Source organism: Orcinus orca, chromosome 3 (assembly GCF_937001465.1).
Source record: "Orcinus orca chromosome 3, mOrcOrc1.1, whole genome shotgun sequence".
In the NCBI taxonomy this organism is placed as follows: Eukaryota; Metazoa; Chordata; class Mammalia; order Artiodactyla; family Delphinidae; genus Orcinus; species Orcinus orca.
Window position 1 is genome coordinate 180,185,225 of NC_064561.1, and position 288,358 is coordinate 180,473,582.

A 288,358-nucleotide genomic window follows, 5' to 3' on the forward strand; every position below is an offset into this window, starting at 1 on the left:
AACTGTTAGAAACTCGGCTAAATTTAGGGGGAAATAAGACACTAGAGGCATTGGAGGAAGAGCACTGATGTCTTAGAAGACATGCTAAGCAAAGCCTGGGTCATAGGAGAGAGGACAAAAGCGTCTTGAGAGCACATGGCAGGTCCTCCTGAGGTCCAGAGGGGGTGGACTTCAGAAGCACCAACCTGTTTGTTCATGAGTCTGCTGAGGTTGGTTCTTCAGGTGGAATACAGGTGGGAATGAGGGGAAAGTATCCGACAGGGCAACTTTCATAGACATATACAGTTCCTTAGCAGGAAAGGGTGGCAGTCAACACTTTGATCAAGATGAACTCATAAGAGAAAGTAGAGGTGATGCCATTAGACAGAACCCATCACCCATGAAGGCCTTGGACCTGCAGGAAAGAGGGAAGCTGAGGGAAGATGGAGAATGAGAGTGTTTGCAATATTCAGGAAGAAAAGGAGAGACCTCTTAAATGAGCCCTGGAGACTGACACGTCACTATTGCAAATTTCTAACCTTTGCAGAAGGGACAGATATCTGAAATATGACTCTGAGATGAAGAGATTGTGCACTTTTTTTTTTTTTCTTTCTGAGATATGGTAAATGCATAGTGTCAAGACCAGGCACAATGGGAGATCGTATTTGCCTGGGCTCAGATCACAAGTTGTAGAGTCCACATTCAGGGCTGACTTCATGGGCCCTGCACTCAGAGGACCCTGTGCATGCTTTAATGGAGCATGCACGTGAACAGAGAAAAGAGAGACCTCTTAAGAGAGATATGGAGACTGGCAAATGTGTGCAAAATGCACAGCTATGGTCCCCTGCCGTCCTGTTCACATACAGTGTTCCTGACACCCATGAGCATAGAATTCCCATGGACTCACGATACGTAGGATCTCAATTCTCTACACTTTGTGCTGTACCACCAGTGTCGAGATTACTTACAGTTTTTATGAACACTTTGGATTCTTTAAAGACTGAGGTTCCCGGGGGCCTTGGTGTTGAAGGAACTCAACCTCTAAGGTCTTGAAGGTTCCACACCAAAGTCAGGGAAGACAACAAAGGTGCAGCTGTGGAAGGGATACCAGCATAGCCTGGGCACCTGAGACAGGGCCCCAGGTTGAGATGGAGCAAACTAGAGTACTTTCTCCATCATTTAAATTTCCTTAAACTTAAAACATTTTTTAAAAAATATTTTTAAGCTTTAAAAAAAATTCTTTAGCCTTTAGGTTTTGGACTTGAATTCCTTTGGCTTAGAAATTTATCATTTTCATTTCTTTGGATTTTAACTTATGAGTAAAAGGGAATGTAATCTTTGGACTTTAATCCTGAGAAATTATTGAGTGAGAGGGTTTATATTCAAATGAGGTATCTCTACACTGCAGTCATCTTATTATGAGATTGCTTTTGTTGTTATTTAAGGTCTTCACAGCACCTGGTCTGGTCCTCTTCTAATACTTTAGTGTCCTTTCTCACAAGGTGCACACACAATCACACACATGCTCTGCGGTCCAGTCACGCTGGACCACTTCGCTTTGCCTAAAAGACCCACTTCGTGCCTGTACACACACCATCCCCTCTCTCTGGACTATCTTTCCCTCGTCCTTGCCTGCAAACTCAAGGCCCATCTCACATGTTGCTTCTTCCCTGGGACTCACTCACGAGAGTTGCTTCTTCTCTCCTCCCAGCCATCTGTGCACGGCTCCTCCACAGGCGGAAGAGGGGAGTTTTCTCTTCTGCGTGTCTACAGCTCTGCTTGGCATTGGCATCGCAGGGGCCTGGCCTTCTTCTCTGCCCTGGCCCAAGGTTGTAAAAGCTCGAAAGAATTACATATGTCATGGGCACTGCCACTTTCTCAATTTACAATGGGTCACCTTTCTTTTCAGAGACCAGAAGTTGTGCAAGCCTTGACTGCCCCAATCCATGGCCCCTTTGGGTATCAACATCTCTGCTGGGCTGACGGTGTTTATTTGCTTTTCCATCTCCTCTCTCCACCCTGCCCTGCCTGCTGTGCGCATGGGCCAGCTTTCCTCCGTCTTACTGGGTTTAGCCAGTTGCACTGGCAGATGTTCCCACTTAAGGGGTCTCAGTGTCTTGGTTACTTTTTGCACTGAAGCCATGGTTCCTTTCAATACAGCTGCTCTCTGGAACCTGAAAGTACCCCTCTTCTGAGCCTTTGGGTCTCCCTGGAACTGTCAGTCCAGTGGTGAAGCATCTTCCCTTATTGATTTCTTTTACATCTGCCCACATCTCTGTAAACATCCCCTGTATTAAGTTTCCTCAGTTGATTTATGGACATGATGGTCCTTGTTGGGACCCAGGCTGAGATACTTAAGAAGTCTAATAATAATAATAATAATAATAAAAAATTATAGAAAAAGAAGGTGAATTGCCTTGAGGAAAATTTCATCGAGACCTTTGTTTTCTTTTCCTACTGCTGCATGATGAAGCACCACAAGCTTAGCAGTTTAGAACAAAACCCATTTATTATGTCTCTATAAAGGTTAGAAGCCCACACTCAGCACCAGACTGAAATCGAGGTGTTGGCTTGGCTGCCTTTGATCTGGAGGCTATGGGGAAGGATCTGCTTCTAAGCTCACTCAGATCAATGGCAGAATTCAATCTTTGCGGTTGTAGGACTGAGGTCTCCACTCTTTTGCAGGTTGTCAACTGGGGGCTGCTCTTGGCTCCTAGAAGCAGTGCACACTCCTTGCCACTTGATGCTCTCCATCTTCACAGCCAACATGGAGAATTTCCCTTGCATCAAATCCCTCTCAACTTTGAATGTCGTTCTCCAGGAAAAAGCACATTTGTCTTAACGGCTCACCTGATTGGGTCACCTGTGCCATACAAGAAAACCTCATCACTTGTGTGATGTTCCCGTACATTCACAGATCCCTCCCAACTCTAGAGGAGGAGATTCTCCAGGGGTGTGTGGGGCACCAGTAGATCACTTTAGGATTCTGTCCACCGCAGCCTTGATGAGCCCTAGTGGATCATCCATTGCTCACTTTTCCGGTGACAGTAACATGTGTCCCTTGGATTCAGACTCTTTTCCTTGGAAAGCTATGGGCAAACCCAGCTACCTTCTGGATCTTTGTCGTAGCTTTTGTGTGCTCCAGATGTCTATCTAGAGACCTACTGCTTTCATAGGAGGTATTTGGAAAGGAGTGGGGGGATTTTTATTTTCATCATTGCTGAGGGAGGTCCTGGCATCTGGTCGGGTTCAGTCAGAGGTGCTGGATACTCCTTTTTGAGGCAAGGGAGAGTCCTGCACAATGATTTCCCTGTCCACATGGTTTCTCAGGAGAGAACACGGTACCATAGATTAGGTTTCTGCTTAGTGAATTGTAATTACATTCCAGCTGTTCCCAGGTCATATTTTGGGCAAAAATCTTTGCCTGTCTTTGTATGAGGTGGTTATTTTTAGATAGCATTTTAGATAGATGTGAGCCCCGAGGGGAAAAAAAACAGCCCCTAAATGACACCAGTAGCAGTGGGCTGGGACTTCGGCTGTGAAAGAGAAAATGATTCTAGAAGCGTTTTTCCATGGTTGACTGAGGAAAATAAGACCCATCATGTCACTGTCAGTGCTGAGTCCTTCGAGATGGATGTGGTACCTGAATAGGCTGGCCCTGCCCCCAGTCAAAATAGCTCTGACTGCATTATGTTTGCAGGGGATGGAAATCCAACGCATTGATGAGTCCTATAGATTTTCCTTTCTCAGTCTCTCTTGAATCTGTCTCCCTTTTCTAGGGCCGCTTCACAGCCCAGGCGACCAACAGCTATTTCTTGATCTCACACTGTGGGCCAGGCACCATCCTGATTACTTCTTGCTTAAGACTTGCCTTTATGGCTAAAGCCATTCCAATTAATTCTTCACTCTGACAACCTCAAGTAATCACGTCAGATTATTGATCAAAACCCGTCAGTACTTCTCCTGGGCCTGCTTTGGTTCCAATCCTAGCAGGCAGGATCCAACCGTCTCCATCCTGCTTCCAAACCACCCTTCACGTCCCATCCCCGATGCTCAGACCACTGCCATTCCAGAAAGAGCAGCTTCCCTGGGTTTGCTTTCGTTTTTACTCTGTTCAATTCACATCTTCTCCCTAAAATTCTTCCCCCATCTCTGCCCATTGAAGCGGAACTCATCTTAGAAACACCTTGGTAAAAAGAGAAAAACACATATATATGGAATCGGAAAAAAAAAAAAAAAAGGTTCTGAAGAACCTAGGGGCAGGACAGGAATAAAGACGCAGACATAGAGAATAGACTTGAGGACACGGGGAGGGGGAAGGGTAAGCTGGGACGAAGTGAGAGTAGAACTGACATATACACACTACTAAATGTAAAATAGATAGCTGGTGGGAAGCAGCCGCATAGCACAAGGAGGTCAGTTCGGTGCTTTGTGACCACCTAGAGGGGTGGGATAGGGAGCATGGGAGGGAGACACAAGAGGGAGGGGATATGGGGATATATGTATACTATAGCTGATTCACTTTGCTATACAGTAGAAACTAGCACAACATTGTAAAGCAATTATACTCCAATAAAGATGTTAAAAAAAAAAACCCTTGGTAAATAATTTGTTGTTTACTAAATTTATGTTAATTTTTCCTAGAAAGATATAATTTGTTCCCTACTGAGATGGGGAGGGCCCTACTTCCCCTGCTTTGTTTTCACGTGGGCTGATTTCCATCGGATGTTCATATCACATGTATCATGTGAATCAGTCACATTCAAAGAGACTAAGATAAAACCAGAAAGTCTTTTCATATTCCAAATAAAACAGTAAGATTCCAAGAGAGGTCAAAATGATTCCCTAATTGTTTAAACACAGAACTGACACGATACATAAACACAATTTGAGACAATCATCATCTCTGCCAGCTCTCAGGAAACTTCTGCTGTCAACTTTCTGTTACCTCTATCTGAATGAGTGACATTTACAACCTTTAAACACAGGAATGAAAGAGGAACTGTGCCTGCCTCCCAGGGTGATGTGAAGCTCCGTGGAAATGCCAATCAGAAGTATTATTCTGTCCTCTGAATTTTTTTATTCTAGTTTAATCTTCTACTTCCACTAAACATATTCTGTGAAATGAACTTCAGATTGATAACTGTTTCATGTAGCTTCCATGCAGAGGTACATTTTTAAACTACTTGTTAGAATTCATCCATGCACTGCAGTGAAATTGGATTAAACCTTGTTCATATCAGATTTTTTTCAAATTAAAAAAACAAAATAAAACATATGTGCTCATGGCTGTTTACATATAACCCTAGAATTAATTGTAAGTAGAGTTACAGACACCTTTGAGATCATTCTAGTGGAAGTTATTTGGACAAATGGAGGAAATGAGGACTCGAGAGGTTCAACAATCACCTACAACCTCACGATGATATTGTTATCAATTTCCTAAAGCATTTCACATGCAAGAGATTTGTTTCTGGTGTTGAAGAGGGCGTTTTGTGCTGTGCATGAAGGAGAACATGGGGAGAAGGCAGGAAGTCAACCAGTGGAGGGTCTTGGATTTCCCTGGCATCAGCTAGTGGGGCCCAAGTTCAGACTCTTCTGCCTCACTCCACCCAGAGTTTTGTTTTCTTACCCTGTGGACTGTTTCAATTCTAGATTCCTCTAATTAGAATGTTGAAAACTATGCTGATCCTCCAACCTGTTGCAGAAATACTCTTGTGGTCCATAGTCCCCTCCCCTGTGTTTGTGGAAGGCTGCAGTGGTTGCTTGGGTGGTGGGCATCCGTGTACCTGAAATAGCTTTAGGCTGTAGAGGCTCTGGGGGACAGAGGGTTTCATTTATTAATTAGAGATAAAATTTGGATTCTAGCCTCTTGGATGAAAACTGGCTATTGTCTTTTGTATGTGCTATTAAATGATGACTTTAGGTAAGATAATGACTCAAAATTACTACACACCAAAGATTTTATTTAACACGTTAATTAGTAAGGTAATCATTATGCTGTTATAACTGGTTCAAAGGAAAATGAAAACACACACACATGCACACATGTATAGACCATCAAGAATAAAGAAATATAGAAATAAATTTAAAAATAGATACAAAATCAATCCATATCCACAGAGCAAAACTCAAGTGCGTTTCCACCAGATACAATGTGCTTTATGTGGACAGGACAATTTTCATTACTGTTGGTCATCTACGCTTACACATCTGCCACTAAAACCTCAAAGACAAAGAAAGGTGCCCTAGACAGTAATTAAAATTGTTTATTTCAATGTCTTTTATATATTTTTTTCTGACACTATATTTTGAATGCTGCCTTTGAACTCAACTTTAATGTCTCATATAAATTTTGCCAATAGAGTTAAAATGCATACATTTTTCTGTATCTAATTCATACGTAGTTAAGTGAACTTACAACAGAATAATTCTATTTTACACAAATATCTTTGTTGGCTAACATCATGACTTTTACTTATTTCAATTGGATGTACTTAAAATTAGTACAAAATACCTCTCAGGATAACACAGCAGTTTTGGATTTCCTGCTCCAACCTGCACAGGACATCCCAATAAAGCCACTAGTGGGATCTAGTAGGAAAACCCTGGATGGAGGTCATGAGATTTGTATTTTCCTTTCTGAATGGCGGTATGACCTTGAACAATTTTTTGGGGTTTCTCTGGATTTTGGCCTCTTCATTGGTGAAAGAAGAGTGTTTTCAAACTCATGTTCTTCAGCACCAGATTCAGCGATTCTCTACTGTCTCCACAGTGAGTCCTGAACACCGAGCATGGTCCTCAAGAAATGTGGGCACCGCCCCATCTAGGATCATTGAAAATACCCCCAGGGCTGGTGTAGGGACCGTACCCATCACTAGCGTAGTTGAGTCCTTGCTTCTCCCATCAAATTCTCACCTTTGTTTATAGATATAATTTTGAGAAAGACATAAATTTACTTACCAAGATACTCTTCTTCAAAAGCATTGAGAGCAAAATAATTACCAGTGGACACTTTTTCTCCCATTTAAGTCAAAAATATGTAGTGCCAACTAACTCAGAAATAGGAAACAAAAATAGCCCATCACCAACGCGCAATTCACACCTTCCAAATCACCGTTTCCATCAGGTCTTTAACTGGCGGAACCAAGGTCTTCCGAGCATGAACTCTTTCCCACACTTTCTGTTAGGCACTTCACACCTGTTGTCTATTTTAAAACCCCAGGATTCAGTTGTTCCATTTAATAGAATGGGGAACTGACTTAGAGTTGAAGAGACTTACCAGGATTCTACTCACAGGGTCCAGACAGATCACTGGACCAAGAATGCAGGGTTGCCACAAGGAGATTCAAACATTTCCTTATCAATGCAAATGCTGATGTTGTACATGCATCAGCCGTACCCGCTGTAGGAGCTGTGCATGCTTGTGGTGCATCATTCTCAAAAGCCTGATGACTTAAATTAAAAAAAAAAAAATTAAAATCCAAGGCTAACTGAAGCCAGAGCCTTCTGAGAGATGCATTCCTCTCCCTCCCACTGTCTTGTCTATGAACTGCTCTCCAGCCGGGGCAAGTGAGAGCAAGTAGAAGAAAGGGCTCAAGAGCCCTCGGCATCGTGAACAAATAGGCCATGACTGATAGTTGTATGGCCAAATAATTTTTTAAAATACCTTAAATGTTTAAAAAAATGACCACCTCCCCTAATTAAAATTTGTGTTATAGAGAGTTGATTGATGGCCGTATATATTATATGTTACACGTCTTATATCACATTTTACAGATTATTAGCTTTTCTACCCTTTCTGAACATCACTTATTGTTTTTCAAGAAAGTAAACCTTGACCACCCCAGCTTGGTCATTGATCTGGCCATCATTCAGAACAATAAAAATATTTTCACATTCGGAGCTGGAAAAAGGATTTGAGCAGAATACTAAACATGTTTTTAATAAATTTTGAGCAGCAGGCTGTCTGCTTAGAGAAAAAAATCTCTTTGTCAAAGGAAGAGAACATTACTGTGAAGGCATCGACTTGCTTAAAAGGGCGTGTGTTGTGTTGACAGCTTTTTTTCTCCATGGTGACATTATCTTATTTGGAATTATACCAAAAGTCATTTCTTTTCCTTCTTGAAATTACAAAGCTAAATTAAAAAATCATCTTAGGTTATTGGCCTTTTAATTCAGAAGGGTTGTTAAGGGACTCTGTAGTTTGTTCAGTTTCACACCTTGTCTTGGGTCTTTTTGCTGTGTGACCTTGGGCAAATTACTTAACATCTCTGAGTCTCTAGTTTCTCATCTGAAAATGGCAATAATAATAATTCCTGTCTCATTGGGTTGCTGTGAGAATTCAAAAAGTTAACATCAGCACATAACAAGTGCTTAGTAGATATTTTTGGTGGTAAACATTATTTCTTACATATGGTGGATAAAGAGAACAATCTTAGATTCAAAAAAGACTTCTGGACACTGGCATTGAAGTTTATAGAGCAACATACGTAGTATTGTTGTTTCTTAGCATCGTGTGTAGCTGGGAAACCACGTTAACACAAAATCCAGATCACACCAATAGGTGTGCTTCTCCCATCAAACCTGTTGCCACTGGTTCTTCACTGCATATTTCCTGGAGAGCAGGGTGGTATTCCTGTCCTCAGGCAACACTGGGGCATTATCAACTCTGGATGGATCTACTATGCTTATTTTCTCCACTTGTTTGGAGGTTAGAACATTCACACATAAGACTATCAGGGTGAAAACTAGGAACCCATAGATGCTGATAATTGCAAACATGAAAAACTGTAGGTCCCAAATAATGCCACTATGAGCACAGGCTGACAAAGGTTTGGCCCGTCTCTTTCTCAGAGTAGTCTTCAGCTACTGCTGAGAGAGGACCCCAGTGCCTCCAGAATGGCTAGATGAATGAAGCAGAAATCAGGGTATACGTTTCTTTGGTAATTTCATCAAGCGTGATTTCTTATTGATTGCTAATCATTCATGAATTTTAAAATGTTGACAAAAATTAATTTACAAACACTGCACTGATCGTAAAACTTATTTTAGATTAAAGTGGTTGTTCAATTATAGATAGCAGTGAATAGTTTGCATTTTCCTTGTAGAGAACTTCTCAATTTTCATCAACATTATTTTTTCTCAATATATTATTTACATTCATTGAAAAATAACTATTTAGCTCTTTTAATATTTTTGTCTTTTGCTAGTGTTGGAAATAAGACTGTGTCACTTTGGGTCCTCTGAGAAGCAGACATCAGGGTAGGATTAGACCTGTGAGAGGTTATCAGGGAAATTCCTGTGAAGGAGAAAAGAAGGGGACATGAGGAGACTGGGAGAGCTTTCAGACTGCAAGGCAGGTCTGACACTTGTGAGCAAAAAGGGGGAGGGAAGGGCTGAGTGGAAAAGCTTCATTCTATAGTGCAATATGAGAAGGGTTCAGCTGGGGGATGAGGTGTGTTCTAGCCAAAGCTGCTCGTTGGAGGAGTTTCCGGCTCAGCAGGAATGGGCAGGCACCAATGCCCACCGTGCCCAGGTAGTGGCTGGGAGCATCTGGGAAGTGTGGCCTTGGTGTGAACACAGCAGGGGACCCAGAGGCCAGCAGCTGGACCTGGCAGTCCAAATTGCTCCCTGCAGCAGGACAGTAGAGTGCTGTGTTTCCATGGTGACCGCATCCACCTCCACCAAGACCCGGTCTCTGATTTCAAGAAATTTCCAGCATGCTTGGGATGCAGAGTGGGATAATTCTTCTTGGGGGTATGTCCAGGGTTCCTGTGTAGGCAGGTGGGAAATACACAGGGGTTTTGGAACTAATATTTGGCCGATAAAGAGATGGATTTCGTACAGTGACACATGATGATTATTATCAGCAGAATTAAGCGTTTCAGTTCAGTTCAGCAAATGCCTGTTGATGGCATAAGGTGTCCCAGCTCTAAGGGACACAGTGGGGAAATGAGTGACCAAGGCAGGCGTAAGGCCATCATCACTACCCTCCCACGCACAAATGCAAGTGCCTTTGAATCTGTCCACCTACAGCTCCTCTGATAGACTGTAAGCTCTTAGAAGACAAAGATGATAATTTAGTTTCTCTGTATTCCACGTGCACAGCACCTTGTGGTTGAGTAAAGTGTTGAGAAATTATAATACATCATTATCATTATCACAATTCCAGTTTTCCCATCATTATCATTATACAATTCCAGTTTTCCCAAACCCAATTTCCATCCTGTATCATTTCCCCTTGGGCATCCTTTCAAGGGAAAAGAGAATCACTCTTTCATATGTGAGGGCCACTCACACCCCAGTGCAATTTTTTACGTGACGGGTGGCTATAATGGACAATCTTCCCTTCCCCTGGATCTCCTTGCCTTGCCTCCAACCTTCTTTAGGTATGAAAGGTGCTTCTCCCCCCATAAAATCCTCACTTAGGAAAGAACTGGACATCAGGTTTATGGGGATACTTCCTGGAATTCCAATCTCTGGGCTTCCCCCCCTGGGCTGTTTGCCATGCTGTAGGAAAGCTCTGTAATAAAAAACAGAGAAAGGTAAGCTACAGTTGAATCTAAATTTCTTCAGGGGTACCTTCCTTATACTTTTATTTCATTCCTTTTCAATGTTTTTCATTACAAAAATATTTGAAGCAGTTTGAAAAATATAGAGAACAATATGACACCACCATAAACTATGATGCAGCTATGTCAAATCTTAACACTTCATATTTGCTTCTTTCCTTTAAAGGTATAAAATATTACAGTTGAGTCATATGAACTTTCCTAACTCATCCACTCACTTATCATTACTGGACATGTTTTTATATTTTGATGTCATATGTGTCTCCATCAGCAGTAAATAATCTTGTTTTGCATGTTATTAAATGCTATCATTTTGTTTGTATCTACTTCGGGGGTCGCCAAGACCACTCCTAGCTCGGTGATTCCCCAGGAGGAATCATAGGATTCAGCATGGTACCTGGAACAAGCCACCACGGTGGGGCTGAGGAAGGGCTGTGATGCAGTGACAGGAGAATGATTTGGTGAGGCCATTCTAGAGGCTGGAGAATGTCCCACAAGTAAGGGACGCAGTGAGCAGATTGCAACACAGTTTCCCAGGAGGGTGGAGGCAGCTTTGAGAGAGAGAGGGTTTGGGCAGTGAGCTGAAGGGCCAGGAGATGAGAGGGCCCCTGTGAGGGGAACCTGAGACACACCTGGGGCAGGGCCAGAGCCCCTTCTTGAGAGATGATGGAAGGGCTCTGGGGAGGAGAATGACAGGTTCAGTGTCACAGCCCAGTTTGCTCCTTGGACAAACAGGTTCTGAATCAAGCAAGTTGCTGGTGAAAATCAGATTTACAGCCATGCTCAAGACCTGCTAAATCAAGACCTCCTGGGGTGGGAGCCAGGAATCTAAATTTTTAACAAGCTCTCCAAGCAATTCAGAGACACCCTGGAGATTAAGAATCCTTGATCGTGAGTCTGTGGGGGAGTAACTTGGAATCTGCTGACAAAGACGTTCCCTGCCCAGACTCCCCTTCACTCTTTGCTGCTTTTGACCTTTCTCTAAGTAGAGCAATGTCTTGAGTATTTTACAAGGCAGGGTTAGATTTGTATTATATTCCATAACTATAGAGTGTGTGTCTGATGTGTGTGTGTGCATATGTAAGACTATTTCCTACGGAAACCTTGAGCATCTGCTACATGAAACCAACACTGTTTCACTGGGGATCAAAAAAGAGACAAAATAAAACAGCTCAAATAAAAATGATGAGACAAGCAGATGCATTTGGATTTCAGCAAGGCTAACTTGTAGCCCGCTAAGTCTAAAATCAGACACGCAGGATGCATTTCAGCGCTCTTTCCTCTTTTCTATGAGAGAGTAAGACAGACAGCTCTCTTGTGAGGAGGGGAGCTTTCAGGTGGGATGTGGACCATGCCCAGCCTTGCTGGGGATGCTCACTGTCAGGCCTCCTGTTTATGTCTCAGTGTGTGTGTGAGGGCTGTTCAGGATACAGAGAGTCATTTCCCACGCACATCACGTTACGTGTTGCTTGGAGAAGGATGATCCCTAGGGGTGTTGCCCCCTCACAGACATGAAGCACATGCATCTGTAATGTATGTTCTACCCAGGGGCTGTTTATAAGGGGCGGTGATCAGGAGTCACACAAGGATGTAAGGAGGGTCCTGAAAGTGACATCTGGGATAATACAGAACACAAGGGCTTGAAAAGGCAGGTGAGAATGTGTCAAGGAGAAGCTTTTGTCGTTCTCTGGACCTGTTCTAATCCATCTTTGGAGGGTAGCTCTTTCAGTTCACTCTCTGCTTGTCTGAGGGGGTGTGATGAGTACGTGTCAACTCGGTGCATTCCTTGGGCTATTCCCACTACTTGTCCAACCAAGACTGCAAATAGATTAGGGAATAGAGCTGTATCAACTCTGCTTGCTGTCTGAGATTTCCCTCAGATGTCTTTGCAGTATTTGGTAATGTGTGTAAAATGCCCTGACACTTCCGAAATAATATTAGTAATGATTTTCATACTATTATTTTAATTGACTCTGGCCATCTACATAAGTGTAGCAGGGGATTTTGTCAGATGCTATTGATGTCAGAACCCAAAGCTCCTGCTCATAAAGAGAAGGTTTACTTGCAGCTGAACATCTACCCTACCACACTACCACACTACCCTATCACACTACCCTACCACACTACCACACTACCCTACCATACTCCCCTACCACACTACCACACTACCCTACCACACTACCCTATCACACTACCCTACCACACTACCCTATCACACTACCCTACCATACTACCACACTACCCTACCACACTACCCTATCACACTACCACACTACCCTACCACACTACCCTATCACACTACCCTACCACACTACCCTACCACACTACCCTATCACACTACCCTACCACACTACCCTATCACACTACCCTACCACACTACCACACTACCCTACCACACTACCCTATCACACTACCCTACCACACTACCCTACCACACTACCCTATCACACTACCCAACCACACTACCACACTACCCTACCATACTACCACACTCCCCCAGAGTCTGCAGGAGTGCTTGGATTCAGACTTTTGATTCTCCATGAAAATATGTTGCCATCAAGTTTAAATTCACTCAAAAATAGGTCAATGTGAGAGACACTGCTCTGGGCTCTTGGATACAATGACGGGCAAATATGGATTTGTCCCTGCCATCTTGGAGCTCACGCTTTGTTGAGTCGTCAGTCATTAATCAAATCATCACATTGAAGAATGTATTAGAGACATTCTTTGAAGAGACAGAAGGCACTGAGTTGAGGATGTGCAGCACAGAACTGGGATTCCCAAGGGAAGAGGGGAAGGGCCACTTATCTGGAAATAGATCAGCCTGGGAGGCCACAGTGGACTCAGGAAGACCAATTAGGTGACAGGTAAGGCTCTCACTGACCACTGGGGGTGGGTGGCAATAGCGAGAAGTGGGCTGATTTAAGAGATACTTAGGAGGTGAGACAGGCAGGAGTTGTTGCCTAGTCGACACTCGGGGAGGAGAGGCAGATGCTAGGGATCACACTGAGGCTGTGACGTGTGCAGCTGGTGCCATTCATTGAGGAGCAGACCATTTGGGACCAGGTTTGTGATGGGAAGTGTGTGGGCGGAGATGATGAATTCAGTGTCTGGTGTGTTGAGCTGGAGATCGTGCTCAAACAGCTGATGAAGATAATAAGCAAGCCCTCCGATATGAGGGTCTGGAGCTCTGTGGGGAGGTCTGTACCTGGAAGGTACAGTTGGGGGTCTTCGGGGGATACCACTGGCAAGCATACAGAGTCTGAATCACACTACTGTCACCATATTAATTTTTTAGTTACCAGCTCCATCAGACCCAGAACTTCTGTGAATGGGGGTCTGAGGAGGAAATTGACATGATCTAATTTGTGTTTCTTAAAGATTACTCTGACTGCTATGAGGTGAGCCGGTTGGAGGGATGCCAGGAGAAGCAGAGAGACTGGATAGGATGCTATTTTGATAATCCAAGTGAGAGTTGTTGTGGGTTGGGACTCCTGGCAAGGGTAGTGACTGTGAGAAGAGGACAGCTTTGGGTTATGTTCTGCAGGTGGAGTCAATAGCATTTGCTGAAGTGTTGGATGTGGGATGTGTGAGAAAAAGATAGAAGTCAGGAATGATTCTTAGATATTTTGCCTGAGCAACTAGGACTATGATGCTCCAATGCACAAAGGTAGGGGAGGCTGGAGGGGCAGCAGGTTTGGGGAGGGGTGCATCATGTTTGACATGGAGTCTGCTGCTGAAGATGAAGGATTGAGATTTGAGGCAGCTGAGGACACAGAGGGACAACCGAAGGAAGAAGAAGGTGTCAAAACTTGGGATCATAGTTGCTGGAGTCACCTTTATCTGCTCTGAGGTGTTGCCTTCGACTTGGGCAGAACTGGAGTGCAGGAGGCAGACCCTCCAGGGCCTGAGGAGACTGCAGCTGCGCGTCTCTGGGCTGGCTGGTCTCTGATCGCCTCTGGGTGAAGCCCGCTCCCTCTGTCTCTGGGTCTGCCGTGTGGCTGTCCAGCAGCCCAAGGCCACTGAGGGGGGGAGGTTTCGTCACTAGCCCTGCTCTTGGCCTGGGTGTCCAAGGCCTTGTGCAGCTTCTGGTCTGATGGTTGTTATATACAAATTCAGATTAGATCCAGTATTTCTGCCAGTTTCCAGCCTTGACCTAAACCCTATTTCCATGTCACTATTTCTTACCATTTTGAGGAGAATGAATTCAGGCATTTCACATTTTCCCCACCCCATCCTCCTTCTGTAGAATCATCTACCTCTTTTCTTTGGCTACAAATTCATCTATAGAATCTTGGGAGTAAGGTATTTACATCACCATGAGGCTGGGTGACATTCATCAAATTAAATCCGGCTTGATTTTCTGCCGTACATTTTGGAGACTGTTCCTGTGGTCTTGTCTCTTATCAATTTAAGACAAATGATGCTATCTTTAATTTGCACATTCCCTACTTCAACATTACTTCACTGATTGAGTACCCCACGACCTAATACTCATCCTGAGAAGATTTTCCCTCAAGATTATTAACACAATGTTATCAAAAGTCACTTTAGAAATCAAATTTATTTCTATTGCTATAAACCTTCATTTTGATCCTCACAAGAGATTCCTGGAAATCCTTTATGGTCCCTTTCAAATTCAGTCTGATAAGATTTGACATCTTTTTCAAAGGGGTTCAGAATAACAGGGCCAAAACTTTGTTGGATATTGTTGGCATTAAAATACCTTTGTGCCTCAACAGAATTACTTCTTATATTATGTTCATTTACTTTCTGGATTAATTTTACAGGAGAAGAAACTGACTGCTGATTTCTTCTGGGAAACACATAAGGAATTCAGATTATAATATGTTCTTTCATTCCTCCAAGAAAAAACTTTACAAAGTCTCAGCTTCTGAATGTACATAACCCTGATCTCGGAATTCATTTGTAGAGTAGTCTAAATTCAGTCCATTAGACCAAATCCTAAAGTGCCTGTGTCTGCAAAACTCTCACTGGAGTTTAAATTAATTGATAAACAGTTGCACCTTAATGCCTCAGATTGTTTCAGAAGGTGCATGGTTTGGCTATAATTTCTAAGGCAGTTAGTGATGAATGAGCCTTTTTAACAAAGAGGTTTACATCAAGCATGAAACCCTTGCCTATTTATCTCTTAGTTATGAGTAAAAATAGATACTAATAAAACCACCAGACAGATAGATGACCCAAACCTTGTTGCAGCTAAAGAAATGACAATTTAGCTGCAGAGAGCAATTAAACTGGTCACTGGGAGGCCCAATTCTCTCACAGAGAGCCCTGAAATTCAGGGAAGCTATAATCCTGCTCAGTTGGGAGCATCCCCTGTGACTGTCTCTTGGGAGATCCTGCCCAGCTATTTTGGGGAGGGTCTTTCCTCTAAAGGGGCTAATTCTGTCAAACTTTAACCATTACATGGTATGTGCCTATGCTCTCGGTTTTGACATGGACGAATTCCCTACACTGTTTTCTCATCAAATGTAGTATGGGGTTTCCCATTCACTGAATAATAATAGTAATAATAATAAATCTCAACAAGGGGGCTTCCCTGGTGGCACAGTGGTTAAGAATCCGCCTGCCAATGCAGGGGACATGGGTTCGAACCCCGGTCCGGGAAGATCCCACATGCCATGGAGCCACTAAGCCCATGCGCCACAACTACTGAGCCTGCGCACTAGAGCCTGCAGGCCACAACTACTGAAGCCCACGTGCCTAGAGGCCATGCTCTGCACAAGAGAAGCTACCACCATGAGAAGCCCGTGCACCACAACAAAGAGTAGCCCCCACTCGCTGTAACTAGAGAAAGCCCGCACACAGCAACAAAGACCCAACGCAGCCAAAAATAAATAAATAAAATAAATAAATTTATTTTAAAAAAAATCTCAACAAGGAGCTCTCGTGGCTCCATCCCCTTCCCCCACCCATGCAGGCAGGTGTGGCCATGTGACTCAGCCCGTGCTGATGGGAAGTGGGTGATGCCTCACCTCCGGGTCATGTCCTGAGCTCTGAAGCCCCAACATTATGTGTCCCAGACTCTCTCCTGCCCCTTCCCACAGAGTGGGATGCAGGTGGTGGAGCAACAAGACAGAAAGAACCAGGGTTCCTGCATGAGCTCATGGAGCAGAGGGGTTCTACCTGCCCAGGACTGAACACCACCTGACAGGTTGATGAGAAACTTCTTTTTAAAGGTACTGCATTTTCTGGATGGATCTAGAGATGATTATAGTAAGTGAAGTAAAGCAGACAGAGAAAGACAAACACCGTATGATATCGCTTATATGTGGAACCTAAAAAGTGATATGAAAGAACTTATTTACAAAACAGAAACAGACTCATAGACTTAAAAAACAAATTTATGGTTACCAAAGGGGAAAGGGGGGTATGGAGGGATAAATTAGGAGGTTGGGACTGACATATACACACTGCTATATATAAAACAGATAATCAACAAGGTCCTACTGTATAGCACAGGGAACTCTACTCAATACTCTGTAATAACCTGTATGGGAAAATAATTTGAAAAAGAATAGATATACATATATGTATAACTAAACCACTCTTCTGTACACCTGAAACTAGCACAACATTGTAAATCAACTCTACTCCAATAAAAATAAAAATTAGAAAAAAAAAAGAAAAAAAATAAAGGTCCTGCATTTTTGGTTTTCTTGGATTAGAGCTTATTTACATGTACTCTAATGAACGTGCTGTATTAGTTCCTAATGCTTCCACTGCAAAGTACCACAAACTGGGTGGCTTCAACAACGGAAACGTATCATCTCATAGCTCTGGAGGCTAGAAGTTTAAAATCAAGGTGCCAGCGTGACATGACCTTTTGAAACCTGTTGGGGAATCTTGCTCGCCTGCTCTCAGCTTCTGGTGGTTTGCTGACAATCTTTGGCCTTCCTTGGCTTGTAGGTGCATCCCTTCACTCCTCTATCTTCACGTGGTGCTCTCCCTGTGTCTTCACATCCCCTCCCCTCTATATGTGTCTGCCCCTGTGTCCATATTTCCTCTTTTTAATAGGACACCTGTCATATTGGTTTGAGGCCCACCCTAACGACTTCATCTTAACTTGACTACTCCATAAAGACCCTATTTCCAAATAAGGTCACATTCTGAGTTACTGGGGGTTGAGTCTCCAATGTATCTTATTGGGAGACACAACTCAACCCATGACACATACTGATGTTTACCGAGGGCTTACTATACTCCAGGCATCTTTCTAAACATTTACAAAGATTCCATTATTTAATTATCACAGTAACTTTGGGAAGGAAGTACTGTTGTTGCCCCTTCATAGTCTGATGAAAAAGGGGAGCAGACACATGAGGCGACTCACTCCAGGTCACATGGAGACCAGGTGTGAGCCGGGTTGGACACACAAGTCTGAATCCAGAACCAACTTGCAGTCTTTTCTGTCTGTCAGAAAGGAGCCTTGGCCATTTGGAAGAAGAGGAGGAAGTGGATGAGGCCATCTTTGGGGATCTCAAGCTCCACAAAATACTTCCTGGATGACTTGAGATGTTGGGACTACTTTGCCCAGTGTCTGAAGGGAGGTTATAAGACCAGGATGCTAACAGAGGTGGGTAGGTCAGGAGTTCATGGCTTCAGTCTTTCAGGGACCCCATCATGTTTCAGTGAAGGTTTTGATCTTCAGAGTCTGACTGTGGGATTTTTCTTTCTAGGTTTTGGGCTCTTGTGTAAAATTCTGGCCCCTCCTTGTGGCTTCCTTGGTTTCTCTGGGAATTTCACTCTCTGTTCCTACTTAGCATCCACTGATCTCTAAAGGGTCAGAGTAGGAACCCAGTCTCTTCTGTGTTTGTAGTGAAGCTATTTATCTGGAAATGACTGCCCTTATGCGACACAGTGTGAGGTATGGCTGCAGAGGTCTGTGGGAGCTGGATAAGGGAGATCTGAAGTGTCAATGAGCAGCTATGGGTTGTTTTGGGGCAAGATCCTGACTCCATATTCTTGAAGCTATTTGGTATCTTAGAGATGCTCAGAGTCAGCTTGTCCCAAGAACCCACTGAAGGAGCACCTGCTAATCAAGGTCCAAGGAGAGAGCTTGTTCCAGCCTTGATTAGACTGATGGTAGTCTACCATATTTCCAGACCCTGAAAGCAAGGCTTAAATTGCCCACGGTCCCCACATACCACCTTCAGCTCATAAGCTTTTGAAACCAATTTTAATTACAAATAACATCAGATCTAAATCAGGATCTGAGGAAAGCAGCCTGCTTTTAATCAATCACTCTGGTTTGATGTTTTATGCACCTATTGGCAAAAAATAGATCCCAATCATTTCCTAATCTGGCCCAGCCAATGAATTAGGATTACCTGTGAGCTCCTCACCCAGGGAACGGTGGACTGAACTTTGGAAACAACCGGCATTGAGGCGTGGCCGGGAGCTCCTAGGGCTTCTCTGCAGAGCCCTTTGTGAGCACGAGTTTCTGACAAACATTTCTCATTTACAAGGTGACCCTGAGCACAGAACCTTTTAATTAGCCCACAGATTCACGCTTTGTCTGGGTGACTGTCAGTTTCTTTGCCTTCGGTGGCCCTCTGTTGCCATGGCAACACTCTCCTAACAATGGATTCCGGCAGCAGGGAGAGAAGCGAGAGGCAGCTGCCCTGTGCCAGCTCCCAACCAAATAGTAAATATTCATGATAAGACCAGGAGGTTAAAAACTGCATTGTCAATGAGTTTTATTATTCCCGGTCAGCATAACTTTGCGCTGGGGGTGGTGAAGGGAAGCTTGTTTATCTTAAGGCTAAAACCCAGAAGCAAAAGTACCAAACTCTCAAAAAATTACCCAGGAAGTGCCAACACTCCTCAGCTGTTGCATTTTGATGTCATTAACATCAAATCTTCCATGGACGTAGAAAGAATATAGGATTATTTTTATTAACAGGTGATATTACCGTAATATTGCCTTGCCCAATCCATTTGTTTAATAACACTGGGTCACAAGGGAATGTGATTAAACACCTGAGTTCCAGTCAACATATAAATTAATAATTTTCTGAATAGTATGGACACACCTGGTCTTATGAACATGTTTTTACCTTCCTGTGAGGACATTTCAGGATGAAGAAATCTGAGGGCAGATGCTATCTATGAAGAAGACGTCTTCAGAGGCACTGCTGGTACCGATTCTTCAGATAGTTGCAGAAGGGAAAACTGGACACCAGCCACAGGCAAATTCAAGTGCTGGTTGGACCCACTGCTGGGGGGCATGGCCAGTCTCAGCTAGAGGATGAGAAACTGGGCATCTTTTAACCTAATTATTTTGTCCCATAAGGTTACCATAGATTGCCAACTGGATCCTTAGGTCCTGGTAGGAAAGTCATTCCATAATAATGGGGCTGCTTCAAGATAGAGGGAAGACTTTTCATACTGGTACTTACAAGAGTATTTCATTAAGTGTTAAATAACTATTGTAATTGCATTACCTGAAGCTCACTAGATTATTTAATTCAGCCTGTTGAGGAATTAATTACTATTTAATCAATGCTGTCATTTAGAGGACAGGCATAATCACCTAGTTTCTGCACTGGTAGTGACACGCTACAATTCTTTCTCTCCATCTGATGTGGTCTAACAGCTGGAGGCCTCATTCCCATCAGCACATGAGGCCCTCCAAATCCAGATGAATGTGGGCTGGGTCTCAGCAGGGCATCTGCAGGCAGCCTTTATTAACGTGTATCTGCAGGTCAGAGGGAGACATTGCCAATCTTGGTGGCATCTCCATGAGCGTCTCTGGCTATAAGGGGAAGGAGCATCTTCGACAGTGAATGTCATAGTCAAAACCCCCAGTTGGTCAAGGTTATAGGAGATGAAAAACCAAAACCATATTCAAAAATTTCTAATGGGTCAGTATTGCTTGAAGGGGAGGGCTGATGAAGTTTAAAACCTCCTTTCTACAAAAGAAACTTTCATATAAAAGGGAAGATAAGCCATACACTGGAAGAATATATTTGTGAAAGACCTATCTGATAAAAGACCATCCAAAATATACAAAGAGTGCTTAAAATTCAACAACAAGGAAATGGGCAGACTGACTTAAAAATGGGCAAAAGACCTAAATAGACACCTCACCATAAAAGAAATACAGATGGGTAATAAACATGTGAAAAGATGCTCCACATCATATATCAACAGGGAAATGTAAACTGAAACAACATTGAGAAATCATTACACACCTATTAAAATGGCCCAATCCAGAACACTGATACCACCAAGGGCTGACAAGGATGTGGAGCAACAGGAACTCTCATTTATTGTTGGTGGGAATGCAAAGTGGTGCTGCCACTTTGAAAGGCAGCTTGGCAGTTTCTTAAAAAACACACTCTTACCATACATTCCAGCAGTCGAGGTCTTTGGTATACACCCAAAGAAGCTGCGAGTTTATGTCCACACAAAAACATGCAAACAAATGTTTATAACAATTTTATTCATAATTGCCAAAAGCTGGAAGCAACGAAGATGCTCTTCAGTAGGTGAATGGGTAAATAAACTGTAACATATTCAGACAACAGAATATTATTCAGTGTGAAAAGCAAATGAGCTATTAAGTCATAAAAAGACACAGAGGAACCTTAAATGCATATTACTATGTAAAAGAAGTCAATCTGAAAAAGCTACATACTCTACAGTTCCACCTATATGACATCCTGGAAAAGGCAGAACTATGGAGACAGTGAAAGGGTCAGTTGTTGCCAGATGTTAGGAGCGGAGAGGGATGACTAGGCAGAGCACAGAGGATTTTTAGGGCAGTGACACTACTCTGTATAACACTGTAATGGTGGATACACGTCATTACACATTTGTCCAACCCCGTGGAAGGTACAGCATGACTCTGGGTGATAATGATAAGTCATCGTAGGTCCATCGCTGTCACAAATACACCACTCCAGTGGGGGATGTTGATAGTGAGGAGGTTATGCACATGCAGAGGCAGGGGTGTATGCGAACTCTCTGCACTTTTCACACAATTTTGCCGTGAACTTAGAACTGCTCTCGACAATAAAGTTTATTAATTAAAAAATGTACACAAGGGAAAAGGTATGTAATTGAGCAAAGTTATAATGGATGCTTCAAGATTACTGGAGAAGTGTGCCCTTGAATCGCATATAGATGCGTATTTGTGACTCTTTGCATAGAGCTGACCAAGGCTTTGACTAATTGTATAAGATGGATGTACACACAGGTGAGGACTGAATTGGGCAGCTGGATTTTTTTTTTTTTTAAATCTTTTTCTGAAGTTGGTGGAAAAGTTAGAATGTTGGTTGAGTGCTCTGGCTGGATCACCGCAGAGTTTTCAAGTGTTCTTGGGTACGGCTGGTCAGCAGGGCTTTGAAGAAAGATTATTGTGAAATCCACGTCATCTCTGGGGAGTCTTCTCACTGTGGGTGGTGAGTGGTTTCTCCTGTGATTGGCCTGAGAGGCTGACGTCAAACCAAGTGACACCTACAAAGTGTTAGGGAAGCTTTCTCTGGGCAAAGATTTCAATTACCTCCAATGTACAGCATTCTCAGTTAATGGCTGTGATTTACTGAGTGCCTCTCTGTGCCAGGGATGTTTAATATTTATAACAGCTCCATGGGGAGGTGTCATCTTCACCCTTATAAATGAGGGATGGAGGCTCAGAGAGGTTGAGTGACTTTCCTAAGGCCTCCCATCTGATGAGCGTAACTAGCGTGGGGATCCCAACTCTGGTCTGGCTAACTCCAAGGCTGGTGTTCTTTCCATGCCTCCCTGTAGTTTCCATTCCATCTAAATCAGCTCGGGGGTATTCCAGCTCAGCCATCCAGTGTCCTTTAAGCCACCAGGCAGATTTCACTGCCCATCCTCCAGAAGGGCCTGCTTTAGCTATTAGAAGTCTGTGTGGTTGTGACACAAATGGGGATAGAGCCAAATGTTGAGGTCAAATCTCTCTCTCTCTTTCACCTAGGAGACACCATGCATTACCTGTGGGTATTCCTGCTCCATTTCTTGGTACAACTTCATAAGCCAGTGTCTGATTCAAGACATCCTGGAATTCCTAGCCACCCCCATGGTGCTTATCAGTATGCGGAAGTTCTCCCCCTGGAACATAGATCTTGAAACGTCACACCAAACATGGAAACTCTATCACTCTCCCGGTGCCAGAGAACCCAATCCCTCCCTCCAAAGCCCACAGTATTTGCAGCAGCTCTAAGTGCAAGACAGCACTTTCTTTGTGGTCAGCTGAAACTTCCTTCCCTATATTTCCTTTTGTCAGTGGCTGTCCTGCTTTTGTAGTCCCACAGAACTGTGTTGCTCCCCAATACACACTACTCAGATAGACTTTTGGCAGTAGGGTTAGAGACCCTTCCCCAGGCTTCCTCAGCCACTTCTCATTGGTGAGGAGAACAGATCTCCATCCTATCTGAGTCCTGGATTAAAAACTCAGTTTTGGTCAACATGAACAAGACGAAGTGCCCTCTGCACACATTTGCTTAGAGTCATAGTTTCAACTTAGAGTATAGGCAAGACAGGAAGGTGGTGGTAGATACATGGACAAATTCAAGGAGGCAAAGCCAAATTCAAGGTCTTCCTTAAACCAAGAAGTGACAGATCTTATCTCAGCCTCCCCCAGCTGGTCCATCCCTTTGGCCCAGACCCCTCCTATTCCCATGCTTAGTTTACTGCTTACTTTCTATTGTTGCCTTTTGCAACCCCCTGGGGACTATTTCACAGTCTCAACCATGGTAGGAAGTAGTGTATGGATTGGTTTAACTCATGTAGACATTAACAAGAATGTACAAAACACCTAGTCCTCAATTTCACATTTTTAAGGGAATTCAACATATGAAGTGGCATTTCCACTATAATATCAAGGTACAGAAATGCTGTGTGTATAGAATTAAACAAATTAAACTTCCTCCATTATCTATCACTCTACCCCCTTTATCTCTAAACTGTGAAGAAATGTAAAATAACTATTTACTTTATAGGGAATCATTGCTTTTGATATTTTTTCTTTCATTTCTCCAAATATGCTCTGGAAGATAGGCACGAAAATTCCATCAGCTTTAGATCTTTTATTAATATAGAGTGTCTGTGACTTGATCTGAGAATTTCATTGGAGGTGCAATGATACATTTAAACATTTAATTCACTTTTTCCCCCCACTGATGATCTGGTATCTGAATACCAGTCTGACTTGGATGTAGGAAAAAGCTCTTTCTTTAATCAGCAAAATAAACAGCTGACTCATTCCTCACCTCTAATTCGAATATATTGAATTATTGGTATTTGTGTCACCTGATGTCTTTTTATTACTGCTTTAACTATGAGATGAATGAGGCTGCTGCCTTTGTACTGTTGAAGTACGATGTCTTATTAAGTCTGAATTCCAGAATAGATGATAGAGTGGCACAGATTATCATAAATGAAAGTCATAAGTGCACTAGAAAAGATCTTTGTGGTATTGCTTACATGCAATTTAATTTCAAGATTCAAATACTGGTATTTTCTGAAAAGTTCAGAAGAAGATAAGAGGCTTGCTGCACCAGGGACTGCAGAATGCATAAATTGGCGGGGGAGGTACACAGGCAGGATCATTCTGAATGTATGATGATCTCTATTTCAGCATTTATAGTTGCCTCATAAAAATGAGGGGCAATTTTGATTCTGCCATCCCTGTAAGAAAGGCTGACATGTTTTGGTGTCTTCATATAAAATGGTGCATGCTGTGCAGGACTGTTTACACTAGATTTGTTAATCTATCCTAATGAGAATATGTAATGCAGAGGAAGTTTCAGGTTTCATAGCTGGACACAGGGTACAGTGAAATTGAGAATACATTTTCCTGGCACCAAGCACAAATTATGATTTCCATAATGGGCTTCAGTTTCCTGAAAAATATTTCCTATTTATTAAATGTTAAATTGTTAACAGTGCATTTCTCTAATAATTATTTTATGGCAAGAGATGAAGCATGAATTGCCATCATAAAAGCCTTTATACCAATCATCAATTCAAAACAGTTTGCTGCAGCAATGGATGGCATAGTGTGGACCCAGCAAACCCAAAGCCCAAAGTTGCAGACAACCTGTTGGCTGTAGCCCTAGGGCCAAGACACTAGCCCATGACATGCTTGCTGAACCTGGCCCACGGGGGCTATGAACCCACATGATGTCCATGTCCTATGATTATGCAGTTGAACTCGGTGGTGCAGTTGGTAGTGGTGCATGAGTATGTGCATGTGCACGTGTGCAGTGTAGGATAAGCCTGGGATTCATGTTTAATTTGACTCTGCAGTTTCCATGGTGCCCTGGTGATGCTCTCCTCTCTCTCTATGGGGATGAGCTGCATTTGCTGCTATCACTGGTCTGAACCCTAGAACATACATCCAAGCTGCACAGACATGCACTCATGAAAGTGAAGGGAAGTTATGATGAACCACAGCCAGTCTAGGAAGAGGAAGAATAGCAGAATCACATGGGTAGCCCCAGGGGACAACAGAAGGGTTACATTGGAGATAGTGGCTAAGCTCTTCCATGCATTGGTCCATCCAAGCCCCTTGAAGTTGGATAGAGCCATGGATGAGTTTCTTGTGGCTACTGTATAAAGTGACACAAAGTAACACAACTGGTGGTTGCTGGCTCTCTTTGGTGATACTTGGTGTCCTTACCTCCAATAGCATAATTCCAGCCTGAGTCTTCACATGGTATTCTATATGTGTGTATGTGTGGATGTCAAAATTTTCCTCTTCTTATAAGAACAACAGTCATTGCATTAGGGCCTGATTTAATCCACTATAGCCTTCTCTTAACTTGATTACGATGACCCTTCTCCCATTGATATGTCCATCATCACCCTCTGCTTCTACTAGTGTTATAGGTTGAAATTTTAAAACTCCAAGCAAAAAATAAATAAATAACAGCTTTTTAAGAAGTATAATTGATATAGAAACTGGACAATTTGATAAATTCAGACATATATAAACACCCATGTTAATGTTACACAAATCAAGGTAACAGACATATCCCTCACCTGCCAATATTTACTTGTGTTCCTAGTTCTGCCTTTTCTTGTAGTAAGAACACTTAGCATGAAATCTACTCTCTTAACAGATGTTTAACTGCACAATACAATATCGTTAACTGCAGATGCTATGTGTACAACAAATCTTTAGGACCTATTCATCTTGAATAACTAAAACTTTTATCAATTGAACAATTCCTCATTTTTTTCTCCTTGTAGCCCCTAATAACCACCATTTTATTCTTTGCTTCTATGAATTTGACTATTTTAGGTACCTCATGTAAGTGGAATCATGCAGTATTTGTCTTTCTGTGATTGACTTATTTTACTTAGCATAAATTCCTCCAGGTTCATCCATGTTGTAACAAATGGCAGGATTTCCTTTTTTAAGGCTAAATAATATCCCATTGAATGTATATATGACATTTTCTTTAGCCATTCATCTGTCAGTGGATATTTGGGTGGTTTCCATGTCTTGGTTATTGTGAATAATGCTGCAGTGAACATGGGAGTGCAGATATCTCTCTGAGATCCTGATTTCAGTTCTTTTGGGTATATACCCAGAAGACCAATGGAACGGAAGAGAAAGCTCAGAAATAAAATAAACCCATATATATACAGTCAACTGATTTTTTTTTTTTTTTTTTTTTTTTTTTTGCAGTACGCGGGTCTCTCACTGCTGTGGCCTCTCCTGTTGCGGAGCACAGGCTCCGGACGCGCAGGCTCAGCGGCTATGGCTCACTGGCCCAGCCACTCCGCGGCATGTGGGGTCTTCCTGGACCGGGGCATGAACCCGTGTCCCCTGCATCGGCAGGTGGACTCTCAACCACTGCGCCACCAGTGAAGCCCCAGTCAACTGATTTTTGACAAGGGTGCAAAGAATATACAATGGAGAAAGGACAGTCTTTTCAAAAAATGGTGTTAGGAAAACTGGATATCCATATACAAAAGAATGAAATTGGATCCTTATCTTACACCATACCAAAAGAAAAAGGAAAAGAAAAAAAACAACCTCAAGTGGGTTAAAGATGTAAATGTAAGACCTGAGGCTGTAAAATTCCTGGAAGAAAAATACAGTAAGCCCACTACATATGAACATTCAAGTTGTGAACTTTCAAAGATGCGAACACGAGTTTGCGTGTCCAATCACGTAAGCTGGTTCACCTGTCTGGCACACATTGTCACATGTTTGCATCCTCTACAAGTGGTTGTGATTTTATGTACTTTACTGTACAGTGCTGTATAGAGTGCAGTAGTACAGTATCTTTATTTCAAGCCCAGGATGTCCAGAAGCAAGTGGTGATATAGCAGAGGTGATATAGCTGGTATCACTGTACTTTTTAAGGTACTGTACTGTAAGATTAAAAATGTTTTCTTTAATTTTTGTGTTTGTTTGTTTTTTATGTATTATTTGTGTGAAAAGTATTATTAACCTATTATAGTACAGTACTATGTAGCCTATTGTGTTAGTAGGGTACCTAGGCTAACTTTGTTGGACTTACGAACAAATTGGACTTATGAACAAGCTCTCGGAATGGACCTCGTTCATGTGACTTACTGTATAGAAAAAAGTTTTCATTATATTGGTCTCGTCGATGATTTCTTGGACATGACACCAAAAGCACAAGCCACAAAAGTAAAGTCAGACATGTGGAACTACATCAAAGTAAAAAGCTTCTGCACAGCAAAGGAAATAATCAACAGAGTAAAAAGTCAACCTACAGAATGGGAGAAAATATTTGCAAATAATATATCTGATAAAGGATTAATATCCAAAATATATAAGGAACTCTCACTACTCAAATGCAAAAAAAAAAAAAAAATGAAAACAAAATAAAACAAAAACAAAACAACCCGGTTAACCCAGACAAAGGACTTGAATAGCCAGTTTTTCAAATAAGACACACAACAGGCCAACAAGTATATGAAAAGATGCTCAACATCACTAATGATAAGAGAAATGCAAATCAAACCACCATAAGATATCACCTCACACCTGTTAGGATAGCTATTTTATATATATGTAATAAGCATTGGCAAGGATGTAGAGAAATTGGAACACTTGTACACTGTTGGTGGGAATATAAAATGGTGAAATCACTATGGAAAACAATACAGAGATTCCTCAAAAAATTAAAAATATAACCACCATATGGGCCAAGATAAATTGAACAAAGAAATTTATCAAAATTATAAATTGGCTAAGGCCCTCTTTTCAAATAAAGTCAATTTCATTGGCTTCTGGAGGACATGGATTTTGAGGGGATCCTACTCAACCCAATACAGGCCACATACCTAGTCCTTGTCAATGGCCTATGGTGGAATTACCGTATGCCATTCTAGCTAAAGCACTTAATAGTTGGTGCAGAATCCTCCAGCGTGCTCTTCTGTTAAGTCCACTGTGGTGGCTGCAAGTTCCTGGTGAGGCAATTATAGGATGGCAGAGCCCCCCTCCCTTGGGATCCCTGAACTTCTGTGCAGAAGAGAGTTGCACTGGATGTTCGCCTGGACATGAGTGGACACTGCACATTAGTGAAAAACCTGTGCTATGTTAAGACACCCTGGGGCAGAGAAGAAACTCCTTAGGTTGATGACTTTTGATACGCTATGGAGCAGGTGTAGCCCACCCACTTCTTTCAGATCTGCATGCCTGAGGACCTATGTCCTTTCCTCTCTTAACCATGGGCCAAGTTGAGGGCACAGGTTCTGTGCTTGTCAGGGGAACTTTGCATGGTCCAGCCCTGCTAGTGATGGTAACTGAATCTGGTGAAGTCCACTTGGCAAGCTGACCAAGTGTCAGCTTCAGTGTCAATTTAATAATAATAAAAGACTATTTTCGTATCAGTCACTTCTCCTAGATAGTTTAGAATGTGGGTGAGAAAAAAGGGTGATATTTATTAGTCCCATCAAATACTACTAAAACATTATATCTATAAAAAGAAAGCCTTGCAATAGAAATACCCAGAATAGGAAATAGCTTTTAGAGTATAAAACGATATTAGTAGGTTATAATAACGATAGCTCACATTTTCATAGTTCTCACTCTATGCCAGGCTTCGTTCCAAGCACATCATGTCTCTCTCTCTCTCTCTCTCTCAATATCTCTCCATCCACCCTCATCTAATCCCCATGGCAACCTTCTGATGTAGATACAGTTTCTCTCCTCATCTTTGAAGTTGAGGAAACTGAATCACAGAGATGTAATCTGTCCATAGTAAGTAGCATCACATTACACTTAATATGTGATGCTACATTTAACCCTATTTCCTTCTGAGATATGATGGTTAAAGTAAAACTTCCATTAGAATGACAAGATGAAATCAAGGAAATTGTCCACAACATAGAGGAAAGGACAAACAGATGATGTTGGAGGTTTGCTCAAGTAGCCTTTCCCATTTCTAGGTCAAAAAGGATCTCCCACCACTCTTCTGCTAACTTGTTAGTTTTACCTATCATGGTTAGGTCTTTAGTCCATGATGATGTGGAGTGGGGATCCAGTTTTAATTTTCCCCGCACATGGAGACAGGTTTCCCAACAATCATACTGCACAATTTTCTCCATGATTGATGGGGCCATCACTATCACATAAGTTCCCACGTGTGTAAAGTCTGTGTCTGAACTCTGTTCTCTTTCGCTGGTCTCCTTGGTCTTTGATTATGCCATTAACTTGTGGTTTTTATTACTAAGTCTTTTTGAATGTCTTAATAGATGAGTAAGATAATTCTTAGACATCTTATAAATTTGTAGCTTATGAGTGGTATCTTGGTTTTAGCTGTATTTTTGGAGATGGACACAATTTTTTAGACTGACCCTGTATCTTTCAAGCTTCCTGAACACTCTTAATAGTGCTAATCGATTGTCAATTATGTTGGCTTCTCTGGGTAGATGATCATGGCTTCTTGAAGTAATGGCAATTATCTCTCTTCTTTTCCCATCCTTATACCTATCATTTATTTTTCTTCCTTATGAGGAAGTATGTTCAACCGTAGAGGTGAGAGTGAGATCCTTTCCTGATCTTAAAGGGGATGCTGTAGGTCCTTTCCCTCTGTTCTTGTTTTTTTTTATTAGATATTTTTATTTAATAAATTTCAGCACCTAGTTAAAATTATTTTTTGCATGAATTGGGATACACATACGCATTTTTCTCTTTTAGTGTGCTGATGTTATAAATTAGTAGGTTTTAAAATGGTGAATCATCTTTGCATTCATAGCATCAATTCTCCCTGCTAATGATGTTTTATTTTTATTAATATACTGTTGGATTTGGTTAGCCACTATTTTATTTAGGGATCTTCATATCTACATCCATAAGTATAAATTATATTACTTATATTGGTCTCTTTATTTTTGGAATGAATATTATAGTAGTCTCATAAAATGAACTGCATGTTTTAAGGTTTGCATTTTTTGAAACAACTTACTTAAAGAAGGAATTAACTGTTCCTTGACAGTTTGGTAGAACACACCTACAAAGCAAGCTAACCATATTTTGTTTTGTTGTGCTGTGCTTTTATTTAAATAAGGAGTGTCAATTTATTTAACATGTGTGGATTTATACAAATGATCTATTCTTCTGCCAAGTTGGCATTTGTATATTTCTAGGAATGTACTTCAACTAAGTTTTCAAATTGTTATATGCATAACTAGGTTTTCAAGTTTATTACTGCATAATTATTGATAATATTTTTATGTTATTATTATTTAAAATCTCTCTCTTATCTGTGATTATGTTCCCTTTTAGTTCCATGCTTAGTTTTTGCATCTTGTACTTTTTTCACTGAATCAGTTTTGCTAGTGGTCTATCTAAATAATATTTTAATATAACAGCTTTGGATTCTGTGCTCTTCTCTGTGATATTTCTATGTGTTTTTTGTAAACTTCCTGTTTATTAATACTTCCCATTTTTTCTACTTCCATCTCCTTAAGTTAATGCAGGTGTTATTTCCTGATTGTATCCAATGAACAGGAAATTTAGTTAAATGCATATTTTTGAGAGTTTCAGAGGCAACCCTTGGAAGAATCAAAGATCCTTCTGTGGGACGACATTGTAGGAATGTCGGCTGGCTTCATACTCCAGCTTCACCACTTTCTGGCCATGTAATTCCTAGCAGATGTCTCAGTCTCTTCTGGTCTTTGTTTCCTCATTTGGAAACTGAAATTAAAAAGGTGTCTGCTTCTTAGGGCTATTGTGAGGTTGAAATAAATTAGTAGACCTTGATAGGCTTAGAACAGTACCTGGACATAATGATGCTCAATAAATGTCAGAAAATGATGATGATGAAGAGGAGGTTGTTGGTCATGATTTGTAGTATTAATCAGCTCTCAAACATTGGGAGTAGACCCTCCTTACAGCTCTCCCTGTGCACTCACCAGCATCTGTGTTCTCTTTCTAGATCCACAACTAGATTATATTTTCCAGGTCTTGTGTCTAAGTGGACCACACAACTCATTCTTATCAGTGGGGTGTGAGACAAGGTGAGATGTGAAATATCAAGCTCCAAGCCATTAAATGTGGGTGTGCCTTTCCCCACCTGCTCCCTTTCCCCCTTCACCAGGTGACTTCAGGAGAGGATGAGGCCCTAGAATTTGGTGGAAATTTAAATATATTCAATGATTATAGGGCATTTTAGCTTATCTATTTCATCTTGAATGAGTTTTAGTAAATTGTGGTTTTGAGGACCTGGTCCATTTGTTCTAAGTTGTTGAATTAATGAGCATAAGATTGTCTATTGTTTCCCCTTGTTATTTTTTTTTTAATGGCTGAAGGATATATAGCGATATCCCCTATTTCATTCCTAATATTGTTGATTAATTTTTTAAAGATAAAAGTTCTCAAGTCATAATCCTGCTTAAAATATTGAAATGGATCTCTATTACCGACATGATAAAATGTCAAATTCAAGCACTCAGTCCAGGGCACCTCCCAACCTCACCTGTCTTTCTCACTGGCCTCACTTTTCATCAGCCTCCCTTGCTTTCTGCAACCAGATATCCCTATGGATCCTCCTGCTCTGGGCCTGTAACACACCTTCCTCGGCCTGCCAACCTCTACCTCTACATTCTCCTTGAGGATTCATCTTACTGTTGCTTCCTTTAAGAAGTCTAGAGGCAGAAGAAGCAGAAAAGGTGAGTCACCATAGGGCAGCAACTTATGTGACTAGTATCTGTTTCCCTGTTTCATCACCCCACTTCTCAAATCTCGCCCTGCAATATTGTATCAATGGCATTGTTTTCTTTCTTTGAGGAGGTAGATGATGACACCATCATCATTTAATGTTTTTGTGTGTGTGCACTAAGGTCTGTGTTTAAAGGGTTTTTTACAAAAATACAGTTTGAAAAAAATAGATAACCAACAAGGACCTACTGTAAAAATAAATAAATAAATGAAATAGGAAAAAAAAAATCCAGTTGGACTTTAACCCTATAAAGGAGGCACTACCATCATTCTTATTTCATGGCTGAGGAGGTGAGGCTCAGAGAGTTAACTTCTCCCAGGGGGTGTGCTGGATCCATTTGCTCTCTGTATCCTCCCCACTTGCTGTTCCCCCCTTTCTGCCCTTGGCTTCCACTGGACTTTGCCCAGTAGGGAGCTTTGACAGGAGACAAAGGCATCCTCCTGGTGTCCTCTCTGGGAAGCCCTTTTACCTGGCTTCTCTCAAGCTGACCAGTCTTCAGGATTCCCCACCTGCAGTCTGGTCCCTACTCCCTCCCCTTCTCTTTTCAGGCCTTGGCTTGGCAACAGCTCTTCTGCTACAAGCCCTGGTTTACTGAGCCCTGCCTTGTGGTTCTCCTACACCAAACCTTTGCAAATAATCCCTGGGTAAAGAAATCCTCCTCAAATGTCCCAATTTCCAATGTGCCATGTTGGAACAGGACAGAATAGAGCCAATGGAGAAACTGGGAATTCAATTCAGTGAGCAGGGTTTCTGGTGCTACTTCCCACACTCATTTCCCAGGCTCTAGCCACAGAAGCAGACTGCTGGTCCCACATCCTGCCAGTGTAGGTCGCTGAGCTACTCCATGGGCTTAGGATCCCTTCTGGATGAAGAGGTAAATGTCACCAAACCAAAACAAATATCACTGGCTACAATTCCTATTCCTTCTTGGCACTTTTTTTTTTTTTTTTTAGGGTTTTAAGACCTAAAGCCTGATACTAAATAACTTGTGTAACGGAAAACCTAAAACAAAGGAATTCAACTTTCCAGCTAATTTTTTGGGGAACATATATGTCATTCAGATGCAAAATACTCAAAAGTGAAATGTATGATAGGAAAGGTGTTAAGATTGTCAGAGTCTAGGTATTGGGAGGTTATAAGACATGCACAAGAGAAAGGACTGCTTTCAAAAATGAACTGTGGTGTGGATGATTCTGGAAACTATTGTGGAGTGAGTAGTAAGAACAAGGCATGACCCGCCCAACCTGTTCCAGCGTTGATAGCTCCTTTAAGAAACAAATATTTTCCTCTGTTAAGAAACTCCTATATGTATTTTGTGCACTCCCTCAGGTGTTTTCATATGCTTTGTCTCACTTAATCTAAAGGACAGCTTTAGCAAGCAGATGCTATTGCACCTATTTAGAGAGAAACAAACAGAGCTAAGAGAGAGGGATGGCGGCTCATTTCGGGGCATGGAGTTACGGAGCGGATGAGCCATTTTCAAATCCAGGTTTTCTGAGAGTGTATCATCTTCTTTAGTCAGAAACAGAAGAATGTGAGTCGCAGGGGAAATAAAGATTTAAGAAAACCCATTATAAGACAGATCGTAATTACATTTCTCTGCCACGGGACAAAGATCTTCCTGAAACATAAAAACCGTGAACCACTGATTAAAAACGTGGTTCGTACGACAGTTGGTAGTCATCTTGCAACCCTCACCAGGAGCTTTACTGGCAAGCATAGCAGAGAGAAGACGTAGAACCGTCCACCCGTGTGCGCTGGTCCTCCGGCTGCTTCTCGTTACGTGAGCCACGTGTTTGGAAACTAGCAGATGCCCATTCACAGGTAATAATGTGAGCTGCTTATACAGAGGAGCAGGGGCTTTGCTTTGTACCTTAAGAAGAATTACGTAGGACAAATGCTTTCTAGACAGATGCTTAATTTTCTCCCGAGAAAAACAGTAGACACCTAAGTGCAGTATGTTTTCATAGTGTTACCAGCTTATTGTTCTCCTCTGTCACCAGTGCTTTTCTTCTTAAAACAGGCCTCTCTGTCTTAGTGCCCCATCAGCCTGTGGACTTAAGTACCTATTTCATCTTCATTGTGATTCCGCTTGTTCGAGTTCTAATGCTGAACTTATGCGCTTGTATCTTTTGTCTCCTCCGCATGAAACCTCCTGAGATTCTGCACGCCCTTCTCCTCTGTACGTCTTTGCTTCCCATTGCAGCAAAAGCCTTAATTTTCTCTTATGAGGGTTTTCTTTTTCATTTTTTTTAAACTGAAGTACAGTTGATATACAATATTACATAATTTACAGGTGTACAATGTAGTGATTCACGATTTTTGAAGGTTATGTTCCATTTATAGTTACTACAGAATACTGGATATTTCCCCTGTGTTGCACAATACATCCTTGTAGCTTATTTATTTTATACATAGGATTTTTCTACCCCTATCTTGCCCCTCGTCCTTCCCTTTCCTCACTGGTAACCACTAGTTTGCTCTCTATATCTGTGATTCTGTTTTTTTGTTGTTGTTATAGTTCGTTCTAGTTTTTAGATTGCATGTATAAGACATACCATACAGTATTTGTCTTTCTCTGTCTGACTTACTGCACTGTGCATAGTAAGGATCTGACCCTCTCACACTGTGCTTTCTTTAAGTCTCCTGTAGCTGCTTCTCCTCCTCCTTTCAGCCCCATGGCTCACTCCTTGGACCCCATAGCTTTCTCCACCTATTCTCATCCTTAGGTGTTCTTATCCAAAATCTTTGCTTTAATACCATTATGTGCTGGTGACTTCCCGAGTTATTCCCCAACCCCATTCTCCCCTGAACTCCAGTTGTCCAAATGTGACTATCTACTTTCCATCTCCATGTGCATGTCTGAGACATGTCTTGATGTGACATGATTGAGAAGGCTCCCATTACCTCCCACTCCAAACCAGTTCTTCTCTCCATGTTGCCTGCTCAGTAGATGGTCCATCCACTGGTGGCCAAAAGATCAGGCCCAAGACCATGGAGTCCTCCTTGGTTCTTTTTTCTCATACTCCACCTTCATTCAATACATTGGCAAGTTTTTCCAGTCTTGGCTTTGAAATATACACAAACCAGAACCTGTCTTGCTCCTCCCACCCAGGTCTCCTCTCACATGACTCACTGGCATCTTTCACCTGGTTACCATGGTACCCTCCCAACTTGTCTGCCTGCTTCCACCCATTCTTCCTGTGATTTCTTTTTACAACATCCAAAGTGATCTTTTCAAACATAATCATCCTACTTACTCCCCTGCTCAAGATCTCCGATGTCTTCTCATCACCTTCAGGATAAAATCCAAACTCATCACGATGGTCTTCAAGACTTGAAATCACCTGGGCCCTGCCACAAACCTCAGCCACCTGGTCACCTCACCCAGATCCCTCCCTCCTGCCCACGACCGCCTGCCCCACAACAGGTGTTCACTGTGCTCCTCTCATGTGCCAAGCCTGCTCTAGGCTCTGGAGACAGCAATTTAGATTTGAGTGGGGGATACAGGTGGACACACGTACATATAAGGGCAGGTCGTGTTGTCTTCTGTGAAGGAAACAGCAGAGACAAGAACCCAGAGGGACAGGAAAAGACTCAAGTGAGAAGAAGGAATCGGGGAGTAGATCTGCCAGGAATGCATAAGGAGCCCTGAGAAGACATGGGGGGGAAACCAGTTCACTGTGTAGATTAGGCGGGTCTCTTCCAGGTGGGCAGGTGGCAGCAGGGCTGTCCCTCTTAGATTGTGTAAAGCCCCAGGTTCTGGGAAAAGTATCGATGAGGGAAGAAGTCCTTACGAGAAGGAAATGCTAAGGAAGTTTGTCAGGTGACTTCATGCCTTCGCCGGATGATGCTGTCTGTTTTTTTAGGAAGAGACTGGAGTATCACAGAATCCACAAAACTCACAATAAATAGAGTCAGTGTTTCCTCCAAGAGTAGGAATCCTCCTATGAAAGACTGGCAGTTATGATCATGAAATCTCCACATATTTTTCAGGTCTCCTACTAGTTAGTAGCTTTTTAAAAAATGTATTATTTAGCTCTATCTCTGACTCATGGATATATATATATATATATATATATATATATATATATATATATATATATTTTTTTTTTTTTGTGGTACTCTCACTGTTGTGGCCTCTCCCATTGTGGAGCACAGTCTCTGGATGCACAGGCTCAGTGGCCATGGCTCACGGGCCCAGCTGCTCTGCGGCACGTGGGATCTTCGTGGACCGGGGCACGAACCCGTGTCCCCTGCATCGGCAGGCGGACTCTCAACCACTGTGCCACCAGAGAAGCCCTGACTCATGGATTTTGATTGCTTTTTGTTAATCAGAGCCCCACTTCATTCTCAACTGAATATCAAAAATAAAATAACAGAATAAGTTTATGTGCTCCTTTTCAGTCTAGTTCCTGTGAAATTAAATAATGTTAGCTAAAGCCAATCTACTTTCAAAGGAGTTCTTCCAAATAAATAATGTTTTGGAAGTATTTGATTTTAAAAAAATAATTTCTTAAACAAATAACTGCTCCATTCTGTATATGTTTTACCTATAGGTGTTTAATTTTTTTTTTATAATATAGATTATTAATTTTGACACACAATTATAATTTTTATCCATATCTAGGATATTTTTTTCATCTGAATTTTAATAGATCTTATCTTTTTTGTGGTTCAGAGAGAGTAGATGAGAAAGAAAGGTTTATAAAATTCACAAATCTGAGATATCAAGCTTATTCATTCAAAGATATTTACTAAGCAACACTTGTGTTCCAGGCACTGTTATAAACCGAAATTGCACAAAGCTTATATGTTCTTCTTACAAAATAAAGCATCCATGTCTTGAGCAGAAAGCTAAGTAATAGATAGCTTAGATACATAAATAGATATGTAAATGTATGTTGTATAGATGGATGGATGGATGGATGAATGGATAAATGGGTAAATAGATAGACGCCCCACCCCCACCCCCCCGATATACTCTTTTCATTCTCCACTGCTTTCAGCACCTATAGTTTGATTAACCCAAGGAAAATTCTGTATATTACAATGAGATGCACAAAGACATATGGGATTCAACAAACTATGTAATTGGAGGGGCCTACAGAGGTCTACAGAGCTGAAGAAGGTCCGGCAGTCCCTCTGGGGAACTGCCAGCCGTTTTGCACTGTCTGATCACATTAGACAAGTGTGGGAGTGAATATGAAACAAAGTGGGTCAAAGAAGGGCTCCCAAAGAAGTGGTGTGATTTCAAGGAAGGGCCATGTCCCTGTAATTGAGTTCGGTGTGATGGGGCGAACAGTGTGAAAGTGAAATCTCTCTTTCAGCTGTAAGCATATGTAGTGAGATGAATGGTGTCCCCGTAGAATTCATGGAGCCTCAGAACAGGACCTTGCTGGAAATTAGGTCTTTGCAGATGTAAAGAAGTTAAGGATCTTGAGATGAGATCATCCTGAATTTAGGGCCCTAAGTCCATTGATGGTGGCCTGAAGGTTACAAGAGAGGACACACAGAGAGACAGAGAAGAAGAAATGAGAGGAAGAGGCAGCTTTGGAGTGATGCATCCTCAAGCCTAGATGCGTCCAGAGCCACCAGAAGCTGGAAGAGACATGGAGCAGATTTTCCTCTGGAGTCTTCAGGGGGATTCTGACTTGTGGTCTCCAGACTGTGAGAGAATAAAGATCTGCTATTTAAAGACACCAGTTTTGCAATAATTTATTAAGGCAGCCCTAGGAAAATAATTCAGCAGTTCAAAAAAGTAAGGTTTTTTTTTTTCCTCTCTCTGGTTGAACATGGAGAGATATGGTTTGAATCGACGTTGATAGTTGGAAACTGGGAGAAGCAGGGCCTGTATTAGTTTCTTACAAATACAGTTAAACACTGCCTGACCTTCAGAGAGTTTTATAACCTCTCTAGGTTTCAATTTCCTCATCGTTTTCATGAGAATAATAGTACCAACCTCATGGGGTCTGCCTCCAGAGCCCTCACCTAACTGGCATGCTGTTTTCTGTCTCTCTCTGATTAATCATCTCCAGTAGAACCACATGGAGGTGGGGGTCAGTTTGCCAAAAGAAAGGGATGCTATTCCAGGAAAGAGGCAAGCAAAACAGTAGATGTTAGCTGAATGCCATAAATACCAACTTTTTGATAAATGAAATAACCTAATATGTGTATTTAGAATATCTGGACATGCTAATAACATAAAAATAAATGAGTAATAATTATTATGCTTAAAAGAATACACACATATGCATAATTTGTGAGAATGTATCTATTTTAATTATTTATGGCTTTAAACAATTTTCTGCTAAATATACACACTTCTTAACAATTTGTCCTTGTGTTACGCCACAGATATTCATGTTGCCAAGGTTGAAAACAGGAGTTTGGGTAAAACCAGGATGGGCTAAAGCTCTTGGTGGTGACCCCAGGACGGTGTCCAGAAGGAAGGGGAGGTAGTAAGGGGGGTGGGGGGGCAAGGGGCTTTGCCCTCAGAAGAGAACTTGGAGGGGGCAGGACGCGGCATGTGGAAAGGTGGCTTTGAAATTCTGACCTAAGGAGAAGAACCAAGTAGCCTGAGTTTTCCTTCAGGACGATGTGCGCGGCTGATTGATTTCATCCTCTTTGTGGACCAGTTGGTTAATATGTCTACCTTCATCTGACCTCAGCAGGGCATTCCAAGTTTTGTTTTGTTTTTCTTTGTTTGTTTCTATTGCTTGAAAACTGGGAATCATCTGACATATGAGAAATTGTGTCTTTCACCAGTGTGGAAAAACATGGTATTCCCACGGCTTCCGTGCTGACCACAGGCAAAAACTTGTTTGGCAGTCAAGTAGCCACATCCACGTCTGTGGGTCAGAAAGTTTGCTGCCAGTGCATCTGCTCTTTTTAAAGGAAGCTGGGGCTTTGATTTGGCTGCCTGAGGGATATAATAAATAATAGAAAATGTCTCTCTTCTGCTCCTTTTTTTCCTTATCATATTAAACAGACATCATAGAGTGCCCCAGTATCTGAGCTTCTCTTGTTTTTTTTTTTTTTTCTCCTTTCTTTATATTTTGATCTTGTTAAATAATTTTGAGCAGCCCCTGACCCAGATGACCACAGTCAAGAGATATGCTGGGGGTTTCACTGATGTTTCAGGCTGCTTTCCTTTTAAAGGATTGATCTCCTTTGATGGAGAAGGTGTTTGTCTCAAGTCTGCTCTCAAACGTCTTTAAATAAATATTGTTTTGGATGTAGACACTGAAGCCTTTGTTGATAGTATTCAATGTATGTACAGATGGAATCAATATATGAATGAGTGATGAATGAATGAACAGCCATCATTTTGAGCGAAATGAGAGAGGGAAACCTAACTTCGGGGGTGAGGAGAGGGATGATTTTGCAACAGGTCTCTTTGGCCAACTGCATGACTGTGTCAAAACAAAGCATCAACCAGGGACACAGATGAGGGTAGTGGGTGTAGACCCATTGGTACCCAGACCAGGGACTGGGGTGAGCCTTCTCCCCAGAAACAACTGGCTAAATGCATCCCTGAACAAAACCGGGTTCTGTTAGGAATCAAGAGTAGGGAGGAATGAGATTTAGATTTGGGGTAAATGGCTCTTTGCTATGTTTACCATAGGCGGTATTTTTAGAGTATAGAAGTTAAACTTTCTTAGACACAGCTGTCTTGTTTTTCTTTATAGTTTCCAGTTTCAGCACCAGAGAGCCTTCTTGATGCCCAAGATCCCCTGATACTTACATTCTAGGTTAGTGCTCATATGGTCTAAATTTTTATATTTAAATCTTGAGTTCATTTGGATGTCAGGTGAGAAGTAGGGATCTGTGTCCATCAGGGTCCTTAGTAAACAGGCTCTAGAGGTGCAGCCAAGGTTAAGACAGCCAGCGAGTGCATGGAATCCCCCAGGGAAGAGGGAACTGTTCCCAACCATCGCTCCATGTCAGTGATGGCTGGAACTTTGGAAGAGGCAGAACAACGTGGCCAAGGCAGGGAGAGGGTGGAGAAGAAATGCCTTGACCTTTCTTTCTTCCAATTCCCAGATCTGTCAGTGACTCCGTGGCTAAACCCCATCTCAAGCCAGAAGTCGAGGAAGCCTTGATGATGCAGCCAAAGACTTCACCCCCAAGGCACAGAGCAGGGCACAGCTGGGTAGAGGAGGGGTCTATGGTGAGTGAGAGGGATGCGGAATAACCATCACAGCAACTGAATTTCCCCAATGCTTGTGTCTTTGTCCCAAACGTCAGACAGTATCTGATTAAAATTTGGGGAGTGTGATTATTTGGGTTCATAAATGAGTTCCTGGAAAACCTTTTTAAAGGCTGAGAAAATCCCATTGTTTTCCAGACAACATCCTTGGTCCATTCATTAATCCATCCATTGATCAATATGCATTGATTCTGTCTACATTCCTGCTGCCCTATGAGACGGGCAGTGAGGACAGAAGTAAGAAAGGCACCTCCCCTGCCTGTGGTCCAGGGATGAAACACACCAGTTGTATGCCATGAGAGTCTTAGTGCGGACATACGGGGGGCCACAGAAGGCTCACAGTGAGCCGGGGCAGGGAGTTCATGGGGACATCCGTGTCATGGTGTCCGGGAACAGCCACGGTGAGGAGGATGGGATGCAGATGCCGCCAGGACCTTGGAAATATCAGCACCACTCATGCTTTGAGATCAGCCTCCATTTGAAGATGTTGTTGCCATACTTTATCTAAGGGACAGGTGCTTTTAGAAATGAATGAGCAGAGTTCTGGAAGAGGCTGCAGAGGCCAGAGCCATGCCCTGGAAGGCACTGTGCAGATGGCATAGAAAGCATCCTCAAGAAATCACACAGAAGGACATGCAGCCCAGCACAGCAAACAACTGGATGTGAGCAGCCGCCGGCTACGTTGCTTACACTAAACAATAATCTGAGATTCGGTCACTGAGAACTGATGTTAATGTTAACCTAACAGGCCTTCATGCTCTTTAAATGTAATTGAGCCTCCACTCATTTCACTAAAAAAAAAAAAAAAAAAAAAAAAAAAAAGCTCAAAGTGCAAAATGAATATTTTGGTAACATCTAGTTTAGAAATATGAACTTGTTCATGGCTTAGAGCAAAAAATCCAATGAATAAATAAATGAGAATGAATAAATGCTGGCTGCTGTCCAAGTACAGACCAAAATTTAGCATTCCTAATTTCTCTCCATTTTGTTTTTCAGAACCATAAACCGTTATTATTTATTCAAAATATTTAACTTTTGGTGTAGGCATTAATTGCGTTAATCTAAGAAATTGTGTTTGAGGTGGAAAAGATTATTTAGAAATAGTTTGAAATTTATTCCCCAGAAAGGCAAGTTCAGGAAATAATTTCAAAAGCTAACACCTTTGTTCTGTTTGGAGTCTTTATTCAATTAACTTTTAATTAGTGGGTTAGAATTATTTTAAAAAAGGATAATTCATATAATAAGTAAATTCCATCCTTCTTTTTTGAGGATACTGAGAAATGATGCTGTACCACATTTTTTTGTGGTAAAGGATAGTTTGTTCTAGATCTGGAATGTTTGGGGTGGAAGATTCCTGGGGCAAAATTTTACAATGAAACTTTTGGAGTCATTCTTCTTGGAGGAGAAGTGCTGGAAGGTATGCATGACTAATGCTCATGACAGGACCGTTTTGGGTGACAATTCCAAATGCAAAACTCGATAAAGCAAACAGCAACAAAAACAGGGCCAGAGAAAGTGAGAGTGTTCTTTTAGTGCACATAAACAAGACGCTACAAGAGACCTTTATAAATTGGATAAATTTGTCAAGTTACCTAGCCAATTTCCAGACACAAACAAATGTGTTTTAAATAAATAGAAAAAAAGATCATGGGGGTAAAAGGTACAATGTGATTCAGCCCAGACAAGATCTAACCATCACTTAATGTAAAATGCACTGACAGTTATGAGGACCCATACATATCTCATCAACAAAAGAATAAATCATGGCTCTCTTTTGTATGACAATCATAATTATGATGCAAAAGACACAATTTGATTTGATGATTTCATTAAGGTCTGCCTAGTTAAGGGTAAGTAATGATAAAAGCCAACTCAGAAGCACCATCCTTAGGGGATTAAATTGGTGTGAAGGAAGATTAGGGAGAGACAGTCGAATGTTTTAAAAAGCAAAAGCTCTTTGAGGTCTTCTTTTCATGGAAAAGCTTCTGAAAAGGACATGCTTCCATGGAACTAGGCTGGGTGCTGTGCAGAGGATGCTGAGGAAAAAAAAAAAAAACAAAAAACAAAAAAACAAGTGAAGGCGCTGAGCTGCTCCTGAAAAGCTCCAGGAGCAGCAGCAACAGAGCCAGCCCATTCTCCCAGTTCCTGCTTGTGCTGAAGCCCAGGAGATGGTATGCAGTGGGCATCCTTAGTTATAGCAAAATACCATCTCATTCTTGAAGTTGAGAGCTGGGTGAAGCATTCACAGACACTCCTGGTCCAGGTCAGGAGCAGGAGCAGCAGAGGTCAGGGTGGAGCTGTATGAAAGTAACTGATCAGGACCCTGTGGGGACTTCCCAGGACAGAACCCCTGCCCCCATGTACTCCACCTGACTCTTGTCTGTAGAAAAACTTTAGCTTCCAGGGTTTCCCCAAGTTTCAAAAAATAAATTTAATCAGAGAAGTGAGAAAATGCAGAAAGAAGGGAAAACTGTCAAGGAAAGCAAAATAATGAGTTTAGCTATTAAACAAAGTCAAGGACACTTAGCTCCTCCTCAAGGGCTATAGATCATATTCTGAACCATGTCCATTGAGCTGTTTTGTAGATACTGAAACCCCGCCAGGTGGAAGAAGTTAACTGTATGCTGCCCACAAGCTCGTAGACCCCAGACAAGTTGGAACTAGAAGGTTGATGATGTTGACTCCCATTTACCTCACCACTAACCAATCAGAAGAATGTCCACAAGCTGATCATGCACCCCACAACTCCCCTCCCTCACCCTGTCTTTAAATACCTTTTCCTGAAAGCCATCAGGGAGTTTGGGTCTTTTGAGCATTAGCTGCCTGGACTCCTTGCTTGGTGCCCTGCAGTAAATGCCTCACTTTCCTTCACCACAACCCAGTGTCCATAGGTTGGCTTTACAGCACTCAGGTGAGTGGACCCAAGTTTGGTTTGGTAACATGAAGACAAGACACATTCCCCAGTAGATGCTGAATGCTTTTGTCAAAATCAATTTATTTAGCAAGGAAAAGCTCTCCACAGACACCACATGCTCTTTGAGGTCGTTAGTTCTCCTGCCTTTTCTGGATGGATGGATTTGGGTCACCTTCTTGGCCTGGAAAGCTCACACTTAAGTCTTGGCTGCAGACATACAGCATAATTTTCTTATCCATTTTGGGAGAACCACTGAGGGTTCCTCTTCCTGTAGCCAGACTGCTGAGCTGAACAAGAGAAAGTGTGTGGGAGTCCCAGGCTGCACACACCTGTCTGAAAGCATGGGTGCAACACACACACTGTGTTCATAATTATGTTCTAAACTATTTAATACACTTCAGAGTCCCAGTCAAAGCTATGCGCACATATCCTACCAAAAGCTGATCTTCTCTTTTAAATGTCCAGGAAAGGAGTTACACAAGATTTTCAGAATGGTATTCATATGTAATTCATGTTTACAAGTTTCCTCCAAGAAAACAAATTGAAACAGAAACATTTCAATGACTATCTAACCACTTATTACCTATTATCTCTGTGCTTATTAGTTTCATATAAACTAAACTAAACTCAATTCATTGTTTTCCTTCTTTAATCTCTCCTCTTTTTAAGCATGCTGTGGACTGAACATGTCCCTTCAAAATTCTTAAGTTGAATCCCTAAAGCCTCAATGTGACCATACTTGGAGAGAGGACCATTAGGAGATAATTAGGTTTAATGAATTCATAATGGGTGGGGCCCTAATCCAATAGGATAGGTAGCCTTATAAGAAGAGGAAGAGAGATTTCTATTTCCATGCTGGCACAAAGAAGAGGCCATGTGAGGATTGTGAGAAGGTGGCTGTCTGCAAGCCAGGAAAATACCTCTCTGCAGACACTGACCATGCTGATACCCAGAACTGTGAGAAAATAAATTTCTGTTGTTTAAGCCACCCAGTGTGTGGTATTTGTTATAGCAGCCAAGCAGACTAATTCAAACCATAAGTGTTGTTTGCCCTGGTTCCTCTGTTCTTATCCTGCATGCTCCCAGGGCACCTGGAGCTACTCCTGCAGTTAGGTATGTCCAGGGTACTGACCTCTCCTGTGAGCCATGAGTATGACTTTTGTCACTTCTGCAACTTTCCTTTACCTGCTACACCATGTTCTTAGGGCTTTTCCCCACTCAGCCTGCCCTTCTCCAATCTGGATTTCTTAGCCTGTCTCAAAAAGGTAATTTCTCAACTTTCCTCTATTTGTATTTCTTTTTCTGGATATAGTTCTTTTCTATGCTATACAAATCCCATTTCCAAGTGTACCACATGAAGATGCTTCTCCATGAACACTGTGGGGCATACAATTGACAGTGGTGCAGATACAGACTCAAGGTAGATTAAAAAGCCACCATCTTCACGATGCTTTGAACAAAGAACTCATCAGTTTACCCCATGAGGATGGTAAAATCAAGAATAGAATCAAGGTTTATAACTTGATCTCTAGAAAAGATTGAACTGGACTGTAGTGAACTGAATTGAAGGAGATGAAAAGAAAAATGGGGCCCAAAAGATTTCTTGAAACTCCATAAAAGAAATGGATGCAAAACTCAGAACAAGTAATAAGTCCTCAGAGACTTCTCATGGGAAATTCTGCATTCATGGATTTGCATTAAAGTAAAACAACCAGGTGAATAGATTGAGGAAAAAGGAGGATTTGGAAGAGTTGGGAGAATATACCTACTCCCAGTCCTCGGGGCCAGGCGGCACTACATTTCCTAGTCTGCTCTTGGATGAACCAGGGCATCAGGGAGAGCAAAGCCAGAGCAGGTGGGCTCCCCGGCCTTGCTCAGTGTAACCACAGTGGTACATCCTCAGCATCCTGCTGCTAGGTAACTGCAGGTTGCCCTGTGTGGATTCTCTTTCCAAAAGGATTTGAGTGTTGGCTGTAGAGTATTTGATATTAAAAATAAAATACAATTTTAAATGATTTGAGGTGTAAAGAAAGGTATGCAGTAATAATCATAGCTAAGAGCTATTGGGCATTTCTGTCCTGGGCAAGCACTGTTCTATGTCCCTAGTTTGTATTACCTCGTTGGAGCCTTATAACAACCCAGTGAGGTGGGAGCTACTGTTATCCAGATTTTGGAGGTAAAGAGGCAGAGGCACAGAGAAGCAAACAAATGTGAGCAAGGCCAGGCAGTGAGGAGCAGGCAGAGCTGGGATTCCAAGGGTCCTTCTGCCCTAGAGCCCTGCTCCTCAGTACAACCTCAGTGTGATGAAGATGACCATCTGTGCCGATGGTGGGCAGGGGCAAGGTCTTCACTGAACCTTAAGGGCGATGCACCAAGCAACTTCTCTTCTCAGTCTGTTCTGATTTCCCTACTCGGTCCTTCTATGGTGGTTTCCAGGAGAAGATTCAGTGGCAATGCCCTTATGGTTCTTTTCCTCTGTTTGCTTTCCTCTCTTGGTCATGTGGACTGTGATGTGCCACCAGGAAGACTTTTCTTCGCTGTTTGGAAGGATGCTTCTACTCCTCCTAGTTATCTGGACATCCCCCTGCTCCACTGGGCACACCAAGGAACATGGCACCTTTTTGGTACCCAAATCCATCTCACCTTGCTTGTCCTTCAGTCTTTCCAGGGCAGCAGGGGTCCAGCTAGAGCCCAAGCCACTCCCAGCCTGGACTCGGAGACGTCTGTGTGACCACCTGCTGGCCAGGTGGTGGTCACTAGGGGTGGCCCAAGGGACTGTGCTGTCTCCTAAGAGAGAACATGCCTTGGAGGAAGGGAGATGAAGAAGCTTAAGGGCCCCAAGAGGAAGCCTCAGGCCCTGAGTATGAGACCCCCTCTTGACTAACCCAACAGCAGCTGTTGTGGTTGAATTGTGTCCCCACCTCCCAGAAAAGATGTGTTGGAGTCCTAGGCCCCAGGACCTGTGTTGAACACGGGGTCCTTACAGAGGTAAATCCAGTTAAGACAAGGTCGTTAGGATGGCCCAGATCCAACATGGCGGGTATCTTGCAAAAGGGGGAAATTTGGACACCCACACACAGAGAAGGCCACTTGAACATGGAGACAGAGGTCGATTGGGGTGATGCTTCTACAAGCCAAGGAACGCTGAAGATCGCCAGCAGACCACCAGGCGCCAGGAGAGGAGCCTACAGCAAACTAAGAAGGAACCAGCCTTTCAGACACCTTGATCTCGGACTTCTGCTTTCAGAACTGGGGTACGATCAGCTTCTGTTGTTCAAGCCACCCAGTCTGTGATGCTTTTTCAGGCAGCCCGAGCTGACTGAGGGCCCAGCCCTGACAAGCAGTGCTGCTTTGGTGCTCAGGAGGAGAGTGACCCCGGCCGAGTGGGGAGAGAGGGGGCTCTCCTTGCTGTGACTGGAAGGTGGCGTTGTGCTGGTCCTTCCCAGACTCTGGGCCAGGTGCTGGCTCACGAGCAGCCTGGCCGGAAGCTTGTCTTGGGCGAGGTGTGGGCCCAGCTGAGGTAGGAGGAGCAGGGCCTCAGAGGTGGTCCAGGTTGACGCTGGACGCCATAATGCAGCTCCTGTGCACAGCCTCGAGGATGCGGTGGACACCTCTGCATAGGTGGGGGGCGGGTGGTGGAGGTGACACTGACTGCCTCTTGCAAGCGCACATATGATGTCCACGGGGGTCCCCAGACCTAATGGGAGCCAGAAAGATGGGGGCTTCCTTCAGGGGCTGGATGTTTTTGGGAGCCCAGAGCCTATAGATGGAAGTGACTTGTAAAAGCAGATTACAAACTTCGTTCTCTGTCTGCAGAGTAGTTGTATCCAGAGGGTTTTGAGTCTGTCAGGGTGTTTACTGCTCCATTTAATTAGCTTGTTCAGTGCGGGCACAGCACACTGAGGGAGAGGTGTGCAGTGCGAGGTCTCCAGGCTTTTAGGATGGGGGACATTGAACAATTGTGGAACGAGCCCAGGATTGAAAGTCCAGAGACCTGCACTCCAGCCCATGAGCTTCTGGTGACTGAATTGGTCACACAGACCCCTGGGCCTCGTTTACCCAGCTGCACAGCGAGATCACTTCAGGTCTAACATTTCAGCTTTATCATACACTTGTCCTTCTCTGAGGTTGGAATCGAGGCACAACCAAGAGACACATCTTTGTGTATCAGATGCAGATTAATAGCAAACAAAACGCCAAGAGTCCTGACCTGGGGAGGGAGTATTAACAAACATGGGGTCCAGCCAGGGCAGGGAAGTGATAGAGACAGCTTGAGAAGGAGCAGGAAAACTCCATCACAGGACATCACTGTTCCCAAACACTTAAATCCAGCAGGCCAGATGCGTCATCACTAAAGCCTGTTGACAGGTGCTGGTGGAGATGGGGCTGGAATCCAACAGTGGGGGTGGGTCACCAGGCATGATCAGCACCTCCGAAATCCCCACAGATTCTGGGATCTTGCTTTGGATTCAAGCTGCATTGGAAATAGAAGCATTGTGGAGACAGGCATCACTTTTTAAGCTTACAATGAATTGTACTTCTTAGGGAGCCAGGTTTTGCTGTGCTAAATGACATGTCAGCACATACCAGCAAATGTGATCAATAGTTTATGTGTCACCACAAATGCAAAGGAATAGCATCTGGTTAATACGAGTCAGCCCAATACCTTCCTAAGCATGGGTTCCTAAATTAACATCTCACGCTGAATTTTTATCTAAACCCTTGGTTAAGTTTCAATTTCCCTAACAAACAACCAAAAACCTCAAAGATCTTTCCATTGTAGGCTGTGCTGGAAACTTGATAAATGATGCCTCCTACCTGATTTTGCACTGGCATCAGAAATTCATCATTTCAATTTATCATCTGTCTCATTGGTGTCAGAGCTGACTTGTTCCTTGCTTGAGTGTTACTTCGTTCTGTGCACCAGGAACAGCTTATAGCAGCAGACAGCAGGCCTGTGCTCCACCCCGTGACGACGGGAAGTGTGGAGAACGCTTGCTGTCTGCCCAGCACGTGGCCCAGGAGCAGGGCTCACGGGTCTTTAGAGACCCTCCCACCACCGATAACCAAATTCTTATCGGTAGCAAATGTCAGCCTAGAAGGCCTGCCTTGAAGCCCTTCCAATGTCCTCTTTCTCCCATCTCCCCAGCTGGACTAAGAGTTGAGAGAACCAGCCTCCTGCCAGCGTTCACAGGATGTGAAGCAAGGGCAGGCGGGCAGCCTCCACTAATGGGCAGCGTGTGGGAGCCGGGGTCACAGGTGGCTCCAGAGGGGCCAGAAAAGGCAGGGGTCCATCCCACCTGTGGTTGCCAAGCCAGGGCCAGGGCCAGGGCCAGGGTTCAGGCAGGCGGATAGCCTCCAGGAAGCCTTTTGACCTATGGCATGTCCCCTCCTCCAGCAGATGTGTGTTCAGAGGCACCAGCCTCCAATGGTTGGGTGATGCATGTGGATGGTGTGTCAAGAGCCAGGCAGAGCCCCCAGTGGCCCGGCAGATGCTGGTCTTTGCTCCTGTGCCTCTCAAGAGCTGCTGTCTGCTTTCCCAGCCAGGAGCCAATCGTCACCAACTTTAGATGTTTGCATCCCTTTGAATCAGGCAGCTCCTTTCTGGGCAGCCAGGTCCCCAGGCAGTGTTCTTCCCCCTCCAGCCTGCGGGCCTGGTTGTGAGCGCACCCACCTTACCTTGAACAGCCCTGGGAGCAGCTCTGTGCAGGCAGTGCTGTGGGCCTGGTCCTGCACCCCAGCCTGCCGGCAGCACAGCACCCACCAGGCCCCCATGCACGGGGACCAGGGAGCATTTGCAAGGCCATCAAGGTCACAGTCCGGGGGTGGTGGCAGGTGCACTGAGACAAAGTGAGTAATGCCCCAGTGGGGAGAGGCAGACTCACGCATTCATTCCTTAGGTCCCCTGCCTAAGAATGGGCCCTGGGCCTGGTGTGCTTCCTCACCAAGAGGTAGAGTCCTCACAGCCCGTGCTAGACCTGTGACCTTGTGTGGCATGTTAGTCCCTGCTTCAGATGCAGTGTGTGCTCCTTTGGTCCTCTTCAGTGTGTACCATATGGCATCTGGCCAACCAACTGCTCTATCTGTCCCTTGTGGGGAGTGGACCAGGACCTTCCACTGTGGCACAAGAAGGGTGCATGCAGGCCAATAGCCCTGCATCAGCTGCAGGAGGGACCCACCAGCCCTGGGAGGCCAATGCTTACTGCAGAAGCTGATCTTGCTCTGTCTCGTCTCTACGGGGGAAGAGCATTGTCCCATCCAGGGCTTGGCTGCAAGCTTTTCCTTGGCAACTCCGACACCGAGATGCAGTGGGCAGCAGTGATTTACTCCTGGGGGTGGGCAACAGAGGCCGCTTGCTCAACAACTCCCCAGAGGTGTGCAGTACACAGCACATGTGACTGGGCTTAGGGAGGGCTGAGGTCTGCTGTCAGATCAAGGGACTGCATGGAACTAGGGGCTCTGCCTCCCAGCCCTCATTGAATATGCCTCCTGCCTGGAAGCACTTTCTGCAGTGCCCAACCCCTAAAGCACTGGATCAGTGCCGTCACCCTGACCCCACTGTGGCCCAGCATCCACCCCACCACAAGTGTGAGGCAGGCTTTGGGGTCAAAACCCACATACCAGGGGTAGGGCACATGGGAATCCATGCCTCGTGCAGTATCCAGTGTAGCCTTGGAGCTCTCTAAATACCTTCTTCCCCCCCGCTATTAAGATAACTTTCTTTTGGTTTTCTGAGCATGTAATTGATCCATGCTTATTGCAAAAAAAAATTAAGCAATACCTTTAATAAACATTGCTTACAAAAGTGGAATCATTTGGAATGTTACCACCCTGAGAAAACCATCATTATCATGAAGGTGACCATCTTTACACATCCCTCTTTATATAGGTTTCCTCTTTCTACATTTTTTTTCAGGCCTTGCCGTGGGGCGTGCAGGATCTTAGTTCCCCAACTAGGGACTGAACCCGTGCCCCCTGCACTGGAAGCACAAAGCCATAACCACTGGACCGCCAGGGAAGTCCTACAATGGTTTTAAAACTGGGGAAGCAGTTTTGGCTCCAGGGCGTCCAGTGTGGAAGGAAGATAGTGAGTATGCTGTCCCTGGGCTTGAGCTCAGGTCAGCCATCCTCTGTCAGTCCCTCCTGCATCCTTCTGCCCCCTCCCCCGCCACTCGCTTCCTGAGATCCTGAGCCCCTCCTCAGCATGTGAGTACAAAGAACAAGGACCCAATGTTCCTTTCTAAGTGTAGCTGCTCAGCTGGGCTCTGGCAAAGGAAGGGCTAGAGGGCCCCTTCTCTGAGTGCCCAGCTGGTGAAGTCCCAGGATTAGAGGAGCTCCTGCTGGGGCTCCAAGGAGGCTCCGCCTTCCCCAGTACCCCTCAGCACCGATGTTGGTCAGTTTTGTTCCAGCTGCGTCCTGGTGTTAGGTTGAAGCAAGAGTGAGCATCCTTCTCTGACAGAATCTCCGCCAACAGGAGGCCATTCGTCTTGGTGGCTGGCGTCCGCACCGAGGCACCTCCCTCCCTCCCTCTTAGCTGCCAGAAATATTCCTGTTCCAGCTCCCTGAGCTGCTGATTCATGGCTGTCCTTAGGGCACCAGTCACGGCTGAACCCTGAGGGTTCAGACCTGAGAGGGTGTCCAGGTGGCCTTGGGAATTGTCCTCCATGAGTTCAGAACTATTATCTTGGAGTTTTGCTCCAGGGCATTTGTGTCTACATAAATCTCACAAAACCAACTCCCTATAGGGACCAATATCTGTAATGATCGAGTTATGGTTTTACAGCTCTTATGTGTGGGTTCCTGGAGACAGACTGAGGAAGGACTGTCTGCAGAGATGTCTGCCCTGGGAGTGAGGCTCTAAGGAAGTGAGGGCGGCAGGACTGTCCGAGAGATGCTGATTCACAGGGTGGGTTCAGCTGAGCCCCGGGAAGAGAGCTGTCACCCCGGGTGGTCTCTCGAGTTATCACAGTTGGAGGTGAGCAGGTGGGCCTTAGACCGTCCCTCAGGGGGTGCTACCTTGGGCAGAGCAGCTGTTCTCTGTGGCCAAGGGCATCACCAGGCATATTAGATTGCCAGGACTGCTTAACAAAGTACCACAGGACACGTGGCTTAAACAGTTGACATTTATTGCCCACAGGCTGGAGGCTGGAAGTCCAAGTTCAAGGTGTCAGCAGGGTTGGTTCCTTCTGAGGGCTGCAAGGACAGGATCTGTTCCAGACCCCTCTCCTTGGCCTGCAGTCTCTTCATCTTTCCTCTATGCATGTCTGTCTCTGTGTCCAAATTTCTCCTATTTATAAGAATATCAGTCATATTGAATTAGGGCTGTGATACTGTGATTTATAATCAGAAAATGTATATTTGATTTTCATCCCTGATTCTTGCACAGAGCTCCTAGAACCCTTGGAATTTCCTAAATGTTAAGAGCAACAAAGGTGTCTTTTGTTAGTGAGGTGACTTTTGGAAGCACCTAAGGATGGTTGCCAAGGGACCCAACCCTGTGATTGGAGATTTGAAATTGTAATCCCACCCCCTGACTTCTGGGGAGGAAACAGGAGCTGGAGGTTGAATTAGTCACCAATTGCCAATGATTTAATCAGTTATGCCGATGTAATGAAGCCTCCATAAAAATCCAAAGGGATCGGGTTGGAGACTTTTCAGGTTGGTGAACACCTGGGAGAGTGGTGCACCTGGATAGAGCATGGGAGAGCTGTGCCCTTCCCCATACATTTCCCTAAGCATCTCTTTCATCTGGCTGTTCCTGAGTTATATACTTTTATAATAAATCAGTAATCTAGTAAGTAAACTGGTTTCCTGAGTTTTGTGAGCCATTCTAGCAAATTAATAGAACCCAAGGATGGGGTCATTGGAACCTCCAATCTATAGCCAGTTGGCCAGAAGCCCAAGTGGCAACCTGGACTTGTGATTGGCATCTGAAGTGGTTGGGGGTGTAGGATTGAGCCCTTAACCTGTAGGATCTGATGGTAGAGAGTAGAGAGTGTCAGAATTGAATTGAATTGTAGGATACCCAGTTTGTGTCCCAGATTTGCTTGGATGTGTGCAGTCAGAATTATAGGGCCCACCCCAATGATGTCATTACTCTTAACTAATTACATCTGCAATGACCCTATTTCCAAATACAGCCATATTCTGAGGTACTGAGGGGTTAGGACTTCAACATGTGAATTTTGCTGAAGACACACCTCAACCCATAACACCCAGGAAGGTTACAGCAGTGAGCCATTGGCAGGTGACATCCCCACAAGTGGGTGATGGGGTGCACTGCCCCCAAAGAGGCCATCATGATATTCAACTCCACAGCATTGCTGAAAGCTTAGAAAACTCCTGACTGGTCTAAATTTTGTTTTCATTACATGGCTGAAACCTGTAATCTTTGTCAATTTAAATAAACTCTGTCTGGCTGGTGTTTCTATATTATTGACATTTATCCTGCCATCCGAAATAAATATACCATAAAAGTACATATTAATTCAGTCAATTTCATATTTATTTGAATTTCTGAATTTGTCTTCTCTCCATTCTTCATTTGGACTTTTAGAATAACTTTTTGTTCTCATATCTTATAGTATAAAATTTCATGTCATTTATTTTATAGTTTTCTTAAGTGCACAAGAAAATATTACTTTACTTGACCTTTAAAAATGACTTTTACCTTAAAAAAAATTGTTTAGGATGAGGGGAAGATGGTGGAAGAGTAACACGTGGAGGTCACCTTCCTCCCCACAGATACACTGGAAATACATCTACACGTGGAACAACTCCTACAGAACACCTACTGAATGCTGCCAGAAGACTCAGACCTCCCAAAAGGAAAGAAAGTCCCCACGTACCTGGGTAGGGCCAAAAAAAAAAAAAAAAAGAATAAACAGAGACAAAAGAATACGGACGGGACCTGCACCAATGGGAGGAGGCCATGAAGGAGGAAAGGTTTCCACACACTAGGAAGCCCCTTCGAGGGCAGAGACTGCGTGGGGGCGGAGGGGGAAAGCTTCAGAGCTGTGGAGGAGAGCGCAGCCACAGGGGTGAGGAGGGCAAAGCGGAGAGATTCCCGCACAGAGGATCGGTGCCGACCAGCACTCACCAGCCCGAGAGGCTTGTTTGCTCACCCGCCGGGGCTGGCGGGGCTGGGAGCTGAGGCTCGGGCTTCTGTCAGAGCGCAGGGAGAGGACTGGGGTTGGTGGCGTGAACACAGCCTACAGGGGGTTAGTGCACCACAGCTAGCCGCGAGGGGAAAAAGTCTGGACCTGACAGAGAGGCAAGAGACTTTTTCTTCCCTCTTCGTTTCCTGGTGCATGAGGAGAAGGGATTAAGAACGCTGCTTAAAGGAGCTCCAGAGACGGGCGTGAGCCACGGCTAAAAGTGCAGACTCCAGAGACAGGCATGAGATGCTAAGGCTGCTGCTGCTGCCACCAAGAAGCCTGTGTGAGAGCACAGGTCACTCACCACACCACCTTCTGGGGAGCCTGTGCAGCCCGCCACTTCCAGGGTCCCAGGATCCAGGGACAACTTCCCCGGGAGAACGCACGGCGTGCCTCAGTCTGGTACAATGTCACGCTGGCCTCTGGTGCCCCAGGCTCACCCCACACTCCGTGCCCCTCCCTCCCCCCGGCCTGAGTGAGCCGGAGCCCCCAAAGCAGCTGCTCCTTTAACCCCGTCCTGTCTGAGCGAAGAACAGACGTCATCCAGTGACCTACACGCAGAGGCGGGGCCAAATCCAAAGCTGAGCCCAGAGAGCTGTGCAAACAAAGAAGAGAAAGGGAAATCTCTCCCAGCAGCCTCGGGAGCAGCAGATTAAAGCTTCACAATCAACTTGATGTACCCTGCAACTGTGTGCATCTGTGGAATACATGAATAGACAACAAATCATCCCAAATTGAGGAGGTGGACTTTGAGAGCAAGATTTATGATTTCTTCCCCTTTTCCTCTTTTTGTGAATGTGTATGCTTCTGTGTCAGATTTTGTCTGTACAGCTTTGCTTCCACCTTTTGTCCTAGGGTTCTACCCATCCTTTTTTTTTTAATTTCTTTTTAAAACAAAAGTTTTGTTTTTCTTAATAATTATTTCTTATTTTAATAACTTGATTTTATTTTATCTTCTTTCTTTCTTTCTTTCCTTTCTTTCTTTCTTCCTTCCTTCCTTCCTTGCTTCCTTCCTTCCTTTCTTTCATTCTTTTTTTCTTTCTTCCTTTCTTTCTTCTTTCTTTCTACTTTTTCTCCCTTTTATTCTGAGCCGTGTGAATGAAAGGCTCTTGGTGCTGCAGCCAGGAGTCAGTGCTGTGCCTCTGAGGTGGGAAATCCAACTTCAGGACACTGGTCCACAAAAGACCTCCCAGCTCCACATAATATCAAGTGGTGAAAATCTCCCAGAGATCTCCATCTCAATACCAGCACCTAGCTTCACTCAACGACCAGCAAGCTACAGTACTGGACACCATATGCCAAACAACTAGCAAGACAGGAACACAACCTCACCCATTAGCAGGGAGGGTGCCTAAAATCATAATAAGTCCACAGACACCCCAAAACACACCACCAAACATGGAACCGCCCACCAGAAAGACAAGATCCAACTTCATACACCAGAACACAGGCATTAGTCCCATCCACAAAAAAGCTTACACAACCCACTGAACCAACTTTAGCCACTGGGGACAGACACCAAAAACAACGGGAACTACAAACCTGCAGCCTGCAAAAAGGAGACCCCAAACACAGTAAGATAAGCAAAATGAGAAGACAGAAAAACACACAGCAGATGAAGGAGCAAGATAAAAACCCACCAGACCTAACAAATGAAGAGGAAATAGACAGTCTACCTGAAAAAGAATTCAGAATAATGATAGTAAAGATGATCCAAAATCTTGGAAATTGAATAGAGAAAATGCAAGAAACATTTAACAAGGACCTAGAAGAAGTAAAGATGAAACAAGCAACTCTAGATGGGATCAGTAGCAGAATAACTGAGATAGAAGAACGGATAAGTGACCTGGAAGATAAAATAGTGGAAATAACTACTGCATAGCAGAATAAAGAAAAAATAATGAAAAGAACTAAGGACAGTCTCAGAGACCTCTGGGACAACATTAAACACACCCACATTCGAATTATAGGGGTTGCAGAAGAAGAAGAGAAAGGGACTGAGAAAATATTTGAAGAGATCATAGTTGAAAACTTCCCTAATATGGGAAACGAAATAGTTAATTAAGTCCAGGAAGCACAGAGAGTCCCATACAGGATAAATCCAAGGAGAAATACACCAAGACACATATTAATCAAACTGTCAAAAATTAAATACAAAGAAAACATATTAAAAGCAACAAGGGAAAACAACAAATAACACACAAGGGAATCCCCATAAGGTTAACAGCTGATCTTTCAGCAGAAACTCTGCAAGCCAAAGGGACTGGCAGGACATATTTAAAGTGATGAAGGAGAAAAACCTGCAACCAAGATTACTCTACCCAGCAAGGATCTCATTCAGATTTGATGAAGAAATTAAAACTTTTACAGACAAGCAAAAGCTGAGAGAGTTCAGCACCACCAAAACAGCTTTACAACAAATGCTAAAGCAACTTCTCTAGGCAAGAAACACAAGAGAAGGAAAATACCTACAATAACGAAACCAAAACAATTAAGAAAATGGGAATAGGAACATACATATCGATAATTACCTTAAATGTAAATGGACTAAATGCTCCCACCAAAAGACACAGATTGGCTGAATGGATACAAAAACAAGACCCATATATATGCTGTCTACAAGAGACCCACTTCAGACCTAGAGACACATACAGACTGAAAGTAAGGGGATGGAAAAAGATATTCCATGCAAATGGAAACCAAAAGAAAACTGGAGTAGCAATTCTCATATCACACAAAATAGACCTTAAAATAAAGACTATTAGAAGAGACAAAGAAGGACACTACATAATGATCAAGGGATCGATCCAAGAAGAAGATATAACAATTGTAAATATTTATGCACCCAACATAGGAGCACCTCAATACATAAGGCAAATACTAACAGCCATAAAAGGGGAAATCAACAGTAACACATTCATAGCAGGGGACTTTAACACCCCACTTTCACCCATGGACCGATCATCCAAAATGAAAATAAATAAGGAAACACAAGCTTTAAATGATACATTAAACAAGATGGATTTAATTGATATTTATAGGACACTCCATCCAAAAAAACAGAATACACATTTTTCTGAAGTGCTCATGGAACATTCTCCAGGATAGATCATATCTTGAGTCACAAATGAAGCCTTGATAAATTTAAGAAAATTGAAATTGTATCAAGTATCTTTACTGACAACAACGCTATGAGGCTAGATATCAATTACAGGAAAAGATCTGTAAAAAATACAAACACATGGAGGCTAAACAATATACTACATTATAACTAAGTGATCACTGAAGAAATCAAAGAGGAAATCAAAAAATACCTAGAAACAAATGACAATGGAGACAGGACAACCCAAAACCTATGGATGCAGGAAAAGCAGTTCTAAGAAGGAAGTTTATAGCAATACAATCTTACCTTAAGAAACAGGAAACATCTCGAATAAACAACCTAACCTTGCACCTAAAGCAATTAGAGAAAGAAGAACAAAAAAAGCCCCCAAAGTTAGCAGAAGGAAAGAAATAATAAAAATCAGATCTGAAATAAATGAAAAAGAAATGAAGGAAACAATAGCAAAGATCAATAAAACTAAAAGCTGGTTCTTTGAGAAGATAAACAAAATAGATAAACCATTAGCCAGACTCATGAAGAAAAAGAGAGAAGACTCAAATCAATAGAATTAGAAATGTAAAAGGAGAAGTAACAACTGACACTGCAGAAATTCAAAAGTTCATGAGAGATTACTACAAGCAACTCTATGCCAATAAAATGGACAACCTGGAAGAAATGGACAAATTCTTAGAAATGCACAACCTGCCAAGACTGAATCAGGAAGAAATAGAAAATATGAACAGACCAATCAGAAGCACTGAAATTGAAACTGTGATTAAAAATCTTCCAACAAACAAAAGCCCAGGACCAGATGGCTTCACAGGGGAATTCTATCAAACATTTAGAGAAGAGCTAACACCTATCCTTCTCAAACTCTTCCAAAATATAGCAGAGGGAGGAACACATTCAAACTCATTCTACAAGGCCACCATCAAATTGATACCAAAACTAGACAAGGATGACACAAAGAAAGAAAACTACAGGCCAATATCACTGATGAACATAGATGCAAAAATCCTCAACAAAATGCTGGCAAACAGAATCCAACAACACATTAAAAGGATCATACACCATGATCAAGAGGGGTTTATTCCAGGAATGCAAGGATTCTTCAATATACGCAAATAAATCAACATGATACACCATATTAAAAAAACTGAAGTACAAAACCCATATGATCATCTCAATAGATGCAGAGAAAGCTTTTGACAAAATTCAACACCCATTTATGATAAAAAAAACCCTGCAGAAAGTAGGCATAGAGGGAAATTTCCTCAACATAATAAAGGCCATATATAACAAACCCACAGCCAACATTGTCCTCAATGGTGAAAAACTGAAAGGATTTCCACTAAGATCAGGAACAAGTGAAGGTTGCCCACTCTCACCACTCTTATTCAACATAGTTTTGGAAGTTTTAGCCACAGAAATCAGAGAAGAAAAGGAAATAAAAGGAATCCAAATCGGAAAAGAAGAAGTAAAGCTGTCACTGTTTGCAGATGACATGATACATTGCATAGAGAATCCTAAAGATGCTACCAGAAAACTACTAGAGCTAATCAATGAATTTGGTAAAGTAACAGGATACAAAATTAATGCACAGAAATCTCTGGCAGTCCTACACACTAATGATGAAAAATCTGAAAGTGAAATCAAGAAAACACTCCCATTTACCATTGCAACAAAAAAAAATAAAATATCTAGGAATAAACATACCTAAGGAGACAAAAGACCCATATGCAGAAAATTATAAGACACTGATGAAAGAAATTAAAGATATACCATCTTCTTGGATTGGAAGAATCAACATTGTGAAAATGACTCTATTACGCAAAGCAATCTACATATTAAATGCAATCACTATCAAATATCACTGGCATTTTTCACAGAACTGGAACAAAAAAAAAATCACAATTTGTATGGAAACACAAAAGACCCCGATTAGTCAAAACAATCTTGAGACCGAAAAACGGAGCTGGGAGAATCAGGCTCTCTGACTTCAGACTATACTACAAAGCTACAGTAATCAAGACAGTCTGGTACTGGCACAAAAACAGAAAGATAGATCAATGGAAAAGGATAGAAAGCCCAGAGATAAACCCACACACATATGGTCACCTTATCTTTGATAAAGGAGGCAGGAATGTGCAGTGGAGAAAGGACAGCCTCTTCAATAAGTGGTGCTGGGAAAACTGGACAGGTACATGTCAAAGTATGAGATTAGATCACTCCCTAACACCATACACAAAAATAAGCTCAAAATGGATTAAAGACCTAAATTTAAGGCCAGAAACTATCAAACTCTTAGAGGAAAACATAGGCAGAACACTCTATGACATAAATCACAGCAAGATCCTTTCTGACCCACCTCCTAGAGAAATGGAAATAAAAACAAAAATTAACAAATGGGACCTAATGAAACTTAAAAGTTTTTGCACAACAAAGAAACCATAAACAAGACCAAAAGACAACCCTCAGAATGGGAGAAAATATTTGCAAATGAAGCAACAGACAAAGGATTAATATCCAAAATTTATAAGCAGCCCATGCAGATCAATAACAGAAAAACAAACAACCCAATCCAAAAATGGGCAGAAGACCTAAATAGACATTTCTCCAAAGAAGATATACAGACTGCCAACAAACACATGAAAGAATGCTCAACATCATTAATCATTAGAGAAATGCAAATCAAAACTACCATGAGATATCATCTCACACCAGTCAGAATGGTCATCATCAAAAAATCTAGAAACAATAAATGCTGGAGACGGTGTGGAGAAAAGGGAACACTCTTGCACTCCTGGTGGGAATGTGAATTGGTACAGCCACTATGGAGAACCGTATGGAGGTTCCTTAAAAAACTACAAATAGAACTACCATATGACCCAGCAATCCCACTACTGGGCATATACCCTGAGAAACCATAATTCAAAAAGTGTCATGTGCCAAAATCTTCATTGCATCTCTATTTATAATAGCCCAGAGATGGAAACAACCTAAGTGTCCATCAGCTGATGAATGGATAAAGAAGATGTGGCACATATATACAATAGAATATTACTCAGCCATAAAATAAATGAAATTGAGCTATTTGTAGTGAGGTGGATAGGCCTAGAGTCTGTCATACAGAGTGAAGTAAGTCAGAAATAGAAAGACAAATACCGTATGCTAACACATATATATGGAATTTAAGAAAAAAAAATGTCATGAAGAACCTAGGGGTAAGAGAGGAATAAAGACACAGACCTACTAGAGAATGGACTTGAGGATATGGGGAGGGGGAAGGGTAAGCTGTGACAAAGCAAGAGAGTGGCATGGATATATATACACTAGCAAACATAAAATAGATAGCTAGTGGGAAGCAGCCGCATAGCACAGGGAGATCAGATTGTTGGTTTGTGACCACCTATAGGGGTGGGATAGGGAGGGTGGGAGGGAGGGAGACGCAAGAGGCAAGAGATATGGGAACGTATGTATATGTATAACTGATTCACTTTGTTATAAAGCAGAAAGTAACACACCATTGTAAAGCAATTATACTACAATAAAAGTGTTAAAAAAAAAGAATTGTTTACTTTGAGAAAAACTCAGATTACTGTCATTATGGTATCCTCAAATCACCATCATGTAAAATTTTCTGAGGAAACCCGTGTATAACCGAGTTATTCTAGGACCTTGTTAACTGGAACTTTGGATGAAGATGAAGACAGATGACGGTTTATCAAATTTCACCCAATTGTACATAGCAACAAGTCATAATAAGATGAAGTGGCAGGAGCGCTAGGCGGGGAGGGGAGAGATATGTGTTCCTGTCCTTCCAGCCACTGACGAATCAGTGCACGTTCTCTCCACTCTTGTGTCTCCCTTTGCTCCCTTAGGACAATGGAGGGGGCGAGGGTCCACGTGGGAAATGCCAGTCCAGACAGCCAGTGCTGTTCATTCCAGTGTGTTCCCCAAGGGGTTCTGGCACTGCTGGGTAAGTGATTCTGATACAGCTCTCTTTTATTCCAGCTCATCATGACTCCACTTCGAGGACAGGTGTGCTGTGCACATCTGCAGTCCCAGGGGCATTAGCCCTGAGCTATTGAAGAGGTATCAGCAGGCCTCAGCCCTCCCCAGATGGCCTTTGCTTCCCTGTCAGAGATCCAGTGTCTCTCACCTGACCAGAATTTGCCTTTTCAGAACGTTCCATTGACTTAGAAAATACCTGACTACAAGAATGAGTTTCTGGAGAACCCCAAACCAAGCAGGGAGTGTCGCTGGTGGTTGATGTGACTTGAGAATATCGTTCAAAGAGGTCAGAGCAAGGATTGTGTTACTATAATTGTGGTCATAGGAGACTCGAGTTTTGTTTGAGGCAGCGAGAGGGGACCTAGAAGGGGGACTCCCTCAGAGGGGAATCCTGGGAAGAGGGTCCAGCATAGAAGCCCAGGTGTCCACGGAGGAAAGAAGAATTCGTGGCACAGTGAGTGGGGGCCACCCAAGGGGATTTACAACTTTGCCCTGGACTCTCCTTTTTGGGATGAAAACAGGAAACATGGTAAATTTATGGTTTTTCCCCAATATAGTTAGCGTATGAACACAATTTATTGATTAGATATTAACAAGTACTTCTGTACATTTAAACAATACAGACATTACCCGGCACCTACTGTGATTTTGGCTGTCTTAAAAATCACACTTCACAGTGCTCACCACCACCATCAGGGCATCTCTCATGTAACGAAAATCTCCATGTGATGCTGTTCATCCGGCTCAGGGCCTGGTCTGAAATAGGCACTCAGTGCACATTTATTATTGTTATTATTATCATTATTATTTTACGAAATAGTGTTTTCTCAGTGAGCAGAGCCTGGGTTCTAATCTACAGTTCCAGTTCCTGACCCCCTTGTAAAGCAATGAACACCAATTGCATTATACTTAGCTCTGTACTTGGCAAATCATAGAAGAATTGTGTCAGTTTCCTAATTGCCTACTGGTTAAAACTTCAGTTAATTTAGGACAAGGTGATTCCTGGTATTTAGCCTTGTTCTCCTTATAAAACTTGAAGAGTTGTCAGCAGCCATCCCATCCCGTCCCTGGCACGTGGCAGCTTCGAGCAGACCTGACTGCATCCACAAATGTGTAATAGTTGGTGCTAACATGATGACATGGAAGGAGTGCTCCACTTTGGGTGATAAAATCACGTTTTGCATCATTATTGTCATCAAAGCATTGCTCACCTATTATCTCAGTTGATCCTCGTGAAAGCCCTGTGGGGAAATCAGGGGTCAGGACCCTACTTGACTGAAAAGGAGCCTGACACCACTGGGACACCTGACCTGCTGGGGTTTCATGGCTTGTATGCGGTGTGACAGCCCAAGAGGTTGGCAGGACTAACTTGCTGTTCTTCCTTTCAAACTTTTATTTTTTTATTTAAAAAAAAAAGTCTCTATTTTTTTAACTGAAGTATAGTTGATTTACAAGATTGTTAGTTTCAGGTATACATCAAAGCAATTCGGTTAAACATATATATATATATAAATCTATTCTTTTTAAGATTCTTTTCGATTATAGGTTATTACTAGATATCGAGTACAGTTTCCTGTTCTATACAGTAGGACCTTGTTGGTTATCTATTTTATATATAGTAGTATTATATGTTAATCACATATTAATCCCAAACTCCTAATTTATCCCTCCCCCTTTTCCTATTTGGTAATCATAAATTTGCCTTCTATGTCTGAAAAGTCTATTTCTGTTTTGTAAGTGCAAATTTTTTTTTTAATGACCAATATCACTATCCCTGGAGTGAGATTAAAGGAAACAAAAACTTCTTTTAAAAATGTAATGTGATATTGTAATCACAGATCAAGGAAAAATCTTAAAGGCATTCAGCTCTTGCCAATTTCCTCCATACCTGAGCCTTATTTGTCTTAATAATAAGGCTAATATTATTATTAATATTAAAACCACCCAGGCTTCCCTGGTGGCACAGTGGTTAAGAATCCTCCTGCCAATGCAGGGGACATGGGTTCGAGCCCTGGTCCAGGAAGATCCCACATGCTGCGGAGCAACTAGGCCAATGCACCACAACTACAGAGCCTGCACACCGCAACTACTGAAGCCTACGTGCCACAACTACTGAAGCCCGTGCGCCTAGAGCCTGTGTTCTACAACAAGAGAAGCCACCACAATGAGAAGCCCACACACGGCAACGAAGACCCAATGCAGCCAAAAATAAATAAATTAATTTAAAAAACCCCCAAAACACCCATTTTCTTGAAATCACTTCTTTGACATTTACCTGCAATGGCTTAGTCCCCAGAGTCATCCAGTGCCCGTGAAATCCAAATTGTCTGAACTGTCACAGAATGACAAGATTTCCATTTTGAAGGTGCAGGTCTGAGGGTAACTCCCATCATGTCCACTCCCACTGGCTCTTACCTCCTGGACCACAGGTCCCAAGCTGCCAGGAGGCATCAGCAGCAGCAGGACTGGATGTGTTGGATGGGCCTGAGCACAGTGTTTCCATCTACCCACACCCTCTTTGATGTCCTCTGCATGGTCATCTCACTGGTCCCCATAGAGGCCTCTGTAGCCCTTTGGATTTTCAAAACTGTTCCAGATAGAGCTGATGGATTCAGGGACAACTCAGAAAATGCGTTCTGCAAACCTGCTCTGAGCTAGGAGTGTTACCAAACCAAACTTGGGTCCGATCGCTTGAGTGCAGTAAAGCCAATCTACTGACACCAGGTTGTGGTGAAAGAAAGTGCAGTGTTTATTGCAGGCACCAGGCAAGGAGTTCAGGCAGCTAACGCTCAAAAACCCCAGATTCCCCAGTGGCTTTCATGGAAAGGTTTTTAAAGACAGTGAGGGAGAGGGTTGCCGAGTACCTGATCAGCACGTGGACATTCTTCTGATTGGTTAGTGGTGAGGTAATCAGGCTAGGTAATCGGGAGTCAACATCATCTACCTTCTGGTTCCAACCGGTCTGGGGTCTACATACTCGTGGGCAGCATGTAGTTAACTTCTTCCTCCTGGTGGGAGTTTCACTATCTACAAAACAACTCAAAGGACATGGCTCAGAATATTATCTATAGCCCTTGAGGAGGAGTTAAATGTCCTTAACCTTGTTTAATAGCTAAACTATTATTTTGTCTTGTTTGACTGTTTTCCCTTCTTTCTGCATTTTCTCACTTCTCTGATTAACTTTACTCTTTGGAACTTGTAGAAGGCTTAGGAGGCTAAAGTTTTCCTACAGACAAGAGACAGGCAGAGGTATGAAGGCCCTTGCAGGGCCTCCTGCAAGGCCCCGTAGGGTCCTGCTCCATCACAGGAGCAGGGCAAGCTGAGGCAATAGGACAAGCAAGTTCTGCCCTTGCTCTCATGGGTGCAGAGCCTGGGAGGGCAGGATGGTGTGCACGTGGCTAGGGAGTGGCTGAATGTCATCGCCAAACTGCCCACTCTGAGATACTGAACAAGCCTGGCCTGAAAGCTGACAGGCACCATTAACATTCTTAAAGTAACATATGTCTTATGAAGCACTCAGGGTCTGTGGGAGAAGGAGAACATGAATAAGAGATGGAGTGGAACGCGGGGATCCTCCGCTAGCTATGGAGGTGTTAGTGGGTCTGCAGTAGCAGGTAATGGGAACCTAAATGCAGCAAATGGTCTGCTTGACAAGCTAACCCTTTGGGAGTAGTGTGAGAATTTAGATCATTGATACTCAAAACAGAACACTCAAGACAGCTGGGAGTAAAGGATTCCGTTGTGTTTTAGGGGGAAGAGGTTAGGTTCACAGATGCTAACATGATGCAGGCTTCATGGACGCATGAGTAGCAGAGCTGTGCCAGGCAACCACACACTCTTCTGGAGAGTTAATTTTTCTCTACAAAGGAAGACTTCAAAACTCCAGGTGTGAACAGGTATATAGAATTTCCTTTTTAGATGTAGTGTGGTTTGGAAGGACGAGTGGGCTTTGCAACTCAGAGGAACCAGCTCATGGTGAAGTTGAAAACACAGCTCCTGACATCTGTTCCCTTTGGATCAAAGTAAACAGGTGGAATATGAAGATCCTAGGGATTCCAGCAGGGCAGGAATTTCCTCTGTGTTGGCACAAAGGGAATTGTGACAGCCTGGGACATTCAGAGAAATAAGTAGTCGTTGCAGCGTAAAGTGGCAGCATTATTCTCCAGCTGTCAGCTGTTAGCCAACTCATCGGTGAGACATTACAAAAGGATCTTCACAAGCCCAGTTGGTTAGATTGAAAAAGTTATAGTTTTCAATTATTCTGTGACCACATTTCCCCTACTGTTTAGCTAGAAGTTTGAAAGAAAGGTCTTAGGAAGAGGTATTTTATTACACACCAAAGGACAAAGTTGAGAGAGCTAATGCTTCAAAAATCATGATGGCAGGTGGATGCCAGATGCTGGTGGGGAACAAGCAGCATGCTGTGGGGAGAGTGGTGGTTTGGATTCATGTGGCTGGATGCACAAATGGAAGCAGCCGTGTCATGCCAAGGAACTCTGCCAAATCAAACATCATGGTGCAACCGGAGTCCTGTAGAAGTCCCACATTTCCTTTCTAGAAACTCGCAGCTGTCTCCTAACTGTTGTTCCTCAGCTTCTCACTAGTGGGCTGTGGTATGTGGAACTGTGGCTGTTCCTTTCTTTTGGCTCTGACAGTTAACTTTAGAATGTTTCAACCTGATTTCAGCTTCGCGTTACAAGGAAAAATGTAAGTTTTCAGGCAGAGAAAGCATGTGTGGTTCTGCTCTTTCCTTGCTGTAAGAAAGTTGCTTGACCTCGGTAAGATTCAGGTTTCTTCTGCGTAAAGTGAGAATATTATAAAGACACGTATATTTAGGGCTGTCAGCAGGATCATAGAGAGCATTTTCAAGAAAATATTTTATGAACTCTTCAGAATTTGAAAGGTGTTAGATTTTACTTTCTCAGGAATATGTTGATTGTGGATCCTGTATCTGGACTGCATCTCCAACCCTCCTGTTCTTCTCTGGGCTCCATCCTTAGGTTACAGCAACCCTCCCCTTCAACATGAGCTAGAGCTATTTCATATGGTTCTGGCTCAGGCTCAAAAGAGACTCATGCTTGTCACAGTCACCAGGGACCTGCTGGCACTGGCAAGGCTGTCCTTCTCTGGAGAGCTCCAGGGCTGTGGCTCCATCAGGGTCTTGCATCTTAGGAGAACAGTGAGCCCTTGGACACCTGGAGGGAGGGATCCAGCCTCTCAGTACACAACAGATACATCACATGCATTCTTGGAATAGAAGCTCGTAGGTTCTGGTTGTTCTCAAAGTAATCCGCTCCACTGAGAAATCCACTGATTCCTTCTGGTTTCAGTGTTGCTAAAGCAAAGCCTTTTACTTTCACTGAAATAATAACTAAACTATATTTCCAGTAAAACAGAGGTCACCACTTTGGAGTCCCATCAGAAACATTGTTTCCATATAATTTGGGAAATTACTTTGGCAGTGGGAATTTAAGGGAGGTGATCTCACTGGGACTGAAATAATCCACAGACCAAAAATATGATCCACAGATGGTATGTGTGTGTGTGTGTGTGTGTGTGTGTGTGTGTGTGTAAGAGAGAGAGAAAATGAAAGAGAGAGAGAGAGACAGAGAGAGACAGAGAGACAGAGAGAGACAGAGAGAGTGAGAGAGAGAGAGAGAGAGAGAGAGATCTGAAGAGAACTATTCAGAAATAAGGATTCCCTAGGGAGGTATCCTTATTTCAATTTCTAGAAACTGAGACGGTTCACAAAAGTAACTGTCTTTGGAATCCAGAAATGTAGTACAAGCTTTAGACCCCAGACTGGCTTGTAGAACTAAGGTCCAGATGCCTTTAATTTGAAGTAACTGAAAAGAATATAGGTCATATGTGATATTGTGATTTATAATAAGAAATATATATATTTGCTCTTCATTCTGGGTTTTGGCACAGAGCTCTTAAAACCTTTAGAATTTCCTAAATGATGAGAACTATAAAGTGTCTTTTATTATATTAGTGAGGTGACTTTTGGACCTCATCTAAGGATGAGGGCTGGTTGCCAGGGGACTCAACCTTGTGATTAGAGGGTTGGAACTTTCAGTCCCACCTCCTAACCTCCAGGGAGGGGAGAGGGGCTGGAGGTTGAATCAGTCACCAATGGCCAGCGATTTGATGGATCATGCCTGTGTAATGAAGTCTCCAAAAATACCTAAAAGGATGGCGATCGGAGAGCTTCCCAGCTGGTGGACATGTGGAGATTTGGGGAGTGTGCCAGGAGAGGACATGGAAGCTCCACCCCCTTTTCCCATACCTTGCCCTATGAATCTCTTCCATCTAGCTGTTCCTGAGTTATATCTTTTTAAAATAAGCCAGTAATCTAGTAAGTAAAATGTTTCTCTGAGTTCTGTGAGCCATTCTAGGAAAGTAAAGAGGGGGACTTTGGAACCTCCAATATTTAGCAGATCAGTCAAAAGCACAGGTGACCTGTGCTTGGGACTGGAGTCTGAGGTGTGTGTGGGGGGGCAGTCTTATAGGACTGAGCCCATAACCTGTGGGATCTGACACTATCTCCAGGTTATGAATTCTAATTCAGAATTAAGTTGAATTGTAGGAGACCTAGCTGGTGTTTTAGAATTACTTGACCATGTGGGAACCCCACCCCCTCATATTGGAATTGGTGCAGAATCATTTTAGCATGGCATCAGAGTAACTTGATTTCCAATGCCTGGCCATGTCATCTACTAGTGGGGTGACCTCAGTCAAATGATTTTACTTCTCTGGACTGTTCTTTCAGCCGGGGCCAGGCTTGGCTGATATTGGCTGGGTACACACATGTGAATCAGCCAGACACTAGGCAGTGTAGGATGTCCCCTCCCGTCACAGGTTTCTTCCACACAGCCTCCCATCATTACCAGGTGAGTGGTGAGTGCAGGCTTGTTCAAGAAGTGCTGTACAGGGACCCAAGCAGATGGGTACTAGGCTTGAGGCTGGCAAACCATCCCTCTGCCACATTCACATCACAAGGGCACTCCAGATCCAGAGATTAGGGACATAAATTTCACCTCTTAATGAGAGAAGGTGAAAAATCATATTGCAAAGGGGACATAGATATAGGCAAAGAAATAAAAGCTACTAGTTTTGCAAGAACAACTTAATGCAAAATGTAAAACAAAACAAGCCAAACCAAAACCCAAACCAAGACAAAAATTCAGGTCATAATTTATACTTGTGAGAGAGAAAACAATCAACCTTGGCCATGCTTCATATGTCAGTGGTTCCAGATGAGTCTGTGTCCCAGCACATTGACTGAACTCGTCTAAAATTTAGATCTTAGAGAGCTTCCTTGATGTAAGGTTTTGCTCTTGTATGTGTTCCCAGCAATGGCCTCTTGATGTCCCATTGCACATAATGGGAGACGAAGTTGTGGGGGGGGGGTGTAGATGAAGTATAGTCAGGTTTTACCTGTGTTCAAATTCTCTTTGCTTGTTTGGCCAGTTTGGAATCACTGTATACCACGTACTCCTCACTCCTGCTCTCAATGAGCTTGGAGAGCAATGTGGCCCAGAGTTGATTCAAATTGGTTCCAGTACAAGCCCAATCCAGGCTCAGGCTCTCTCTTGAGGTGTGAGGATTTGAGAATCACCCCCGAGTCTCTCTTTGCTCTGGTGAACACCCCTGACCTCTCAGTGGGGCAGCTATAGACCAGCTGTGGGGTCTCACCAATTTCTTAGATCCGCATCTGCATGTTGGACGCACCTCTCCTTTGGCACAGAACAAACCGCCTGTGGAATGCTTGGAGGACCCTCTTCAGTCCATGGTTTAGTGTCTCAGCTGCCAAGAATCCTGGAAAGAACAGAAGGTAATGCCACCCCCGTGTTTGCTGGAATTACAATCATGCAAGCTGTCCGTGGGATCTGAGAAGACCCTCTACTTAAGGAAGTTCAGATCCGGGCTATGGAACTTAAGCTGGTATCCCCCATTGCTTATAGCTGAGTCATACATTTACATAAAATATTTTGATGCAAAGGAAGTGAAATAAAAGAGGCCACACTTTCCTTGTTAATTTTAATACTGAAGCAAATTCTGATTTTGTGTAAGAAGATGCTGATATGTTGAGGGGCTGTTGATAGCAACATTCAAATCTGCACACTTGGCGGGGGACCACTGAATAAAATCAGAGAGATTGGTTTGTGTAAAAAATATAATTAATAGGAGAGGTCTTCCGAATGTTTGTCACAAAACTGAAGTGGAACAATAATTAAAAAAAAAAAAAAAAGAACTGTAAAACCAGGAAGAGTATTGGAGATATTTCCTTAAACCTGTGATTATTTTCAAGAGCAGAGAACATGGGGTGGGATGGCGCTCTGTCCCCAGTGGAGACCTCAGCAGCTCGATCTAACAAAGGAAAACCTTCCCCTAAAAGCTGGGAAGCCACGTGTTACCTGGGCACCTCTCAGAGCTGGACAAGGAGCTCATTAACCCTCGTGCCAGGCCTGCGAACACAGAGGCAGGAGGCTTGGTTATCAGCTTTTCATAGACGAACCAGTGAGATCCCAGAATCGTCACACAGTAGCCCTGCAAGTGGTCCTAGTGCCTGCTGTCCAACGTCAAAATCCTTTTTAGTTCCTCCAGGAGGGACCCATAACCATGGAGGATGCGGGACAGTGGATGAAAGGCAGCTCGTGGCAGACTCTCGGGGCCTAAGAGCCGGCACTTTCGGGGTCCATCACAGCCTCGAAATACCACAGTGAACGCTGTGCCTTGGAAGTGGAGGCATCTGGTCCTTCTTCATAAATCTCATCTTTTAAAATGTAAGACTTGAGAAGTAAAAGTTTGGATGCGATGTGGAGTATAAATGATTATATTTTTTAAGGAAAAATCTTCTGTTTTCAAAGGCCAGCTAGCTGGCTCAATACCAAACAAGCATCTGGGACTGACCCAGCCACTGAGAGGTTGCCCCTTCCCATGGCTGGGTCTTGTTTGCCCCTGCTGGGGTGCTAAGGGTGATCCCAGAATGGACAGATGAGGTGCACCAAGTGGGGAGGTGGTGGACCCAGAGGAGGTGAGGGCCTCGTTAATCACGCAGGCTGTCTCCTGCGGCCTGGGCTCCTGCATCTGCCAGGCCCACAGATGCTTGGCACACGCTCCCTGCTCAGGGAAAGCCATTCACCTCTGTCCATTATTTGCCCTGGTGGGCCCAGCTCCCAGTGAGGCTCTCAGGTGGTACCGAGGTAGCCTGTCCTGCTTCACACAAAGGCCAGCCTTGCGGCCTCCAGGGAGGAGTGAGAAGTGAGTACCAGACAGGCTGGCTTTGTCAGAAACCACCCAGAGTGCCATGCATGGGAGAACACAGGCTTGCTTGTCTGGTTTTTATCTCATAGGTCGTGGATGTCTGAGAAGAGACAGATGGACGGATGGTCTCTGGAGTAGGGTGGGCTGCGGGAAAAAGGATTCCTGTCACGAAGACAGGACCATCCTGCCATACCAGAGGGGGCATGTTGGACTCACATTCCCTGTGTCTTTCTGCCTCCAAAGCTGTTGGGGTTTTAGACACATACCAGACATTTTTCTACCCTCTTAGATGGCAGGCTATGGACCTGCACCATCTCTGGAATAAGAAAGAGCAAAAGGATGGGGACATCCCCAGAAATATCACTAAGTCTTCATAATGATCGCTCTGTCTCTGTCTCTGTCTGTTTCAGACTCTCCCCTTCTATCTCTAAATCACATGATCTCCCTACAACTGTTTACAAACTGTTTGAAAGGAAGGATTTGACAAGCGAACGTACAAAGTGTCCCCTCTGAAGCACACAGTCTTTTTCAGTTGGTTTTCTCTTCTTTTCCCAAAATAAAAAAATAAATTAATCAGCTGTCAAAATACGGCCAGAGAGACTCCGGTGGCTTCTCTGTAAATCCCGCCTTCTCTCCTTGAGCTGGGGGCAGTCGCAGGGGGAGTTCCTACCAGCACAGGGGGCGGGAAGTAAGGAGGGAAGTAAGGTCTTCTCAGGCTGAGACCAGGAGGGAGTGGCCCTCCCTGGGGAGGTTGTCCATCAGCAAAGTGAGCATCTGGGAGCCAGCCAGGTGTGGGGGGCTCCCCAGCAGGGATGGGCAGCTTCTGCAGTACCGAAATCACAGGTTCAGGACTTCTTGAACTCTTCGCGAGCAAAGGAGCTACAAAGGGGCTGTCAGAGCGTCCATCCCATCCAGAGCTACCCACTTGTTTGCTCATTCACTCACCCTGCACACGTTTCCACTTGAGACCAACCCCACACCCTGGGATATAATCAAGCACGGTTCCCTCATGCTCTGAAGGCTGCACAGAGTCGTTCCCAGTTGGTCTCCTGGCCTTCAACCCCTCCCCAGCCCTCCAGTGTGACCCTCATCCCTGTAAGGTCACAGTGGAACAATGCTCAGGGGAAGCCTAAAATGTGCCTGGGGTTCAGTAGCACACTTGCCCTCTCTTTAGAGCTAATCCAGTCTTTTTTTTTTGCTTTCCTGCCTGTGGCTCTGCCCCAGCAGTCACACTGACTCCCACTGGCTCTGAGTCCCATTAATGCTGATGCACTAATGTCTCTTCCCTCAAAGGGAGGCAGGCTGGGAACTGGCTGGGAGGAGGCCCAGAGATGTGCCTGGGAACAGTCAGGAGGAGACCCTGCTCTGACTGCTTAGCTGAGCTGAGACCCAGTCCCGCGTCCCTGGAGGGAGATGTCTAAGATAGTGGTGTTGGCATCTTCACTACCAGGCTGATCTTGGCCAACACACGAGTTGTTCCCAGAGCTGCGTTAATTGGGATTAGATGGAAGAGAGAGGCCCCGTGGAAGAGCTGCCTGAATAGAGAAAGGGCTCCTAAGTTCAAAGTCCCAGTCCTGCTATTTTGAGAACACAAATGGACAAACTGGTGGTGCTTGCAGCCTGTTCCAGCTGGATCGATGGCTGTATTTTTGTAAAATGGGGTGGCTGTGTTCATCACCCCACCACTAAGTGCTGTCAATTTTTACTGGGGGAAAGAGGCCACATGAAGACAAGATCATCTATTTTTATTAAATTGTTGGGGACTGTTTAGCATATTCATGAGGTTATCCAATCTAAAATGTATTTCATTTCCTTAGCACGGCAAACGATTCTCTTTTCTTTTGACGGTTGAGGAATTTAATATTGAAGGGATTTCGCTTGGCAGTTTGCATCTGTGAAAATTCAGCTCGGAGTTGAGGTGCTTAAAAGGGAGAAAAAGACGAGGTTGTTCAACTCCTCAGATGAAAAAAGAAATTTTGATGAATCTTAAGAGTTTATATGTAGCACAGAGAATGTGAATCAAAGCCCCCACTCCCCTTCGGAGCTTGAGATGCGCCCCCTTCGCCTTACGGTAAGCATGAGCACATGTGCATTTCTGCAGTTTTAGCAGGGAGGACGCATTTAGCAGATGAACTGGCTGATTCCTTTGTGTTCAGCGGCAGCTGACAATATTCAGTAAGGTTGTAACTACTGTCTTTGAGGGCTAAATGGAGACGCAGCAGAGTCGGGCTGGGGCTGTGTGTGAAGGAGAGGCACACACCTGCTCCCCTGAGGTTCCAAGCGCTAATGCAAACTCATTGCTTCCTTGTACCCACCAGTCATGCAGGAGATGCACTAATGTCTCCAAAAGACTGGGAGGTGGCATTAGCACTCCAAAGCTGCTCTTTGGACTAATGAGGAATGGCATCTGATGTACATAGGGGAATGAATTCCCTCAACAGACGGACAGAAAAAAATTCCTTTAAATATTTTAAGTGTTGGCAGGGTTTGGGGGATGTTAGAGAAAAAGGAACAATGGCAAAGGAAAGAGAGATGGGGCACTTGCCTAATTGTAGGAAGCCTTGAGAATAGACTCGGGACCAGCATTTTGGGGTTCACGTGGCTAGCAGGACCCATGTGACTTATAACTGTTTGAATCATTCTGTCATTTACCCCGTTCAAGCAAATTAGAATTTCTACCTTTCTTCCATATTGAATGAGGATTTTTTTACTTGAAATATTTAACACAACTGCTAAGCTTTCTTACTTCTGACAATGACTATAAAAACAGAAATATATTCTGATAATTCCTTGAATTAAAAAAAAAATTAGTTATTGTCAATGAATGGCATAGTCCCTAGTTCTGCGTCGGTAAAGAAATTATCACTGATTCTGATTCTGTCCTTGAACTATTTCAGTTAATTAAAAGAATGTAGAGGAAGCCCATCTCTCTGGCTTGGTGCTGTTAATTACAAAGGTATTCAATATGCCAGTGCAAATGGCATTCTGCTAGTGCTTAATTAAAATAAATACAAAAATTTAAATGAACTAAACAGATTTTGGCACTGGTCTGTGGTTGCAGAACCAAATTTTATGTGTGGATATAATGCAAGCAGAGGAATAAATCTTGACTCTTTGCTTTTAATGGACTGGCATCTGGCCAGAAGCAGGGGATGCAGCCTGCTGTGACATCCCCCAAGTCTGTAGTGATTTCCCTAGTCCCTCCTCCTCATCCCCAGTCCCCTGTACTCTCCCGACGATGGTAGCTTTGGGGAAACCACTCCAGATTTTAGGGGAGGAGGGAGAGTTTGTTTCTTGAATCCATCCTTCCTCAGTTCAAAATGTGAAGAACAACATGCATTTATTTCCCACCTTTCATTAGAAGCTCTGAGATGTTTTTCAGGAAGGAACTCATTAATTTTCCCAGTCCTCTGCAACACAGCCAGTTGGAAAGGAAGCCTGCTCCAGGCTGATTGAGTAGGAAATGGAAGAGGTACGTGGAATAAGTTGCATTCTTGTGGGTGCTGCCCCGCCCCCTCCAATTCCACACCTACAGTAACGTGGCTAGGGGCTGAAACCTCACTTTGCATCATCCATCCAGGCAGTGCTGTTAAACAATTTGATGCTGTGAATCGAATGACTGGAATATTTATTCACAGATTTCCAAGTGTCTTAGGGCCACCGTTTGTATATAAATAGTGAGGCCTCAGACTTCGTTGATGCCACCTGTGGGACAGATATGCCGAGACCTCTGGCTAGCAGGGATGTGGATGTGGAAGCAACACAACTGCATTTCATTATTTTGAAATTTGTAAAAACAGCACTTATCTAAAACAACTATAATTCAATCCAATTTAGAGAATGCATTGAGTGTCTTCTCATAGGAAGGGACTCTTTTGGCTAAAAGTGATAGAAACTCAACATGACTAGCTTACAACAAAGAGTGAGTCACTGGGAGGTCTCAGCTGCCTGAGGAGCAATGAGAGAAGCAGAAATGAAACAGGAGCTCGGAGGATGGAGAACCAATTGTGGGGCCCTCTCAGGACCTCCTCTTCCAGCCCCTCTGGTTGGCTTCTCCCTGTGGGCTTGTTTCTCCCCCTCCCCCCTTCTCCTCCTCTCTCTGAGCTTCTGCCTCTTTTCATCTTGATGAATGAGAGCACCTGGGCTGCACATCTTACAGTTTTAGCCACGGAGCGAGGCCATTGGACGTGACCTCTAGTCCTGAATCAGGGAACTGAGAATAGTAATTTATTGGTGCCAGCATGGGAGCATGGGCACCCACAAACATGGCCAGTCCTGTGGGAACCATGCATGGAAGTGGGAGGAGAAGCCCCTCGAGGGGACGCTGCCCTCAGAAGAAGGGGCCCCGGATGATGAAAATGATAGTCGCTGGTGATGTGCACACCTACCTGGGGGAGCAAGTGTAGAATGGAGTGAGAGATATAGGATCCATGTGAGAGAACTTAGGGGCACATGAACCAAGTGATCCAATAACTTTTAGCTTTAAGCTGAGACTTGAACTGAGCCTGAGGTGCAGGCTTCATGAACGCCAGTCACATGAGTGAATGAGTGAAATACGTTTTTTCCAGGAATGCATTCCCATGAGATTCTCCCAGGTTGTGAAGGCATCCTGCAAGGGAGTGAGACACCTCCTTGGATGGTCGGACAACATGAAGAAGTGGCAAGTAATGACACACTTTGGGGACAAAAGTTCTAACAGGAAGAGTTACGAGGGCAGTAGAAAGAGGGCACTCCAGTGGGAAGAATGGTTTGAGAAGGGGTGAGAAGAGGAAGGAGCCTGAGGACCACCTGGAAATGCTGAGCTAGGGTTTGGGTGTGTAGGGAAATGACATCTTAATCTGCTCGGGCAGTGTCAACAGCAGATCTGGGGGCTGGAAGTCCAAGATCAAGGTGTGGGCAAGGTTGGTTTCTCCTGAGGCCTCTGTCCTTGGTGTGTAGGTGACTGTCCCCTTGCTGCCTCCCCACAGGTCTTCTGTCTGTGTGCTCCTTCCCCTGGTCTCTGTGTCCTGATCTCCTCATCTTATAAGGACGCTGGCCACATTCGATTAATGCCCACCCCAATGACCTCACTTTAACCAACTTTCCTCTTTAAAGGACGCATCTCCAAATGCAGTCACGTTCTGAGATACTGGGGTAGGGGCTTCAATGTATGGATTTTGGGAGCACCATTCAGTCCATAACATGAAGGAACTGGACATGATGCTGGGGTCCCTTTTAGAGGACATTGAACATCTCAGCGAGGAGTCTGTCTTTTATCTCAATAAGCAGTTGTGATCAGACTCGATCCCTAAGATAATTAATGGGTAGATTATAAATAGATCCAATGGGGGGTTAGACTGAAATGAGAGACAGATTAAGAAGATGCCTCCTTTTAGTCCTATGTTTAGTGTTGCTGAATGGAAATCACAAAGGTTCAAGTTAGTTTAGCAGACATGTCTTCTGGTTGGCAACCCCTGCTCCTGGGTCTAGTGACCTCCTCTAAGATCCCCTGAGGAGCATCTGGGGATGCAAGGTCTCTGTGCAGCCAAGCCAGCAGGTGCAGGGGCTGCTGACACAGGAACCAGGGATTTAGGTTCATGGCAGAGAAAAGTTCTAGCAGCTTGTGAGGCTGAGGCATTAAGCCGGATGGAGCTGGACCCCAGGAAGACCCTGGCATGGTGCTGGGTTGGGTCCTGGTGACTGGGGGTGGCCTGGATCGGTTGTGAGGATCCCCCGTGGAGCTGCACGGCAGTCCTCTGCTGACTCCAGCCTCTCCTGGCTCCATCGGAGTCCTCACCCCATTCCCCCTCCTCCTCCAGGGACCCCTTGTTCTCCCTGGCTTTGTTCGACCACAAAGACAGGTATTCTCTCTGCACAGAAGGAAGAAATACACTTGTTTACAGCCTCGTTGGCACAGGGCTGCAGCAAACCCAATCCTGTTTCTGAGGGATGTGTAATTAGTGCCCATTTTGGCAGCAGGCTTCTTAGCACTGATTTAAAGCACTGGAGGTGATGGTGAGAATTATCAGAATTTTCTCTTACCTTCTCCCAGAGCTGCTCATTAAAGATGTTGGGAGAAACCAACTGCTGTCAAAATCCTGGATGTAAGACACACAATCAGGGACCACTGAGAGTCCTTTCCGCTTGCACTAATGGGGGAATTATGAGGCTGACATTTGGAATCTTTGGATTCACTCTGAGACTCACTCACCCGTCTACTTGCAGTCTGATGGCCAGACCCAGCCAGCCTGCTCTAAATCAGGCTGTCTGTATTTTTCCTTCCACTTTTGCCTCCTTAGGTACTGTATGTTTTCTTACCATCTAAAAATACTTAAATATCATATCATTGTAGGGAATTTAGTTGTTTAGTAATATCCAAATAGCATCTGAGTATGGCTATAAAAATTGCAGAAATTAGAGGTGAAACCTGTAATTAAAATAGAAATATACATTCATCTAATATATTGACACAAGTAAACATAAACATGGGTTCTAGAAGACACCATGACCAAGATTCAATAGTTAGTCTTTTCTACTGTTTTTGCCCTGACAGTGAATCAGATGACTGGCACATGTACGGCACTAGGGAAGACACCATCTTCATTAACGTGGAGGACAAGTTAACAGGCATGCAGCAATAGATCAGAACACGCTACGGCATGCGAGGAAATGTTTAGTGTGGTGACGCAGCCTGTGTGGGCTGCAGGCATCCGGGACCCTGGACGGGGAGGAAGGATGGAGGCATTTCAGCCTGGAGGATGCTGTGAAGAAAGTGGCTATGTGATGATACTGAGAGCAAGGAATGGGGCTGTGGAGGACATGGGGACTTCCTTCTGGCAGTAGGGGGACAGGCAGAGGGACGGGGGGCTGAAGTCCAGAGAGCCTGGAGCTCAGGGGATGCTGAGGTCGTTCAGTGCAGGAAGAGGTCAGGGGTCTGAACTGCAGTGGTGACAGGGGCGTGGGGGGGAAGGGACAGGTGACATGCCCTTCATAGGGAGAGTCAATAGACTGTCATTTGGGTCTAGATTTTGTCTGTGTTCGTGGTAGGACTTCAAAGCTTCCAGAAACTGCTCTTGTGAGCGTCCCCCTTAGTCTCTGCCTTGTAAGGCACAAAGGGCCCTTTGGGATTTGGATCTTCATGTCACCCCACTTCTTTGACCGCTGGTTAGTGCCTCTTTCCTGAGATCCTTGAACACTGTTAGTGTTTATGTATCACCTTGGCTAGGCCAGGACACCCAGATATTTGGTCAAAAACTAACTTAGATGTCACTGTGAAGGTATTTTTTAGATGAGATTAACATTTAAATCAGTAAACTTTGATGAAGCAGATGGCCCTCCATGCTGTGGGTGGGCCTGGTCCAATCAGCTTAAGAGAAAAGTCTAGTGTCCCCCGAGGGAGAGAGGATCTGCTCCAGACTACCTTTGCATTTCAGCGTCTGCTCTTTCCTGGATCTCCAGCCTGCTGGCCTGCCCTAAAGGTTTCAGACTTGTCAGTCCGGCAAATCCCCTGCTCTCGTGGAGACGTGGTATGTGGGGGACCCACGGGAAGTGAACAAATAAGGTGATACTAGGGCTGGTGCTGAGCTCTGAGGGGGCAGACGTGCAGGTGAGGTAGGTGGGGAGCACCAGGGTCGACAGGGGAGGGCGAGGAGGGGTGGCTGTTTCATAGACTGTAGGCGGGAAAAGCCCTGATAATATGGTGACATTGAAATACTGGCCTGAAGGAAGTGGTCGCGGGGAGAAAGTCATGACAATATATTTGATGGATGCAAGACTTTTTCAAATCACTCTGAGCAATCCAATCAGGAGGTGCTTTATTTGGCGGGGATCTCCTCTGAAATATCACATCCTCCACACTTCCCCCCAAAGGTCAATTGAATTGTCAGTTACGATAGTCTGCCCCTTTTCTTTCTGATGGTGATTTTCTTCATGTGTCTCATGATCCTTGCAGTCTAGATATTTCAAGGATGGCAGGATGAGTTAATGTATCCTGACAGCTGGTGAAAATTTCCTCTGCTGTTGTATGTGGAAATCTGGACCTTAAATATGAAAACTTGTGGAGAGTTCTGTGTATGTTGTTGGGGGGGGGCTTGACTGACAGAGCTTCGAGTAAATGCATGTATGGCTGGATTTGAGGAAAGGGATTAATTCATCTGTTTGTCTATCCATCCATCATCAACCCATCCATCCATGTACCCATCCATCCACCCGCCCATCCTTCATCCATCCTCCACCCATCCATCCATCCATCCTTCCATTCATTCATCTGTTGACCTGTCCATCCATCCCCCTATACATCTATCATACCTACTTTGCCTGGAGGGGTCTGGAATGTTGGAGCTCTGTGCTCACCAAAATCTGGGGACGAGGAGCAGAGAGTTTGAGAGGCAACTCAGGCAGATATTTCATGATTATGCTTTCAATTCCTCTACTTTCCAACCCTGGTTTTCATTCCCCTTTCACACCCACCCATAATCCTCGCCATCTCTGAGTCTAGAGCTTTTCTTAGGTTCTGTGCATGACAGCTTACCGCCTCTGGTGACATGATATATGAGATATGATCTAAGATATGTGATATGGCATGAAATTGGAAGCCAGACTTCCTGGGTACCCATCCTGGCTTCTATGTTTACTAGCCCTCTGACCTTGGACAAGTTCTGTAAGCTCTCTGTGCCTCCGTCTCCTCAACGACAAATGAAGATGGTAACCCACTGACCTTTAAGGGTTGTTGTGAACATTGGATGTGAAAATATCTGTCCGAGGTTTACTACTGGGCTTAGCACATGATCCCCGCTCAATGCATATTAGCTGATATTACGGTCATTGCAATCATTGTCATTAGAACTGTTATTATGCTTATTCTCTGCTCTATCCTGTTTCTGTGAATTTCAGGGAATATTTTTTTTTTCAGATTTATCACTTTTTAAGCTTCCTGAAATGTGTTGAAATCTCTCATTTGTTGATGAGTCTCTTTCTGTTATCTTTGCCATTGTGAGTTTATTCCTCTGTCCTTCTCTTTTTTTCTTTTCTTTTCTTTCTGGTAATCATTTTACTCTCATTTTATTCATATCTCAGTAGGAAGAGGAGAGAAAAAGACTTGATCACCTTTTCTTATTTTTGAGTTCCCAGTCACCTAAGACGATTTGGTCCATTTTATTAAAAAGGTAATATGGCTTTTCTTTGTAGTGGTGTCATGGGGAAGGCACTGAGCTCTTAAATAACTAAACTCCTTACTCAACAATTCAACCTGTTCTCCTCACTATGTGTGTCTGAGCTTTATGAAAGCTGTCACCTTGTTTCAGCTGTTTCCACTGAGCCCATAGATCATTGCAACCTATTTTAGTATCTCTCTTGGAAAGCCCAAAGCATTTTATATAGCACAACCTTTTCATTACTAAGTTAAATGTTAAATTACAATAATAACTGACCCACCACAGATAATATGTCTTGGTGCATCACAAACACATTTGCAGGTTAAGGAACTCTGTTGCACCAAGTCACTCCTTATTCCATGACTTTTAGCTGGAAAACAGGAACAGCCATACTTGCTACTGATTTGTAGAGTAGTTGTGAGGTTTCATGAAAGGAAAGCAGGTTAGGATCCATGAGTGCTCAGCATCATACCATGCTCACACTGGTTGCAAAACTGTGTGAATAAAACTCACCTATTCCCTGATCATGCTGAGTCTTTCTCCTCAACAATCCTGTGACAGTTTCTGCCCCAGCTGCCCTCTGTCCCCACAGTTATGCACCAGACAGCTCACAGCACTGGGCTCCCAGGGAGATGTGCTTTGTTGAGCTCTGCCTATGATGAGTCCACTGGTCCCCCAGGTCAGGGGGCCAGCCCCCTGCACCAGCAGCAGGATGTCCGTGCTGCAGTCACAAGTGCATTGTGGCCTCTGAACTCCATGTCCACATATTTATGTTTTAAAAACTTTTATTGTACAGTGGAGAATTTATTTTGGGGGAATGGCCTACTTCTGTGAGTCAGATGGGGAAAGGTAGTGCTGGGAAGCTGGAAGGAAGTCTCCAGTCTTTCCCTAAACAAATGACGAATCAGCCAGGAGTGTGCACATCTGCCTTGTGTTCATTATCTACCCTTGGGTGATAAAATCACCCAAAACGTAATGGTAAGACCATGATGGCCTTAGTTTCTCTGGTCAGGAATTCAGGAGTGGTTCAGCTGGTAATTTCTGGCTTGTGGTATTTCATAAAATTGCAGTCAGACAGTCCCTGTTAGAGGGGGTCACCTCGAAAGCTTCTTCACTCACGTGGTGCCTGGGCTGAGGGCACCCTGACAGCTGGGAGCCCTCAGGCATTGATGGTGTCTCCAGATGGCCTTTCTAGCATGGCCAAGCTGAGTGGTGCTCAGGGCTCCAGAGGCACTTATCCTGAAGGAGAGACAGACAGACAGACAGATAGACAAGCAAGTGGAATCCATATGACCTTTCATGGTCTGGCCCTAGAAGTCACAAGCACCATTTCTGTCACATTTTAGTTTCTGAGACATTTGTGAAAACACACCCAAATACAGAGAGAAAGGAAAATAGACTCTAATTCTTCATGAAACAGGAGGCTGTGAAAGAGCACACAGGACTGGAAATATTGTTGTGGCCATTTTTGGAAGATATCTACTTACCTTAAGGTCTTACATTTATTTTTTGACAAAGGTAAAAAGGTAATTTTTCTTTACAAGGGTGGTTGTTCTTTGCTGTTTGCCATAACAGTATATTCCTTGGTCATATGTATGCCCCTGGATTGGCAGCCTCAGGTCATCTGCTGAGTCCCTGTACTGTGTCTCTAGGTCAGGGTCAGTTTTTCCATCTCTGAAGTCAAGATGAAACAGTGGTTCTCAACAGCTGACAGGAAAACCAGGAACCATCCCAGGAGATAACAGAAGCACCCCATGAGCACACACAACCCAGACGCATCTTTAAGTTTCAACATCCTTCTTAAAGGACTGAACGTTAGACCTTCCTGGGTTGATCCAGATACTCTTCAAGTGTTGACTAAAAATGGTTTCCTCTCACATGCGTAGCTTGAGGACACAAACTACCATTATTTTCTGTGTATCAATGGAATGAAAAATGAATAATTCTGGCAAGAACAAAGTTGGTCCTATGTCCTGTATCCTTAAGTGCTCCCACGTGATGGACACCTGCTGTCACTTGGCTGGACAGCTCAGCTTGGGCCCCTGATGGACAGAGCCTGGACCCTAGGGGCTGTTTGGAAGTCAGCTGTTTGGAAGTACAGAGTCAGTGCAACCAACTGAAGCCTACTTAACCCTGGTCAAGTTGCAGTACCTTAAGCTTGAGCCTTTTGCCTCTTTACTCTCCAGTCTCTAGAAAACTCCAAGGCTCTCTGTGTTGATCTATCCTGGACCAGAGCCCTGGGGATGGGCTGGAGCATTGGAGGGAAAGGTGGTGGGGAATAAAAGTGGTGAGAGTGGGCATCCTTGTCTTGTTTCTGATCTTAGAGGAAATGATTTCAGCTTTTCACCATTGAATATGTTGTTAATTGTGGGCTTATTATATATGGCCTTTATTATGTTGAGGTATGTTCCCTCTATACCCACTTTCTGGAGAGTTTTTAATCATAAATGGATGTTGAACTTTGTCAAAAGCTTTTTCTCCATCTATTGAGATGATCATATGATTTTTTTCTTCAATTTGTTAATGTGGTATATCCCATTGATTGATTTTCAGATACCAAACCATCCTTGCATCCCTGGGATAAATCTCACTTGACCATGGTCTATGATCCTTTTAATGAATTGTTGAATTTGGTTTGCTAATATTTTGTTAAGGATTTTTGTTTCTATGTTTATCAGTGTTATTGGCTTATAATTTTCTTTTTTTGTGATAGCTATGTCTGGTTTTGGTACCAGGATGATGCTGGCCTTATAGAATGAGTTCAAAAACATTCTTTCTCTGCGATTTTTTGAAATAGTTTGATAGTAGGTGTTAACTCTTCTCTAAATGTTTGGTAGCATTCACCTGTGAAGCCATCTGGTCCTGGGCCTTTGTTTTTGGGAGTTTTCAAATTACTGATTCAATTTCATTACTGGTAATTAGTCTATTCATATTTTCTATTTCTTCCTGGATCAGTCTTGGGGAATTGTACGTTTCTAGGAATTTTTCCATTTCTTCTAGGTTGTCCATTTTATTGGCATATGGTTGTTCATAGTAATCTCTTATGATTCTTTATAGTTCTGTGGTGTCAATAGTAACTTCTTTTTCATTTCTGATTTTACTGATTTGGTTGCTCTCTCTTTTTTACTTGATGAGTCTGGCTAAAATTTTATCAACTTTGTTAATATTTTCAAAGGTCCAGATCCTCTTAGTTTCATTGATCTTTTCTATTGTTATTTTAGTCTCTATTTCATCTCTGATATTTATGATTTCCTTTCTTCTACTAGTTGTTTTTTTTTTTCTTCCTTTTCTAGTTCTTTTAGGTATAAGGTTAGGCTCTTTATCTGAGCTTTTGTTTTGTTTTGTTTTGTTTTCTAAGATAAGCTTTTATCACTATAAGTTTCTCTCCTAGAACTGCTTTTGCTGTATCCCAACGATTTTGGATGGGTGTATTTTCTTTCTTTCAATTAATTAATTAATTAATCAATTAATTAACTAATTAATTAATTATTGGCTGCACTGGGTCTTCATTGCTGTGCACGGGCTTCCTGTAGTTACGGTGAGGTGGGGCTACACTTCGTTGCGGTGCACGGGTTTCTCTTTGCGGTGGCTTCTGTTGTGGCAGAGCATGGGCTCTAGGACTGCGGGCTTCAGTAGTTGTGGCTCATGGACTCAGTAGTTGTGACTCCCAGGCTCTAGAGCACAGGGTCAGTAGTTGTGGAACATGGGCTTAGTTACTCCATGACATATGGGATCTTCCTGGACCAGGGCTCAAACCCATGTCCCCTGCATTGGCAGGCGGATTCTTAACCACTCTGCCAGCAGGGAAGTCTGATTGGTGTATTTTCATTTTCATTTGTCTCCAGGTATTTTTGGACTTCTTCTTTGATTTCTTCATTGATATATTTGTTGTTTACTTGCCTATTGTTTAGCCTTTATGTGCTTGTTTTTTTGCAGTTTTCTTTTCTTGTAGTTGATTTCTAGTCTCATAGAGTTGTGGATGGAAGATATGCTTGATATTATTTCAATTTTCTTAAATTTACTGAAGCTTGTTTTGTGGCCTAGCATATGATCTCTCCTGGGGAATATTTCCTGTGTACTTGAAAAGAACATATATTCTGCTGCTTTTGGATGAAATATATCTATTAAGTGAATCTGTTCTAATGTGTCATTTAAGGCCAGTGTCTCCTTATTAAGTTTCTCTCTAGATGATCTGTCCATTGAAGAAAGTGGGGGGTTGAAGTTCCCTACTATTACATGTTATTGTTAATTTCTCCCACTATATCTGTTAATATTTACTTTATGTGTTTAGCTGCTTCCATATTGGGTGCACATATATTTACAGTTGTCATATCTTCTTCTTGGATTGATTCCTTTATCACTCTGTAGTGTCCTTATTTGTCTCTTTAAACAGTCTTTGTTTTAATGTTTGTTTTGTCTGATATAAGTATTGCCACACCAACTTTCTTTTGATTTCTATTTGCATGAAATACCTTTTCTATCCCCTCACTTTCAGTCTGTGTGTGCCTTTAGATCTGAATTGAGTCTGTTGTAGGCAGCATATATATGGGTCTTGATTTTGTATCCATTCAGTCACTCTATGTCTTTTGATTGGAGCATTTAGTCCAATTCCATTTAAACTAATTATTGATATGTATGTACTTATTGCTGGATTGTTAACTGTTTTGGGATAGTTTTTGTAGTTTTTATTTGTTCCTTTCTTCTTTTTTTGTTCTCTTCCCTTGAGATTGATGACTATCTTTAGTGTTATGTTTGGATTCCTTTCTCTTTTTTGTGTGTGTATCTGTTATAGATTTTTGGTGTGTATTTACCATGTGGTATCTATCTATCTATCTATCTAACTATCTGTCTATCTATCTATCTATCTATCTATCTATGTTATTGTTTTAAGTTGCTGATCTCTTAATTTCAAACACATTTTCATAGCCTTGCATTTGTAGTCTCCTTCCCTCATGATTACTGTTTTTGACATGAAATTTTACTTCTAATTGTTTTGTGGATCCCTTTACTGCTAATTATGATTGAAGATGATTCTATTACTTTTGCCTTTTACCTTCCTACTGGCTTTGAACATGATTGATTACTATCTCTACTGTATTTTTGCCTTTACTGATGAGCATTTTCCTTTTACAATTTTCATGTTTCTAATGTGGCCTTTTTCTTTTTTTTTAGAGAAGTCCCTTTAACACTTTTTGTAAAGCTGGTTTTATGGTGCTGAAATCTTTTAGCTTTTTCTTGTATGTAAAACTTTTGATCTCTCCATCAAAACTGAATGAGACCTTTGCTGAGTAATGTATTCTTGGTTGCAGTGTTTTCCTTTTTATTTATTCTTTTTGAATATTTTGCATCACTTCCTTCTGGCCTGCAAAGTTTCTGCTGAAAAGTCAGCTGATAATCTTATGAGAGTTTCCTTGTATGTAACTTGTTGTTTTTCCTTTGCTGCTTTTAATATTCTCTTTTCATCTTTAATTTTTACCATTCTAATTACAGTGTGTTTTGGTGTGTTCCTCTTTGGGTTAATCATATCTAAGACTCTCTGTTTCCTGGACTTGGATGTCTGTTTCCTTTCCCAGGTTAGGAAATTTTTCAGCTATTTTATCTTCACATATGTTCTCTGCTCCCTTCTCTCTCTTCTTCTAGGACCCTATAATGGGAATGTTAGTATGCTTGATATTGTCCCAAAGGTCTCTTAAACTGTCCTTATTTCTTTTTATTCTTTATTTTCTGTTCAGCATCAGTGCTTTCCACTACTCCATCTCCCAGCTTGCTGATCCATTCCTCTGTATTATTTAGTCTACTATGGATTCCTTCTAGTGTATTTTTCATTTCAGTTATTGTATTTTTCATCTGTTTGATTGTTCTTTATATCTTCTAACCCTTTGTTAAAAAAATTCTAACTTCTTCCTCTGTGCATCTATTCTTTTTTTGAGTTCTTTGATCATCTTTACAATCATTACTTTGAGCACATTCTCAGGTAGACTGCTTATCTCCATTTCACTTAATTCTTCTGGGGTTTTATCTTTTTTCTTTCTTTTGAAATATGTTTCTCTGTTTCCTCATTTTGCCTAACTTGTTGTTTTTATTTCTATGTATCTAGTATGTTGGTTATATTTTCTGACCTTGGAGAAGTGGCTTTTTATAGGAGACACCCTGTGTGTCCCAGCAACACATTCCCCTCTTGTCACCAGAGTTATATGCTCCAGGGTTCTCCCTATGTGAGCTGCATGTGCACTTCCGTTGTGGCAGGTTGGCTACAGTGGGTGATCTGGCAGGCTTTGCTGGCCCTGGTCCATTAGGTTTCCAGGCCTTGCCTTGTGTGGAGGCTGCTTGCCACTGGTTGGTGGGGCTGGGTCACAAGGCAGCTGGCTGTGGAATCCAGGGGGCACCCAGGGCTGGTGCTGGCTCCCTGGTGGGTGGAGTTGGGGTCCAGGAGACCCTGAGGCTGGTGCCTGCCCACTGGTTGGTGAAGCCAGGCCTTAGGGCAGGCAAAGCTAGGTCCTGGGGTCTGGATGCAGGGCCCAGGGGTCCCAGAGCTGGTGTCGAACTGCTGTTGGTTGGGGTCAGCTCCTGACACAGCTGGCTGTGGGATTAGGCCCTCACATTGGCAGGTCCATGGTGGTTAGACATCCACACTACCCATAAGCCTTGGAAAACTGGAGGAATGGCCCTCCAGTGGAAGAAGGTGTGAAATTCCAGTACAAACTCTTTGTTCTTTTAGTCAATTTGTACTTCCTTTTAGAGTCTTTTCTGGTTCAGAATCCAGTCTTGGATGCAGAATGAATTTCTTTTCCTAGGGCAACATCTGAAGCAGCCTGGTCACCCTTGCACCTTCCATGTCAGGGTTCCATCCACCAGCTCCCTGAGACTTTCTGAGCTGGGCTCTGTCTGTCCCCAGTACTGACGGGAGCTTGGCAGTTCCACACCCTGAATCCATCTCCAGGTTCAGTCTCTTAATAGATGAAGCTTCAAAGAAAGTAAATTTCTTCAAGCAGAGAGTGTGTTATACCAAATGGAAGGTTGGATTTCGATTTGCTAATGGGCTGTGCAAACCACAAAATGGTATAATCCTGCCCTGAATATTAATTAATTAAAGGTTAAAAGCTCATATTCTATGGTTAAACAAAGGAAGCCTGACAAGCAAAGAAGCTCCTGTCAGGGCAGGTGCTCTGCTCCAGAGGAGGACAGGCAGGCCCAGTGTGCAGAGGGCATTCACTGCCCAGATGCCACCAGGCACAGGCTGGAGGACAAGAGCCACTCAGCCCACATTTGACCCAGAGATGGAGGCAGAGGTGGTTTCAACCAGTGGGAACAGGAGACACATGGGCCACGGGTCAGGGAGCTGAGACCTCAGGGGCCAGGCACACTTCATCCGGGGAAGCCAGCAATGGGGATGATGGATGGGGACTGCCTGGTCTCTGCAGGGCTGCACAGAGCAATGTCCCCCGTGCTCACCTGAGAGCAGGGCTGCCCACACCATCCTCAGAATGGAGAGGAGGAGCAGAGTGGGGCACTGATGGAGTGAAGCCAGGACAGGATGTGGGTCACACTGGAAGGGAGAGTGGTGGCTACAGGAGGAGTGCAGTCAAGGGGAGTGGACCTAGAGCTACCTTCCAGAAAGCAGGGGTGCCGGCTCCAGCATGTCCTGTGGGTCAGCATCCAAGCTGGATTTGCATCTGCCCTCCAATCCCTGGCTCTGTAATCACTGGCAGGTGGCAGAGCTTCCTTCTGGCTGGGTCTTCTCATCTGTTCATTGGTCTTCTCATCTTGTTATTAATAATAAGCCTACAATAAGTCTGTGAAATAGGCACCAAGGACTTCCTTACGTGAAGGTCTGGTAGGAGCACCTGGTATGTGGGAGACATGTTAATCCTACTGTGGCTGCCGCTAGTCCTGACGCTTTCTCTGCTACCTCTGTGACCACAGGTGTATTCGTGTGATGTCCTGCTGGAGGCGCTTAGTAATTTTTTTTAAAGAAAGGATGTGTCTAGAGTGATGGTTCCCAAACTTTTCTATACCTTGGAATCTCCTGGGAATATTCTGAAAAATCCAAAGTCTAGACACTCCCCACACCAACAAAATCCCTATCTTTGGGTTTGGGACTCAAATACCAGCACTTTTTGAAGCTCCTCAGGTGATTCCAATGTGCAGACAGGTTTGGGAACAATTGGCCTGGACAGTCCATTATAGCACAGAAAGTACTCAGGTGCTAAGACTGATTTTCTGGGACCCTGAGAAGAGCTAACCTCATTGCATGCAGACCACCAACTGTCAGCCAGACCCTGTTGTGCAGACAGAACCAAAACTCAGTCCTGATGACAGCAGAGCAGGCTCATGGCCGCGTTACCTTTATTCTGAAAGAGTGGTTTTGCTCTCACCCTTCTCCAGATCTTCTCCCATGATCAAGCCTTTTGCTGGGGACGTTTGCTCCAGCGGGATCCAAGTTTCACATAATCTCTCATGATACTGGCCTTTCCACTAATGTTGGAAGCTCCCTTTGATAACAGGAGGTTCAAAGGAGAACACACCACTTCAAAGTAGACTGACCAAGACTCAATAAGGGGCCATTACTGCACATTAATTCTAAACGCCTTCCTGACTCTGCCTCAGGAGGGAATTCGTCATCTCTGGCAACAGAGCTGGGCTGTGCTCCCACACGATTCATTACTCTCTTACCTGCCTGGGCATTTTCCATGTTTTTTTCTTCCAAAGTGCAGTGCCTCTTTCTGTATAAAGGCTGAGCATTTCCCTCTGGCTATCATGCCACAAATTTATCCGTTTAAAATGTTCTCTCCTCGGTATTGATCCAGTTCTGAAATTTAGATTTATCTGTTTTGTTCCTGGGTGAGCAATCGCCTCAGTCGACGTGGTTTAGAAGAGTTTGGGGGTAGCAGCTGCAAATGATCAGATGCTGCAGAGCCCAGTGTGCCTTCAGCATGGAGGTTGTACCTCCTACGCCTCAGGGGACGTGTCCCAGAACCCTGTGGGCTGGATTCCCAAGCTCCCCCTGTGTGACACTGACAGAGATCGGATTTCATTACCCAGCATTTACATCTGAAAACATTGCAGGATCAAGTTGATTCTAATGTTTTCTCTTCCCCACATCCAAGTGTCTTTTTATTTTTATCTTAGAATTACACACATGTGTATCACCTTATATTTGTAAGACAGTATGCCCATAATTTTCTCCCAGAGCTCCTATATCCATCTTCTTTATTGCTTAGGCTCAAACCTTGGTATGTGGGCACCACGAGACTAATTATTTCTTATTTTAGCCCTTTATGTTGTAGAAGATGTGAGCATACAGTCAACAGAGCTGTTGCTTTCGGCTCCTTTGCTTGTCAGGCCTCTTCTCTTACCTTCCAGGCAGTTGGAATGATTTGTGGTTTTGTCCATATTTATTTTGTTAGTGTCATGTGTCCCTCTGTTAAAGCTGCGTCTGCCAGGGTCGGCCTGTCCTGTGTTCACAGCTTTAGATGTTGCACAGCCAGACTTTTCTCACCGTCTTGGGAGACATAGCAGCTTTTCCTTTCCCCTCTCAGCTGGTACTTTAGTGGAATGTCTGACCACACTCTCCCCTAGATCTTTCCATCTTTCTACCCATAGACTTAGAGACCCCGTGGTTCATTGTTACAGAACAGAGAAAAACCAAGAAGGGATCCTCAAAGGAAGAGGGAGGTGGAGTGGGACGGGGGAGGTTGGGAGCAATTTTCCTGTTGTGTAATGTGTAATGAAGCCTCACAAATAAAGTGAAACACCAAGTGAACACATAACTAAGGCCATTTCAGACAGAGGAAAGCTAAAGGAAGTTGAACGTTGCTAATGACAACCATGGTGTTGCAGTAATCCCCCTTTTACTTCTCTCCACTTCAGAGAAGCCCAAGTAGCCCTCTGTAGCTCCCCAACCCTTCACAGTCCCAAGTTCCAGCCCCAGGTGATCTGTTCTTCTCTCCGGGGAATCTGGGCTGGACTGAGGGAGAGTGGGTGTGGCTCTCAGATGACCTGGACCACACAGAGCTGCTGCCAGTCTGGACCCCTGGGCTCCCTCTGCAGTGGGCACACTCTGTGATGGGGCCTCCCTACCCCCCTCCCGCCCGCCGTGTACCCTAAAGACAGCACAGCCTCTGCATTGGCACAACCAGCACTTTCTGTTTCCCTAACTCACGAGATGGTACCTGTTAGGTCAGAGACTTATCTTCTCTCTGTCCGGCTCTCACTCATGGCCTCCTTCTCTTATGAGAAATGGGCTCCCTTTCTCTTATTGGCACTGGCTGGTGTTAGCAGGTGACACATGATATTTCAACGAGAAGGTCGCAGGAAGCTGCAACACTACTCTCTATGCCTCTGGCTCCAAGTTAGCTGGGGTACATTTTATCCTCTCTTATTTACTTGGTTTATCATAGACATTCTTGTTATATGAACTTACAACACTGAGAGCTTTATAAATGTCGCTGTGCTCACAAAGCTACACAAGTATCGCTGGCTATTCACTATATGCTTAGTGATTTTCCTACTCTGTATTTATCCTGTGTCTACCATTAATATTTTAGAGTTGCCAAAATAGGGAGACTTTGATGCTGGAAAAATGACACTATAAATAAGTCTCCTCAGCATTTATGAGTTTTGATTCATGAGGGATGACCACAGCCAAAGTGTTTGTATGAGAACTGGCCTTAAATAGGACAAAGGGATAACTCAAAACTAAAACAGATCTTGACTAATCATGTAAATAAAGGGGAGCAGAAACATGGATAATCCAAAGCAATGAATAATAAAAAATATTTTACGCTTTGGACTGAAATATTTTTTGGCATTTGCAACTGGTGCATTGTCCTCATGCTACTCTGTGTAAAGTGGCTTATTGACTCCACTCTGGGCGAAGATGCTGGGTGTCACAGGCAGAGGAGGGTCTAGGGATGCTCTGAAGGACTGGCTGAGCAGCAGCAATTGTCATCGTGCTGGGACACAGTTCCAGTCTCCTGGGAGGTGAGAACGTCATTCCGAATCTCTTGTACCCTGCCCTGCCCTGCCCTGCCTACCCCTTGTCTTTTCTCTTGTACAGTGGAACATTGGCAGACAGAATGTGGCCAAAGGGTCGGAAGGTGCCTGTGCTTTGGGGCTTGCTCCCTGGCACTTCTGTCATTGCCATGGGAAGAACATGCTGGGTCAGCCCTGGTCCTAGGAGGATGATGAGAGATGCACGGAGCCCATCTGGTATCCACCGACCCACAGGTGTGTAAGCTAAGTAAATGTTTATTGTTATAAGAGGTTAAATTTTGGGTCTGGTTGCACAGTATTATTATGGGCATCGGTGACGGATAATATCCACTCACAGTGGGGTTTTCTCTTAAAAATGTGCTGGGACACAGGCAGAGACACTTGTTGTCTTCCTTCCCTTCACTCTTTATTCCTCTTCCTTTCCTTCAGTGCCTTAGGTACTCGATATGGAGGAGATATTATGGAAATGACCTATAGGATACTTTTCCTGCCATGAGGAATGCACCGTCTTGCTGACATTGGGCGCTGGGGGTGGAGGGAACTTAATAAGCAAGGAGGCAGTGAAGCTGAGCACACAGGGGTCAGCCAGGCATCACCCCTGCTCCACCTATTGGCAGTGGGGACTTGAGTCAATTACTGGATATCTCTAAGCCCCAATTTTCTCATCTGCAAAATAGCGATAATGATACTAATCTTACAGGGCTTTTGTGAGAATTAAATGAGCCAAGGTAGATGCATGTAAAACACTCAACACCATTCCTGGCCCTTGGAAAGTGCTCAACGTGACAGCTGGTAAATTCTCACAACAGAACACACTGAGTCCTGCTGGTGGAAGAGACACTGGTTGAGTGTGTCCACCTGCACATTTGGTGGAGAAAGAGACTGTGGCACCTGGAGTAGTTGAGGTTGTGGAGTGATGGGTATTTTTATCTAAACGTTTCCTTGTCTTCTGTGAATTGTGAGTCCCCAAAAGTTTCGTTGTGTGATGACAGCTATCTGTAGCATGGACCATTGAACCCCCGGGTTCATGTCCATGTGGGTGTATTCCACAACTACTTTTGCATCCTGCAGACATCATATTTCACAACAGGAGTCTGGAGCCAGCAAGTCTTTTCCAGCACTGCTCTATGGAGCACAGTCAGCCTTGAATAACACTGTGATCCAGTCCATCTCTGCTTCTCCAGATGAAATAAGAATGAACTTCTATAGAATGCCTGTTTGTCAGACATAAAGTTGGAAAAGCAGATAAACATACAGTAGTCAGTGCATGAGCTGTACAACTTGATGAAGGTTTCTGGCTTACCTGCATATTTTGAATAAGCTGCCTTGCTTTATGGTGACATCAGTAATAGTTCTAAACACTCCGAGTCCTGTGTGTGATAAGTGGAAACATCACTTAGGATATTTTGATCTTTCTACCCTTTTGCTGACTCTTCTTTATTTATCTGTGAGAAGAAGAAGCACAGTCTGAAATTGCCCCATGAAGTGGTTCACCTTTGTTCATTACATAATGAATCCCTCATTTTGAAAGACGTCAATAGAATCTTCTAATATTTAAGACAATCATTGCTCTGTAGGATGAAAAATGACCTTGAGGTGTTCTCTGACCTCAAGGGCCACTCCGAGTTTTGTGTCCTGGGTCAGGTTTCCTAAGAGACCTAACTCTGAGATGGAGATGTTCTGCATGCAGAGAGCTAATTGGGAAGTGCTTTTGGGACCCACACCTGAGGGGGAGGAAGGCAGCAGGATTTGGCAGAATGGGGTGTTGGGCTGTTATGCGGTCAAGGACTCAGTGGATCACGGGGGCAGCCCTGGAGCTGAGAACGTCCTTTTGTGTGGTCCTCTATTTGGATGAGGGGGCTGGGCCTTGACACTGCTTCACTGGCCAGTCATTGTTCATGGACACTTCCTGGCAATGGGACATGATCTTGGGTGAGGTAGCTGTCTTCAGCCACAAGCAAATCTCAAAGCTGGACTCTGCTGAAAGAGCTGCCAGCTGCCAGCATCACAGGAGTGAGATCTGGGCTGTGCACTGCAGCCCAGCACATTATGGTGCATGCATGAGTAATATGCCATCTACCAGAGATGCTCTGGGAGACCTCAAAGCCAGAGAAGAATTTCCTAGGAAAGGCCTAATGAGGGCTAGCTTCTGGGATGGGCTTAGGACCATGGAAACTATTTTGCACATCACATGCCCCGGCCAAAAGTGGAGACAGAGAGCTGGTGGAAGAGTGAGAAAGTCCTGGAGAGGCAAGCTGAGACCAGATACGGAGAGATGTGAAATGTTGACTCAGAGTGAAGTGACGTGACCAGAACTGAGCCTTGGCCCCCGGGGGAGGGTGGGAGGTAGAGAGACCAGTTAACCAGTAGTTCTGGAATCCCAGGTACAAAATATACCTAGTAAAATAGATGGGACTGGAAAGACGGATGGAGGTAAAGTGGCAGAAGGTCTCACATGCCAGACTTAGTGGTTTGGGATCTATTTGGCCCCAAAGCAGAACTGTTCAAAGTTTTGGGTCTGGAAAAAGCATGACCCAAAATGGCATTGTACTGTTAAGAGTCGTCAAGACAAGATGGTCCAGAGCTCTAGCAGTATACCAATCATGGATCAACAGACACTTTCGAAGCCTCTGCTGTGTGCCATGTGGATGTTAAAATCCCAGACCCTGGGCTGGACAGCAAATACCATTTTATTAAGTGTTTTCACTCTATCTTCTGAAGTATGAGTAATTAAATACCAAATAGGTGTAGATTACAGATATATACATCCAGCCTACAAAGAAGCAACTATGCAGCACTCGTAGAATGCCTGATTAGTGGCTTTTGTTTTGGAGGCTGGTATTTTTTTCCCCCCACTTTGAGTACAGAAGTGAATATGATGAAACCCAATGACATGGAAAGATGTGCTTTCTGCTCATCTGTAGACTGTGCAGCCAGTATCAATTATCGTCATTAATTAGAGCTAATCAATTAAATCATTAATTTCTTGAGTCACTGGCAATAAAAGCATAACAATGTATATTTGCCAACATGATTTGCAATCTCAGTGAAAACAGTCATTCAGCAATTAAATACAAAGAAATTCCATTAATTTGTATTGCTTTAACTTACCAAAGCAGTTAATTACAAAGTAGAATAATTAGTCAGAAATCAATACTGATCAAAGTATGAGCGGCAGTGAGAAAGATGCCCAAGGAAGGATAAGACAAAGTCATTGCCCAAAGGCCAATTGCTGATGTTAAAGTACTCTATTTTATGGCAAAACAGGGATTCTCATCCTACTTATCTCATACCAATACTAGAAAGAATAACTAATAATAATTGGAAAGCACTGCAAAAATGTAATTTTCTATTTAAATGCTTGAAAAATATAATATTGACCCCTTATTTTATTTAATAGCAAAACTTTAAACCAAGAGAGAGCTATTGGTAGTATTAAAGAAATAAAATTATCAATTAAATTAACTTCAGTTGCATACCCTTTATTCCCTAAATCCTGCCTGCACTGTAGAAACAAAGTTGCTGCACTGTATGAGATGCTGCCTTAGGATCTTAGGGCTTCAACCTCTCCCAGGACCCTGGCTGCAAAGGAATGGCAAAGGGTTCCACCAACACAACCACGGGGAACGGATCAGCTTGGGACAAAACACAAAAACTAATTATAGGTGGGACCACAAGCAGGCAGGAACTGGATGGGACTTAAGCCTTAAGAGGAGGAAACTGCATTTCTGGGGTTAAGAAGTCTGTGACTCTCTGGGACAGGTGTGTCACAGACTGAGAGGAGATGGGAACTTCCCTATCAGAGTCAGGAAACATGGAAGCCTTAAAATAAAAATAAAGACACTTTAAATGTATCCACCCCCTTTTCCCCTTTGGTAACCATATGATTGTTTTCTATGTCTGTGAGTTTGTTTCCGCTTTGTAAATAAGTTCATTTGTATCATTATTTTTAGATTCCACATATAAGTGATATCATATGATATTTGTCTTTATCTGTACAGATACACACTACTATATATAATATAGATAAACAACAAAGACCTACTGTATAGCATAGGGAGCTATCTTCAATATCTTGTAATAACCTATAATGGAAAAGAATCTGAAAAAGAATATGTATATATATACATATATACATATAAAACAGAATCATTTAGCTGTACACCTGAAACTAACACAACATTGTAAATCAACTATACTCCAATTAAAAAAAGGAAAAAAACAACAACAAAAAATAAGTACACCTTTTTATAACATAAAAAAAGTTTGTAAATCCTGAGATATCATACACTGAATAAATAGAAATGATGGTTTGAGTTAAACCACACCTAGGTCGTAAATATTTTTATCTCCCTAACATGTCTTTCTATATACCTGTGAGATAGGATTTCTATCCCGAAACTTAAGGTGAGGAAATTGAGGTAGGAGCAGGCAGTTCTGCTCCTAAGAGGCAGAGCTGAGATGTAAGCCCTCCCATTGGAGCTTCTGGGTTTAAATAATTCACTGCATTAAAAAAGCATAAAGAGCTTTATAAATCAAACAGCTCAAAAGACAAATGGGTGAAGATTTGAATCACAAATCCAGAGGGCAGCAAATCTAAATGATTCATAAACATATGAAAAGATCAGATTCACTAACCTCAGGGGAATACAAATTAACTTAAAAAACAACTATCACTTTACACACACCTGACAGGCAAAAATTAACAAAGAACCAGGGACCCACTGCTAGGGAAGGTGCAGAGAGAGATTGAGAAAGGGCTTTTCTGGTGGGTGTGAAACGCACCCTCCTTTGGCGAGGGCTGTTACAGTTGAAAAAAACGGTATCTGTCTCCCCAGAATCTCCCTCTTGGGAACCCATTTCACAGATGGGAACACAGGAGTCTTGCAGGCACATGTGGACCAACATATTATTTCTAGGTGGCAAAACTGATAACCATCCAATTGCCTGTCAGTAGGGTAATTGCTGAACGGTTGGATAACTTACGAGGTATCCACTGCATAAATTAGCATGTGGTTACTGAAAAGAATGCATTAGAAGCTACCTGAGATAGATTGGGAAGATGTCTACAAAGTACTGTGGAGGAAGGAAGGTGAGCTGCAGGGAAGCTTGTACAGTATGTTTTTATTTCTGTAAACAAGTAGTGCGTATTTTCTGTGTGTTCCCATGACTGTCTCAGAATGCAGTGTTGCAACCTGATTCTTCAGGAGGGAGGTAGGGCAAGGGCTTCCATACTGTGGAGGGGGAGAATGGGAAGAATAGGAAAAGAAGGGAAAGGGAGAAAGAAAAAGACTGCCCCTTTAAATCAGCGTACTAGTACGACCCAACTTATGTAAACTACACCTGTGAGTCCTTGAAGCCATGTTGTAGAGACAGTGTTAGGTCGCCATCCACCGCCTTCTCTGTCCACTGACGAAAAAGGGCATCCCTATCAATGAACACAGCAAGGCGTGGGCTAATGTGCATAATACCAGCATATTTTGGCAACAGGAGACACCCCTTCCCCATATGTCTGTACATCCACTGTACACAGGCTGTGGGGTTGGTGCCCTTCCGAGACCAGGCGGGAGCAGGCAGGCAAGGGGGAAAAGCAGCTCTTCTTTATCTTATTTCACTCAGAATATCCAGGCACATTCATTTTGTAATTTCAGAAATGATAAAGACACATTTTAAAAGACAAGAGAAAGGTCAAGACCCACACTTCAAAGTAATGACCGTAAAACGGCCGTCCTGAATCAGCTAACCTCTTGCCCCTCAGTTGAACGTTTCTTGGCGGTCTTGGGTGACTCTGGATGGACCACCCCCCCCGCCCCCGCCGCCCTCTACCAGGGGTCCCCAGGCCTGCTCAGGAGGACGCCTTCCACCCTGATGTGGTCACAGAGCCCATGGGTCTTGCCCCACTGGGGTGTGGTTGCCCGTTTGGTCCCTCCAGGCTCAGGGCAGGGCTGTGAGCTCCAGCAGGCTGAGCAGAAAGGATGGAGACTGGCTCCCAGAGAAAAGGCACTCACCCGATAGAGAGCTGGTTCTCGAAGATGCTGAGGGCTGAAGTGCAAGTGAGGACCGGGTCAAGCTGACATCCCAGAGCATGGGGGAAGAAAGATATGCTATGATTACAGTAACTTACAGTCGCAGAACATAGATATTTTTCAGGCCATGAGTTTACTTTTTAGTAACAGAAGTTCCAGCTAGAAAGTTGTGGAAATGCTGTAACATAAAAAAAGCTACATTTTGCCGCAAGTCATCCCATCTTTGTTCTGCACACATGTGTTCCAAACATCTGATTTCTTGTGCTCTCAGAAGGCAGCTGTCTCTGAAATTTGGGCGAAGCAGGAAGAACTCTTGGTGTCACAGCTCTGGAGACCCCTGGGTAGACTCACTCCAGAGAGCGGACAATTTGAGAAAGACAATCCGTCTGTTCCCACAGCTCCTGGTGGGTCCGCAGGACAATGCCCATTGCTGGAGACCAGAGCCCACCAGAGGGATGCTGCTCCTCACTTCTTGTGTCTGGAGAGAAGGGGTGGCAGGTCCCCTCCCTCACAGCCAATTCACCGAGACCGTCAGTCTGAGCTGCATCTGCACGCTCCTCTGTTTGTAAGTCTTCAGCCCCTGAGAACAAGCCCACACACAATCTTTCAAGGTCAGGTATTGATTTTCAGTCTAAATATTAAATCCACGTTGAAGAAGAAATGGCGCTTAATTAATAAGGCACACCCACCTCCTCTCTGTCTGCTGCAATAATAAAGTCACTGTAGCACGCTTGCTTTCTGCTTCCTGTGTTGCCCAGCAAGGCTCAGCAGAATTCCCTAGTGATCCTGTGTTCCTCGCTTGGAGGGCCTGGAGGAATGGGCCCGAGACAGGAGGTACTGAATATAACCTGTTACACGTCATGTACGTGGGCTATTTTCTTTAACTAAAAAAAAAAAAAATTTTTTTTACAACTAGATTTTCTTTTCACTTGCCATAATTTCAACGTATCACTGAAGATACAGAAGACTTTGATCACAAGTGCTTGTGCACACCCACCCACATGCACACACACACGGATGGGAGTGTGCACACACCCACTTGCACATACATGCACACTCACATTCTCACACACACCCACATGCAATGCACATGCACATGCGTGTTCACACACACGCGCATCCCTTACCTTTAATGTCAGTTCTGATTCCAGACACCGTAGCCTATTCCTAGGCTGCTGTGTGAATGTTGAATTAAACACCCAAACTGGCTTATCCTGATCCACTCCTGGGAGTGACCAGATGACACGGCCAACTGTTACCATTTGCTCCCTAGTCATGGTTTTCTTTGAAAAAGAAGTGTCCCCGGCCCCCATCCCCCCAGCACTGCTTCTGTCTTCTGTGTTGTTAACACGTGGTGGCTAAGGGGCAACCGCCTGCCTGTAAATCAAGTGCAGATGGAAGACGCAAGGTTCAGGATTGCAGCCAGGGAGCATAAAGGGGCCTGTGTTCACATAATCGGGTGTTTTACATTTTGTGTATGGAGCTGCTGATGGAAACATCTTTGGGGGTTTTCCACTCTAAAGACCAATGGGACTTTGCTTTTGAGATAAAGGAGGAAGCTAGCTGCCTTCACCTTCTGCTCTCCATTGGGGAACACTGTGATTTGCATTTTAGATGTAAATTCATGTAAATCATCACTTATTTTCAGATGAAATCCAACCATTGAGAACAATCTGGAATCATTCTCTAATGCCAGTGTGCATTTGATCCCCATATAATTTCTCGGCATATGGATTAAACCTGCAATAAGGATGGTGCAACCATGACTGGGCATGCAAGACAATTGACCCTTATTTTGCAGCAAGGATGGGAAAATCTAATTCTAACACCCTTTCCAGCATCTGAGACAAAGCAAGGCTGGATGCCAGCTAATTGGTTGGAGTGTGGACCATCCAGTACCACCTCATATTGGGTCAGTTACACTCTTTCAGCCTTCAGTCCAAAGAAAGCACCTCACCCCTGGCTAGTTTATTGCCAGTCAATGCCTTTGGTTTCAGTAAAGCAAAAGAATGCACAAAAGTCAACCCAAATTAACCACCACTCACTAGGAGAACTTACCACCTGGCTGTGTTCTTGTGAATGATGGATGTGTCATTCCGGTGACCACGTCTGAATAAGTAGGAAAGCCCTGAGCAGAAGACTTCAGGAAGGAATGACTTGCTATACTCAATTCTTGGAAAAATAGATGCCGACAGAACTCACCAAGTTGCAGCTCTTTTCAGGCATTAAGAAAAGGTGGGGAAGGTGCTTCTGAAGGCTGAAGAGTGTGGGGTATCTAAAGACACCCACTTTACGTCATTACATAGATTTAGATAAACTTCAGGAAAAAAGTCATTGACCCTGAGATAGAACAGTACCTCACTGGGGAAAGCATTAGTCTATAAGGCAGGATATCAATATTGACTGAGTACAAAGAGGCTCCTTTTGTAAGGAATGTGTGATGGAAAATGTCCTGAACAAGATGCAGGATAATCAGAGAGAGGCTGTGTGGTCCTCAGTGCATAATGGCGGGGAATGAACTAGGCAGCATCTCAGATAGTCCTGCTGGTGGGGGGGAGGATCTGAGAGTTGATGGCATTCTCTCTCCATAATACCAGGAGAAATCATTCAAATGATTGTGAAAAGAATCTAGACTGTTCTTCCCAACCCTTATAACTGTTGCAAATCTATTATTATTTTTAAGCTACTTTTGAAATATGAGTGGATAGTTCTTGCTGACCTTTCACTTTCCTTCTCTTTTAGGAGGTTTGGCGGTGGAGCGGGGGTGGGGGGGTGGGGGTGTGGGGGGAAGGTTTGAAGCTGGGAGTTTCCCTCCCGTCACCTCTAACTATTGTTCTATCTCCAGCTCTCAGTGTGGCAGCCAGCTGATTCCCCTGGGTGTGGCAACAGCTGCTGTGCATCTGTAGGGACCCCACCAGCATCTCTCAGGCCAAGAGTCAGCTGGGAGGGAGGGAGCAGGTGGAAATTAATTAGCAGGAAGAGCCAGCTCATTAGTGGTGAAGGGGTGTCTGCTGGGAAGCTAAGGAGGCAGCAGCCCCTTTAAAGGGAAGGGACAAGGGGAATTAGTGACAAATCGGTATTAAAATGCAGACAGAAAGGCTTCGGCTAAATCATTATATTCATTCCCTTAATGAGAGGCCGATAAATAGAGGCGTCCCACCAGAGAGTGCACAAATTGAGTGCGTGGGGCAGTTCAGGGAGGGGGTCCTGCAGAGGGCAGTGACTTTTAGAGCTTGCGAAGCTGTGAATCTGAGGAAAAGGTGGAATAGGATGATTTAGTCAAGTGATGTAATAACCATTTTCAAGAATAAAAGGGGCCGTTATGCTGAGGAGGGTGAGCAGCTGTCCCCTCCTGCCAGTGAGGCTGGAACAAAAGGAAGTGAGGGCACAGGGAAGGGGGGAGATGGCATGTGGTCTGAAGAAGGGAGATGGGGACTGCGGGGATGGGGATGAATACCCAGCAACAGAATGATGAAGCCTAGAGGCAGGTCTCAGGGGGGACCTGCAAATGATCATGCCTGGAGATCTTAGGACACACGCCAAGAGGGGCTGGAGACGCCCTCCACAAGGGCTCCCTGGGGAAACTGGTAGTGCTGGGCAGGAGGGCAGGCACCGCCCCGGAGGTCAAGAGCTGACCTGTTCTCAGTGTTCAAGGCCTCAGGGATGGCTGACACGGCTACTGGGGAGGTGACTCCCAGCCCAGACTTCCCCGCCTCCCATTCCAGATGAAGTCCTCCAGCAACCCTGAGATTTTCACCTGTATTTCCACCTCCTTCCTACCCCACTTCCAGGACCAGGGTCAGTTCAATTCACCCTCCCTGTTGCCACCAGTCAGACCACCAAGGCACACACTTTGAAGTAACTCGGTAATAATGTCAGCAGCCCAACTGAAACAAAGCAAATATTTTAATTCCACTAAAAAAAAATAAAAAACAAAAATGGAGTCACAGACCCATTCTCAGAATCCCCTTTGAAGTAGCAAATGTGGAGTTCTCTGGTTCTAGAGGGGTTGGCTGCTGATTTTATTAGGAATAATCTCTCTCTCACCTTTCGAGAACAGAGGCTGTAAATTCAGTCCATGTAATGCCTCAAAGTCTCTGCCACAGAGGTTGTTATTAGCAAAGAATTCCTCCTGGGCTCTTGATGGCTATCACTTTCTTATGGTACTTTTCTTGTCTTAATATTTCTTGTTTCGGAGCAATATAATGGAAGATAGAACTTTACTTACTGAAATTTTGCTAAGGGTGGGCAGAGAGTAAATATTGCCACTGCTTGCTTTTCTTGCCTAATTCTCATATAAATCTGAGTTCTTCCCTTCTCTGATTTCATAGGCATTCATCGGTAATATCACCAGACCTGCTCAGCAATTAATCTTCTCAGCAGTTACCAGGCATTGTCATGCTTGCTTAATGGAGGAGATGGGAGCAATCAGTGGCTTAATCACTGAGCTTTGTGTAATTAGATGATAGAAATGACCTGGTCAAATGCTTCTTTCACTTGAGATTATTTTGTTTGTTTTCATGGAAAAGTTGCAAGGTCTAGGATGGTGTGGTATCTAGGAAGAGGTGATCTGGGGATGCTATAACCAGGCTGACATCACTTCTTTACATCGGTCCAAGAGCTAAGAAGGTCATGGCCCCACTTTTCCCTCTGCATCTTAAATAGGATGCAAACCTGCATCTCATAGGTTTGTCCAGGAAAAACACTTTGGTCAACTTTTTAAAATTAATATATAATGCACATATCATAAAATGCAGCACTTGAGGTCATCATTTTAGTGGTTTTTAGTATATTCACAAGGTGGTGCAACCATAACCTCTATTTAATTCCAGAACATTTTCACCTCTCCAAAAAGAAACCCTGTACCCCTAGTGGTCATTCCCTCCTTCCCTAGTCCCTGGCAACCACCAATCTACTCTGTAGATTTACCTGTTCTGGGCATTTCGTATAAGTGCAATCATACAATATATAACCCTTTGTGTCTGGCATTTTTCATTTATTATAATGTTTTTTAGCTTCAAACCTTCATTTCTTTTTATGGTTGAATAATATTCCATCTTATGGATCTACCACATTTTGTTTATCCATGCAATCAACTGATGGACATTTGGGCTGTTTCCACTCCTTGCCAATGTTGGTTTGTTATGAGTCATATTGCTTTGAACTTATGTATACAAGTTTTGTGTGAACATATGCTTTCCATTCTCTTAGGTATTTACCTAGGAGTGGAATTTCTGGGTTATATGGTAATTTTACGATAAACTTTAGAGGGCCTGTCAAGCGCTTTCCACAGTGGGTACACCGTTTTATACTCTTAGCAGAAATTACGAGGGTTCCTATTTTTCCATATCCTTGCCAACTCTTGTTATTTTCTCCTTTTCAGATTATAGCCAACCTAAGTGGGTGTGAAGTGGTATGTCACTGTGGTAACTACTAATGATGTTGAACATCTTTTTTGTGTACTTGTTGCCCACTTATATATGTTCTTTGGGGAAATGTCTATGCAAATCATTTGCCCATATTTTAATTGGACTATTTATCTTTTTTACTGTGGAGTTTTAAAATGTTCTTTATAGACAAGCAGACCTCATTTTATTGCTCTTCACTTTATTGTGCTTCATAGATATTGTGGTTTTTACAAATTGAAGGGTGTGACAACCCCATGTTGTCAGGTGAGGATTAGCAATTTTAGCAATAAAGTATTTTTAAATTAAGGTATGTACATTATTGTTTTAGACATAATGCTATTGTACACTTAAACTGTAATGTAAACATAATTTTTGTATGCACTGGGAAACCATAAAATTTGTGTGACTAGCTTTATTGTGATATTCACCTTATTGCAGTGATCTGGAACTGCACCCATAATATCTCTGAGGTCTGCTTATATTTTAGATACAAGATCCATATCAGATGCATGATTTGCAAATATATCCCCCATTCTCTAGATTGTCTTATTACTTCCTTGATAGTGTTCTTTGATACACATAATTTTTTTTTTTTACACATAAGTTTTTATTTTATTTATTTTATTTTCTTGAGGTACGTGGGCCTCTCACTGTTGCGGCCTCTTCCGTTGCGGAGCACAGGCTCCAGACGCGCAGGCTCAGCGGCCATGGCTCACGGGCACAGCCGCTCCGCGGCATGTGGGATCTTCCCGGACCGGGGCACGAACCCGTGTCCCCTGCATTGGCAGGCGGACTTCCAACACTGTGCTACCAGGGAAGCCCAAGTTTTTAATTTTGCTGAAAGTTTTGGTCAACTTTAATCAAAAGTCTTAGGTCAGTGTTTCTGAACTTGTTTTCAGTATCATTCCACTAAGGAGAAAATTCTAATTTAATTTAATGAGATAAATTAAATATTAAGGAACAGATTTTTGTCAAGTAGCATAGAGCTTTGAAGGTTTACAAACCATTGCAATATATAAGATATCTTTTCCTCCAACAATCAATTTTTCCCCTTGGGGAGCAATTTTGCTGTCGTAATTCTGCTGAGAATTTAGGCGTTAGGTCAAAGTTCGTGCTTTTCACCTAAACTAGGGTGATTTTGTGAGGATCTGAGTGCACTCTTGTGTCAATTAATCTGCTCACAGGCTCAAGACCCCCATCCAGCCCTGAGCCATTCTTAATCACCTTAGGTCCTACACACTCTTTTCTCAGTTAAACCTTTACAGATTACAAAGAAGGGTGGTGATGGTTTTATCTTCCCGCCTGGTGCAGACTTGGACCCTGGCCGAATAACAGTACCTCTGAACATTTCTAGCACATTGTTTGATTTACACAATTTACTGCTAATCATACAGTGTGGGTTTAGCTGTGTATCTATCTGCCAGACCTCCCTTGCTTATACGTTCACACAATGCCTGTCATTGGCCCTGGATAAACACTTGAAATGTTAACATAAATCTTACTTCTTCTAACTTGATTTTAAGGTTCTATGATGATACAATGTCTTAAAGACCTCTTTTAACTCCTTTGCAAAGTCTGGGCTTGGTATTGTGCACCCAGCATGGATTTAATACTTACAGACGCCCCAGCACTTGTGTTTTTCTTTACTGAAAAGAAATGACACAAGAGCTTTGTGAGAGTAACTGCCTGACAGTTCTATTCTGCTGAGTGTTACTGGTCACAGATGGGCATTCATGGAGTCAAGACTGCCTGCTTCTTGAGCTGGGTTGACACAACAGTGAAAAAGATGCCAGATACCTGGGCTAAGGCCCGGGGCACTGAGGCTGGAATCAGGACAGAGAGGGTCCTCCCACAGTGTTGGACCACACTGATCTAGGAGCTGGGTGACTTAAAGGGGGGAAGCAGAGATCAGCACCAACCCAGCTGTATTCACCATCAGACATGTGTCCTCAGGAGGCTGCGAACAGGAATTCAGGTGAATGATGGGGAGCCATGGGGACCACCACGAGGTGGATAAATACTGTAAGGCAGGTTAGGGTGAAAAGGCCCTAGAGGAAGCCATGAACAGACCAGCCTAGTGACTCTTTATTTTGGGAGGTGGCCCAGCAGGATTTGAAGGCATAGCCCACTCCAGATGACCAGGGAGCACAGCATGTTGAGAACTCGGGACAGTGAGCGGCCCTGAAGTTGTCCTGTCCTGGAGACACTGACCCCAAATCCACATTAAGTATTCAAAGGCCTCAGACACGGTTGAGTTGCCTACCCTAGTAGGACAGTCTGAAATCTCAAACTGATCCAGATATGCCCTAACTTCTGGAAATAAAAGTGGGTACACATGGGACCCTCCTTTGGGGGTAGACAAGAGGACCTCAAACATGTGAGAATCCTGATGTCTATACCTGTTTTTTTCCACTTGACAAGAAGTACCTTCTGGTGAACTGATTCACAGGCCCCACAGGACAGAAAAGTGTCTGGTTGAGTGTTGCTGGGTGACAAGCTAAGATGTGACCAAATCAGAGTGAATGGCAGCAGCGAGTGTTCTGGGTGATCTATGACTTTCTATTTGCTTTTTAATCATCTCTCCATCCTGATTGTTTAGATAATTAAACATGGCCATCCCAGGAATCTGTCATTGCAAAGACTGATCTACTGCAGCAAGCATTTTGCTTCCAAAGAAGGAAGAGAGAAGGTAAGATCTGATGTAGTGTGCTCATGTTTCACAGCTTCTTTCCTTTCCTTTTCCTCTTCCTCTTCCTCTCCTTCTGTTTCTCATTCTTCTTCTCATTCTTCTCGCCCTTGTTCTTCTTGTTCTCCCCTCCTTCTTCCTCTTCTCCATTGTACCAAATAATGTTTTATTTCCTAATTTAAACAGTAAGCATTACCCTCAACCAGAGAAGACTGAAAGATTAATTATCTCAGAAACGAATGTATATCATACTTTCTTGGAGGACTTAGTAATTTCTTTGGCAATAAATATCTCACTTTTGGTCCTCTCGCTACATATTGGGAGGAGGTTGAGTTTTCTTGGATAATTTCTGGAAAGCTTTAATTATCTAAGGGAAAACGTATGCTTGTTAGTGAGGTGTACATGCGCAAGATGTAGGAATCTAGAATAAGAAAGCTTTTAAAACTGGGCACATTTAATCATTTCTCTGTGTCCAGTGTGATGTTCAGAGGAATTTGTAGCATAGTTACTCTTTTTCTCCCGGAGAAGCAGGTGGCAGTTGAATCTTTAGAACAATTTACCATTCCAGATTAAGTGAATGTTTGGGTATGAGAAAATAGTGAAAAGTATGGACTCTTCACTAAGTAATTATTTGTCATCTTTTTTGAGGAAAATACCTTGTTAAGTCCCACTAAGGCTACAAAGTAACATGACCTCATGTCTCTGACCACAGACAGCTCATTATCTAGTGAGTCAAGATGAAAACATTCACAGAAAACTGCAACCAAATCACTGGAAAACCAGTTTTGTAAGGAGCGATCACAAGGTCTAGCGTTTCAGATGAGGGCCGGCTTTAGCTTGGGTGATTCAAGTGCAAGTCACATTTAAGTGAGATGATGAAAAAATAAATAGAATTTAAGAAACCAGATATGAAGGAGACCATTCAGGAGAGGCTACCTGAGAGGAGGTACAGAGGTAGGAAAAGGAAGGAACAGCAACCAGTAATGACTGATGACAACACAGACACATATGAGGGGTCAGGTGTGTGAAGTGGTGCAGCCAGATCCCCCAGTGTTTGCTCTGGGCCATAGTTGCTCTTGATCATTTCTGAGCCCTCAGGTGATATACTTATGGGAGAAATGGTCTGGTAATGGATGGACCGGGGCAGAGAGATGGCCAGGAGTATCACATGGGAATCCAGGAGTGAGATGGTGAAGGCATGGCAATCCAGAGGGTGGACAGTGGAAAGAGAAAGAAAGGGACAGAAATGCTGACTTAACCATACAGAGAAAACTTCCCAAGGCTAGGCAATTGACTGGCTATCAAGGGAGGTGAGAAAGAGAGGAAAGAATAAAAAAATGAGTTGAGAGTTTTGTGTCTGCATGATTAGAAACATGATGAAAAGTGAAGGCAGGAGGAGGGATGGTTTGGGTGGGAAAATTATCGTGTGTTCTAGGAGCTGAAGGTCAAATACGCAGATGCAAGGGGTGAGTGGTGAGAGATGGGTAGCTTTCTAGGCAGGAGAAGTGATTTAAGAGTCACCTTTCTGCAGGTGTAGTGAAAGCTACACCTGTGTGGTAAGATCACGGAGGAGAAGATGGTGAAGAATAACAACTTTGGGAAAGCTTGTTCTCCAAAGGCACTGGAGCTCCCATGCACAAACTCTTCCCCTTGCAATAGTTTAGATCCTACTTGGGCATCTCCTGGCACCTCCAATTTAATGAGTTTAACCACATCCATCAGTTTCAACTTGTCCTCCTCTTCCTCCTCATCCTCTAGTTCTTATCTCAGTTTTTGATGCCAATAACAACCATCTAAGCCAGCAAACAGGAAACCTAGGAAATGACTGGACCTCTCTTTTCACTCTCTGTATCATGTCTTTTAGTAAACATAAGTGCTCAAATATAATGTAGTCAAACCTATGATGTGTGGTTTTTTTTGGTCTCATTAAAGAAAGCTCTATCCCAAAGTCATGAAGATGTTTCTCTATGTAATTATTTACATGCTTTAGAATTTTCCTTTCACAGTTATGACATTTATCCTACTGAAAATAAGTTTTTGATATATGTTGTAGGAGGTACGGCTCTGATTTCATATATGTTTTTCCATATAGATAAGTATCTCAACATTTATTGAAAGGACACCTCCACTGGTCTTAAGTGTCACCGTGGGCTTATGTTAAGAGCTCACGTATGTATAGATTTGTTTCCAGGCCCTATTTTGTTCCATCTAGTCTCTTCGTGAACCAGTATCGTACTGCCTTGGTCATCATACTTTATAATAATGCTTCAGATGTGGTAAACAGTTTTTCCATTCCTAAATCTTCTTCAAGAGTGACTTGGATATTCAAGTTCCTCTAGTAGCCTTTCATAATTGGTATGTAGAAATGAAATTTATTTTTATATGTTAAACTTTTATAAACTTTCAATTTTGCTAAATTTTCCTTTTAATTCTAATGAATTTTATGAATTCATTTCTATATATAAAATTCATATCATCTCCATTTTCCATTCTTATGCTTTTCCTTTCTTTGTTATTCTTGCCTTACCCTGATGGCTGGGCCCTCCAGTACAATGTGGAAAGAAATTTGTGATATAAAGCACCCTTTTCCTGTTTCTGATCTCAAAACAAAAGATTTTAACTTTTTAACCACTAACTATGTTTGTTATAGCTTTTTTTGGTAGAGGAACTTATTATACTGAGAAATATCTCTTCTATTTCTAGTTTATTAGGCAACTTATCATTTTCTCATGAAAAACTTTATCAAATGCTGTTTCTGCATTTGTAACTTTCTTCATTTTTTTCTGTCACTGTGTTGGATTACATTGACTTTCCACAATTAAACCAACCTTGCACTGTGGAGCTAAACCTAAATTATTCATGATAATTATACTTTTCACTGGATTCAATTTGTTCATATTCTGTTTAGACTTTTTGCACGTTTGAGAGAGATTGATCTGTAATTTCCTATCACCTACAATTCTTGTCAGATTTTACATTAATGTTATATTAGTCTCAGAAATTGACATGTTTTCTCTTCTCCAAATGAATTTATATGTATGTAATTTTTTTATATTAGAGAAAAAAAATGTGTGACAAGACACTTGGACCTAGAGTTTTTCTTTCAAGGGTATTTTTTAGCTCTTTAGTATGGAAAAATTCTTTTTATATATAATACATTTACTGGTGTATTTGGGTTTAAATTTACCATCTTACCTTGTGATTTGGACTTTCCCCATTTGTTCTGTGTATTTTTCTCTCCTTTTTTGACTTTAACAGAGTTTTTTTTTTTTTAATCAATTTTTCCTCAGTACTGGCTTAAAAGTCATGCATTTTGTTTGTTTTTTCTTTTAATAGTTATCCTAGAAATTGTACCACGCCTACTTAACTTACCACTTTTAAAACAATTCATTAATTTTACTCTCCTTTAGAACAGTGTAAGGAAATTACAACACTTGAACCCTTTTATCCTCTCCTGTTTTTAAAGTTTTTTAAAGTTTTTTAGTCCTCAGGAGACCTTGTTTTTATACAGTAAATTTTATTTAGATTATACATATATTTCCACTTTATTTGCCCTTATTTTCTTCTTGCATTTCAAACCTTCTTCCTGGGATAATTTTTTCTCTCCTTGATCTATAGTCTTAAGAATTTCCTTTAGGCTGCTGTTGCCAGTGCTCTCACTTTTTGTTACAAGGAATGTTTGTTTAGTCCTTATTCTTGAAACACATATTCAATGGGGTATAGAATTATTTCTCCTCTCATTAAAGAGGTCAGTTTCGTGTCTTCTGGCTACCAAAGCTGTTAGCAAGAAGTCAACTGTCATTCTCATTCCTTTGAAGGACTGTCTTCATCTCTGTCTTTCTACACACACAGACACATGCACACACACACACGTATATATACAGATGTGTTTTTTTCTGGCTGCTTTTAGGGTTTTACCGTCCTTCGGGTTTTTGAAGTTTCATTATAATCTGTCTTCATGTGGATTTATTTTTATTTTTCCTGCTTGAAATTGGTTGCACTTTTGAACTTGCATACTTAGGTAAATTATGGCAAAATAGTTTGTGAGACTAGGGAGAGTTATGGGAAAGATATCACAAAGAAAGGAACAATCATATTCAGAAGGTGTGGGAGGGAGGAATGAAAAACAGAAACATGCCATCTGGGCCAGATGCTTAGAAAAGGAGCAATGCGGTGTGTGTGTGTGTGTGTGTGTGTGTGTGTGTGTGTGTGTGTGTGTATGTGGGTGCACAAAATTCAGAGTTGATGATGGTCACGCCTGAATGAAACTCAGAGGCTACATAAAATGTGTATAAATTACCTTTCTTCTCAACATCTCACTGAATTCCTAGTACAAAGTTTTAAAAAGGAGATTTCTAATATTACTTCTTAAATTCCGTAACCATGGTGAATACTCTGAAGCATCAGCCTGAGCTGTGAAGTCACAACTAAATTAAAAAGCATGTCAACTTTTCAGTTTTATCATGTAATTTGAGCACATTGTTTGAAAATTAGTATAAAATGAGAACATCAAAAACATGAAATCAGTTTTCTTCGTATTCTATAAAATACAGTGACCTTAAAACTCTTGCAAGTGTCAAATACCCTGGAGTCATTATTTATTAAGAACACAAGTAATGAAAAGTAGACTTCATTTCAGTAGCCTAATGCCCTGATTAATTAATTATGCTCAAAGACAGCCTGGTGAGCCATGTAGAGTGCCCATCGATTTCCAGGATGCATACGAGGCAGGGAAGTCTACCCACGGGGAGTAGTTTTAATACATCAATCCATGCAGGCCCCTTTGTTAAAGCCAGTCGCATCTGACTTTCCAGGATGTCGGCATTCTGACCTGTGCTGCATTTGTCTGCACTCCAGAGGTCAGCTGTTTTTCCTGCTTAGTAAGGAACCAGTAAGAGACCCACAGGGCTCTCACAGTCTGTCAAGTTTCTCCAAGTCAACTAAGCGTATTTCTTCATTCTCTTGTGTTTCTCAGGCTACTAAGAGAATAATACACTGAAACCACTATTTCTCAGATAGATAAAAGTTCTCAAACCTCTTCCAGCTGTATGGGGAGGTTTGTGACCTTTTCACCCCTTGGACCCCAAGGCTGGCTCAGCTGATTGGGCTTGTGGCATCCTTTCTTCCCTTCTCCCTCGCCCTTCCTTGGGTTGACCTCTTTCTTCTGAAACTGCACTTGCTGTTACAGAGGATGTCAATCCCAGGTCCCTGATATTGGCTAAGAGGAGGATTCTGTAGAGAACCAAACCCACCAGGAACAGCATTATAAGACTATCTTGCCCAAAGTGTATTCTGCATTACCAGGTGCCTACACAGGCTCGCGTGGGACAGCAATTTACCTATGTATGTATGCATGTGTGCATATATGCCTGTTTGTTTTGCAGTCTGAGCTGCATGATTTGCAGCAGATCTGCATGGGATCAGCCCCACATTCTCACTTGATCCTCTTTTAGACTAACAGAAACACCAGGCAAGATTAGGCACTCAGTTTCCAGCCCTGGAAAATATTGATGATGGCAGCTCTGTCTGGAGCTTACAGAAGGTGTGAAGGATTCAGTGCAATAAGGCAGAAAAAGCCTGGACCACCCTCGGTCTTGGCTTTGCTGCTGACTGGTTGGATGATCCTGCACAGTTTCACTGCACATAAATTGGGGATAATTCTCACCTTTTAGAGTTGCTGTGAGAGCTAAATGAGATCATGTATGTCCGGCACTTGTCTAGCCAATGGTGAAATGGACTGCATGCCTGTGTCTCCCCCAAATTCATATGCTGAACCCCTAATCCCAATGTGATAGTATCAGGAGGTGGGGCTTTTGTGAGGTGATTAGGTCACGAGGACAGAGCCCTCATGAGTGGGATTACTCCCCTTTTAAGAAAAGACACTAGAGCTGGCTCTCACTCTGTCCTTCCCACCATGTGGGCACACAGCAAGAAGTCTCCACCCAGAAGCAGGTTCTCACTTCACCAGACCATGCTGGGGCCCTGATCTCAGACTTCCAGCCTCCAGAACTGTGAGAAATACGTGTCTGTTCTTCATAGCCACTCGGTCTGAGATCATATGTTATAGCACCCTCCCACCCAAATGGACTGAGAAACATGGTACCAGTTTAATCTAAGAGTGCCTCTTGCTAGCTAGGAAACAAGGATATTGGTGCAAATGGTCTATACATTTTTTTCTGGTGCTTACATATTCTGACTTTAATACTGTAGAATCAGAGTTTGGGTGTCTATATTTAACAATGTGACTTGTACAGACATAGTTGGATTTTATCTCAAAATTTCCTTTAGTATCTCAAAAGAAGCTCAGAAGACAGAGAGGTGGTAGCCAAGCTGTCTGAAGGGCTTTTTCCTTTTGTTCATTTGAGATATTGGTCAACCAGGACACTGAGTCACAGTGGGTCACTAACACAAAATAATGAGCTGAGGTGAGGGGCCTCTTTGTTAAACACTTGCTATGTGCTAAACATCTTCATACAGTCTCATTTAATCATGATAAAAGCCCTCCAAGGTTGGCACGATCAACTTAGCTCTTGTTTTGCAGATGAACATATCTGAGAGGTCTGGTAGGTAGAAAGTGATAGAGCGAGAGTCTGAGCCCTTTCCACCAAACTCAGATGCTTATATTTCTTCTTCTCAACTGTGCTATGAGTAATGATTCAGGGGCACAGAGAAGAGGAAGGATGCAGCAGTGGCCTCCCTGGGAAGGAAGGAGAATGAATCAGGAGTCCAGAGCCACTGAGGTGACCCTGATGGGAGCACAGGAATGGTTGATGGCCAGGGTGTATGTCTTGGGATAGAAACAAGAGGAAATTGGACATTCTGTGGAAAGTCAAGTCCAAGTGTCCACTGTATTTGGAAGGTGGGAGATCAAGCAAAGGGTCTTCCTTCCCCCCTGTCTCAGTTAATGACTCTCATCTCCTCCTTTAAACAAAGATACAACTGTTTTCTGCTGTGGTTTAATTTCCTTAAACAACTGGGACCCAGATAGACTTTGTCATGATCCTGCAAATTCAGAAAAGGTTTATAAATTGTGGAAAAGTATGGATTATTAACTTCATTTTACATGCTGCAATTCTAAATCCTATCTTTTCTTATTTGATTGAAAACAGCTAATTGACTTTACTATGCTTTTATACCCCATGTTTCCCTCCTTATTCTGAGGGTCAGCAGTTTGTAGCTGCTGTTCCTCTGTTGGTATATTTTTATTTTTATTTTTTTCTTTACTAAGCCCTGCTATTGAATATAGTCTGTGTAAGGGAGCACAATAGACATTTTACTTATGATTCACAGTTGGCTAACATGGCTGGTCCTTATAATAAATTGCTTCCACTATTAGTTCTTGGATTATGATTTAAGAATAAAAGCAGGTCACATTCAGCTATTCTTTTTTTTTTAAAAAAAATTTATTTATTTTTGGCTGTGTTGGGTCTTCGTTGCTGCCTGTGGGCTTTCTCTAGTTGTGGTGAGCAAGGACTACTCTTCATTGCAGTGTGCACGGGCTTCTCATTGCAGTGAGAAGAGCAGTGGCTTCTCTTGTTGCAGAGCACGGGCTCTAGGCACGCAGGCTCAGTAGTTGTGGCTCATGGATTTAGTTGCTCCACGGCATGTGGGATCTTTCTGGACCGGGGCTCGAACCCGTGTCTGCTGCCTTGGCCGGCGGATTTTTAACCACTGCACCACCAGGGGAGTCCCTCAGCTATTCTTAAATATCCGTCTTAAGGGAAAGAAAATCCAATGACTAGGATCTGAGTCTAGAGTGTCACAGACCTGGATTAAGACCCTAGCCCCTCAATGCACGCTGAGATTTTCTGAATGCCAGTGGGTTGGAGTGAAGCTAGTGTCTCATCTTTCTGGACCTCTGTTTTGTGTTGCTGAGCCTGGGGCTTTTCAAACCACATCTCTGCTTTGCCAGTTGCTCCCTGCGAGGCTGTGGGAGCAGAGGGAGACCGTTAGTCTGGGGAACAGAGCGGGACTTGATCCTCTCAATTTGCTAATCGTAGGAACATGCCTTCACCGCGACAGTGACTGTTGGCTCCAATTTCCAGTTCTACCCACATCTCCCAAGCCAGGCCCAGTGCACCCCTCAGAGATAAGTGTACCAGCAGGACAGCATCCCCACTTCTAAGGTTTTCATATCAGCATCATGAGTTCCCACCTTCAAAGCTGTGGAGCCATCAGTACCAGTGGGTCCAATTTCCCCACATGCTCACCCAAGTTTCTAAACTCTAACAGTCTCACACTCTTTCCTTGGCTGCCCCAAGCTCAGGGGAGGTAGCTGTTTCCTGCACATTATACCTCCATTTTAAGATCTTCTTGTACCTTTCAATGCTTTAATACTTATTTAACCAATTGTGTATATCAATTTCTCTCTGTTAAAACAACTGGTGGAATTTCTACGCTCCTGAGTGGACCCTGACTGATACTGTCCAGTTCTTCATATATGAAATGGCAATAAGAATGCCTACTATTGTGGGTTGAATTGGTTCCCTCCAAATTCATATATAGAAGTCCTAACCTCCAGTACCGCAGAATGTGGACTTATTTGGAAATAAGTTCACTTAAGAAGGTGTAATTAGTTAAGATGAGGTGCTGCTGGAGTAGAGTGGGTTTCTAATCCAATATGACTGGTGTCCTTGTAGAAGAGGAGATTAGGACTCAGATACATGAGTGGAGAACACCATAGAATGACAGAGGCAGAGATTAGAGTGATGTGCCTGAAAACCCAGGAATAGAGGATTGCCAGCTGTCACCAGAAGCAGGAGAGAGGCATGAGACAGACTCTCCCTCAGGGTTCTCAGAAAGAAACAGTCCTGCCCACACCTTGATTTTGAACTTCTAGCCTCCAGAACTGCGAGGAAACTACTTTCTGTTGTTTTAAACCATCTGGTTTGTGGGCCTTTGCTACAGCAGCCCTAGGAACACGCCGACCTTATGGAATGCTTGTGAGGAATAAATAGTCGTTGTAGAGAGCCCTGTTCCATGCCAGACTTAGGCAGATTCTTAGTAAAAGGGGACTATTCTTATCATCGTTAATTTGACTATTACAGGTCATTCCTGTGGGCTGTGCTTGGCTTGCTCTTGGTCCTTTACTCAGCTGCTGACGAGCCTTGTGGCAGGAACACGCTTTGAGGGTTATCAGTGGGCCCCTCCTTTATAATCAGTATGCAGAGGGACTTCTGTGCAAGTCCATCCCAGCTTCCGAGCTCCCCGTGGGATCAGCTGAGTCCACTGTAACATTGACAATCTCAGTTCACCTCCCTCTGCACAGTCCTGCCTCGCCCCCCCACTCCCTCCACCCCAGGTATGATCCTCAGTAAACCACTGCACATACGCCCCATCCCTGAGTCTGTTTCCCTGTGAATCTGATACCTTAAAATAAATACAAAGCCTGCATTTAGGTTTTATAAAGTTGAATTTGCACAGGTACAGGGTCTGTCAGCGAACAACAGATTCTACAGAAATTCTTGGGATTTTACATAATTATTAGTTCACCTGATAGTTCAACACTGTTTGTTCAGCAACATGAATGAGTTGCTGCATCCTTTGTCTGCTTGGCCTGACTTCAGAAATACTGTAAGTTCTGTTTAAGAAACACAGCAGATTCTCAGGCTGTGGTTCTCGGCTGATTTAAATGTTATATTCCCAGTTGTAAACCTGTCATCGGATGGTCTCAGCTAGACTACACATCCACCATCTACGACTGCACAATCCAGGACATTCTGTGCTGCAATTGGGCTACATTTTGTCTTTTGAAAAGAAAGATGATATTCTATGTGGACACATGCAATCCTTCTGTAGAAAACAGTCCTGTAGATTTCAAGTGGCAAATAACTAAAACACCCATGAATTTGCTCCTTTGTTCTCTTTTAAAGATGCATTCAAAGTAATGTGTGATTTGAAAAAGAATATGAGTAGTTTGGAGTTTCAAATTTTATCCTTAACGGAATGCTCACTTTGTCCTGTACGTCATTCACAGATGCAACACTAGTGGCTACAAGTTAATTTAGCAATTGCTGCCTTTCAAGAAGAAATGTAGGGTGTGCATTCTTTACCGTATAGGTGGGCTAGTGAACAGAGTCCACAGTCATTCTTATCATCTAAGACAGAAAAGGAAGAGATTCTTGAAAATTCTTGCTTTTCACCTCTGTCTTGTGTATTTCAGAATGGGAAGTTAGAAAGTGTAAGAGGAGGGCTGTGGTTTCCGAATGCTTCTGGTAGGACCTCTTTTGTAATTTCACCAGTTTGGTGAAAATTCATGAGATGGTTGTACTTTTTTTTTTTTTTTTTTTGCGGTACGTGGGCCTCTCACTGCTGTGGCCTCTCCCATTGTGGAGCACAGGCTCTGGACGTGCAGGCTCAGCGGCCATGGCTCACGGGCCCAGCCGCTCCGCGGCATGTGGGATCTTCCCGGACCAGGGCACGAACCCGTGTCCCCTGCATCGGCAGGTGGGCTCTCAACCACTGCGCCACCAGGGAAGCCCTAGATGGTTGTACTTTTAATAAACACTAATTGAGGAAATACATTATGATAAAAGATATGAATTCAGTAACAGCTTGAAATAATTTTATATTTTATTAATCACAGTAACATCTACATACTTGAAAAATATAGTGTGTGTTTGTGTGTGTGTGTGTGAGTGTAATTCAGTTCAAAGAAAATACAGAGTTGGTACAGGAAATCCTGTACCACCCCAGGATTCTGAGGCCTAAAGCTGGCAAAGAGGGAGGGAAGGATGGATGCTTGTGCCCTGGGGATCTGGGACCTGGTCTTTTGTCCTGGGTCCCACCCCTCTGTGGGTTTGGATCACCTTGGAGAATTCAGCCTTTCACTTGCTACACCTTCCTCTTCCGTAAAACAGAGTGCTGGCTTTAGAAGACCTGTTCATTTCAGTGTGACCTCCTGGGAGTCTCTTCTGAGTTTTAGGTGCATGGCATTTTGCACTCAGCTATTTCCAATGTCAAGGCACTGTTTCCACCTGCTGTGTGAATAATCTGCTGATGACCCTGGTCTCTGGCTCAGAATAACTAATGAAAACAGAGCAGGGATCAGGGGCTTCTGTGAACATTCAATTAACCAAGGAAGCTTCTGTCCAGGTGGCAGTAATGGCCAGTGCCCGGTCCCCAGGAGGGTCCTCAGCCCACAGTTCCTGGGCTTGGCCAGTGGTCATTGATGAGGCCATTGATCATCCATCATGTCGGCTCATTTTGGGTCTCCTCGGGGAACCCACTGCCTTGTGTTCTTTTCCTCTGATTTCTTCTCTGCTGCATGTACACATTTGACCGTCAAAATGATTCCTACTGCTTTTCATCTGAGGCACCGTTGTGATGTGATTTCCCTGTTGTAGAACAGGGTCAAGTGTCTCTGCCTTCCTGACTCCCGGCTCTCGACAGAAGCTCAGATATAATCTACATCCATGGAGTAGAAAGTTCAATATTGTTAGGATCCTGATTCTCTCCAAACTGCTCTATAATGTTCACACAATCCCAGTCAAAATTTCAGCAGGGTAAACAAGTAAAAAAAGATATATTTATTTGATTTTGATTGGAGCTACATAAAATTCTTTGATTATTTTAGAGGAGAGTTGACATCATACTATACTGAGTCTTCTAAACCAAAAAGAAGGCATAGCTTACTATTTATTTAGGTTTTCTTTAATTTTTTCAGTAGTAATTTTGTAGTTTTCTATGTGGAGGTCTTATCTTTTGATGTTTTTGACATAAAAATATTTTAAAATTTTTATTTACTAATCATTTTTGCTGGTGTAGTATCCACCAGACTTGCTAAATTTATTTATAATTTTTAATATTTTTTATCTGCAGATTATTTTAGATTTCCTTTTAAAAAGCATATTATCTTTTAATAATGAAATGACAGCTTAATTCTTCCTCTTTAACCCTTATCTTTTTAAAAAATTTAAATAAAATATTTATAGATACGGTGATGGTTCCCTTTAATAAATATGTAATTATTAAGGTTTTCCATATTGTGTTAACCTTGGCTATGTTTTCTCTAATTTTTCCATTTTATCTAAATTTTCAAATTTTGAAACATTTCAAATTTATAAATTTGTTAACATATCTTTATCACTTTAATGTGTGTAGAATCTGTATAGCCATCACTTTTTTTTTTTTTTTTTTTTTTTTTTTTGCGGTACGCGGGCCTCTCACTGTTGTGACCTCTCCCGTTGCGGAGCACAGGCTCCGGACGCTCAGGCTCAGCGGCCATGGCTCACGGGCCCAGCCGCTCCGTGGCATGTGGGATCTTCGCGGACCGGGGCATGAACCCGTGTCCCCTGCATCGGCAGGTGGACTCTCAACCACTGTGCCACCAGGGAAGCCCATAGGCATCACTTCTACGTTTACTAATATTGGTACTTGTATATTCTCTCTTTCTGTTTCTTAAAATTATTGCTAGAAATTTAATTTTATTCTTCTAAAAAGCATTTCTATTTTGTTGATTTATGTTCTTATCTTTATTATTTTCTTCTTCCATTTTGGGGAGTTTAATTTTTTTTCATTTTCTAACATCTTGAGATCGGTAAGTTTCATAAGCAGGACACTAAAAGCACTGATCATTACATAAAAGACCAGTAAATTGTACTACGTTAAGATTAAGACATTTTGCTCTCCAAGAGACACTGGTGAGAGCATAGAAAAGGAATCACAAGGAGGGAGATGTTTGCAAAACTTATATCTGGGATGTATAAAGACATCTACAAAATCATAAGCAAAAGGTCAATAACCCAATTTTTAAAAAATGGTCACAAGCCTTGAAAAGGCACTTTATAAAGTGTAGTGGGTGATGATATCTAAACAACCACTAAACCAATAAGAAGATCATCTGGGAAATGGAACATAAACCCACAGTGTGATCCACCACACTACCCCTGAAATGGCTGAAATTAAAAATAAATGAATAAGACAGTATTAAGTGTTATTAATACTTAAAGGAGCACTTTCCTCAGACACCAAGGTGGTGGAATGAAAATTGTTCCAAGAATTCTGAACACTGGTCCTTAGGCAGCATCTTTCTAATGTAGGTAAAGCATCTACCCGCACAGGCCCCATGAGCCAGAAACATCTGAACTACAGGGATAAATAAACTCCACAGAAATGAGAATATATGTGCACAAAAGCCATAGAAAGGCATGTTCATAGCAGCGTTGTTTACAGTAGCTAGAAACTGGAAACAACTCTCAAGTCCAACAACAGTAGATTGGATAAGCTGGGGTATGCTCACAGATGTAATTAGATATGGCAAAGTAAGAGAGGAAAGCACTGACCCAAGCAGAAACATAAAATGCATGACAACCATCAGATGCAGAAGTATACAGCGGGCATGCGTCAATTTATACCAATAAAAAGGCAGGTAAAACAAATCTGTGAGCTAGAGGCAGATAAATGGTTATCTTTAGGGAAGGTAAGGCATGGCAGGGACACCTGGGCACCTTTTGGAGTGCTGACCATGTTGAATATCTTGACGTGGGTGGTGGTCACATGGGCAAGGTCACCGTGTCAAAGTTCATCCAGCTGCACACCTGTGATCTGCTCATTTTTCAGCATGTACTTTATACTTCAATCAAATATTTATAAACAAGCAAAAAAATGACATAAAAATGTAAGCAAGCAGAACATGGTGGGAACATCCACTCGGTGAAAGCCCCCCAGGAGGCATCAGCTTGTGTCCCTTCACAGACCCTCTCCACCCCGCTCCAGGCGACCACAGGGCAAGCCGAGAAGCTGTTCCCTGAATCTGGAGTTCTTTTCCCTTCCACTGTTTGCTTTCTTAGATGTCTGCTCAATCTCTCAGCCTCAGCTTGAATATCATATCCTCCAAGAAGAATTTAATGGTGTTTTCCTATTATTTCCTCTTTTAGCTTCAGATACTTTCTTTTTTAGTTGTATTGCTCATTAAATTCTTTTATGATGCTTCTACATCTTGGGGGCCTTGCTGGCTGGTAGAGGCTGCCTCTCCCAGGGCTGGCTAATTCTCCTAGATAGCAAATCACTCCACTGTGAGCATTCTTTTAATATGCAAATTACCCAATCCAGAGCACATACGCCTAACTATTTTCCCCATCTGGATTTTACCCTACACGAGGCAATAATCCTCTGCCCTAACCACCCCAGGGAAGTTAGCAGACAACTACGGACACCCCTGTATCCTGGAGCCGACCCAAATTATTCAAGCTAGTTAGCCCTATGACTGCTTCCCTGCCTCACCCATTTTTTTTTTCTCAAAAACTACAATAAAGGCTCGTGCTCTCCCCTGCTCCCTCCCCCCCTGCTCTGGTGCTTCCCCTGTTGGCCCTGCATGGCATTGTGCCTCCTGCTTCTGGGGACCTGTGAGTGTGACAACTTCTTTCAAGACAGTCAGTCCCATGTCCAATCTTACCACACCCACTGAAAACAAATCCTGGGTCCATTTTAAGATAAGTGTGTCAAAAGGAAATGGCTTAGATAAGTCAAATAGAGCTTAAAGTTTTTATTCAGCTGAAGCCCACTGAGGAGCACCTGAACACCAGGCACCTTTCCGAGTGGATGCGGGATACAAGGAGAAGCAAAGAGCAAGCGACCTTGTGGTTTGGCTCAGGTAGCGATTTTCATCCTGAGCTAATCTTGTGGCTTGAATGGTTGGATATGATTCTCTTTCCTGGCTCTTTCTCTGATCACTGACGCTGATGCCATCCTGATAACTTCAGAGACATGTCTTTGAGAGCACCTCCTGCAAGACTTGTGATCTGTCAGTTAGTCCAAGTTCGGGGGGAACAGAGAGTGGGAAAAAGGAAAGCAGGTAAGGGAGAAAGGCAAGGGGGTTGGGGACCCTCTCATGGCTCTGTGTGTCTTTTCACATTGTATTTTTCACAATTTCTTAATATATAGACATAAGTGTACACATAAATATACATGCATATGTGTACCTATGCAATGACAATATACATGCATACACATAATATATATACATCACACATATACATCTATGTAATGAGGTAGTGCACTCATATATTTAATATACAGGTAGTAAATACCTGTATGCAGTATACATATGTACATATGTGTAGTATGTATGCATATATTACATACATGCATATACATGGAGAGACAGAAAGAGAGAGAGAAGGTCTGGATTTGGCTCACTGTTCTCAAATGCAAAAAAATCCTACGCTTACTTTGATATTTTACATTCACATTTCCTCTCACTTTTTCATTTCTTTACTTTGTAAGTATAATCATATCGATTTCAGGCACTGATTGCAGAGTCTGGTCCTGGTTGAAGTCTCATTTTTGGTTTTTCAGCCTGACCACGGGCAGTGACGAGGCTTTTCCCGGCAGGCCTCACGGGAGCTCCCTTCCCGTACCAGACTCGGCAGAGCCGGTGCCCTGCAGTCTCTGAGGGAGCTGCAGTCACGGTCTCGGCCCCCTGGCTGGCCCTGCAACTTGAGGACAGTTCCCCACCCTGACTCAACACTCAGCAATTCTCCACTCCTGGTTCCTTCTCCTCTCCTCCCCCACCCCACAACAAGGGTCCATGAAAGTACAGGCACATTTTGTTCAAGGCTGACTTGGCAGTGAGATGACGCCCACATCTGTGCTGGTCCATGTGGTAATGGGCTGGCCCGCCATTCCTGGGGGGAAAATGGAAAGCTGGGAGGGGGGGCGGTCGGCAGGTTCTCTGGGGCGGCCTCTTGCACGTGCTGCCACAATCAGAGGTTCAAATCCTGACGGCTCCTGATGTTTCGACTTCTTGTCCTCCTTGGGGCTCCAACACTGGCAGTTCAGACTCAGCTCACCTGAGCTCCTGATGGGCATTTCCAAGGTGGTGAGAACGTCCCCTATCGGCCGTTGCTGGGGTCATGTTTTTGGGGTGTATAATCGAGCTTCCTAGACCCAACCCCATGGGAAGGGCCTGACTTCAGTCTTCTGGAGTGTCCATGGCCCAAAGATGCTACATCTGAAGAGCCAAGTCCTTAAAACCCACCCGGTGGTGCCCTGGCTGTGGGGTGAGGCCTCACTGGGTCAGGGCTGGGGCTGTTTCCTCACCTGTGAGCCTAGTGCATGTCATGGGAACAGGTACCCCGTGGTGTGTTTTGTGCTGTCCCCCCACCTTATTGTGTGTCCTTTGGGACATGTGGGCACCCAAATGGATACCTGGACACCCAACACCTGCGTCCCAAATGTCCCGATGGGAAAGAGCAAATCATTCCACATTCCTTGTTAACAAACCCTGTAACTGATTCATGTCTGCCAAGATAAATGTCATCCCAACAGTGCTGTGGGAATGAATAATCCTACTAAGTACTTGTTCATTTAGGATGGGAAGTAGGGAGGAGAGAGGACACAGATTAGGAATTTGAGGGACATGAGTATGAAAAGCAAAATCAGTAATTTTGTTTGGGTGTAAGAGAGCAAATCACTTCCCACTTTCATTTTTAGCTGAAAGGAAACCCAAGTAGTTTCCCAAGAGATTCTGACAGCATCACCATCAGAGGCGGATGCCCCTCGGTGGGGTTGGTGTTGTTTCTCGGACTCCCGGGGCCACTGTTAATGCATCCCTTCATGTCCACCACGTGTGCTCTGGGTTCCCCAAGTCTAAACTGCTTCTCAGTCTTCAGGTCTCACCTCTTTTGTTATTTTCAGCAGCTAAAGGTAAGTTTTTCAGATTTTATGTCATAGAAAATAATAACCGGGTTCTACAGTTCAACCCCACTGCCCCCATCCCAAACTCCACTTGTTTCTGATAATTACTGTGCACCCACACCAGCTGTGAGAGTGACACTCATCTTACAAATGTCCCTTAACATGAAGGGCACTCCAATAGAAATGTTACTTAAACTACTTAATTGGTGGCCCTCTGAGGGACTTCCATGATTCCAGGGGAACTACAGAGTCTCTGTGAGATGTTCCTTCTAGTCAAGCATGTTGGAGGCTTACAGAAAACGTGTAAGTCTATTAACCACACTCCAGAAGAGGAACAGAAGATTACCATGTGAAGTCCCTGTAAGTTCTTCCCACTGGTGAGTAGGCATTACTTGAGCAGGACGCCTTTGTCCTGTACTTGTCACTCATACTACAGAGTAGCAAATATACAGAAGAGGAAGTTTGCTTATTTGGACTAAAGCATCATCTTTGACGCCATTCAAGACACTATTTATTGAATACGCACTATGCACTGGCTACAAAACCATCTGTTAGAGATGCAAAGATGAGTTGAATCATCCTTGGGGAACTCTCAGTCCACCTAAGATTAAGCCAGACAACCCCCCATATCTATTTAATGCAAGCTGATGGGGTGTAAAGGGATAGGAGATAGGGATGCAGAAGCTTCACTGCTCTTTAAAATAAATTTTTTTTATTGGAAAGTAATTGCTTTACAATGTTGTGTTAGTTTCTGCTGTACAATGAAGTCAATCAGCTATATGTATACCTATATCCCCTCCCTCATGGACCTCCCTCCCACCTCCCCATCCCACCCACAGAGCAACAAGCTGAGCTTCCTGTGCTTTATAGCATGTTCCCACTAGCTATCTATTTTATGCATGGTAGTTTATATATGTCATTGCTAATCTCCCAATTCATCCGACCCTCTCCTTCCCCCGCTATGTCCATGTGTCCATTTTCTACATCTGCATCTCTATTCCTGCCCTGAAAATAGGTTCATCTGTATCATATTTTTAGATTCCACATATATGTGTTAATATATGATATTTGCTTTTCTCTTTCTGGCTTACTTCACTCTGTATGACAGACTCCAAGTCCATCCACATCTCTACAAATGACCCAATTTCATTCCTTTTTATGGCTGAGTAATATTCTGTTGTATATATGTACCACATCTTCTTTATCCATTCATCTGTCATTGGACATTTAAGTTGCTTCCATGTCCTGGCTGTTGTAAGTAGTGCTGCAATGAACATTGGGGTACATGTGTCCTTTTGAATTATGATTTTCTCAGGGTATGTGCCCAGTAGTGGGATTGCTGGGTCATACAGTAGTTCTATTTTTAGTTTTTAAAGGAACCTCCATATTGTTCTCCACAGTGGTTGTATCAACATACATTCCCATCAACAGTGCAAGAGGGTTCCGTTTTCTCCACACCCTTTCCAGCATTTATCACTTGTAGATTTTTTGAGTTGGTTATTCTGACCTGTGTGAGGCAATACCTCTTTGTAGTTTTGATTTGCATTTCTCTAATAATTAGTTATGTTGAGCATCCTTTCATGTGCCCCTTGGCCACCTGTATGTCCTCCTTGGAGAGATGTCTATTTAGGTCTTTCACCCATTTTTTGATTGGGTTGTTTGTTTTTTTGATACTGAGCTCCACGAGCTGTTTGTATATTTTGGAGATTAATCCTTTGTCTGTTGCTTCATTTGCAAAGATTTTCTCTCATTCTGAGGTTTATCTTTTCATCTTGTTTACGTTTTCCTTTGCTATGCAAAAGCTTTTAAGTTTAATTAGGTCCCATTTGTCTCTATTTTTGTTTTTATTTTCATTACTCTAGGAAGTGGTCAAAACAGATCTTGCTGTTGTTTATGTCAAAGAGTGTTTTTCCTATATTTCTCTCTAAGAGTTTTATAGTGTCCGGTTTTATGTTTAGGTCTTTAATCTAGTTTTAGTTTATATTTGTGTATGGTGTTAGGGAGTGTTCTAATTTCATTCTTTTACATGTAGCTGTCCAGTTTTCCCAGCACCACTTATTGAAGAGACTGCCTTTTCTCCATTGTGTGTTCTTGCCTCCTTTGTCATAAATTAGGTGACCATATGTGCATGGGTTTATCTCTGGGCTTTCTATCCTGTACATTGATCTATATTTCTGTTTTTGTGCCAGTACCATACTGTCTTGATTACAGTAGCTTTGTAGTATAGTTTGCAGTCAGGGAGCCTGATTCCTCCAGCTCCATTTTTCTTTCTCAAGATTGCTTTGGCTGTTCAAGGTCTTTTGTGTTTCCATACAAATTGCAGAATTTTTTGTTCTAATTCTGTGAAGAATGCCATTGGTAATTTGATAGGGATTGAACTGAATCTGTAGATTGCTTTGGGTACTATAGTCATTTTCACAATATTGATAAGGGTCAGGGAAGGAAGACTGGAACCTGAACAATGTCTAGACTTCAAAAATCAGAAACAAAACCAGAATACCTTTGAGAATCCTACCACCTGCAGATGCCCACTAATTCAGAGTAGTTCGTACCACCCACAAATGTGTTCGGCAATCCTTATGTGCATCACCCCACATGACTTAGGATAGACAGGACATTTACTTATCCTCAGAAGCAAGGTCTTCACAAGCAGCATGGAGTAGGGGAGTTATGATCAAGACTGCTAAAGAGGAAAGTTCTGAACAAACTAATTCCAACAAAAATATTCTCTTGAATTGTTGAGTTAAAAGGTATTAGAAGTATGTCTGATTATTTTCACTTAAACTTTATATCAAAAACAGCTCTTTCATTTGTCAAGAATCTAATTCACAACATTATAGTCATTAGAGTCTTTTACAGTGTGCACACTTTGTGCTTCCTGAGAACAAAAGTTGTTTCTTTCCCGTGTGTTTCCAAACCTAGCTTGCTGTCTGGAACACCGTAGGTACTGAGTAAATGCAGCACATTAAAAACAACCTTCTACAAAAGGTGCTGAGTAGGGTACCATGAAAGATGTTCAGTAGAATTTGCCTAATAAATAATTTGAGTCCAATAAAGCCTGGAAGAGTCAATAGGCAGCGCACACACACACACACACACACACACACCGGGTTTGGGTTCAACTTATTAGTCTCAGCAATGGGGGGTAATGCACAACTGTGTCTGGAAGACTACCCGAGGCATTGCTTTGCCAGCCCAGATCACTAGGATTCATTTCTTCATTCCAGACTGCTGAGTTTGGCTTGAACGTTGTTCCACAGAAACCTGCCTATTCATATTAAAAACACTCATGTTTCCTTCCACCTCTTGGAGAAGCTCATCTCCCAGGCAAGGTCATAGCTCCCTTTTTTATGAACAAAAGTATCCACCTGTTCTCAGGGGGTGTCCATCTTCCTCTTACACAAAACTCTGCTGGAGTGTTCTCCCGATGCTCAGATGCATGTGTTTAATAAGCCTCATTTTAGTCCTTTGAAAAGAGATATTCTTGCAATTATTGTGTACTTTTTTCCTAATTCTCTCACTAAATTGACAGTGTGTCTCTACGTAATAGTGACTTTCAATCAAGGAATTCTGTCCTGTCCAAAATGTTGCTTCCAAAAAAGGAACAACTGATGGAGAAAGGAGATGTTTTTTCCACAACAGTCTTGACGTGGGGAGAAAAGTGCCTCTTGGCTCTCAGATCCTTGTCCATTGTTCTGTTGTGTGATTCTGAGCAGTTGCTCATCATAAATCATAAACACAAGGGGCCACCTGGGCAGTGATACCCTGGGCTCTCAGGAAGCATGCTTCCTCTTTGCCTTTTTGCAAAATGGTATCATAGTCCTGTATTTGCTTCACCAAAGGAATTTGGTACAAGGAAGCACTATTGGAGAGAGCAGAACTGGAATTTTATAGACTAGATATCAAATCACACTCATGTCATTTACCAGCTGTGTGACCTTGGGACAATTATTCACCTTCTCTGAGTAGGGAGCAACAATCCCTAAATCCTGGGCACCTGGCATTTTATAGATGGCAGATATAGGTTCTCTCCCTCATTCCTCCTTGGTGAAGGCATCCAGGAAACTCTCTTATTGATATTGTCCACAGTGGGGTTTACCCAGAAAGATTCAGTGATATTAGGAGACCTGGCATGGGAAGGAGTGCCAGAAAGACACTGGCCAGAGACCTTCAGCTTCCGGAGATGATCCATCTGGATGGTTCACAAGGTGATTGAGCTAATGACTTAGAAGGGACGCCCTCAGAGAGGGCTGTTTATTCTTCCCCCACAGAAAGAGCATTTAGAGACAAAATAATCATGGGAGGCATCCGTGATGAATGAGGAGATTCAGGGTTCTTGAGCCAAGGCCTCCTCATAGGTGTAAGAAAGGCAGCAGGTTCTTCTGTCCACTGATCACTCTGGATCTATCCCGCATGATATTTCTGTAACAAGAACCAGAGGAATAAAAGTGATTTACAGATAATTATGGGCAGAGACTTGTTAATCTTCTTCTCATCTTTAATTTGAGGCAGTCAGGATTGACAGTTTCTGCCCTGACATTTTGATACGGGGCTCTGCCCATGGAGCAAGATCAGCAATTCAGGGTCGGGGTGGGGGGGTGGGGCTGCCCGTCAGCATCAGCACCAGCATCGATCTGCTCTGGGCACTTGTTCATTTGTCCAGGACGTGCTCCCCAGGAACATGGAGCAGGGCGATGTGGCGGGGTGGAAGCAGGCAGGAACTGACTCTGGAAGCCAGAAGTTGGAGCTGAGTCCTGTGGGACCGCAGAGCCAGGCCCCTGGGTCCTCCCTGGGAAGTTGCTGCCCTTATGTGGTTTCAGGCATTGCTCAGCCTCTTGGCTCTAGTGACCTTGCCTTTTGAATATAATTGCCGGGCACAGAGGTCTCTGTTTATGAGGAAGAACTGAAGTGCAAAACAGGGGCTCTGCTGACCCCAAACACATGAGAATTCACATGGAAGCATTTTGTTTATTTGGTGTCAAGTCACATTTTGGTCTCTGCCTTTCCCATTTTGCATTAGGTAAGCACCCACACAATACAATTATAATTATTCTTACATGTGGTTTGAGGTCAGTTGTAGTTGGATGGAGGGGACCGAGTCTGGGTCTGTTGTCGGTGGTGAGAAGGCTGGTTCCAGAGCTTCTGTGATCTGCTGCATAGCCTTGCCTGGGTTCCTCACTCTCTCCCTGTCTCAGCTGCTTGCCCTATAAAATGCATATGGTGTAAGCCTCAAATAACAGCTTCACAAGGGGTGTCTAGGTGTTTTGTATACCGTTAGGACTGTACTAATAATATTAATTGGTGTGTGTGTTTGTAAGAGTATGTGTGTGAGTGTGAGTATACATGTGAGTGTGCATGAGTGTGTGTGTTATTGGTTGTGTGTCTGAGCATGTGAGTGTGTGATCATGTGTGCTTGAGTGTGCATGTGAGTGTGTGAGTGTAAACGCAATGGTTGTGTGTCAGTGTGTGATATGTGAGAGAGTGCAAGGGTGTGAATGGGGGAGAGTGTGTGTGTGTGAGTTGTGTGTCCACTCTGTTGTATGTAGTGGTGTTCCCATGCTTGGTGGTGTGCCCATGATTATTCATGTAACTGAAAACACTCCCACCCCCAATGGGTGCATCCCCCAAATCTTCTAAGAGTATGAGTTTTGTTCCAGAAATAACTAACCGTTAGATTTAATGATGGAATGAATCATGTTTCAGTGCAGCAAACAGGTTCAAATCGATGATTATACATCAGCGACCTCAAAGCACCTTTTGCTCCCTCTGCCTCCAGGGACTTTCCTCTGGCCACATCCACCTTCAAGCCTTGGCTCATTGCAGAATCTTGGACACTTTCTTTAGAGAGACACACTCCTCACCCAACTCCATCCTCCAGTCCATCAAGGATCCTAACTTTCTCCATCAGGATGTGAAATGTAGCCCCATCCACCCTGGGCTCCATGTCCTGGGCACACCTTCCTATAGCCCCCAATTCTTCCCAGGTCTCCAGTCTTCTTTATATAATCCCAAATTCTTCCTAGGCTCCCTAATTTAAGCAGTACAAGACTCCAGATGGATAGAAGTCTTTCTTCACCATACTGGATTAGATTTTTAGGCAGATGTGACCAGGGTCCACAGGATGGAGAATGTCTTGGAACTTTCCCCACATGTGGCAATCTCAATAGCTACTCAATCCACTGCCTTCTTCCTGCAACAGACTCTTGAGGTGGGTCAGAGGACCCATCACTGAGCAGAGCCAAGGAGATGTTTTCCTGTCTCCTGGAGGCCGGGAAGCAGGATCACAGGGCACAGCAGGGAGACAAGCTCCGGGAAAAATAAAGGGGAAGGGCAGGGTACGTATCTTTTCCCTCAGGCTTAGGAAAGGTCAGAGGCAAAGCATCTGAGGTTTGGGACTAGAGCCATGCATATATGGGAGGAAATGGGAGTTCTTTAAGAAACAGGTTAAAAATGCAGAGTGTCTCTGAGGGGAGACCTATCCCAATGTGTTCTGTATGTTCATGAAGCATCTTACACAATATTTATTTCAAAATAGGAGTACCTCCAATTAACAGGAATATATTGATGCATTAATTACATTTAAAATATGTTATGGCAAGAATTGCATATAAATCAAGGCTTATGAACAGACTTTGGCTTTAGTTTATAACAGTGCCTATTTTTTTTTGGTTTGGTTTTGCTTAACATCATAGACTTTCAGTGTCAGACGTTCCTTAATGATCTCAAAGGATTTATTTAATGAAGAAGCTCCATTTGCCCTTGAGTGGATGGCTATGGCATACATCCGAAGTCCTTTTGTCTTGACACTTTGGCTTGTTTTTGTAAAGATGATGTGAATTTCTCCCTAATGGTATATTTAATTAATGAAGATAGTTGTGAACAAAATGATGGAGGGCTAGCTCTTTCTGGAAAAGAATACAAGTTCAACCATACTGATGTAGGCAGGAGAGGCACTGTGCTTCTCTTGAGAATTCAAAGGCCTCCTTCCCAATTAAGAAAAGAAACAGCAACAATACACACACACCACCAAAAAGAAAACACTAGATGTTACATTCTAAGTTATTAAAATATCCATCTTACTTAAAAATGTTCCATTATGTTTGAGTATCATTATGGTAACACAATGCTTGTCGCTTAATTTGCTTCTCTAAACACCCTATATATTGAGTAGTCAATAATAAAAGATTGATATAATATATGAATGCTGTATGCATTAGTTTCCCTAAATGTAACTTACTGCTCTGTGACTATCGAAACCAAGATATTTTGATAAAGCACATGAACTAAAATTCAGATGAAACAAACTGCCCCACAGGGGAAAAGTAGCAGCCTAGATGCAATTCCAATCTGATTACAGAAAGCAGGGTTTTCTTTTTTTGTTTGTTTTTTTCTGTGAAGTTCAGCACCAAAGGGTTTAACACTCTACAAAAGCACAGCATCATGCCAGGTTCAGCACGTTGGAAAGTTTCATTTCTATTTGAAATGAGTAGCTGGTTTTAAAAGCCTACATTATGCGTGACTTCAAGCCGATGTTTTATCTCCAATACACTCAGAGTTCATCCTGCAGGATTCCAGAGCCAATCACTCTCCTCCCCTCTGGTCAGACACTAGCCACATCAAAGATGTTTTCAAACCTAAATAAGCAAAAGCCTTCTGGAAGGCTGGCAGAGAAATACGATCTGCTCTAAATTTCAAGAGCGGGAACAAACCTCCATAAATTAATTTTATCTTTTTATTGCAGGGTTTGTTTAGGGGCTAAAGTGCAAAGAAACTCATTTTCCATCTTAATGAGTCTGTGAAGAGGAACGTTCCCTGTGTCTCAAAGTGTGAGTGTTAATGTACTCTATTCTCTTGCAAATCAAGAAGTCACTCAGGTTTCTTTCTTAAATAGTTTATTCTTGCTCATTACATTTGGGAAATTGAAAAGGGACAATTTCAAGAGAATGCATTTAACCCATTTCAATTGCAAAGGGCATAACATCCTCACTGTAGTTGCCTTTTCTCCTGGCAGATCTCTACAAAGCCTGAGGTGGTTGACCAGTTCTCTTTTTTCTGATAGGTAGCAGCAATCTATTTTGCTGTCCTGGCCGGGGGTCTGCTCCACATAGCACCCCCATGGGGCCGTGCTCATGAGTCCCTTGGGAAGGCGGTACATGCACAGTCCACAGTGGATTGCTGTACACTTAAGCTGGGGAGGAGAGGGTCCTAGAGACATAGACAGGGTCCCTGCTCCCCCCATCTCTGTCTTGCTTCTCCCCCCTCCACCTTTCTCCAGCCTCATAAAGTCTGCACAGGAAGAGCAAGGGTGAGGGAAGAGTCTGCATGCTGCCCTGTGTTCTGCCCCTCACAAAGGAGGGAAATTCAAATCGAAGCTGCCCAGAGGTGAGCAGGGCATCCCTTCACAAGCCTCCGCTTCCAGAGCTGAGCTTGCCCCTACCTGCAAATCCAACATAGTTCACTTCCAAAAGTGAGTGGACCCTTGCCCTCCCTGAAGCCATCTAACTGGCCTCCAGGAAGAAGCATTGACGAATCCTCATGACCCATCAATTGAGATAGACGAGGCTGTCCCCCTGAGCCACTTGGGGAGTCTTCTTTTCCCATTTAAGAGATCATAGTTGGTGGCACTGAAACATTAGAGATGGGAGTGTTTAGAGCCATGAAGTGCCCCTTCCAGAGCCCTAGAGTTGTGGGGTCATGTGTGTCTGCCACAGAGTAAGGCGACCCTGTGAAGTTCTTCCTGCCCGCCTCGTGCGACATGCACATGCTTGCCTCGCACCAGTAGGATGAGAACAGCCCTCCAGCTGTAGGAGTTGTAGCCATTTTTAGGTATAGGGTAGAGAAAATAGCATGGGACATGGCCCTGGTTTGCATAGAATTCTTATAAACAGCCTGATTTCTCTTCGAATTCTGTTGCTTCTAAGATCTCTCCTTATATGCAGCAGAACGTACTTATGCTAATTTTACCAGCATCCCTAACTTCTCCATGCAGGACTAGGGGGTACTCTACTCACTTCAGCATTAGCCAGTCGGGGGAGCTATTTTCACCTTCATTTTAAAGAAACAAATTGCCTCTCTAATTCAATGCGCTTGTAAAAGAGATGAATAGCATATAACTGCAGTCATCACCCTTGAGAACCAGCTATGCTTTGCCATTTAGTGTCGTGGCTGCTTCACCATTAGAAAAGACACAGTAGATTGCTGAGGAGAGCCCATTTTACCTAGAAAAGGGAATATCACGTCACATTACTGAAAAGGTATGTATGAAAATCCATTACTGGTGTTGAGTTTAGGAAGTGGTAGGATTGTCCATAAGGAAAGTTTCTAAAATTACACTTTGATTTCAATGACTAAGGTTTCCGCATTGGAAAGGCAGTGACAGGAAGAGGGAACAGGTCAGAGCAGCAGAAGATAAAACCAGCCTCAACGTGAGGGAACTGAGTAGGTAGCTGAGTTTCCCCTGGAGGAATAATTCAGAAACCCAAAGCCACGGTAATGATCTGGGGTTTGCAGAGGAGCCCAGAGCAAACTGAAGAAAAGGGGAAGAAAACCCAGCTGGTAATCTGAGAACAAGACAAGTAGCCCAGGCATCTGAACTGGCCTGATTTGATCAGCCAGGCTTTGGTGTCCCTTTGCTGGACACAGAAATCTTCCAGACCAGCAGCAGCAGAGAAGCAGCTCTGTGACCTTGATGGAGCCAGAAATCACAGGACCGCTGGTTGACCATGTCTGAGTACAGACAACAACATGGACATTGTCCATCCATGCACGTGACACTAGGGTCCCCAGTCCTGCGTGATGGGGGTGACTGGTTTGACAATTATAGCTTTAGCCTTGTTGCATTGCTCTGACCTTCTAGATAAGATCCTGAGGCACCCAATCATAAATGACTCCCATCTCAACAGCTTTCAACCTAGAATAAAGTCCAGCTTTCTTGAAACATCCCTAGGATTACCTAGGAGAACTACATGCCTTTTCTAACCTCTCTTTCTGCGGAGGTCAGGGGTCCTCACAGTGCGTGTTGTCTTCTACTGCAACAAGTCAATAAAACCAACTCTGCTCATTCTTAGCGAGTTTTGGCTGGAGGACACCCACGGTTCATTTAACAGATATTCACATGGAGTCTGTTGCATGCCACATGTGGTGTCTAGTCCACCATTTTGGCCACAGTCCAGTCATTGTGGGCTCAACATCTACTGGAAAGTATTGACCAAGGTGGAATGTGGAGGAATAGAATGGCCAGCAATGGTGGGACCCAACCTGGTCTGGGAGACCTCTCAGAGGGAGTGATGTCATTTCTGAGACCTGGACAAATAGTGTGGGGCAGCGGTCCCCAACACGAAGACCAGCAAGGGCGAGGACCCTGAGATTAGAACATAGGTGACTCTTTGAAGGTTGTACAAGTAAACTGTATGCCCAGATATTGGAGGGTGAACGTGAAGCCCATCAAGCAGGAGCTAGCATGAGAGCCACATTTCCCACCAGGAATATCACCTAGTGATTCAGAACCCAAAGGTCCAATCATTTCCACAAAGCAGATTTTTCCCAAGGTTGACTTATTGGGACAATCGGTCACCTGTGACTGATCATCAGTTGTTGATGTGCTAACTCATTAACAGTATACCAGGCTTTGTGAGGGAATCAAGAGAGAAATCTGTACCCCCCGTGCAGGTTTAACATCTGACCCAGTGGGCACTATTCCCTCATTACCTGCTTCCTGTCAGCATCCATCTTTTTTTAAAAAAATAACATATTTAAAAATATAAAGGCTCACACAAATGTCTTCTAATTTTTCCTTCACCTTAAGAATAGCAAACATGGCAGTGCTATGTGCGAGACCTTGTTATAAACTCATTTAATCTTCAAAGTAACCCTAGGAATTAGGTGCAACTCAGTTCCCCATTTCACAGACAAGCAAACTGAGGCAAATAGGGGTTAAGTAACCTGCTCAAGGTCACACAGCAGTGGCTAAGCATGGACTTGCAATGGGCTCCAGTCTAACTTGTAACACTAATAACACCTCCTGCTCTATTTCATGTCCTTTGAGCGCACGTTGAACGTATAAAAAATTCAAGGATGTTTAAGTAACGTTTTGAATTATGGCTCCATTGCACTGTCGTTATGACTCACACCTGGGACCTCCAGAAATGCCCATCCATCCTGCTGGCCTTCAGATGGCCCTTGACAACCAGTCAAGGTTGATTTGTTACAAACAATATCATGCTGTTGTACTTGATGGATGAAGCCTTCCTCTCTAGGGCCGGTATAGAAACAAGAAGACTAATGGTGCCTTGAGATGGGTTGATTCTCCCTCACCTCACCTCCATCCACACATAGAATTAGGATGGTGGGGCTAATCTGCCTCACTCATTCCCAGAATGTTCAAAAACCTATTGAGGGAGATTCCCTTTGAGTCAAAATGCTCTAGGTATCAACTCTCTTATTTTTTTGCACCAAATTGCTTTTGAGTTTCCCTCCTGATACTGAATCTATTTCTTCTGAATGCTAAACCTTAAGCCCATTACTACTAAGTCAGCTTTCACCCAAGTCAGTCCTTTAAAATCTGGTTTAAAAAGTTCATGATAAGCAGCAAAAAGGAGAAAAAAAGAAATTTTATTTCACAGTGTATAGGACTACAGGCTATATGTAACCTACAAAATTTCCATGAGGATTAAGTGAATAACCCTGAAAATTTTACGTGTCAGGTGTTACACATAGGTAAGCTTGTGCTGGGTTTTATATATATATATAGTTTTCAATTTGTTATTTTAAATGGGAGTAGGCATGTCCCTGTGAATAATCCATGCTATGATTTAATTTTCTGATTTTTCATCCTAACTACCTCAAGGGTCAATTCTGCAATAGCAGTCTAACAGCAAAACCTTTCGGTAAAACTCTGAGTTTCATGAAAGAAAAAACAACAAACAAACCTAAGTAAATTCAAAGGGATGATAGTAATAGATCAGTCCATAAAATACAAAGTTTCATTAATTTCAGTGGTTTCCTTAGGAAATACTGGTTTACTTCCTGAATAATTGAAAGTTTGCCTAATGTGTATTCTATGTGTGCATGGCTATGAAGTGGGGAGACCCATTTCAGCAGGACACGCACGGTCAAAATTGTCCTTTGCTCTTAGACAACAGAGTACCTGACTCATGCTGAGCAAGTAGCTGCCTCCAGTCCCTAAGATACAATTTCCTTTTCTTTCTAAAAAATATTCTATATGAATTGTGCTCAGTGCCATGAAGCAACGAGGTTAACGTATATTTGTACATTCCTTTTCTTCTCCTGCAAAATCCTGGTAAGCATCATGGCCAATGATGTCTTGTCCTGAAAGTGGGTGGGTGGTCATTTTTTCCCTGTTTATGGGCATGAAGATGACACAGCACTAGGTCTCCTTCTGCTGAGGCATCCCCATTCCAGCGCCCCCAGCCACCGTGATAATCTAAAGCACAGTCAGATCATGTGCCTCTAAGAGTGAAAATCCTTTCAGGATAAACCCCCAGCTCCTCAGTGAGCAGGCATCGCCCCTTGCAATCTGGTTTCCACTCTCCCTGGAGCCCACCTTCCCCCCGTCCTCCTGGAAGCTCCCTCTCACACCCTGAGCTCTGTGGGCTCCATGAGTGCCCAGGTTCTCGGGTACCCCTTTTCTACATCAGGACCCGCCCTTCCACAACCTGCTTGTTCTCTTCTCCTCTGTCTTCAAGATGCACTCAGCTCCCACCTCCTCCAGACCCCTTCCTGGGTGCACTGTCAAGCCAGGCCCCCCATCCCGGGTCCTTCTGGCCCCTGAGCTTATGGTGATGGTGACACCTTCACTCTGTGCTGTAACTGCTGTTCCTCTTCGGCAGCCCTCCCTGGACCTCGACTCTTTACTTTGTGTTTCTGCAGCCGCCTTCTCTGACCCGGGGCTTAGCACACGGTGGGCATCGGTGGGCATCAGAGAGCATAGAAAGTTGACGGGCGGGGGCGGGGGGTGCGGCGAGGGGTATGAACAAGGAGGGGCTGGTGACCTAGGAGACAAAGTGGTTTTGTGCCTTAAGAGCCTTCAAGACCGAGTTTGGGCGCCTCACAGAGGGATGGGAGTGGGAAGACAGGTACTGTCTTTTGTTAGCCCGCATCTCACTGCCTCCCCAAGGCTGGAGCAGACTCCCCACCTGTGACACCCCCACACCCCTCCTTGCACTCTCTCTTCAGTCCCACCCCTTTTCCTTCTTTCTTTTGGGGGGGCGTCAAAGCATTGAAGGAAGTTTGGGCTGGAGTCTGAGGGGAGGTTTGAAAAGACCAGAATGGTGGAAGGGGTAGAGGTGCACATCCCAGACTGGCAGTGCCGGATACAGGGGCTGCACACGTGGGCCTCAGAAGACCTGTGGGCAGACGTAGTACTGTGAGGGTGCACCTCATCCAGGGAGAGGCCACCCAAGCTGTGATCCAGAAGGGCCGAGCAGAGCTGCAGAGCTCAGGAGCAAAGCCTCAGGATCAGACAGAACAGCCCGGATTGAAGGTTTGGGAGAAAAGAGCTCTCAGCATCCAGACACACTGAATGCTATCTCTATGGCTTCAACCTTGGGGAGGTGACCTTATTTTATTAAGAAATATTAACTCATACCTACCATGTGCCATATTCTAGGTGCTTGGGAAACATCAATGAATGAATCAGACAAAGGTTCCTGCCTACTGGGGTCTTGCAACCCAGCAGAGGAACACAGACAATTAAAAGAGGCAAAGTAAATGAAAAAAAAAAATAATCTGCATTTTGGAAGATGAACAGTCCTATGGGAAGAGACAGTACAGCAGAATAAAAGAGAGTCCGATGCACTCAGTGATTACTCACTGGTGAAGGAAGGAAGGGACCAATGCTTATACACTCTCCCAAGTTACTTGACATGAAACTCCCTGTCTTCACTCCTTCTCCCTTTATCTGCCTCTTCCCTTTGTCTGCCTCTGTCTCTTCAATGCCCAACACAAAAGGGATTCAGTAATGTCAGATAAATAGATGCATTTTTGCTGTAGCTCCGAATGGGGGCTGTTTCATATTCTCAAGTGGATGATGAAGTCTAGACTTGGTCTGGAATTCCGAGTGTTCCCTGGGGTCTGTCCTGATCTGTCCACAGGAGCTCAACCATAAAACACAGCCTAGCCAGTACTGGGCACTTTGATTCACTCTTATTAATCCCTTCCTTCTGCCAACATCCTTCATCTCCTTTGGGGTTTCAGGCTGGCTCAGGCCCTAGTCGACATTTATTTTGTCCTTGAAAAAGAACAAGGAAGGGGCTTTTCCAATTGGCTCCAGTGATTGTAGGGTACAGATGGAGGATGTAGAGATAAATCCTCAGGATTCCACCCAGGGGACAACCCTATAACAAGATTAAGAAGAGATTGTAGCTGTACTTTCAAAAGTAGGTCTAGACAAACATGGGTGATGATTGTGACTCCTTGTCAGCCTCCCTAGGGCTCAGAAGCTGCCTTTGCCTGGTTAACTCTTGTCGGTTAGCTGTCCCTGCGGGAGACTGGGTGCTTGATGGTGCAGTTTCCATTTCGCACTTGGGAATGTGGAGCTGGGGTGCAGAGAGGTCCCTTGGCTTGTCTGAGGCCTACAGCCAGCCAGAGAGCAAGTCAGGCTTGGAACCCACAGTGTGAAGATGGACAAGGGCCCAACGGAGGTCCCTCCAGAGACTGGAAGGCAGGCAGAAGTGACAGGCTGCTGGTTCAGGGAGAGGGAGGAGAGGATGAAGGCAGGACATCAGGGACCCAGCATCCTGCACACAGGCTGCAGCTGAGAGCCGACTGTGGGAGCTCAGGACAGGTCCACTTGGTTCTGGGAGCAGGGCCCCCTTACCTCTCCTTACCTGAGCCTTCCTCTGGGGGTCCAGCTGTCCAGCAGGTGGCAAAGCACCAGCTGCAGACCCTCCGTGATTCCCCTGGGAGGTTCCCAGGGAAGCCCAAGAAACTGTCTCTTTGCCTGTGTTCCACTTACGTAAGCGGGAAAGGGCCACCTCTGACATGTCCTCAGTGTCACTCATCTTAAGGCCCTTTTAAATCTAAATGTAGCTTCCTGGGACAAGGCACTGTCTAATGGAGCAAACCGTGGCAAATCTTCTTTTGCTCTTCCTTTTAAACAGCTATGCCATGTATGAAAACATACACGTGTGTATGTGTATCTATGTGTATATCATCTGTGAGTCTCTCTGTATGTGTGCAATCTGTCTCCTAAAAAGTCCAATTGTGCAATATTGGCACAACAAAGCAGGGACAACTGCTCTTTGTCCCCACTCCTCAATAAATCGAGTTTCTCTCAATAAAACTTAAATATCCACAGGAAGTGCTCACTAAGTGGCAGATCATGGTTTGCTATAAGAAAACTGCCAAGTTGGCGATATGTGTGCAGTGGGATTCTATACGGACACAAGGTTATTTATTACAAAAGCAGTTATGTTGGAATTTGCAATACACAGTCATGACAGCTTGGCTCAGGGGCCATAGGGCAGGCAGGCATGGGGCTTGATGCCAGTTTTGAGGAAGGAGTTGGTGTTTATAATGAAAATACTTTATGTATCTACAGAGCTCCATGACCTGCAGTGGATCCTCCCAATCACCTTGGGGTGGCAGGTGGGGAAATGGGGCCCAGGAAGGCTGGGGCTCATCTAGGGAACCATACCAGGGCAGGGACAGAACCAGGGCCCACCCACCCTCCATGCCCCTGTCACTGACACTGAGGCAGGAGATAGATGGGCCCAGGCTGAACAGCTGTCCCCTGTAGACAGATACTCCAAGCTAAAATAATGGCAGGGGAAGGGAGGAGATGAGCCCTGGCCAGATAAAAGGTAAAGAGACCACATATTTCTCATTCTCGAGCTCAAGGAGAGCTTTTTGACTACACATGTGCAGAAAGGCTCCTCTGGGGCCAAAAAGGAGGGGGCGCACCCCATAACAGGTGATGTCAACCTTCCCATAGGCCTCTGCACTGGAATCCATCTTGGCTAAGAGATGCACGTGCACACAAGGGAGGACCCTGTGATAAACCAAATATGGACTCAGAACAAGGCAAAGCAAGATGATTGGCCAGAGGAAACCTGGAAGAAATGCTCCATAAAATTTATTTAAACTACCAAAAGGGCGCGACTCTCTCTGAGCCCGCCCGTGTGTGCGTATTCACATGTACACTTTTTTCCTCCTAATAAACACTTTACTCATTTCACTACTTTCCATCTCTTTGTTGAAATTCATTTCTGCTAAGCAGACAAGCCAGGGACTTGTCACTGGCCACTGGTCCTCATGGTCTAGTGGTTAGGATTCAGTACTCTCACTGCCACAGCCTGGCTTCAATCTCTGGTCGGGGACCTGAGATCCTGCTTCAAGCCACTGCCAGCCGAGGCCACCCGAGATCAATACCTTTTACTCTCCAAGCTGGAGCCTTGGAAAGGGGTCAGTACAGAGGTGCAGACAGCATGCTCAGGATAGGAAACTGAGAGGGAATGGCTTCAGTCTCTCACATTCCGGCAAGATGGACAAGGGCTGGGACGATCTGGAGGCTACATCTCTCTCTACACCTAATGCAGACACTCTGCTCCAGGGGTTCCTTATAAACAAGAGTGCAATGCATGGGAGTAGCATGGCAACATGGGGCATATGCTAGTTCCCCAGCTGGGATCAGGGCCCTGGCCCTGGCAAGGTTTGATTTGACCCAATGAGGTAGGAGAAGAACGTGAAAACTCTGCTGAGGCAACGATGCGCTCCCACGGCAGCATAGGAAGAAATCAACAACAACCAGAAGAATGTCTGACGGTTGCTACCCCATCAACCTTGAAATTGTTCACAACCAGAGGGCGTGAAGTACAGAGATAAAGCTGTCTGGAAACAGGCACCAGTTCCATGGATGCCTGCTTATTTAAGCTCTTTTCAATGTTTAATTCTTTTCTTTGTGCCATGTGTTTTTTTTCCTAGCTAAGTGATCTTGATGGGCTCCAAATGCATCCAGGCTTTGGGGGAGCAGTAGAGCCATGAACTGAATGCCGGCTGTGTGCCGAGGACTGGCTGTGACCCCCCATGCGGCTGCTAGGTGACTGAGGCCTGACAATGGGGTGAGCCAAACCCGGCCTTGACAAATGGTTCTCAGACGCCCCAGCAGAGTGGAGTGCTGCAGAATATTACGGGTGAGCGTCATCTTTACATGACACAGACGTGGGCAGAACTACGGTGGGAAGTGGTGGGTTTATTCAACAGCGACATGCATCATGTTGGGGACCTGAGTCAGACCATTCTTCAGGTTGACCTTGAAAATCGGCAATTTGGTCCATCTCCAGAAGATCCTATCCTACCATATCTGAGAGGCCTTTCTGACCCCTGAGTTTATACCCTCACCACATCCCTCCCTCTGGCCCCTCGCCAGGCTTGCTTTCCTCTCATAGCCCTCATCATGTGGGAATTGTTTATGGTCTCTCCCCTGCTGGCCTGCAAGCTCCCCAAGAGGGGCTCCATGTTGGTTTCATCCACAGGACCCAGGACACACACAGTCTGTGCTCCATAAATAAAGGTTGAATGAATAATATCCCCACCAGCTGCAAAATTCCAGATCCTTCCTTGGCTGCTTTCTTGTCCTGGTCACAGAGGCTCCTGTCTTCAGTCCCCCATATCCGTGTGACCACACAGGTGAAGTGAAGACCCCTTGGTGGAACAGAGTCCTAGGATATGGGACAGCTGGTGTCTGGAAAGAGCATCCATTCCCTTTCGTTCTCCTCCTTATTTTGTATTTCCCAAGTAATTGCTCTGTAGTTTACAGTTGATGCAACATGAATACAGGTCTCTTAACCTGAAAGGCTAGGAGAGGGTGTCATCTCTCTGGTAGCAGGTAGGTCTGGGGTTGGTCCAGCTGAGAAGTACCATGTGAAGCACTGCCCAGGAATAAAGTGGGCCCCTTTTGGGACAGAGACTGAAGAGATCCGAGGTGACTCTAGCGAGGGTTTCTCAGCTGTGGCACTATTGCCATTTCGGGCAGGATAAATCTTTGCTGTGGTGGTTTGCCTGTGTGTTGTAGGATGATTAGCAGAATCCCTGGTCTCCAACAGTACCTGCCACTAGCAACCCACAGCAAAGCAAATGACTATCAAAAATGTCTGCAGATAAAGTCCAATGTTCCCTGGAGGTAAAATAATGACCAGTTGGGAGCCAGGCTTTAGTTATATGCATGGGCTAATGTTGATGGTGGGCTCTCCCCACAAAGGCCCACTATTTTCATGGGTTCAGCTAATGCTTAGGTCCAGAGCCCTCTTCCCAATGGGATTTTAAGAGCAACACTTATATTTATCTTTGATGATTTTAAGATATTTAATGGGTAACTGTGATTTGTGTAGAAGAACATTTTGTGTTTTTCAAACTTTTTACAGTCACTGCCCAAGCAACTTTCCCAGCCCAACTTGAGTCTGAGATGGTTACCATGAGTGTGTCCATCATATGGATGGAAAAACCAGGTCCTGGAAAGGTCGAGAAGCAGGACCAAGGCTGAGACGGCTATGGTACTACAATACAGACCTTCTAAATCCCAAGCTCCGCAAAACCATGAGACTTGTTTATTCCTTTAATGTTTCTTCAACATCTAGGTTATTTCATTGGACTCTCCTGCCAGCGATTTAATTATTATTCCCTTGTTGCTTCTACAGATTGGCTACCTAATAGCTTGTGTTTAAGGAATTCTGCCACCCAAAATGTTTGCACTGAATCTGGGCCCTGCTGCAGATTTGGGTGGCGTCTTTCTATCCCTGAAAATAAACAATTGGATTCGACACAATTGAATCTCAGAATTAGCTTTTACAAAGAAAAGGTATCATTTTGGCAAGGCTGCAGATGCAAATGAGGACTTTGCAGGCAGAAGTGGAGCAGCTGGGGAAATGAGACAGTTAACAGAAAGTAGTTATGGAGACATTACGAGATGTCCCAGCTGCTGTGGGCTTGCACAGATTCACAGCCGGTGGGCTGCGGGGTGGAGGTCGTCCCGGGGCTCCTCTGGAAGTGTAATGACGCCCCTGCTCAGCCTGTGGCTGTACCGGCATCTGTTCAACGGGGTGCGTGGGCGATGCAGTTGCCAGGGAACACAGTAACCCGGTCTGAAAAGCTAATAAAGTGTATCTCAGAAGAGAGAGCAGTTGCTTCACGTGGGAGACGCGGAGTCCTGGCAGCAGAGGAAACCAGAGTGATTTGGTGACGGGATGGTGGAGTGATGGATAGCCCGTTAACACACACACTAAACCCAGATTACAGTCTTGTTTGGGAGCCTGCAGGGGCTTTGTTCTGACTGCCTGATTGACGCTCCCACTTAAAAGTCCCCTCCTCTATCAGCTATACTGCTGGTTCTTCTTCCAAGTGCTTCAATGCCCACGTGACTTGGAAGGCACCCCACACCTTGAATTAGGAAAGCAGGAAGGTCAGCTGAAGAGCTGGCTGATTTCTAGGAGATTGCTACTATTATAACGTATTTCCTAAACACATCAGCTCTCACCTGTCCTTAGGTTAGGCTGCAACGTCCTCCCACATCTGGGTTCCCAGACATGCTCTACTGGTGAGCTGCATTCAGATCATTTCCTCTTGAGCAATGTATTAGTATCCTGAGGCTGCCTTAACAAATTACCACAAACTTGTTTGCTTAAACCAACAAAAGTATATTCTCTCCTGGCTCTCAAGGCCAGAAGACTGAAACTAAGGTATCAGTAAGGCTGCACTCCCTCCAAAGCCTCCAGGGGAAGATCCTTCCTGACACCTTCCAGCTCCTGGAGACCCCTGTGTTCCTCGTGGCCACATCCCTCCAATCTCTGACTCCGTCTGCACATGGCCTCTCCTCTATGTGTCTCTCCTCTGTGTGTCTCTTTTAAGGATATTTGTCTTTGGTTTTAGGGCCATCGGGATAATCCAGGATGAGCTTCTCATCTGGAGATCCATACCTTGATTATATCAACACCATTTTATTAAATGAGGTCACAGTCACATGTCCCCTATTAAGCCCTAGACATTTTTGGGGAGTCACCAATCAGCCCACTACCAGCAGTGACGCAGCTAAAGGGCTTTGGCACAGATGAAGGGGTCTCTGCAGAGTGTGCACTGGGCCTTCAGTCTGATGGTCTTTATTCCTGAGAGGACCTGGTGGACTCCACTGACTTCCTGTCTTAGCAGGAAGACCTCCATATTTCTGAGAAAACTTGTGTCTGGAGAGGTTGAGCCAGAGCTGCCGTCTGGAAAGTGTGATTGGGAAGGAGAGCAGAGGGAAGGTGGGGTGTGAATGACTCTGGGAAGAGCCCCACGGTGCCTGCAGGTGGGGTTCTGGGTCGGAAGCTGTGGCCTCACCTCAGGAAGGTGACCGTCTCTGCCACCTACTGGGGAAGGAGGTGGGAGTGTGATTGTCAGAGAAAGCTGAGACCCAGTGGATGCTGATGCTGAATGAGGCTGTGGCCAACACAATTCCTCTTCCTGGGTTCCTCCAGCCCAGCACTGCTGAGACCTGGAGACAGGTAGGCGGGGATGCAGAAGGGTAGGAAATGTCCCCATGTGGACCTCTCTGCTCTCTCTGTCTGTGGGCTTTCTTGTTTAATGGGGAGAGACTTAGGAAGACGCTCACAACAGTGCAGGGGCCTCAGTAATAGGACAGCTTGGCAGTCCCAGTCCCTGGTCAGTACCTGTAGGGGCCCACATGTTCCTTCTGGTCTTGAAGTTGACTTTCCATGGTGATTTCCGAGTCTGTGTTCTGTGCTGATGAATTTCCAAAGCTCATAAGTCAACACTGCATCATAAGCAGTATGGGCTCCACTAACTCCTGTCTTCCTACAGCCATTGGTCCACTTGATGGAGGAGAGGACTCAGGTAGGAGTAGCAGAGCCAGGTCGCAACCCCAGGTGGTCAGCCCCTAAAGTTCACTCTCCTACCCTCTGCACATAGCCTCAGGGCCACATGCTTCCAACAAGTGTGTGTGTGTGGACTTCTTACAGGTCCTCCAGTTTTCCTCTGTGAGTCTGTGCCTCTGTGAGTGAGTACGTGTTCTAAGATTCTCCCCATTCCTTTTGAATTCTCCATGCCTTCTTCAGTAGTAGACTGTATGTCCCATGAAGAGTACACAGTGAATGCTGAATCAAAATTAACTCATTATAGTGTAAATGATGCTAATTCTACAATTTATCACAGCCATATATTTTCTACATTTCAAGTGAAGGTAATAGTACTTGTTACCACCTCCCAGCGTCCCTTTTACAGTAAGTGTCTACCTGCTGCCTCATGAGAGAAATCTCTCTCTGTCTCCACTCACATCTCCCACCCTATTTCCCTCAGTACGTTTCTGTCAAAGAACTTTCTATGTGATACTGTACACAACATAAAAACTAATAAATTAGAACTGGAATACAACTTTTCTCCAAGAGAGTAGTTTTTAATATTGGCATTTGGAACATTAAGGGAGAGGCAAAACTCGTCAAGAGTCCAGAAAACATAATTCCTATATGGACTGAAACTTTAAGAAGCCATTAAAGTAGGGTGGTCCATGTGGTGGGGAGATACATATGGTGAGACGATCCATGTGATGGGAGGTCCATAGGGTGGGGGTGGTCCATATGGTGGGGAAAGCCATATTGTAGAGTGGTCCATGTGTGGTAAGGTCCATGGATGGGGTGTTTCATGTTCTGGGAAGGCCCATGGGCTAGGATGATCCTTTGCCTACACTCTTTCTGATTCTTGATGTTTCCTAAAGCCCCAAGCAAGGAGCCATGAAGAAATAAATGGTGTTTCAGTAGGTGCTGGCTGGTGTATAGGTGGGAGGGCTCTGTTGTCATTAGCCTGATCCCTAGGGGACATAGTTGTAGACAGAGAAAGATGGTCTGGGAAAACGAGAGCATCCTTCTTGCTCACTCTCTATCTCAGTATGGTTTATTAGGATTTATGATAAATTGAAAACCATAATAATATTTAATATTAAATTTTAATTATTCACATGATATACAATCATTCTGGAAACTGAAAAAAGACAAACACATTTAGCCAAAAATAAAACCCAACAACAAAACAAAACCCAAGAACAAATGAACAAACAAACAAGAAACAATTGGAGACAATTACTGTTGACAGCCTAAAATTTATCTTCCAAGCTCTTTTAAATATAATAAAAATAGATCAAATTCCACCTGCTATCCTTTTCTTTTTTTTTTTTGGTCAGCTTAGGTATATATATATTAAAATCAACAGTGTTGAGTGTAAAATTTGATGAGGTTTGATGAAAATATTCATTTGTTTAGCCACAATCATGATAAAGAATATTTTCTCCACCAAATGTTTCTCGGTTCTGCTTAGTGAGCAGTCTCTTTCCCCAACCTCAGCACTGGCAAACACCGATCTGTTTTCTATCTCTATAGTTTTGCCTTTTCTAGATGGTCATGTGAATGGAAGCTTATGTATGTGGTCTTTTATGTCTGTCTTTTTTCACTTAGCGTAAAACCTTGGAGATTCAAACATGTTGTAGTATGTATCAGTAATTTATTCATTTCTCTTACTGAGTAGTATCTCATCATATGGATGGTCCAAAATATGTTTATCCAGACACTTGTTGGTGAGCATTTGGGTTCTTTTTAGGTTTTCACTATGATGTAAAGCTTCTGGGAAGATATACAAACAGAGTTTTAGGTGGACATATGCTTTTATTTCTCTTGGGGAACTACCTAGGAGCGGAATTTCTATGTCTTACGGTAAGTGTATGTTTAACTTGGTAAGATACTGCCCAACTGTTCATCAAAATGGTTCTGCCATTTTCCATCCCATCTGCAAGGTAGGAGAGATCCAATTGCTCCAAATCCATGACACTACTTGGTATTATCAGTGTCTTAAATTTTAACCATTCTGTGGTTTAATTTACAATTTCCTAATGACTCAAAATGATAAGCATATTTTCATGTATGTGTTTGCCACTTGTGTATATTCTTTGGAAAAGTATTTACAAACAAAACATTAGATTAAAAATTAATTTTTTTTTCCTAACTATTGAATTAGGTGTGTGTGTGTGTGTGTGTGTGTGTGTGTGAGAGAGAGAGAGAGAGAGAGAGAGAGAGAGAGAGAGAGACGTATCTGGATAGAAATAATTTACTGAATATATGTTTTACAAACATTTTTTCATTGTCTGGCTTACCTTCTCATTTTCTTAATGGTGTCTTTTGAAGCACAAAACTTTTAAATTTGATAAAGTGTAACATATATCATTATTTTTCTTTTACAGTTTGTGCTTTATGTGTTCTATTTAAAATCCTTGCCTCACCCAAAGTACTAAGACTTTTTTCCTGTGTTTTCTTCTACAGATTTTATAGTTGTAGCTGTTATAATTAGATCTATTATTTTGAGTTAATTTTTAATGGTATATTTTAAAGGGCCAGGTTTCTTTAATATGGACGTCAAGTGTTCTAGCACCATTTATTGAAAAAAAAATTCTTCTCCCCAATGAACTGCCTCAGAATCCTTTTGAAAATTAATTGATCATATATGTATTATCTATGATTTGACTTTCTGATTTTATCTTCTGTTCCATTGTCCTATATGTCTATCTTTATGCCAATACTGTCTCAACCACGGTAATTTCATAGTAAGTCTTTAAATCAAGTAGTGTGGGAAATTCAGTTTCTTCTTTCTCAAAATGGTTTTGGCTCTTCTAGGTTATTTGCATTTCTCTATAAATTTTAGAATAAGTTTGGCAACTTTACAAAGCATACTGTTGTTTATTGATTGGCATTACATTGACTCTATTGATCAACTTCTGGATAATTCACTTTTTAACTTTTTGAATCTTCTGATCTATGAACATGGTATGTATATCTTCATTTATTGAGTTCTTTATTTATCTTAGTTATATCTTATACTTTTCAGTGTACAGATCTTGTATATGTTTTATGGAATTTATCTTTAGGCATTTCATATTTTGATGACCTTGTAAATGGTATTGTATTAATTTCCATATCTAAGTTTTCATGGCTAGTATACAAAATGCAACTGATTTTTAAAAATATTGTCATTGTATCCTGCAGCCTTAGCATGTAGATTTATTAAGACTTTCTAAAGACAAGATCATTTTATGTTGTTGGATAATTAATTTTTACTGGTTTGTTAACTTTTTCAATCTTTTTCTTTATAAAAATATTTTTTCAGGATGGCAAATCTTGATGTTTTTGAGAAGGGGAAGTGAGATCTGTCCCCTTGGAAATAGAAAGAATGGAGTTAATTAGCATTCTTCTGACAAGTCTCGATAACTGCTTGTTCAGATCAGAGCACAGTTTCTTGAAAGAAAAGTCTCTCCTTGCTTTACTTGTACTGCATCTAGTTGTCATGGTCCAAGTAAACAAGGAGATGGGAGTGGAGCAATAACAGATGGGAGTAGAATAGTACAGTGGACAAAAAGGAATTCAGTTCAGATCCTGTATTCATCCTGATTCTCAAAGGTAGGAAGCTTTGAGTATATTCCAAGCCACTTTCTGAGGCAACGCATGAGGCACAGGGAGCAGGGTCCCACCCTATGCATGCTGTACCCACCCCTCCTGTCTCAATCCCAGTACTCGTAGGGAGTGTGAGTCAGGGCTCCACAAAGCTGAGACTGACCAAAGGTGCTCTGGCATGGAGCCAGTCATGGACAGGGAAGAAATGTTATCAGCGTACCTGGAGCAAAGCCCATATAAAGGGCTGAACATTCTGATGTCCACAAAGAAGGAGAAAGGAATAGCAAAGTCAAACTTTGTCAGCTTTTATCAAGCTAGAGAGAGGCTACTTGTGACATTAGTGGGTGTCTCGGCCACTTGAAGCATGCGCAGTGCTTGACCACGGAGCAGCATCACCCTCTAGTCTCATGCAGATCTCCAAAGCGGGGCACACAACAGTATGCTGGGTGTGGGAGAAAGCATATGGAACTTATGCGGACATTCGTATTGGTAGGTTTTATTTTAGCATTTATCTTATTGTATGTGTAACACATTAATACCTTAGGTATGTACAACTACGACACACACATACATTAGTGATACACAGTCAGAAATGTATCAGTGTGGAATGTGATCCAGACGTTGCAGATACAGAGTCCTGAGAAAGCATTCAACTGCATCATTAAGTCTGTTTTCTGATCCTCTCTTTACCAGTACATTTGGGATTTTCACTTGTGTCTTGATGTTGGGAAGAAAGCCCTCCGAAAGCTGAAGACCACACTCTGAACTGCTGTGGTCCTGCAGAGGGACCTGCCCTGAGAAGGGGCTGACTTGAGAAAATGAGAAGACCCCTCTCACCTCTGCAGCACCAGTTTATGTAGACAATTTATCTTACCTTCCGTCATTAAATGCATTTTTAAACTTCTCCCATGCAGAAGAGAGTCTGCAATTAGTAATTCCATGCTATCTTGGAGCATCCCAAGGGCATTCTTTTCTGGAGAATCCAGAATAAAATATTTCATCAGGTGTAAGCCAGTGATTGCACTGTTGTAGCCAGCTGTTGCTGGTTTGGTCCCTATTGCTGTGTAACAAATCTGTACTGAAAAACACAGGTTTTTTGTTTTCTTTTTTTTTAGCTGTTTTTTTAATCTTTTGTGGCTCCATGTGTTGACTAGACTAGTGGGTTGTTCTGCTGGTCTTCCTGCTGGTCTTCCAAGTAGTTGCAGTTTGATGGTGGCTGGGGCTGGAGTCCTAGGGAGGCTTACCTCAGATGCTGGGACTGATGGGCCTCTTTAGGCCTCCATGCAGCCCTAGGGTCCCTCCTAATAGCTCCAGGTCCCTCCAGCCAGGTAGCTGAACTTCCAATATGGCTGCTCAAGTCTCCCAAGAGCACAAAAACAGAAGCTACCAGGCTTCCCTAAGGTTTAGACATGAAACTGGTACAATGTCGTTTCCAAAAGTTATTTTAGATAAAATGAATCACAGGCCAGCTCAGATTCATAGTGGGAGGACTACTCAGGGGTGTGAATATCAGGAAAGTAGTTTATCTTGGGTCAGCTGTGGAGATTACCTATCACAACTTGTTATCTTTTGGATTTAGGAAAACAGTGATGAATCCAGCTTCTGGGACAGACCAGTGTATGTTTTATGGGAAGTAAAATGACAGGTATGTCTGCGCTATATATAATCATTTAAAATATGGTTTCTGAGTCGAGGCACAATTATGTGTAACTAAATACCATATTTTAATGATCAAAGCAGAAAATGATTTAAGGCAAACTAAGGTTGTCTTGGAATATCCTCTGTCACTTCCAGAAGCTTTTGGTGTTTAGGTCACAAATAGCAGAAAACAGATAATTCTTGTTAGCATCTTCTGTGGCTGGGTTAATCTTTATCACCCACTGATTCGTGAACGCTTTGAAATGTGCCCAGAGTGACTCATTGTTTTGTTGTTGTTAAGGATTCCTCCATTTTTGGCTTGTGTCTGATTTCTACCTGCTAACTTTTAGTTTATCTGTGGATTGCAGATAAGGTTGAGATAGATAAGCACTTAATTCAGCTTTATTTGTGTAAGCTATAGTCCTCTTTGGGTAGATATGGGAATCCACATAGTATTCTTCTCGGGGAGCAGATCTATTGAGTATAGAGGTACTGAGGAAGGTTCTAGAAGCCCCAGATGCACCCTTCTACTGTCCAGCTGAAGGGCACACCTTTTATGCACACGCGTACCAGCATTGTCCATGTATACACTGCTGGCAGTTCACCCACCAAGAGTGATCAGTCTTCCTGTTTAGGGAAGAGTTGGCATATTCTGAAATGAAATGCTGGGCAGAATCAGATCATTAATAACAGTGCTATTACCTTTCAGAAGGTTCCACTTGAATAAAGATCTGAACTAATCGTCCCAATATGTTACATTCCTTTATTTATTTTCTGCAGCTAGTAGATATTTACTGTGACCTGGTAGAGGTCAGGCAGACACTGTGCTGGGTACAGATGAGGCCAGGTTTCAGAGAGCAGGTGGCTGTCAGCCTGGGCTTTGCAGGGGCAGCACACCTGGACAGGGAAGCACGGAGTGGAGTGTCCTAGGAGAGGACTGGGGCCTGCAAGGTATTGCATAATTAGTGCATGTTTTGGCCTCTTGTTCCCTGGTCCCTCCCTCTTTCTCTGCACACTACAGCCTTCTCTCACTGGCTTTCTTGCCCAGTGTAGCTGAAATACCCTTTGACTGCTGGCCTAGCCTGCCAGTTAGGTGTGAGAGGGTTAAGCAACAATGTCCTTTCCCCTCTGGGTTCTGAACTTATTGAGAAATAGTCACAGAAGCCAGAAAGGAATCAAACATTATTGAAGATAATAATGATTGCAAACCCTGATGCGATGCTTGCAAAGGCCAGACATGCTTCTAAGAGCTTTACAGGCTCATTTACACATCATAGCAATTCCACAAATTAAACACAGTCACTGTCCCTATTTGACCCTGGGACCAGCAAGGCATGGAGAAGTCACTGACCCCATGGAGCAGATGCTGTTATGCAACCCACACTGCCAATATGGATGCCCAGGTAGGGACAGGTGAGTGACTGTCACATAAGGCCACACAGGTGGAGCTGGGAGAGCTGCACTGCAGAATGACACTGGGTGTAAAGGTCAGAGTTTTCTCCCTTCCCCTTTGCTCTCAATCTCTTTGGCCAAATCAGCTTTGGGCAGAGCAGTGAGAGGAAGCATGGCTCCCAGATGTGGCAGGGCAGGCCCTGCAGTCCCTGAAGACCAGGGGAGAATGCTGGCTTCTCTTGGACAGGCAGCTCTGGAAGAGTCTGTGAAAGGCCTAGACATTGCAATGACCTTTCCCAATTAGCCACCCGTTTTTCACAGAGAAGTGAAGAAGGGATGGAGAGTGAGAAGGAAGAATGAGTGCTCTTCCTCTGTACCTGGAAGAAAGGGGGTAATTAGTATTTTGTTAATGATTCTCAAGATTCTCAGTCATTGACAGTTCCCACCAGAGCCTAGTTTCTTGAGAGAGGTCTCTCCTTCCTTCACTTTACACCCAGTTGGGGAGATGTGAGCAGAAGAGTCCACTGTAACAATAGGTGAAATAAAGCCCCAAATGTCGCTTCCTGTGATCAGACGACTGCACTGTCATTACCTGAAGATGCTCAGAACCCCAGGCACGGAGGGCAGAAGTGTTCATAGGGGGGCAGTTTCCAAATTTTAGCTCCCATTTGTGATTTCTAAACTTTGAGCTGGGCTGAAAAAACGGTTCCCAACTATTTTCATCTATAAGAAAATATTTTATTTTCTTATAGATCGTACAGCCCATATTCAGGAAATGTATGTTCTGTCTTCGTTGCAATAGAATATTTCCATAGATATCAGGTTTTGTTAAACATCTTTTACCATCAAACACTTTATAATGCTAGCATTGGGGAAAAAGATTAAGCAAAAAGTGTTACAAAAGTTTTTAATTATTATGCTATGAGGTCATAGGTTCACCCACAGAATAGCTGAGTCCATGTGGAAATGGGTTACCTTTCAAATTCTGCTGTATATTCAAGAGTTAGGCTTGTGATTTAAAATTACTCACTGTAACCCTTTTGTCATGTAGTTCAAAAACTCATGAAATAAAAGGCACTTTGTATTTTAAGTGCAGAGTCTGACTTGTGAGACATATTCATTAGGGTCTTTCTATACAGCCATGGCTGCTAAGGACTTCACATACAAAGGTTATGGCTCTCTTGACCTGATGGATCACATGTGGAATCACCCCAGGCAGCCCTGGATGGGGATCCTCTACAGGACAGGACTTGTCTGGTTCCTTCCCTGTCATGTTGATTCTGGAGCAGTGAGTTCATTTGGACAGTTCATGCTGTCCTGGCCCATCTGTATCTCATCTTGGAGGTGGTGAGTTGTACCCCTCCCCCAGTGGAGTACGTCCTCCAGCCCCTGGGATTCTCAATATGGAGCGTCATTTCCTGGGCAGGCTTCTCAGTGGCCTTTCCAGTTCCCTGTCTTCCAAATGATTATCCTTTCTTCATAGAAAGTTCAGATTGAGCTACTCCTCTATTAATTCCTGGATTGTGTCTGAGTTGGAATTTTATCCTCCATTAAGTTTTGTGCTGAGTCGTCATTGTTCTGCCACGGTTCTTTTAAGGATCACATGATTGGTGGTCACGGTTTTTCTTCAAAGTCACCCCCACCTTCTTAGCGAGGCTCCATATAGGCACACCATCTCAGCTGATTCATTTCTTGAGAACAAGAGGTTCACATGACCAGGGAAGGGTGTGCTCAGGTGGAGAGAACACAAGGCGAGAAGAGTAGAACGTACCAAGGACTTTGGACAAGGAGAGGGATATTTCATAATTTCTCAATAAATGAGATCTATAGCTAAATATAACATAACCTATTAAAATGTCATTAATATAAATGGTTATGAATGAAATAACAATACATTAATAATAATGAATATTTTTCCTAATGTGATTCTAACAGAAAGACCTTTTGGTATCCTCAGTGTAAGAAAGGGTCCAATGTGACTTTGGCCCACAGGGTCCAACCAGACTTGTGAAAGCAGGTCCCCTCACCCACTAAAAGATCACGAGGGCAAGTATTATGGCTGTTTTGATATATTTATTTTTATTTGCTTGCTTTGATTTGATTTTTTTTTTTTTAATCTATGACGCAGAACTTTTAAGTGTTTGAGTATTATGTCTGACCTGGGACTTAGTTAGAGCAAGCTCAATCCAACTAGGTTTATACAGGAGAATGAGAAAGAAGCCAGGAGACCCACAGAAAGTCAGGGGAACCCTGGTCTGAAGAGGTGTGAGGATGTGTGTGCAGAGGCCACAGAGCAGGTCAGCTGAGAGCATCTGAGACAGGACGGCCTATGTGATTCCGACAGACGTCAAGGGTAAAGTGAGGCAGCGAGTTTGAATTGCTGAGTCCTGGCCTTTCTGTAAGGCTGGTGTCTCTGTGTGCTTATCAAAAACAAATACGCAAGTAAGGCTACCTAACGGAGCTCTCAGAGTGCATGTGGTTCAGGGTTTGTCCTGAAAGTCTTCTGACCTTCTGATTTCTTTAAAGGAAGCAAGAAAAAAAAAATATTTTCCATCATCAGCTGGTTGGAATGCCCTGTAGCATACTGACCATCATGTCCTCCACAAATGCGTGGTTTGGGGTCTGTGATGGATGTAAACCTGGGGGCTGGAGGTGCCCATCTCAGGTCACCTTCTCGACTGCCAGGGTTCACGGCTCACTGGAATCTAGGTTCCCTCTGTCCTTGGGTCAAGGGAAGGGAACGCTGAGGTTCTCATTGATATGACCACATCTGTTTGCAGCTTGCTAAACTCACTGCATCTTGGAAAAGTAGAGGTTCTAGTTTCCTTGAAGGAAAACTGCATTGCATGTTAAATTTCAATGTGATTTTCAGAAGGATGCATTTCTCCCCGACTCTTTTGAAGGCACATGTTATATAATGGATTATACCACAATGCCAGCAATCTTGAAGAGACACAGGGAGAAATTTTTTTAAAAAAGTCTCCCATGACATGAGCAAAATGATCTGTCAACAGAACTTGACAGTTATTTGTGACGTTTTTTCTTTTTCACCAGTGCTTGAGAGATCAGTCCTGCCCTGGCTGAGTTTTAGGCATATATTATAGTAAATCAAGGAAACCTCACTGAATAAAGTGTCTTATTTGAACTTGGAAGCAAAGAAAATAAACAATTTGTGAGGTATAGAAGACAGGGCATGTTTTTCAGGGCACGAGGTGATAACTCCAACTATTTCCCTGACTGGAATCAAAAGGCACACATGCAAATGTAATTAATCTAGGAGAACAGTCATGCTAGAACAAGGCTAGTGTGTGTGGCTGGGAGAAGACTTTCTGAAGTAAATACTAACCCACTTGCTCCCCCAAATTAGCCTCCTGCCTCTGCCCTGGAAGCTCTTTGATGGGCTGTGTAGAATAATGCGATTACAGCTGCCCGTCTTAACAAAGCGGCACAATCCAAGCGTGGGTGATGGCCTTTGACAGGCGTGATCTGAGGAATTGTTTTCACCCTTTTCACCAGGGTTCTTTGTTTTTCATGTTTCCCATTTATGCACGTCTGTCATGGGCTTTCAAGCCATTTCCTGCTCACATGTATGCTGGTTGGTCTTCAGTCTCCTGTGCTTTGTAGTTCCAGACATTTCATATCCATCTGTTCTAACTAGAATCTCTCTCATCAAATTGAAAGCCCCTCCAAATGATTTCCTAACACTTCCCCTAATTGCCAGTCTTTAGAAACCTGGTTATCCATTTGCAATATCTTTTTACCTTGGCTATTTGTGAATACCTTTTTTTTTTTTTTTTGCAGTACGTGGGCCTCTCGCTGTTGTGGCCTCTCCTGTTGCGGAGCACAGGCTCTGGACGTGCAGGCTCAGCGGCCATGGCCCAGCCACTCCGTGGCATGTGGGATCTTCCCGGCCCCGGGAATGAACCCGTGTCCCCTGCATCGGCAGGCAGACTCTCAACCACTGCGCCACCAGGGAAGCCCTGTGAATACCTTTTTCTGACATCGCAGAAATAACCAGTTTTAGTGATAATCATGGAGGTGCCTAAGTAACTATAGGCTGGAAACAAGAATCAACTTCTCTTTCTCTCCCCTCTTCCCTCTTCCCCTCCCATCCTTTCTTCCTTTTACTCTTTTTCTATTTCCTCCTTTCTTCAAATATTGATTGAGAGTCTGTTGTGTCTCAGACACTATTATAAGCATGGGGAATATAGCAGAGAACAAAATAAAAGAAGTTTCTTCATGGAGCTTGCATTTTAAAGGAGGGAGAAAAACAATAAGCAAATACATATATATATAACATACTTGTACAGCATAAATGTACGTATATGCAGGTAGATGACAAATGTATATCATATATCGATACATAGTGATGTATACAGTATAAGAGATGTACACATATGCATATAGATGACATATATAATGTATCTTATATAGCATATAGGTATGTATAGCACAGTAAAAGTTTGTGTATATGTAGGTTACATATATAATATATATAGCATATAGTGTATATAGTACAGCACATGTACATATATGTGTGTGTATATATATATATATATATAAACTTATAGGTGTGTATAGTACAGTCCATGTACAGGTATGTGTATAGATGACTCAGACGGAGACACAGGTGTAGATATACACAGATATCCATGAAGAGGAGTGTCAGGCGGTGATGAGTGTTATGCTCTGAGCAAGGCCAGGTCAGAGTGGCAGGAAGTGCAGGGTGGGGAAAATTCCATCCTGGATTGTTTCTGATGAGCCCTGAGGACAGTGAGGGATGAGCCATGAGGACCTGTGTGAGAAGAGCATTCCAGGCAGTGGACTCAGCTGGAGACTGGAGGGTGCTGGTCACCTTTGAGGGTGGAGTGAGCCAGGAGGCAAATGGTAAAAGAAGTAGGGAAGGTGGAGGTCTGGGTTTGTCTGGCCTTGATAATCAGGGGCTGACAGAGAGTCCTGGCAGGATATGTCAGTCATAGCAGATAGAGAGGTGTTGCGGGAACCTTCACAGCAGTCTGGGTACGACAAGTTCTGCAGGGAGGTGGGACTGAGGCCAGGCCGGCCATTATTTTCCTGGATTTAGCACCAGTAGTTAAAGGTGAGCCAGCATGGGCAGATCATACCTGAGTACAGACCTGTTCCTTTTAATCTTGTTAATCATGGTTTTGTCCTCTAAGATTTTCTAAATACGTTTAAGTGCACCCTCCTCAGCATATTGGAGATAACAATTGGCCCTACCTTATTGAGATTTTGTAAGGATTAAACATGTTAAAGTCAGTGTGCCCAGCACGGGTAACCATTTAATAATGATGATGATGATGAAATTTATAATAATACATAATGCATTTTTACATCAATGGGAACTATTCAAGCTGAGATCTATTTTGATTCAAAGGAATGTGTAAAGAATCGAGAGCCACATTTTGGGGAATGGAGAAGATGTTAGATGAAATACTTGATCTAACATTCCGGACACGGGGCCATAATGGAAATTCAGCCTTAGGTGCTGAAAGGGGTGGCTTCGATGACCCCCAAACAAAGCTCTTGGCAGCCAATGTTTCATCTGCTTGAGGGACAAAAAATTCCTCATTTCCTAGTTGGGGGAAAATAAGGTCTGTTGTATCTCAATGGACATAAAAATAACCATGAGCCATTTGGATGATCTGTTCTGTGGTTGAAAATGGAAGAGATGTAAATTTCCTAGCTGCCTTTTTGTTTTTTTTGGTGTCAAATGCATTGATCATGGGAGTTGTAAGTTTTATGGTGTTTGAAATTTAACCTCTGTTTTTCCAGGCCTCTGAGTGTTGACTTCCCTCAATCTGTTGCAGTTCAGAGGCGACCCAAAGAGCTTTTTGTTTCAGTGAGGATACTGCCAGATGTCATGGCAAATCGCAGCCCTCACATCTACAAACTGCTTAGTCCAGGGGTCATCCCCATGCTATCCCTCCATCTCAGCATACTCCACTGCAGGTGTGGTCTGTGTGACTGTCTTCAGGGGTAGTGACACTTCCTGCATATGATGTTGCTGTTGTCTCAAAGAGTAAGTTTCTACAAGGTTCATTGGACTGTTCTCTGTGTAACCAAACCCCAGTGATCAAGACTGTGATTAGGATTTGGGGCCAAAGCACAGTCTGCCTGGGAAGACCAGCAGGTTCCATCTTTGGTCCACCCTTCCCAGGCTGAGCCCCACAAGGGCAGCCCCAGGTGCTGGACATCAGCTGCTGTAAATCCCTTGTGCATCCAAGCTAAGTGGGCACAGAGCTTAGACAACTCATCATCTCACCAGTATAGGAAACTCTGCTCTGGAAGAGGTATGCAAAGTGACAAATAATTAAAACAAAATAAAACAAGACAAAAACATCTAGCTAACAGTGTGAATTATCATGTAATCAGCTTTTTGTTGGTTTGTTTTTTAAATAAAATATTAGTTTTTAGTTTTTAAAACTGTCTTGAACATAGCCATGCCCTAAATAAATTCCATCACCTCTATGGACCTTCTAGGATTGAATCAGGTCAGCTCTAGGTCCTTCCTAGCTTCTCAGGTACCAATACTGCCTGCTACTCTGAGTCTGCAAAAGAGAATGAAGGCTGGAGAATTGCTTCCATCCAGAGTCAGATCTGAAAGAGCTGCTGACAGAGGGAGAAGCAGGGTGAAGACAGGAGGGTTCATGGCAGAAAGGCTGGCAACAGGGGGAGAAGAATACCAGCTTCAGGGTGAGTGTGCTGTGTGCTGGGGAAGGAGATGGGTTGGGGGACCTGGAGAGGAGCAGGGGAGAGAAGTAAGCTGGAAGGGTTGGGACAAGTGTTGGAAACATGGAGAGGGATGATTGTGGAAACAGGCTGACATAAACAGGGAGCTGGGATGGACAGGCAGGTTGGAGCAGGTGAGAGAAGAATGATACTCAACATTCACTGGGGTGTACTGTGGGGTGCACATAGTACATGTGTGTGCACTTGTGTGTGTAGTTTATCATGGTTTTATTTTTCAGGTAAAGAGTCTGGGGCTCAGTGAGGTGTGACTTCCTGCCCAAGGTCACACAGGTTGTGGACATTGTACCCTGTTGTTGAGCTCGGGTCTCTTGGCTCCAAAGTCCATGGCCCTCCCTCTGAGAACCTGCTCCTGACTCTTCTAAATAAACCTGACTAAAAAAATCCCTAAGATTCAACATTGTGCCATCACTCTTAGAGTGGGGCTTATTCACTCTTCCAGGATCTACTGTGTGGCTGTCAATGCCCAGGGCTCCCTTTGGTCACTGTCCAAAAGGGTATCCATGAGGCCTAGGCTATGGCTTTTGGCCCGAAGTGATTGACTGCCAATAAACTTGGTAAAGTAACAACATGTATTAAAATACTTTTTGTCCAATTATGCTGTTTCTATACTTATTAGGTCATTATTAAAACACATAAAAAGTTTAAATCAAGCTGTAAAGTGTTGTAACCCAATCTAGAACAACACTTAAATTCAATCCTTTACATATAATTTTGTGTATTTCTCATTTCCCCACTATTTCTGTTACTGAACTGAACTTGAGTCAACTAGCCTTATGTGCAACAAAGCCAACCTACTGACACCGCATTGTGGTGAAGGAAAGTACAGCATTTATTGCACAGCATCAAGCTGAGAGAATGGACAGCTTGTGCTCAAAATACCTAAACTCCCTGATGGCTTTTGGGGAAGGGTTTTTAAATACCTAAACTCAAAATACCTAAACTCCCTGATGGCTTTTGGGGAAGGGTTTTTAAAGACAGAGTGAGGGAGAAGGTTGGGAGATGCATGATCAGCTTATGCACGATTCTCTGACTGGTTGATGGTGAGGGAACAGAGTGGTATTTCAGGAATCTCAATTACCAATTTTCTGACTCCAACTGGTCTGGGGTCTATGTGTTGGTGGTCAGCATGCAGTTAACTTTCTCCACCTGGTGGGGATTTTAGTACCTGCAAAACAACTCAAAGATATGGCTCAGGATATTATCTGTAGCCCTTGAGGAGAAACTAAAAGTCTTTGACTTTGTTTTATGACTAAACTATTATTATTTTGTCTTGCTTGACTGCTTTTCTTTGTTTCTTCATTTTCTCACTTCTCTGATTAAATTTGTTCTTTGGAACTTGGGGAGAGCTTAGGAGGCTAAAGCTTTTTTATAAACAAGAGGCATAGAACTTTGTGGAGGTGGGTGTGTGTCCCTGGGAAGACCCCTCAGGGTCCTGCTAAGTTTAAATCCCCCTTTTTCTTTGATATTCCTCAATCCTGAGGGGAACAGGGGCAATGACTGCTCTGACTACTTCCTGCTGAATGGGGTCAAAGACAATTTTTCAGGGTTAGAGGAAAGTCATTGACTTTCATTTTAGAGAATTCTTGAGTACCAGGCCTTACACCAATTATTTGTATTGGGCTGGCCAAAAGTTCATTCATGTTTTTCCATAACATTTACAGAAAAATCCAAACAAACTTTTGTCCAACCCAGTATTATGAAAACATTACCTCTTTCTTTGGTTGCTTTGTCATAGAACTTGGACAAACATTTCAAAATTAGTGGACATGTTACAATGAGGATAATGATCAAAATGTACACTTGTAGTATTCTCTGAAAGAGTCCTCCTATTCCTGATGGCAACTAGGCAAATAAATCTTGGAGTTGTCCTCTTTACATACATTTTGTAACCAAGTAACCTTTTGAAGTATTTAATTTACTTGGGTTTTAACTTCTCCAGGGGTATTAATACACACATAACAGAAACTATTGACCACTATACATATGTCTCCTTGTTTTGCTAAAATGTAATTTAAAGAAATTTTATTGTCTAGTACTATTCTGGCTAAAGAATCTAGTGCCTTCTGTTGGGAGGCTACTGCTTGAGCTGTCTCGTTTGTTACTACTATTTCTAAAGTAAAAGAAAGATTTAATAGCTATAAGAGAAGATCTTGAGACCATAAATTTGCTACTGGCAGCTACTAGCAGATATTGTTTTGAGAGCAGCTGGTGGTTGCCTTAATGCAGTGGATACAGTTCAGAAAATTTAAGTCCTCAGTAATACAGGAACGTGTCTAAAATCATGTCCACAATGGCTATCCAGATCTATTTTGGATACCTGAACTATAGTCACTCTATTTTTATTTTTAAATGTATTTTTTCCCAATGGTTAAAGCAGATGTACAATGTACATTAGATAGGCCACAAAACAGGCTGTTCTGATTTAAGTTAAATCATGTATAAGCCAGAATGACATCCCCATACTTCAATATGTGAAAATTTCCTCCCACCATTTCCCCTTTGATTACAAATCTTTCAATAGAAAGCACTGATAATCAAAATATTTGTCTTTCAATTCCAGGTGGTTATTACTTTCTCTACCTTCTCTGGGTCCATATTTCATTTGGTGCTAGGCCTCTTTTTTGTATATATATATATATATATATATATAAAATTTTGTTTATATATATATAATTTTGTATATATATATATATATTTGTCTAATTATTCACATTGGGGAAAACTAATCAGACATAGTGAATAAGTTCTGAGGTATGTTGACAGGGAAATATTTTATAGGCTATGCGTTTTATCAATTTTACCAAATTGTCACACAAACATTGTACATATGCTTTTACCAGTTGACTTAAAACAAGCAGGGATACGTGTCATGAGTAGTAATACTCTGTGACAACTTCAAAGGAGATTTTTTTTTCCTTTCTGAATGCTGGGGTCAAAAATATTGTTAGAAGAAAAGCAATGACTTTCCATTTTGATAGGGACAAACATTGAAGACCAACATTTGGTAATCAGTTCAATTGAATTAGTTGGATGAGTCTTACGGGCCTGGTCTGTATTCTTGGGTCAGCTATCTATCACTGTTGTTATCTTCTTCTTATCCTGATGTGGGTGTTATTTGGGATCAGCAGTCCTTTCTATAGACAAGTTTAATGCAGATGCCCTTCTTAAGTGGGAAATATGAATTTAAGAGTTCATTCAGTTTCACTGTGTCTGAGATAATTAAGAATACCTGATAAGGATTTTTAACCTAAGTTGGAGAAATAGTCCTTTAAATGATATCTTTTCCAGTATGCATAATTCCCTGATTGCAGGTCATCTAAAGATAGATTACTGTGATTAGCTTCAGAAACAAGCTTAGAATATCCTTTTAATAACTCAGTTAAAATTTACAATAATATAACAGCAACAAGGAGCTATCTGGGAATTGAGTTTTAGGCAGTAAATACAGACCTCAATTAACAAAACTAGAATTTAGTATCCACTGAAACATAATCTTTTTCTGTCTAAAATTACCCTCATTTTCCCAAACATAGCCAAATTAAGACCATAAGTCTGGTTAATTGATCACATAGGTTCTTTTAAATTGGCTGTGCCAGAACTTTTCATGGGGAATCTCAGCTTGAATTTTTAAAAGGCCTCTCTGGAATTCCCTGGTGGTCCAGTGTTTAGGACTCCATGCTTTCACTGCCAAGGGAATGAGTTCAATCCCTGGTCAGGGAACTAAAAGCCCACAGCCATGCAGTGCAGCCAAATAAATAATTAAATAGCTTCTCAAGGACAGAAAATCCACACCAAGTGCTAGTCACAGATTCCACCTTCAATATCTATTAATTTCAGTAAATTCCTCTCTTTTCAAGGTCTTCAAAATATCTTGAGATTCCTGTACTTGTCAGGAGGTGACCTTTCTTATTCACCTGATAAAGTGTTGGAAATGTAAGAGTTTCCAATTTCTGGAGGGATCCAATAGAGAGAAAAGATAAATGTTTCAATTTTGCTTACAAAGGTATAATTTACCAAGTTTCTGTAAGTCATAATTAGCTTAAGGGGAAAGATTTCCTTATATCTAGAAAACACAGATTAAAAGTCAATAACATTTGAGACAAAAGCCATAAAAATTATTACCATATTTATCAGTTCACTTAGTCTTATGTAACTAATCCTTAATCTTTTGTTAACAGTTTTATGAAACCATCAGGGTTTTCATTAGAATTTTAAAATGTTTTACCCAGTTTAGCTGTATGATCTAAAAGTATCAGAAACATGTACTTGTCAAAAAGTCCTTTCTATGAATCTTTTGACAGATGAAGCATTTTTGCAAAAGCATCAGTATGAAACAATAACTGTCTATGAATGACAAAAGACTTAAATAGGCAGGGTTAGAAATCTGATTATAATGCAATTGACAGGGAAACTTGTGTGACATACAACAAATTAAGATAATAACAGAATTATTACTGATAACATAATATCAGGACATACTCAAATTTTAAGAACTCTATATGATTTCTAGAACATTCATATTAATGACATTTACCTATAAAGTATAACATAAGCAGGTTTATTACCACTCATTTGACAATGTTTATGTAATTTAACTTACAAAATAATCCTAATTAGTTTAATACTTTTCTCTGAGATGCCTCAGGGGCCCTTTGAAATGTCCCAAAGTTAGTCAGAGGTCAAAAAACTTCAATTAGAATTTGTTCTAAAACAGCTCAATATTCTAAGAAAAACTTGTTCTCTTGACAGAGAGAGAAAAAAAACAAACTCTAGTCTTATACCATCTTACTTTAAATAAGAAAATATATTTATTTAATTAAATGTAATCTAATCTTATACAATCTTGACCATGTATAAAACTTTTTCTCAGGGTTTCTTTCTTACAAATCTTCCACAACTTTCTCCCTCCAGCCCAGGACCCCCATCTCAGATGATGTACCTGAGGCAAAGCCCAGGATGACCACAGCCATCAGATAGAAGAATCTCATCAGATCACCAAAAAAAAATAAAAAATAAAAAAGACCAAGGTGCTCATGGTTGCCTGCTCCAGGGGTGACCCTTATTTTTTCCTGCCCAGAAACCACCAGCTCTAGGACAAAACTACTTTATTTTTTCTTAAAAATAATCTGCATTTTTATATATTTTCTTACTGACAACATAAATCTTACTTTCTTTTACACACTGAAATGCTTCCCTTATTATTTCTGGTAGCTTTAATTACACATATATTACAATTTATAACCCTTAAAAACCTTAATTTCTAGCAAAACACCAGAAGCAATCAATAGTGAACTGTTTCTCATACCAGCATTTTATGATTGGCAAACTTATGGATATATTTTATACCCTCTAAAAACATGTACTTTCTTGCAGCATAATTGATTTTTTAATGTGGTATAAGACATGTGTCTAATAAACCCAAAATATTTATTTTTTTCTTTCATAAGAAGACAAAAATAGGTAAATTTAAACTTGTCTAGCAATCAATGTTTCAGTACTTTAAAAAGATCTAGATATTTAATTAATTCTCATCACTTAATTAAACAAAACCCTAAAGGGTCAAGTTACCAAAAATCTGGAAAAACTAAAACATAACTATTCCTAAAAAGTTCACCTAAAAGCTTCTATCTCCTTTATCTCTTTTTTATTACTTATGACAGTATCATGGTACCAAGTTAATTTTTTATTGCTGACAAATTTTGCAACATATAAAATATGATCTTATTTGACTTTTAGTAAACCTAGGTACAATAAAAGTATTAGACTGAATGTTAATAACTCTAAAGACATGTCTGTATTAATTAAACCAACAAACTTAAGCTAGCTTTAATATGAGATATTAATTTAACACTGAATATTTCTCACATCTTGTGAACCTGAAATTCATTTGGGTTAGTTTCTGTTGTATTTGGAAACATTCGATTTGTAAGTCCTTACTTTTCTTTACGCCAATTAAATAGAGTTCATTTACAAAATTAATCTTTACATAAAGACAGACAGACCAGAAATCTCATAACTTTATTTTAAAAGTTAGTTATGTTGGGCTTCCCTTGTGGTGCAGTAGTTGAGAGCCTGCCTGCCGATGCAGGGGATGCAGGTTCGTGCCCTGGTCTGGGAAGATCCCACATGCCATGGAGTGGCTGGACCCATGAGCCATGGCTGCTGAGTCTGCGTGTCCGGAGCCTGTGCTCCACAACGGGAGAGGCCACAGCAGTGAGAGGTCTGTGAACCACAAAAAAAAAAAAAAAAAAAAAAAAAAAGAAACTTAGTCATGTTAAATGTCCATTGAGAGATGAATGGATAAAGAATGTGTGGCACATATATACAATGGAATATTACTCAGCCATAAAAAGAAACTAAATTGAGTTATTTGTAGTGGGGTGGGTGGACCTAGAGACTGTCATACAGAGTGAAGTAAGTCAGAAAGAGAAAAAAAATACTATATTCTAACACACATATATGGAATCTAAAAAAAAAAAAAAAGTTTCTGAAGAACCTAGGGGCAGGACAGGAATAAAGACACAGACATAGCGAATGGACTTGAGGACACCGAGAGGGGGAAGGGTAAGCTGGGACGAAGTGAGAGAGTGGCATGGACATATATACACTACCAAATGTAAAATAGATAGCTAGTGGGAAGCAGCCACATAGCACAGGGAGATCAGCTCGATGCTTTGTGACCACCGAGAGGGGTGGGATAAGGAGGGTGGCAAGGAGGTGCAAGAGGGAGGGGAAATGGGGATAAATGTATAAATATAGCTGATTCACTTTGTTATACAGCAGAAACTAATACAACATTGTAAAGCAGTTATACTCAATAAAGATGTTAAAAAAAGATGATCAATAGAAAAAAAAAACTTAGTTACGTCAGGTATTTCATTATAAAACTTATTTGTTTATAAATAACAGGTGGAATAAGTTAAGTTTACTCACTTGAGTTTTAAAAAGCCTCTTTTCTTCCCTTAAGTCTCAGGTTCTAATTAAGCCAAGGCTGTAATCTTAGGCAATGCAGGCTGTATTTGCATTTCAAGGACATGAAAGAATTATTACTTTAAGTTTTCTCCTAGGAGTATTTTTGTTTTCTCAGGGTCAGAATTTTGAAAATATATTTTATCAAGCCAGCTTTCTTTAATGTAAGAAAGAACAACAGTTTTGGAGTGTCAAGAGCGTTTCATCTTGGCCATTTTTCTCTGGATCCTAAAGGATATTGTGACCACACATTATTACTGAAAAATATCATTTTTTTTCCTTTTCAAGGGATCAAAACTGAAAATCTCTCAATTCTGCAGAATGTACCCTAAGAGACTACAAGATGAAATAGACCTCTGATTTCCCACTGTACTTATTCACAATTGGTATTACCAGAAACAGACAGTCAATCAGAACCAAGCAACCCAGTTCTTGGTGGTCTCTCAGGGTCACAATTCCCTAGTGAAAAACTGGAAGATTTCCTATCTGCTGGTCCAGATGGTGTGTGGACAAGCCTTGGTCTAACAGGGAGTTTCCCAATTACCACTCAGGCAGTGCTGGATGACTGGGAGATTCCTCACCCCAGAGAGGAAAATCCTAAAGCAGCATTCTGCTCAACATCAGATGACCAAGTCCTGTGCTTTCCTATGTCCCCCCCCACCCATAAAGGAAACTTTTTCAATCAAAGCAACACAATAGGGAAGAATACCCTAGTATTGCCACACATGAGGTTTTGCCACTTACCAGAGATGTCTGATAGACCAGGACCAGAGTCTTCTTTCCTTTTCATGGAATCAAAGTCACCATGGGTCAGTAACGCCCAGTCAGTGGCAAGTACTTGGGGCTGTCCCTGAGACAAAGGAGCTCAGGCAACGGCTGTACAGGATCCTAGAGCTGTCACCAACCAGGGGTTAATGTGTCATGGGTGAGAGTCCTTTGAAAGGACTCAGAACAGGAGTCCTTTTGAAGTCACCAAAATTGTTATTGACTTTAACTTAGGTCTGCCTGCCTACACACAGTAAAGCTAATCTACTGACACCATGTTGCGAAGGAAAGTACAGCATTTATTGCAGGGTGCCAAGCTTAGAGAATGTGCAGCTCATGCTCAAAATACTCCCCAGTGGCTTTCAAGGAAGGGCTTTTAGAGACAGTGTGAGGGAGAAGGTTGTGGGGTGCGTGATCAGCTTATGCACAATTTTCTGATTGGTTGATGGTGAGGTAACAAAGTGGTATTTCAAGAACTTCAATTATCAATTTTTGGGATCCAGCTAGTCTGGGGTCTGTTGCTGGAGGTCAGCGTGCAGTTAACTTTCTCCACCTGGTGGGGGTTTAAGTATCTGCAACACAGCTCAAGAATATGCTTCATGATGTTACCTGTAGCCATTGAGGAGAAACTAAAGGTCTTTGACTTTGTTTAACGACTAAGCTATTATAATTTTGTCCTGCTTTTCTCTGTTTCTGATTTTTCTCATTTCTCTGATTAAATCTGCTCTTTGGAACTTGGGGAAGGCATATGAAGCTAAATCTTTTTTACAAACAAGGGGTGGGAGATACAAGGTGGGGTTGATCTGGCTCTGGAAAGACCCTGCAGTGTCCTGCTTGGTTTCATTTCCTCTATGTGGCTTATTCTGGACTTCCTGTTTGCTCAGCACAACAAACCTCCTACATCCCTCTGAGCCTCCTAGAATCGAAATCCTAGGCTTGTCCACCCAACCAGCTTGGCCACCCTGCTGTTCATCATTCAGGAATGCTCCCCCTGGAGGCCTTCTGCCTGGAGTAGTCTTTTCAAATATGTCTGCATGGTTCACTCCCTCACCCCTTAGCATTTTCCGAAACTCATCTTTTAGAGATGGCTTTCCCTGACCACTCTATTTAAAAAGATCACCCTCACCAACATCTGCCTTTCTGGCTCCATAGACTTACTATCATCAGATATGACAAATGGTTCCCATATTAGAAAGTAATCTATTGTAATTCACATAATACAGTTAACTGTTTAAAAATGAACAATTCACTGGCATTTATTGCATGCACGATGTTGGGCAACCACCATCTCTATTTAATTCCAAAGCATTTCCATCACTCCAAAGTAAGACCCTTTATCCATTAAGCAGGTTTTCCCCATTTCCTCCTTCTCACCCTGCCCCTGGCAATCTCGAGTCTGCGCTTTGTCTCCATGGATTTTCCTACTCTGAATATTTCATGTAAATGGATACACAGTAAACATACGGCTTTTTGATTCTTGCTTCTTTCACTCAACCTAATTCTTCTGAGCTTCATCTGCATTGTAGCATGTGTCAGTACTTAATCCATTATTTAAGTCTGAATAACATTCCATTGTGTGATAGACCACAATTTGTTTATTCAGTCATCCCCTGCTGGACATATGGATTGTTTCTACCTTTTGGTTGCTGTGAATAGTACTGTTTTAAACATGTGTGTACATGTGCTTGTTGGGGTTTTCAGTTCTTTAGGGTATGTACCTAGGGGTGGAATTGTGGTGTCTCTACCCATCAACACTCTATTTCTCTCAGGCTACCCTTGTTCTTTTTATATCAAACAAGCAAAATGTTGCTCTTGTTGTTCTGAAGCACTGGCAGCTGAATGGTGACTCGTCTTTTTGTTCTAATTGCTCTCTCATCTATGTCGCATTTTACTTTGAGGGCATCTTGGCTGGACTTATGAAGATAGCAGGGATCAATACACTTAGTCATTTATCAAACTTTCTCCTGGGATCATTTAGAGAAACACTTTGACATATAGACTCAAGCCCAGTGAAGTCCTTTTAAAATGAGTATCTCTCTTCTGAGGAGAGGAAAGAATATTCAACTAATGTTAAGAAATAGAAAATTGGAAGATTAAGATAAAGACACAAGCCTGCAAACTGCAATTTAATTTAATTATTTTATACAACCTTATAGCGGTAAAACTAGATGTTAGGAGGTAAAATTTTCCTTTGCTCAACTTTCAGTGGAAGCAAAATTTTAAGAAAGAACACCTACTGGGAATTAATAAAGAAAATGTTTACAATTTCTTGGTGTTTGAGGTAACTAATATTAGGAAATTACTTTGATTTAAATAACTCATGTGCTGTGTGTAGTAGTAATAACACCTGTCATGTAGTGCCAAAAGTTAAAGGTTGTGGAGCACCACCTTCACTGTACTTTGAAGTTACCCAAGGGCCTTCTACCTAGGCAGAGCCTTCACCCCACCCCCAGATATTCTACTTTAATTTCTAGGGATGTGGCTGAGACATTTGTAATTTTTAAAATCTCCCCTTCCTCTCCATGTTCCCTGCCCCCATTGACTGTAATGTGCAGCAAGCTTTGAACACCACTGTCCTAGGGTATCTCGGGTGCTCTTTCTAAAAGAGAAGAAAAAAAAATAGATGGCTTATTTGATGCTAATTCTGCACATGAAGGTCGAAATTTATGGAAACATGTTTGGTATCCCTTAGAAACATGATTCAAGGGCCCTTGTTGTAAATGCATATTTCACTTTATACAGGCAGACTGGAGCAACTGGAACCTTGATATTCAATCTGTGGACCATGGTCCAGCAACATTGCCACACCGAGGAGCTCATTAGAAATGCAGAATCTGAACAAACAGGTGAACCTGGTGGTAGTGGTGTGGTGCACTCAGACAGCATGGAGAGTCTTACCTGTAAGATTGCTTGGGGCACAAGTTGATGAGCCATGTCTAGAAGAATGTCGAGGGAATTCTGTCCTTGGAATTGGTTTCCAAGGCCATTCATTCCAAGAACGTTGCCGAGTACAGCAAACAAATGAAAAGTGCGGCTAGTGTTTCAAAAAACATGGATGCCAGACTTTGGCCAACTAAAAACAAGTGTTCACTGTACAGGACGAGGCAGATACCCAGGACTTGGAGGGAGTTTATCCTGACTCTCACATCACAGACTAGAACATGATCTGTCCTGCCTGTAGTCTCAATACTCTGCAAATGTAGCTTGAGAAAATTAACAAAGTTAAGGAAACACATCTCTAAATCTTCACCTTCAGAAATAAGAATTGATACCACCTCAAGCTGGGCAGCATTTTGCAGAATAATTTATTTCCTTGTTTAACTCATTGCCTAATAAACTTGGAGAAGGACTTCAGTGTGACTCTAGTGAATAGTGAAGGACTTAGCAAGTGGTAGAAGTTGAGAAAATCTGAAAAACTTGATTTTTCCTTTTCTTCATGTAGTATGATGCCAGTGAGACAGCCACTCTCAGCAAACCAGGGAGCTTTCTTCTGCAGCATGGAGAGAGTGAGGTGTGTATGAGAATTTCATGCAGACCTATGTGGAACTTAGATGTCTTGCATGATAAATCTGAGTCAATTATCTTTGTGGAGAGAGGAGAAAAAAGTGTAGAAGAGGACTCATTAACTTGATATGTGTGCCCTGGTCACACATTTGATATATAATAATTGGCAAAAGTGAGCTCAGTAGAAATTGATGCCCCAGGTAATTAACCATAGCTCCTAAAAAGAACCCACTCCCACTTTAGCACATGAATTTAGAGGATCTGTAGGAAAGATTTCTTGACATATATGGTTATTAAACACCAGAATTAATCATTAATCAACCTTTCCTGGAAGTCTTTAAAAGGAACATGGGTTTTAATTTGCCTGGAACATTTTATTGGAATTCTTCCCAAAAGCAACAAGGTAGCTGCAAGTCATGGGTAAGCATACTTGTATCTTTTAGATTCTGGAATTTCATTTATGAAGCTGAACTAGCAGGAAGGCTGTGTATAAATAAATGGGAAATATAAGGGGAAGGCAAGTGGGACATCTCAGTAGCCATGCGGCTTTGGTTGGGAGGGTATAGCATGGGGCAGATTTATGAAGGAGAACACAAATTCACTGTAATATTCCTAACAGTGGCTAATCCAGATCTTTTCCTTTCTATGTAAGGACATAAGGAAGAAAAAGAGGAAAGGAGGAAGATGGGAAGGGAGAGAAAATGAATGTAGGAAGAAAGAAAGAAAGAAAGATGGGTGGAAAATTAGAAACTAATATTTACAGTGACTTCACAGCAAACATGCTGGCATTTATTATCTCTCATCTCTAATGGGATATGCATTTTGGTTATTTGAGTTATTCTCCCCATTAAGCAGATAAACAAATAGAGATTCATACTCAAAATTACATGGTAGATGGTAGTAGAAGGCAGGTGTGTCTGACCTCGGAGTCTGTTTCCTCTCCAGGGCACCACATGGCCAACCTCACTCTGATACTTGATTCCATTTCCAAGGATTCCTCTTCTCTCCATTTCATGAGGAGGGAAGGACAATTCCACATGGCCTTCTGCAGTGTCCCCATTGCCATCTCAACCTGACTCTCTCCTCTCTTTTCTTTCTCCTCACTGATAAGGTGACCACTCTGCTGTGCCTCCACCCTCTTCCCTCCATCCCTCCTGGATATTTCGTGTCCTCCCATCTCTCTCTTTCCTTCTACTCAATACTTTATCTTCATCTACTATTCACATCTCCCTTTTCTTAAATAGGTTTTCCCCTTAAGTGCCTTTTCCCACAAAGGTCCAAGGATTACATTCCTTACTTTCATTATTAAATTTATAAAAGTCACAGTCTTTTGGGGTGCAACCCTCACCCCAAATGTTGCCTTTAAAAGCCCTTCTCTGAACGTCATCAGGGAGTTTGGGTCTTCTGAGCATGAGCTGTCCATTCTCCTTGCTTGGTGCTCTGCAATAAACACTGTGCTTTCCTTTATCACAACCTAGTGTCAGTCGATTGGCTTTGCTGCAAGGTGGGCAAATGGATCCAGGTTAGATTTGATACCAGTAATGGTTGAATCTGTGATATTCTTCATGGTTTTCTTCCAAAAGTCAGTAGGGAATGCCCAAATGCCTGATAAATGCCTCAGAGTCAATACAGCTGAATCTAAGTAATCTCCTAAAATATGCTTCTCTTCCTCTTGTCAGTCCTCCAGGCTGAGAGTCTCATTGTCCTGATCACTCTCTCCCCTTGTCCTCCAAATCTGATCTTGATCTTTTCCTTTCCGGTTCAAATGAAGATATTTCTAATTCAGGCTCTCATTACCTCCCATATGGAGTTTTGTAATTATACCCTGTCTGACCAGGGTGCTCACACTTACTGTTCTGCTGGTGTGCAGGTCATTCACGTCTCCCATTTAAAGGAGAACCATCAATGGCCCTTTGTGACCTGTCCAAACACATCACATATCTGCACGTTACTCAAATTGGTGTTGCTTTAAGTAATGCTAATAGCCAGGCCATGATAAAGTTGTTTTATGAACAAAGACACTTGAGAAGTGCTGGATTAAACAAAGATTAATAAACTGTTTCTTTAGTCCAGGACTTCTCAAAGTATTTAATATATTAAAGCACACTGAATTTCCAGGATTTAAAGATTTCCCAAATTATGTGGTCATATGCTTTCATTGTGTGTTAGTGGGTATATGCATTTATATCCCCAGAAAACATACTCTTCTGACCAAACATTTTCTTATTTCTAATTTTTTCAAGTTATTTATTTTCATCATCACAATTTGTATCCAATTCCTACTAACTCTTAAAACCTCTATTTATATGTTCCCTTTTCCATGCAATCTTTATTATCTATAAAGAAGTTTTAGGTTGTAAATAAGGAAAAACATAACTTTCCCCCTGAAAATATGAATTGATTGGTTTAAATCAAGGGTCAGCAAACTGTGGTCCTCAGGACATCTGGCCCATTGCTTGCTTTTGTAAGAACTAAGGCTGGATTTTACATTTTTAGGGGGTTAAAAAAAATCAAAAAGATAATCTTTTATAATTTATGAAAATTATTTGAAATTCGAATTTCAGTGCTCATAAATAAAGTTTTATTGAAGATACAGAGAGGTGCATTCTTTTATATATTTTCTATGGCTGCTTTCCCAACACAACAGCAGAAGTGAGTAGCTGCAATAGATACCACAAGACATACCAAACCCAAAATATTTATTATCTGGAGCATTTTAGAAAAAAGTTTTCCTAACCCTGGATTAAATAGCTGAGCAGATGAGCAGTCCAGGAGACAAACAGAGTCATTCACAACTTCACCCAGAACTCAGCTGAGCATAGGACTCAGTTTCTTTCTCTTTGATTCTATGATCCATCTTTAAAGTTCTCCCACATTCTTAAGATAACTGCCTGCAGATTGGAGCTACCTGTTCTTCATTTCCAATGTACGGGAAATAAATGGCTTTGTCTCAGCCTCCCAGAAAACTACTGATATTTTCTCAAACTGGCTAATCTTGGGGAAATAACTTCCACAACCTCCCAACACACCCACACCTCAACCAACTCCTGTGTCCACAGGGAAGGGCAGCATGGCTTGACCTGTACATGTGCTCATCCCTGGAGCCCTGAGGGTGGAACCAGGGTCTCCAACAAATGCCAGAGTCTCCTGTGTAGGAGAAATGGATGCTTGGGAGGCAGCCGTTAGTGTCCATTGTTTATTATATACCAGTAATATGATAAAATATCTAGAGAAAATAGTAAAAAAAATGCTGCTGATGAAATGTCTGTTTTTCTCTTTTTTCTCTTGGGAAAAAATATCTCATTTTAATTTCTCCAAAGAAATTCCTGTTTTATTCAAAGACAATTGAAAATTGCATCTACATATTGGGTGGGCCAAAAGGTTCATTCATTTTTTTCTGTAAGATGGCTCTAGTAGCTCTTAGTTGTCTTTAACTTTATTTGAAACAGTGTTGCTAGATTGAATTGTGACAGTTGTCATATCAGCATGCATTAAAAAAACTTATCAATGTTGGTGAATTTTTGTTTAGCCATTTTAATATTGAAGATGGAAGAAAAAAAGCAACATTTTTGGTATATTATGTTGTATTATCTCAAGAAAGGTAAAAACGCAACTAAAGGACAAAAAATGATTTGTGCAGTGTAGGGAGAAGGTTCTGTGACTGATCAAAAGTGTCAAAAGTGGTTTGCAAAGTTTCTTGCTGGACATTTCTCACTGGACAATGCTCCACAGTTAGGTAGACAAGTTGAAGTTGATAACGATCAAATTGAGACATTAATTGAAAACAATCTATGTTATACCACATGGGAGATAGCCGACATACTCAAAATATCCAAATTAAGCATTTAAAATCATTTGCACCAGCTTGGTTATGTTCATAGCTTTGATGTTTTGTTTCCACATAATTTAAGTGGAAAAAAACCTGATTGATCTTATTTCCATATGAAATTCTCTATTGAAGTGTAATGAAAATGTTCCAATTTTAAAACAAATTGTGATGGGTGATGAAAAGTGGATACTTTATAACAATGTGGAATGGAAGAGTTGTGGGGCAAGTGAAATGAACCACCACCAACCACACTAAAGACCGGTCTTCATCCAAAGAAAGTGATGCTGTGTATATGGTGGGAATGGAAAGGAGTCCTCTATTATGAACTCCTTCCAGAAAACCAAACAATTAATTCCAACAGGTACTGCTCCTAATTAGACCAACTGAAAGCAGCACTTGATGAAAAGCATCCAGAATTAGTCAACAGAAAATGCATAATCTTCCATCAGGATAATGCAAGACCACATGTTTCTTTGATGACCAAGCAAAAACTGTTACAGCTTGGCTGGGAAGTTCTGATTCATCTGCCGTATTCACCAGACATTGCACCTTCAGATTTCCATTTATTTCAGTTTCTACCAAATTCTCTTAATGGAAAAAAAAAATTCAATTCCCTGGAAGACTGTAAAAGGCACCTGGAACAGTAAAAATTTTGTCTTTAAAAAGATAAAAACTTTATCTTTAAAAAGATAAAAATTTTACCTTTAAAAAGATAAAAATTTTGGGAAGGTGGAACTATGAAGTTGCCTGAAAAATGGCAGAAGGTAGTGGAACAAAAGAGTCAATACATTGTTCAATAAAGTTCTTGGTGAAAATGTAAAATGTGTCTTTTACTTAAAAACTGAAGGCACTTTTTGGCCAACCCAGTACTAACTTCCACAAAACATGAACAAGTAGAGGTATCCAAGCAAAATACATTTTACAAAACATCAGTGGTTATATTAGGAATGACACAAGTTATCTTTCTCTCATAGATAAGTAGTCTAAAATACTATTTTGAGTGGATCCTAAAATAAAATTGATTCAGTAGTATTTGATCTTATAAAATATTGGTAGGATAATAATTTAAAAAGCAACAGAAATTCTTTCAAACTCAACATCTGGAGCAAGAATATTTTGCAATGCAAATTTTTGTACACCTTACACTTATGACTTGAATTTATTAAAAACAGATCTCTCCATGCTATTTGCACATGCAAATACAAGGAAGGAGTGTTACTGTGATCTTGTGTTTGGAGCCCTCACCCTCACTGTGCATTGCCTGTCTGCAAAGCAATCTGATTTGATTCTGTGAGACAAATATCACCAGGTAAGTTTAAGAACAAAGCTCCCTCTCTTATTTTTGAATCTCCAGCATCTTCTCTCAGTGCCTCCATTGGGTCTCATCTATAGCAGATGCTCAATAGGAAAGTATGTCTCATGCACATTTAAGATGTAAATTCTGAGAACTTATAGCCATGCCTATTGTATTAGCTTTTAAGGTTGCCATAACAAAGTCCTACAACTGAGGTGCCTAATCATCATAAATGTATTGTCTCAGTTCTGGAGGCTGGAAGTCCGAGTTCAAGGTGTGGGCAGGTTTGGGTTCTTCTGAGGCTGTGAGAGAGGATCTGCTCCAGGCCTCTCGCCTGGCTCCTGGTGGTTTGCTGGCAATCCTTGGCTTTTCTCAGCTTGTAGAAGCTTCACCCTGATCTCTGTCTCCATCTCCAGCTTGTATTCTCCATGGGTATGTCTCTGTGTCCAAATTTTTCCTTCTTATAAAATCACCAGTCATATTGGACTAGGGGTCTACCCTACTCCAATATGACCTCATGTTAGCTAATTACATCTGCAACAACTCTATTTCCAAATAAGGGCACATTCTGAAGCACTGGGGGTTAGGATTTCTACATATGAATTTTGGAGAGAAGGACACAATTCAGCTCATAATACCTATGAAGAACAATCACTACCCTAGACAAAACTGACCCATATCAATAAACATTTTTTAAGATGTTTTAGCACCAAAGTTCTCAAAGTTGGCTGCATCTTATATTTGCCTGGTAGGCTTTAAGAAGTCCTTATGCTCAGCTGGCCTCCTAAACCAATTAAATTATGATCAGGCAATGTGGGGTCAGGCACTAGTATTTCTTAAAACTTCTCAAATGTATAGTCAAGGCTGATGGCCAGTAGTTTAGAGTCAACACTGTCTATTGGAGGTCTTGCAAGCCTCATTCCTCAACAAATAATCAAAGAGACCTCTGATCTCCCTAAAACAGCTCCCCAAAGCCTGAGCCCTCACCCAGATTCTAATCAAATCTTATTTAGTATGCCATGCTTAACATGCAGTGTGGTCTGGAATCCTGGCTCAGAGCAGACTGGAAGCACAAAATCAGTGGAAATTGGGAGGCAATTAGAGGGAGGTATGATGACAGGTAGGGAAGTGATAACTGACAACCTGACATGAATTGGAGAGGCCAAGGGGCCCAACAGCAGACATGGCTCTGCATTAACATTTTCATTATGATGACTTTGAACATCAGGGGAAGATTAAAACCAGTTCAACAGCTCTGCCTAAGACAGAGGAAAATGCATATTACATTTTTGGAGAGAAATAGCAAAAGACATGAAAAGAAATATTAGTTTAGGAAAGCATGTACTTCAGTTAACTGAAGAATTGATTCATATGAAACTTTTCATTTCTTGATAATACTGGAGGAATGTGGTATTTTTATGGAATAAATATGCTTTTTTATTTGCAAACTTGGGTAAAATTTATTTATAGAGTTGGCAGAAGACACTAATTATCTTACCCCTGGTCTCAAGATGGTGAGATCTGACACATGTTCTGACCTCGGTGAGTGGATCTTCATTCTACCTCCAACTTTATGGTGTAAGATTGCAAAGGAGCATCCGCAGGTGGACTGCCTTTAGGAGAGCTAAGCTGATGGCACTTGACTAAACATAGACAGTTACATGCCTTTTTAACAGCAGCTAAGGAGTGTGTTCGGGTCTTGCTGTGCATAGCTCCTCCACTCTGAAATTCTCAGGGTTTTCCTGGGAGGGTCTGACAGAGCTTGTGATCAGCTGATCTTGAGGTTGAGTTTGTCATTCTGGAAACCTCTGCATAAGCTACCCGTGAAGCCAGGTTTGATCAGGACTCTCCTGGGTAATCAACATGCAAGAGAGCTGCTGAGAGCATGCATGCACCCCAGGAGCAACCACATTGTGTATAAATATATATGCACACGTCAGATTAGATCAGAATGGTGTTTAGTAAAACATATCATCTGCTTTGAATTATTCCAACACATAAACCAAGTTTGCTCGGATTGCCTTTTCAAATTATTCAAAGAAATGCACCACGATGATGGAAGAGTAGTAAACACTGGTGACTAAATGAACTTGAAGAACTCATAAGAGATACAGAGATAAAGGAAAACAATTTCCTTTCTTATACATCTAAGGAGCACCAAACCTGTGATGAACACTGTAGGGCAAATGAATGCAGTGAAAAAAGAACATTTTAGTTGTTTTTTACTTTTTTTCAGACACCTGGCCACATAAGAAGGGCTCGTTTGTGTAACACAGACAGCCCAGAATAACTGGTTAATGCAATTTAACAGGTATAAACAAGCAAACAAACTCTACAAGTACAGTTTGGGAAGAGCTGTCTTAATGATCACATAGAAAAGAGGAAAAAGATCAAGGGACTTAGCCAACCATAAGCTCAACAAGAATCCAGAGGAAGGTATATCTCTTTAAAACTAACATGCAATCCTGAGCCAATTTAACCTACATCTGTCACCCAAATCAAGGAGAGAAATAGCTGTGCTCTGCTCTGCGGTGTTTGTTCCCTATCTGGAGACTTCAGGACCTGAGATGTCAGACACTTTTTGCCAAGTGATTTACGTAAAAACATGACTGTTTATGAGAGCCTCATGCTATCAGCTCTTGAAAATGTGGTAGAAAGTTAAGTAAAAGACTTTTTAGTAATTAAGAAGAATTTTGTGATAAAACAATCCTGTTATGGATCTCTTGGAGGAAAGACTCAGTCAAATATGCAGGTAATACTGCCACCAATGTGCATTTTGACTATCACCAGCTTATGTCCAGGAGGTGTAGTCAAAGGCTTAAAGCAGTGATGCCAACAAGGAAGCTGGAAGGAGGGCAAAGGGGCATGAGGTAGGGATGGAAGGAGAGCCAGTGTAGGGTTGCTACTCAATGTCAAGGGCTTCTGATTGCTCCACATAGATCAGTACTGCATCTCCAGGATTCTCATCCAGAGGAAGGCAGAGTTCAGCTGATTATCTCACATGGTCTCCCAATGGGAAATTCAGATTATGCTTGGCCAGGGCCTCCATGTCTCTAGGGAAGTCCTGGTGCAGGCAGGGGGTCAGAAGCTGTGCATAGGGGCATCAGGACAGGCTGAAGAAAAGGGCCCTCAGACTGCCTCTGTGGGAGACTAGCTGGAAACCCCACAGCCTTGGTCATTGCAGTGCTGGTTGGAAGTAGCCAAGACCAGGAGATGCTAAGGGGAACCGAGGTGACGTGCTAGAGGTCTGGCTCTCTGTACTTAGGATATGACACTGGGAGGATGTTCCTTTGCAGAAGATAAACCTCTTCACTTTAGGACCTTGAGACTACAGTCTGAAACCCCATCAAGCACACCCTTCCCACTAGGGGAGAAGGTACCAACTTCCTCTTTCTCGCATGTTTGTGCAGCCCCAGAAAGTCTTCCTCTGAAAATATTTAAAAGAAATCACGTGATTTCTTCACATGAAAGCATGTGAAGGATTAGAAAGGCTGCCATACTGCCTTTTTGGGGTGCAGGAAGTGCCTCAGAGAGACATGGGAAGGCTGAAGCTGGTACGGTGACCTCACAAGAACTGGTGGCAGAGCTTCGTCATTGTTGTGAATGCTTCTCCTTGTGATTATGGGTCATTTATCTCATTTATTGGCTTCCCCATCCTTTAAGTGGGTGGGAGTCATGTCTACATTTAATTATCATATGGAATTCCACTTTGGACCACTGGGTTTCATAGTTGTTTCCACCAAAAAACATTGTCCACTTCCCAGCCATGAACTCTTTTGGCTTTAAACAGAACTTTAAAAAAAAAACAAAACTCTCAAATTGGGCTTTTATAAAAGTACAGTCTTGGTTTGTTCAAATGATCATTTATTAAGAACAAAAAAGCCCAAATATGGCCCAGATAACCCTGAGTAGCAAGTCCATTTAATTTGAACATTTTGAAAACCAATTGTGCTCATTGGTCAGCCACCAAAAGATGTAGCAAAGGTCTGAGTGGAAGAAATGAAACCTTGAAAACTGACTTTACACATTTTCTAAAAATCTTGAGAAATGTGCGGAATAACTGGTGATTGTGAGTAACTTGGAAATGGTATGCCAGCTATGCATTGTGTAATTTTCTTCATTAAATGGTCATAAAGCTAAAAAAAATCTTGTTGCCAGAGTATTATTTATTTTTATTATTGTGACAAAAGTTGTTCTGTCTCAGTATGTATGGAAAAAGTAAATAAAACCATTTGCAGGGCTTCCCTGGTGGCGCAGTGGTTGAGAGTCCGCCTGCCGATGCAGGGGACACGGGTTCGTGCCCCGGTCTGGGAAGATCCCACATGCCACGGAGCGGCTGGGCCCGTGAGCCATGGCCGCTGAGGCTGCGCGTCCGGAGCCTGTGCTCTGCAATGGGAGAGGCCACAACAGTGAGAGGCCCACGTACCGCAAAAACAACAACAACAACAAAAAAAACATTTGCAACTCTGTTTTCAAACATGTGAATAATTATGGTAGTAAAATTAAGTGAAGGGCTGGAGGAGATTCCCCCATGACGCAGCCTCTTCCATTTCCGTGTGTGGCTACAAACAAAATCCCCATTGTTCTGAAGTTTACCCACCAACACCCAGGTGAAATAGACAAAAAGGCGCAGAAATAGGAGAGAACAATGGGAGAGGCATGTACAATTATCCAAGTATAAGTATTGGCCTTTCATTAAAAAGAAGAAGCAGACATATTGTCAAAGAAGGAAAGAAACACATGTGCATGCCAGGTGTTCTCAGCTGACCGCCTAAGGCCTGCCTGAGAAACTTTCGAACACTTCCAATCTTTATTTCTGATTAAACCAGATGCTGTGACCCATCTATGTGGAAGCACAATCACATGGACAAGAAGGGATGGTGAAAGCCTGTTCTCTGTTTACATAGCGTCTCTATGTGCACCTCACTGTCCTGGGTGATTTCCTACCCATGTCCAGTCCAGTACAATCCCAGACTGCTGAAAGCACCAACGTGAGGAGCAAATACTCACGGGGGTCGTTGTGAGCGAAGTGGGCTGTCTGTGCCCATGGGCAGGATGTTGGGAGCAGTGGTCCCCCACTGTGCCCTGTGGTCCAGGGCTGTTCTTCTGTCTGCACAAGGGTTCCCTCTGATTTTCTCAGATCCTTTTGCTAAGGAAGGACATCTGCAAGGCATACGTTCACCAGGGCAGCCTGGCTTTCCAGGGAGTGAGAGTGAGCTGGAGCAGGTCAAGTCTTCTCTGGAGGAGGGCTGCTGGAGCTTCTGGGGCAGGGCTGCCTCCCCAGCCCTAACTACAAGGACAGAAGAAATGGGCCTGGGACTTCCAGACCTGATTTCCTGGAGCTCCTCATGTGGGGATGACTCAGTGTCCCAAAAGACTTTCTAGGAATAGAGGGACAACATTCAGAATAGGGGCTGCTACCCTGGGACTCATAGTAGACCTCCAATTGATGTGTGCATGCAGGGGACCCGTAGATACCCCAGCGCAGCCCCACGGGCATCTTTGCTGCAAAGAAGAAAGCTGTTCTGGATACCATCCTCGAACCAGGTAACCTCCCAACTGCAGAGCCATGAAAATGCTGGGACCTGTGCAGGGAGCACGGTGCTGCCTTTCCCTTGCTGACCCTGCTGTGGACATGGCTTTGTTTCGACTTCTCCTGTGCCAGTAGGAATGGCACAGCATGTTCTTAGCAATGAGATGTTAAGATCTGTCTGTTCCCTAGGGATGAGCACACCTCAGAGGGATGAAATTTGAGCTGGAAGGTTCTCTCCAGTAGAACACAGTCTCCCTGATGTGTGGCACTTCACTTTCTTTATTTAAAACACTCTTCCAAATAGTTCTGTGACAGCAGGAGGTTATATTATGACAGAGCTGTTTAGCTGTTGTGTTAGAATCAGCCATTTGGCTTCAGGAAGTTGATTTGTCAGTGCTTTTATTTTATTTTATTTTATTTTATTGAAGTATAGTTGATTTAAAACTTTGTCAGTGCTTTTGGCTGGTTGGTGTTCTAGCTCCTCAGTAGGAGAGGTATGCACTGTCGTTCTTCACACTTAATGAGACAGGATCTAGGGAGCTCAGCTCACTTCCCTGGGTGGGTCACCTGTTGCATCAGGGACCCAAGACCCTCCGGCCATGCCTTGTGCTACTGCCCTGAAAGGTCTTTCTGGATGAATTGGAAAGGGAGTGGGAAATACTTAATTCAGCAGCACATCTGGATCAGATGCCAAACTAAGTGAAAAGCAGCAGGGAAATTCATCCTCAGACCTATCTCACTTTATTCAGACTGAAAGCTACTACTGCAATGCAAGGCTACCCAGGGCTGTGCTCAGGTTGTTTCCAAGGAGAAACAAAGATCTGGAGATGAAGGCAAGAGGGACAAGATTGCAGGGCCAGAATCCAGGTTGTGAAAATGAAACACTGGAGCTCAGACAGCCACGAGTCCCATCTCTGGCCACCGAGATGAGCCTGGCAAAGTGGAGGTGCCATGGTACATCATGCTGGACAAGAGGGGACAGGGAGGGGGTGTGTGTGCACAGATGAGAAGATGGGTCGAAGGTGAAGGAATACAGAGAATAAGAAGCACCTCAGGTAAATCAGGAAATGAAACAAAAGAGTGTTTATTTTTATTTTATTCTAAGTGTTGTATAACCAGCAGCCTGGCTAGTTTGCAGTGTAATGTTCTCACTTCTTCAGAAAACAAAAATGTTATGATTCTCAATTTTTTTCCTTTGCAGTTCAACTGGATACATGGCACATGCAGAAAGATAAAGACATGAAGACCTACAAAATTCATACAGAAATCTGGAACTCCAAATAACAAAAAATACTAGCACATGTAGAACACAGGCAAGCACATTTCTCTGGAACTCTCCTAGCCCAAAGGAATCATTTCCTGCCGTTGTCTTTGAGGTCCTTTCTGAGGATGAGGGGTCAGTGTTATCCTGAGTGCTGGGGACCTGGAAGGCCAAGCCACTCAGCTGGTGGCCCTGGGACCCTACGCATCCTGCTGTGAGCATGGAGAGGCTGAGCCCGGCACTTTCCCCTTGCTCACCATTCTCCTCCCGCTTTCTATTCTCCTTCCTTTCTTTCTTGCTCCTTGTTTTCTTGCCCATCTAATATCTCAGAGCCAGGGTGAAGCTCGGCACCTGCTGCTGTAATAAATGGCAGCCCTCTACAGATGGACCAGCACCACGGCTCCAACTTGAGAAGCTTGTCATCCCTTCCAGCGCATCAATAAACTTCCACCATGTTTATCTTTACATTTCAGTACTTGACGGCTGGGGTTTAATTTCCGGGTGTGCTGCAGCGTGAAGAAATACAGTATCTTTGCTTTGGATAGTAGACTCAGATTTTTTATTTTTTTTTAATTTCATCCAACACAGTCTCTGTCAGACCCTCTGAATTCACACTGCCTGGGGAAGGTAAACATAATGTCCTCCTGTGCACCATCAAATCACGGTTCCCAGGGATCCTCGCCCAACCCCCACCTCTGACCTTTCCTGGATGCGTGTCCACCCATGTGGCACACCACATCCGCTGTCTCACCATCCAGATATTTTTTTGGGGGTCACATCATAACATTCTCTGTGGATAAACCATTTCAACTCTGACAGAATGACCCATACAGTAAAACAATAACACACTCTCTGTTTCCCAAAAGCACCAACACTCATTATAAAGAAGAGCCACTGAATTTCTAATGAAGAACAGGAGAAAGGGAGGGTCCCTAGAAACAGATGTTACAAAAATAGCCTATGCCATTAAGGCAGCAAAACAATATGAAAATGGAAGGCACTTGAGACCAGTGTGTATTTCCATAATATATGGAAATGGCTTTTTCCTACGTTTAATGGCCATCAGGAACACCATTAAGAACGTGCCCCCTCTCCTTCTTCCTTTATATCCTCAAATTAGAAATCCCTACATCATTCTGTGTTTCTTTGTTTCATACTCATTTAATTTATTGACATGTGATCTGTTGTATTCTTTGATAGATATCCTGGGATGTACAGCAAGCTCAGCAAAGTCCTGACTGGAATAAACACCAATTGTTTTTGGCGTGATGTGTTCGTAATAACCCTACTGCAGGCTGCCTTCATCCAGGGGTCTTTCCCACAGTTCTCCTTCTCCCCCTGGTGGGGGCAGCTGGCAGAATCAGCAAGTCCAGGGTCTTTTTCAGCTGACTCTTCAGCACCCCAACCTGACATAGCAGCCCTGACATTCACCATGAGCCCAGTTTTAATTCTTTCCTCAAGTGATTGTTTTGAAAGGAAGACAAATATTGTGGCTGCAAAGAATGCATCACTCTGGGCCTCACTTTCGATGTGAATAAAATGCGTGAAGGGAGAGTGGAGGCTCCTCCTGCGGTCTACCTGGGAGATACGTGCAGGGCTGGTTTGGTATTCTGGTAGAGGCCGCAAAACCCCCAGCACGCCGTGCCTCCTATGAGAGCATGCTGTTGTCAGTGATTCCCAAGTCTACTGTTCAGCATGCCCTGTACACCCACTCATACGTTTATTCACTGAATATATTCTGTCTACTGAGGCATCAGGGAAGCCAAGTTTAATGGGACACACTCTCTGCTATGAGGAGCCAATATCATTACAATTCCAGATGACTAATGATATAAAAGGGCACAGAAGTAATCACTCTGCTGGGGGCACCCAGGGAGAGCTCCTCGGAAGACAGGGTGGTTGATTTAGACATTACACGGTAAGGAGGGCTTGGGCAGAGAGAGAAGAGGGAGAAGAGGTTTCCAAAGAGAGAACCAGCTGCCCTTGAAGAATGAGGTCACCAGGAGCACTGGGGTCACTAGGGCCCAGAGTGGCAGGACCCTGAGCCGGAGAGGAGGAGGTGGTCCACAGGACACACAGAGGATGCATCATGACCTTCATTTTTACCCAAACTTTACCCTCAGACAATGGGGGGCCCTATGGACTTTTAAAGTTAGGCAGTGGCATGAGCAGATATTTGCTTACAGATCCTAACTAGGGACCACGTGGAAAAGAGAATGGAAGGAACAGGTCAGAATATTGGCACAGCAATGAGGGCCTGAGTGAGGGCCTGACACTGGGAGTGGAGAACTGCTGCCTTTGGTGGTTCTATCAGATGGAATTGGTAGAACTTAGAGAGGAAAAGAGTCATTGAGGACGATGATGAGCTCCATGGCTTAGCAACTGGGAACAGAGTGGTGACATTAATTAGGACAAGAAATATAAGGGTAAGAACAAGAGATAAAAGTGTTCTCTATTTCTCACGCAGGGCAAGGGAGAAAGGCCTCAGGTGGAACAATTAGGGGATCTCTTGCTTTCACCAATCATCTAGACGTCCCTGTAGAATTACAATCATTGAGAAATAGAAGATATCCACTAGTGGGGAAGGGAAACACACAGAAACTTCAAAGTAACCAAGATAAACAGGGATGCTGTAGCAAGTTGAACAAAACAGCAAAAATATGGAAAAGGAAAAAGGAAAACACACAAAGCTAATAAACTTAAGTAAGATGGAGGGAATAAAGTCAAGTAAGTCCATTAGAATATACATGTGTACAATTCTCTCTTTTTTGGTAAACTTTTTATTTGATACATTTTCAATTTTACAGAAAAGATGTAAGTATATTATAAAGAACTTTCTATATAACCTCCATCAGAACCATCAATCATTATTATTTTGTCACATTTATTTTATCATCTTCTCTAATACCTATAATATTTTTCTGAACTATTAGAGGGTATGTTATACACAGGATGACCCTTTACCCTTAAATAGTTCAATGTGAATTCCCTAAGAAGAGGGATATTCTCTAACATAACCGCAGTAAAATTATCAAAATCAGGAAATTCATGCCTCATTATCTAATCTGTATTTCACTTTCATATTTCACCAGTTGTCTCTATAATTTATAGCTATTTTTTTTCTGTTTGGGATCCAATTTGGGATCGCACGTTTCATTCAGTTGTCATATATAATCAATCTCCCCCAATGAGGAAGAACTCCTCAACCTCTCTTTGACTGTCAAGACATTGACATTTTTAAGGAATTGAGGCCAGTTATTTTGTAGAGTCACCTTCAGTTTGGGTTTGCTTAACTTTTCCCCATCAGTAGATTTAGCTTGTTATGTATTTTGTAGCAACGTTACAGAAGTGATGTTGTATCCTTCTCTGCACATCATATCAAAAGCCATAGGATGTCCTTTGTCTCTCCGTTTGTAAAAGTGTCTATGATAATTTCCTTAAAGTGGTGCCAACCAGGTTGTTCCATCATAAAGCTATTATTTTTCCACTTGTAATTAGTCTTTTGTGGAGAGATGCTTTGAGACCATGAACGTATCCTGTTCTTTGTCAGTCTCTTACCCACTGATATTAGCAACCAATGATGTGGGGAGAGAGAACAAGAAACAAGAAGGATACAGAGCAATATTAATATCAGATAGGGCCGGATTTAATATTGAAAATTCTAAACAGTATAGAAAGATATTATACCAAGAGCAAAAGTCCCAATTCGTGAATGAAGCACATCAGTAATAAACCTTAATATTCCAAGCAAATTAGCATAGAGAAAAACTAGAAGTATAAACATAATAATGTGATGAAAGACTTTTATAAACATCACTCAATCAGATATTTCCCCAAAGAAAATAATAACATAGATTAATTTTAAAAGTTAATTAAAATTTATAAATGTGTAAGTAAGTAATGAGTATACAGAGAAAGGTGCATTCCTTAGAGAGCATTTTGTATGTTTATATGTGGATTATTTACAAAATTTGGTATGTACTTAGCTACAAAAGCCATAGCTCATCTTTAAAAGTAGAGGATTTTTTAGTTCATTTCCTCTGATTATGATCTAATAAGTCAGAAATAAGTGATAAAAGATAAGGAAAAAGAAACCTTGACTCTTCACATATTGAGAAACCCTCTGTTAGATAACTCATGAATTAAAGAAATAATTAAAACTGAAATTAAAATTATTTAGAAAGCAATAAAAAGAGAATTTTATACCAAAACCTGTGATGCAAAATAAATGCTATGTATGATGATTGCTACCGTTATTCAAGAAGAAAAGCTATGTATAAAAAATACTTGTGTTCACCTCAGTAAACTGGGAAAAAAGCCAAGAAACACAAAGAATCAAAGAGAAATAAAAAGATGAAACAATGAAATATGAAACAATGAAAACAATGAAACAATTAAAACAATAACTGAAATGAAATAATAAACCCAAATCTGTTTTTTAAAAAAAATCAGTATGATAGATAAACATTTCACAAGCTTCAGTAAACACGTTACTGGAATCTTAAACATAAGCCCATCAGGAAAATATATCCACCACACAAAATGCATGAGCAAGACGGTTGGGCAGCTAAATATATGTCATCTTGAAGTATCTCTCTACTCTCAAAATACCTAAGAAACTACCCCACACTTTTTAGATGACCTGACTGCAAAAAGGATGTAATCACACTGCAGGCTAGTTAGACCATTCTTTCAAAGGCAGTGTTGGGGAATCTTTATATTGTGGAAAAAATAAGCTTCCTCTCCCTGCTTTTAGTTTTAAAAGATTTATCCCCAACCTCTGTCCTCCCCATACTTCCTCTGCATACCTCAGGCATTCACACATGTCCTCCTTCCCCTTCTTGGCCAACATTTCACAGCCACGCCAGGAGGGGTGGGACAAGATGGGACACATTTCTGTTTCAGTGAATCCACTCCAATGTTCTGAGCCTTGGTTTTAGGGCTGCTTGAAAGAATTCAGATGTGATATTTCCATGATATTATCATATAAGGAAGTTCTTACTTATACCTCATGGATGAATATCATGTTTTCACTTAACACAGACAATTATTTTTGTTATGTTCTCAGACTTTATATATGGTACATGCAAATTGTAAAGATGAACAAAACACAACCTTCTCATTTCTGCATATAAAACATATAAACCTCACCAGGCTGGATCTTGTAGACATCATTGGGAAACACACCAGCACAAAGATGTAAATGGCAGAGGGCAGTTGTGGGAACGGCTCTGTGATGTGCCCTGGGGATCTGGCTTTGAGTCTTCCTGAGTCGTAGTTTCAGGAACTCAAGAGGTAAATAAAGAGTGTTGTGGTTAAAGCATGGACTTGGGAACAAGAGTGTTTGGGTTTGAATCCTGGCTTTGTTACTCATTAGTTGTATAACTTTAGTCAAATTATTTTTTGTTTCTGTGCTTCAGTTTCCCATCTGTAAAAAAGGTAACAATAATGTTTTTCTCAAATGGTTTCCTTATATGGGGATTAAGTGGGATATGATGTAAAGTGCTCAGAACATTGAATGATGCACAAGAAGTGCTACGTTTAGCTGTAATTATTTCAAGCTAGATCAATACTTTGGGGGAGAAGCACTTTAATTTATTGCACATTTTTATTTCATTTTTGTAATGAAAAAATGAGATATGGAAAACACTGAGTCTTAATAAATCAGGATTTTGCTTGTAAAAATTATTATGAAATGTGGGTTTTGGGAACTAAGTTTCCAGTAATAATGGTGAGAAGATGTTGGGAAATTCCCCCCACAGAATAAAAGAACAAAACTGGTCAAAGTATTAAAAACAACTATTTCAGGACACTGAGAAATGACCAAAGTAGGTAACAATGTGAGAAATATTTTCTCATGAAAAAGTGTTACTACATTAGATAAGAAAGGTGATGACACGTCACAGCCTTCTTGCCTGTGGACATCTCCATTCAAATCTGGCAGCAAAAAACCACAAACCTCTACTTACTCGGGGTGACAAACTTCATTTGAGGTGAAGGCAGAGCAGCTACAAAGTTAGGTGGAGATTTTTGAAGCAAGAAATCAATAGACAAGTGAACGAACTCACCACATACCCACAGATGACTGCTAAATTATGCATGCAGGTAGGAGACCCCAAGGGTATTGACTAAAAGCAAGAGGCTGGAGAGACTCATAAGTTTGTGTTGCTTTGAATGTGTTCCTCACCCACATAGATCTGGAAGCCAATCACAAAATTCCTACTAGCTTGAGTGAAGGGTGTAACATCTGCCCAAATTATTAACTGATCCTTAGACTACACAAGTACAAGGGAGACCCATATGGCTCCAGCTTGAAATTATATGAGCAAAAGCAACAGTGATTTCATAAGGATAGGTTTCACAGTTTATGTCTAGGTAAATCAATTGCTTGTTAAAACAAAATGTCAAAAACTCTTGGAAATAGGGAGGGTGGGAGGGAGGGAGACACAAGAGGGAAGAGATGTGGGAACATATGTATATGTATAACTGATTCACTTTGTTATAAAGAAGAAACTAACACACCATTGTAAAGCAATTATACCCCAATAAAGATGTTAAAAAAAAAAAAAACTCTTGGAAAGACAAAACAGAATCGAGAATTCTACAAAAGTATCCCTACAATGTCCAGTTTTCAAGCTAGAATTACTAGACTTTCAAAGAAATAAGAAAGTGCACTAAATAATAAGGAAATAATTGTCAATAAAAAAGACTCCAAACATATTCAGACATTGTGTTTAGCAGGCAGAAATTTGAAAGTAGTTATTAAATGTATTTTCTAATATTTAAAAAATGTACAAAGAATTAAGGAAAATGTGAAAATAATATATGAACAAATATGTAATCTCAGCACACGAGTGGAAACAATTAAAAGTAAGTGGATACCAAATGTAAAATAGATAGCTAGTGGGAAGCAGCCATATAGCACAGGGAGATCAGCTCGGTGCTTTGTGACCACCTAGAGTGGTGGGATAGGGAGGGTGGGAGGGAGACACGAGAGGTAGGAGATATGGGGATATATGTTTATGTATAGCTGATTCACTTTGTTATACAGCAGAAACTAACACACCTTTGTAAAGCAATTATACTCCAATAAAGATGTTAAAAAAAAAGTAAGTGGAGATTTTAAACTGAAAAGTGAAATAACTGAAACAGAAAATTGGGTCAAATAGCAGATTCAAGATGACAGAAGAAAGAAACCATGAACTAGAAGATAGAGCAATGAAAATTATCCAATACATAAAGAGAGAAAACATGTAAAAGATAATATATTTTCAGAGATCTCTGGCACAATAGCAAAAATTTCAACATATTTGTAATTGGAGTCCCAGGAGAAGAGGAGAGAGAGAAAGAGGCAGAAAAAAATATTTTTAAAACTAACAGATGAAACGCCTCAAATTTGGTGAAAATCTAACTTACAGATCTAAGGATGTTAGTGAACCTAAAATAAAATGAGTACAAAGAAAATAAAACCTAGAAACAAGACAGGTAAAATGCTGAAAGACAAAGAGAAAGACAAACCTTAAAAGCATCAAGAGAACATCAACCCATCACACACAGTGGGACAATACAATTAATGTGACTTCTCATTAGATGTGGTAGAGGCAAGAAGACATTGGGATGGCATAATTCAAGGTGCTGAAAGAAGGAAAAAATAACTCATCAAGCAACAATTCAATACCCAGCAAAATGATTCTTCCAATAAAAAAAAAAAGGTGTAAACAAGACACTGTCAGGAAAATAATAACAGAGAAAATTTGTTGCTAGCAAGACTGCCCCAGAAGAAATGCTAAGAGAAGCCTTTTAAGCTGAAGGAAATGTCACAGAGGGTAACTTTGATCTGAAAGCTAGAACAAAATATACCAGAAAGAGTAAATATGTAGGTAAATATTTTAAAAAGTTTTTAATTTTTTCTCTTAATTTCTTTAAAAGACATATGTTTGTTTGAAGTAAAATTGTCACACTGTAGAATAGGTCCTCTGTATCTGTGAGTTTCTTACTGTGAGTTCTGCCATAAATTGAAAAACATTCCAGAAAATTCCAAAAAGCAAAACTTGAATTTCCCCTGCACCTGGCAACAATTTACATAGCATTTACATTGTATTTGCAACTATCTACATAACATTTACATAGTATTGGGTATTATAAGTAATCTAGAGATGTTTGAAAGTATATGGGAGGATGTGCATAGGTTATATGCAAAAACTATGCCATTTTATATAAAGGACTTGAGTATGCTTGAATTTTGTTATCCGTGGTGGGGTCCTGAAATTAATCCTTCAAGGATACCAAGGGACAACTGTATTTTTGGAATTATAATGTAAAGGCATGGAATTTGTACAACAGGAAGGAAAGGGTGTAATGGAGATAGAAGGTTGCTAAGTTTCTATATATTACCAGAAATAAGTTAATATTAACTTGGCGTAGATTTTGCAAAGTTAAAGACTGATATTATAATACCTAGAGCAACCACTGAAAAACATATACAGGAATATAGCTAAAAAGTAAAAAGAGAAAATGTGCACTAAAATATTTCTTTAAAATGAAAGAAATTAGTAATAGGGACAGAGGATTGAAAAGAGATAAGAAACAACATAATGATAGATATCAATTCAACCATATCAATAATCACATTAGATTGAATGTAATAAATAATTGAATCAAAGTTATAACTTTTCAAACTTCATGAGAAGACAAGATACAATTATATGCTGCCTGAAAGAGAAGCACTTTAAACTCAAGAACATAGCTGAGATGAAAGGAAAGGATGTAAAAATATATCCTGCAAACACTAAGCATACAGGAAATAGAATGGCTATTCAAATGTCAGACAAAACATACCTTAAGATAAACTAGAGAAAAAAATTAGCATTTCATAATGATAAAAGAGAAACTAGAGAAGGAACATATAAAAATTATAATTTTTTTATGTAGTAAAAAAAGACTTCTTTCATCTTTTTTTCAAATTTTATTTATTTGTGGCTGCGTTCGGTCTTTGTTGCTGCGCACGGGCTTTCTCTAGTTGCGGCGAGCAGAGACTACTCTTTGTTGTGGTGCACAGGCTTCTCGTTGTGGTGGCTTCTCTTGTTGTAGAACATGGGCTCTAGGCGTGCGGGCTTCAGTAGTTGTGGCACGTGGGCTCAGTAGTTATGGCTCGTGGGCTCTAGAGCGCAAGCTCAGTAGTTGTGGTGCACAGGCTTTGTTGCTTCACAGCATGTGGGATCTTCCCAGACCAGAGCTCAAACCTATGTCCCCTGTACTGGCAGGCAGATTCTTAACCACTGCACCACCAGGGAAGTCCCAAAAATTATAAATGTTTATGCACATAAAAACATACCTTCATAATATATGAAGCAAGAACTGGAAAAATTGAAAGAAAACTAGAAATATCAACCATTATATTTGGAAACTGTGGTATATCTCTTTCAGTAAGTAATGGAACAAACCCCTAAGCATAGTAGAGCAGCACGTTCCATCAACTTGGCTTAGTGAAATCTACAAAACAGCTGTGTACCCAAACAGCTGTGTCTACATACTTTTCAAATTCAAGTGGAACTTTCCCTAGGAGAGACCTTATTCTGGGCCACACACCAAGACTCAGTGAATTGATCTATATGTTAGATCAGTTGATCATACTGTTATGACAATATTTTACTTTTTCATTACTATAATTTCATAGTCAACTTTGAAATCAGGTAAGTCCACTGCTTTGTTCTTTTATTTTCAAATTATTTTGTTATCCTAGGTATTTTACATTTCCATGTACATTTCAAATCAGCTTGTCAATTTCTGTAAAATGCCTGATGGGGTTTTGATAGAGATTCTCTTGTAGCTACACATCAATTTGGAGAAAATTCCCATATTGACAATATTGAGTCTTCTAATCAAAGAACTTAATACATCTCTATTTATTCATTTCTGTTAACAGTTTTGTGGATTTTAGTGCAGAGGTTTTGCACATATTTCTTATATTTATTTTTAGTTATTTTTTATGTTATGGTATATATATATATATATATATTTTTAATTCCAATTTTGAATTTTTTGGCTACTACTGCAAAGAAATATAATTGTTTTTTTATATCAACCTTGTGTCCTACAATCTTGTTAAACTCTCATTTGTTTTAGTAGATTTTTTTTGTTGTTCCTTAACACTTTTTACATACAAAATTATGTTATCTGCAAATAGGGATTTTCTTATTCCTTCCCAACTGTACGCCTTTTTTGTTTCTTGTGTTATTGCAAGAGCTAGTACATCCTATACAATGTTAAATGGAAGTGGTGAAAGCAGACATCTCTGCTTTATTTGTGAGCACTAGCCTTTTTCCATTAAATATGTGGTTAGCTATTGGTTTTTCATAGATGCCCTCTATCTGGTAGAGGACATTTCTTTCCATTCCTAATTTCCTGAAAAAAATTTTTTTTTAAATCATGAATGTGTACTGTACTGAATTCTGTGAAATACTTTTTCTACAAATAGTCCTGAGGGAATTTGAGGGATAATATGATTGTTCTAAAACTTGACTGTTGTGGTAATTGCATAACTGTATACTTTTATCATAACTATCAAACTATATGTTTAAATTGGGTGAATTTTATTTTATATAATACCTCTTATTAAGCTGTGTAAAATTATTTGTGATGAGGGACAGATCACCATTATTAAGCAATAATGGTGTCAGCAATGCTAATAGTCACAGTTACTTAGTAAGGACATGCAGGAGGTATTAACTTACATTTTATAGTCACCACTATGGGAGAGAGCAGATTCTGGCTGAGGACAAACACATCCTGGCTTGTGGGGTACCTTGTGGAGCATGTTTCAAGTAATATCTCCCAAGATGGAGGGAAAATGTCTATTGCCCTTAAATTCTGTTTCAGGCATATATATACATGTGTGTGTGTATATATATATATATATATATATATATATATATATATATATAAAAAATACATGTACATATGAATATATATATATATGTCACTTCATGAAAAGTAATTTTAGTAACTGCTTATTTAGTAACTGCTTAGACTATAAGCTGTATGAGTTGTGAGAACACATTTGTATCTTCACAAATGCTGTTTTCAGTACTTATCCCAGTGCCCTGGGAATCTTAGTGGGTAACAAATATCTGTTCAACAAATAAAAGAATTATTTTAAAACTCTCGTGATTTTTCCAAGAAGAACAAAAAATTGCATGATTTAATATCTGTTCCCAAGACAGTGAGTCCATAAGTGACAGTAACTATAGTAACTACAGAATGTTTCAGTGTGCTATCCTGAATTTCTGGCAAAGTCCACATCCTGAAGCCTCTCCCTCCGTGTTCTCTTTCATTGGGCTGATGTCATTCCACTGACAAATTTTAAACCATCCACACTGTGTTGTCGTTGGTAAAATTGAGTGGAGCCACACCAAATCATAGCTTCACCACTGTGTGATTCAGAATGAAATGGTTTAACCACTGTAAGTCTTAGTTTTTTACTCATAAAATGGGAATATCAGTAACTTGCAAGAAAAAGCCGTGCGTATTGCAGGGCTCCTGGCACAGTGCTTGGTGTGGGGTTCTTGCTTGTGTCTGTGCTTGTGTGCATGTGTGTGTGTGTGTGTGTGTGTGTGTGTGTGGGCATGTGCATGTACATGAACCATTATGGTAGCTACACACTTCTTAATCACTTAAAAACACAAGCTTCCTGAGCTGCAGACCTTTCATTCTAACAGGATTCAATGCTTTAAAAGAACAGGTGGAGTTGCATCTACTTGAAAATCACACATTAGTGTAAGAAACGCAGCCATCAGTTCATTGTGTCATTTAGACCAACTCTCTGAAGGATTAGGACAAACAGCCAAAATGTCCACTGTCACTTTTTATCTACATAACCATTCATGAGCCTTGAGAAAATGTTTGAATATGCCTGTTGCTTTAAGCATGAACTAAATATTTCCTTAGTTGCTTTACCACGTGTCTGACTAGCTGCTTGTACTGTGGAGCTTGTGGGCGGTTCGCCTGCTCAGCTCGGCTTTGGGGACTTTGCGACATCACCCCCTCACATCACAGGCTGCCCTGGCTTCCTCCTCCTTGACTCACTATTTTATCTCTTTGCGACTTGAAACTCACAAGAAAACTCTCCCTTTGAATGAATGATTTAGAGTATTTCTTCAGGAGATAAAAAGAAAAATCAAGGAGGAATATTTTTCCAGGTTTGTCATATTTCAGACAAGTGAGAGTCTGTCTTTAACAATTAATCCAGGTCTTTCCCTGCATGTCTGTCCTGGGAAGGAGCGACTTCTATTTGTCTTGTTTTTCCGGGACAGACTACTTCCAAGACTGGGGCACAGCAATCACCCCCACCATCTGCACGTTGCTGAGGGCAGTGAGTCCACACACCTTCTGCCTTTCGTAATCAAAAACGGTTTTGTGTATTTATCTCAAATCTGATAGAGATTAGTTTTGAGTGATGGGATTAGGAAGAGCGATTTTTATCTTCTTCTTCCCAAATTTCTGTAATGAACATATCTAACTTCTATAAACAGAAAGACAAACTCTTTCATTTTTTCAAAGGACAACTATTATGAAGTATGGACCTTGATCACTGACACTTAAACTGAAGAATCAGAATGTGTTGAAATTGCACCTTCACACAGAGTTGGACAGAGTAAGTAAAGACACATTAGGGCTAATTTTAATTTCTAAGCACCTCAAAATTATAAGTAAAGTTCACAAAACAATAGTTTTATAGCATTTCAGAAAATTAGTAAACTCAGGGACAAGGAAGGTACATAGTCGTTTTTACAAATAAATAGCAGAATGTTAAGCTTATACTGCTTTTATTTGCACATGAATTTGAGTTTGAATATAATATGCAAATTGAAAATACAGGTAGCCCAGAGAGATTATATCCTTACCATTTCATCACATAATAAATAACTTTTAAATCCTTCCTAATGAATTTGCTCCTTGTATTTGTATTAAATTTAAATATATTGGCATAGAAGTTTAATTTTATAATTTAGTTTGTACTATACCACAGTGTAGGGAATGAGAAAGGGGATGGGGTTTGGGGGAAGAGAAGGAATAGGGGCTGGGAAGATAAGGAGGGAGTTTGCCGTCTGATCCAGGGGATGCTGTCTTCATTTGCTTTCAGGACCACTTTCGAAAAGCAGCAACATGTGATTTAGATGGGTGATAGAAATCAGGGACTCTTACAGATGGAGGGTCTGAGAAGTTTTTTGAATCACCTTAGCCACGACCTCTTATCTCCAGCCAATGCTGTTTACATCTTGTAGCTGTCATGCTGGTAACGCCTAGGCTGAGGCAAATGGGAGAAGGTAGATGTGCAATCCCAGGCCTTCTGAGTGAGGGGACGTAGTTGTGGGTGGGTCTCAGGGAGCAGCCTCCTTGTCGTCTCTGAACTAGCCAGGAGCGTGTCCTTTGGAGCCAGGATGCTGGGTTCTCCAAGCCCTGGATAGAGCCACGGTGAGCTGATGAGCATCCTTTCTTCCAATTTCCTGCCAGAGAGCATGCTCTGCTACTCTAAAATTGTCTGGAACAATGTGTCTTAGAGCACCCCTTCCAGCATCTATGTATGTTGTCAAACTTGGAAGAATAAGCCAGCTCCAATGGTAGGCTTCTCAGCTCATTTCAGACTGTTTCTTTTCTGCATCAGTCTCTGCATGTTGCTTTAGTCCCTAAGCCTGAATTTCAGCTGCTATGATGGTCTGAAACATAAAAAAAATGGAGTGAGAATGAAGGGGAGTGATTATGAGAGTATGAAAGCCACGTCTTTGATAATAAATGGAAAAAAGAGCAATTGTCAACACCAGTTGGCACTTGATGAGACACCAGGGAGGGTTTTCTGTCTGAAGAAAACCACTCTCTGTTGCGTTAGAAGCCGACCTTGGGCTGTGGAGGCGCTTACAAATCTCCAGCCTCCACAGTCTACTCCTGGGAAACAGGACCTCCTAGGCAGACGGGAGGAGAGGTGAGAGGTAGAGGGGTGAGTGGGACCATTCTTAGTAAATTTTGTTTTCCAGGGAGTGGACTTCAGTGGGATGGGGCACTTGAGGGGACCAGGGAAGCTGGAGGTTTCCAATATTTGTATTTATGGTTGTTTTTTATTTCCAAGAATGTGTAGTTGGCTTCATCAATAAGCTAGGTTGCTTTTTGTTCTTTTGGAATAACCATCTGGGAATTATTAGTTCCAAATTTAATTTGCACAGGTAGAATTGTAATGGAAGTGATTTGTCTGGTTTGCTCATTTTCTCAATTTTAAATGTTTCTTGCAAGGAAGCCATCCATCTTTTTCAGCAAAGCCTTTGTAAGCCCTCCCCTAGTAGAAGGGCACCTGCAGGGCAGGTGGAGATGGGGGTGGTCCAAGGCTGCCCTTGTTGTCCTTCAACATGGAACAGGAGTGCTGTTACTCCTTCCTCCACACAGAAGCCCAGGGAGGGGAGGGGAGGGGAGGGGAGGGGAGGAGACTGCTTGTGCAGGGCATTATCCTGTCATCCTGTTTCCTTGGGAGTTGCCATCTCTCTGTCCTTCCCACCCTCTGGACCTTGGGAATTCTGGTGGGGAAAGGTGTTAGGCCCAGGATCTGAGATACTACTTCGCATGTGAGTCTTGGGATTCTCAGGGAATGAACTGCACTGCCCAGAAGACCAGATGACCATTGGAATAGAGTCTTGGGTCCCTTATCTTCTCTATCCCTTGAGGTCTCAGGGAGGATGGGATGCTCCTGGGATGGTTTGGAAACTCCTTAATTGGTAAACAGGGCTGGGAGAGTGCTTGGGATCCTTGAAAAAGAAGGTGTTGCCTAAGCACTAGAAGGAGACATAATTTTATTCCAGATAACTAGGGTTTGTAATTGATAAGGGATAGTCTGAGCGCAGAGCGACAGACTGAGTGTGTTTTTGTAGTCTCTCCCCTCAGTGCCCATAAAGGACAAATCTGCCTTTGAAAACAATAGGAACCACTTAAGCTATTGAAGCTCTTAAGCGAGAACAAGAAGAAGCTTTGGGACAACCATGAAACAAGCTCGGAGCTAGGTCCCCAAATCAGAGTGTGTGAGTGAGGGCAGGTCCTTGGGCTATGTCCATGTGGTCTCCCTGACCTCCCCTGCTGAACCACCATAGTGGCTTCTAGGGGAATCCCTCTCTGTGGGGAAACACACTTTCCTGTAAGAAAAGCTGCCCCTAAGGGATGGGGTGGGAGGGAAGAGCAAGGGTAGCAGAAGAAGGAACTTCTCAACATTTGTCCAAATGTTGTGGTGAGGATGGAGCGGGAGGTGGACCCAGTGAAACTGCTGGAGACTTTTTATCCACCTGCCGACTTGGCAAGCCCACCTGAAAGTTCTAAAACAGATTAAATGGAATGTGTCAGGACAGCCCTTCCTCCCCTCTAAGCCTGCTCCTATCGTGGCTTCACTAACTATGTCTTAGTCGGCTGGGGTTGCTATATCATAATACCATAGATGTGGCATCTGAAACAACACATATTTACTTCTCACAGTTCTGGAGGCTGAAAGTCTAAGGTCAAGGTGCCAGCAGATTTGGGTTCTGGTGATGACCTGCTTCCTAGCTTGTAGACCACCTTCATGCTGTGTCCTCACGTGGCCTTTCCTTGGTGGGCAGTGGAGGGAGCAGGCTCTGGTGTCTCTTCTTGTAAGGGCACTAATCCCATCTCGGGGCCCCCATCCTCATGACCTCATCTAACCCTAAGTACCTCCAAATACCATCACATTGGGGATTGGGACTTCAACATATGCATGGTGGGGTGGGCACAGGGACATTCAGTCTATAACATTCAGAGAACAGACACGATCTCCAGGCAGACCCGAAGACCCTGAGTCATGTAATCACTCACACTGTGCTCCTTGCTCACCTGCACCCACCTAATCCTATAGTCTCCAGGTCTCCAGCTCAAGACAGCACTACCCTCCCCTGCTGCCCCTGTGCCTCCCATCACTACTGCCAGGCCTCCTCAGCTGGTCTCAGCCCTCCTGCTACCATCTGTCTTGAGCTGCTTCTTCCCTGTGAGTAGCAGAATAAAGCTGTAATCCCTGAGAATGTTTGAGACGGTCATTCCTGCTCTCAACACACACGTCACCTCCTCAATCGCATTACACTTTCAGGTCCCAGGGGCCCTTCCCTCCCCTCCATTAAGGCATCTGTTCTACCTGATAATTGTTTTCTTACCTGTCCTCCCCCTTTTCCACTGGGTCCCCAGTTCCTGCAGGGCCACCTGCTGTCTTTGCAAACTCACCACCACAGGGTGTTCAGCACTAGCACCAGCCAGGAAATGATGCTGCATGGGATGATTGACAGGTTTCCAAACACTCAGCATTCTCACAACTGAATCCAGACCCTCCAGTGAGTAACCTGTCTTAAAGGGCTTTCCACCCAAAGCCCAAGCGGCATCCATCTTGGATGATCACTGTTCAGAGCTGTATCCAGGCACCTTCGATGACTACTATTTGGATAGCAGTGCACCATGGTAGCATCATCTCATCTATAAAAATTAATGGCACTTTTCTGCCGCCCAAGAGTCAGAAATGGGAATCCTCAGAGCTTTCAACTCATTGTTAGGGGGTCTGGCCTTGGTTTTGGAATTCACACTGCAGATGACAGGAAGGCCATTTCTCTTGATTTCCCTCTCTCAGGAGTGCTGCTCTGGAAATGGGGTCAGCGCAGAAATACTGATGGCCTAAGGCAGCTAGCTGGCAGGAGGGACAGGAGATTTTATCTCAAACCCTAATGAAAAGGAAAAAGTCCACTGAGGTGAGTAAATCTACAGACAGTCCAGAGTGATATTATGACATGTACTTCCTTACACATGGAATTTGCATTCCTTTTGCAAATGTTTGTTTCTTAGTCCCCTGGGATTAAGAAAAGAAAAAAGAAAGAAAAATGGCTTTTTCCAAACTACATGTGGAAACTCCAAGCTAGATTATATTTGCAATTTTAGTTCTTCTGGGATGACTTTTATGTTACTGCATGTCAATTACACCTGAAAGTGAAATCCCAATGTACCTGTATCCCCAGTCATTTTCATATGGAGGTGGTCTTGTGAGGGAGTCATTGTAGTAACACTGCAGCTCATAGGTCAGCTTGTTGCCAAGGTCACAATGGCTGTGAGGCTGAGTCTGGGGGCTGAGACCATTTCCAGGCAAAGCACATTCCTAAGAGAAATGTCATGTCAGGTCACAGGTATGGAGACTGAGCTACTGCTCTTCATATGAGTTGGGAGCAATGGAGGGCTCTGGCGTAACACCTCTGTCCACCCATGGTTGGTTTTCTCTAGAAGGACATTATAAGGATATGAGCTGTGTAAATTTTTATGTGCATTTTTCCTTCTCTTCCCCCAAACTCAGCTCCTGATACTCTGGCAAACAATTAGAAAACTGTTAAGTCAAAATCACCTATGCTTTTAGGATGCAGATGGGTACATAAATGTGAGGCTTTTTTAAACCTTTGCAGCTAAGCTTTAACGTGCTACTGGGTTAAATTTTTTTTTTTAAACATCTTTATTGGAGTATAATTGCTTTAAAATGTTGTGTTACTTTCTGCTGTATAACAAAGTAAATCAGCTATATGCATATGTATATCTCCAAATCCCCTTCCTCTTGCTTATCCCTCCCACCCTCCCTATCCCACCCCTCTAGGTGCTCACAAAGCACTGAGCTGATCTCCCTGTGTTATGTGGCTGCTTCCCACTAGCTATCTATTTTCCATTCGGTAGTGTATATATGTCCATGCCACTCTCTCATTTCATTCCAGCTTACCCTTCCCCCTCCCCGTGTCCTCAAGTCCATTCTCTATATCCACGTCTTTATTCCTGTTCTGCCCCTAGGTTCATTAGAACCTTTTTTTTTTTTTTTAGACTCCATATATATGTGTTATCATATGGTATTTGTTCTTCTCTTTCTGAATTACTTCACTCTGTATGAAAGTCTCTAGGTCCACCCACCTCACTATAAATAACTCAACTTCATTTCTTTCTATGGTTGAGTAATATTCCATTGTATATATGTGTCACATTTTCTTTATCCATTCATCTGTTGATAGACACTTAGGTTGCTTCCATGTCCTGGCTATTGTAAATAGTGCTGCAATGAACATTGGGCTACATGACTCCTTTTGAATTATGGTTTTCTCAGGGTATATGCCCAGTAGTGGGATTGCTGGGTCACATGGTAGTTCTATTTTTAGTATTTTAAAGACTACCCATACTGTTCTTCATAATGGTTGTATCAATTTACATTCCCACCAATAGTGCAAGAGGGTTCCCTTTTCTCCACACCCTCTCCAGCATTTATTACTTGTAGAGTTTTGATGATGGCCATTCTAACCAGTGTGAGGTGATACCTCATTGTAGTTTTGATTTGCATTTCTCTAATGATTAGTGATGTTAAGCATGCTTTCATGTGTTTGTTGGCAATCTGGATATCTTCTTTGGAGAAATGTCTATTTAAGTCTTCTGCCCATTTTTGGATTGGGTTGTTTGTTTTTTTGACATTGAGCTACATGAGCTGCTTGTATATTTTGGAGATTAATCTTTTGTCAGTTGCTTCATTTGCAAATATTTTCTCCCATTCTGAGGGTTGTCTTTTCATCTTGCTTATGGTTTCCTTTGCTGTGCAAAAGCTTTTAAGTTTCATTAGGTCCCATTTGTTTATTTTTGTTTTTATTTCCATTTCTCTAGGAGGTGGGTCAAAAAGGACCTTGCTGTGATTTATGTCATAGAATGTTCTGCCTATGTTTTCCTCTAAGAGTTTGATAGTGTCTGGCCTTACATTTAGGTCTTGAATCCATTTTGAGTTTATTTTTGTATATGGTGTTAGAAAGTGTTCTAATTTCATTCTTTTATATGTAGTTGTCCAGTTTTCCCAGCACCACTTACTGAAGAGGCTGTCTTTTCTCCATTGTATATTCTTGCCTCCTTTATTGAAGATAAGGTGATCATATGTGTGGGGGCTTATCTCTGGGCTTTCTATCCTGTTCCATTGACCTATATTTTGGTTTTTGTGCCAGTACCACACTCTCTTGATTACTGTAGCTTTGTAGTATAGTCTAAAGTCAGGGAGACTGATTCCTCCAGCTCCATTTTTCTTTCTCAAGATTGCTTTGGCTATTCAGAGTCTTTCATGTTTCCATACAAATTGTGAAATTTTTTGTTCTAGTTCTGTGAAAAATGCCATTGGTAGTTTGATAGGAATTTCATTGAATCTGTAGATTTCTTTGGGTAGTATAGTCATTTTCACAGTGTTGATTCTTCCAATCCAAAAATATGGTATATTTCTCTCCATCTGTTTGTATCATCTTTAATTTCTTTCAACAGTGTCTTATAGTTTTCTGCATACAGGTTTTGGTCTCCTTAGGTAGGTTTATTCCTAGGTATTTTACTCCTTTTGTTGCAGTGGTAAGTGAGAGTGTTTCCTTAATTTCTCTTTCAGATTTTTCATCATTAGTGTATAGGAATACAAGAGATTTCTGTGCATTAATTTTGTATCCTGCTACTCTACCAAATTCATTGATTAACTCTAGTAGTTTTCTGGTGGCATCTTTAGGAATCTCTATGTATATTATCACGTCATCTGCAAACAGTGACAGTTTTACTTCTTCTTTTCAAATTTGGATTCCTTTTATTTCTCTTTCCTCACTGACTGCTGTGGCTAAAACTTCCAAAACTATGTTGAACAATAGTGGTGAGAGTGGGCAACCTTGTCTTGCTCCTGATCTTAGAGGAAATGGTTTCAGTTTTTTACCACTAAGACTGATGTTGGCTGTGGGTTTGTCATATACAGCCTTTATTACGTTGAGGAAAGTTCCCTCTATGCCTGCTTTCTGGAGGGTTTTTATCATAAACTTTTGTTGAATTTTATCTAAAGCTTTTTCTGCATCTATTGAGATTATCATATGGTTTATATCCTTCGATTTGTTAATATGGTGTGGTGTATCACATTGATTTATTTGCATATATTGAAGAATGCTTGCATCCATGGGATAAACCTCACTTGATCATGGTGTTTGATCCTTTTAATGTGCTGCTGGATTCTGTTTGCTATTATTTTGTTGAGGATTTTTGCATCTATGTTCATCAGTGATATTGGCTTGTAGTTTTCTTTTTTTGTGACATCTTTGTCTGGTTTTGGTATTAGTGTGATGGTGGCCTTGTAGAATGTGTTTGGGTGTGTTCTTCCCTCTGCTGTATTTTGGAAACGTTTGAGAAGGATAGGTTATAGCTCTTCTCTAAATGTTTGATAGAATTCACCTGTGAGGCTGTCTGGTCCTAGGCTTTTGTTTGTTGGACGATTTCTTTTTTTTTTTTTTTTTTTTTTTTTGCGGTATGCAGGCCTCTCACTGTTATGGCCTCTCCCATTGCGGAGCACAGGCTCCGGACGTGCAGGCTCAGTGGCCGTGGCTCATAGGCTCAGCCTCTCCACGGCATGTGGGATCCTCCCAGACTGGGGCACGAACCCGTGTCCCCTACATCGGCAGGCAGACTCTCAACCACTGCGCCACCAGGGAAGCCCCTGTTGGAAGATTTTTAATCACAGTTTCAATTTCATTACTTGTGATTGGTCTGTGTATATTTTCTATTTCTTCCTGGTTCAGTCTCAGAAGGCTGTGCTTTTCTAAGCATGTGTCCATTTCTTCCAGGTTGTCCATTTTATTGGCATATAGTTGCTTGTAGTAATGTCACATGATCCTTTGTATATCTTCAGGGTTAGTTGTTACTTCTCCTTTTATATTTATAATTCTGTTGATTTCAGTCTTCTCCCTTTTTTTCTTGATGAGTCTGGCTAATGGTTTGTCAATTTTTTTATCTTCTCCAGGAACCACCTTTTAGTTTTAATAATCTTTGCTATTGTTTCCTTCATTTCTTTTTCATTTATTTCTGCTCTGATCTTTATGATTTCTTTCCTTCTGCTAACTTTGGGGTGTTTTTGTTCTTCTTCCTCTAATTGTTTTAGGTGTAAGTTTAGGTTGTGTATTTGAGATGTTTCTTGTTTCTTGAGGTAGGATTGTATTGCTAAACACTTCCATCTTAGAACTGCTTTTTCTGCTTCCTATAGGTTTTGGGTTGCCGTGTTTTCATTGTCTTTTGTTTCCAGGTGTTTTTTGATTTCCTCTTTGATTTCTTCAGTGATCTCTTGGTTATTTAGTAGCTTATTGTTTAGCCTCCATGTGTTTGTATATTTTGCAGTTTTTTTTCCTGTAATTGATATCTAGTCTCATAGCACTGTGGTCAGAAAAGATACTTGATACAATTTCAGTTTTCTGAAATTTACGAAGGCTTGATTTGTGACCCAAGCTATAGTCTATCCTGGAGAATGTTCCATGAGCACTTGGGAAAAAAAGTATATTCTGTTGTTTTTGGAATGAATGTCCTATAAATATCAATTAAGTCCATGTTGTTTAATGTATCATTTAAAGCTTGTGTTTCCTTATTTATTTTCATTTTGGATGTTCTGTCCATTGGTGAAAGTGGGGTATTAACGTCCCCTACTATGATTGCATTACTGTCAATTTCCCATTTTATGGCTGTTAGCATTTTCCTTATGTATTGTGGTGCTCCTTTGTTGGGTGAATAAATATTTATAATTGTTATATCTTCATCTTGGATTCATCCCTTGATCATTATATAGTGCCCTTCTTTGTCTCTTGTAATAGTCTTTACTTTAAAGTCTATTTTGTCTGATATGAGAATTGCTACTCCAGCTTTCTTTTGATTTCCCTTTGTATGGAATATCTTTTTCCATCCCCTCACTTTCAGTCTGTAGGTGACTCTAGGCCTGTAGTTGGTCTCTTGTAGACAGCATAGGTACAGGTTTCATTTTTGTATGCATTCAGCCAGTTTATATCTTTTGGTTGGAACGTTTAATCCATTTACTTTTAAGATAATTATAGATATGTATGTTCCTATTACCATTTTCTTAATTGTTTGGGTTTGTTTTTGTAGGTCTTTTCCTCTCTTGTGTTTCCTGCCTAGAGAAGTTCCTTTAGCATTTGTCATAAAGCTGGTTTGGTGATGCTGAATTCTCTTAGCTTTTGCTTGTCTGTAAAAGTTTTAATTTCTCTGTCGAATCTGAATGAGATCCTTGCTGGGTAGAGTAATCTTGGTTGTAGGTTTTTCCCTTTCATCACTTTATTTTATTTATTTATTTATTTATTTTGCAGTATGCAGGCTTCTCACTGTTGTGGCCTCTCCCGTTGCAGAGCACAGGCTCTGGACGTGCAGGCTCAACGGCCATGGCTCACAGGCCCAGCCACTCCACAGCATGTGGGATCCTCCTGGACCAGAGCACAAACCAGTGTCCCCTGCATCAGCAGGTGGACTCTCAACCACTGCGCCACCAGGAAGGCCCTCATCACTTTAAATATGTCCTGCGACTCCCTTCTGGCTTGCAGAGTTTCTGCTGAAAGATCAGCTGTTAACCTTATGGGGATTCCCTTGTATGTATTTTGTTGTTTTTCCCTTGCTGCTTTTAATATTTTTCTTTGTATTTAATTTTTGATAGTTTGATTAATATGTGTCTCAGTGTGTTTCTCTTTGGGTTTATCCTGTATGGTACTTTCTGTGCTTCCTGGACTTGATTGACTATTTCCTTTCCCATGTTAGGGAAGTTTTTGACTATAATCTCTTCACATATTTTCTCAGACCCTTTCTTTTTCTCTTCCTCTTCTCGGACCCTTACAATTCGAATGTTGGTGTGTCTAATTTTGTCCCAGAGGTCTCTGAGACTGTCCTCAATTCTTTTCATTCTTATATCTTTATTCTGCTCTGCAGTAGTTATTTCCATTATTTTATCTTCCAGCTCACTTATCCATTCTTCTACCTCAGTTATTCTGCTATTGATTCCTTCTAGAGTATTTTTATTTCATTTATTGTGTTGTTCATCACTGTTTGTTTGCTCTTTAGTTCATCTAGATCCTTGTTAAATGTTTCTTGTATTTTCTCCATTGTTTTTCTGAGATTTTGGATCATCTTTACTATCATTACTCTGAATTCTTTTTCAGGTTAGCTGCCTATGTCATCCTCATTTATTTGGTCTTTTAGGTTTTCACCTTGCTCCTTCATCTATAACACTTTTTTTGTTGCTGTTTGTTTGTTTCTTCTTTTTTTTATTTTCTTTTTGATGGGTGGTGCTGTATTTCTGTCTTACTGGTTGTTTGGCCTGAGGCGTCCAGCACTGGAGTTTGCTGGCAGTTGGATAGAGCCAGGTCTTGGTGCTGACATGAGGAACTTTAGGAGGCCCCACTCTGATTAATATTCCCTGGGGTCTGTGGTTCTCTGTTATTGCAGCAGTTTGCACTCGGAACTCCCACCACAGGAGCTTGGGCCTGACTTCCAGCCTGGGAACCAGGATCCTGCAAGCTTCATGGTGTGGTAAAAAAGAAAGAATAATAAAAAATAAAAGAAAGAAAAAAAAGGAACAGTATAATATCAAAGAATAAAAATCAAAATAATATTACAATGATAAAAATATATTAGGAAAAATATAATTGAAACAACCAGTCGCTGGGAGGTCCTCCCATCCCCTAGGTGTCTGTGGTCCCCCACCGGTGCCTGGTAGGTGCCCTACCTGTGCAGAGACACAAATTCTGCATTCTCCTACTATGCCATCTTGACTCCTCCCCCTGGATTAAATTTTTAAATAAAGGGGAAAAAATGACAGGTTATAGATTTATACAAGTTCTAATTCTGAAACAGTTTTCAAATGAAAACTTCCCTTCAAAGTTTTGGTTTCAAGGGGCTGGGGTGATGGGTTCAGGGAAGCAAAGTTTTCAGCTCTGACTTTTAGGGTGAGCCCCAGACCTCAGGGATGTCTGGTTAGTCAGCTTGTGGACAGCAGGCAGCTTCAGTTGGCATGCAGAGCATGGTATATCAATCAGCATGATGTTTTTTGCATATCTAAATTCAGCACTTCAATTTGAAGCAACTGAAATTCACTTGATGAAAGGAGGTGACAGAACAGCAGAAGGGAGCCAGGATGGTACAGGAGAGCTGAGCCTGGAAGTGTCAGAAGCCAGGACAGACCCTGTTCTCCCCCCACCCACAGAGACCTGCTTACTGCTGTGAATCAACAAAGGCAAAGGAGAGAGGGAGGTGTAGTCCAACGTCCTCTTTGTTCTCTTCTATTTAATTGCCCTCCACCCCCATTCAGATCCCTATACACCAGTCTCCAGAATTTTCCACAAAGTGATGTCTCTTGTGACAGGGCCCGGTGTTTCATATTAGTTTCTATGTGTCTTGTTCAACCTCTATTCAGGAAGGAGACAATGGCAGACAGCTTCTCAGCAAGAGCCACAGCTTGCAACACTGCAGAGCAGCAAAAATGAGATCAGAGCCTAATGTGTCTAGACAGGATATTTAAACAGCCAGAAAGGAAGCACGGGTACCTCTGGCTCCCTGTGTCTGGACTACATGGTTCTGTGCTCTCTGCTGCATTTTCCTCCTTGATTGTTCTTAAAGAGCTAAGATGCCAAGTGTGTGGGAATGGAGGCTCTAGTGTTCTTGGCTTCTTAGTGCTGACTCTCATCAATTCTCTGTCCCATAAGAACCAGCACTTCTTCTATGATTTAAAGGCTTCCTGTCACAAGTTGGTACCAAAAATGTGCAAAAAAACTCTTTTTTCTGGACTTCCCTTGCTAATGATGACTTCTTTCACTTGTTTATTGACAACTCACCCCTAAAGTGCTGCAATGTGGGAGGAGAATTACCAGGAGGGATAGACACTAAAGCATGAGCAAGTGATTCCAAGCACATGTTACATAAGATGGAAAATAACAATTTAATGCAAAATAGAAGGAGCTAGCAGGGCATGTGTGGCAGGTATGGGGAGGCTTGAAGGACTGGGAGGCTTAAACCAGTTGGGTTGATGTCCCTGGAAAGGCCCTGACAATGGGATGTTCATAGACCAACAAGGAGATGAGGTCCAGGTCTGTGCACCACCATGCTGACCTCCTTCCTGAATATTTTTATTATAGAGAAAAAAGTGTTCTCACAGAAAAGTGCTAACTGAGAACAAAACACAAAATGCACAAATGGACTCCAATCTTACAACCATTGTCCACCTTCAGCCACATGGTCCCTCCCATCTGTCCCTTTGCTGGGCCCCAACACACCAGCAGTGGGGCATCTTCACACCTCAGCAGTCGACCAAAACCCTGGATTCTTAACTCTGAGAAGGAACCCATCCAACTTGGCTGAAACTTTTTGGTAGCTGAGGACAGAGAAAAACACCAGACATAGAAGTCTAATGAACTTTTGGGGAATAATAAGAGAGAGGCATACAGATGGAAAGATATCTTTCAATCCTATGATTAAATGTTAATGAACCTTTACATTCCCGCAAACAAACAAACAAACAATCAAATTGTATTTCTTCACAGAGGATATGCAAGAGTTCAAGGGAAAATGTTCAGTGGCTTTTTGATCATAGAACATCACAGAACAAAACAAATGTTAATACAACCAGTTTGAACTCTCCAACAGACTGAATTCCAAAAGTTTATTTCAAGACATTTGTGAAGAAGTTTGATCACTTATTCTAAAACAAAACAATTCTATGTATTCTCAGATATAGCTGAATGAGGTGAAGTAATGGTCTCTTTCTGTAATTCTGTTTGAAATGCTCTGTGCACCTGCCCAGGAACTCACACATCATTTCTTCATGGGGAAACCAAGTTCCAGCTACAGTGGCCATGAATTCATTTTCAATTTGGAGAAAAAAACACTCATTGTGGTGCTGGGGAAGAAATACTGTACTACCACATCGTCACAATTTTCCTCTTACAGGTATTCTTAATTGGGATGTGGGGCAGGGTCCGGGGGTTTAGATTGGGTTTTCCTGACACCTATTAGACATATACTGGTCTTTCATTGAATTAAGTGTTGGCAAGGGGACTTCCCTGGTGGCCCAGTTGTTAAGACTCCATGCTCCCAACATTGGGGGCCAGGGTTCAATCCCTTGTCAGGGAGCTAGAGCCCGTATACTGCAACTAAGAGACTGCATACTGCAACTAAAGATCTTGCGTGCCACAAGGAAGATCCCACACATGGCAATGACGATCACACATGCTGCAACTAAAAAATCCCATGTGCCACAACTAAGACCCGGCACAGTCAAATAAATACATAAGTAAATAAAAATAAATTCTGGTAAGGCAAGGACAACCTGCAGGGCAGTGTATGGTCACAGACAGTGTGGGGCAATCTCTACTCCTGTCTAGATTTTCCTCCATTATAATCACACCCCAAACCATAGCCTAGTCCATCCACCTGTCCATTGTGTATGATGTTTTACATCCCAATGGAAGCTTAGATTTGCAAATTCAGCACTCATCTAACTCCTTCTCCCTTTCTTGTACATAGCAATTCAGGTACACTGAACAGAAAGTGCTGGGGGAGGCATGTCTAGTATGTTATGGTACAAAAAAATCTGGTTACTGCTAGAGTCACTAAAGCTAGAGATAAGACATACCTGTTTTCAAAACAAATAGAAAGAGCGAGGGCTTTAGGATTAGGCTGGGATCTGAATCCTCATCAATGCTGAAGCTGTGAGAGTTATCCGCGTGTCCATTTTTCTTACTTCCTAGATGGAGAAAATAATACCAACCTTTCAGGGCTTGTATGACAATTGAGTAAGGCAATTTATGTACATAATAAACCAATATAAAATGAAGCTTTTCTGTAAAAGAGCTGATTGTTTAAAACACAGTTGAAAGAGTACCATATTGAAGGGGGCATGTATTCCTTGCAAGCTGACCTTCTAAATAACCTGAACATTTAACAATTATAATGGTAGTTACCACTTACATAGAGCCTAAGAATATCTCTGAATGATTTGCATATGTAAAGTTACTTATTCCTTACACACCCTATGAGAAAGGGAATATTATCATTCCCAGTTTACAAATGATATAACTGAAGTACAAAGAGGTTATAAAATTTTCAAAACTTTTGACATCTACCACTTGGTGGGACTGGGATTTGAACCAAGGCAATAGGCTTCAGAGTTCCCCCTATCAGCTGCTGTGCCATAGTATATGCTGGATAGAGCGTCGTGGATATATGTTGAGATATATATATATATATATATATATACATATATATATATATATATATATATATATATACATATATATATATATATATATATAGTATCCAGAAATCAATAGAAATTTCCAACAATGTCAAAGTTTGGGAAGACCCTGAAAAGAAGGTGCAAGGAGCAGCTGTTGCTGCAGCTTTCTGGCAAGGTTAGGAGATGGGAGACCAGGCTGTAGTGAGAGGAACAAACCTGTGTAATAAAATCCATGGGTCTACACATAGTCTGTGGCACAAAATTATGACCCTCACAGAACTACATATTCAGTAAAAGGTAGGGAAGAAAAGTTTGCTGATTAGTTCAGGAAGCAAACAAGTAAACTGACTAGCCTTGACCTGGGCACTGAGAGTGAAAAAAAAAGTCTTTCAAAGCATATGTAATTTGGGTCTGCCTAACAGTTAAAGTTTACATTACCCATAACTAAAAGTTGATTAACTGGCATAAAAGGGGCACACAGCCAGAATTATCTCTGTGGCAACCAAAAAGGAAACACAAAAATCACATTTTAGGGACTCACCTCCAACCCAGGCTGCCAAGGATAGCAGATATAACATCCATTCAAGACAAATCCAAAATCCAACACACGAGGAGGGAACCTACTGTGACAATAGTCAGGAGATGTGATTAAGTCAGGAAAGATGCCCAGAACTTCACGTGGTAGAACTGCTGGGGAGGACTAGGGGATGAAAACGTTCACAAGAAAAGGCATGAAGAAGAGGACTCACCTTGTAAGGGAGGTGCAGGATACAGCTAAATAGCACACAGATATGAAAATCATGAAATAATTGAAATGAAAAAAACTGTGGGAATGAGGAGGCTGCACAAAGCAGAATAGACATATAGTGAACTATAAGATTACTCTAGGGATTTACACAGTATTATCTCAAGGGTTGCTTTAAGGACTAAATTAAATAGTATTTATGAAATGCTTAGGAAAATATAAGCACTGAATAACTTAAATTTATTTAAAAAAACACATAGAAATATATATATATATATATATATATACATATATATGTATATCTATATATGCAGAAATGAAGAGCAAAATTATTGTCCAACATAGATTTAATGTGGATTCCAAAAGGGGAAAATAGGAAGAATGAGAGAGAAGAAATATTTGGAGTATAAAGGTTAGACACTTTTCAGAGTTAAGGAAAACACCTGAATTTTCCTAAGCATAATTACGAATGAATCCAATTGGATAAATATCAATAAAACATATAGACAGCTAGACACATCATAAAGAAACTACAAAGTCCAAAAAGAAAAAAAATCTTAATTTTTTCCAATAAAAACAAAAACAAAAACAGATTTCCTTATGTAGTAAAAATTTGCCTGACAAAAGACTTCTGTATATTAACAACATAAATCATGTGATATTTATGAAAGAAGATGACTGAAGCTAGAATACACTGCAAGAAAGAATAATTGGACCCAAATAAACAAAATAAGAGTGAGAGAGAAAAATAACAACAGGTGTCACAGAGATACAAAAAAAATCATAAAAGAATATTATAAACAGTCATATGTCAACAAATTGGACACTCTAAAAGAAATGGACACATTTCTAGAAACATGCAAACTTCCAACTATGAATCAGGAAGAAATAGACAATCTGAACAGACTAATCACTAGCAGTGAAATTGAATTTGTAATTAAAAAAAACTGCCAGCAAACAAAAGTCCAGGACGTCATGGGAGAATTCTAACAAACATATAAGGAAGAGCTAAAGCTTATGCTTCTCAAACTATTCCAAAAATCTGAAGAGGAGAGAACACTCCCAAATTCATTCTGTGAGGCCACCATTGCCCAGATACCAAAACCAGACAAAGACACTACAAAAAACACTACCTGTCAATATCTCGGATGAATATAGATGCAAAAATCCTCAACAAAATATTATCAAATCAAATTCAACAATATATAAAAAAGGTCATACACTGTGATCAAGTGAGCTTTATTCCAGGGATGCAAGGATGGTTCAATATCTGCAAATCAAGCAATGTGATATACCACATTAGCAAAAGGAAGGAAAAAATCACATGATCTTCTCAATAGACATAGAAAAAACATTTGACAAAATTCAACATCCATTCATGGTGAAAACTGTCTCAAAGTCAGTATAGAAGGAACATGTCTCAACATAACAAAAGCCATTTATAACAAACTCACTGCTAACACTATATTCAATGGAGACAAGCTTAAAGCTTTTCCTCGAAAATCAGGAACAAGATAAGGATGCCCACTCTGCTGGGAAAACTGGACAGCTACATGTAAAATAATGAAATTAAAACATTTTCTCACATTATAAACAAAAATAGACTCAAAATGGATCAAAGACCTAAATATAAGACCAGAAACCATAAAACTCCTAGAGGAAAACATAGGCAGAACACTCTGTGTTGTAAATCATAGCTATATATATATATATATATGATCTATCTCCTAAAGCAAAGAGAATAAAAGCAAAAATAAATCTAATTAAAATCAAAAGCATTTTTTTTTTCTTCAGAGGAAAGGAAACCATTGACAAAATGAAAAGAAAACCTACTGAATGAAGCAGCCTCACAGCACAGAGGGATCAGCTCGGTGCTTTGTGACCACCTAGAGGGGTGGGATAGGGAGGGTGGGAGGAAGGGAGACGCAAGAGGGAAGAGATATGGGAACATATGTATATGTATAACTGATTCACTTTGTTATAAAGCAGAAACTAACGCACCATTGTAAAGCAATTATACTCCAATAAAGATGTTAAAAAAAAAGCTACTGAATGAGAGAAAATATTTGCAAAACATGTGACTGATAAGGGGGTCAATATCAAAAGTATATAAGCAGCTCATACAACTCAACATCAAAAAATCAAACAACCCAATTAAACAATGTGCAGAAGATCTGAATAGACATTTTTCCAAAGACAATATACAGATGGCCAATAAGCACATGAGAAGCGCTCAACATCACTAATCATCAGAGAAATCAATAACTACAATGAGATATCACCTCACACTTGTCAAAATAGTTATCATCAAAAAGTTTACAGATAACAAATGTTGGTGAGGATGTAGAGAAAATGGAATCTTAGTACACTTTTGATGGGAATAAAAACTGGTGCATCTACCATGGAAAACAGTATGAAGGTTTCTCAAAAAACTAAAAATGGAACTACCATATGATCCAGAAATTCCACCCTGAATATATATCTGAAAGAAATGAAAACACTAATTCAAAAAGATGCCTGTATACTAATAGTAATAGCAACATTATTTACAATAGCCAGGGTATGGAAGCAACCTAAAAGTCCATCAACAGATGGATAAATAAAGAAGATATGGTGTATATATACAATGAAATAATACTCAACCATAAAAAAGAATGAAATAATGCCATTTGAAACAACTTTGATGGATCTAGGTGGTATTCCGATTAGTATTTCACTATGTCAGAAAGAGAAAGCTATGTACTGTATGTTATCACTTCCGTGTGGAATATAAAAAAAAAAGCTAAGAAATGAATATAATAAAACAGAAACAGACTCACAGATACATAGAACAAATTATTGGTTACCAGTGGGGAGAGAAAAGTGGAGAGGGGAACATTGGGATAGGGGATTAAGAGGTATAAACTGTTGGTGGGGATGTAAATTGATACAGCCACTATGGAGAACAGTATGGAGGTTCCTTAAAAAACTAAAAATAGTACTACCATTTAACCCAGCAATCCCAGTACTGGGCATATACTCTGAGAAAACCATAATTCAAAAGGAGTCATGTAGCCCAAGGTTCACTGCAGCACTATTTTATTTACAATAGCCAGGACATGGAAGCAACCTAAGTGTCTATCGACATATGAATGGATAAAGAAAATGTGACACATATATACAATGGACTATTACTCAACCATAGAAAGAAATGAAATTGAGTTATTTATAGTGAGGTGGGTGGACCTAGAGTCTATCATGCAGAGTGAAGTAAGTCGGAAATAGAAAAACAAATACCATATGCTAACACATATATGGAATCTAAAAAAAAAAAAAAGAAAAAGAAAATATAGTTCTGAAGAACCTAAGGGCAGGACAGGAATAAAGACACAGATGTAGAGAATGGACTTGAGGACAAAGGGAGGGGGAAGGGTAAGCTGGGATGAAGTGAGAGAATGGCATGGACATATGTACACTACCAAATGTAAAAAAGATAGCTAGTGGGAAGCAGCCACATAGCACAGGGAGATCAGCTCAGTGCTTTGTGACCACTTAGAAGAGTGGGATAGGAAGAGTGGGAGGGAGATGCAAGAGGGAGGTGATATGGGGATATATGTATATCTGATTCACTTTGTTATACAGCAGAAACTAACACACCATTGTAAAGCAATTATACTCCAATAAAGATGTTTAAAAAAAGTCTACCATTAAAGCAATAATAAAATAAAATAATAAAATAAAATAAGCTACAAGGATATACTGTACAACACAGGAAAATACAGTCATTATTTTATAACATTAAATGCAGTATAATCTATAGAAATATTGAATCACTATGTTGTACACCAGAAACTAGTCAACTATAAATCAACTATACTTCAATTTAAAAAATTAAAAATAAGAATAGTTAGTAAATCTAAATAAACATTGTCTTTCAAAAGCAATAAAAATAATACTTATAATTCTTATTATTTGCATGCTGTGATAAAAAAGGAACTGAAAAATTGGACATTAGTAACACTTGATAGGAGTGCAGTGATCTAATAAATTATTATTATAAATTTTTATTAGATCACTGATGAGGAAAGCTATAGAGATCATGATTAACTTTATTTTTTCATATATCTGTTAATATCTTGAGTGTGATCACACAAAAAAAGACTTTCAGGAGAATGTAACTTCCAAATAATTAAAAGAATAAAATGGAGTGAAGAATATTTGTTTAGCATAGTAGCAACAATAAGAGAAAAGAGAACAAATTTACAGAAATAAAGGGAGATTTTAACATTCTTCTCAATTATAAGGGTATGTTAATTATATACATTGTAACTGTCTAGTTTAATTGAATAAAATATACATAGAACTTTGTCCTCATAATTATTTTTGAGCATATATAGAACCATTATAAAAATTGACTTCCTACTGATAAGTGAACCTCCTCAAATACTAAAGAATATCTATCATAAAGAGGACATAAAGATAATAACATTTAGAATAACAAATCTAAGAAGGAAACATTCTCAAAATCGTAAGAGAGACAAAGAGAGAGACAGAGAGATTCCGTGGAGAGACCCACGTTACTGACACAGGAGTGAAGATCAGATTGGTAACACACTTCTCATATGCAGTGATGGATGCTACAGTAACTTAGGGGGGAGGTCTTCCAAGTTTTCAAAGTCTTTGGGAAAAATTACTTTAATCTCAGAATACTACATCCTGCTAAAGTCACATTCAAGGATAAAAGCTAAATACTTCTGGATGTAAAATTGGACAAACCTCTCAACTCATTTCCAGAGGCTGATACCCAGTGTTACATGCAGCTGAGAGAGGAGTAGCCTGCGGTGAATTGGTGAAAGACTTGCAGGATAGCAAAGCAGCACTCATCTCCCTTCTCACCAGTCTTCATCCTCCAGGGCTCCTTTTAACACTCATGATGATAAAGGTGTCGGTTTCTAGAACCTAGGTTACTCCATGACACTGCATCTCTCCTGGGCTCCTTACATCACATATCTTTCCTTCAACAACCCCCCATCATGACAGGGAGCTTACCTTGTTTGAACGCAAATACCTTCATAAAACAATGTCATGCTAACATTGCTTTTCAAACTTGAATGAAAAAAATGTATTCAGCACAATTGTTAAAGGTTACTAAACACTTTTATTTCTATAAGGAATAATTATAGATGCTGATTGACATTTACTAAAAGGGACAAATTTGACATGAACTAGAAAGTTAGAAAATGCTATATGGTAGGAGGGAGATGGTGAGTGTAGGAGTTGGCAGAGAGTGTGTATAGGTGGCTAGTACTTTCTCTTCATCTTCTTTTCTAGTTATATTTGATTTCTATGATGCCATGGAGAGATTTAGGCTTGGATGAACACACACACACACACACACATGCACACACTATACTCATAGCGAGAAACAGAAAATGCATTCATATGATGTAAGTTCAACTCTCTCACAAATGCAGTAATGTCTTGGTCATTGTTTTGATTATTCAACAGGATTAACCTTGGTACTGCCAGGGAAGAAAGATATTGCCAACAAAATAACTATGCATATAAATTTGCAGGCCTAAGATAGCAATTTTTTTTACAACCGTCAAGTATATTCAAATTACCCAATTGCTTGTCAACAATTGATATACGCTAGTTAAAAGAATAGATCAAAACCCTTCCTTAAAGTATCAACTGATGTAATTTAAATTTCTTTAAAAACATTCAATAATTCAAACTCTCCATTAATTTCTCTAATGAGATCCTGCTGACGATGATGACTGACATCCATGTACACACACTCACACCTACACACAGGTGTGTAATCTACCTGAAGGATGATTTCTCAAACATCTAACTTGTGGTACTTAACTGGTCTCAACTTGAACTGTCTGTTTATCACAATTATAATATTATTTCTTTTTACTCTTAGTCTGAAATTCCTCTGCTTTCTGGCTTTAAGCAGAATATCCTACATCTATTGTTTGGTTATAGAATATGAGTACTCTTTAACTTTGATGTTTTCTGACATACCAAGAGGCAAATCTCTGTTTTACTCTATACGTCAATGTATTTAGAGATTTGGACTTGACACAGTGATAGAATTCAGGAATACTATTCAAAAAAATGCCAATACATGGACATATATACACTACCATATGTAAAATAGATAGCTAGTGGGAAGCAGCCGCATAGCACAGGGAGATCAGCTCAGTGCTTTGTGACCATGTAGAGGGGTGGGATAGGGAGGGTGGGAGGGAGATGCAAGAGGGAGGGGATATGGGGATATATGTATATGTATAACTGATTCACTTTGTTATAAAGCAGAAACTAACACACCATTGTAAAGCAATTATACTCCAACAAAGATGTTAAAAAAAAAAAAACTCAAGTGAAAAGAAAGAAAAAAAATGCCAATAAAAGACAGACAGAATCACAGAAGTAGGTGTATTATTGGGAAGTCCATATGTGGTTTCCAACTGATGTAGGTAAGCTCTCCAGGTAACAAGGGCATCACTTAAATAACACATATTCAGAAGGCAAGCAGGCTGGTTTACAAAGGCAAGTTTACCTCCCACTTAATCCTGATGTTCAATTCAAGGGGAAACAGTTTCTTGACCTTCAGACGGATTGTTGAGGAATCTTCCCGTGGCTGGAAATGACCACCCTGCCTCGGCCATTTGCCCTTTTAAGGTAGCTAAATGGTTTTTGAGGATTTTCAATGTTAAGGAAGCCCACTGAGTCATGACCATCACAGAAAGGAGAAAGCCAGGAACTCCCTGTTAGGTAAATAGAGAAGTGAGTTTCAGGAGACACTGACTAGTGATTTGAAGACTAAGTAAGTAGCTGTGACTCAGGTGCTTAAGGTTAAGACCCAAGACAATTCTAAGAGCTAAGCATGCACACAATAGACATAAAGAGCAGAAGACAGCTGGCCATGGGACCAGAGAGAAGCAAATGCTCTAATAAAAAGGAGAAATTCTCCACGACGGAATAGGCTTCCAGGGAGCAGCTGGTGTTTTTCTTGGCTACTTAAAAAGAGGGATAAATCCCTGAGAGCCCGAGCAGTACAAACCAGAGGAAAATGTCTGTGGAAAAGTGTGTGCACAATAAGGTTGATACTTTCCTGGCATTTCTCAAGAGTGTGTCATAGAATGTCAGTGAGATTTTCTGCAAAAACACTTCATGTTTTTGTTTGGACGCATGATACCCACTCCCTTCTCTACATTTTAGTGGTCAAGAGCACAACTGAGATGACCTTCAATGGTTAGTGTGATGTCAGAGGAGGAATCAAGAAGCAAGTGAAGGAAGGAAATTAACATGGTGTGATGGACACGGACACAACCTGGGAGTCAGAGAGTCAAGGTTTATCTGCCTATTTTGCCATTTACTAGCTGAATGGCTAAATTAACCAACACAGCTCAATAGTTACTTATGGAGCACACCAAGTGTCAATAACCATATTGAAATGTTCAGGACGGTTACAGTTTAGCTGGTAGCTTGGGAAAATCACATAGCCTCTTGGAACCTCAGTCTCTTCATCAAAAAAAAAAAGGCAGAATTCTCCAGGTGGCCAGAATTGGGATAGACTCTGTATATAGGCTAGAATATAATTATGGTATATAATGAGAAATTATCCTATGCCATGCACTACGCTAAATGCCTGATTGATTCTATCTTATTTAATTCTAAAACCACCATATGGAAACAAGAATGACTTGAGATCTTCCTTTGAAAGTTCCCTCCCTTCCACCCAGCAGGAGGTGCTGTGCCCACACTCAAATTCCTATAGGACTGGCACCCTTGTTCCTTAAGATGGGGAGAAATAGGTCACAGCTCCCCCACCCAGCGCACAGTGCCCTGGTCCCTCGAGGTGTCCCCGGCCGAGCACACCTCTGCAGGACGCCAACAGAGCAGAGGAGCCCTCACCCGACGTCCCACTGCAGGTGAGCTGCAGTTTGTCCAGGGCTTTTCATGACAAAGCACAGAGGCATGATGACAATGTTCAGGTGAGGGCACTGAGGCACAGAGAGCTAGAGGACTTTCCCCAAGGGTGTTCAGCACTGGTGAGGTGCAGGGTCACCACCCATGTCTTCTCTCCTCTTTGACTTTGTCCTCTAATGCTCTGGCTGCTCCTCCCTCCCCTTCAACTCTTCACGTTGTACCTGTGGTGGTAAGCTTACTCACACCCTTCATTTACTTACACACTGCAGAAAGAAACAGGACATCACTCTCTTGCAGAGCCTTGTGGTTGGAACCCCCTCAGTTCACTCTCTCACATCCTGTTGCCCCGAATCCACACCCAATGGTCCCTGCAGCACAGGTCATTGCAGCCCTCCTGGGCCAGGAGCAGAAAAGAGAGGGAGCAGGTGTGCCTGACTGAGGCTGTCATGCCCGGGATGTGGCTTTATCCACCAGTATAATATCTCTCTCTGTTCTCCTTTAAATAATAACTTTGTATGGAGTATGGTCTTCATCCTTTCCAGAAACTTATTTTAATCTGAAATTAGTTTTCCTGAATTGTTAGAAGGAGAGGAAATTCAGGAATGATGAATTAATCAATTTTTAGATCCTGCTGAAAGACTTCCCTTCTTTCCTTAATCTTCAGGATTTTCCGCATGTGACAGCAGACTCTACCCTTCCTTGGCCTGGCCATTACCTAACTCTATCTGGTGCCACCTTTTCCAACCTGCCCACAGGTGGGCAAGGTGCGCTCCTAGAGCTGGCCAGCCCGTGAGGATGAACAGGTCTCCAGCAGCATCCGTACCAACAGAGGAATCGCCTGTTCATGTGTCTGTGCCCATTCGAGATTTCACACTCTTCATGGGTGTTTACTGGTGGATATGTTTTCAGGATTGCAAACTCTTCACATGCCATTTTAATATCTGGATAAAATCACATCACATGGGGGTATTATCATTTATTAAGTCATTTTTAAAGTAGTATCTTGGTAGAAAGATAATGCTTATGTTAGCAAATTTCAGGGTGGAAACATAGGCTTGAAACCTTGTGGTCCATTTCACATCATTCTAAAATAGTTGTATGTTAGCCATGGAATCCCGTGTGTTTGTTGAATATTTTGGCCACGGGATTACTGTATGGGAAAATGTAAGAAAAAAACTTATCATTAGTTGTGTTATTTTAAAAAAATGGTCAAACTTCCAAACCATTTAAAGTTGCATCATTGGAGGCTGAGTGTCCAGTCCTGGAAATTACTTTACAATAAGATTTGGGAGTGATAAGATCAGAATCAGTCTTGGTGCTTCCTGGAGGTCCCATTTTCAGGTGGGCACCATGCAAAGATACAGAAGGTAAAAAGTAGTGGGAGATCTGGACCCCATTTCATCAGAGTAATGGTCCATGAGATCGGACATTCAAAGAAAACATTGAAGTAAAATATGCATACAGAAAAGAGTACACTTCAGTGGATGGCTTGATAAATCTCACAAATTAATTCAAAAGTGTGGTCAGCATCCAGATGAAGGATCGGAAAGCTGCCAGCACCCAGGCGTCCCTTGCCTCGCTGTGAACCTCCCAAGGGCTTCTCAGCATGGAGCAGCTGTGGCTCTTGCACTGGATCTAAATGAACACACAGTGCGTGCTTTCTTACATCTGGATTCTTCTGCTTGCCTCACTTTTGTAGATTCACGCATGTTGTTGTGTGTAGTTGTGGGTTGTTCGTTCTGAAACCTGAACATTTTTAACCTAGAAAAGGATACTCTGAAAACACTTGAAGGACTGGCTTGAAGCAGAGGAATTCCCTCGTTCCAGATCTAATGGCCGGCAGGGGGACAGCTGTGGGTGCAGGGGTTTCCCGTCATTACAGCCCGGAGCAGCAGATGGTCGACCTCAGGGAGCGCTGGTGTTCCTGGTCGGGATGGCTCTTTCAGGGATGCTGCAGAAGGGGCTCCCAGGTCAGGTTGTAGATTAGTCTCTAAGTTTCCTTGTGACTTGAAGATTCTGGAATTTTCCATATATGACACATTTATGACACACCTGTGACTGTTAGGGGGCTTCATGTGCCACACTGAACCACCCACAGATCTGCTCAGGTGCCTTTGGCCAATCGTTCCAGGCCCAGCCTCACCACCCTGCTGCTTCCTCTTGTATGATCTCCAACCATCGTTATCTCATGGACACAAGCTAGTAGAGCTGCGCCTCGTGTGAGCCCCTCACACCTTGTTTATCTCTGGATCCAGGGTTTCTCAGGATATGATGCGGGCACCACGTGCCCGACCAGAAAGCTCAGGGGCATGTGATGCCCTGCGGAGATCACCTTTCACCAGTGAGAGGGAACTGGAGATGTATTCTTCCTCTTCCCTCCTCCAGAAAGCCTGCGTTGAGAAGCAGCCGCTTGTACAGCCGCTGGGAAGATGGACCCACAAGTCTGGGTACATGAGTGCTCTTCATAAAATGTCAGTCAGTCTGATGACGCACCTTTGTGCTGCCCTGCCCCTGCTCCATGGATGGCGTTTCTCATTAAGTAGTTACAGAGTCCCTTTGCCTCAGGCTCTGCTGTCTGAGGCCAAGACCCTGTGCATCCTCTTGAAAAGAGGTGTTATTTGGAGATGGAAAAACACGATAAAGCTAGAGGATTCTGGGAACATAGAGGAGAAAGTGGTGAACGCTCACTGGAAATATGAAAAAGACTTCACAGAAAAGGGTCAGAAACTGGGTTTAGAATTGCAAGTGAATGTCAGCATCGAAGAAGTCAAGTCAAGCAGAATAGGAGGATGTATGACCAAGCTGGACCCTCATGACATAACGGACAGGAACCTGCACCCTCATTCTGTGTCCCACGAAGTGACTGGTTGCAGGTTTGCTGCCGAGAAGCAGAGCTCATTTTCCAGCTTCACGGGACTGGAGTGTTTCCCGATGCACAGAGGATGTGTGGGCTCATCCCAGAGCAGCCATGGAGGTTCACAGGGGCACCGCAGCCAGGTAAGAGCAAGCACCATATATCCATGTGGCTTTATAATCCTTATGGTGGTTAGAAACTTCCAGATCGGCTTTACCACTTTTTAATACTTCTACATTCTTTATCTTGCACCTGAGCAATAGCTTGTGTGTGACAAGCAAGGGAGAATAACACAGCACCTGGAGACACGCATGCTTCTGTTTCTCATGCTGCCTCCCTAGAGGAAGATGGGTCAGATGCAGTGTTTCAGTGATGGTCTGTCCCGTTTCCAAACCCTGCTAAACTCTCCTTTTAAGACTGTGGGGAGAGTGAAGCCTGCCAAGCGTCCGTGGAGTGACAAAAGATTTTCTGCCTAGCGTTACAACCGAGAGCCAAGCCTCCCTCCTCAGAACAGGGGTGAGATGTGTGAGCTTGGTGACCACAGTGACAAAGAGTGGGGTGGGCAGCTGTGGACTGTGGTCACCCACTGAGACTTCCTCCTAGATGGACTCGAGGTTAGAATTGTTCCCACTTAAAAGAGCCACCCAGGAGATTCTTCAAAGCACTGCTTGGCCCTTTCATTTGTGGAGACTGACTGTAGGTAGTATGTGGGCTGCATGGAAACAGAACTGGAATCAAAGACAAGGCCTTTGGCCTTGGGGAGTTTCTGGGTGAACGAGGCAGCCATTCTCTTTGTTTCAAGGATGAAGTTTGCTTCCCCACTCCAGTCTCTGCTATTGAGTTATAAATAATGGCATTGCTAGTGCACACTGCATTTCAGACCTGAAGCAGAGATTTTTCCTCTGAAAAATATGAGGGGCCATATGTTTCTGGAAATTGTATGAAAAATGTTTTATGCTTCCCACCCTACCCCCATCCCTCAGAGAGTTTCCATAACTTTCTCAGATACTCAGAGAGGTCTGTGACCCCAAAATATGAAGAACTATTGATTTAAAAAAATGACATTGCTTAATCCGACCATGACCTTAATTTTCCCCTAAACTGGAATTCAGGAGGAAATGTGATGACCTTTATTCTACTGTCAATCTGCCTATATGAGTGTGAGTGTGTGTGTGTGAATGCGTGTATGGGTATGTAAAATCAAAACTAATTTTCCACAAACCGAGAAGACAAAGGCTCCCTTGAACTTGTGTCTGTGAAGCCACTGACATCAAAAGAAAATTATTTTCCTTGTCTAAATATAAAAACAAAGATTTAGACTTATTTCTGCAGTTAGCTAACTTATTGAAATATCAAAATCAAAGTCAATAAACTCAGGAAGAAAAAAAAGTCCTTGATTCAAGTGTATTTTTTCCTTTATTAACAGAAACTGTATGAGCAGATAGCATAGGATGCTTTGTAGTCATAAGTATGGCGAAGCTCTCACGTGGGCACACTCTTCCTTTATCCTTCCTCTCTACCGAGGTTATGTGCTGCATTGTATAGTCACTGCAGCAGATTATGAATGATGTATGAAAAAAAAAAAAAACCTGCCAGGGCACTCAGCCAGACTCTATGTTCATGGCTATTTTTGCTTCCATGGCTCAGAAGTGGCTGGGGAAGCAAAGCGTACACAGAGAGAGAGAGAGAGAACCACCAGAGACACTAAATGATGGTTTAAAAAAAATCAGTGTTGCTTTGCTTCCTTCCTCTTCCTTTCCCATCTCATAGGAGGAGTGTCAAACAAAATATCTGGACAGAAACAAACATGTTAAAATAAATCAGCCCATTCATCCCTCACCAGGTTCCCAGCCAGCATGTGAGGAGGTCAGTCTCTATCTTCTTGAAATGAGAGGGGTTTCCCTTAGGTCCACAGTTGGCCTTGACCTAGACCAGCCATCTGCAAACATCTGTGATCATGCATCGCTATCAATCAGACATTTTTCAAGGTATGTCCTGCGTATGTACACTTATGTACTTAGGATTTATAATCCATTTTGTCATCATGAGTCAATATCTCAAGGCAACACATACTTTGAGCAAGGTCATTAATTAACCATAGTGGATATACATCCTTCTTTAAAATAGACTTCTTGATAAATTCAAATGTTTTGGCCAACTTTGCAGCTGCACGTGTGATTATTTATCCATCCAACAAATATTTATTTTACTATTGTCTGTCTTTCCTCAGTAAAACGTAAGTTCTATAAGGGTAGGGAACTGAATTTGTTTTGCAAATTGTACATAATTAACAGATGTGTAAAGTGTAAAGGAATAGAGTGCCTTTCCAGTTAGTTGTTTTAGGAAAAGTTTCAATAAGAAGGTGTTATTTGTTTGGAATTTTGGAGGATGTGAGAGAAGGAACTATGCAGAGCAAGGGGTGAAGAGTGCTTCAGGCAAAGAAAAAACAGCAGGTACATGAGGTTTTTACAGAATAATTTGCTTGACAAAATATTACTTTAAGAATAAACATTAGTTCTGCTAATTTTATTTTTTATTTATGCTTTCATTTCTTTTGGGGAACTACCTAGGGATGTAATGTCCGGATCATATGAGAAGGGTAAGTTTAACTCTTTAAGAAACTTCTAAAGTGTTTTCCAGAACGTTTTTGCGTTTCTCCCAATGAATAATGATGTTGAACAACTTTGCAGGGGCTTATTTGCCTTCAATATAACTTCTTTAGTGAAGTATCTGATTGAATGGATGTGCACATATTTGCCACTTTGTATGAGTTTGTATATATGTTTATTGCTGAGGTCTGGATGTTTCTGTCTCCCTAAAAATTCGTACGTTGAAATCCAAACCCCAAAGCTGATGGTATTAGTAGGTGGAGATTTCAGGTGGTGCTTAGTCATGAGCGTGGAGCCCTCATGGATAGGATTAGCTTCATAAAAGAAGCTCCAGAGAGCTCCCTATCCTCTTCCTCCATATAAGGACACAATGAGGAGTCTGCAACCTGAAAGAGGGCTCCCACCTGACCATGCGTGTGCCATGATCTTAGGCCTTCACAACTGTGAGAATTAAATTTCTGTTGTTTATAAGCCCCCTAGTCTGTGGTTTTTGTTATAGCCTGAATAGACTAAGACACTTATCATTAGTTTTGAGTGTTCCTTATAAATCCTGGATGCAAGTGCTTTTTAAGGCATATGGCTTGAGGATAGTTTCTCCCAGTTTATGGCTTGTCTCTTTATTCTTCTAACAGTGTTTCCAAGAGCAGACATTTTAATTTTGAGGAAGTTCTATTTATCAATAATTTCCTCTATGGACTGTACATTTTGACATTCCATTAAGGAAATCCTTGCCTAACTCAAGGTTATGAACCTTTACTCCTGTGTTTTTCTCTAGAAGATTTCATGTTTTAGGTTTTACATCTAGGTCTATGGTCCATTTGGGGTTTATTTCTATATATGGTGCAAAGTGCAGTTTGAATTTCTTTTTTGTTTTTTTAACCTATGGATATCCAAATATTCTACCACTATTTGCAAAAAGACTATTCTTTATCCATTGAATTGTCTTAGTACCATTTTCAAATCAAGTGTGCATATATATATATATATATATATATATATATATGTCTGTGTGCATTTATTTCTTCTATATTATTCCATCTATCTGTCTCTACAATACTACAATCTCTTGGTTAATATAGCAGTATAATAAGTCATGAAATAAGGTAGTATTTATTCTCAAGATTTGTTTTTCTTTTTTAAAGTTGTTTTCTCTACTTCTAGTCATTTGCATTTCCATATGAGTTTTAGAAAAAAATTGTCAATTTCTACCAAAAAAAAATGTCAGCTAGGATTTTGATTGGGATTACTTTGGTTCAATTTCAGGCAAATTGATATCTTAACAATATTGAGTTTTCTGACCCTTTCACAGGGTATGGCTCTTCATTTATTCAGTTCTCTAATTTCTCTCAGCAATATTTTCTTATTTTTCAGTCTGCAGGTCTTTCAGATCTTTGGACAGCTTTATCCCTAATAATTTAAATTTTTGATGCTATTGCCAATGGTTTTGTTGCTTTAATTTTAATTTTCAATTATTTGTTGCAAATATATAAAAACATGGTTGATCTTAGTATACTGATTATATACTTTAGACTTGTTAAACTCCTTTTTGGTGCCAGTAGGATTTTTTTTTTCTTGTACATACATTTGGATCTTCTACATAGATGATCATGTTTTGTGATGGCTACTATTATTTTCCTTGCTTGATTGTATTGTCTAGAACCTCCAGTATAAAGTTAAATAGAAGTGCTGAGAGAGATATACTTGTCTTGTTCATGATATTTGGGGGGAATCATTCAGTCTTTTAAGTATGATGTTAGCTATAGATTTTCATAGGTGACTTTTATCAATTTAAGGAAGTTTCCTTTAATCCTACTGTGTTGGGACCTTTTTAAAGAAAGGTTGCTGGATTTTGACAAATATTTTCCTGTATTTGTTTATTCAATAGATAATCATATGATTGGATCTTCTTTTTTAGTTTGTTAATATAGTGAACTACATTGATTAATTTTTTTAACATCTTTATTGGAGTATAATTGCTTTACAATGGTATGTTAGTTTCTCTGTATAACAAAGTGAATCATCTATACATATAATACATCCCCATATCTCCTCCCTCTTGCATCTCCCTCCCACCCTCCCTATCCCACCCCTCTAAGTGGACACAGAGCACCGAGCTGATCTTCCTGGGCTATGTGGCTGCTTCCCACTAGCTATCTATTTTACGTTTGGTAGTGTATATATGTTCACGCCACTCTCTCACTTCGTCCCAGCTTACCCTTCCCGCTCCCTGGGTCCTCAAGTCCATTCTCTATGTCTACATCTTTATTCCTGTCCTTCTGCTACGTTCTTCAGAACGATTTTTTTTTTTTTTTAGATTCCATATATGTGTTAGCATACGGTATTTATTTTTCTCCTTGTGACTTACTTCACTCTGCATGACAGTCTCTAGGTCCGTCCACCTCACTACAAATAACTCAATTTCATTTCTTTCTATGGCTGAGTAATATTCCATTGCATATATGTGCTACATCTTCTTTATCCATTCAACTGTCGATGGACACCTAGGTTGCTTCCATGTCTTGGCTATTGTAAATAGTGCTGCAGTGAACATTGTGGTACATGACTCTTTTTGAATTATGTTTTTGTCTGGATATATGCCCAGTAGTGGGATTGCTGGGTCTTATGGTAGTTCTATTTTTAGTTTTTTAAGGAACCTCAATACTGTTCTCCATAGTGGTTGTATCAATTTACATTCCCACCAGCACTGCAGGAGTGTTCCCTTTTCTCCACACCCTCTCCAGCATTTATTGTTTGTAGATTTTTTGGTGATGGCCATCCTGACTGGTGTGAGGTGATACCTCATTGTAGTTTTGATTTGCATTTCTCTAATGATTAGTGATGTACAGCATCCTTTCATGTGTTTGTTGGCAATCTGTATATCGTCTTTGGAAAAATGTCTATTTAGGACTTCTGTCCACTTCTGGATTGGGTTGTTTCTTTTTTGATATTGAGCTGCATAAGCTGCTTGTATATTTTGGAGATTAGTCCTTTGTCAGTTGCTTCATTTGCAAATATTTTGTCCCATTCTGAGGGTTGTCTTTTCATATTGTTTATGGTTTCCTTTGATGTGCAAAAGCTTTTAAGTTTCATTAGGTCCTATTTCTTTATTTTTGTTTTTATTTCCATTTCTCTAGAAGGAGGGTCAAAAAGGGTCTTGCTGTGATTTATGTCATAAGGTGTTCTGCTTATGTTTTCCTCTAAGAGTTTTATGGTGTGTGGCCTTACATTTAGGTCTTTAATCCATTTTGAGTTTATTTTTGTGTATGATATTAGGGAGTGTCCTAATTTCATTCTTTTACATATAGCTGTCCAGTTTTCCAAGCACCATTTATTGAAGAGGCTCTCTTTTCTCCATTGTACACTCTTGCCTCTTTTGTCAAAGATAAGGTGACCATATGTGCATGGGTTTATCTCTGGGCTTTCTATTCTGTTCCATTTATCTATATTTCTGTTTTTGTGCCAGTACCATACTGTCTTGATTACTGTAGCTTTGTAGTATAGCCTGAAGTCAGGGAACCTGATTCTTCCAGTTCCATTATTTTTTATTTTTTCTTAAGATTACTTTGGTTGTTCAGGGTCTTTTGTATTTCCATACAAATTGTGCAAATTTTTGTTCCAGTTCTGTGAAAAATGTCATTGGTAGTTTGATAGGGATTGCATTGAATCTGTAGATGTCTTTGTGTAGTATAGTCATTTTCACAAGTCATGATGAATTGTTAATATGTAGTTTGGATTCCTTTTTTTAAAAATAAATTTATGTATTTATTTATTTATTTATTTATTTTTGGCTGAGTTGGGTCTTTGTTGCTGCCTGCAGGCTCTCTCTATTTACGGTGGGTGTGGGCTACTCTTTGTTGAGGTGTGAAGGCTTCTCATTGTGGTGGTTTCTCTTGTTGCAGACCACAGGCTCTAGGCACGTGGGCTTCAGTAGTTGTGGCATGTGGGCTCAGTAGTTGAAGCTCACGGGCTCTAGAGTGCAGGCTCAGTAGTTGTGGTGCATGTGCTTAGTTGCTCCGTGGCATGTGGGATCTTCCTGGACCAGGGCTTGAACCCATGCCCCCTGCATTGGCAGGCAATTCTTAACCATTGCACCACCAGGAAAGTACCTGTAGTTTGGATTCCAGTTACTAAAATTCTCTTAAGAATTTTGCATCTACATGCATGAGGGATTACTGGGCTATAGTTTTCTTTTCTTGTAATGTCTTTGTCTTGTTTTGGTATCAAGGTAATGCTGGCCTCATAAAATCAGTTGGAAACTATCTCTCATTTTCAATTTCTAGAAGAGTTTATATGGAATTAGTATTATTTCTTCCTTACATTTTTGGTGGGATTCACCTATAACACCATTCATTCAGGCTTAGAATTTTCATTTTTGAAAAGTTTATAACAAGTTTGAAAATGTAATGGATATATAGATCTATTCAGACTACGTATTTCTTCTTGAGTGAACTTTGATAAGTTGTGTTTTTCAAGGCATCTGTCCATTTCATCTAAGTTTTAAAATGTTTTGGGCACTTCCTTGGTGGTGCAGTGGTTAAGAATCCACCTGCCAATGGAGGGGACACAGGTTTGAGCCCTGGTCTGGGAAGATCCCACATGTTGCGGAGCAACTAAGCCCATGTACCACAACTACTGAGCCTGTGCTCTAGAGCCCACGAGCCACAACTACTGAGCCCTTGTGTCACAACTACTGAAGACCCCATGCCTAGAGCCCGTGTTCCCCAGCAAGAGAAGCCACTGCAGTGAGAAGCCTGTGCGTTGCAGTGAAGTGTAACCCCTGCTTGCTGCAACTAGAGAGAGCCCATGCACAGCACCAAAGACCCAATGCAGCCAAAAATAAATAAATAAATTTATAAAACAAATAAAATGTATTGGCATAAAGTCATTCATTGTATTCTCTTGTTATCCTTTTAACATCCGTGGAACCAGTAGTGATACTGCCTCTTTCGTTTCTGATATTAGTAAAATGTATCCTCTCTCATTTTTTAATCAGTCTGGCTACAGGTTTATTAGTTTTAGTACTATTCTCAAAGAGCTAGCTATTAATTTCATTGGTTTTCTCTTTTTTAAAGTTTTCTATTTCCTTGATTTCTGCTCTGATCTTTATTATTTCTTTTCTTCTACTTTGAACTTTATTTGCCCTTCTTTTTCTAGTTTCTCAAGTTGGAAACTTAAGTCATTTATTTGAGATTTCTTCCCCCTAATATTAACATACAGAGCTAAATATACCCTTCTCCAAGTGCTGCCTTAGTAGCATTCCACAAATTTTATTACCTAATGTTTTCATTTTAATCTGGTTCAAAATGTTCTACAATTTAATTTTGATATTTTATTTGATGCATTCACTTTCCAAATATCCATGGATTTTCCAGATATCTATCTGGTTTTGACTTCTAATTTAATTCATGGTGATCCAAGAACATATTTTGTAGAAATTTATTTATTTTTAATGTATTGGGACTTGTTTTATGGTATTGAATATAGTCTGTTTTGGTAAAAATTTTGTGTCGCTTGAAAAGAGCATGTATTCTGCTGTTTATTGGATGAGTTTCTCTATAAATGTCAATGAGGTCAAGTTGGTTGATATTGTTGTTTAAACATTTTATATCCTAACTGATTTTCTTTTATTGAAGGAGAGATATATTGCACTATTTGAGTATAATAGAGGATTTATCTTTTTCTCCTAGTTTTCAGTAAGGTGGCATTTTCCTGATTCATTGCACACTTGGTCGTCTTTAAGAGAACACGCATTTTGAATCCTACCTTGCTGGTACCTGGATATTTTTGCATCCCTATAAGTGTTCTTGAGCTTTGTTCTGAGGCACAGTTAAGCCACTTGCAAACAGCTTGATCCTTTTGGGTCTTGCTCTTAAGATGTGTTAGGCGGGACTGGAGCAATGCTCAGTTCAGAGATGATATTCCCCTCCACAGAGGCAAGAGTGTACCGAATGCCCTGCCCAGTGTCCTGTGAATCCAGCCCAGCTGGTGGGAACAGGCACCAGCCTGGCCCTGTCCGAGCACGGGGTACTATTCTCTAGTCCTGTTGGGTGGTCCTTTCCTCAGACACATGAGTTGGTCAGTTCACAGCTGAGTATTTGAGGGAGGCCTTCTGCAGGTCTCTCTGCACAGCTCTGCTCCCTTCTTTTGTCATGCACCCTGACAACCTTGATCTCCAGGCGCTGGGCTCCGTGTTTCACTTCAGGCAGTTTGCTCTGCTTACACCTGTTTCTCCCCACAGGTCGTGAGCTGTGGCTACTGTAAAGCTCATCTCACTCCTTTCCTCCTTACCAAGGATAACTGATGTCTAGTGTCTTGAAAATCATCATTTCCTATATTTTGTCCACTTTTTCGTTGTTTCAAGAGAAAAGGTGTATTCAGTCCCTGTGATTGATTCCACATTGGCCGTAAGCAGAAGTCAAGAATCTGTGTCCTCATGGGGGTGTGGATATAGGTGTCCCTAGATCCACCTGGGATCCTCTGTTTGCCCACTGAGTTCTGCTAGGGTATCACTGGACCAGACTGTTCTGCTCTCTGGACCAGTGACACTGAGATACAACTGGTATCTCCGTGTATGTCTATTTGAAACCAGTTTTTTTTTATTCTGCAAAAGAATAGTTAAGTGAAATTAGGTAATACAATTTTTAAATCTACTTGTTTTGGCCCATTTAAGCTGCAAAGCATGGTGATAAAGCCAGTAACTGAGTGAGGTGGGACTGCCAATATCTCCTCTCTAAAGACCCATCAATCAGCAGTGACCCGCAGACAGATCCAGGACTCGATTAGAGACCTGCTATTGAACATTAGGGTTGCATACTTCCTTTCTAATTATAATTTAATACAATGAAAAGCCCTTAAATTTCCTTCTCATGGCCCAGTGGCTCATCTTGTTTACCATCTTTGGGCCCCACATCTGACTTTGAAAGCATATCTATGGATAAACCCAGACTGAGGGATTTTTCTCTTATTGGCTCCCGAATCAGATTCCCTGACTTACTAATACATCACTGAGAAAACCACTGGAAATGAAATAAAAGTATTCACAGTAACCAGTGGCACCTCTTCAATGCTCCAGGTAGTATTTTGTCCACATTTATACTCTGAGACATGGAGAACTGAGGGTCCAGTTCCTAAATCTGATTGGACACAGAGAGATGGAGGTAGCATTTGTTTAGCTTCTCCTGGGAGCAGTACACAAACATTTCTCCACTTTACTAGGAGAAGAGACAACTTGCCTTTATGCAAAACCTTTTCTTCATTATACCTAATGTTCAAAGATCAAGATGACAGACTACAGGATTCTTTTTCACTTGGGATTCTCCCCTGGACTCAGGACTGAATGTAAACCCTGCACGATAACCCACTACACAACTAAGATGCTATTTTTTTCTTTATCCATTAAACTATATTTCAGGGCCTTGAATGTAAATATTGATCGTGTTAATATAACCCTTCTTTTGCCGAAATTATTTCCTAAAACTTGTCAGAAACAGTGTTGGCTAAGTTATAAGTCCACTGCTTGTGCTAATTTCCTCTTAATAAATTCATGTGAGAACATAAGTAGCAGGAGTGCTCAATTTAAGCTTCATCACCTAGATTTTTTTTAAATGCTTGAGTTCCTATCTTCAGACCCCATTTTTCACCAAGTGGTTAGCTTTATTTTTTGTCATCTTCTGCCCCCAAGTTGAATTGATGAAACCTCCATCACAGAAAATGACCTTCAATAAATATGGTTTCTCATTTTCCATCCTCTAATAGCTTAATAGAAAGTGTCTTCCATGATAATATTAAATGTGCATGGTTGGACTGAGAGAGTAAAAGTATTTTAGATGGTTGCAGGTTTTAAAAGTTGAGATGTAATTACTATACAATAAAATACACAGATTTTAAGTGTTCAGCTTGATGAATAATGGCAATTATAAACACCCGTGTCACCATGCCCAAAACAAGATATACAACATTTCCATCCTTCCAGAAAATTCCACTGTACCCTTTCCAGTCAACCTCCCCTCTCTACTGTCCCCATAACCACAATCCATTTTTATCACCATATTTTAGTTTTACCTGTGTACGGCTGCTGGCATAACTGATGCCACCTTGGGCCCATTTAGTCCCTCCTGTCCTTCCGCTGACCCTATTTAGGTCTGCACCGTGTAGTAAATCTCTTCTCTGTCATCAAGGGCTTTGTTAATAGATACTGTTTAGTGATCTTTAGGTCCAGGTGGCCTCCATGCTCTGTTAGTCCCCAAACAATGATGAAGACCTTCGCTGACATACTCCTGGCACACATGAGACTAGTTACCCACTCATAAATCTTAGGAATGCACATCCTGTTTCCAAGCATGCACCCCCATACACTAGGTTAACTATAAAATGGTCCCAGTGGCTCCTCAGCAGTGCCAAGTACAGCTACAAATGCTTACAGATCATTGTCTGTCTGTTCCCACCCTGTGAGTAAGTTACCCTATAATAAACTGATCCACTGATTACATGGGGCTGCCTGCCTCATTTTTTGGTCTCAAGATACCCTCTCAGTTCAATGGACATTTTTTGTTCCCTCTGTCCTCCAACAAACTGTATTAGTATTTCATGCAAAAGAAATCGTGCAGTATGTATTCTTTTGTGAGATTTATCAATGTTGTTGCATGTGTAAGTAGTTTTCTCTTTTTTATTGTGGCATATTCATTTTATGAGTATAGCACAGTTGTTTATCTACTTTTCTGTCTAAAGACATATGGATTTTTTTCAATTTTTTGGTAGTTATTCACTTTCTTATATAAGTCTTTCGTTGACATAGTTTTTCATTTTTCTTGGGTCAATACACTGGAGTGGAATTACCAGTTACTTACCTTGCTCATGAATCTTCAATTTGGACCACATTCAATGGGCAGCTTATCTCTGCTCCATGCAGTGTCAAGTGGGGCATCTTGAAACCTGGCGTGCCCTGTGTCTGAAATTATCAGAAGGCTCACTCACTTTCTTCCTGGTGGTTGATGTTGGCTGGTGTCCAGGACCTTAGCTGGGGCTGACATCCATATCACCTACATGTGGCCTCCTTGAGGACAATTGGTTTCCTTGCACCATGGTAACTGGTTCCAAAAACAAGTGTCCCAGGAGGACAAAAGTTCATGACATTTTATTACCTACTCAGAAGTACATAGTGTCATTTCTGTCATACTCTATTGGTTGAGACAGTCACAAAGTTTCACCCAGGTTCAAGTGTAGGGGAACTAGGACTTAGGCCCTACTACTCAAAGGGAATATTTTTAACATCACATTGTAAGAATAATATGTAGAATGTAGTGATTTTGTTGTTCATCTTTGGAAAAATGCAACCTGCCACAGAGGCTCAAGAGGTGCCTGCCTTCTGCAGGGCAATATACATTCCAAACCTCAAAAATATTTATATCCTTTATCCCAGTCATCTCACTTGGATATTATTCTAAGGGAATAATGACAAAGATCTCATAGATTTATGTATGGCACTATTTGTAACAATATTGTTAACAATGGTAATAATTAGAAATCAATTAGAAAATATGTAAATGCAAATACAGAAGTAGAGTTATTTCATGTTGTGGTTTGAAAGTGTTCCTACAAACTCTCTGATGCTCTTCCTTACGAGAGATGGAACCTAATTCCCTTCCCCTTGAGTGTGTGATGGGCCTCCTGAGTCACTTACACGCAGTATAATAAACGGGAAGTGATCTGTTTGACTTTGGAAACTACACCATGAACGTTACTGAGACTTACCCCTTGCTTTCTCTATTTTGGATCACTCTTTACAGGAAGTCACCTGCCCTATTATGGGGAGAGGTTCACATGGTGAGGAATTGAGGCCTTCAGCCAACAGCCAAGTGAGGGGGTTGTTTTAGAAACAAATCCTCCAGGCTAGGTCAAGCCTTCAGATGCCCACTGCTCCACTGACATGTTAACTGCATTATGCCTGCAATGCTCCCCCTCCCACTGGAGACTGTGAACCAGAACAGCTCAGCTAAGCTGCTTCCAGACTCCTAGGGACTGTGACACAGTAAATCTTCGTGGTTTCAGGCGTCTAAACTTTTAGAATAATTTGTGATACACCAGTAGATAACAGATTGTAATACATTTTACAACATTCCACTTAACAGAATGCCATGGGGTTATTGAAAACAATACGTTCTAAGATTAGTTTATGATATGGGGATACTCCACATTATTAGCAACACAAGCTGACCAATTATTGGATTGTAGTTTATGTACATACAATATATGTAGTATAATCTCAATTTCTTTTCAGAATGTAAATCTATACAAAGAAAGATGGAAAGAAATAAGCATTTAACACGACAGATTATTACAGTGGTAAAAATGTATTCTTTAGAATTTGATCTGGGATCAAATCCCATTTATTAGCTGTGAAATCATATTGTGGTTGTATAATAATTACAGTCTCTAATCCTCACTCTACTTATCTCTATAATATAAGTAATATAATTTTACCTAGTTTGTGAGGCTTGGGGAGGAACAAAGTATACAAAGTATTTTGTTCCCAGATTGTAGTGAGTGCTTAACAAATGTCAAGTAGTTTTAACTATTATCACAAGGCTTTTTTCTGTAATTCACAAATTTCCTAAAATATATCTGCATTATCTTTATGACTATAAAAGTACTCTTTAGAAATGTTTTCTAAATACAATACCCATTTCTGTAATCTTGTGTTTGAGATTCTCTAACTCTTTGCTTACAGGGTTGGAGGATCTGAAGCAGCAGCAGAAGCTCAGACTATTAGAGTTGGAAGGATCTTAGTTGTGCTTTAACCCAAGTCTTGGATGTACAAGTGAGACACTGGGAAAACAATCACACAGTGAGCTTGTGAGCAGTGGCAGCCTTGGAGAGAAGTCAGCCTGTACATGGCACAATCCCATCTGCATTCCTCGGATAACAAGACCCAGCAGTTATTTCTGGGAAGTGAAGATAGCACAGTGGATGAAACCTCTTAGAGCAAACCTCCTGGGCTGGTGGGGACAATTTTACATGAGCAAGGCATCCTCCATGTGCATTGCATCAGATCTAGTGGACTCTGTATGAATATTCTTGTAACCTTACATGAGTCTTTATCTGACTTTTTAAATTCTTCCATGTGTAGGGGCACCCATGTCCATTGATAATGCTATATAAAAAGGACATAGTGTTAACCCTTCCTGTTTGTCTTTTAATCAGAGCTAAGAGATCATGAATGTGTGGATCACATTCACCCCCTACTTCTACAAATCCAACTTTTCATGATTATTTTTAAAAATAAAAATTGCAAACAAACAGAAAATTAGCCTCCTATTATAGATGTGAAGATACTCTACTTAGGTTTCTTGTGTAAATGCAATTTTAAAAACAAATAAATGAGCAAGGAATATGCACATTGTTTATTGATTATCATTTTTCCACTCAAAAGCAGCTGTGACAAAACACATTTAAAACATCTTCCCCTGTGTATACTCAGGCTCCACGTGAGCACTTGGGGATGACACAATCCACTTTTCAGCAATAATGAGAACATGCTAGAATTGCTTCTTGTCCATCAGAGAATAGCACAGCATTCCAAACAAATTCTCCCCACGTGCATACACATTACATTTATTTCCGCTTCATCTTTTTTTTTTTTTTTCTTTTTTAATCCACTGAGTTCAAAATGCCTTGCTGAAATCAAGATATTCTTTATGGACAGCTCTCTCAAGATATTCCATTTCAGTAAGCCCTTCATAAAACAAAACCCAAAAAGCCAGCTTGCGAGTTTGCTCCTCTGAGTTTTAATAACTATTAGCTATTAAAACCAGTGATTACTAGTCTTAACTAGTACTAGTGATTACTCCTCATTGCTGTAATCTTGGCTGGTCCTTATTTATTTATTAGCTCTTCTAGAACTTTTCAAGGAATCAGTTACAATTTTAAAAATCTGTTAAGCTAGGAATTTACCTTTACTACGTAAAATGTACTTACTCTCAGCAATGTTTCAAAGATTACTTACTTTGATTTGCATCATATTACAAACCTCTTTCTGTGGACCAGATTGTAGCTAATCTTTCCCAGACATCTGCATGTTATCTTAGCATATGCTCATCTATTTGCAACGTCCCTGTAGGGATGTTTGTTCTACCTTTCCCATTTGAAGTGAAATACATGAATGTGGATTTCACTAAGTGTGGTTTTCTTCATCCGAGAGTCAAATCCCCTCTGGTTAAGCCAATTTTAGTCACTTTGTAGTGCCTTCAAAAATGTTTATTATATTTTACACAAATTTATAATTACTATTGATTGGAGAGTTAGCCCAATACAAGGAATTCCTCTAAGAAGGAATTCTAAGAAGGAATGAGAAGGCATAGCTTCTTAATATAGTTTCCACCGTATAATATTTCTGCTTTTAAAGTGTAGCAATTGTATCGATATAAGAAATACAGTCAATTCTCATTATTCTTAGTAGTCATCTTCTATAAAATGTCCACAAATACTGAGTTAATGGATACTGAACATTGCTCCAAGGGGAAATACAGAGTTAGGTTCCTGTGAGCCTACATTTTCATCAGTCAATCAATGCATAATTTGTGTTTCTGTTGAAGACACCTTATTTGGTATGTAATGTCAATACATTAACAATAAAGTGCATCACAGCAATTTTGTGCTCATGAACACAGACAGAATTTCTGTAATATGCTTGAGTGTCATTTTAAACATCTTAAACAGTTACTCACTAACAAAAAGCACAAAAATGCAGAAACATGACTTGAAATGGATCACAAAAAGGCAGCTTGTTGACAGTAGGAGAGCTAAAATAAGAAGGTGAATGTTGTCTTGTTCAACTATGAAAGTGCTGCAAGTATTGATTTGGGGGTGATAAATTTTAGTGAGTTCAATTTCTTCCAGTCGATTTGCCTTTTATGCTTCATTTTGCAGAGTTTTTACAGCTATGTTCAAATTCATTTATTTTTACATTTCATTTTTTGTTAATACCATCCAGTGAAATTTTTCTAATAAAGTGGAAGATTTTATGAGTACATGGGACTTTTCATAGATATAACGTGTTTCCATCTCTACAAGTTACATGAGGTTCCTGTTTATATCTTCAACTTTTTTCTCATATTCATGCTTTCTGAGCATATTATAAATACTATTTTAAAGTCTTTGTGTGATAATTTATAATCTCTCTCATTTATACGTCTGTTTGTATCGATTTATTTTTCTCCTGGTAATGGGTAATGGGAAGCACCGTTTCCTGCTTCTTTTTAAATAATTTTTGGTCGGATTCTAGACATTGCGTATTTCTGATTTTGAGTTCCGAAGGTTGTTTTATGGCTTGAAAGCATGTTGGACTTGGGCTGGCACATAAGCAGACACTTACACAACTTGTGCGTCAGCTTGAACATTTTGCAGCTTGGTTTTAGGTACTTTTTTGGACATGTGTAGAGTAGCCTTTACTCGACGATTATTTATCCCACTTTTGTTTGGGCCACTTACTTAAAATACTTAGTTATTTTCTGGGATCTCTACATAACACCCCATGTATTCAACAAGATATTGATATATCCGTATTAGCTGGTAGGAGCTGAAATTGTTCTCACCTCTGTGTGGTGATTTTTCAGCTTCCCTGCTAATTGTTCTGAATCTGGTAGCGGTACTTTCCGCAGCCTCGTAGAGTTTCATGTCTTTCCTGAGTGTATGAGAATTAAGCCAAAGACTCAGGAGACATTTTCTCTCTCCACTCTGATACTTTACCATCTAAATTCAAGCCACTTCTGCCTCTTTCAATTACAATCCTTGTCTCTTCAACTCAGTAACACCAAAGACCACAGTGTTCTGCTTAAGTTTGCCCTCCCTGAACTGAAGTTTAGAAATTGCCTAGAGCCACAAATTGAAGGTAGGGATCACTTGTTTATTTCCTTCTGTTAGAGATCAGAAGTCTGTGCTGCATATTGCCTATTTTTTTAAAGCATGATTTCAATATTTTATCTAGTTCTTATATCTAGTTGTTCACAGTGGGTGGGCACATCCCACACCAGTTACTTTCATGTGGGCATAAGCATAATCGTTTTAGTAAATTTTTAAATTCTTATTTCTCATGTTTAGATTTTATCCCTCTTAGCTTTGGTTTTTATACACAGTATAATGTAGTATTTCATATAAATAAATATATATATATATTTGGGGGATAACTATGTTTTCCCAAACTCCTTAATAAACATGCCAGCATTTCTTTTGTTTTTTTTTTTAAACATCATTAGTGGAGTATAATTGCTTTACAATCTTGTGTTAGTTTCTGCTTTATAACAAAGTGAATCAGCTATACGTATCCATATATCCCCATATCTCCTCCTACTTGCGTCTTCCTGCCACACCCCCATCCTGACCCTCTAGGTGGACACAAAGCACTGAGCTGATGTCCCTGTGCTATGTAGCTGCTTCCAACTAGCTATCTATTTTACATTTGGTAGTGTATATATGTCCATGACACTGTCTCGCTTAACCTTCCCACTCCTCGTGTCCTCAAGTCCATTCTCTACGTCTGCATCTTTATTCCTGTTCCGCCCCTAGGTTCATTATAACCACATTTTTTTTTTTTAGACTCCATATATATGTGTTAGCATATGGTATTTGTTCTTCTCTTTCTGAATTATTTCACTCTGTATGACAGTCTCTAGGTCCACCGACCTCACTATAGATAACTCAATTTCATTTCTTTCTATGGTTGAGTAATATTCCATTGTATATATGTGCCACATCTTCTTCATCCATTCATCTGTCGATGATGGACACTTAGGTTGCTTCCATGTCCTGGCTATTGTAAATAGAGCTGCAATGAACATTGTGGTACATGACTCTTTTTGAATTATATTTCTCTCAGTGTATATGCCCAATAGTGAGATTGCTGGGCCGTATGGTAGTTCTATTTTTAGTTTAAGGAACCTCCATACTGTTCTCCATAATGGTGATATTAATTTACATTCCCACCAAAGAGTGCAAGAGGGTTCCCTTTTCTCCACACCCTCTCCAGCATTTATTGTTTGTAGATTTTTTGATGATGGCCATTCTTACCAGCGTGAGGTGATATCTCACTGTAGTTTTGATTTGCATTTTTCTAATGATTAGTGATGTTGAGCATCCTTTCATGTGTTTGTTGGCAATCTGTATATCTTCTTTGATGAAATGTCTATTTAGGTCTTCTGCCCATTATTGGATTGGGTTGTTTGTTTTTTGATATTGAGCTGCATGAGCTGCTTCTATATTTTGGAGATTAATCCTTTGTCAGTTGCTTCATTTGCAAATATTTTCTCCCCTTCTGAGGTTTGTCTTTTCGTTTTGTTTATGGTTTCCTTTGCTTTGCAAAAGCTTTTAAGTTTCATTAGGTACCATTTGTTTATTTTTGTTTTTATTTCCATTTCTCTAGGAGTTGGGTCAAAAAGGATCTTGCTGTGATTTATGTTATAAGGTGTTCTGCCTATGTTTTCTTTAGGAGTTTTATAATGTCTGGCCTTACATTTAGTTCTTTGATCCATTTGGAATTTATTTTTCCATATGGTGTAAGGGAGTGCTCTAATTTCCATACATGTAGCTGTCCAGTTTTTCCAGCACCACTTATTGAAGAGGCTGTCTTTTCTCCATTGTATATTCTTGCCTCCTTTATCAAAAATAAGTTGACCATATGTGTGTGGGTGTATCTCTGGGCTTTCTATTCTGTTTCACTGATTGATATTTCTGGTTCTGGGCTTTTGTTTGTTGGAAGATTTTTAATCCTAGTCTCAATTTCAGTGCTTGTGATTGGTCTGTTTATATTTTGTATTTCTTCCTTGTCAGTCTTGGAAGGCTCTGCTTTTCTAAGAATGTGTACATTTCTTCCAGGTTGTCCATTTTATTGGCATATAGTTGCTTGTAGTAATCTCCCATTATCCTTTGCATGTCTGCCATGTCATTTGTTACTTCTCCTTTTTCATTTCTAGTTCTGTTGATTTGACTCTTCTCCCTTTTTTTCCTGATGAGACTGGCTAATGGTTTATCAATTGTGTTTTTCTTCTCAAAGAACCACCTTTTAGTTTTATTGATCTTTGCTATCGTTTCCTTCATTTATTTTTCATTTATTTCTGATCTGATCTTTATTATTTCTTTCCTTCTTCTAACTTTGGGGATTTTGTTCTTCTTTCTCTAATTGCTTTAATTGTAAGTTTAGGTTGTTTATTTGAGATGTTTCTTGTTTCTTGAGGTAGGATTGTATTGCTATAAACTTCCCTCTTAGAACTGCTTTTGCTGCATCCCATAAATGTGTGGTCATCATGTTTTCATTGTCATTTGTTTCTAGGTATTTTTTGATTTCCTATTTGATTTCTTCAGTGATCTCTTGGTTATTTAGCAGTGTATTATGTAGCCTCCATGTGTTTGTATTTTTTACAGTTTTTTTCCTGTAATTGATATCTAGTCTCATAACATTGTTGTTGGAAAAAATACTTGATATGATTTCAGTTTTCTTAAATTTTCCAAGGTTTGATTTGTGACCCAAGATATGATCTAACCTGGAGAATGTTCCATGAGCATTTGAGAAGAAAGTGTATTCTGTCGTTTTTGGAATGAATGTCCTATATATATCAATTAAGTCCATCTTGTTTAATGTATCATTTACAACTTGTGTTTCCTTTTTGATTTTCATTTTGGATGATCTGTCCATTGGTGAAAGTGGGGTGTTAAAGTCCCCTACTAGGGGCTTCCCTGGTGGCGCAGTGGTTGAGAGGCTGCCTGACGATGCAGAGGACACAGGTTCGTGCCCCAGTCCAGGAAGACCCCACATGCTGCGGAGCAGCTGGGCCCGTGAGCCATGGCCGCTCACATCTGGAGCCTGCACGTCTGGAGCCTGTGCTCCACAACGGGAGAGGCCAAAACAGTGAGAGGTCCATGTACCAAAAAAATAAATAAATAAATAAAGTTTCTACTATTATTGCATTACTGTCGATTTCCCCTTTTATGGTTGTTAGCATTTACCCTAGGTATTGTGGTGTTCCTGTGTTGGGTGCATAAATATTTACAATTGTTATACCTTCATCTTGGATTGATCCATTGATTATTATGTAGTGTCCTTCCTTGTCTCTTGTAATAGTCTTTATTTTAAAATCTATTTAGTGTGATATTAGATTGCTACTCCAGCTCTCTTTTGATTTCTATTTCCATGGAATATCTTTTTCCATTCCCTCACTTTCAGTCTGTATGTGTCCTTAGGTCTGAAGTGGGTCTCTTGTCGACTGCATATATACGGGTCTTATTTTTGTATCCATTCTGCCAGTCTATGTCCTTTGACTGGAGCATTTAATCCGTTTACATTTAAGGTAATTATCGATATGTATGTTCCTATTAACAATTTCTTAATTGTTTTGGGTCTTTTTTCATAGGTCTTTTCCTTGTCTTGTGTTTCCTGCCTAGAGAAGTTCCTTTAGCAATTGTTGTAAAGCTGGATTGGTGGTGCTGAATTCTCTAGCTTTTGCTTGTCTGTAAAGTTTTTAATTTCTCCATCAAATCCTAATGATATCGTTGCTGGGTAAATTAATCATGGTTGTAGGTTTTTCCCTTTCATAACTTTAAATATGTCCTGCCTCTCCCTTCTGGCTTGCAGCGTTTCTGCTGAAAGATCAGCTGTTAACCTTATGGGGATTCCCTTGTATGTTATTTGTTGCTTTTCCCTTGCTGCTTTTAATATTTTTTCTTTGTATTTAATTTTTGATAGTTTGATTAATATGTGTCTTGGCGTGCTTCTCCTTGGATTTATCCTGTATGGGACTCTCTGTGCTTCCTGCACTTGACTATTTCCTTTTCCATATTAGGGAAGTTTTCAACTATAATGTCTTCAAATATTTTCTCAGTCTCTTTCTTTTTCTCTTCCTCTTCTGGAACCCCTATAATTTGAATGTTGGCACATTTAATGTTGTCCCGGAGGTCTCTGAGACTGTCCTCAATTCTTTTCATTCTTTTTTCTTTATTCTGCTCTGTGGTATTTATTTCCACTATTTTACCTTCCAGCTCAGTTATTCTTTCTTATGCCTCAGTTATTCTGCTCTTGATTTCTTCTAGAGAATTTTTAAATTTAATTTATTGTGTTGTTCATCACTGTTTGTTTGCTCTTTAGTTCTTCTAGGTCCTTGTTAAATGTTTCTTGTATTTTCTCCATTCTATTTACAAGATTTTGGATCATCTTTACTATCATTACTCTGAATTCTTTTCTGGTAAACTGCCTATTTCCTCTTCATTTGTTTTGTCTCGTGGGTTTTTACCTTGCTCCTTCATCTGCTGTGTGTTTCTCTGTCTTCTCACTTTGCTTAACTTACTGTGTTTTGGTTCTCCTTTTTGCAGGCTGCAGGTCTGTAGTTCCCGTTGTTTTTGGTGTCTGCCCCCAATGTCTACAGTTGGTTCAGTGGATTGTGCAGGCTTCATGGTGGAGGGGACTGGTGGCTGTGTTCCGGTGGATGAGGCTGGATCTTGTCTTTCTGGTGGGCAGGACTGCATCTGGTGGTGTGTTTTGCAGTGCCTATGACCTTATTATGATTTTAGGCAGACTCTCTGCTGATGGGAGGATTGTGTTCCTGTCTTGCTGGTTGTTTGACATAGGGTGTCCAGCACTGTAGCTTGCTGGTCATTGAGTGGAGCTGGGTCTTAGCGTTCAGATGGAGATCTCTGGGAGATGTTTCCCCATGTGATATTATGTGAAGCTGGGAGGTCTCTGGTGGACCGAGCTCCTGAACCCAGCTCTCCCACATCAGAGGCACAGGCCTTATACCCAGCTGGAGCACCAAGACACTGTCAGCAGCATGGCTCAGAAGGAAAGGGAGAGAAAAAGAAAGAAAGAAAGAAAAATAATAAAATAAAAAATAAAGTTATTAAAATAAAAAATAAATAAAAAATAAGTTATTAAAAATTAACAAGTAATAAAAGAAATGGAGACAGAACCCTATTACAAATGGTAAAAACAAAGCTATACAGACAAAATCACACAAAGAAGCATGCCCATACACACTCACAAAAAGGGAAAAAGGAAAAAAAAATATCTATACATGTTAAAAAAGTAACAATTTTAAAAAAGGAGGAGAACAACCAAATCAATAAACAAATCTACCAATGATAATAAACTCTAAATACGAAAATAAGATAAACATAAAACCAGAAACCAATTAGATGCAGAAAGCAAATCCCAAGCCTACAGTTGCTCCCACGGTCCACTGCCTCAATTTTGGGATGATTCATTGTCTTTCCAGGTATTACGGAGATGCAGGTATATCAAGTTGATTGTGGAGATTTAATCCACTGCTCCTTAGGCTGCTGTGAGAGATTTCCCTTTCTCTTCTTTGTTTGCACAGCTCCTGGGTTCAGCTTTGTGTTTGGCCCCACCTCTGCATGTAGGTTGCCCTCTAGCGTCTGTTCTTCTCCCAGACAGGATGGGGTTAAAGGAGTGTCTGATTCTGGGGCTCTGGCTCACTCAGGCTGGGGGAGGGAGGGGTATGGAATGTGGGGCGAGCCCGAGGAGGCCGAGGCTGGCGTGAAGTTGCAACAGCCTGAGGCGCTCTCTCCTGGTGAAGTTGTCCCTGGATCACAGGACCCTGGCAGTGGCAGGCTGCACAGGCTCCTGGGAGGGGAGGTGTGGATAGTGACCTGTGCTTGCACACTGGCTTCTTGGAGGCTGCAGCAGCACCCTTAGCATTTCATTCCTGTCTCTGGTGTCCACGCTGATAGCTGCGGCTCGTGCTCATCTCTGGAACTCGTATCGGTGGTGCTCTGAATCCCCTCTCCTTGCACACCCAGAAACAATGGTTTCTTGCCTCTTAGCCAGGTCCAGACTTTTTCCCAGACTCCCTCCTGGCTAGCTGTGGCTCACTAGCACCCTTCAGGCTGTGTTCACGCAGACAACCCCAGTCCTCTCCCTGGGGTCTAACTTCCGAAGCCAAAGCCTTAGCTCCCAGCCTCCACCTACCCTAGTGGGTGAGCAGACAAACCTCTCAGGTTAGTGAGTGCTGGTCGGCACCGATCCTCTGTGCGGGGATCTCTCCACTTTGCCCTCTGCACCCCCTGTTGCTGTGCTCTCCTCCATGGCTCCAAAGCTTCCTCCCCACACCCACCATCTCCGCCAGTGAAGGGGCTTCCTAGTGTGTGGAAACTTTTCCTCCTTCATAGCTCCCTCCCAGAGGTGCAGGTCCCATCCCTATTCTTTTGTCTCTGTTTTTCCTTTTTTCTTTTGCCCTACCCAGGTACGTGGTGAGTTTCCTGCCTTTTGGGAAATCTGAGGTCTTCTGCCAGCATTCAGTAGGTGTTCTGTACGAGTTGTTCCATGTGTAGGTGTATTTCTGATGTATTTGTGGGGAAGAAGGTGATCCCGACGTGTTACTCCTCCGCCATCTTGAAAGTTCCCCCATGCCAGCATTTCTGCACTGACTTGCAAAGCTGCCTTTGTCATAAACCAATTCTCTGTATCTATGTTTGTGGGGCTCCTTCTATGTTCATGGCCATGCTCTATTCATCTGTTTTTCTATCCCAGTGCTAACATTACACTCTCAGTCTCTTTTATTTTATAAAAAAAAATCTTGATATCTGAGTCTTTCTAGCCATGACATGTTATCTCTCTTCATTTAGTTAGCTCTTATGTCTTTTAATAATGTTTCATATTTTTACCCATAAATTTATTGCATATCTCTTGTTAGATTTAATCCTCAGTAATATATTTCTTGTTTTGTAAATGGTCTTTTAATAATTAGATTTTCCACCTGTTTGTTGATGGTTATTGGAATACAATCCAATTTCATACATTGATTTTACATCTAACAACCTTCTGAGTTTTCTTATTAATTCCAATAATTTAGCTATAGGTTCTCTAGGGTTTTCTATGCACACAAACATATCAACTGCTCTATCTTAATATTTACTTCTTTACTCTTGTTTAATAAGCTTGTCTTAGGCAACCAGAAAAAAAATTGAACAGAAGTAGTGAGAGTAGGCACTCTGCTCTTCTTCCTGAAGTTAAAGAAAAGTATTTTTTGGTTTCACAATTAAATACTGGATTCAGTATAGTTTTTAGTAAATACCTCTTATTATAATAAGGAAATTTTCTCCTCTTTCTAGTTTTTAGAAAATCTTACTCTTAAATATGTTTGAATTTAGCTAAATGCAGTTACTGTTAAACTGTTTTCCACCTATATTTTGAATCACAATAGTAGATTTTATAATGTTTATTGTCTTTGTGTTTGTGGTATAAAGCCACTGTGTTAATGATGTATTATTTTTTTATGTATCACTGGATTTAGTTTACTAAAATATTTAATATTTCAGCTTCTATGGTCAACAGTGAGATTAGTATATGTCATTCCTCTCTTAAATAATGTCTTTGTCTCTGTTTTGAACAAACTTATTACTAGATTTGAGACCAACATTTGAATTCCTAGTCCTTGAAACAATTTCTACAATAGAATTTTAGTTCTTTCAAATTTGTTAGAATTTTCAATTAAAACTACCTGGGCCTGGGGAGCTGTTTGTTTTGTTTTGCTTTACTTTTTTGATACAGTTTTAAATACAGATAGTTATGTTTCTACACAAGTTGTTCTTCTTCTTCCCAGATCACTTTTAATATAATTATTCCCCACCCAGGACATTGTCTACTTAATTTTTCCTTGAAATTTATTTTCCATACTGTATCTTGTAATTTATTGCTTAAAAAAAGATTATGAATTTATGTTTTTTTAAAACTTTTTATTGTACCAGTTTTGGCAAATATTTTTCTAGTCTATTATATTTTTAAAAATAAATATCCTCTTGAGTTTTTGCCTCTCTTAAAAAAATGCATTTACCATTTGTTTTATTAATTTCTGCTTGTATCTTACAACATTTTTCTTAGTTCATGCTTATTCTTTTTCTTTTTCTCTAACATTTTGAGTTCAATAATAATACCATGTATTTTCTATTAATCATCTTTGCTAGTGTTAGTACAATTCTAAATATCCTCATGGTTCTTTTTTTGAGAAGTGGTATTATTCATTTCTAGGTATGGTCTAGTTTTTATTATACTTTCCCCTTTGAGTTATGAGTTGTACAGAAGTTTGCTTTGAAATTTCCTAGCATGCATACTTTTAAAAATAAGTCATAATTTGTTTGTACTGTGGTCAGACTAAATAGTCTGAGGAATTTATTGTAATTTGTTTTAAGGTATAAATAATATAATCAACATTAATAAAGGTTCCAATATCAGTCAGTGTTTTGGGGTGAAGTGTTTGTGTATGTTTTTTAAATCAAGATGTTCTATAATTACAGCATTAAGCTATTCTGTATCCTACTTCTCTTCTATATATTTATGTCTCAGTTACTGAAAGAGATTGTCTTCATAATCTCCCACAACAGTAATGCATTTTTCATTTTCCACTTGTAATTCTGTCATCTCTTTTCTTTATATGTCCTGCAGCTCTGAGATAGAGACACACGTATTGAATTTTATATGTATATCTTTAGAAATTTCCTGGAGAAAGTTACCTATTGTCATTATGTTGACATTTTTTTCCTTTGCTGATGATTTTTGTCTTAAAGTCTACTTTGTCTTAAATTAACACAACTTTTCTTTGCTTAATAATTCCTTTGGTTTGGTTAAACTTGGTTTAACATTTTTTAGCCTTGTACTTTCAACTTCTTTATGTTTTTCCTGATTCAAATATTAGATAAGAACTTGTATAGGCATTTCTCCAGAAAAAATATACAAATGTCTAACAAGCACATGAAAAGACGCTTGAAATCATTAGGAAATTGCAAACCCAAACTACAATGAGATATCACTTCATACCCTTAGGATGGCTACTATCAAAGAAACACAAAATAACAAGTGTTGGTGAAGATGTGGAATAGTAGGAACTCTAGTGCACTCTTGGTGGGAATGTAAAATGGTACAGTTGCCATGGAAAACAGTAGGCTGATTCCTCAAAAAATTAACAACTTACCATGTAATCCAGCAATTCCACCTCTGTGTATATACCCAAAATAAATAAATCCATGTTTATAGCAGCACTATTCACAATAGCCAAAACATAAGGAACCCAATTGTTCATCGATGGTTGAATGATAAGCAAAATGTAATATATACAGTTGACCCCTGAACAACACAGGTTTGAACTGTGCAGATCCATTTATATGTGGATTTTTTTCACTAAATACATACTACAGTACTACACGATCCATGGTTGGTTGAATCTGCAGACACAGAACCTCAGATATGGAGGGCTGACTGTAAGGTTATACTTGGATTTCCAGTTGCATGGGGGTTGGACAACCTAACCTCTGTGTTGTTCAAAGGTCAACTGTAAATTCACTAGAATATTATCCAGCCTTATAAATGAAGGAAATTGTGATACATACTATAACATGGATGAACATTGAGGACATTTTGTTAAGTGAAATAAGACAGTCACAAAAAGACATATATAGTATAATTCCACTTATATGAAGTTCCTAGACACAGAAAATGAAATGATGGTTCATAGGGGCTGTGGAGAGGAGAATGGGAAGTTATTGTTTAATGGGTATACAGTTTTAGTTTTACAAGATAAAAAGAGTTCTAGAAACAGATGATGGTGATGGTCACACATTATAAATGTGTTAAATACCACTGAACTATACTCTTAGAAATGCTTAATATGGTAATTTTACATTTTCTGTATTTTACCACAAAAAAATTGGGGGAAAATGTAATATTTCTCAGATTGATTCAATCACAGAAGTCCCTCAGATCACTAGCTCTGCTAGCAGCACCCTAACTATTATACCATGGAAAACTCCCTCAAGGTTTGTAAATGGTGTTTTCATGCAGATTCTATTTCCTGATTCTTAAAACAATTTCTCCTCAAGGCCCTTAACTTATGTCTTTAGTTCCTTCCAGAGAGTGACACCAATAAATTTCATACTCTATGGGATTAGGGAGATTTCCTCCCAACTCACCACAATAAACACACACACACAGAGTCATGACTTCCTTTCTAAAGGAAGGAGGGACACCTTCTCTTAGGTTAGCTACTTGGCCTCCAGTCAATTCTGTGGGGAAGACAGTTTTCCTCCCCAGAGTCCAGAGAGGTAGTTTGGAGAAGGGCAATTCTTCCTCAGGAACTTCATCTCCCCCATATTCAGAGGCTCCACAGATAAACATTTGCACTGTGCTCTTGCACAACTGGGACACGTCCCAGTCAAGAGCTTGTAAGGGTCCAGATGACCCTACTATTCTGATTCTTTAAGCTATTCTAAATTAAATACTTGGGGAACTCCCTGGTGGTCCAGTGGTTAAGACTCCACACTTCCACTGCAGGGGGTGTGGGTTTGATCCTTGGTCAGGGAACTAAGATCCCACATGCCGAGTGGTGTGGCCAAAAAATATTTTTTTAAAAATTAAAAACAGATTTAAAAAAATAAAGTAAATGCCTGGGTGTTTCCTTGAATAAAACCTACTTAGACATTTAGTCTCCTTTGGTTGCTGTACAAAGAACATCTTCCTGCATTTGGGGTAGATGGACATTCTGGACAAATGAAAGCTCTAAGTCCTGTGGGGCAGGTCCGTTTGTCTTCTCTTCCTCTTCCTCTTCCTTCATCTGCACACACTTGGGATGAAGTTCAGAGGGAACTGCCACAGGAAGTGAGGCCAAGCGTTTTCCTTGAAGGGACCTGAATATCCAGAACCCAAGTGAGAGGTATGCAGGTCCATGGGAGAAATGCATCAAACACCCACATTTCACCAAGGACAACAACGCAGAAGGAGGGAAAGACAAAGGTGAGTTTGGGAGTCACTTGCAGTGATGGGGACAGAGTTTAGAATAATTGCAATGACTCTACAGGGTAGACTTGGTCTGTCTTTGAACTTTTGAAGAAGTGAGTTTTGAAAAGGGGAGGAGCTAGGTTCAGTTGAAGCCTATTTGGAAATCCCTGGAGCGATGCTTATGCCATGCAGATGGGAGAGAGTCAACCTAGAGTAGAAGATTACACAGTGGGTTTCTGTGTTGGAATCAGGTAACTTTAATTGCATTTAACCAAAGATTTCAGCTTGGGTAATGGAGGATCAGTTAGTAAGCCAACTTAGAGCCAATATTGGGGTTTTACTAAATTTTAGAGGCAGTACTGAGACACTATGAAATTCCATCCAAAGAAATCAAGATCAAAATGAGGCTTGTTGAAAGTAATTCTTTCTGTTTTCTGCCATGTTGACTGAACTGCAGGAATATTAGAAACAGGAAAGTGTTTCAAAAGCCACCATAGTAGCTGGTAGAAGCTGGAAGTTGGGGAGAAAACCAGCTGACCATAAAAATGGATACAGACAAAAGATGCTTAAAAATAAACAACCAAACAGACACATGGAGCCAAGATCAGTGGGTTAAGGAGAGAGAAATCACTCAACATCCCAAGAGTCCAGGAAGAAAACAGTGACTTTCCATGGCGGCCAACAAAGACGTGTAGGTCTCCGGCTACAAGGCTGGAGTTAGTGGATGGGCCACGTAGCCCTGTCTTCATTCACTCACTCAGCTTTTACTGAGTGCCAATCATTGTACTAAGCACTAAGATACAAATATTTATTATGAAAATCAGCCTGTGTCCTTTAGGTGTTCACAGTGCACAGGAATACATGGACAAGTGAGAGGACAGGTACACCAGCTATCTCCAGAACTATCACAAAGCTGAGTGCAGGGTCCCAGGGAGCCTCTAGGACCAGTGTCTAACCAGGTCAGGAACGATGGTGAAATTAAGGGCTCATTTGAGTGCTAAGAACAAGTTAGATCCCAGTTCTGCCTTCTCTGGTGTGGTCGATGTCTCAGGTTCTTCCTTGCACATGGGGCTCTGAGGATGGTGCCCAGGAGGGTCACACGTTGCCTTTATAGTAATGTCCATGTAAGTACAAATGGCTCAAACTGACATTTTCCTCAGGATGAGGTTTGATGAATGATTATCATTCACTAGAAAGAAAGAGACCGTCGGGCACAAAGGGGTGAGCATGGCATGTGGAGAGGAAGGGCACAAACTCAAGCACAGGGCAGAACCAAAGCAAAAAGGTGAGCTTCCGTGACTGGAAGTTTGAGATGCAAGACTTTTGTCCCAGTTAATAGGTTAACATTCTAATCTTTAAGGAATCTCATGCTATCACATCACAAACATGATTTCATGTCAACCTAGGGGTGTCTGGAAGGACCTGGGTTTCTCATGTTCTCATTTTGCTGAAATTTCCATTCACCATAGGGACACATCCAGTTCCACAGAGTCTATGATCCCTCCCTGGGATCGAGTGTGACCAGCTCTGAACGCTGCTTCCTCGCCCCAGAGCTGCTGCTTCCTTTGGTGCTGTGGCCTTTGCATCAGAATAATATAAAAATGGAAATTTGCTCAAAACTTCACACATGCTCACCCAACCACCACACAATGGGGCTTCCATCTGGATTCTCCTCCAAGCTTTTCCTTTAGTCCACAGGTCTTGTTCTCTGTACTAGAATTTATTAGTGTAGTTTCCCAACTGCTACGTCTCCTTTCAGAAAATCAACTATTTTGAAGGAACAGGAATTGATGGTACAGGTACGGGAAGTGGGAGAAGGAAAGGAAGGCAGTCAATAAACTCTGCACCATTATTGATTCATTCATTGACTTCCAGCAGCCATTGTTTGAGGATATTCCCAAGGAGTGTTAATTCCTTGCCCTTTGCTGTCTTTGTGGAGAGTGATTGTCCTTCACTTTGGAAGGAGCTCTGGGTCAACAAGATGCATATTCCAGGAGTATGAGGCCAGCTGGAGGAGTCTGGGGAGGTATGGCCTTGAACAATTGACTGACACTGACCACACAGCTACAATGTGCTAGGCCAGGAGAAAGCTGTCCACCTTGGTTCCCCAGCTTCTCCATTAGCTGTCAGGGGCTACAGGAAAATCACCCAGATTTCCAGGGCCACAGCTTTCTCTTGGGAAAGACCACAGGGTCTTTCCACCTCTGAAATTTATTGAAAATTCATTGAACATAAAACCACCGAACAGTTCCCCTCTAAATGCACTCTATATATTGCACCCCAAAAGTGCATTTCTTCCTGGTTTTCTGAGTTTCCTCTCTAGATCTCCTGCTCCATTTCTGCCACACTTTCAGACTGTAGAATTTGTATTCCCACTCTTAGAGAATTAAAACATTTAAATAAAAACAGAAAAAAATACAAGAAAGTCACTTCTACAGTCAAGTGTTACCCCACTTCTCTGTAGAAACATCTGCACTACCCACAGTGATTCTGTGATCCCCTGGCTATCCCCCCTCTCTGAGGTACTCTTCCAAAAGATCAGTTTACCCTTCTACACCTGTTTTCCTACAGGCTCAACAAGCTAAGTAGTGCTGTGTTTTTAGAATCACAAGGTCTTTTTTGCTGGCTGGGTGTAGAATCATGCCTCCATCTTTGGACACCCAGCCTATTTTTATACCATATCCCAAGACCTTCTCTGATGGATGTAAAGAGCACCATGAAAGGATATTGTACATTGGAGTAAACATATATTTTCTGAACTGATTAAATGTGGCTACAGTCTTGAAATGGTGTGGTAGAGGTTGCTTAGTTTTCCCCAAATCCATCTTCTTTCCTCTAGAGCACAAGATAGACAAAATTTCCAACCTCCTTTTCATTTAAATATGGTCAGGTGACAAAGTCCTGGCCTACAGAATGCCAGAACGTGATAGATGACACTTCCAGAGCTAACCTATAAAATCTGCATCCTTAGATGCTCCAAGGAGGGTAGAGCTCCCAGATTGAAGAAGACTGAGTGCCAGCTCACAGAAACATCTGTTTGGACTTCCCATGAATGAAAGCCAACTTCTCTTGGGTTAAGCCACCAAGGTTTGGGGGTCTTGGCTGTTACTGCATTAGTGAGGGTCTGCAGGAAACAGATGGCACTCTTAAAACCCTAAACAAAGAAAGTTTGATAAGGGTTATTTACAAGGTAAGACAGGGTTAAGGAAAACAGGGCTTAAGGATTGCATCCCAGAGTTCACAAACCCTAGAAGCTGTCACCTCTTCTTGATGTGGAGGACAGGGGAGGGAGCTGTTACTGAAACCTGGAGACATCTGTGGCTGCAAGAGGAAGCCTCCAGGGAACAGCAGAAAGTGAGCTGGGACTAGGGGCACCTCACTCACTCCCCCCACCTGCGGATGCCCTGCACCTCATTCCACTGACAGACCCAACTTGAAGCTGGAGGACCAGGGAACCATTCTGATGCAAGTTGTAGGGCTTAGCCTGGGCGTCACAGAGTGCACTGTGGGTGGGGAGTGGAAATCTTGAAAGGGAAACAATACATTCTCAGCACAGTTATTTTAAACAAAACAGGGAGATGGTGGTTTATCAGCGGGTCATAACAAGCTTGGTTCAATCCACAGTCTAGCATTTTAATCCCCCATTTCTTCTCTAAAATGATCTCCTGGGGAGAGGCTGGGGTTTGATTACCACTAAGAAGTTCCAGTTGTTATGCATGTCTATGGCAGATCTTCAGCACTTTATTTCCACTGCAACTTTCCTTAATGTCAGGAGACTCTGAAAACTACCAGCAGGTTTTCACTGTTCTTGAATAATTTCTAAACCTTTCTTTTCAATCTTATTTCAATTAAATTCAACCCTCATTTATTGTTCCCCACTCTATGCCATCCAGTGAGATGGGTAAGCCTAGACTGCTAACTTCACCGCCTATTTATTCCCCAGACATTTAGTGAACATCTATGCATAGGTGTGAAATAACACAGTTAACAGTCTGCTTAGGCTCTATGCAAGGCTCTATGTTGAGCATCGGGCTGGGTACTTGCAATTAAAATTCAAATAAAACATTGTCTCTCACCTTATGGAACTTGCAGTCGATAGTACATAGTGAGAAGACATCGAAATCTTTAGAGTCACTTGCCCTGGGTTCAGACCTATCCCTGCTCTTCTTAGCTGTGTGATAGAAAGGGAGTTGCATATACTCCTAGAGTTCTCAATTCTCAAGTAGCAAATAGTTGGAGGGACAGCAATACCTTAGTCAATTAATTGGTTGTAGACTTAAATGAGATAAAGTGGACATATGTCCTCACATAGCAGATGACCACTGCAGGAAAAGTATTATTTTCAGTAGTTGGGAGGTAATGGGTCTGGGTAGAATGGGCAGAGCACAAGTATGAGTCAGCTGGAGGAATGGGCAGAGATGAGAGAAGGTCATCCCTCTACAAAGGATAAGGGGAGAAAGTGACATGCAGAGGGTCACCATGTGGCTGATCTCATCTAGCTTGAGAAAGATCTGAACAGTTATTGCCTTAAGGTAGATTTCAGTGTCCACTAAAATAGAGATGATGGTGAAAGGTGCAGAGAATGTGGTAGGAAAGAAGAGCTTTCCTCTGTAGGTCTGAGTTGCTTATTTTTGCACTTAGTTCCTGTGAAGTTAAGGCTGGACAGGGGTAGACAGATCCTCTCAAAGTTCACTCTACATCCAGAAACTCAAGGCTACAGTAATAAGAATAAGATGGATTCTATTGCAATGGGTGAGTGATTAATAAATCATCATCATCATCATCAAATCAGCTAATACTTTGGAGCACGTACCACATGCCAGCTCTACTTTAACTGCTTCATATGGGTTATCTTATCAGGTCCTATTATGGTCTTTATTTTACAGTGGTACCTTTTACAGTTTACAGTTGAGACTTAGCGAGTTTAAATACATGTTCCCAAACTCATGCATTTCCTGATAGTGGAGGCAAGATCCACCATCCAGGACACAGTCCACCGAGCGTAGTTGCGCAGTCTTCTGTTTACACAGATTGTGGGGAGGGAGAACGAGCGCCCTCACCAGATGGTTCATGGGAAAGGACCTAGGTCCTCTAGGGAGAGCAGATAAACATCAAACTGATGGAGCAGGCTTTGGACCTTAGGAAAATTCTGAAATCTTAGCCAAACTTCTAGCACTTCCAAAAACTGTATCACCACAGTGAAACAACTGCAGCTGAGGGTGTGTAGACAGAGGTGCACTCGTCTAGAAACTGATTCATTAATTCAGCCATTTTAGCAAATGCTCCTTGAAAGCTTATGACACGCTGGGCACAGTACTGGAGAATCAACATCCATAAAACTCTCCCGTTGCCCTCAAGGAGTTCACAGTGCGATGAGTCCTGTAAACCAGGATCTCTCCCCCATTCCCTGAGGGGCAGTGAAGGCTGGTGGTAGGAGGACCTCGTCTGCAGGTAGATAACCACAACCTCCCCTCCAAGGCAGCCCTCACAGCTGCTCATTAGGAAGCCCATCCAGGCATCCCTCCCAGGAGTGAACTAAACATCAAAGGGAAGCACAGGGGCAGAAGAAGCAGATTCAACTTTTAGCCCAGAGACCAGAAAAGGAGATAGCAGAGAGCAGAGAAAGGAGCAAAGATAAGGCAGCAGAAGCTAGCAATTAATGAAACAAAAGTAGCCTGTGTGTTTAGTGCGCCAGGCATGGGAAGCGGTGCTTGGAGTTTAACTGGAATTCTAGCAGTCCTGCCAGTGGAGCCAGCCTGGGAGAAGGAGACCCAAACCAAAAATGGACACCCTACTGCAGGAGGATGGAGCAGGGCCAGAGGCTGGTGGAAAAGATGTAAGACACAGTTGGAGAAAGGGGAAGAAGGCAACAGGAGAAGGAAAGGGAAGTCAGTATAGAAGTCATCTTGACATCACTGCATGTGTGGACCAGTGGTTATGTTACGGAACCATTGACCCAAATCGCCCGCCTTGGCCAGGCACAATAATAACCACTTGCATGAGTTGTCTCACAACTGGATGTCCTGATAAACATGGTGCTGCCGTGGATAACTAACTGGGAGAATTCGGGAGGGGCCAAGAGGAGGGAGAAAATGCCAGCCCATAATATGTCCTGCCAACCTCCCAGAAATCCTGGTGCTGGAAACCATCTCGGCTGAGAGATGGGTGCACCACCAGGAAGGACAAATATGGGCCAAGCAACATGACTGACCAGAGAAAACCCAGAAAGCTAACCCCATGACCATAAAACCAGAGACTGCGAGCCATGTGGCAGAGTCGTTCCCCTGGGTTCCCTTACCCTGATGCTCCCCACCTGGGCATCCCTTCTCAATAAAGTCTTTTGGTTTGTCAACACATGTGTCTCTTCAGACAATTCATTTCCCAGTGTTAGACAAGAGCTCGCTCTCAGGCCCTGCCCTTCTGGTAAGTTATGGCTAGGTAGGTTTTTTGTTTTTGTTTCTTTTAATCTAGCAACAGAAAATAAAGGTAAATGCCATGAGAGACTTATCTTCTAATCATTTGAACCAGGAGATGTTTTGTACGTCTGGCAGGAAATCCATCGATTTATGCCTGTGCTTCCTTGCTCACTAGTTGCACTTGCTCCTGGCTTTTGCTCTGGCTTGTTTGCCACAGAGACAGGAAAACTGGCTCTGGTTACCTCCAGCCCTTGCCAGGCACCTGCAGCCAAAGAACTTGAGTGGAACGGCGGTCCTTGGGGACGGCTGCCATTTCTCCTCTCCAACCCGCAGACCAGGAATGGGCATCCCTCCCTATGAGGAGATGCCACACAAGTGCTTTGGGACCTCTCTCCACAGTTGTTGGAAAGCAGTTTCCAGCAAAACTAGTCTTTTAAAAAAATTACTTTTTTCCTAGAGTCTCTCTGTTATTAGAAAAGTATATGTTTGAGATGTAACTCTGGTTTTCACATCTCTCAGTCAGTTTTCCTGTCACTTCCCCAGGATCCTAACAGAAAGCTCATGACAGGCAATTATGTGCTTGCTGTGGATGAAGTGGGCACACGTCAACTCCTCAGACTCAGAGGGTCCGAGTGCCTTTCTGGATGCTTTCTTCAGATTAAATTCTGCACAGAAGCAGATCCTGGAGGCTCTCCTCCAGACAGACTGTGGGTAAAACCTTATTGTTTATCTAGTTCATCTCCTCACCAATTTGTTTTAGCAACCCATCCATCACCTCTGTTCCACAGCCACCTCTCCATCTATTTGCACGTGCAACTAGATATTGCATGAGGCTGGCTGGCAGAAAACATGGCAACTTCTCTCATCTTGGGCACTTGCGGTGAATTATTCACAGCTCTGTAACCCTGTGTGCTAAGTGAGGTTCCCAGGGCCTAAATTGGAAAGATTTTGCATGAGAATGGGCTTAAGGGTGGGTCTTATAGTGAGAGCTGTTCACTTTCTCCTCTGCACAGAGAGAAAAAGGAGAAAGAAGGTATATCAGGACGAAGCAATGGTGGTCTTAGAAGCAGTATCTGAAGGAAACCTTGAGGATGATAAATTATGATGTGGTCTGCACTGAAAAGTCGTAGCAGTGCCCCAAGGAACTTAGAAGTAAATTTTGATATAAAAAATGCTTAAATGAAAAAAAAATGCTTAAATGAATAATCTGATTGCATAATGGAACTCTAACCATGTTAATAACACACTAACAATAGTAAAATCAATAATAAAAAAATAAAATTAAAAATAAAAAATCATCATTAGAATTTTTAAGAAGTTCCGAGAGCCAACATAACCTAGCAAGCTTTCCCCGCACCCTGGGGTTTTTTCTCATTATGTGGTTTCCGTGGCATCTCCCAACATCAGGATCTGCAGGACTACTGTTGGGATTTCAACTCTAGGGACACAATGCCACTTGCTAGCTGTGTGACTGTGGGAAAGTCATCCAGCCTCCGTTTCCCTGCTGTACGGTGGGGATAACAATAGTGCATCCCTTACAGAGTTGCAAGGATCTTGGGATAACATTCGTCAAGCAGTTAGCAGTGAGTCACAGCAAGCAGCCAGCAACTGCTGTTTATTCTTCCTTCTCTCTCTCATCTACTTCCCAGAGCACTTCACTGTATCCTGGTCAGACCCAGAGGCCTACTGCCTGCCCTCTCCCCTCTGCTTTGGCGCTGCCCTAAACGCTGTGCATCGTGACTGCTGCTGACATGCCAGCCACATTCTATAACCCATTCTGGAGAGTGTTGTCACTTGGATTGGACCCAGGATCCTAGCTGCTGAAATGTTTTAGAAAGGAGGCTCCTTGGAATGCCATGTGGCCCCATGCCGCCTAAGTGACCACTTGGGATTTCACTAAGTAGAGATTTCTGTCATAGCTCATTCCTGTGAAGGTGAATTTAGGTGCTGTATTCATTTTGATTGCTGCCATAACAAATTGCTCACATTCTGTGGCTTAAAACGACCCACATGTATCATCTTGCTGTTCTGGAGGTCAGAAGTCTGACGCGGATCTCACTGGGCCAACATCAAGGTGGCTGCAGCTGCCTTCCTTTCTGGAGGCTCTTGGGGAGAATCTTTTCCCATTTTTGCCAGCTTCTAGAGGCCACCACATCGCTTGGCTTGTGGCCCCTCCCCTTGTCTTCAAAGCCAGAAATGTCACATCTCCCTCTGACTGACCTCACTGGGAAAGTGTCTCCATTTTTAAGGACTCATGCAATTAGACTGGGTCCACCTGGAGAATCTAGGCTAATCTCCCAGCTCAAAATCCTTAACTTAACAACATCTGCAAAGTCCCTTACTCCACATAAGGTCGTATATTCACAGACACTGGCCTGGATGTCTCTGGGGGCCATGATTCTGTCCCCCACAGGTGTAAGCACTGATATAGGTGTGTTGATGCCCAAGACCACACCTGATTTCATGGTGGATGTTTTGGAAAATTGTTGGAGCCACTTGAGATGCCCAGGATGCCATTCACCCAGGGGTTGGCCCACCCTTTCCTTTCTAAGTCCTGGTTGGGATTAGAGCCATTCTGACCTAGGTGTCCCCACCAGTCCTTTTGTTGGCCTGACTGCCCATTCAGAGACTGACCAGTACATTTAATTGGGTACCCTCCCAGTCAAATAGCCTTGGCCCACTTACTGTACTGTACCTGGTGTGTCCAGCAGACAGGACCAGAATGAAGTACAGCAAAAGGTTCTTCTCACTGTGTGACCTTCTTCTCTTCGGGATATTTTCCTAGACTGGGGGGGATTTCTAAGACCCAATCACTCCTCCTTCTAGAATTGGGATTCATTTTCAGGGAGTCATCACTGAACCTGTTTTTGTCAATGTTTTGATCCACAGGGGCTGTAAATGTGAAGGCTATTTGAATCTGTGAGGCTATAATAACTTTGGGACTTCCTTTCTCTAAGATGGAAATTACATTACATAAATGCATGTAAAACTGCAATTTTAAACAGAAAATAACTAGGCTGAATAACCAAATATATATATATAAAAAATAAACATCTCAAAATGTAGCCTATCTTATAAGTCCTAAAGTACAATTCTCTTTTATGAAACAGACACTCAACGAATATTTCTATCTTTAAATCATGGAAATGTTGACTTCCTACTTTCCGTATCAGGTATCATTTCTGGATCTTAGTGATAGAAAACCATTTCAGCTTTAAACAAAATTTGAAGAGTCATTCTATTGCCCCTCACCTCTCACTCCCTTAAAATTACTTTTCAGAAAACATGAAAGGAATTTAGAATTTTACTTTTAGTTAAAACTATAGTCAACTTTCTTAGATAGCCATCAATGTCATCCCATATAGGACTCGGAAGCAGAGACTCAGAATTCAAAGTTATTTTCATTGCATCAAAGGAAAGTGGGAAACCTTTCCCCCCTCTCACCTTGCTATGATCTCTGAATGGTAGGATGTAGAGGCCACATTTAACTAAGAATCAAGGGAGGATTTGGGAAGATTGAGTTTGTGAGGCTGAGTGAATGCCACAGTTAGGCTGAGACACTTCATGGTGGCAAAGTCACTTGCTGAAATGCTGCAAGTAGTGGATCACCTGCCACATGGGGATGGTAATAAACGATTGTTTCTTTATGGATGAAAGCTTACAGATACTATAGCACCTTGGCATGCCCATGCTGACATTACCTGGAGGGTACCACACTGAGGTATGAAACACAAGAATTGTATATTATTTTGGGTTCTGTGGCATGACCTCATGGACATTATTGAATTTCTCTGTGTTTTCATTTCAAAGCCATTCTTGATGAGCTCTACCCTATTGCCTATGAGAAGAGCTTGGGTCCAGCAGACAATAAGGGGACAGTTTCATCTATGAGATTAGATACACATTGTCATCTTAAAGAACAATTCTGGACAGGTGAAGATTTGTGTCAACCTAACACCTACAGGGTAATCTAGCTTGAATTGCAGAGGAATCCAAAGATGAGTTTTCCCATCATTCCTGACCCCACCCATCATTTAGTTCCATTTCTTTAAGGCATATGGTAACTCTGTTCTTTAATTGAGATATTCAGCTGAATGAGAAAGAGAACAGGGCTTAGATTCAGTACGCTGGGGCTGGCAACGCAGCACTGCCACTTCCTGACTGTGTGATTTGAGTTAATCATTTACAAATCTATAAATGTATAATACGTATGATAATATTTACCTTAAAGTATTGTATTGAAAGTGGTGGTGTTTGTTAAAACAATTTCTAATTTCATAGTGATTCATTGCCAGAATTAATATTCCCATTTTACCTTCTACGTGGTTTTTTAACCTTCATACACAACCCTTCCCTGAATGCAAGCAAAGCACCATCTGTTTTTATGATAGTAGAATTCTTTGCTAAGAAAACATAGTTTGTATACGTTTTAGATGAAGATATATTTTAATTTCTCCCCTGAATCTTGATTAAGTGCCAAAGGCTGTGCCACCTTCCCTAAATCTGCCTTTATTTTTGTAATATATCTAGTGAGGGGAGAGTTCTGCTTTGTCTCATAGCTTTCTCCTTTCATTCTTCACTTCAATGGCAGAAACACTTGGCTATTAGGCAGAATAATTATAACACATAGTGTTTTTATATTAAAAATTATTGTAAATGTACGTATACACCTGTGATGGTTAATTTTATGTGTCAACTTGGCTGGGACATAGAGTGCGCCTATATTCAGTCAAACATTATTCTGGGAGTGTCTGAGAGGGTTTTGTGGGTGAGATTAACATTGAAATCAGTGAACTTTGAGTAAAGAAATTTGCCCTCCATAATGTAGGTGGGCCTCGTCCAATCAGTTGATGGCCTGAATAGAACAGAGGACTGGCTTCCCCTGAGCAAGAGGGAATTCTCCCCCAGATGACCTTCAGACCTCATGTGGAACACTGGCTCTTCCTGATTCTACAGAAGAAAGACTGCCTTTGGACTTGATCTGGAACTCCAGCTCTCTGGACTCCAGTCTGGAGGCCTTCAGAATGGAACTGCAGTACCAGTTTCCCTGGGTCTCCAGCCTGCTGGCCCACTCTGAGATTTTGGATTTGCCAGTCTCCATAATCCCATGAACCAATTACTTGTGATAAATCTCTGTATACACACACACACACACACACACACACACACACATAGACACACACACACATCCTACAGTTCTGTTTCTCTGGAGAACACTGACTAATACAGCACCCTAATTCAGGAAAAAATTCACAAGATACTGTGTTTTCTTATCTGTAAGTAATTTTGAAGTGCCTCATATTCTGTGTTAATTCAAGAACCTTACAAAATGCAGGGACGGGCCCAGTGCAGTAATAATGGTGAAGTAACACAGAGCAGCACAGTGTGATAAATGCAAGGGAAAAGAACAGGACAGCATTTTAGCATATTTCTAAGATCAGTGAGTGCATTAAAAAATAGGTTATTGACAATGTTGATTTTATAGATTTCAGTGGCATTCTATATGTGCTTTCTTAAGGAAAATCATGCATTTATAAAAGGAAGTTGATGTATTTTGGCTTCTAAACGCCTAAAGCAATGAGCTTTCTGATGTTATACATGTAAAACAAACAAACAAAAAAAACCCGAAAAATAGTCTTATTTTGAAAGTTTCAAGAGGCTCCTGGCAGATTGGCTTAAATGAGGATTATATGTTCAGTGACAAAATCCTGATACAGAACTACAAAAATAGAATAAGGTAAATAATGTGACAATTTGTAAATATGTTCATATTCATTCATATATATATACATGCATATATGTATGTGACTTTTACATGAATATGTAATATGTGTGTGAAACAAATGCCCCTGGTTATGGACTTCTCTCTTGGTGTGAGTGTGCCTGCTCAAGCGTCAGGTCTGCAGCCACAGCCCACTGCCTGCACTGGGAGGTGCTCAGCAACTTTTTATCAAGAGGAGTATCTATGCTTTTCCAGTGTTTTTCAAGTTTTCTACCATTTTGGGTAGAAATGGTCTTCTATCATTAAGTGAAATAAAAATATTTAACATGTGTTAAACACACATGTGTCAACATGTGTGTTGTGAAAATATGCTAAAATGTTTATTTTGGATTTGCTTAGTACAGTTGGATTAAAAAAGACACCGGATTCAATCTGAGGGGGTGTCCTTGATCCCAGGCAGTGATCCTGGCTCTGGCTACACAATCACACAGAGAGATGCAGCTGGAAAGCTCAGAGGGAGCCCGGCACCAGGAATGGGAGGGCGCCTACCCACAAGCTGCCTCTGCGATGGGTAAACAACCACGCTGCCCTTGTTCTTTGAAGCTGAGGTGTTGCTGCTGGGCTGGGGTTGAGACAGTGCTGGCCACTAGAGAGTGCAGCTGAGCTGGGCAAATTTAAATTCAACCAAACCCCATCTCACAGGAGACGTTTAGAAAGGGTCCTGGGGATTCAAGGGCTGGCAAAGGAGAAGAAAGCATTGCATTCATTGCCAAGTGCATTTCATTTTTAAATATAACAGAGTTATGCATGAATTTCTTCCCTAGAACAAAATAGCATTATTTGAGAATGAGGGCTCCCAAAGTTGCCCTCTTTCCTGACACACATTATTATAATTGAAAGCTGGGTTGTTTTTGTCCAAAATTACATAAACAAAGAGGCAAGGCTAAGAGCCCTTGATACACATAAAAGTCATTACATTTTCTTGTTTTGTTACATGATTCAAGTATCTGACAAACACAAGTGCAAAAAAAAGATAAGCATCTCATAAATTAATGGAAGTTCTAGGCAGTGCGCCCAGGCTGTGGTCATGGATGGTCACTCCATGTCTCTGGCCAGGAGATCACTGCCACTTTGGTGTGGGTGTGTGGGTAGAAGTGGGTGGTAGCAATATGGTGCTTTAAAAGGATGTGGGCTTGGACCCAGCAAGAGACACACATATTTGATCAATGCCACATCTACTTTCTGCACCTTCATCATCACCTGGTGTTTATTCAGTTCTCACATGCAGAGGGATCATATTTATTGGTGTCATCTTCACCCAAATGTATGCCTCACTTTTCCTCTGAAGAAGGGTCAGTGGGCCCATGGAGGCAGAGGAGCTGTAGGAGAGAGAAAGAGTGCTCCATTTGTGATAAAAATAAAATGCCAAACCATCGTGGAGCACAAAGGTGTGGGACTCCTCACCCCAGCCCAACCCAGCCTCCGAAACCTTTGTACTTTGGTAGGATGTGGGAGACAAAGGTGTAGATGTCGGTGGGACAACAAGACCTCCTGGTACCTTATGCCTGGCAGATATAAGGGATTAACTGTGCAAACCCACACAAGGCCAGGGAGACTTTCATGAAACAGAGAAAGACTCCCATTCTGAGAAGGTATCCTGCTAAGATAAGTACTCAGGCCTGGGCTCCATCAGCCTGGCTGTATGCCTGGCCACGTCTATGCTGTAAAGTCTTGGACAAGTTGCTGAATGTCTCTGAGCTCAGTCTGCTCATCTTCAAAATGGGGACAACAGGGCTTGCTTGTGACATGACTTGGGAAACACTGAATACTGAGACAGGTCCTGCCATATGGTGTGTGTATGAGTTTTCTATCACTGCATACCAAATGACCGCACACTGAGAGGCTTAACCACACATGCATATATTAGCTCACTATTTATCTGGCCAGGAGTCCAGGCACAGCTTACCTAGATCCTCTGTCAAGTCCCACAGGCTGCAATTAAGGTATCTGTAGTTGTCTTCTCACCCAAAGGCTTGACCAGGGAAGACTGCTTCTGAGAGCCGCCAGGTAGATGGAAGAATTCAGTTCTTTGCAGCTGTAGGGCTGAGAGGTTTAAGCTTTGCTGGGCATTGGCTGGAGCCTGCCCTCACCTCCTAGAGTCCACCTGCAGCTCCTTGCCATGGGTTCCTCCCCCACCCCCAACCAGAGGCAGTTTACGATGTGACTGTTTGCTTCTTCAAAGCTAGCAAGGGAGTGAGAGCAAACGTACGTGGTGTAATCACAGGAGACTCCATCACCTGTTACACATTCTATGGTTAGAGGCAAGCCCCAGGCCCCATCCATACTCACAGGGAGGGGATTTCACAAAGGCTCGAGCAGAAGGAAGTGGGGATCATGGGGCCACCTTGGAGTCTGCCCACCATCACATGTGCTCAGTAAAGAGTGGTCAAGGCTCTGAATGTTTGTATTGTGATTTCACATGTCTGAGTTGATACGGAACCATTCTTCAAACACTGGCCACGTGGTCCACCCAGGTTCACAGTGTAAATGTGGCCAGAAAAAGGTCAGATCCTACACACTGCCAAGACTCAGCTGGCAAGTTCTATCAGAGGAAGGTTATATGTGGGAGACTATGAATGCATGGTTTCATGCAACATATACATTTAACATAGAATATTTGTCTATACAATTTCTCAAACATTGTTTAAATAAAATATATTCTGAAGGTCAAGGTATGTCTCTAGTGCAAGGAGTAATGAAAAATTTTCATTCATATAATTTATATATACCTTTTGTGTATTTATATATATATATATATATATATATATATATATATTACATGAATTCCGTAGCTGTTACACAACAAGAAAACTATCGTCAAATGTACTCAGATGCAGAGAGTGAGAAACAAGGGTTAATTCCATCCCCCTCGTCAGCACTGAGAAAGGAGTCCGCTGACCAGTGAAGTGGACTTACCCAGATGACCTTTCTCTAAACCAGCAAATCATTTTCATCAATCAGAGCTGTGAGGAATGCACGGCTGCTCAGAGGAAAGGGTTGGTTAAGTTACAGGACTGCGGCAAGAAGGGGCGTGTGCTGTGGTTTCCCTGCTGCTGACTTGTCCCTGTGAACGTCAGATTTTACACATACAGGGACATCCTCCAGAGAAAAGGCTGTGATCAGTCGTGTGGCCCCTCCCCAATGCCAGAGGAGCCTCCTGTGGAGGAGCAGGGATGCACACGGCTGTTTTAGCATCCGGCCCCAGCAAACCAATGTGCCCCGCCATCTGAGGATGCATAAACGTTTCCACAGGCTACAAAACAACACTGCTTTAATGGTGAAGTGTCATCTGGTACTATGCAAGGGCAGAAAAGACCCAGCTGGTCCTAAAGCAGGACGGAGTGGTAGGCGGAGCAGAGAGGTAGGCAGGTCGGGAGGACCTGGGTCTGGTGCTGGTTCCACCTCTCAGTGGCTGCAGGACCTGAGGCTGACACTTACCCTGCTGAACTTTAGTCTACTTGCCTGGAGAAAAGCCAATGATGCCCACCTACAGGATGTGTACAAGCATTAAATGACCACAAGAAGCTAAGTGATACATGCATTTGTATAAATAAAATTTCATATATGCGTATACGTAGGGACATAGACGTGTGAATTTATGGGGGTATATGGATGTGTATGTATGGGGATATGGGGAGATATATATATATATGTGTGTGTGTATAATATATGGGAATAGATGTCTGGTGCAAACAGATATAGATGCATGTGCATGGGTGGGGTTATGTATTTGTGTACACAGGGAAATATGTCTGTGAACATATAGGCACTTATGTCTCCATATACATATAAATATAGTTATGTGTATATATGAGGGTATGCATCTGTGTACATATGGTGATATTGCCTGCGTATAGATTAGATCGATAGACAGGTAGATAGATAGATAGATGGATAGGTAGATAGAGAGAGTTTGTGTTTGCCTACATACAGATATATAAGTATGTGCACAATGGGATATATGTGTTTATATGAGGATATGCGTATGTGTATGAATGGGGATACATGTCTGCATATATGTGGGAACATACACCTCTGGGTGTACACAGGTATAGGTTTGTGCATATATGAGATGTATGTGTGTGTTTAGATGGGATATGTGTAAGTGCATATATCTGTGTACACATGGGAATATACATCAGGGATACATGAACACATGGAGAAGTGTGCATGTGTTCATTTGAGTCTCAAATGTGAAGCTCATTCAGTTGTCCCATAATGGCTGTTATTATTGTTGTTGAACTTGGACCTGCCTTCTAGAAAATGGTCCTGTGCTAGACAAATGAACGACTACATGAAATTCACACTTCAGGCAGCTTGGGGTCAGCTATGTGGCTGTGTTTGGACTTGAAAATAAGACCATGAAAGGTGAAACAAATCTGGGCTGTTGAAGTTGTTGGTAACGAGACAGACCTGGGGCTGGACTAAAGCCGTGCGGTAAAAATGGAGGGGAGGACACACACTGGGGATCCCCCAAATGCACCCCAGTGGTGAGATCCATAAGCCTTGGCCAGTGTTTAATGCAGGTGTGGAGGAGGAGAGGGAGGTCAAGCGTGGCTCCAGGTCCCTGGGAGAAACGACGTCCAGATGGCCACAGACGGCCGCATCCTCAGAGACAGAGTGCTTGGGGTGCGGAGGGGGTGGGCAGGTTTGGAATAGTCCAGGTGCCTGAGCTGGCATCAGAGAGTTGTGAGCATGAGGCTGGAGCTTGTGGTCTGTGATGGAGCGGCCAGCTGGGATTCATTGTGGAGATGCAGGACAGTCTGTTGGTCACAGCACAAGCTGCAGTGTCTGCGAATATGGATTTAGACCCTCACTCCACGTGCTCCCTATGGGAACTTAGCTTGTTTTTAACCTCTCTCTTCTCCAAGCTTCTGATTTGTGAAGTGATGACAATAATGGAATCATTATGAAGGCTGATGTATGAGTTGACCCAGGTGTGTAGAACAAGGGCTGGAAGGAAGAAGTGCTCAGTTATGTCTAATGACAGCCAGCATTATATAATGCTCGTTCACACAATTCTAGCCAAAATCAGCTCTCAAGTGTGCCTATTAGTTTTACTTGTGGGAGTTAAAGGCACAGGCATGAAGAATTTGCACTGGGAGACAGAAATGAGTGAGAATAGCAAAAGGAAAAAGAGGAAACTGGGAACAACTCCACCATTTGGAGAGGAGATAGAATAAGAAACTTGAAGGGTAAAATGAGGCAGAACAGTGAAGGATACCAGAAGACCAGGCATAAGGGGTGGCTAGAGGGGGAGCATCATCAAAGGGGCTGGCCTCTGTCACGAGGGACCCTCATCTCAACCTCAAATGTTCTTTGACCTTTGACGAAGCGTTCGTCAACTTTAATGCACATGCAAATCATCGGAACATCTTATAAATATGCAGATACCAATTCAATTAGTCTAGGCTGTGGCCTGAGAGTCTTTCTGCATCTCTAGTAAGCTCCCAGGAGAAGCTGATATTGCTGGTCTTCAGACCTCCCTATGAGGAGCAAGGATCTAATACTGGTGGTTGCTTTTTGTTATGCTCTGTTTTACCTTAATAAAGTATAGAGCACCGATCACCCAAGCAGTACATCTTACTTCTGCATAAGCTGCTCATCTTTCTCTACCAGTAGGTAGGATCCCCAGAGGACTGTCCTTCTCTTTGTTCTCAGCTCAGGACCTACATCTAAGGAGCTCCCCCTTGGGCATGTTTCCCTCTCTGGGGCAGTCAGCTCAGTCTTAAGACACACAGAACATATGCTGAATATGCTCTTAAAAACTGTTTTAGACTGAGCCATTACTAGGCTTCAGTTGTTAACCACAGAGCCTGAAATTCTTGGTCTCAGGAAATGTAAACTGAATTTTAACATCCCAAGGGCTTCAGAGGTGGGAAAGTCAAGTATGTGCATTGTGCTTTTTAACTCTGTTCCCAAGGTCTCTACACTGTGCACCAGCTACATGGCCAGGTACTAGATTCTTGGCAGGAATTAAATTATGAATGTAAAACTCATAAAGGGAAATATATAGATGGCTTCTCTTGCACTAAAACTTAACATTTGAAAGTTGCATCGGTTTCCAAATTCCGCCTTGTGGTGGATCAATTGCATCGTGGAATAATTTGCTCTCCTATGTGCTACAGGCTGTTGCTTTCAGGGCAAGCCTGTATAGATTTGTCCACTGCCTCTTGCAGGGACACCCAAGTTTTAGATGCCTGATGCATCCTCATCAGATGAGAGGCTAGGAGTGGACTTGGTGATGGGAATGGGAGTGAAGAGGTAATTTCTTGTCCCTGGAGCTCTAGAGAAGGACAAAGTCAGAGTCTGACATCCATCTTCATGAAACCCTCCTAAAGAAGAGCAGTGGGTCCAAGACACCCACTGTTCCCTCATTTTGTCATGGATATAATTAATCATGTCCTAAGGAAAAGAAAACTAGATCCCACTTATTTTAAATTTGTGTAGTTAAAATCCACATAAATCCTCATACCACAGACTTAAATTGTATTCCAGGGGTATAAATATGAAGTGCTGTGAAATATAATATCTTCTACAGCAAAATCTTCTCAAACATTCTCATTTTTATGTTCTACAATGGTACAATCACTCACTGTTCCTCCGTTGACTTTTCACATCTGGGTGTTTTACTGCAAATCATGTCTAATTTGTCCTATCTCTAGCAACTGGAGAAATGAAAGGAAGACAGAGCCCTGAATAAAAAATAAAATGACAACAAGAAGTGAATTCAAGCTGCAGGATTTTGACCATGTGTTATGTTATTTCCATTCCCAACAACCAAAGCCCAAACTGGGTCAGTGCTGATGTTTAAGGGGGAGGAGGAGAGGTGGATTAGGGACACCCAGATTACAGTCGCTCATCCTAAATGTTCTGAACTTGGGCCGAGAGGAAGCCCTCTCTGGTGCTGCCTCTGTCTCCCTAGTGACCTGTGGGCTTCACTTCTCATCCACACAGCACCGTGGGCTCTGTCTACCCAACCTGATTTCCATGATCATGGATGGGATCCTGCCTTGTAAGATAAAGAAAGCATATAAATGTTACGTCGTGCAGTCAAAATTTGAAAGAAAGTCATGTTTCTGTCTTTCCTTCTTTTTATAATAAGGTTTCCATTTTTTTAATAATTTTTTTTTTTTTGGTTGCATTTGCTGCTGCACACAGGCTTTCTCTAGTTGCGGCGAGTGGAGACTACTCTTAGTTGCAGTGCACAGTCTTCTCATTGCGGTAGCTTCTTTTGTGGCAGAGCACGGGCTCTAGGTGCGCGGGCTTCAGTAGTTGTGGCACACGGACTCAGTAGTTGTGGCTCGAGGGCTCCAGAGTCAAGGCTCAGTAGTTGTGGATTGCTGGCCCAGCTGCTCTGTGGCATGTGGGATCTTCCCGGACCAGGGCTCAAACCCACTTCCCCTGCATTGGCAGGTGGACTCTCAACCACTGTGCCACCAGGGAAGCCCCTCTGTCTTTCCTTCTGGTTTCCACCTCCTCTCCATCCTCTGCCTCCACTCCCATTACCTCTGTTTACTTCTCAGTCCACAGCTGGCTTTACTCCATCGCGGTACTGAAATGGCTCCCAGCAAAGTCACTGATGCCTTATGGCGACCTTTCAGCCCTATCTTGCTGGGTCTTGGGTATCACTGACACTGCCCACCACCGCTTGCTTCTCAGAGTTCTCTGCTCCATTCCCTCTGGGACACATCATTCCCCACTCTCCTTTGTGTCTTCCGACCATTTTAACTTGGCTTCCCTTTGAACCCCTCTTCTGCCCGTGAAATTAAGTGTTGGTATTTCCCAAGGTTCTGTCTTCCCTTCTCTATTTACTCAACATGCTTACTCTGGGTAATTCCACCTGCTTTTCAAAACTCAAAACTAAAACCCATGTGCCGACCCTACGCATGTGCCTGCAGTTATGACCTCTCTTCTGGGCTTCAGATTTTTTATCTGATTGGTTGATGACACTCACTCCACTTGGATAAAACACAGGCTTCTCCAACTTGAAATGTCTACAACGGAGCCCATCTCCTTTCTTCTCCTGAATTCTCCACCAACTGTGACTCTGCCCTAACTAGTCACTCCAGTTAGCAATCTGTGGAGCATCCTGAACTGACCTTTTAACTTACCCTATATCCAGCCAACAAATAAATCCCACCAGTTTTACCTCTCATATATTGATTGCATTTTCCCCTCCACTCTCCCTTACTCTTCAGTGTCTTGGCCTCTGCAAAAGCCTCATCAGCTGGGTTCTGCTGTCACTCAAGCACTGTCCCACACAACTGTTTTCTGCACTGAGGTCAGCTGCCTGGCAGATCTGACCAGATCCAACACCTGTGCTTGTCACCTTCTAAATTATGATCTAGCATTGACCTTTTGCTCATTAAAGGGAAGATCCAACTCTTTAACCTAGTCAGGGACTACATTTCCAGCACTACCCATAACTTCCCCTCAGTACTTTACTCACATATACTATTCACCTTGTTGCCAAACCCAGGGTCATATCAAAGCATTTCACAGTGGACTTGTAAGGAGACTAGCTAGTCAGATAGATGCTGGCCACAGGCTGATGCAGGGTCCTGGCGGCACCATCCCATGCCAGCTGTTAACCCTTCATGCTGCACGGTGGAAGGGCAGTCCTGGAGAGGGGCTAGGGTAATGGGGGACATCGAAGGTCCAGAGAAGAAGACATTTACCACCTGTACTTAGGTATTTCATTATCTTGGTGTAACCATACTTGTGCACACTAGCTGAGCCTAACCCCACTCACCCACCTTTTCAAGTTACTCCTTCTACACTCAGATGACTCTTAGAAATCTTCATATTTCAGCCCAGCTGTACTATCACCCTCGGTCTCAGTTTATATGGCACTTTCTCAGAAGAGAGTCACACCTCCTCCCATCACCAACAAATATGTGGTACAGCCTCCTTGCTAGTGTTTCTCAGAGCACTTGCTCTTTCCTTTTTGTCCTTACTATAATTGGAATTATACTTTAAATACAATTTTTATTTTTCTGTCTATCTCACTACACTACAAGTTTGATGAGAGCAGGACATAGACAGTCATCCACCATAGGATGTACTCCTCATATGTGAGCATGATTTGTAAAACAATCAAACACTAATCATATTTCAAGAATAAAAGCATAATACTTGAAGAGTTTAGGATGCTGGAAACCTCAGAGGCAGTGCCTTGTCCAGGCTTGGCATACACTGCATATGTGATCTTGAAATAATCTCTTCAAAACTTCCAGATCTACAGTAAAAATGCTTACCTTACCTTCCTCGCAGGATTGATGTGGGTATCAAGTGGAATTTGGACTCTAAAAGTGATTTGTATAATGTAAAATGAGACCTAATTTTAAGGCATCATCATTAAAATACATTGAAGAATAGTGTTGGACTTTTTTTTTTAACATCTTTATTGGAGTATAATTGCTTTACAATGGTGTGTTAGTTTCTGCTTTATAACAAAGTGAATCAGTTATACATATACACGTGTTTTCATATCTCTTCCCTCTTGCGTCTCTCTCCCTCCCATCCTCCCTATCCCACCTCTCTAGGTGGTCACAAAGCACCGAGCTGATCTCCGTGTGCTGTGCGGCTGCTTCCCACTAGCTATCTATTTTATGTTTGGTAGTGTATATATGTCCATGCCACTCTCTCATTTTGTCACAGCTTACCCTTAGACTTTTATTTTTATATCCTTTTAAGTGTCCCTTAAAAGAATCAACAACAGAATAATTTAATTATGCTCTAACATTGATCAATAATATATTGAAGAATAGTGCTGGCCTTTTAACAGGAATGTGCTATTGAGAGTTTCATTAACTGCACTTTGAAGAATACAGCTTTTGGATTAAAGGAAGCTTGACTTAATCAAGAGAAATATTGGCCCCCTTCCTACCTTCATATTATCCTTTTCTTCTTCCTTCCTCCCCCTCCTCCTCCTCCTCCTTCTTCTTCTTCTCCTCCCCCTCCTCCTCCTCCTTCTTCTTCTCCTTCTCCTTCTCCTCTTCCTCCCCTCCTCCTCCTCCTCCTTCTTCTTCTTCTCCTCCCCCTCCTCCTCCTCCTCCTCCTCCTCCTCCTCCTCCTCCTCCTCCTTCTTCTTCTTCTTCTTCTTCTTCTTCTTCTTCTTCTTCTTCTTCTTCTTCTTCTCAGTTTGTTGAAAAATTTTCACAATAAAATGTCTTTAAACATCCTTGTTAAACCAGGATATGCATTGGTAATAAAATGCATCATATAGTGGGCTGAGTTCACTTTTCTCCCATCTTCCATATCTAGTGACACATATGTGTATATATGTGTTCATCCACACCTCCAGGCCTCCACCCTACACACATCTCTGGGCTCTGGAAGGGACCCAGATGGATGAGGAAGGAGGACTCTGACCTGCACCCACTCGGGGTACAAGAACAAAGACACCCAGTAGCAAGCATAGGAAGGCAACTCTATTGGACACCATCGTCTCACCAAGGTGGGTTTTCTGGGTTAACAGAGAAGAGAGTGTAAGAGGTGGTGTGCATTGCTCTGTGCTTAGTCAGCCAGGGATGCAGATGGTTCCTGGGAGGTTCTGGTGGATGGTTTTGGAATCCATCGAGGAGTTTGAGTGTTTTAAGTATTAGCTGCTTGTACTCCTTGCTTGGCCCTGCAATAAACCCTGTACTTTCCTTTACTACAACCTGCTGTTAATATATTGGTTCTACTGCATGCAGGGGAGTGGACCCATGTTTGGTTTGGTAACAGTGCCATTGTGTCAGGACTCTGCAGTCACTGATCGGCGCCAAAATCAGTGATGGGGCCTTATCACAGGCAGTGGGTGAACTAAGCCTCACTGCCACATTAAACAGAGGAGGGACAGCTGGAGGAAGGGATAGCAAGTGGCCAGGAGCTGCAACAGAATGTGGGGGAAACTTGATGAGGAAAATAAATTGAAGGGTCTGGAAGAGCAGAATAAAATGGTCATGATTGCCCAAGATCATCTCTGCTCCCCGCTGATCGCAGAGCTTCCTTGCATGTCGGGCACTCTGTGTTCTGTGAGTTATATGCATAGTTTTTCTGGACAGAGACCACAAGGGTTGACCAGGAAGGGCTCTGTGGCCCTTGGCTCTGACTTGGATCATGGAGGGAGGCCGCTTAGAGGAAGCTCCACCCCAGCCTACATGTCAGTCTCCTGGGGCTGCCATAACACTTGACCACAACTGGGTGGCTTAAAACAATGATTTGTTGCCACATAGCTCTGGAGGTTTCATAGCTCTGGAGGTTACAAGTCCAAAATCAAGGTGTTGGCAGGGCTGTGCTCTCTCTGAAGTCTCCAGGGGACAGTTCTTCCTCTCCTCGTTCTTAGCTTTGGTGTTGCTGGCCATTCTGGCCTTCCTTGGCTGTGGGCACATCACTCTAATCTCTACCTCCATCATTATTGCATGTTCCCCTGTGGGTGTCTGAGTCTCTGTCCCCCCTACAAGTAGAAAGATGGTGGTCACTGGATTGATGCTACTAATGCAGTAAGCCCTCATCTTAACTTGACTCCATCTGCAAAGAACCTATTTCCAAATAAACTCACATTCACAGGTACCAGGGATTAGGACTTCAGCATGTCTTTTGGGGGGACATAATTCAACCCACAGTAGCATCTCAGCTGTCCTCAACATGAGGGTAAGGGATGAGTGCTTGTCACACTGTCTCGCTCCCTTTTCTCCTTCACAGCAAAGTGCTTTGTGTAGCCTAAGCTGCATTTTATGTTATACTTTTACAAATGACTCTACCCAACCCCCTTTGAAGTGCTTGAATAGAGAAATTATTTGAAATTCAGATTTGTACAAAACCTCCTTTGTAGGAAGCAGGATAAAAAAATCATCTTTTTCTGCCATGTTTCCATGCATCGCAATGAAGATGAAAATGTGGTTTGTTTCAAATAAAGTAAATCAAACCAAGCATGACCTAAACACATCACACATATGAAACAGCCACCTAATTATGCATCTAACTGCTGTGATTGTTCAACTTTCTTAAATGATACTCATAATGCCCCAATAAGTTAGAATTATCCTTTTTTCATTGCAATAGTTAATCATTAAAAAGAAAGTTAGTCACAAGATATCTATGTGAATAGGAAAAGGGGAAATTTAAATCTACAAAGCATAATAAAAGATCATACATCAAAAGTGAGTTTGAAAAAATCAGAGATGAGAGCTGTGGCTCACAGCTTTCACTGAGGTATAGGTCACCTCATTTCAGTTCAGCTATAGTGAGTGTTTGCTAGTGGAGTTTCCTTGAAATGTAAAGACTTCAGACCTCTAGCCAATAGTTGCCACCAGGAATAGCCATCAGAAGTTAGCAAAAAATGATGTTTGTGTAGCAGCTTTTCTCCAAGGATCTGAAAGCAGTATGCGTGGTTGACTCATTAACAAGAGGGAGGCTGGTGGTATTTTTACAATGAACTTCCAGGGAGATAATAACAAATGCACATTAGCTTTCCTTTTGTGTGCCTACCTACAGTAGACATTGCTCTGTAATCCCTTGGAGTGTCCTTGTGACAGAGGTAAGATGTGTGCAGAGGCCAGATTGGCAAATGGCTTGCTCTATTTACACCATTTCACAAACTCTCCTTGGAATAGTATATTTTTTAAGTTTTATTAGAGTACAGTTGACTTACAATGTTGCATTAGTTTCTGCTGTACAGCATAGTGTATCAGTTATGCATATATGTATATCCACTCTTTTTTAGATTCTTTTCCCATATAAGTCATTACATTTTGACATCACTGCTGAAATTCTAATTCATAACTCATCTTGTCATTTTGCTTTGATAAACTATGTCAATTGAGATATATCTCTGGAAAATTCGTTATTTTACAAGAACAAGAAGAAAGAAAGAACATAAATAATATGTTTTGATAAATGAAACAGATAAAAGGATATAGTTTGACATTCTTTAAGATTGATTTTAATAATAATAGCTGAATCTCTGAAGCGACTATTATGGAATTTACACATCTTAAAAAACCTACAGTCATGATTGGAAGAGACAGTCTATTCTCTCTTCCCCTATTTTCCTGAGCATTTAAGAAAGTATTTATATACATTTTATATGAGTTATTGTAGGGGACCCAGGCATCTCAAAAAGCAGTTGCTTAGCATTCAACATTATGTAGGATCATCTAATATTTTTGTTAAGACTGTTTTTGTTTTTTAAAACTGTGGAGATGGGTCACTGACCAATCAGTTCTGAAAAATAAATGTGCTTATAAGAAAAAGTACATATTATAGGACTTTAATCTATCAGAATTCTGGTATGTTCAATGAGTGAGAAACTTTGACTGTTATTACATTAATACTGAATTTTGCTATAAAACTTCTTTAGCAAATGTTGACTATTTAAATACAGTTAGAACCACATCTTTGGGAATTAGTGAGACAGCACATCAATGCTTTTTCAGAGCCTGTGAATGTGTGTTTGTGTGTGTGAAATAGTTCCTCTTATAAATATCAAGGTAATGGGGCAGGTTGTTACAAAAGCCCCTTTATCATGGATTTTACCCACAGCACAGAGCAATCTCCTAATAATGTTGTTCTTCACTCCTCATCTTCTCTGTCTGTGTTACAGCAAAGTTTTGAGTTAAAAATCAGCTGACACTGTTCTGAGATGGATGGAGCTTCTTTTCTCCAATATGTCATTCTTTCCTTAATTTTTAAGTCTCTTGTTAATGATACACTGACTACCCCGATATCATGTGATCTCTTCCATGTTCTATTTCTATGTCAAAACAGTAAATAAAATATTCTAAATCTCCCTAATCTGACATCAGATCAGCATTACTTCATTTCATACTCAAAATGTTACTGAAGCAAACTTGGGTCCCCTTGCCCATGCACATTCTTGGTAAAGCCAATCTACTGACACCAGATTGTGGTGAAGGAAAGTGCCATGTTTATTGCAGGCACCAAGCAAGGAGTCCAGGTAGCTAGTGCTTAAAAGGCCCAAACTCCTCAAAGGCTTTCAGGAAAAGGTTTCTAAAGGCAAAGTGAGGGAGGTATATTGCAGGGTGCATGATCAGCTCATGGACATTCTTCTGATTGGTTGGTTGTGAGGTAATTGGGAGTCAACATCATCAACCTTCTGGTTCCACCCAGTCTGGGGTCTACAAGCTTGTGGGCAGCATACAGTTAACTTCTCCCACCTGATGGGGGTTTCAGTATCTGCAAAACAGCTCAAAGATATGGCTCAGAGTATTATCTATAGCCCTTGAGGGGGAACTAAAGATCCTTGACTTTGTTTAATGGTTAAACTATTATTATTTTTTCTTTCTTAACTGTTCTCCTTTGTTTATGCATTTTCTCCCATCTCTGATTAAATTTACTCTTTGGAACTCAGGGAAGACCTAGGAGGCTAAAATTTTTCTACAGACAAGAGGCGGGCAGAGGACATGGGGGTGTCCTATTCTGGGAAACCCCACAGGGTCCCACTCGGTTACAAAGATGCTTTACTTCAAAAATATTTAAAATGACACAAACCCCACAACATAAAACATAGGATGTTTCATATTTTACTGTGAAACAAGCCCATGTAATTTTTCACTCCCCCAAGAGGGGGTTACACTAATGATGAACAGGGTGAGGCCATATTCATTAGTGAGCAGATAAGCTATACTTGAGCCGTGGCTGTCTGCATAAGAGCCCACCCCAAAAACCGCTTCTCATTTACTGCTTCTGTTTACTGCATAGACACTCATGGTTGCATCTCACATATGCCAAACAGTTTCCCAAGTCTCTTAATTAAAATCACATGCATAGGGAGGTTGGGAGGGAGGGAGATGCAAGAGGGAAGAGATATGGGAACATATGTATATGTATAACTGATTCACTTTGTTATAAAGCAGAAACTAACACACCATTGTAAAACAATTATACTCCAATAAAGATGTTAAAAAAAAAATCACATGCAGTAGGTTCACTGTGGAATCCCCACTGATTACAGAAGCAAGACAGTCAAATGCAGGCATCATCACAGCACCTGCCATGAATCTAGTCACCAGATGCCTCAGGCCCAGCATACTTGCTAGAATAAATACACTGCACAGAGTAAACTCTTCATTAGATGGAGAATGAGGCAAGAGTTACTTTAGTCTGAGATCCCGAAGTAAACTGTGGATGAGAAACCATTGTTCCTCTAACACTATTAAATGACATTTACAGTGACATGGGTGGTCCTAGAGATTGTCATACTGAGTGAAGTAATCATAAGACAATATTGTATTGTATGTATTGTATGTATGTATTGTATGTATTGTATTGTATGATATCCCTTATATGTGGAATCTAAAAAATGGTACATGTGAACTTATTTACAAAACAGAAATAGAGCCACAGATGTAGAAAAAAAATTACCATTACTGAAGGGAAAGTGGGGGAGGATAAATTGGGAGATTGGGATTGACACGTACACACTACTATATATAAAATAGATAACAAATAAGGACCTACTGTGTAGCACAGGGAACTCTACTCAATGTTCTCAATACTCTGGAATGACCTATATGGGAAAAAGAATATAAAAAAGAGTGGATATATGTATATGCACTGTGCTGTATAGCAGAAACTAACACAACATTGTAAATTGACTATATTTCAATAAAAATTAATTTAAAAAAAGCCAATGGTGACATCCTAATTCACATAGCTTCCTGAATTAACCTTCAAGGCTTTCCTGACTGCAAAACCAAACCCAAAGTTCCTGAGAGAGGCATCTCACAACCTTCCTCTTATGTTTTTTGGGCTGTGTGACATTTGAAAGTTCCATGACCTTTCTGGGTCTTAGTTTCCTATGAATTAAGGCAGATATATGTGTCACATGAAGGTTCTGAAGGATAAATCAGAGAAAGTGTAGGAAATGCTTTGTCTAATGTAAAGTGCAAGATCACTGTTCTCTTGCCTCCTTTTTTATTCCACTCTGTTGAAATTCTCCACCTTTGACCACAGGTTTCTTTACCCTCAGAGAGAGGTAAATTGAAAAGCTTGGCATTTCTTCTACTTTGTTTAAGTTCCTATGAGACGTTCTCATGCCTCCCTTCAGTTCCGGCACTTCTGCTGAGAGTTGCTGGTATACGTAGGTGTCTAAGTGTTTCACAACAGTGCACTGATGGACATTTGGATGGCCACCTCGGGCTCCACCAATACAAATCCTGCAGCTCCCCATTAGCCTGCCTGTCAGAAAATGGGAGGGGAAGGAACCAGCCCAAGGAGACAGATCCTGCTGGCTTGTACCCTCACTAGGAGGAGAACCTCCCCTCCAGATGTGTCTTAAAGGGATTTGAGTGTTTAGAAACTGATGAACCCATCTATCTCCACATCGTATAGAAACTCCTAATTATACCCACTCCCATCACCAAACAAACTCTATTCCATAAAAAGCATTCAAGATTCAGGACAGTAGGGAGGAGTAGTACTTAAATGCAACCTTTGAACTCACCTTAGAGATCTGGGTCTTCTGTGGCCACTTGGGAACACCCGGCATCCTGGAGAGAAAGCACCCACTGTGCGTGTGTACAAGTGTGTACCAGTGTGCCGATGAACCCAGGCGTCCTGCATCTTGGCAGCAGGATGCTTACTGAGTCATCCCCTCCTGTGTGACAGGGCATGTGGGAATCTCTGCACTGCTCCCCACTCTGAGATCTGCAGCCTTTCTTCTGAGCAGAGTTTCCATGCTGTGGTGGTGACCCACATGCGGATGGAGCTTTGACTATTCTTTTAAAAATAAATTATAGAGTAGAGTGCATCAGAATCCATCACAAATAATAAAGGTAAGATGGTTTGGGGAAGTCTTCCATTGGTGATACACATGCATGATGTGCGTGCGTGAACTGTGAGAAGGCACTGAGCTGGGCTCCACCTGGACATTTCTTGCACCTGGTGTCAGGAGATACACAGCAACGTGAGTGCAGAGCCAGGTGAACGGTTTGGAGCAGACCAAGTTCTCAACTCAGCGGCTTAGCCTCTACACTATGTCCCCAACTCAAAGATGCACAATTGTAGTCTTCTGAACATTTTGGAAAGCAGGATGCATCTTAAAACTGATTTGTACATTTAATGTAGCTATTTTCTGTTTGTACTCTGGAAAGCTATTCTTAGGTCCATAAAATGTGTCAGAATTATTGCCCTCTGAAAAATCAACAAAATTGTGTGTGTTCTCCCAAGCATTGAGCATGGAGATAAAATGAATTTGAACATAATAGAAATCCCACTCATCAAATGGGGAGAAGTGCAGTGTCCTGCTCTAGGAATACAGACTGCATCAACTTCAGAGGAGAATGCGGGCACCATCAATCCTTTTCCATCAATACGGTAATACCGTTCCAGAGGATCAGGATCCTGCAAATCCAGCTCTCTTCCTTCCTCTGTGTCTTAAACAGGTTATTCGAGTTCAATTCCATTTCAGCATCTCCCTTTTAAATGATATGAGAACTCATTCAAGTGACCAGTTTCAGTTGGAAATGCACTTTATTCCCTTTATACTTAATGACACAATGGATAACTTTGTATATATCAGTTGTTTCTAGTTTTGCTTTATTTTAAATGATTTCATACCAGTCCTCGGGGGCTGCTGGATCAAGTTTTAAAGTCTCTTCTTCATGTCGCCAAGCTAGTTTTGAAAAATGATATGCTTATTATCAATACTAGCAGGGTATGATTTACCAGTCTCACAGTCAATACAGCATTATTTATTTGGTTAATTTGAGAAACAAAATATTACAATGTTGTTTTCTTCTGCATTCTTTGATTGTTCGTTGGTTTGAATATATTTTATGCATGTTTCTTTACTAATTATATAGGTGAGGGGTTTTAATTCTGAGCACTAGACATATATAATTGAGCAGCATAGATAAAATTTTTCCTGCCTGGATCCTCTGGGAAGCAGATGTCTAGATGGAGTTAGAGGTCAAAGGTGACACAGGGAGACTGCCACGAGGCTAGAGGGGAGAGGGAGCAGGAGAGATGGAGAGCCTTCAGGCCACATCCTGATAAGGTCTGGCACCTGTGAGAGGAGAGAGAGATAGAGGGGGGACCAGACAAGAGGAGCCTCAGACGGCAGGCATTCCTGAGAATGTGCCGGCCAGCACAATGGGCGTCTCAGAGCAAAAACTAACCTTCAGGACAGACCCTCATGGTGTCAGGGCAGGAATGTCCCACTGCAGCTCTCCTCCCTGCTCTGTCACTTCAGGAGAGCAGCCTGACGGAGGAGGATCCTGGCATGAACAAGCCCCCACCTCCCAGCCTTCAGCTAACTGTCCCTTTAGCAGCTCCCTCTGCAGGGTGGAGGGGAGTGATGCCACTCCTCACAGAGCTTACACTTTAGTCTGAGGGAAGAAAAATAAGCAAATGGCTAAAACACTCTGTATTCCAGAAGTAGGTGCTGTGGAGAAGAGCAGAGCAAAGAAGGATGTGTATTACAGAAGGGAGGGTTATAGTTTAATGCTGCGTTAACTTTGATGTTACTTTGTTATGGAAAACAAGTGATATTTGAGCAGACATCTGAGGGAGGAGAGAGGGAAAGCATGTGGAAATACGGGGAGAAGTCTCTGGGCAAAATGAATGGCAGGTGCAAAGGCCCTGTGGCAGAGGATTCACTGACACTTTCATGGAGTGGTCAGGTGCTCAGTGTAGCTAAGCGAAGTGAGATGCAGGAAAGCAGTAAAAGTGCTGCTAAGGTTTCACTTTGTTCGGAAGGGGAATCCACAGGAGGCCCCATGATAGGGACCGTGGGGAGTCCCAGCACCACTCTGATGTGGGTGGAGGAGAGACGGCACAGGCACATGCATGAGCTCAGAGCCCTGCTACCATCCAGGAGGCCACGTGGGCAGGACCAGGGCAGGAACTGGGGGGAGGTGAGTGCAGGTCCTGGATATTCTTCAAGGGAACAGCCAACAGGATTTACTTGCAGGCTGAATGTGGTTGTGAGAGAGTAAGGAAAGTCAAGGCTGACTCTGGCTGTTGGACTGAGAATTGTTTTAGGGCTATTTGTCTTGTCTATTTCTTTTAAGTGAGTTAAAATTTAAATAACATGAACGTGCTCATGTTTAAGTGTACAATTCAGTGGCATTTAGTACATTCTCAGTGCTGTGCCACTATCTAGTTCCCCAAATTTTCCCCAAAAGGAAGCCAGTATCCCCATTAGGCAGTCACTACCCATCCCCCTCCCTCCAGCCTCAGGACAAATGTACATTCTGTTTCAATGAATTTATCGATTCTGGATATTTCATTTAAATATATTCATACAATCCGTGGCCTTTTGTGTCTGGCTTTCCTCACTCAGCATAACTTTTTCAAGGTTCATCCATGTTGTTCCGGAGTCAGTACTTCATTCCTTTATATGGCTGGATACTATTCTATGAATGTACTACATCTTGTTTATCCAGTTGTCAGTTAAAGGACATTTGGGGTTATTGTGAGGAAAGCAGGAACGGACATGGATGTGAAAATATGTGTCTAATATTGTTTTCAATGCTTTTGTGTGTATGCCTGCTGAGAAATGTTTTAAATGGGCTGTCATGATTGAGATGGTCTAGGCTACGGGAAGATGCAGTCTGAAAGGAAAGAGTCCTGTTCTGAATGATGCCAAGTCTGAGATGCTTATTAGACACCCAAGAGGAAGAACTGAGTGGAATGTAGGACCTAGGCTTCTGGAGTCAAGAAAGCCATTGAGGATGGACAAGTAGGGCATGGCATGTGGTGAGGGCATCTCAGTGGTCAGGGGAGCAGAGAAGTGGGGTGTGAGCATGAAGGGGACAGAGACAAGGAACGTAGTGTTTAGATGGCAGGCACACGTGCATTTGCTGTTGAGGAAGATTCAGGAGAGGGGAGGAAAGTGAGCGTGCCGGGGAGAGGAGGGGAGAGCTGTTGAGGATCCCTCCTGGGTAGGCAAGAGAGGTGGAGTCTGATCTTATTACTTGACATTTTCCAACCACAAGCCAACCTGATCCACCTGTAGTTTCCTTCTACATTATCTCACATAACTAAGAAATACATATTTTTTGTATGAATGAATAAACTTCTGGGCCACAGGTTATACATATTTTACTTTTTAGGAAATACTTCCAAATGGCCCCCCAAGGTAGCTATCAAAACTTAGTGTTTGAGAATATTGATTCCCCTCCACCTCCACGAACACTCATTATTATCAAACTTTTTGGATTTTCTGAAACGATGGGAAAAATAAATTTCATTTTATTTACTTTTCCCAAGTTGAGCATCATAGGTCCTGAGGTTTGTTTGTTGACCATTTGTATTCCTCCTTAACTGAATTGCCAATTCATATACTTCCTTGTTCTTTCCATTTTCTTTCTTATCTTTTTCTTAAGTGTTTGTGTTGATTCAGTTTTGTGACCCTTTGTACCATACACTGCAAATATATCCCAATGTATCAAGCAGCTTTTATTTCTAAATTTTACTGCTTTTAATTTATTCTTCAAATTTTTTTACAACTCCTGCTTGCAGTGGAAAAGGTAAGGACATGGGGAAAACAGGGCAGGGAATGGATGTGATTTCAGGGGAGGTCTGGCTCTTGGATGCCCTGGGGGCTCTGTAGGGAGCTACACTTCAGAGCCATCTGACCCTGAAGCGGGGGAGCCAACGTCCGCAGTCCTGGCAGTTTAAGTGGGGATTTAGAGCTACCAATGTCCAGGCATTTTCAACCACCTGCATGTGCAGGACACACATCTTCAGGAGCCCAAGGGTGAATAAAAAGGATTCAAGGGCATCTGAGCAATTTGCTTTCTATTTCAGTGAATTTTGTAAAGTGAGACTTTTCCTAAGCGACCTAATTATTTATTTATACCAGTAACAACTCTTAGTTAAACCTTCTTTCTTATTGCTTCATCAGTTTATTATTTTCTTGTGTTTAGTCGTCATACTTCAGATTCTTACAAATAACAGTGCACATTTCTACCCTCTTACTTGCTTTCAGTCATGTGCAAACCTGTTTCTGAGCTTAGATAAGCATGGGGGCGCCACATGCTTCCTTTCCCAACCTGGCTCCAAACACTTCCTGACGAAGGACAAGTTACAGAAAGTGCTGGAATAATGAGGATCCCAAAATCATGCTATTTTGCCATTTTTCCAAGGAGAATATTTTAAAATTGCTTTTGTCTAAATTGAATGCATTAAGTGTTTTGGGGGACATGGTTGAAATTGATTCTTACTTATTAAATTTACTTTGCATACATTTAAATTTTACATGAAGGAAGCCAATAGATTAATCTAAAATGTTAATTTTCCCTGCGCTCTGTTGACACAGAACAATTTTATTTCAAATGTTCATATTGAAACATTGTTTCCAGTATCACAGGAAATGCTTCCTGTATCGCTGGAGACAGATTTCCAGAACACAATGTACTCAGCTCGACTTAAGCACTCAGTGATACTGCCTTGCAGAATTCATTTATGGATGCTGGCATGCCTTCATTCTACAGATAAGGTAACTTAACTTCCCTAGAGTGGGGTAGCTTGCCCAGGGTGAAGCTCCAACATGATGGACTTGCTTCCTGGTCACATTCTAATCCTGTTACTGTTTCTCTACTTCTTTCTGTCAAAGCACTCTTTAGTTTTATCTTCTTGATGAATTTGAAACCTTTTCCTAATGTTCCGTGAAAAATTATACCCAAACTAAGTGGAATCCATTAATTAATCTGATAAAAACTGACATATCATAATTAGACTTCCCACCTAGAAAGTGGGATATTGATCGCTGTATTCAAGGCTTTTATATTTCCAAAAAAAACTTTAGTTATTTTCTGTATAAAGGCCATGTGTCTCTTCTTAAATTTGTTTCTAAATATTTTATGTTTTTGTTTCTATAGTAAATAGAAATTCCTTATAAATGATTTGTTCCAGGTTACTCCTGGTATGGAAGACGATAATTGATTTTAGGTATATTTACATTATGTCTTGCCAATCCATACAATTTTTATTGGGTCTAAAGTTTCCTAACAGAAATATTTAAACTTTTCAAGGATGCAATTATATTTATCACAAAACTTTTTTTTTTCACTTCAATTTTTAATCTTATTTTGTTTCTTGCAGCCAAAGGAGCACAAATAAAGCAAAAAAAAAAAAAAAAGACGAAAATATACTCCAGGTCTTTCAAGTGTCCATGTCATGTCAAGAGATTCAAGGATGTCATAGGAATCTCACAACCGGTACTGGAGTTCAGGCCTCCTGGGAATCAGAATCAGAGTCCCAATGTGATAGGGGTAAAGTACCCACTAAATATTTCCTGGTTCATATCCCTGGAACCTGTGAAGGTTACCTTCAAGGAAAAATCTTCTTTGTAAATGTGATTAAGGATTTGGGGATGGGGAGATTATCCTGCATTATCTGGGTGGGTGGTAAATGTAATCAGTGGTGCATATAAGAGTGTAAAAGAAAGATTTGACTACAGAAAGAAGAGAAGAAGACCACATGATGGAAGCAGAGAGGAGGCAAACCAGAGAGAGAGAAGATGTTACGGTGCCCTTGAAGATGGAGGAGGGTCATGAACCAAGGCATGCAAGGAAAGCAGCTCTAGACTCCAGAAAAGGCAGGAAAGGAAATGGATTTTCCCAAAGAGCCCCCAGACAGCACACATAGTCAATGGAAGGCTGCTGTTGTGTCTATAGCCCCTCACCATGGAATATGAGGACACAGCTAACCAGCAAGGCCTGAGTGATAGAGGAGGAGTTTGTTTAATAACACCTATTTCTGGCTATATGCCAACAACTTGGACAACCTAGAAGAAATGGACAAGTTTCTAGAAACATACAGCCTACCTGAACTGAGTCAAGAAGAAACAGATAATTTGAACTGGCTGATCACTAGAAGTGAAATAGAATCTGTAAAAAAAAAAAAAAAATTGCTTCAAACCAAACTTCACTGGGGAATTCTACCAAACATACAAAGAAGAATTTATACCTATCCTTCTCAAACCCTTCCAAATAATTGAAGAGGAGGGAACACTCCCAAATTCATTCTAAGAGGCCACCATCACCCTGATACCAAAATCACACAAAGACACTACAAAAAAGAGATAATTACAGGCCAATATCTTTGATGAATATTGATGCAAAAATCCTCAACAAAATATTACCAACTGAATCCAACAATACATAAAAAGAATCACACGCCATGATCAAGTTGGATTCATCCCAGGGTCACAAGGATGGCTCAACATATGCAAATCAATCAATGTGCTGCACCACAGCAGCAAAAGAAAAAACAAAATACACATGATCTTTTCAATAGAGGCAGAAAAAGCATTTGACAAAATTCAACATCCATTCATGATAAAGACTTTTGCCAAAGTGCATGTAGAGAGAACATATCTCAACACAATAAAGACCATTTACAACAAACCCACAGCCAACATAATCCTCAATGGTGAAAAGCTCAAAGCCTTCCCACTAAAATCAGGAACAAGACAAGGATGCCTATTCTCACCACTTCTATTCAACATAGTATTGGAAGTCTTAGCCACAGCAGCCAGACAAGAAAAAGAAAGAAAATGCATCCAAATTGGAAAGAAAGAGGTACATCCAGCACTATTTGCAGATGACATGATACTCTATATAGAGAACCCTAAAGTCTCCACATGAAAACTATTAGAACTAATAAATGAATTCAGCAAGGTAACAGGATACGAGATTAATGTACAGAAATCTGTTGCATTCCTTTACACTCATAGTGAAATATCAGAAAGAAAAGTTTTAAAAATCCCATTTAAAATAGCATCAAAAACATAAAATACCTAGAATAAACTTTACTAAGGAGGTGAAAGACCTATATGCTGAAAACTATAAACATTGATAAAGAAAATTGAAGATGATTCAAAGAAATTAAGAGATAACCCATGCTCTTGACTGGAAGAATTAATATTGTTAAAAGGGCCATACTACCCAAAGCAATCTACAGATTTAATGGAATTCCTATCAAAATACCCATGAAATTTTTCACAGAACTGGAACAAATAATCCTGAAATTTATATGAAACCACAAGAGACCCAGAATTGCCAAAACAATCCTGAGAGAAAAGAACAACACTGGAGGTACTGTAAGTCCCCTATGTATGAACAAGTTCTGTTCCAAGAGTGCATCATAAGTCCAATTTGTTCGTAAGTCTAACATAGTTAGCCTAGGTATCCAGCAAACACAATCAGCTATATAGTACTGTACTGTAAAGGTTTATAATACTTTTGATACAAATAATACAGAGAAAACAAATAAACACAAAAAATAAAGAAAACATTTTTAATCTTACAGTACAGTACCTTGAAAAGTACAGTAGTGCAGTACAACAGCTAGCATACAGGGGCTGACATGGTGAGAACAGGTGAGAAGAGTTACTGACTGGAGGAGGGACAGGAGGTGGGACATGGGAGAGTGAAGGATCCTCAGCAATAGGAGATGGAGGGCAAGCTGCAACTTCACTCATGCCTGACATTGATGGCACAGGTTCTAGTTTCTTGCTGGATTCAATTCTATCTACCCTCTTGAAAAAATGATCCAGTTATGTCTGGGTAGTAGCTCTTTTTTTTCCCATTATAGGTGACACGGTAGCACTGAATTGCATTCTGAATGGGTGCTTCAACCTTCATGTACCATTCTATGTTCAGGTTCTGTGCCTCAAAAACTAACAGTGCTTCCTCAAATAGAACTAACTTACATGATTAGACATGCGGACACACGTTCGCATCTTTGAAAGTTTGCAACTTGAAGGTTCATATTTTGGGAACTTACTGTATAACTCTTCTAGACTTCAGACTATATTACAAAGCTACAGAAATCAAAACAGTATGCTATTGGCACAAAAACAGATGTATGGGTCAATGGAACAGAATAAAGAGCCCAGAAATAAACCAATCCACCTACAGTCCATTAATCTATGACAAATGATGCGATGATATAAAATGGAGAAAAGAGTCTCTTCAACAATGGTGTTGGGAAAGCTTGACAGCTACACATAAAAGAATGAAATGAGAACATTCCTTCACACCACTTACAAAGATAAACTTAAAATGGTTTAAAGACTTAAATGTAAGACATGACACCATAATACTCCTAGAAGAGAAGATAGGCAAAATATTTTTTGACATAAATCATAGCAATATTTTCTTAGATCAGGCTCCCAAGGCAAAAAAAATAGAAAGATAAAAAGAAAAACTAAACAAATGGAACCTAATCAAACTTGAAAGCTTTTGCACAGCAAAGGAGACCATCAACAAAATGAAAAGACAAATTACAGAATGGGAGAAAGTATTTGCAAATGCTGTGACCAATAAGGGGTTAATATCAAAGTATTGTATATGAAAAACACATACAACTCAATATTGAAAAAACAAACAACTCTGTCAAAAAATGGGCAGAAGACCTAAATAGATGGTTTTCCAAAGAAGACATAGAGACGGCCAACAGGCATATGAAAAGATGTACAATATTGCTAAATAGTAGAGAAATGCACATCAAAACCACAATGAGGTATCACTTTTCACCTGTCAGAATGGCTATCACCAAAAAGTCTACAAATAATAAATGCTGGAGAGGATGTGGAGAAAAGGGAACCCTCCTAAACTGTTGGTGGGAATGAAAATTGGTGTTGCCACTATGGAGAACAGTATGGAGGTTCCTTAAAATACTAAAAATGGAGTTACTATATGAAGTAGCAATACCACTCCTGGGCATATATCTGGAAAAGACAAAAACTCTAATCCAAAAAAGTATATGTACCCCAATGTTCATAGCAGCACTATTTACAATAGCCAAGACATGGAAGCTAAGACATCCAAGACATATGTATATATATATATATGAAATGGAATATTACTCAGCCATAAAAAAGAATGATATGATGCCATTTGCAGCAACATGTATGGACCTAGAGAATATTATGCTTAGTGAAATAAATCAGACAGAGAAAGACAAATACTATATTCCATTTGCATGTGGAATTTTAAAAGTAATACAATAAATCTATATACAAAACAGAAATAGACTCACAGACATAGAAAACAAACTTATGGTCACCAAAGGGGAAAGAGAGGGGAGAAAGGACAAATTAGGAGTATAGAATTAACAGATAAAAACTACTATACATAGAGTAGATAAGTAATGAGGATTTACTGTTTAGAACCAGGAATTATATTTAATATCTAGTAATAACCTGTAATGGAATATAATCTGAAAAAAACCCTGAATAACTATGCTCTATACCTGAAACTAACACAATGCTATAAATCAATAATGCTTCAGTTGAAAAAAGAAAAAAAAATAAAAATAATTATACTCATTCCTAGAGGAACCACGTGAGGAAAAGGAAGCTGCAACCTCTAGAACCTACACCTTCGCAGTGTCTTCGTCATAAAAACTGGGACACAGAGATTGTGGGAAGCAGATATGAGGGCGGTGAAGGACTGCCCTTCCTGATCTCTGCATTCAGTTCAGATCTCTTCTTTCCCAGATTCTTCAGAACTGGAAATATGATGATGAGCAAATGAACATGTGTGAGCTCTCCCAGCCCAGGAGTTAACTGAAGTAGCCTAGCACCCAGAGTAGAGAGAGGGCTTTCTCTCTCATCTCAGTAAAGAAAGAACCAAGGATGGGGCATCCAAACTGTCTCTCTGCTCAGAAATACTGCATTTTACAAGTTGTCTGCAGAAGAAGGGAATACTCAGCACCAGGACAACTGGTCCTGACATTTCCAGAGGGATCATCTGGAGACAGGTGCTCTACCAGAGTGCTGTAGACTGAATGTTTGTATCTCCACAAAATTCATGCTAAATCCTAGCCCCAATGTGATGGTGTTTGGAGGTGGGGGTCTTTGGGAGGTGATTCAATCTTGAGGGTGGTGACTTTATGATAGGATCAGTGTCCTTACATTGTAAAACAGCGGTCCCCAACCTTTTTGGTACCAGGGATCAGTTACGTGGAAGACAATTTTTCCATGAACAGAGGTAGGGGGGATGGTTCAGGAGGTAATGCAAGTGATGAGGAGTGGTGGGGAGCGGCAGATGAAGCTTTGCTTGCTCACCTGCCGCTCACCTCCTGCTGTGCGGCCCAGTTCCTAACTGGCTGGTCTGCAGCCTGGGGGTTGAGGACCCCTGTTGTAAAAGACCCCAGAAAGCTTCCTCATCCCTTCCACCAGGGGAGATTGTTGGGTTGTGAGAAATAGAGAAATTGTGAGAAATAATTTTTTTGTGTATAAGCCACCCAGTTTATGGTGTTTTATTACAGTCATGCAGACTGAGACAGACAGAGACCCCAATGGCATTAGCCTTCCCTCATTCTTTGCAAAGTCACATCAGCCTCTGTGAAGTCCCCCTTCTTTCCCATTTCTTTCCTCTCACCCCCCTGCCAGATTCAACTGTGTTAACATCTTTTGTATTTTCTCTCCTACCTACCCAGACACTGGGTGTTCAGAGTCTTCAGACTCTCGACTAATGCTCAAAACTTCTCTGTCTCCCCACCCTCATGAAGAACAGTTTTATCTGGCATCAAGACAGCAGCAGCCCTCAGACAAGCCCTTTGCATCCAGTTACTGGATTTGGGATTTGCGTTGTCCAGTCACATATTTCTTGCCTGGAATGTTCTCATATTGGGGCAGGTAAAGAGAAGAGTATGAAATTTTAAAAAAGCTGGACATTTTTAGCTGTTGCCTTTTCACTGCAGTGCTTACATATCTAGGTCACACGTTCCTCTTAGAGATGAGAACTAAACTGTGACACTATGTTACATGTTTAGGGCCCTTATATTTAATTTTGATACATAGGAAACTCCAATAATCCAAGCAGAAGTTTAGAAGCTATGAGGAAGTTATATATTTTACATTTCCCTCATTGAAGAAGCGTATTTCTGGCATCATCAAAATGCATCCTAAATTTTTTGTCCTTGCTCCAGGACGTTCAAAAGAAGGTGGTGAATCTGATTGATCACCTGACTTCCGTAGCTTTTGGCTCTGCACTCTTTCACTGTCGTTCTTGGTATCGTGGTTGTGTCACACCTAACGACAATCTTGAATGATGATTCACTGACAAGTATTCTGTCATAAATGCGAACAGACAATAAAACATTAGCCCATTCTGCTGCTTAATGCTGCAAGCAGCTTTAAATGCTTAGTGGCTGATAAATTACAGTAAGCGTAGAATTTGGGAAAACACTACGGATGCTGGTATGATCATTCCTGGAGCTAGAGGTAAAGGGGCCCAAAAGTGAAGAAGGGAAGGGAGGGAGGGAGAGGGTAAGAAGGGCCGGGAGACGCAGAGAGGCGTAGTATGGACGAAGGTGCCTCCCGTCAGCATGAGATGCTGTCTTTCCAGAAAAGCCTAGGTCACATTTCAGGACATTCTATCCATGGCCAACTTGTTATCAAGGTGGAGAAGAATTGAACCTCTGGTCCTGGCCCCATGTGTCCCTTATGTACAGGAAGGAAGCTGGTGGGACCAGAGTGCCCAGTCTGTGAGCCCTCCCCCAGCACAGTTTGGAATCCTTGTGAAAGAGTCATACCTACATTGCTTACACTCAATTGGTTTATTGCCTCTTTGCTCTCTTTTAAGCGCTTTATATTGCAAGGTGATTCTGTTTATTCCATTTAGGAGATGGCATACACATTTTTGGAAAGCCCAGGAGCTCATTAAAAAGTTGCATATTTAAGGAGGGCTGTTGAGATAAAAGGCATGCATTTAAGAAGCACCCGGTCTGTTCTGATGCAGGACTCAGGTGTGGGGTGAAATCTCTCTAGCGTGAATGACTGAGCAGAGTGCTGCTGTCTCATCCCCACATGCACCCGTTTACTGCTGCATCCTTTAATGGCTCAGCTGCGTATCTGGGCAGCTTCGTTAACCTGTCAGCTCAGCTATCCGCTCTTGAAGTGATGTATGGGGAAGTTCTATCCGTGCTAAATAAGACCCCTTTTTGCCATTATTAATAATACCACAGTGATTCAGAGTGTGAAGCCATTAGAACAGTAATAAAAAGAGACTGTCATTATTTCAACCACAGAGCAGAAAACGAGAGGATCTTCCATAATTATGGACATTTGCAGCTGCCAGGCTCCAGTTGGGAGGGAAAATGCAGAGCAGAGCAGAGCCAGCCCAGCAGGCTGCCACTGCGGGAAAGGGCAGGCCAGGGGAACTCAAACTGTTGGCTTTCCCCCTGTCCTATTTGCCCTGAGAAGCACAAACAGGCTTGGCCTTCCTCTGATTGGTCTGCCCTGACCTCTCTCAGTTGTTTGGAGAGGAGAGCATTTAATATCCATCTTTCTATTGCATTACTGTTCATCGAAACACCCATGCTATGACTATACCACTATATACCATATACCTCCATATACCACTACAAACTATGGGTGCTTCAGAATATTCCTTTACAATTACAATTTTAGTAAGTAGCAGCTGTTATCACATTTGCTTATTAAGGCTGTATTTATGTTTCTATTACCAAAGTGCAACTTGATTCAAGAGAACTGTTCTTTTTTTTCAGCAAATCCATATTTGGCCTTTGGTAGTTTTTTTTTGACTTAAGCATATCATCTAAAATCCAGCTTTGCATTGCAATATTCATCTAATATCAGACTTTGTTTTAACATCTAAGAGAAATTAACACCAATTCTTCACAAAGTCTTCCAGAAAAATAGAAGATGGGATACTTTTAAACTCATTCTATGAGGTTTGCATTACCCTGATACCAAAATCAGACAAAGACATTAAAATTAAAGAGAAAGCTCTCATTAAAATAAGAGAAACTATAGACCATTATCCCTTATGAGTGCAGATGCAAAAATCCTCAGCAGAACACTGGCAAATTAAATCCAGCAATATACTAAATAGATTACACACCAGTGAGATTGAACCTAGAAAATGAGGTTGGTTTAACATCTAAAAATCAATTAATGTTGTCAATCATCTCAATAGACGCAGAAAAATTATTGATATAATTCAACAGATTTTCATGGTAAAATAAAACACTCAGAAACCTAAAAATTGAAGGAAACGTTCTCAACTTGATAAAGGGCATCTATGAAAACTTACATATAACATTTAGCTTAACAATGAAACACTGAAAGCTTTCCCTCTAACATCAAGAACAAGACATGGATATCTGTTCTCATCACTTTTATTCAATGTTGTACTGGAGGTTCTATCCTGGGCTGTTATATCAGAAAATTACATATAATGCATGTTGCTGAAAAAGGAAGAAGTAAAAAAGTATCTCTATCTGAAGATGATGTAATCTTGTACACAAAATATCTGAAAGAATCCACTACAAATTATTGGAATAAGTGAGTTCAGGGAGGCTTCAGGATACAAAGTCAATATATAAGAACCAATTTTATGTATATACATTTACAATGAACAACCTGAAAATAAAATTAAGGAAACAATTCCATTTATTCTAACATTGGAAAGAATAAAATACTTAGGGAAAATTAAGCAAAAGAAGTCCAAAACTTACACTCTGAAAACTACAATGCATTGTTGAAAGGAATTAAAGAAGACCTAAATAAATGGAAAGATATTCCATGTTCATAGATCAGAAGACTTAATATTGTTAAGATGGTGATACTTCCCAAACTTATCCATAGATTTGACACAATCCCTATTATGATCTCAGTTGAGATTTTTGCAGAAATTGACAAGTTGATCCTATAATTCATAGGCAAATTCAAGGGATGAAGAATATCCAAAACAATCGTGAAACAGAACAGTTTCCAATTTCTAAACTTACTACAAAGCTAAAGTAATCAAGATAGAGTGGTACTGGCATAATGATAGACTTGTAGATTAATGAAACAGAATTAAGATCCAGAACTAAAGCCTAACATTTTTGTCAATTGACTTTTGAATAAGGATACCAAGACAACTCAATGGGGAAAAAATAGTCTCCAGCAAATGGCCCTGAGACAACTGGATATCTACATGAAAAAGAATGAATTTGGATCATTACCTCTCAAATATATAAAAATTAACTCAAACTGAATCAAAGTTCTAATGTAAGAGCCAAAAGCACAACTAATAAGCAATGCCAAAAGCAGAAGCAACAACAACAAAAAAAGATAAATTGGAATTCATCATAATTTAATACTTCTGTGCTTTGAAAAGTGCCATCAGTAAAGTAAAAAAAAATACCCCACAAAATGGAAGAAAATTTTTGCAAATCATATTCTGATAAGGAATTTGTATGTATAATATATAAAAACACTTATAAATCAAAAAGAAAAAGTAACCCAAATAGAAATAGGCAAAGTATCCAAGTAAAAATTTCTCCAAAGGAGATGTACAAATGACCAATAAGCACATGTAAAGATACTCAACATCATTAGCCGTCAGAGAAATGTAAACACAAAGCACAATGAGATACACTTCATACACACTAGAACAGCTGTAATCAAAAGGGGTGATAAGAATGTTCTAAAATTGTGGTAATGGTCACACCATGCTACATATACAAAAAATGTTGAATTGTACACTTTAATGGGTCACTTGTATATGAATTATAGCTCAATAAAGCAGTTATTAAAAAACAGAGTAAATATTGGTGAATTGCACCTGCCTTTCATTTCCTCTTACTTTTGTCTCCTCTGCCTCCTCCAAACTTCTTGCAAATTGTAACCCATTTATTTTAGGACTTAAATCCCATGATACAACTCTCATAAATGACTGATTAACCAAGGTTTATGAGGTTATACCTTTCCAGAACAGTTACATTTTAAGAGCGGTTTTTAAAGAAATAAAAAGCTTAAAAAAACAGTTTCTGCATATTTAATTTTTGGAAGATCAGCTACTAACAGAATAATTGGAAAGACATTGGAAGAAAAAACTAGTTCCTCAATTCATGACGTTGATCTGTAAGGTCACCTCAACTGTATTCCGGAACAAAAATAAATCCAAATGTGCTTCGCTACAATCATGGGTCATTTTGAATGGTGCCCATTAAGTCCCAGGGGGGTTTATGGATGCTGGCTGGCTTCTATGTCACCTACAGAACCTGAGAAGTCATCACCTCTAACTCGGTTGTCGCCTGGGAGGACACTTGGTTTGTTCTGTTCTTTCTTCCTGGTCCTAGTGTTTCAGAAGGATGAGATCCACATCTGTGTGTCTGGGATCAGAATGGACTTGGAGCCTGGGGCCAAATCCAGAGGTAATCCTGGCACCTGGGAAAGCAACATTTTCACTGTAGGCTTCTCTGTCTTTGAAAATACTTGTGGATCATCCTGAGGTCCTACATGAAGATGAAAAGACACTAAAAACTTACACCTTTGTTGCTTTTTTGTCTTTTGAGTACTTAAATTAAAACAAATACTTGAACAATTTCTAAACAAAATTCTTTCAGTGTCATCAACCTGTATTCACTGCCCAGGCTTGCTGTGCTACCCATCCTGTGCTCCGGGAGAACTGTTGCCCCCCTGGTGGACATACATTTGCAGTCCTGGAACCTTGAAGAACCAGGGGCTGTGTCACCCTGTATGGTCATTTCCAGGGC